General features: G+C 42.7%; 2 protein-coding genes across 5 annotated transcripts in view; one reads left to right on the top strand and one right to left on the bottom strand.

The window, feature by feature from the left end:
• nup210 (nucleoporin 210) overlaps positions 1 to 143,517 on the bottom strand; it is a 146,761-nt gene extending 3,244 nt beyond the window's left edge. Inside the window, exons 1-39 of the mRNA XM_055648193.1 lie at positions 142,835 to 143,517; positions 134,447 to 134,583; positions 132,619 to 132,750; positions 108,857 to 108,953; positions 103,424 to 103,574; positions 99,414 to 99,546; positions 95,014 to 95,172; positions 92,093 to 92,161; positions 84,456 to 84,562; positions 82,165 to 82,305; positions 76,416 to 76,553; positions 73,012 to 73,167; positions 69,603 to 69,801; positions 64,381 to 64,526; positions 60,716 to 60,937; positions 60,205 to 60,378; positions 59,282 to 59,474; positions 59,088 to 59,194; positions 58,552 to 58,656; positions 58,349 to 58,450; positions 55,513 to 55,641; positions 54,241 to 54,368; positions 53,886 to 54,021; positions 53,641 to 53,703; positions 53,304 to 53,483; positions 44,621 to 44,701; positions 44,275 to 44,406; positions 43,362 to 43,520; positions 40,981 to 41,072; positions 26,766 to 26,940; positions 26,054 to 26,229; positions 23,336 to 23,556; positions 23,109 to 23,245; positions 20,025 to 20,151; positions 9,303 to 9,446; positions 7,976 to 8,226; positions 4,048 to 4,264; positions 2,148 to 2,264; positions 1,993 to 2,070 (exon numbers count right to left, since the gene is read on the bottom strand). Coding sequence (XP_055504168.1) covers positions 1,993 to 2,070; positions 2,148 to 2,264; positions 4,048 to 4,264; positions 7,976 to 8,226; positions 9,303 to 9,446; positions 20,025 to 20,151; positions 23,109 to 23,245; positions 23,336 to 23,556; positions 26,054 to 26,229; positions 26,766 to 26,940; positions 40,981 to 41,072; positions 43,362 to 43,520; positions 44,275 to 44,406; positions 44,621 to 44,701; positions 53,304 to 53,483; positions 53,641 to 53,703; positions 53,886 to 54,021; positions 54,241 to 54,368; positions 55,513 to 55,641; positions 58,349 to 58,450; positions 58,552 to 58,656; positions 59,088 to 59,194; positions 59,282 to 59,474; positions 60,205 to 60,378; positions 60,716 to 60,937; positions 64,381 to 64,526; positions 69,603 to 69,801; positions 73,012 to 73,167; positions 76,416 to 76,553; positions 82,165 to 82,305; positions 84,456 to 84,562; positions 92,093 to 92,161; positions 95,014 to 95,172; positions 99,414 to 99,546; positions 103,424 to 103,574; positions 108,857 to 108,953; positions 132,619 to 132,750; positions 134,447 to 134,583; positions 142,835 to 142,992 — 5,569 coding nt within the window. The 5' untranslated portion in view covers positions 142,993 to 143,517. The remainder of the gene's footprint in view (positions 1 to 1,992; positions 2,071 to 2,147; positions 2,265 to 4,047; positions 4,265 to 7,975; positions 8,227 to 9,302; positions 9,447 to 20,024; positions 20,152 to 23,108; positions 23,246 to 23,335; positions 23,557 to 26,053; positions 26,230 to 26,765; positions 26,941 to 40,980; positions 41,073 to 43,361; positions 43,521 to 44,274; positions 44,407 to 44,620; positions 44,702 to 53,303; positions 53,484 to 53,640; positions 53,704 to 53,885; positions 54,022 to 54,240; positions 54,369 to 55,512; positions 55,642 to 58,348; positions 58,451 to 58,551; positions 58,657 to 59,087; positions 59,195 to 59,281; positions 59,475 to 60,204; positions 60,379 to 60,715; positions 60,938 to 64,380; positions 64,527 to 69,602; positions 69,802 to 73,011; positions 73,168 to 76,415; positions 76,554 to 82,164; positions 82,306 to 84,455; positions 84,563 to 92,092; positions 92,162 to 95,013; positions 95,173 to 99,413; positions 99,547 to 103,423; positions 103,575 to 108,856; positions 108,954 to 132,618; positions 132,751 to 134,446; positions 134,584 to 142,834) is intronic.
• Positions 143,518 to 163,443: 19,926 nt separating this feature from the next.
• On the top strand, positions 163,444 to 283,560 carry hdac11 (histone deacetylase 11). Of its 4 annotated transcripts, none has more exons than XM_055648189.1 (11): positions 163,447 to 163,720; positions 175,950 to 176,018; positions 178,071 to 178,219; positions 180,077 to 180,177; positions 190,494 to 190,610; positions 217,584 to 217,626; positions 218,995 to 219,071; positions 246,483 to 246,545; positions 264,947 to 265,043; positions 279,294 to 279,472; positions 280,332 to 283,560. In XM_055648189.1, exons 2-11 carry the CDS (start codon positions 175,984 to 175,986, stop codon positions 280,494 to 280,496), a joined length of 1,026 nt encoding a protein of 341 aa, XP_055504164.1. In that variant the 5' UTR covers positions 163,447 to 163,720; positions 175,950 to 175,983; the 3' UTR covers positions 280,497 to 283,560. The 4 variants fall into 4 exon arrangements, with proteins under 4 accessions (XP_055504166.1, XP_055504164.1, XP_055504167.1 ...); XM_055648192.1 differs by having other exon boundaries at positions 163,638 to 163,828; XM_055648190.1 differs by lacking the exon at positions 163,447 to 163,720 and adding an exon at positions 171,909 to 171,931.
• The last annotated feature ends 4,798 nt before the right edge of the window (positions 283,561 to 288,358 follow it).

Raw genomic sequence — 288,358 nt, 5'->3', positions numbered from 1 at the left:
CCATGAGTTGTTTTGCACTCCGAACGGCGCGTTCGGCGAGTCCGTTGGACTGCGGGAACTCGGGACTGCTGGTAACGCGTTGAAAGTCCCATCGTTTAGCAAAGTTTTTAAAAGCTTGGCTGGTGAACTGTCTACCGTTGTCAGGCTGAATACGAGCAGGAGAGCCATGCACGGAGAGGTGCCGTTGCAGCTTCTCAATCACTGCCTCCAACGAAATGGTTTGCAGAAGGCCGTCAGCATCCACAAAGACTCCTCACACCCTTGTAATAGCCCGCACCTCCTGACTCAGGAACAGCTTTAGCCCCAGAACTATCGCTGCTCTGAACCGGCCCTGCTGAGTTCCCCCCCCCCTCTCCCTCTCCACCCCCATGAACTGTATTCATGCACATTGACCCGGCACAGACATATTTGCGCTTTAGACTGTTTTACTGTTCTTTTTTTAAAAATAAACCATGTTTCTCGGGGTATCTAAATTTTATTAGTTGTTTAAGTTATGACTATCAGATGGAAGCTGCATACCAAATCTCGTTGCACCTATGTGCAATGACAATAAAATATATTATTATTATTATTATTTTTTGAACCAGCCCGAGTAAGAGTCAACAAGAACCAGATAGTGTTTCCCATGTCACTCGAAGATATCGGTGGCTAATGAGGACCATGGGAGAAGAGGGACTGGTTGTGGCAGTAAAGGCTGCTTCTGCTGATATGTATATGTTCTTAACATTCCGCTTATATTGCTTAGCCACTGGTGTTTTTTTATTTCTACAAGAAGAGATGTAGATTGGCTATTGTATGCTAGCCAATTATAGTGTTTGTTAGTAGTAGCTCCACCTAGTACGTGCTTTATAATATCAAGAGCTGGCCTACGCCAGCCAGTAGATGTAGCAGCTCGGAGCTGTAACGTACTGCAGATCCTATGCTGCAAGTGAATGAATAAATATGTGTTGTGTCTTAATGTGTGTTCGGGTCACATCATTACACTTCCCCTTACATTTGACCTCCCAAAGTGCAACACAATATTCTTGCCTGGATTAAACTCCATCTTCCAAGTCTTCCAAGTCTCCACTTGCCTGATCTACAACCTGCCATCTCCTTTGACAACCTTCCAAACTTGTGAACCAACTTATCTATGTTTTCATCCAAGTAATTTACACATATATATCAGAAACCCCAGAGGTCCCAGCATAGAACTCTGCACAACGCCACTGGTCACATACCTCTAGTCAGCATAATCACTACCCCCTTCCGTCAGTTGGAAAACCAGTTTTAAATCTAAAGTACCAATTCATTGTGGATCCCATGCATCTAAATGTTCTGGATCAGCAGACCATGAAGGACCTTGTCAAATGCTTTGCTAAAATCTAATAGGCAACATCCATTACCCTTCCCTCACCAATCATCCTTGTCACCGTCTCAAAAAACTTCATCTACTTTGTAAGACATGATCTGCCAAGGATAAGGCCATGCCTTCTATTCCTAATTATCCCATTCTCTTACAAATACGAGTAAATGGGATCCCAAAATATTCTCAGTACCAGCTTCCTTACCACTGATGTGAGGCTCATCGGCCTATAAGGTTGCGGAGACTGTCAATGGATATATTTAAGACGGAAATGGATAAATTATTGATTAGTATGGGTGTCAAAGGTTATGGGGAGAAGGCCCATATGGGGTTTGGGAGAATGGGGTTTGGAGGGAGAGATAGATCAGACATGATTGAATGGTGAAATAGACTTGATGAGCCAAATATTCTAATTCTGCTATTACTTATGATCTTATGATCAAAACAAAAAAGATAACATTCACACAACTAAAGTCAAGCACTTTCATTGAATAGTTCAAATGCAAAGAAATACTAAACATTCATTCATTTAAATTAACAAGTGTCCGAAGCAAACTTTTGACATTAAACTGATTTTTTTTTTTTTAAATTTAAATGGAGAATATTGCCAGTGTACAAGAAACAGTGAGTGTGTTGATGTTATTTACCTGCTAGCTGTGGGGATGAGATTCGTGCAAATGCTGGATGATGAAATTGATCCCGTGGTGAAAAGAATGCATGATAGGCTGTTGAGGAAGAGAGATATTTAATAACAGGAAAATCATAACAAGTTAAAATTGTACTTCAACTCAGTGATGCATACCGATAACCATGACTGCAGTCCCAGTGAGGAGAGCGAAGAATGTGAAGAACATGACTTGGTAGGAATTAATGAACTGCTGGAAAACTCCACCTTCCAAACGAGTCGCTGACATGTCAGCTAAGAGAAAATGAACAGATAAAACATTAAAAAAAAAACTTCCACCTTAAAATTGTTGCATGTTATAATGTACACAAGTTTTAACAAGGTGATATTTCCATAGAAATGTTTAAATTCTTTTGCCTCGGAATGTGACGTGCATAAAGTCCAAATTGCAAGGTATCCTTCTTGGATTGAAGAGAGGGTCACTGTTTACTGATTAGGCTCAACATTTACTGATTAAAAATGATGAGTATATCTTCAGTGAAAAGTTAAAATATATACTGCAGCTATGAATCCAAAATATTCCTAAGATCAAGAAAGCCTGGGTCACGATCAAGTATCTTATAAAATTCCAAATCATGGAGCTGCATCAATTATTAAATATTCAGTTCTTTACTGTCAATTTACATGTTCGTGGTCCACAGTTCAACATCCAGGATATTATTCCTCTTGTATTAAAATCCTGAACAGTTCCGTTATTTTTTCAACCTTGGAGGGAGTAGTTAAGGTTTTCGTACAGGGGTTGCATCTTCATAAGTTCATAAGTGATGGGAGCAGAATTAGACCCCTTCGGCCCATCAAGTCTATTCCGCCATTCAATCATAGCTGGTCTATCTTCCCCTCTTAACTCCATCCTCCTACTTTTTCTCCTTAACCCTTACTGATCAAGAATCTATCTATCTCTGCCTTAAAAATATCCATGGTCTCCACAGCCTCTGTGACAATGAATGCCACAGATTGACAACCTCTGACTAAAGAAATTCCACCTCACCTCCTTCCTTGAGGAACATCCATTTATTCTGTGGCCTAAACTCTCCCACTAGTGGAAACATCCTCTCCACATCCACTCTATCCAAGCCTTTCACTATTTGGTAACTTTTAATGCGGTCCCCCCTCAACCTTCTAAACTTCAGTGAGTAAAGGCCCATTGCCATCAAATGCTGATCACATGTTACCCACTCATTCCTGGGATCATTCTTGTAAATCTCCTCTCCAATGCCAACACATCTTTACTCAGATATGTGGCCCAAAATTGCTTACATTACCTCAAATGCGGTCTGACCAGCGCCTTATAAACCTCAGCATTACATCCCTGTTTTTGTGCTCTCGCCCTCTCGAAATAAATGCTAGCATTGCGTTTGCCTTGCTTACTACCAATTCGACTCCCAAATTAACTTTTTGGAATCTTTCCCCAGCACTCCCAAGTCTCTTTGCACCTCTGATTTCAGAAGTTTCTCCCCATTTAGAAAATAATCTACATCTTTATTCCTACTACCAAAATACATAACTCCACATTTTGCTACGCTGTATTCCATCTGCCACTTCTCTGCCCACTCTCTCAACTTATCCAAGTCCTTCTGCAGAGTCCCTGCTTTCTCTACACTACCTGCCCACCCACCTATCTGTGTATCATCTGCAATCTTCCTGATTGTCCAGTGCCAGTCAAGATATCCCACCCATATTGGGTAAACTGAGAATTTTGTGCCGTTTTTTTGGTCAATAAAGAAAATATCAGTGTGGAATAAATAGTACTGTGTTAGTATTTATGAACAAAGCAATTAGTAAGATGGGTCTCTCCACTGTGGAGCGGCCTCTACTTGCTTCCCTTCATATCCTCCAAAGTACATTTCTTCAGGAGAGATAGGAATTCAATGTACAGGACACCTTCAACAATATTCGATTTGGACTTCATTCTGAATCGATATCTAGATTACCTACCTATAATTATTTCTATGGTATGATCCTATTATAGAAGTGCTTATCAAATGATTACACAAATTATTCAGATGTATAAACTTACATTGTGCTTCAATATCTTTATCAGAAATGTACAAAACTTTGACTGGAAGAGTCATTGACTGGTCTGTCATCGAGTTGGAAATATCAAGAGTGGTTGATATTGGACCATGGCTTATGAATCGAATGTCAGACAAGGAGACTGCTAACTTCACATAGCAATGTGATCCAAAGATTTTTTCCTTTTCTTTAACAACTATCAGTGATGATCCTGGTGTAACCTAAAAGAGAGTAAAGAACACTCATTATACACAAGCAAATACATGGATCGTCTGCTCCCTCATGCAATGTTATGGCTGATCTGACCAACCTCAACTTCGCATTCCTACCTCTATCCAGTAATCTCTTTCGCGTTTGATTATCCAGAATTTACTTGACTTACCGTAAACATATCCTGATATTGCATCCACAATCGAAGGAAGAGACTTCCAAAGACTCTCATAGAAAGGATTTTACATCAGTCTTTAAGAGTTGACACCTTAATTTTGTAATGCTACTTTCGTTTCTAGATTCTCACAAAAAAAGAAAACATTCCCTGCACATCCGAAGATAGACACAAAATGCTGGAGTAACTCAGCGGGACAGGCAGCATCACTGCATAGAAGGAATGGGTGACGTTTCTGGGTGAGACTCTTCTTCAGACTCCCTATACACCCACCACATCAAGACCTCTCAGGATTCTACATATTTCAAACAAGTTGCCTCCCAACTTTCTAATCCTAACACCTAGCTTCTTGAACTATTGCTCGTAAGACAAGCTGACTATCACAGGTATTTGTCAAGTTAACCATTTTATGAACTGGCGGCCTTAAATGTCTCCCTTAACCTGAATTGGCCAGTACATTATGGCTAGCTCAGCTTTTATGCTCTTCTTTAAAAGATGAGTCTTTGACCCGTTTCCCTCTTCAAACTGAATTTAAAATTCAGTGATATTATGATCATTCTTTGAAAGGATTAATGAATGAAGTTGTCCTTATTAAGTGCAAAACTCCAAACTACACCCTGCTCTCTGGGTGACTAGAATATGCTGTTCTAAAAATCTAACTGAAAACTGTATGATCCAACCTAACTTTTCCCAACATATTTTCCCAGTCTACATGTAATTTGAAATTTCCTAATGATCAATGCCAAACCTTTCAGACCAGCTCCAATTATTTGCTAGTTAATACACAAAAGGACCTAAAGTGCTGGAGTAGCTCAGCAGGTCAGGCAGCATCTCTGGAGAACATGGATCGGTGACGTTTTGGGTCGAGACATCAGATCTGTAGAAACAAGTAACTGTAGATGTTGCAGAGTCTGAAGAAGGGTCTCGGCCCAAAGCTAAACGTTACTTTTCCATGTTCTCCAAAGATGCTGCCTCACCTGCTGAGTTACTCCAGCACTTTGTGTCCTATCCCATTATTTTTTCATTTATACTCTGAACATATGTACTCTGGATTGTTGTTACAATTATGCATACAAAGAAGCCTAACACGTAAAACAGACAAGAACTTTGCCCCTATCCTTCTCTGATAATGATTTGTTTAAGGTCAAGTGGAAGCTAACCATTTTATGTATATAAAAACAGAAAACGATGGAAATACTCAGGTTAGGCTACATATGTGGGATGAGAAACTGAACTAATGTTTTAAGATCAAGGATCTCGGAAGGAGACCAAAGAAGCTTGCCAAGCCACGTGGAGGAAGGGAATGTCGGTAGTAAGGGAATGTCGGTAGTAAGGAAGGCAAACAGAATATTGGCATTTATTTAGAGAGGAGTAGAATACAAAAGCAGGGATGTAATGTTGACGCTTTATAAGGCACTGGTCAGACTGCATTTGGAGTATTGTAAGCAGTTTTGGGCCCCATATCTGAGGAAGCATGTGCTGGCATTGGATAGGGTCCAGAGGAGGTTTATGTGAATGATCCCAGGAATGATTGGGTTAACATACGATGAGTGTTTGATGGCATTGGGCCTGTACTCACTGGAGTTTAGAAGGCTGAGAGGGGAACCTCATTGAAATTTACCAAATAGTGAAAGGCCTGCATAAAGTGAATGTGGAGAGGGTGTTTCCACTAGTGGGAGAGTCTAAGACCAGAGGTCATAGCCTAGGAAGAAAGGGATGTACCTTTAGAAAGGAGCTGAGAAGGAATTTATTTAGTCAGAGGGTGGGGGAATCTGTGGAATTAATTTCCACAGACGGTGGTGAAGGCCAAGTCAATACATATTTTTAAGGTGGAAATTGACAGATTCTTGATTAGTAGGAGTGTCAGGGGTTATGAGGCAATGGCAGGAAAATGGGGTTGAGAAGGAAAGATAGATCAACCATGATTGAATGGCAGAGTGGACTTGATGGGCCGAATGGCCTTACTTGGCTCCTAGAACTTATGTCACTGATTGGGTAAAACTGGAGTAAGTATGGTGATAAACAGCAAACAAGCTTATCTGTGAATGAATGAATGCGAGCAGTTAAAGTGAGAACATCAACAAAATGTATGAGCTGTGAATGGCAGAGCAGAACAATGTGGCAGGATGGATGGGCTAAACATGTTCTCTGTTCCCAGGGGTTAAAAGGGGGAGAAAGAAAAATAACAAACAAGCTGAGCCATTATTACAGATGGGTGACTGAGACAGAGGGAAATCAAGTTACTTAAAGTTGTGGAATTCAATCTTATGTCAGAATGTTGCCTTTGGACAGAACACAGTTGCTTTGCACATCACCCCCACTTTGATCAATTGGTCTGTGCCTCTTCTACTGTTACAATGAAGCCCAACCGCAGTTTAAGGAACAGATTCCATCAGGGTATGTTGCAACCTTCCCAGCTTTACATCCGTGACACAGTCTCAGTCCAATCTGGTGGCATGCCCTCCTGCTCTGCATCTGGCTATTTCTACAACCTTTTGTCTGCTCTTTTACCCGTGTTCTCACTCTCCAGTTCACTCACTGACCAGATAACCTTGTGTACTTTTATCCCCACAGTCATCCCAGCTTTACCTTAAAGAAATCCCTCCGCTCCCACCCTTCCTGGGTTTAAAAAGCTCCATTCATCTCCTTCTCAGTTCTGACCGTCTTCCAGCTTAAATGTTAGCTCTATTTCTCTTCCCACAGTTGCTGCCCGACCAGCTGAGTGTTTCTAGCATATATGTTTTTATTTTAAGTTTGCAGTATCTGCAGATTTTTGAAAATGTTGTTTTGAGATGAATAGTGGGATTTAACTTTGTTTCCATGAAAGCACTTAGTTGTGGAGTTATACAGAATTAAAATAGTCCCTTTGGTTCAAATGCAAATCAAGATGCCTTGTTGAGCTGGTCCATTTGCCTGCATTCTGTCCAAATTCCTTGAAACATTTCCTATCCACAGACCTGTCCAAATGTCTTTTAAACAATGTAACTATACCACCTCCATCCTACTATCAGTATACAATATGCATCTACCTGGGAGCACAAGTTGTAGTCCACAAGGTAATTAGAAGGGAGTTTCAAAGCTCCAGTGAATTATTGTATTTTCACTCCATAACTAAATTACTGGCTTCCTCCATACAGGAAAGGAAGTTATCAAACAATACAAATTCTAGACCCAAGGAACTGCAGATGCTGGTTTACCAAACATGACACAAAGTGTTGGAATAACTCAGCAGCCATGCTTCCGACCAGGATCCATCTTCAGGCTGAAGGACATGAACCAAATGCAGGCAAACGGATCGAGCTTAGATGGGCATCGTGGTTGACATTGACGAGTTGGGGCAAAGGGCCTGTTTTGGTGCTGGATGTCTATGACTGAAGAAATGTCCTGACCCAAAATATTACCTATCCATGTTCTCTAGCGATGCTGCCTGACCTGTTGAGTTTATTTTGTGTCTCAAAGTATATCAAACTATTCTATGTATTCGCACAACTTTGGCAGTTAATTTTTAAAAATGGATTAAAAATGTATGCACCAATAAGCCCATTACCTCCAAGTTTGCCAGAATTTCAGAAGTTCCAAACACTATCACATCAGTAGTTGTATGTAGGTTACTTAAAAGTATTTCTGACTGGTCAGTGTAAAAATCAGGTAAAAATGGGATATCAGCGCCGATTTGTTCTCCAATAGATTGGACATTAAGAATCGAAGCTTTAATATTGACTGAGGTTTTGGCTTTGCTCAGCACTTTCAGTTGGTCATTCGTCAATTTCTGCATTGTAACAGCGCAGGTGTAATGTCCTAATATGGAAGAAAGGAAAATATGATTAGCGCATTACCCAAATTAACTTTTTCAACAATGATCAGCAAAATCAATAGCAAATCAAAATACATCGGAAAACCTAAAAATGTTAATTCTTATGTTAAAAGTATTTTCTTTTGAATGATTTAATCTTAATTTTCTACAGTAAACTATGATATTTAAACTACTTTGGCGAATATGGCATGGCGGCGCAGCGGTAGAGTTGCTGCCTTACAGCGCCAGAGACCCAGGTTCAATTCCCACCACGGGTGCTGTCTGCGCGGATTTTGTACGTCCCCCCGTGATCGTGTGGGTTTTCTCCGAGGTCTTCAGTTTCCTCCCACACTCCAAAGCCTACAGGTTTGTAGGTTTCTTGGCTTGATGTAACGATCCTATACGATAAACTTTATTCAAACTTTATGCCAACAGTCACAACACGCAAGGGACACAAATAAAAGGACAAGTGACTGTTGCCTGGCTGCCGTGTGGGCAGCGCCTTAATCGGAATGAACGAACAACCAAAGGAACGCAGACCATCCCCTGGGTAGATTATGCTAAGACTACGGTCCCCTCCCCCACAACGGGTCCCCCTTTGTTCTCCCACCATCCCTCATGACGGATCCGCCAGTTCTTCACGTCAGTCCCCCCCACACCGGGTCCCCATTGTCTTCCCCTCCCCCCCTCACGCCCCACTGCCACTGAGATTCCCGCCACCGAGGCTCCTTCGGGCCAGACAGGCCTCGTCGCCCGGCATCTCCGCAGGTCCCTGGGATGCCTGTGGGGCGAGTCAGGCCTGCCGGGGCAAATTCTGGTCATCAGTCCTGTCATCGCGCCGCGGTTGTTCGGCGGGCGGATCGGGCACGTGCGGATCCCCGGGACACTCCAGCCACACGCGCGTGGATCCCCGGGACTCTGTAAATTGTCCCTAGTGTGGGTAGGATAGTGTTAATGTGTGGGGATCGGCAGTCGGCATGGACTCGGCATGGACAGTCGAGGTGGGCCGAAGGGCTTGTTTCCATGCTGTTTCTCTAAATTCAACTTTTTTTTACAATCATAGTTAAGTGCTAATTTTTACCTGTATGTGCATCAAATCCTGTCTGGACATTAAACACATCTTCAGCTGGTATTTCTACTGCATTAAGAAATTGCAGATTGCAAGTCAAAATGGATTCTGGATGTATTTGATCAATTGCTTCCACATGTGCTGCTGTACAGTCTCCTGAAAGCAAAAAAAAAAAACATCATGTTTTAACTATTTGTAAATATACGTGGCGATTTGGGTTCAACGTGTGTAAATATACCCTGCGACATTTGGTAACTTATTATTTTTGCAACGGGTTTTATCATGCTTGTCATGTATTCTTCAAAACTGACCTCCTACAAGATTTGTTCAATAAAATCCAATGGACTTTTAGGACGTATTCCATCTGAACAGCAAACAAAGACAGCAGCACTTTTTGCAATCAATTGTGTGCTTTAAATGGTCAAGGCTGCAATGCTGGGGGGGGGGGGGGGGGGGGGGGGGGGTGTGTGTGTGTGTGTGTGTGTGTGTGTGTGTGTGTGTGTGTGTGTGTGTGTGTGTGTGTGTGTGTGTGTGTGTGTGTGTGTGTGTGTGTGTGTGTGTGTGTGTGTGTGTGTGGGGGCAAAGACGGGTCTACATTGAAGAACAAAAACGCTTATTGCTTTGTTGATGCAAAATATGCAGTTTCATCGTCAATCTTACACGGCACAAATTTTCTCTCGTGGTAATCTTAAAATGGAAACACAACTTCATGGAAAATACTAAAAGGGTAAAAACATCACAGCATAAGTGACGGATTTATTTTTTTCTTCTCCCATTTACTTTATTAAAGGTCGTCAAAAATGCTGGAGAAACTCAGCGGATGAGGCATCATCTATGGAGCAAAGGAAGCGTCACCTATTTCCTTCACTCCATAGATGCTGCCTCACCAGCTGAGTTTCGCCAGCATTTTTGTCGACCTTTGATTTTCCAGCATCTGCAGTTCCTTCTTAAATACTTCATTAAAGGTATGTGCCGAGGGAGACAAATTATGAAATGCTTAAACCTGATGGCAAGTATAGAGTTTGATGACTTTTGTTCCCATGACATTCTTCAAAACTGGTCATGAAAGAAATGCTTTCATATAGATATTCTTCTGGCAAGTTCAGCTGTTTACAGCAGTGAACTGTTTTGGGCAATTTTAGCTTCAAGCAAGAAATTCTATATTACTTCCTTCAGCATGATTTCCACAAACGCTACGATAACAAAAAGTGAACGACTACAAGATAAAGTAAGTGAATGGACTAGTGCAAATGATTTATTTTGGCAGATCTACTAATTTTATAGTGTATAAAAGGGTTACCCTTCTCCAAGAAATATTGTATTAAGTGTTGTATTTTCCGTTTATGGGGAGACAAAGAATTGCTTGGGGAACCAACCTGGCCAGGTTTGGGTATGTATTTCATTTTCTGACTAATTAATACACAAATGGGGATTAAGAAGGATGAAAACATAACGTTAAATCTCCAGTGTATAACTCAAAATCATTACAATTTTACATCTTGCGAGGAAGTCCACTCCAGCCACTGACAAACAAGCTTTGGCAGCATTATGGTCTGCAGGGCAGCTTGAAATCAAGCAGTTCATCTTTACATTTCTGAATCTCTTTCTTCATTAGCACATTTCTTGCTGTTTTAAGGAATAGCTGTTGCTGTTGTTCACCATGAATAGGAGTATCTAAACTGGGATTATGTCAATTATTAGAAAAGCTATTCTGAACAGAGAGGGTTGTGTAGGAAGCTGTTGGTGAGAGGAGGAGTTACCTGGGCGGTGAGTTTAAAAATCGAGCGCGGGGCTTGCTTTCACAGAGGCTCGGGGGGCCGTTGGTGAGAGGAGGAGTTACCCAAGTCTGCAGCGTTCCATCTCACTTCCAGACAAGGAGTCTGGTGGAAGCCTCTGATTGGTGGAAGAGGACCAGCGGAAGCAGCTGATTGGGTGCAACCCCAGGTTTACATTTCTGCTTTCTGGTTAAGGGTTCTGTGAGTTATGGGATCTGTTATGGGATCTGTTATGGGATCTGTGAGTTATGGGATCTGTGAGTTATGGGATCTGTGAGTTATGGGATCTGTGAGTTATGGGATCTGTGAGTTATGGGATCTGTGAGTTAAGGGATCTGTGAGTTAAGGGATCTGTGAGTTAAGGGATCTGTGAGTTAAGGGATCTGGGAGTTAAGGGTTCTGTGAGTTAAGGGATCTGTGAGTTAAGGGATCTGTGAGTTAAGGGTTCTGTGAGTTAAGGGTTCTGTGAGTTAAGGGATCTGTGAGTTAAGGGTTCTGTGAGTTAAGGGATCTGTGAGTTAAGGGTTCTGTGAGTTAAGGGATCTGTGAGTTAAGGGTTCTGTGAGTTAAGGGTACAGTATTTATTAGTAAAGGTACAGTTTAAAGGATAAAGATTTGTATAGTGTGAGGGAGTTGAGTTAATTTGGGAGTAAGCTATGTCAGTGGAGATTGGCCCCGTGGTTTGCTCAGCCTGCAACATGTAGGAGATCAGGGATATGGTCGGTGTCCCTGGTGACTACGTTTGCACGAAGTGTGTCCAGCTGCAGCTCCTGGCAGACCGCATTGAACGATTGGAACTGCGGTTGGATTCATACTGGAGCTTCCACAATGCTGAGAAAGTCGTGAATAGCACGTACAGTGAGTTGGTCACACCGCAGGTAAAAGGTAAGAGGACAGAAAGGGAACGGGTGGCCAATAGCCAGCAAAGCAGTAGGCAGGTAGTGCAGGAGTCCCCTGCGGTCATCTCCCTCCTAAACAGGTATACCATTTTGGATACTGTTGGGGGAGATGGCTCATCAGGGGAATGCAGCAGCAGCTAAGTTCATGGCACCATGGATGGCTCTGCGGCACAGGAGGGGAGGAAAAAGAGTGGAAGGGCAATAGTAATAGGGGATTCAATTGTAAGGGGAATAGATAGGCGTTTCTGCGGCCTCAAACGAGGCTCCAGGATGGTATGTTGCCTCCCTGGTGCAAGGGTCAGGGATGTCACTGAACGGCTGCAGAACATTCTGGAGGGGGAGGGTGAACAGCCAGTTGTCGTGGTGCATATTGGCACCAACGATATAGGTAAAAAAAAGGGATGAGGTCCTACAAGGTGAATTTAGGGAGCTAGGAGATAAACTTAAAAGTAGGACCTCAAAGGTAATAATCTCTGGATTACTACCAGTGCCACGGGCTAGTCAGAGTAAAAATAGGAGGATATTGCAGAGGAATACGTGGCTTGAAAAATGGTGCAAAGGGGGAGGGATTCAAATTTTTAGGGCATTGGAACCAGTTCTGGGGGAGGTGGGACCAGTACAAACAGGACGGTCTGCACCTGGGCTGGAATGGAACCAATGTCCTTGGGGGAGTGTTTGCTAGTGCTGTCGGGGAGGATTTAAACTAATGTGGCAGGGGGATGGGTGCAAGAGCAGAGAGGCAGAGGGGTGTAAAATGAGGGTAGAAGCAATAGGTAGCAATTCAGTATCCCGTACCTGCCTTCTCTCCATACCCCTTGATCCCCTTAGCCACAAGGGCCACATCTAACCCCCTCTTAAATATAGCTATCGCTCTTAAATAGCTATATTTATAGCTATAGACTGAAGAAATACTTACCAAGAGTATGCTAGACTAGTTATTTAATTTAAGAGCAACTAAAACAATATATTTTTAAAGATTCATTTAATTTATTTGGAAAACCCGCCTACATGTAATAATGCAAACTACTCATTTCCCCACAAATCAGTCAGCCACCTTATTTTGATTTAAGACTGAATAAGTCCCAACTATCCTTTTATTTTCTTCACACTTCTTGATTTCTTTTTGATTTAATAGGAACCAGAGGAACAACCTTTTCGCACAAGAGAACTATACAAGAAGAGGAGCATCAGCAGAGCCACCTCCATCATCCAGGACCCCTACCACCCATCACATCACATCTTTTCCATTCTGCCATCTGGGAAGAGGTACAGGAGCATCAGCTGCAAAACCAGCAGGATGCTCCTCAGCTTCTTCCCACAGGCAATAAGACTGATTAACGGACTTTGTCCCCTCCCAAAATATCGCTCATCCACACATCCAACAGCGCCCATACTTCGACAGTTAGGCACCTGTCAAAGTAAAGCCACTGTGAAGCCACTGTCGATCAGAATGACTGTTTTTATTATATTGTTAATTTTTTAGGTCTACTTTCTTTTTAAAATGGTAATTTTAATTTGTTTTTAAAGCTCTATGTATTATCCTTTTTTGTTCTTATTTTTACACTGAATGGAAACCGATTGAGCAACGTTTTTTCGTTTCCTCTGTGTATGCGAGTACTCAGTGAAATGATATTAAAGAAATACTGAATACTGAAAAGAGGATGGTGGGTATTAGGAATGAGCTACAAGAGAAGGTAGTTGAGGCAAGCACTATAACAACATTTAAAAGGCATTAAGGTGAATGGATATGAAAGGTTTAGAGGGATATGGGCCCAATGCGGGCAGGTGGGACTTGTCTAGATGGGGCATCTTAGTCAACGTGGGCCAGTTGGGTCTAAGGGCCTGTTTCTGTGCCGTGTAACTCTATGACTAGGTTTTTCAATTTAGAATTTTTCTCAGATAATTTGAAGGGAAAGGCCATCATACCCTCCGGTAAACACCTAGCCAATAGAATTGAATTTTGCCTACATTTTCTTACCATTATACTGGAATGTTTTCCCGCTCACAACCTGGGTAAATACAAAGCTTTAAATCACAATTTTAAAATCTTTTAAAATGTGGAATGGTCAGACTGAAGTCAACCTTGTACTGATACTTCCTCATTAATATTCAGGACTTCAACTCCAGCACTGTTAAATCTCCATACCATAAATGGAAGTTTAGTAATAGAAGCCAGCATCAATGGAAGTGATTTCAGAAAATAGAAATGGATATTAGTTGCGTGATTTTTTTAATGCCAGGACAATGAATTTTGGCTGCAATTGCATGGTGTTTTTTAGAACAAATTTAAGCAGATTTTTCACATTCGGGATTTAAAAATTCAAGTCCTCCTTGACATGTCCTCAGAACCCTAAACACACCAATTCCTTTCCCTTCCAAACATTTTTAGCAAATCAGTTCCATAAGAATTTGCTGGAACATTTATTTAACTTTAGGAAATGGTGTACCCATTGAGAAAGCTTCAAAAAGCTGTACAATATCTTGTTAATGTTGAGTTGAGTATATTGAATTATTTCAAAGCTTTAAGAATGGAAAAACCATCAAACTAAACAATATTAGTTTAACATTTGTCATATTAAATCTGCTTTAAAATGTTTGGAAGCTCAGAGGTAGAAATCAGAGCATATCATTAGCATGTTGAGCATAATGTGGAGTATCCTCACCTTTCCCATTTGGAGTTTTGCATACAGTTCTAGTCGCCCAAATCAAGGAAAGATGTGGATGCTGTGGTGAGGAGGTTCACACGAATGCTGCCTGGTTTAGTGGGCTTCAGCTGCAGCAAAGGTTGGATAGACTTGGATTGTTTTGTCTTTAATGTCAGAGGTAGAGGCAAGACTTGATAGAAGTATATTAATTTTTGGATAGGTGTAGATAGGATAGTCAGAACCTTCCCCCCAAGGTGGAAATATCCAACACTAGAGGGCGTAGCAAAGGTGAGAGGGGCAAAGTTTAATGGAGATGTGCGGGGCAAGTTTTTTTTTATGCAGAGAGTGGTGGGGACCTGGAATGCATTGCCTGGGGTGGCGGCTAATATGATTTAAGAGGCTTTTAAATAGGCACATGGAAGTGCAAGGAATAGATGGATATTCATCATGTACAGGCGGATAAAATGAGTTTAACCTGGCATCATGTTTGGCAGAAACATCGTGGACCGATGGTCCTGTTCCTGTGCTGCATTATTCTATGTTCCATCATATTTCATCATCCGTCGAGGCCAGCACTCAGCTTAGATCAAGGCCATGGTTCAATCGATGCTTAATAGTTTTGAGTGATTCAGCTGTTACTTTTAAAAGCAGAACATTGGAATCACAATGCCAGTTTTTCTTTGAAACAGAAAAGTCGATGAAACATTTAGATGACATGATATGGGTGTTTTGGAACCAATGATATGGTTTAGATCATAAAAGCATTGGCAAAGATTTAATTTCAGCTCGATCTCCTTTTAACTTTGAAGAACAGTAAGCAATCTGAAACTTTAACTGTTTCTTTGTCCACAGGTGCTGTTTGACCTGTAGAGTATTTGCAGCATTTTGGTTTAGACTGGTTTCCAGCAGCTACACTGGAGTTTGTTTATACATCACTTGTTTAATGTTCTCGGAACATCCGTGACACATCCGGTTGTTAAACACTAACTCCCCTCCCATTCCCACACTGACCGTTCTGTCCTGGGCCTCCTCCACTGTCAGAGTGAAGCCCAATGCAAATTGGAGGAACAGCACCTCATATTTTGTTTGGGCAGCGGTATGAATATTGATTTCTCTAACTTCAAGTAACCCTTGCTTTCCCTCTCTCCCCGCTCCTCACCCGTTCCAGTTCCCCGACCCGTTTCACTGTCCTCCTGATTAATTTTACAAATTGTGTACCTCCTGTCATCTTTCCCTCACCTAACACTGATCCATTCTACATTTCCTAATCATCTGTTTTCACACCTTACTCTTCCAAATCGCTTTGTCTCCCTTTCCCCTGGCTCTTAGTCTGAAGAAGGATCTCGACCCAAAACATGACCCATTCCTTCTCTCCCGAGATGCTACCTGTCCCGCTGAGTTACTCAAGCATTTTGTGTCTATCTTGGCACATCATAGGCAGTGACAGTGGCAGACTGGATCTAAAAATATTGGTTGCCAGGAGAGAAAGGGGGCCCACTTCATCTATGGGCCCACTTGATATAGGGGGCTAACTTCATCAGGGGCCCACTTGCCATCTGGCAAGCTGACACCCTGGCCACTGGGCAGTGATGTACGTCGGGAAGTGGTAAACGTTGTAATGTAAAACATGCGGCTGCCTAATTATGCACACCAAGCTTCATTGTGATGGGATAACAATGACCAGTTTTAGTGGCGATTTAGATTGGAAGTTATAAATTAAACAGGAGATTAAACTCGTGCTTCAAAATATTAGCAGAGGATCTCCAATATTTGAAAGTAAATAGGGCTTGGAATGTCACCAAGTTAAGAGTTTAAATTTCATGCAAAAGATACCAACTGATACTGCAACAATTTTTCAACTTTCAGCTCACTCAATTGTCTGACATGGTGCTGGAATTCACATTCTCCTGACACAGGAAAGATAGCATGAACACCAACCAATGGCTGACACGTTGTTGTTCAGTACTGCAACTAAAGAGCAAGATTTACTTTAGTTTTAGTTTTTAGTTTTAGAGATACAGCATAGAAACAGGCCCTTCGGCCTACCAAGTCCTCACCGACCAGCAATCCATGCACTATCCTACACACACGAAGGACAATTTACATTTTATACCAAGCCAATTAACCTACAAACCTGAATGTCTTCGGAGTGTAGGAGGAAAACAAAAATCTCGGAGAAAACCCATGCAGGTCACGGGGAGAACGTGCAAACTCCGTACAGACATGGCTGAATATTTCTTAAAATACAGAGTCAGGATTGAACCCGGGTCTCTGGAACTGTGAGGCAGTAGCTCTACCACTACGCCACAATGCCGCTTGTATAACCTGTATATCTGTATAAATCTGTATAACTTCTAACCTTTCTACAGCCCTTGCATGCCTGAACATTTTTTTAAATACAGAGTTCAAAAGAAAATATGACATTCGTGGTTTAATTTTTACGATAATAGTGGTACTGAAGAATCTGTCCAGATAGTCACATAATTAGAGTCATAGAATTATCTATCCAGCATGGAATATATAAGATGTACCAAGATATCTATCCGGGGTAGTCCCTTTTGCTTGCATTTGTGCCATATTAGACAATGGACAATAGGTGCAGGAGTAGGCCATTCGGCCCTTCGAGCTAGCACCACCATTCAATGTGATCTTCGTTTTCCCGTATCCTTGGCGTGACCATGTCACTGTAGGTCCTGTCCAGGAAACTCCCGTTTTCCCGGATGGCCTTGAGGTCATCCAGCTGCTTCTCCAGTGCCCCCACCACAGTCCTTCAGGAGCTTAACCTGGACGCACTTGCCACAGTTGTAGCAGCCAGAGGCTCCATCGCTGTCCCTGTCCTCCCACACCCTGCAATCTTCACGCTGCCTCATCTTACCCGTCAGGTGTTCACCACGTCCCGTCCTCACCAGCTTTTTGTGTAGTCTCCTCCCCTCAGCCTCCTCGCCAAAGACTCACACTTTACTCACAAGGCCGCTCCCTCACTGCCGCTCCCCTGGAGCAGCCTTGCTTATATTGGCTGATAAATTGCCTAATTTGCCAATTTACAAATCAGATTCCTCAGTTTTCTCCTCTGACTCACCCTCTAAGCCAATAAGCTCTTCCACCTGCTTCTCTTTGATTGCTGCTTCTCCGAGCTCCACGTAAGCACTGGGCAAGCTATCCCTCAAAAATCTGTTCCACCTATGTACCTGTCCAAATGCTTTCTTAAACTTTGCAACTGTACCCATCTCAATAGCTCCTTGGCATGGAAAAAGTTGCTCCTCAGCTCCTTTTAAAATTCTTCACCTCTCACCTTAGACCCGTGCCCTCTAATTGTAAACTTCCCTACCCTTGGAAAAAGGCTGTGACTATCGCCTTTATCCATGGCTCATGACTTTATATGGCTTGACAACTTTCCCCCTCAATCCCCGATTCTCGAAGTTAAAAGTCCTAGCCTATCCAGCCTCTCCTTATAATTCAACCCCTCGGACCCGTTAATATCTTCATGAATTTCTCTGTACTCTCTCCAGATTAATAATATTCTTCCGATAACTGGGAACCAGAATTATGTACAAGTGTGGTCTCGCCAACTGCTTGTACAACTGCAACATTTAGTAAACCCGAGTTATTCCAGACCTCAATAACAGATTTCGGTTATAGCGAACGGATATACCGACCTTCACCGCGAGGCCTTGCTGCTGATGCCACCCCCGACCTGCACCATGCACACCTGGCTGCTTCCAAGCCAGACCTACTGCCATCACGAACGGCCCACACAGCTTCCTCGCCCCACCAGGCTGCGCCTGCCGCTGCCACCACCAACCTTTACCTGAACCCCGGCTGCCCACGTGCCACAACCAATGACTCCCCCACCACTCACCTCTCCCCCAGCTGCCAGCAGGTCGGGGCCGCCATCTCACCTGGATTCCAGGCACAGTTCCAGATCAAAAGCCTGGAGAAGGGTCTCAATCTAAAACATCACTGATCCATGTTCTCCAGAGATGCTGCCTAACCTGCTGAGTTACTCCAGCACCGTACTCGGTTACAGCAGCCAATCAACAATAATCGACACTAGAGCCCTCCAAAAGATATGTTATATTAAGGGTTTACTGTAATTTCAGAACTGTTGCAGTCTGCCTGATGAAGGTAAATGTGCTAAATGCCTTCATCACCACCCTATCTACCTGGGTGGCTACTGTTATATACCTGCACTCTTTGGTCTCGGAGTCCTACAACACTCTCCATGGCCCCACCATTCACCGTGCAAGTCCTGCCTTGGTTTAACTCACCAAAATAAAACACCTTTCACTTGCCCAAGATAAGTTCCACCCACTATTCCTTGGCCCACTTCTCCAGTTGATGAAGATCCTGTTGTAATCTTAGATAACCTCCATTACTGTTTAACACCACCAATTTTGGTGTCATCTGCAAATTTACCAATGTTAACAATGCTGTCATTATTATTAATTTATTGGACGACAAACACCAGTGAACCCAGTACTAATCCCCGATTGCAGGTCTCCAATCTGAATAACAACACTCCACTATCACTCCCTGCAGAGACCAAGTGCTGGAGTAATTCAGTGGGTCAAGCAGCATCTCTGGAGAAAAAGGATGTTTCAGGTCGGAGGTCTTCTTCAGACTGCTGAAACCCTCCGATTCCTTTCACTAATCCAATTTCAAATCTAATTGGCAAGCTCATGCTGGATCCCATGTGATCCAAACTTCCAGTCGAGCCTTCAAAGCAGGACCTTGTTGAAGCCCTTGCTAAAGTCCAAATGGACAACATCTATAGTCCAACACTTTTCAATCCTCTTTGTCAGTTCTTCAAAAGATTCAATTAGATTTCCCTTGCACAAAATCATGTCGACTATCCCTAAAACAGGAATGTTGCTTCTGAATTATTGCCTGTTACTTTCCTTCCCAATATTCTACTAATTCTTGTCTACATAACATTAATTTTGCTTACTTATAGCATCAAGACCAGCATCTCACCATCAGAAACATATTAATTGATTTTTGCCATATTTTAGCAAAAGATGCTGTTGTCTTCGTCCCAGTATATTGGAAGATGAGGTCTAATTGCAAGAAAAATCAACAATTTCAACTTTGATAGGTTTCATGCAGTAGAACTCCTTGGAGATGATTACTCAGAAATGATCAGTTCTCAGTGACTAATTTAAAGTCGACCATGCTGACATTTGTAAATGATGTCAGATGACAATATGGATCACCACGGTCATCTCCAAAGGCATTAAATAGGAACATCAATTTTTTTGGTCAGTCTTGTTTTGTCAATATAATGGAGATTCTGTTCAATATTAAGATTACTGCAAACTGCACAAAGCAGATTGGATTACAATCTCAACTACTGTGCAAGCCCACTCCATTCCTTCTACCCACCTCCCAAAATTCAAGTCTCCCCAAGAAAAATACCTTTCATGTTGCTACTGTTCTCTCCTACGATAATGGGAAACTTGAATGGCACAGACTCAGCCTGGGTCGTCAGACGCACACCACTCTGCAGTTGAACAAGAGTCTTGCCTGCATTCCTAATCACCAGCTGCAAAACAATAGTGTTTGCTAAATTAACATACTTAATCCATTAGAAATCACAAATAATGGCAGCGCAACAGATTTGTGAATAGTTACATTCATCTGCAATGATTAAATAACTAAAATGTGTTGGCAGTGCCTCCAGTAATGAGATTCAAAGGGTTGGAGCAAAAAGGATGCAAAAATCAATAAAACTTGCAGATGCTGGAAATCTAAAATAAAAAATGCTAGAAATGTTCAGTAGATCAGGCCACAGAAACATCTCCCGCACCCCTCCCTGAGTTCGATCCTGACTATAGGTGCTGTCTGTACAGAGTTTGTATGTTCTCTCTGTGACCATGTGGGTTTACTCCAGGTGTGCTGTCTCCTCCCTTTCTCCAAAGACGTGCAGGTTTGTAGGTTAATTGGCCTCTGTAAATTGTCCCTAATGTGTTGGATAGAACTAGTCTGCGGGTGATTGTTGGTCAGCGCGGATTCAGTGGGCTGAAGGACGCATTACCACGTTGTATCTTTAAACTAGTCTGACCTAGGTAGACAAAAGTGCTGGAGAAACTCAGCGGGTGAGGCATAATCTATGGAGCGAAGGAAATAGGCAACGTTTCGGGTCAAAACCCTTCTTCGGCCTGATCTGAGTGTGGGGAGGCGGGCGGGAAGAAGAAAGGAAAAGGTGGAGCCAGTGGGCTGAGGGAGAGCTGAGGAGGAGAAAGTAAGGACCACCTGAAATTAGAGAAGTCAATGTTCATACCACTAGGGTGCAGACTGCCCAAACGAAATATGAGGTTCTGCTCCTCCAATTTATGGTGGTCCTCACTCTGGCCATGGAGGAGGCCGAGGACAGAAAGGTTGGATTCGGAATGGGAGGAGGAGTTAAAGTGCTGAGCCACCAGGAGATTAGGTTGGTTATTGCGAACCGAGCGGAGGTGTTTGGCGAAGCGATCGCCAAGCCTATGCTTGGTCTCACCGATGTAGAGCAACTACATCTAGAGCAGTGGATGAAATAGATGAGGTTGGAAGAGGTGAAGGTGAACCTCTGCCACACCTGGAAAGACTGCTTGGGTCCTTGAATGGAGTCATGGGGGGAGGTAAAGCAACAAGCGTAGTATTTTTTGCGGTTGCAAGGGAAAGTACCCGGAGAGAGGGTGGTTCAGGTGGGGGGGATGGGGAGTGAGAGTAGTCACGGGGTATAGAAGAGACCGTGGTGAGAGCCTCATCTATGGTAGAAGAGGGGAACCCCCGTTCCCTGAAGAATGAGGACATCTCCGACGCCCTGGTGTGGAACATCTCATCCTGGGTGCAGATGGGGCGTAGACGGAGGAATTGGGAGTAGGGAATGGAGTCCTTACATGAAGCAGGGTGGGAAGATGTGTAGTCCAGGTCCACTCTGACCTGCTTAGTGTCTTAAGCACATGTTATTATTGAAGCAAAAAGGGTTTTTTTTCCCCACTCCCAAAAGTTATTTTCGACAAAAACTTAAAACACACAATCAAACTAACTAGGAATTGGTTGTGTAAGTTGAAGGAATTGGGTATGAAGATTGGAGGACTTGAATACCTCACAGTCTCCCCATATACTTCGGAGCCCACTTCTTACTAGATTGGAAGTCTAATTAAGTGGCAGTGAAAGCTTGCTGTATGTTAACTATAAATAAACATCTCATGTTGAGTTGCCAATTTGTGACCAAATGGCTGTTTTTAATGGCTTGATTTAGCTGTGGGAGTAAGTCAGAGAAACAAAGCAATGCATCGATTTGGTGAAACACCAGAGTGGAGAAATTCAACATTCATTAATTGTTTGTAGTTTACTTTTTAATGAATTAAGTAATGACTTTGGGATGGAGATGATAAAAGTTATGCTCTACATAGTGAAAGGACCAGTTAAAAAATAATCTGCTAATAGCTTAATTGCTTTGTATGAAATTTAAATACATTTACATTTATGCAAGGCAAACAGTTGGCAGGTGCATTGTTCACAAAGCAATTATTTACATAAATGAAGGATGTAAAATCCCAACAAATTGTAAATATTGTTTTGTATTAGAGCGACTGCACTTCTGATAGAGGAATGAGATAGAACTATACAGTGGTGAAATAGATTACTTAATGTCAGTTCAGTTAAAAAAAAGTATCAGGAACTATTCAATGCAAATTAAAACACATTTGATGAAACAATCCAGTTCAAATAGATTTAAAGCTCCTGTATTGACTTTGTTAGTAGGAAAAATCCAGACTCAAATGAACTTACTTATACTGTAGTACCAAATGTGCACTGAGGGATTGCCAATATAACTTGTAAACTGCCAACAATCTATCCAAATTGATAGGAAAGGTTTGGAGGGATGTGGGCCAAACACAGTCGATGGGATTAGTGTACATAGGCATTTTGGTCAAAATGGACAGGTTTGGCTGATGGATCCGTTTCCATGTTATACAATATGAATTTAAACCCCCTGCAGCATTTACCTGGCACAAGGTTAATCATCATAAATCCTAAATATGGGGGGGGGGCAGGGTTAGTGAACATGGTGCAGTGAAGAGAAGGAAAACATACAATGGAATAATTCTTCATGGACTCTGAATGAAATAGACATCAACGCTTAAATAGCTTATCACTTTTGATTTTATATTATTCATAGTTGGTATAAATAGTTAACCTCATTACAGTTGCTGTGACTGTATCTAGCTATACCATCCAAGACTTTGGAATCTGTATCACAATCTCAAAAATGCATGCATTCTTCTACCCTCCAAGACTATGTAAAGATTCCCACCTTCTTCAGATGGGTAATTTTCTCTTGGTATAGACATTAGTAATTTAGTGAAATATTAAAATATAATCCCAGTTATTTTACAGGAAACAGTTAATTGCTTTAAGTAATGCTATTATTCCACCAAAAATATTTGACAAAATCCAGGCATAAAAACTATGCAGGCTCAACAGGTGCCCCTTGTTATTAGCAAAGCTTACCTCTCTGTAAGTTTTGATATGTCCTGGTATATCATAATATACCGTGACAAGCCCCGAATCTCTCGCAACTGCTGTGCCAGTTTTAGGGCTAATCTGAAGAATGTTACTGGAAGATGAACTCCAAACTCCAAGTTGCCCTGCAAGAACACAGATTAAATGCCAGATTGCATCATACACTTGTAAATTGTATGACAATTTGAATATCCAATAATATATTAGATATTTACCTTCTCCATTAACGAGATTACTGCTGAAACATATAACATCACCAACAACTAGTTCTCCCTGCAATTCCGGATGGATGAAGTGTTCAACAGGCAAGGGAACATAATCAGCAATGCCAATGTGTTCTGCATCCCACACGCTCAGCAAAGTCAGTCCAACATTTACAGTCCTTATTATAAAGGTATTATTTGTTGTTCCTTTGCCAATTTGCAGCAGATCATCCCTGCAGAAATCAAATGAACATTATCTAATTAATAATGACACCATTAAAGAAATAATGAACTACAATATTAGCATTCTGATTTTCATACCATGCCTGCTTGCTTTAGTACAAAAAGTTTGAACCTCTGTGGAAAAATTAATACATCACTTTCATGTTCATATTTGTGAAATATATATTTTTTAAACCACCAGAATGTGAAATTTATTGAATACTCATCTATTTTTTTGAATATATTGTCCAATTATTTATTTTATCTCTCATTGCAGACATTCCAAACAAATAACAAAGATCTAGTAAAATGTTTAAGAAGGAACTGCAGATGCTGAAAAAATCAAAGGTAGACAAAAATGCCAGAGAAACTCCATTAGTAAAATGTGCATGGTTGATAACATTCAACTAGTGTACAGGTGTTCGCTGGTCAGCGCAGGCATGGAGGTTGAGGGGCATCTCTGAACTACACCAAAAGCAATTTAGTCATTTTTTATTCATTTAAAAACATTATTAGCAGAGAAGACTTAAGAAAGAATTAATTGCTTGCACCATCATTGTTGCTCTACAGAAAGTATTTGAGCCTCCCTACATTAGGAACAGAAGCAAGGGAGAGATCAGACTTCTTTTACCTTCCATCACAGTGAGGAGGTGCCTGGGGGAGAGTCACTGTGATGGATGTTTATGTTAAATTTATATCATTGTCTGTTTTGTTTGCTTTTTATTGTTATGACTGTATGGTAACGACGGTTCATTCAAATTTTCTGAATGACAAATAAATTCAATTCAATTCTTTTTTAATTATTAGTGAAGTCTACTTTATGTAATTATCTACTCAAAAAGAATTACATGTACAAGCTGGCAATTGAACTATTTTTCTCTCCAATTTACTGCTTTGTCTTTGCCAGGTCTCATGGAACCAGAGATATTCCCTCGTATCATCCCTCACCAAGTTTCATTGTTTTCAAAGTTAACAATAGGCAACTACTTGAATTGAGGTTGTTTGTGAAAAGGCTAACAAACTTAGAGATCAAAATAATTGAAAATTCTACCTTTCAAAAATAAACAGAGCTGCAATTTATTTTCAGGCCATATTAAAATCTAGGGATCTTCATTGCTAGATTTAGTTAAAATATCTATCCATGGCCCTTTCTGTTTCCCATCTGTAGCTGCACAACATTGTCCAGAAGTAGAACATCAATTGTCACATGAGATTCAACCATCTTTCTCTCTCTCAACTACTACTCTGCCTCCAAATTACAATCTTTATGCACTGAATGAGCAGAAAATGTCCCCAACTTAATATTGGGAAGGTCAAGGGCTTCATACCCAGTCCCAATCTCCCTCTCTGGGCGTTGTAATTTAATCAGGCCACTGTGGTGCTGTGTAACTCCAAGTCAAGCTTCAGATCCCACATCCATGCCATTTATAAGATTGCTGCTTTCCACCTTCAGTACTACAATCCAACTCAGTTGCTAAAAGTTTCATTTACTTTGGGACTCACCTATTTTAAAATACTCATGGTTAGCTTAGTTCACCTTAGTTCACTCTAAACTTGAGGTCAAACCAAATGTTTTCAATAGTGTCCAACAGCCCATTCATCTGTCAACCATGCTTGTAAAACTAAAATGGGTCCTGTTCATCCTTGCATTCAAATCCTTACCTACATGCCTTTTCTCTTTGTATGCCTAATGACAGGCAACCAAATAAGATACTGAAATATCAGTGTTAGAACGAGTGTACAATTGAACAAGGAGTTGGTGTTGCACCATTAATGGCAGTCACGGTTGAGGCAGCGGTAGAGTTGCTGCTTTACAGAAAACGCAGCGCTGGAGACCCGGGTTCGATCCCGATGACGGGTGCTGTCTGTACGAAGTTTGTACATTCTCCCCGTGACCTGCGTGGGTTTTCTCTGAGATCTTTGGTTTCCTCCCACATTCCAAATTGGCTTGGTAAATGTAAAAATTGTCCTGAGTGAGTGTTAATGTGCGGGGATCACTGGTCGGCGCAGACCCAGTGGGCCGAAGGGCCTGTTTCCATGCTGTATCTCTAAACTATTAAACCAAAACCTTCATCAACAGTTCAAAGTTTAAGGAATTCCAGTCTCCTCCTTCCCAAACGTATTATCTACTTACATTGGAGACCTTTCTTCACCACTTCATGCTGTTAGACGACAGAAACGTAAAAAATATTTTTGAGCCTTTGTGCATCTTACACTTACCGATTAGACTTTTTGCAAACTATTTGTTGACAGCCGATTCATTATTAGCAGCCTGCACCTTTGCTCATTTGTGCACCACAATATCTTGCTATAGGTTTGAGCTGTGATTTGTTGTTTTACCAAGTGCATCATACATCACTTGATCTCCAATTCTGTCATTCATTGCAAATCCAATAAAGTGGTTAGCAGCAACTTGTCATGTGGCAATATATTACAATTAAGCCACAGGAGGAAGAGAACTTGAATATCCATTGCAAATAATGAAAAATACTGACTGAGCTGCTTTACCTGTTCATAGCAAAATTTATCATGGTATTTTGTGCGTCAAAGAGATCTCCAGAGCTGTCATGGAAATGGACAGTTAATGTTAAAGTTATTCCCACTGGAATAACCAGTGCAGATTCCTTGTTGATTGTGTGTATTACAGGACTTGTGCTGATCCTCAAGTACGAGACAGGTGCAACCTAAACATTTGAAAGAATGATGTAAAAAATGAGGAAGAAGAATGAACCGGGTTTAACATAAAACATCACAGCACCGTGTAATTACGGAAATATTCATTTGACTCCATGGGTTAAGTGTCAGATATTTGAATCTCAATTCAAATATGAAAGAGAAACTTGCATCAGAAGTTGACAATAGAATAATCTAGCAAATTGTATTTTTAAATTTGTTGATAGTATCTCCCCCATAGCATTACTCAAACAATTGGAAACATTATGAAGTGGAGGCCCTGTGACTATTCGGCCCATGCTATTGGTGTGCAGGATGCTTCAGGGCAACAGCAGCTCTCTCTGCACCATTGTACACACAGCTGTGAAACGCTGGTGCATAAGATTGGATTTGCAGGAAACAGTCATGGAGTACAAGGACAGCAAGATTTAGTGTTCCTCCCTACCAAAATACATCAAATCAAACAGCAGCCTTATGGTAAATGCAAGGAGTTTAAAACTGTAATAAAAATATCAAAAGAGTACAAAAAAGTATGATTCATTCTGACCTTAACAGCAACAGTGACAGTCTGATTGATGCCAAACTGTTCTTCAGAGTTCACTTCAATTGTAGAAGATCCAGTTATGGAACCAGAAGTCAGAAGTCCATTTTCATCAACTTGTACCACAGGAAATTTATCAGAATAGTCTTGTACTTGGTAACTAAGAGAAGCTGCTCCATCCCTGCCAATCAAGCAAGCATGAAATGTTATCAATTAAAAATACCTAAGTTCAGCAAATATAAATAATTTCAAAGAAGTTTTCAGCCTGTTACCCAATGGTGGCATTTAACTAGAACACAGTTCAAAGTGATGGAACGATCAAAAGTAATAAAAAGGCAGCAGGGTGTGCTACATGTACATTGATTTTAAGCAGACTACAGAATTCAAATGCTTGTTAAAATATCGTCAAGTTGCAGGCAAGCAGTGGGTCTGCGGTTCCAAGGAAACTTCACCACAACTCTGTCTCCTCACAGCAAGGGGGTCTCTCATATAGTACAATAATACAGGGCTTGACGTATGATGAAATCAATCAACAACTTCATACTATTAAAGGTGATTCACTTTTTCAGTCTTTGGCCAGCCATACTTTCCCATTTGCCTCTTCAAAACCCTTACTTGATTAGTACATATTGAGATAGGTGCCTGAATCTGTTCTGTGAAGAAGATTCATCCATTAGCAAAGTGCACCCATGGAAATAATAGGCAGGAAATGTAATGTTATCAAAGAGGAGCGAAATCTGAACGGCATATAATTATTGGATGATTAAATCATGCAGCGAACCCCATAAATAACTAATTCCAGTCGTCCACATCAGAAGGCCACATTTGGAATATTTCCTAAAGTCTGGTCATCCCATTACAGGAAGGATGTAGAGGCTTGGAGTTGGTGAGGAGAGATTTACCAGAATGCTGCCTAGATTAGAGGTTATTAACTACAAGCAGAGTTTGGCCAAATTTGGATTGCTTTCCCTGGAGCGTCGGAGGAGGAACTGATAGATGTATATAAAGTTATGAGAGGCATAGATAAGGTAGACAGTCAGAATCTTTTTCCTGGAGCTGAAATGTCAAAGACTAAAGGGCATATCTTTAAGATGAAAGGGGGAAGTTTAAAGGAGACGTGTGGGGCAATATTTAAAAAAAAGAGGTGGTGGGTGCGCGCAATGCACTGCCATGGGTGCTGGGGGATATAGTTACCATAGCGGCGTTTGAGGGGGGTTTAGATGGGCACGTGGATGTGCAAGGAATGGAGGGTTTTGAAGATGCACAGTATTTGAGTCTCAATGGAGCTGAAGTTTTGATTCTTAATTTTAATATTATATAACTGTCGTAGCATATTCAACAATTTTGTTGGCAAATTAATTTCCTTCATTATTGCTGTTTAGAAGCTCATTTTGCAGCTCAGGCTTACACTTTGCCTCAGTGTCAGTTATTTGCAGGAATACCCCGCAGTTCTATTCTTCTATCATTTACGCATACGTTGCTAATGTTTGTCTTTTTCAAAACATTTTGCGTTCTTTTTAAACGTTATATCCGATTATGGCCAACCAACTGAGTATAAATTACTAAATTATGTAATGGCTAGAAGGTGCTAAAGGGCCTGTCCCACTAGGGTGTTATTTGCGCATCATGCAGATGGCGCGCAAAGATTTTGTACATCACAAAATCCTGGGGCGCTGCGCATCACTGCCTGCGTCACCAAGCACCATGCGCGCATCACGACGCACGCATCGTGACGCGTAAATGGTGTCGCGTAAATTACACGCAAATGACGCCCAAGTGGGACAGGCCCTAACTTCTCTCCTTGTTCTTCTAGAAATACAGTAAATGTTTCCATCTCTACAAATCAATTCTCTGAAAACAGAAAATAATATGTTTTTTATCCACTATTTATCATATTCATAGTATTCATATTGGTTATAAAATGGTTAATTTTCCCCAATCACAAATGAATGCAAAGAAATAAAAATGTTAACTGAGAATGGATTAACAAGAGGAAATATCTATTCATTACCTTCATGCTATTTGAACCAACAGAAATTTATAGCCAACTAACTTTCTACTATATTCTCCTGAGAAAGTTTAAGTGCCAACTTATATTGTGCTTTGCCATTACTTGGTGTTCGTTACAATTCCCTTTGGAAAAATTAAAACAAATTATGTGTGTTAACTGAATTAATTTCAGTTGAGTAGAAATACTTCCAAAGATTTTTGCATCACATGTTTTTATATTGCTATGAATTCCTGCAGACCCATTTGGGATGGTTAGGGTGGTTATAACTGAAATTAATGTTCCAATGATCTTCAAGTGAGACCCGAGTCTGAAGAAGGGTCTCGACCCGAAACTTCACCTATTCCTTTTCTCTAGAGATGCTGTCTGACCCACAGAGTTACTCCAACATTTTGTATCTATCCACAATTTCTAGTTTGCATACTATATAAATTACAATTTTTTTAAAACTCTGATGGCACTGCAGGCTAGGCTATTTAAGGGGAAAAAATAAATATAATGATTGATAACACAGATCAAAACAGCGAGAACCAAGTAATTTTGTGCTCTTTGGAAATGAGTTTTCCCACCACTGGGTTGCCTGCTTCGAAGAAGTAATTTACAGATTTACTTACTGTATCAAGTCTGTTGGTAAAGTCACTTAAAAGCTAGACAATGAATTCACTACAAACACCTAATCAAATAAAGCAGATTCAAATGGTGACCTTCAAAAACCCACTTAAAACAAAGTGAAATTAAATCCAAAAATAGCTGCTGAAGGCCATTACCAAAAACAGTAACACTTCTAAGGGAAACCAAGTGTACACATTCAAAGCTTTGTGGCTAACACACCATTACATATATTTGTCAATTCCTTGAAAACATCCTAACAGATTTAAAATAAATCATCCAAACTAGAGTAAACTGTAAAATGGTTATGTGTAGGAAAGAACTGCAGATGCTGGTTTAAACCAAAGACAGACACAAAAAACTAGAGTAACACAGCGGGACAGGCAGCATCTCTGGAGAGACGGAATGGGTGACTTTTCGGGTCGAGACCCTTCTTTAGACTGAATTTAATTGTCACTCATCATACCATGCAGATTCTTGAATACTTTACAAATCAGATTAGCAGTCCATAGCTCGAATACTTGGGTGGTCATAGTGAAAATGCTGAATTCTAAAATGAAGGATTGAGTAACTGAATACATCAGCATGGGATTTATGTTGAATAACCCACTCGAGTTGTTTGAGGATTATAAAAGAGTCGCTAAAGCTTGGTTGCAAATAGCATGTAAGAAGTAAAGATGAGCACTTGAATCACAGAGACATAGAAAGTTATAGACAAATTGCTGGGAGATGGGATTAATACAGAACGGAGTCGACTGTACAGCAAGGATGCGTTGGGCCAAACAGCCCATTCCCATGCTGTATGATCCTATGACTAACAAATATTTAAAGGGAAAACCAGTGGATGTGATATATTTAGATTTCTGCTTGGCTTTCAATAAGGTCCCTGCTACAAAGTTGGTTAACGTTAGCACAAATCCCACCATAGATTGGCTCATTTCTCCTCACCCCCCAGCACTCCCTCATCTTCAATTTAGAGGGAGGGGGATAGAGAGGAAAGGGGCGCAGAGAGGGAAGCACGCAGAGTGGGGGGGGGGGGGGGGGTAAAGATACACACACACACACACACACACAGTGGTAGAGGGGCTACCTTATAGCGCCAGAGAACCAGGATTGATCCTGACTATGGGTACTGTTTGTACATAATTTGGACGTTCTTGCTGTGACCGCGTGGATTTTCACCGGGTGTTACGGTTTCCTCCCACATTCCAAAGACATGTAGGTTTGTAGGTTAATTGGCCAATGTTAATTGCCCCTAGTGTGTAGGATGCAAAACTGGGACAACACAAAATGAGTGTACAGATGATCATTGGTTGGCAGGGACTCAGTGGACTATTCCACGCTGTATCACTAAACTAAGTATCCTGGTTGGTAAGTTGGGCCTATGGGCCTATTTCCATGCTGTGTGACTCTGACCACACTTATCTGCATTGAACTCCATTAACCATTCTTCAGTCCACTTGCCCAGTTGATTGGGATCTTGCTATAAGTTTGGATAACCCTCGTCACTATGTATACCACCTACTTTAGTTCTATCTGCGAACCTATTAATCATGCTATGAACATTCTCATCCAAATCACTAATATAAACCACAAACAACAATGGGCCCAGCACCGATCCATGAGGCACACCATTAGGCCCAGGCCTCTCATCCAAAAAAACAAACTTCCACCAGCACCCCCTGCCTTATAGATAAAGTAAATAAAGGCACAAAATGAGCCAAACTCCAATCATCCAGCACCTCACCCATATCTAACAATGATTCATATATCCCCATCAGGGCCCCTGCAATTTCTTCTATATCTTCACACAGATATATTTGATCAGCCCCAGAAGATATATCTACTTTCATAGAACATAGAAGAGTACAGTGTGTACAGAAGATTGTTCCCGATGTTGGGGACGTCCAGAACTAGGGGTCACAGTTTAAGGACATGGGGAAAGTCTTTTAGGACCGAGATGAGAAAAACATTTTCACACAGAGTGGTGAATCTGTGGAATTCTCTGCCACAGAAAGTAGTTGAGGTCAGTTCATTGGCTATATTTAAGAGGGAGTTAGATGTCGCCCTTGTGGCTAAAGGGATCAGGTGGTATGGAGAAAAGGCAGGTACATGATACTGAGTTGGATGATCAGCCATGCTCATATTGAATGGCGGTGCAGGCTCGAAGGGCCAAATGGCCTACTCCTGCACCAATTTTCTATGTTTCTATGTACAGCACAGGAATGGGTTATTTGGCCCACAAGCTTTGTGCAGACACAATGCCAAGTTAAACGGATCTCATCTGCCTGTATAATAATCCATATCCCTCCATCGTCTATTCCCTGCATTTCCATGTGCCTATCTAAAAGCATACAGGTGCACAACCTTTTATCCGACAGCCTTGGGACCAGACACTTTTCGTAATTCAGAATTTGTCGGTCTTCGGAATGGAATTTTTTTAGCGTAGATTTTAATGGCTGGCTCAGTGGTAGAGTGCTCGGCTCATATCCGCAAGGTCGCGAGTTTGCGCCTTGATCCCGGCAGTTACTCGGTCGCGAGTTTGAGTCTTCAATGTAGGTTTTTTTTTGCAGAATAAACGTTTGTATGAAATGCAGTGTGTTGAATGAATTCCTCAATTTGTAAATGTGCCCGCAGCGTTGAATTACCTCCCGCACTCATGTCACCCTAGCGGGGCTACATGCCCTTAGGCGATCTAAGGTCGCGAGTTTGCGCCTTGATCCCGGCAGTTACTCGGTCGCGAGTTTGAGTCTTCAATGTAGTTTTTTCTTGCAGAATAAATGTTTGTATGAAATGCAGTGTAGGAGAGGTGTACTGACTGTGTGGGCAGAACTTTGGAAGTGATTGCCCACCAGTCTAAAAAGCCGCTGTGTCTCCCTGACCCTGGGATAGCAGGGGGCGATCAAACAGCACAATACCCCCCTCCCCCTCCAACTTCAGAGGAATAAGCTCCCCGATGGGCCGCTACGGCGACAAGTGGCAGTTTACCCACAGCCCGAGCTGCGCCTCCTCATCCGCCACCCCAAGACTTACCTTGCACACCATCAGGTTCTGCCCCTACATGTTCCTCTGGAGTTGGAGCGGGGCTGGGCTGGAGTTGCTGCTGGCTGTGGGTCTCTGGGATCTCCGTCCTTGCAGTGGGCCTGGGGGTTCCTGTTGGTCCTGACGTCTCCGGCCACCCCCATGGACAGGAGCTGAGACTGGGAACTGTACCGCCCTTGCCCCCTCCCTCTGCAACTGCAAACAACCCCACTCTCCTGCAAGGGCGGTACAGTTCCCGGAGGATGGCAGGTGACCGGAGACGTCAGGACCAACAGGAACCCGCTCCCCGATGGGCCCCTACGACGCCCCGAGCTGTACCCCGTCATCCGCAACCCAGGTTCCCCTGTAGTTGGAGCGGGGCTGGGCTGGGCTGCTGTTGGCTGTGGGTCTCTCGGTTCTCCGTGCTTGCGGTGGGCCTGGTGCTTGACGTCCAATTGGTCCTGACGTCTCCGGTGACTCGCACCGATCTGCTGCCATCGCCGACGTGAAGACAGTACAAAGCCCCCGCGCCGGTGCAATGAGCGGGGAGCTGGAGAGGGGAGGGGAGGGAAGGGGTCACACACATGGCCGGGAAGCAGAGGGGTGTAGTTGGGGGTGGTGACAGATGGGGCCAACAATGAGTGGAGAAAGACAGAAACACCGACGTGCAAAGGAGACCTAAGTGCATGATCTCTCTCCCGTGGCAGGTGACAAAGGGAGCGACAATCTGCTGCTGCCTCCCTGAGTTAAAGAGTTCCCACGGTAGACTCACGATACATAGGCGGCCTAGCTCGGGGATTCTTGAATCCCCCGAATAAATAATAAAGACGAGATAAACGTTAAGTAAAACTTTAAACATAAACTGGTGAGCTTTGGTGTGCAGACGACATCCTGGAAAAAATGTCCGGTTTCTTCCAGGTAGGCGATATACCCTCCCGGGCAATATACCCTCCACTTCTCTTTTATGAAGGGGATTTAGTTCCCCTTTTTTCGAGGACCGACCGGAGGTTCCGCTGTCACCTCTGCGGGCCGCCCTCGGTGAACGTCCTGTCTCCCTGTCCCTGGGATAGCAGGGGGCCATCAAACAGCACAATACCCCACTCCCCCTCCAACTCCAGAGGAATCCGCTCCCCGATGGGCCGCTACGGCGACAAGTGGCAGTTCGCCCACAGCCCGAGCTGCGCGACCCCAAAAACACGACGGCCCTTGCACACCATCAGCTTCTGTCCATACGGGGAGCGTGTTCCTCTGGAGTTGGAGCGGGGCTGGAGTTACTGATCTGGGATCTCCGTGCTTGCAGTGGGCCTGGGGGTCGGTGTCCCGATGAGGGGGTGCAGCTCGGGGAGCGGCTTCTGGTGGTCCTGACGTCTCCGGCCAGTTTGCAGTTTTCCTCTGCAGTTGGAACGGGGCTGGGCTGCTGCTGGCTGTGGGTCTCTGGGATCTCGGACAGGCAGCAGCATATTGTCAATTATTAACCCTCCCGCGCAATATACCCTCACCTTTTCTTTTATGAATGGGGATTTAGTTCCCCTTTCTTCGAGGACCGGGACCGACCGGAGGTTCAGCTGTCACCTCTGCGGGCCGCCCTCGGTGAACATTTTCAAGGACCTTTCTTCAAGGACCGAAATTTTTTTCGCTATTCGGAGGTTTTCGTTATTTGGATCGTCGGATAAAAGGTTGTGCACCTGTATTAAACACCACTATCGTATATCTCACCACCCCAGGCAGTGGGTTCCAGGACCAGGTCATTTACCTCCTTTCATATGCCTTAGGACATCCATTACCTCCTTACCGAAATACAGTGGCCTCAAGACATCTCCATTAACTATCCATTTCCTGACCAGGGCCTCAATTTCTCTCATCATCCTGCAATGCCCTTCACTTTAACAGGAACATGCGTGCTCTGAACTCTCACCATTCTTTTAAAAGCATCCCACTTTCTGACATCCCTTCGACGGCAAACAACCTACTCAAATCACATTTAGCAAGTTCCAATCTAATACCAAAGTTGGTCTCACCCCAATTCATAACTTTAATCAGTGAAGAAGAGTCGAGACCCAAAATGTCACCCATTCCTTCTCTCCAGAGATGCTGCCTGTCCCGCTGAGTTATTCCAGCATTTTGTATCTATCTTCGATTTAAACCAGCATTTGCAGTTCTTTCCAACTCATAACTTTTATTTGTGGACCAGCTCTGTTCTTATCCATAACCATTTTAAAGCTAATATAACTGCGGTCGCTGGTCCCAAAATGCACAACCACCGATACTTCCAGTTACTTGCCCTTCCCAAATTCCAAAGAGGTGGTCAAGCTTTGCCCCCTCTCTTGTAGGGCCCTCTACATATTGGTTAAGGAAACTTTTCTGAACACATTTAACAAATTTCACCCATCTAAGCCTTTGAAACTATGGCAGTTCTAGTCTACATTGGGAAAGTTAAGATCCTCTACTATGACAACCCTCTCTTCAGTCTCCAAGAAGATGCTCCCAGTTCCCTGACACGGTTTTTAAGGAGCTGCAGCATCTCCTACAAGTGTGGTCCTCTGGGACATTGGAAGTCGATTTCCCACATCCCAGAGGAGAAGCATAGATATGTTGCCAAGTACATTTAAGGCAAACATTGATTTCTGATTATAAAGAGAATCAAGGGTTATGGGGATACTACAGGAAAACAGTGCTGAAGTAGAAAATCAGATGTGAACTTGAATGGCAGAGCAGGCTAGTCATTTTATTTAAGGTTCTTACGAATTCCAATAGTGATAATCCATTTTTTCCCATATGCTGCGTACTGATAATAAAAATAGACCGTGTAGGTTTTGAAGTGGATATAAGAAAGCTACAATGGTTTAGTGAATGGGTACAGATGTGGCAAAGCAAGGAGAATGCGGGTGGGAAAAAAAAGATCAATATATTATTTAAACGCTGGGACATTACAGAGCCCTGAGAGCATAGTGTCCACATGCTTTATTAGTAAAATGCTGTTATGCACATTAGGTAAATGAGAAAAGTCAACAGAATGTTACAATTTAGTGCTCGGGGAACTGAATGTGAAAAGTTTCAACTATAAGCAGCATTGGTTTTAACACATTTAAAGGACTGCAAACTGTATTGGCCTGTAGGCTGTATTGGCCTCCTTATTTAAGGAAGAATGTTAATATGTTAAAGCAGTAAAAAGCTACATCAAGATCCACACAGGGTTTTGCCTTCTGAGGAACAGTTGCACAAACTAGTATGTATCTGTTGGAGTTTAGAAGCGCCAGACAGGACTTGATTAAAACAAAATGCTAAAGAGTTTTGCCAAGGATGTGGAGAAGACATTTCTTCATATGAGGGCATTAAAACTAGAGATCATTGTTTAAAAGGTCAACTATTTACGACCTCTTTCAAGTCTTTGAAACTATCCTCCTCAAAATGTAAAAACAGTGTCTTTGAATATTTTTAAAGTAGATAGATATTTGATACGCAAAGTGTAAATAGTTACCATGGGTTGGCAGGAATGTAGAGTTCAGCAACAAACTTATTATTAAATAGTGGCACTTGCAAAAGGCCAATTCCAGCTCCTAAATCATATCTTTATCTATGTGATAAGAAGTCTCTGCTGTTTTGCTGGAAGATCAATCACCATTAATAATTGTTATCTATAATTAATATCCGCTCCCTGTTCAAATGTTACATCAGGATCATCGCAACTCCACTCGTATAATTCAATCTCACAATGAAAAATTACAGGTCTACCAACAATTTTACTCTTGGTTCCAGAAGTCGGCAACTGGCAGCAAATTTAACCGGTTGATCGGTCGCCGAAGTCGGCTATGGGGACAGATCTGCCGGCTCCGGCAGGCCCACAGTTCCCGAGTCCTGGCTGCTGGAGCCAAATTTGACCTGCCATGGTATTATTATCTGCCTGTCTGATCAAAATTAACACAGGATATATATATATATATATATATATATGACACACACACAGTGCCCATAATGTTTGGGAGGGGGGGGGGAAGAGACATAATTTATACAATTTGAGAAAAAAATGACATGTGGTATAAGTGCATATTGTAGATTTTATATAAAGGCCACTTTATACACACCATGTAGAAATTACAGCAGTGCCCTCCATAATGTTTTCAGGGGGGGGAAAATGAATTTAATGACATAGTATTTCGTTGCATATCCTTTGCATGCAATTACTGCTTAAAATGGCGGTGGCGCAGGCACATCGCGACGCCCTGTGTCTCCCAATAATGGGAAAAATAGCGACAATTCCCCTACCTATTTCAAGGCTGCTCACACGGAGCAGTCTTGTATCCATTTCGTACAGCCGACAGGAACTTCTGGACTTCGGTTCCTGCGGCTGCAACAACTTTCTGGGCGATCTCCGTCTTGCTCCTGAGCTCGTAAGAGCAACGGAGCACAGGAGCCGCGGGGCTGGAGACCGCCAGCGGAGCCGCGGGGCTGGAGAACACCAGCAGAGCAGCGGGGCTGGAGACCGCCACCGGAGCCACGGAGGCACGGAGCAACGGAGCGGCAGAACAGCCAGCACGGCCAACTGGAAGCACCAACACACGGCGTCGCGTACGAAAGCACCGCCGGGGACGCAGAGGTGGGTTAAAGGCCAGGTTGGAGTTAGCCCCACAGGCTAGCGATTCCTAGCCTTTTCCTCACCAACGTGCGCTCACTGGCAAACAAAATGGACGAACTCCTGCTAAGGATCACCTCCCACAACTGGACCAAAGACGGCAACATCCTGATCTTCATGGAAACTTGGCTCAACATCAACGTTCCTGATAGCGCCATCCGGCGTCATTTACTCCGAGCGGACAGGGCAACAGACCAGAGGTGGCGGTCTGTGCATTTATGTAAATAAAGCATGGTGCACGGACTCCACCATCATCGAGAGTCACTGCTCAGCTAACCTTGAGTTCCTCTTGGTTAGATACAGACCGTTCTATCTGCCCAGAGAGTTCACCTCCACTGTTGTGACTGCAGCCTATATCCCTCCTGATGCTAATGCCAAGCTTGCAATGAAAGAGCTGCATACTGCCATTAGCAAACAACAGACGCACAACCCCGAGGCAGCCTTCATTGTTGTGGGTGGCTTCAATCACTCCAACCTGAAGACTGTACTCCCCAAATTCCACCAACATGTATCCTTCCCCACTAGAGTAGACAAGACACTGGACAAAGTCTACACTAAGGTACACAAAAATGCTGGAGAAATTCAGCTGGTGCAGCAGTACCATAGATGCTGCTGCACCCACTGAGTTTCTCCAACATTTTTGTGTACCTTCGATTTTCCAGCATCTGCAGTTCCTTCTTGAACACAAAGTCTACACTAACATGGTTGAAGCATACAAAGCCATGCCCCTCCCCCACCTTGGTCAGTCTGATCACGTCTCATTGTTCCTGCTCCCTAAGTACTCCCCACTCATCAGACGGGTTAAACCCACTGTGAGGACAATTAAAGTCTGGTCAGAGGAAGCAGACTCCACACTTCAGCAGTGTTTTGGAAACACTAACTGGAAGGCGTTTGCAGCCCAGTCCACCCTTGACTCCCACACGGACATTGATTCATACACATCCTCTGTTCTGGACTTTATAAACTCCACCATCAATAGTGTCACCTCCCTCAAACAGGTGACCATATTCCCGAATCAGAAGCCATGGATGAACAGAGAGGTCAGGCTACTGCTGAAAGCACGGGACACCGCTTTCAGGTCAGGCGATGCTCGAGCCTACAGTTCATCCAGGGCTAACCTGAAGTGGGGCATCAAGAAGGTCAAGCACTGCCATAAGCTCAGGATTGAGGAGCACTTCAACAACAACTCCAACCCCCGACGCATGTGGCAAGGCATCCAGGCCATCACGGACTATAGACCCACCAACACCACCCCCACATCCAGCGACGCCTCATTCCTTGAGGAGCTTAACCACTTCTATGGACGCTTCGACAGGGACAATCTAGAGACAGCCATCAAGGGTGTGCTCCCTGCTGATCACCAACCCCTCACATTCACCCCCTACGACGTGTACGTGGCACTGAGTAGGACTAATGCACGTAAGGCTGCTGGCCCTGACAGCATCCCCGGGCGCGTGCTCAGTGCCTGTGCTGCGCAGCTGACAGACGTCTGGACTGACATCTTCAACCTGTCACTTGCCCAAGCAGTTGTCCCCACGTGCCTTAAAACCACCTCCATCGTGCCGGTGCCAAAACACTCCACTGCGGCAAGCCTCAACGACTTCCGCCCAGTTGCACTTACCCCCATCATCACCAAGTGCTTCGAGAGGCTGCTCCTGGCACAACTCAAAGGCTGCCTACCCCCCACAATGGATCCCTATCAGTTTGCCTACCGCAAGAATAGGAGTACGGAGGATGCCATCTCAATGGCACTTCACTCTGCACTCTCCCACCTCGACAACAGAGACACTTACGTAAGAATGCTGTTCATCGATTACAGCTCAGCATTCAACACCATTATACCCTCTAAACTGATCACCAAACTCAGTAACCGGGGCATCGACCCCTCCCTCTGCAACTGGATACTGTACTTTCTAACCAACAGACCCCAGTCTGTTAGGTTAGACAAGCACACCTCTTCAACCCTCACCCTGAACACTGGCGTTCCACAGGGCTGTGTGCTGAGCCCCCTCCTCTACTCCCTCTTCACCTACGACTGCACACCTGTGCATGGTACTAACACCATCATCAAGTATGCAGATGATACAACGGTGATTGGCCTCATCAGCAACAACGATGAGTCGGCCTATAGGGAGGAGGTCCAGCTCCTAGCAGCATGGTGCGCTGACAACAACCTGGCCCTTAACTCCAAGAAGACCAAGGAGCTAATTGTAGACTCCAGGAAGTCTACAAAGCGGCACGCACACCCCCATCCACATTAACGGGACGGAGGTGGAACGTGTTTCCAGCTTCAGGTTCCTGGGGGTCAACATCTCCAATGACATCTCTTGGACCCACAATACCTCAACTCTGGTCAAGAAGGCTCATCAGCGTCTCTTCTTCCTGAGGAGACTGAAGAAGGTCCATCTGTCTCCTCAGATCCTGGTGAACTTCTACCGCTGCACCATCGAGAGCATCCTTACCAACTGTATCACAGTATGGTATGGCAACTGCTCTGTCTCCGACTGGAAAGCACTGCAGAGAGTGGTGAAAATTGCCCAACGCATCACCGGTTCCTCGCTCCCCTCCATTGAGTCTGTCCAAAGCAAGCGTTGTCTGCGGAGGGCGCTCAGCATCGCCAAGGACTGCTCTCACCCCAACCATGGATTGTTTACCCTCCTACCATCCGGGAGGCGCTACAGGTCTCTCCGTTGCCGGACCAGCAGGTCCAGGAACAGCTTCTTCCCTGCGGCTGTCACACTACTCAACAATGTACCTCGGTGATTGCCAATCAACCCCCCCCCCCCCCCCCCCCCCCCCCCCCACCCCCCCCCCCCCCCCCCGGACACTCCTCCCACAGGAAAAAAACACTATGTCTGTATACATGTAAATAGATTTATTTATTGAAATCATATTCTATGTCGCTCTTCCAGGGAGATGCTAACTGCATTTCGTTGTCTCTGTACTGTACACTGACAATGACAATTAAAGTTGAATCTGAATCTGAAGTCTGCGATTCATGGACATCACCAGTTGCTGGGTGTCTTCTCTGGTGATGCTCTGCCAGGCCTGTATTGCTGCCATCTTTAGCTTATGCTTGTTATGGGGGCTAGTCCCCTTCAGTTTTCTCTTCCGCATATAAAAGACATGCTCAATTGGGTTCAGATCGGGTGATTAACATGGCCACACAAGAATTGACCATTTTTGGCTTTAAAAATCTCCTTTGTTGCTTTAGCAGTATATTTGGGTTCATTGTCTTGCTGTTGAATTTATGCCGGCCAATGAGTTTTGAAGCACTTGTTTGAACTTGAGCAGATAGGATTTGGGGATTTATTGCTTTGTCTTTGGTGGGTCTTTGTCCCAAACATTATGGAGGGCACTGTATGTGTGTGTATATACATGTGCATGTGTGTGTGTGTATATATATCTATATCAATATCTATATCTATATATATTTTCCCCCCTCGTTTATTATATTGTTTACAGTGTACTATGTTTCCATATTCTGTGGTGCTGCAGCAAGTAGGAATTTCATTGTTCTATCTGAGACATATTGCAATAAAACACTCTTGACTATTGAAGTGCAACTGCATCAATTTAAGTAAATTATACTGGATCTTATCCAGTCATCTTTATTTTTACCTTTTTAAGAAAAACAAAGAACAGCCCCAAAATTTGAATCATGTGTCACGATATTTTCTGCCATTTAGCTCCGTCTTCAGGAGGTTAAATAAAAATATGCAAACCACATCTGGATCCGACATTAACACAAGTAGATAAAAAGGTAGTTTACATTAACTACAGCATGACAAAAAATCAGGTTGCTTACAGTCACAAAAAGTAGCAGAGCACCTAAATTCAATGTTTTTGAACAAAAAAGAGAAAATTGGTTGGTGCTCTAATTTTAGTTTAACAATATTATTTAAATCTTGCAAGGTCCAAATTCTAATTCTTTGTTAGATTTTAAAACTTACCGATTTGTTCGAAGTTTCAAATAAGAGTTTGGCGACATTAATATCTGCTGTGGTTCAACTTTAGGGTTGAGCAACCGCAGCTTCTCAAACACCTAAAGAAAGAAACAATTTAACATTCTGGTAACATGCAAAAATACAGGCAATTAAAAGTACTTCAATCAATCAATCAGATTTATTCATCACATACACAATAAAGTGCAGTGAAATGAATTTGCCAGCAGCGGTACAATAAAAAAGAACACACAATACACAATAAAAATGTAACACAAACATCCACCACAGCATTCTTCACTGTGGTGGAATGCACAAAGTAGTCAGTCCTCCTCCATTTTCCCCCGTGGTGGGGGCCATAACCTCCACAGTCGCCTCTGCGGGCGGCCAGATGACAGGCCCTCTCGTCTGGAAGGTAAGTCCCGAATCGGTGCTTCCCTACCGGAGACCACGGCTTCAGGATGACGTAGGCCACAGGCTGGCGGTCGGAGCTCTTCTTCTCCGGGGGTCCTCAACGAGGGATCCTAGGCTCCGGACGCCGAGCCCGCGGTTAGAAGCTCCGCAGACCACAGCTTCAGATGTTGTAGGCCGCGGGCCAGTGATCGGAAAAAGTCCACATTGCGCCCGCTGCTGAAGCTCCGGGTCTGACTCCGGGAAAGGCCGCACCAATCCTTTGTGTTAGGCCGCGAGGGAGGCAACATGGAAAAAGTCGCCTCTCGGTGGAGGAGGCAACCAAAAGCGGTTTCCCCCTTACCCCCCCCCCCCCCAAACAAAACACACCGAGAGACATTAAAACACACATTTGTACATACTAAAAAAAACAAAAAAAAGTAGAAATGACTAACACGCTGTTGGCAGGGCAGCCGTCTCACAGAGCCCCCACCGACCAAACAGCGCCGACCCCGACCATACTTTGAGAAAGGAACTGTGGAAGCGAATTCTTTAGTGCCTCCCTGGCATTAATGATTTATATGCATGTAGCGTAATTTACCCATTTTAAACGCATTTAAAAATAACTATTTCCTTAAAGTGAAGTTCAGCCTCTAATCTCCACCTTTGCTATCTGTGAATTATTTAGTATGTGTAGGAAGGAACTGCATATGACCACAAAAAGTTGGAGTAACTCAATGGGTCACACAGCATCTCTGGAGAAAAGGACAAGGTGACGTTTCGAGTCGAGACCCTTCTTCAGATGTGGATGTTTCCTCAATAAGATCGATGACATCTTGCCTCCCGTTTGCTTGAAACCAGCATCAAAACATAAAGTAATTTTGTGTCAGACATTACTAGATTTTTGCAGGCTTAGGGTCGTGGTGAGGACAAGATTGCTTTCATAATTACAGAACAAATCAAGAGTTTAAACCAACAAATCAAACTGTAATGGCAGTAGGATTTGGGCAAGGATACAAATACAACAGGCAATAAACCTTTTCTCTTTTTCCTCTTGAATTCTAATAATCAATGGCAGGAGTATAGCACAGACTGTTCCCATCAAGTTTCGATAATAAAAAGTGTTTGGCTCCTTTTACTATCTGGTTATGACTAAAGAGTGTGGCTCCAATGTCACATTCAGCAAAATCAATAACCCCACTCTCACCATCGACGGCACCACTGTCTCCCTATCTCCCCAGGCCCGCAACCTTGGCGTTATCTTTGATTCCACCCTCTCCCTTGAGCCTCACGTCCGCCATGTCATTAAAACCTCCTTCTTTCATCTCCGCAACATCGCCAAACTCAGACCCTCTCTCACACCTCCCGCTGCTGAAAGACTCATCCATGCCTTCGTCTCCCTCCCGACTGGACTATTGCAACTCACTTCTCCTTGGCATCAACTCACGGTCCCTCAGATCCACATCAGCTGGTCTCCTTTCCATCCACAAGTCCAACCTCCGCAGTTTTGGGGACAGAGCCTTCTCCAGGGCAGCTCCCAGGCTCTGGAACTCCCTCCCGCAACTGATCCGCAATTCCGTGTCCCTCACCATCTTCCAGTCCCGCCTCAAGACCCATCTCTTCACCTCTTCCTATCCTTAGCCCCACGTCCCCCTCCCTTTTCATCTGTGCATTAAAACGCCTCATATTGTGTTTTGAATTGAATTCTGTATTTACTTTGTGTACTAGTCATGTCTCTACTATTTATTTTATTCCCCTCACAAAAATTTAGTAGGTAGAGGAAAAACACGTAAGGTGTCCTTGAGACTCTTGAAAGGCACCCATAAATAAAATTTATTATTATTATTATTAAAGAGTAATGATTTGCAGTTTTCGGATCAATTTCTCCCATATATAGAATCATGTAATGCTTGCAATTTGTCACCATCAGCTCTAAAGTTGTGCCCTGACTGTATGACACTGCAATAACAGCAATGTAGAAAAGGGGGTGGTAGGAATACCTGAATTTGCACTTCATCTGACAATTCCATTGCACTGTTCTCAAATTGTCCAGCTGCAGGATCTGTGGTTTTTACAACAACTTTCAGTCCAGTTCTGCCTTTGACACGACTGTACACATTCAATGCAAAGTTGTAACGTGCTGGAAGTTGAAAAGATGCCTAAAACGGAAAATGTATCAATTAAAGTTTTATATAAATTCAACACAAGACAAGTTTGACAAAAAAAAGTTTCCATTTTGGAGTCCATTTCCTTAAGTTCATATGTACAGTCAATATTCTCTGAAACTGGCACTGCAGGTAGATAGGGTGGTGAAGAAGGCATTTGGCACACTGGCCTTTATCTGTCAAGGAAATCGGCGTTGAAGTCGTAACGTGAGGTTAAAATTGTTCAAGGTGTTGGTGAGGCAACACTTAAGATTACTGTGTTCAGTTTTGGTTACTCACCATCGGAAAAGGTTTACGAGAATGTTGCCAGGGGTTGAGGGTCTGGGGTATAATGAAAGGTCGGGCAAGCTAGGACATTAATCCTTGGAGCACAGGAGACTACACGTTGACCTGATAGAGGTATATAGATTGTGTGAATGCACAGTATTTTTACCCCAGAGAGCAGGGGATTCAAGACGGGAGTGCCTAGATTTAAGGTGACAGTAGAAGGATTTCATTGGAACCCGACAGGCAACGGTTTCCACATAATCTTGGTGGGTATACCGAACGAGCTGCCAGTGTAAGTTGTTGATGCTGGTTCAGTAACCTTTATTGGCCATTTGGACAGGTATCTGGATAGGAGGTTTCGAAAGATATGACCAAGCACAGCTGGGCATCTTGGTTGCCATGGGCCAAAGAACTATTTCCTTGCTGCACAACTCCAATATTCAGCGTTTTATGTAAATAGCAAATCAGAATTTCGAATTACCTCAGAATGTCTTGTTTCAAGGTCAATGATGTCCCTTTTCGTTACAGACCAATGAAATGTCAGTCCAGGTATTGCACTGCCGAATGCAAATGGCGTTTGATTGCTAGTAATTCCCATTACATAGATTGGCATCTGCAAATTAAAACTAATAATCAAAACGACCCATATTTTCAACGTATATTACCAAATTTAAAACAGTTAGAAAACAGTGGGTATAGTTTAATTTTCTTGAATTAATGTTTGCAACTGCTTGGTTAATATTTCGTATCTTCAGAGACAAAAGATTAATCAGAAATGTTCAAAAATTCAGAGATTTTGTCTTAAAATGCAGGGGAAAAAAGCTTACCCAAGTGCCAGTTTTCATTCTTGTAATGGGTGCATGGATTCTCACAGCTTTAAGCTGAATGACTTCCACATCTACTTCATCCTTTAATTAAATAAAAGCAGCTTACATACAGCATCATAGAGCTGACCAGGCAAAACAGAGACCATATTCCATCTGTTCTTATTTTATACCGCAATATTATTTTCTACAAGTATCTAAGCACTTGGAAAGATGTACATTAAAAATGCATTCAGAAGTATTCAACCACATGAATAACTTCAGTTTAAAATCAACAAGATTTATATAATACTCATAATATAACAGGGCATTATCACACATATATTGTCAAAACTCTAGAGATAATATAATGTAATATAAACCTCAGCCATATTTCTCATGCTCCAGTTATAAAATTGCCGCAGCATCGCAATCATACAAAGGCACCATAAGGAGTAAAACAAAATTGCAAAGCTAAAACTAAATGGCATAGAAAAAGGATTCAATTAGCATCTCTGATTATCATGAATCGGTTGTCAGATTTAGTCAAATTTGAATTTAAACAAAAGGTTTGTCCATGGCCATTCTTATTCTTCTTGTGTTAGGAAATGCATTGCAGGAGTGAGGCAGATACGACAGTGGCATCTAAAGAGACTTTTGGATATGCAGGGTATGGTGCTACATGGATCACATTTGGGCAGAAGAAATTAGTTTAACTTGGCATTATGCTTGACAATGACAACGTGGGGCAAATGACCGGTTCACGTGCTGTACTGTCCGTGTTCTAAGACTGAGCATCAACATCTGTATACAGACGTGGCAAAATGAGAAAGTATTATCACAATGACCCTCAAAATGTCCTGGACATACAAATCCATCAAAAATGTTCCAATGCCAAAAAATTCAGGCGCAAATGATATCATGCAGGTTCTAATATATGCCTAGCTTCTATAACATTTTTAAAGATACCCCAGACAAAATGACACTTCTTAAGCACAGTCATTGTTAACTAGCCAAAACCAACAAGCAGTTTACGAATCTAACGTCTGAGCCAAAATGCTGGTCAAACGCTCCAGCTCGTTTTCTAAATTACTCTCAAGGGATCATTTATCTTAGAGAGTAGTGAGGACTTGTAACTACTTCAGTTGCATTAGAGCCTACTTAATACAGACACATACACAAGACATTTTGAATTGTTTTGTCTTTCCATTACTCTGGTACATCAGCAGCAAGGCAAGAATTGCTTCAGCTTGAAAGCAGAACCTCAAAATAAGAACTTTTTAAAAAGACAACATCTCTGTCAGGACAGGATCCGACTGCATTGTCATCTTAAGTTACGGTAAGTCCTCAAGTTCTGCAGCAGGGTTTGAACATTCAACTTTATGAATCAGTGTCATGATTGTCAACATCTGAGGAGGGCTAACTTTCGATGACAGATGCCGTGTAAGGTGGGAGGTCAACACTGACTAAAACACCAATGTCAACCTGCGTGATCGAATAGATTCAGATCACGAGGTTGGGCTGATGCAAAAAAAAAAAAAGGCAGAACTGACGAGTAAAATTTGATTACTTTTAATGTCAGAAGATAAACCTTGGATGAACTCCAAGAATAGTTGTAATAGAAGCAAATCAGGATTTGTGTCAATTAGGATGAATGCCGACTGCCACTTAATTGTAATGTTTTGCTGAGAAAAGTGGGGAAAGTCGGCAAAGACATTGTTACAACATATGAAATGTGAAAGTTGAAAGTATAAATTGGTCAGCTGATGTACAGCACACCAGAAAATTAGCTTCTGCCGTTCTTTAAGAAAAGTAATGCATTTACCAGCATGGGAAAATTGTTCACAGAAGTCAAAAAAGGAGGTAAAGGGTGAAAATCACGTTGTAAATTCCTTGGTCAGACCTTCACCAATAATGGGACAAGGGGACAATTTAAAAAAGATTGAGAGTGAGAGAGTGAGAGTGAGGAGCCCGTTCTATTGTCAGGGGGCATTACTGCTGCTTGTCCTCCATAAACTGACAGGAGGAAGGGACAATTACAAGGGTGAGTTGCCGTATTGTTCCAGATGATAAACTCAAATGAAACAATAAAAGTGGAAAGGATGTTTCCACTCATGCAGGGGCTACCAACTGTTTTTGTCCCATTTACCCCCTGGCAACTTTTCGAAAGTAAATTCCCCCCCAGTGTTTTGTGGGGACAATGGGGAATTTTTAATTTACAGTTTTTAACAAATCCAGAATCAACAAATTTACCCCCTGGGTAGGCAAAATTTACCACCTTGCACTAGTGGGAGAGTCTAGGACTTGAGGTTATACCCTCAGAATTAAAGGATGTTCCTTTGGGAAAGAAATGAGGAGGAATACCTTTAGTCAGAGGGTGGTGAATCTGGGGAATTCTTTGCCACAGATGGCTGTGGAGGCCAAGTCCATGGATATTTTTAAGGCAGAAATAGATATAATCTTGATTTGTATGGGTGTCAGGGGTTATGGGGAGAAGGCAGAAGAATAATGTTAGGAGGGAGAGATAGATCAGCCATGGTTGAATGGTGGAGTAGACTTGATGGGCCAAATAGCCTAATTCTGCTCCTATCACTTACGGCTCTGAAAATACCTCAAGTGTTATAAGTACAGCAACAAAAGGGATGCGGAAATGCCACTGCATTATACACATTGTCAAGAAGTAAAAATAAAATGGATTTCTCAAGTGGGAGCAGGAAAACAAGCAAGCACCGAATGCAGAATGTGAAACCGTGTAAACTCAGAGCAGTGGATTAAGTAGAACAAAACTGAACGTAAATAATACAATTATAGCCCTCTATATGCTCCTGTCAATATTCCTGCAAAGAGGAGCAAGGATGACTAAACTATAGAAAAGGCAATTTCTATTGTTTGGATCAAGGTAAAATAGGCAGTGTTGATCTTAGCGATATTTCATGTCAACTCCTGAAACATGACGCACACATGAACACTGAATGGATGCAGCAGTCTCTGGCAAGTCAAATTATTGCTCAAATAATTTCCCAAAATAATTATATACGTCAATAGATGTCTAAATCCGCTTCTTGTGACTCACATATTTCAGGTCATATAAAAACTAAAGCTTTGCAAAGCAAGCTTCAAATGAAATACACTATTCACGGGTATTACAAGCAATTAGGAAGAAGAAAAGGATTCTTGTCTTTATTGCAAGGTAGTTGAGGTGAACACATGTACAGAATACAAGTATAAAATATGGTCTACTTGTTTAGAAGGTATGTAGTAAAGTTTCCTTAAAGGAATTCCTGAAACGAATGCTAATTTTTAAAGAGAAATTCAAAGGAACATACATCTATTCCAAGAAATTAGAGAGGTTCTCATGGAAATATTTAAAACTCTGAGAACATTTAATGTTGATATGGAGGGTTTTTTTCTGGTTGACAAGTCCAGAACTAGCTGCACATTATCAGAAGAGGTAGCCACTTGAACTTCAATGGCAAGAATCTTTTTTTATTCAGATACTTGCATATCTTTGCTATTCTGTGCCTCACAATGTCGCAGGTGCTCATTCAATGAATATATTCAAGACTGAAAAGGTTAATATTCTGGTAACAAGGCAAAATAGGAGATATGGGCATAGTACATGCAAATTAATGTCTTATTTAGCACCTTTCTAGTTGATACGTCTCCCCATTGGATTGCAACCTTGTTGTGGTCAAGGAGCTTGTGTGTCTCAATGACCCCTAGAGCTATGCCAGCGGGAGATTCGTCTCCTGTTAGGGTCTCCCATGCTGGACAGGTCGAAGGGTAGAGGCGAGACGAAGAGCGATCCACTGGTCCTCCAGGTTGGAGGTTGAGCACAGGGCTAACAACCCTCTCTCGTAAAACACATATGTTACGGAAACAGCACTGAAGGAATCAACACTACTGAGTGGAGGACCTTTGTCGCTGCCCTACATGGCAGGAGGTATAAGAGGCAGTAAGTAAGTAAGTAGTTGACACGTGTTGAGGAGATGAATGATTTATTCTCAAAGTTGTCTGCCAACTTCTGCACACTAACTTGACAGAAGAAAAAATTGCAGCTTTCCATAAAGCAGTTCTTTATTTCTCCAATTACTATACCTACATCCTACATTAAACAGGATCTGTTTAATCTTGTCTTTTATTCCATCAAAGACTTTCTCCTCATATTTATCGCTGATCCAGCTCTCCATTTTGGTGAAAGGTCAACAACATAAAATTGCACCGGTTTTCTGTGAAGGTGCAGCCTGACAGTGCATCTCAGTAGTGCTTTTATTTTGGAAATTGTTGTACCAATTGAAACTGGCTAGTTCGGCAGCCTTGGGATCAGACTTGCCGTAGGCCACAGGAAATCCAGACCACCAAAAAATTCATCTGATCATCTTCCTCTGAACAGAACTCTTTTTTTCCCAAATGTAGACACTAATCTGATCAGCTTCAGAGAAGTGCCTGAAATTTCTGTAAATTGTAATCACTAATGGCCTAGATCACAAAGTGAACATAAAGTGCTTTTGACTTGATTTGCCGAAGAACCTGTATCACCCAAACCAAGTCCATGACGACCAACAATCACCCATACACCAGTTCTATTGGACACACGAGGGATAATTTACAGAAGCCAATTAACCTACACACTTGCACAGCTTTGGGATGTGGGTGGAAACTACTTTTCTTGTTAATTCTTCAACTCAGACAGTTATTTTTCCCTCTTAAATCTGCTTTAAATCAGCCTAGTGGTCCCTCAGCACATCCTCAGATGGAATTTGATTGATTTGGAGTTAAAGGCACTTCTTACTGAAAGTATCAGGCTATGGTTTAAACAAGATAATTTAGAGGAATTAAGATTAAATTGGAAAGGGGAGGTTCTAGTGTACTGAATGGTTGTCAAGGGTCTCGTAACCCAGAAACAAGGTGCTCCAATATTATAATTTTGGATCTGAACCTCAATATAGATTTACAGGGATATTAAACTGGGGAGAAAAATAGCAATCTAAAAAGGCTGCTCGTGAAATATATACTATGTATGTGCACAGAAATGAACTACATGCAATTTAAGTACTATACATAAGGGAAAAATAGATGACATATACTCAATAAATGAAGTAGTGCCAAGAATGTAATTGGAAATGACCCAGGAATCCTAATAGACAAAAACTTGGCATATCCAACCAATGTAGAATAGCCTTCAGCAAAGCTATATGGCAAAAGAATAGAATACAAATCAAAAGCGGTGGATAAAGAATTGGTCATCTGGTCACTGCTTCTGGTTGCTGAGAAACAACGTGACAGTTGACACTGGTCTCATTGCAGTCACTGTGCAGAAGGAAGTAATTTATGAGGAAAAAGCTTTCATTTTAAAGCCCATGTAACCATTAATAATTCACAAACAGGAGGTTGAATAAAGTAGATCTGAAATATTATTTAATGTCAGAGCGTGATCAAAGGGCACAGTTTGAATAAATGAGGTAAACTTCCAATTTATAGACAATTTTATCCATGTGCAGAATGGAAGTACAAACAGAGATGAAAATCTTTGAAGAGTTGGAGGTGTGGAAATGCAGTGTTTTGATTGATGAATTAATTAATTTTGGCATGGCTACCACCTCTCAATCTTAGATAGACACAAACATGCTGGAGTAACTCAATGGGACAGGCAGTATCTCTGTAAAGGTGGAATGGGTGATGTTTTGGGTCGAGACCCTTCTTCAGAATGAGCGTCAGGGGAAACAGAGATAAGGAAGTGCAAGAGATCAAAAGAGATGCAGATCAAGGAAAATGTAGAATAGACCATTGTTAGCTGGGAGAAGGTGACATAGAAACATAGAAAATAGGTGCAGGAGTAGGCCATTCGGCCCTTCGAGCCTGCACCGCCATTCAATATGATCATGGCCGATCATCCAACTCAGTATCCTGTACCTGCCTTCTCTCCATACCCCCTTTACCACAAGGGCCACATATAACTCCCTCTTAAATATAGCCAATGAACTGGCCTCAATTACCTTCTGTGGCAGAGAATTCCAGAGATTCACCACTCTCTGTGTGAAAACAGAGCAAACAGAGATGCAATGTAATCCGAGGGACGGCCAGCTTTATTTGGAATGCTTTAGCTTATATGCGACCTGAAGTATGCGAGTCACAATTAGCAGATGCATCAATCTATTGACGTGTATAATTATTTTGGGAAATTATTTGAGCAATAAGGTGTTAAGCAACTTGGAGATCAGGTAGATTTAGGCGAACTGAGCGGAGGTGTTCAGCAAAACGATTATGAAGCCTGCGCTTGGTCTTGCCGATATATAGGAGAGCCATCGGGAGATCAGGTAGGTTAACACTTTAACTCGCCCTCCCAGTCCCACACTGACCTTTCTGTCATGAGTCTCCTCCATTGTCAGAGTGAGGCCCAGCTCAAATTGGAGGAACAGCACCTCATAGTTCGCTTGGGCTGCTAACACCCCAGTGGTATGAACATTGACTTCTCTACTACCTTATCTCTGTAACTCTCTCTCCCCTGACGCTCAGTCTGAAGAAGGATCTTGACTCGAAACGTCATCCATTCCTTCTCTCCAGAGATCTTGTGTGTAAACCAGCATCTGCAGTTTCTTCCTACACACCTCTCAATCTTGTTGGGAATTATGATATAATCATAAACTTTAAGGCATTTACCAATTTGAAATATTTTTACCTCATGATTGTTGTCATGTGACCAGGTGAGATTATTTATAATCTTAAACATTCTAAAAATTAAAATAAACCCTTGTTTTAACAGACCTTATAACAGATTTTGGTTACAGTGGCTGGATCTCGGACCTGCATCGCCTGTCCGGCCTCTAATGGCAGAAGCTTCCGAGGCCACCACCAACTGGAAAGGTGCAACAGTGAGCCTGTGATTGGGCAGCTGCAACCGCAACGCTTCAATGCGGACACAGACCCCCGCCACCCTTTGCACAATCACCAACATGCCAAGAAACGCATGAAGAGTCGGAACAGCTTCGTGGACCAGAGCCAACCAGGTACCAAAACCAAACAACAGATGGCACCAGGACACTACCTGCCTTATACTACGACCTGGAAAGCCCTAAACTGCCTCCACACTGGAGTGGGACGTTGCAGACTCAACCTGAAGATGTGGAGCCTCTCGGACTCTGACGTGGAACTGTGGAGAGATACAGACAATGGCCCACCTACTGACTTGCAGTGGAGAGTCATGCACTGCGGACAGTCTCCGCAGAGGCACAGATGTGGCACTGGCTGCGGCAAAGCAATGGCAGAACGTCATCTGACACATGATCGAGCGAGAGTGAGCCTGTCTTCACCCACCGCACAATCCAGTTGATGCAGCTGTTGTGGCTCATGTTGTAACCCCTGGGGCCAGTGCTTTCTTCAGGCAGCCACCACCAACAGGACACACTCAGTCACCGTGGGGCTCCCTCCCCTCTCCCCAACCAGTTGCCACTTCTTTCTTCACTTTGTCCGCCTCCTCCTTCTGCCGCTCTGTCCACTCGGCCTCTGCCGTCTGCCCCCTCCACTCCACTGCCACCTCCTCCGTCCCAGAGACACCAACACACTCGACCTTGAAAGCCACAGCAGGTAAGAGGGGAAGGGTGCCCCATGGTGACCAAGCCGCGACCTGTCGTTAGCAGCGGCCTGAATAAAGCACTGTCCCCAGGTGCAACAACAGACATGTTAACCGGTGACAAAGGGCTCGCTGGTACAGACCACCGGCATCAGCGCCGTGTTTTAAAGTGAAATGACACAAAGCACTGGAGTAACTCAGCAAACTGAGCCTGTCTGTAGAACGGTCCCAACATCACCTATCCATCTTCTTGTGTCCTTTTGTGAATTAACCATCATCTGCAGTTCTTCGTTTCAACTATACACAATGATAATACCTACTCGGTTAAAATGGACAATCAGCAATAACAGACACCATTGCCCCCAGGAAGCAAGCGGGCAAGATCATCTCTGACCCCTCTCACCCTGGCCACAAACTCTTTGAATCACTTCCCTCTGGAAGGCGACTCCGGGTTGTCAAAGCTGCCACTGCCAGACATAAAAACAGTTTTTATCCACGAGTAGTTGCTCTACTCAACAGCCAAAAATCTGTAGCCTCCCTTTGATCTGGTATTTTGTTGGTTCACATGCTTGATCAATGGTGTTTTATCATTAATGTTTTATTATTATTAATGTTTAGTGTTTTCCGAGTCATTCGTAACTGTCACTGTATGTCATGTTGTTACTTGTGGGCGGAGCACCAAGGCAAATTCCTTGTATGTGAATACTTGGCCAATAAACCTACTTACTTACTTATATAGTCTATTATGACGAGAGTTGTTACTATATATCATTTCATAAGAAAAACTTTCAAGTTAATTAAATGTACTTAAAAGCCTGACTTAGTGAACAAATGTTGCTATGGTTTTGCTGTGTCATCTCAAGAAATAAAAACTACCCATACAGGTGTAAAATCAACATTAATTTTCAAGAGATTTGGTAATAAACTTCCTTTTCTAATCCAGGATTAACCCAAGGATATAATTCAAATTATCTGCTTTCACCATAGAATATCAGCAATGCCAGTGGCTGAAGGTTTTCATAGGGTTTCTTCAGAATGGGTTCTCTTCAAAAAACCTCTGACGAATTGACACTCTAATGCATGAACCAATGTAAAACACAATTGTGGCACATCGGATCCTGATTTCACAATTCTTACCTGAGAAATCACCACTACTTTGCCACTTTCAGCATCAATTACTTGGACTACACCTTTCACCTTCCCACTTCCAACTGCAAGCCCCTTCACAAGGCCAATGTTATTCACTGTGGCAAGATTCTGGTCACTTAAGGAGAACAGAATATTGGACTGAGGCTGCGGTCCTCCTTCAGAAGTAATCTGCAAGATAGTAAATTATTAACATTCTTCAGAATATCCAGACAGAAATATTTTGTAACTTTCATTATGTTGTGCCTTATATCCAAAGTTAAAACGTTTCAGCATGTTTCAGTTCTAAACACTTGTGAGAAATAATCACATCCTGATTACAACCAACCTGCATCATTGCGCCCACAATGAGTGTTACTTTTCTTGGAATTAATCGAAAAGGATGGAAAACCTGCAGAACAGAAACAAATTAATTCCAGATACGGATAAGATTGAAATTATATCAAATATTCATTCCTTATCTTTAACATTCAGAATATTAGAATTCTGTATGAGTGTTCTTTGGTTTATAATATCATGATAATAACATTTCTCGATCAATTATGGAAATAGTTGAACCATGCTCAAACTTACTTCAATTTGTTGAGGTGCAGAACTTAGTTTTTTGCCAGTTTTGGTTACTACAGTTGCTGTCAAACTTGTCAGTCCAATAGCGATTCCTTTCACAGTAAAGCTAACAGTGTAATCGTCAAGGATTTCATCAAGTGGCCTAAGACAGAAAATGTGTTGAATGTGAGTGGGTGGACGGGTGGGTGGTGAGGGCAGGTGGAGAAGGAAGGGGTCGAAAAAACCATCAGTTCAAGCATTCATGATTAAACTGAAGGAAGATGGACAACGCACCAAATAGTTACCCCTGCAGAACCCAGTCTACGGAGATGAAAAGGGACGGAACTAATCATTCTTTCCAGGTCAAAAAAAAGTTACTTACTCCAAAGAAAGTATTTGAGAAGCTGCTTTCAATTTTAACTTCATGAATGTTAAGTATTTGGACAAGAAGGGTTTTCTTGAATAATCCAAAACTCGCACATAGGCTTTGACGGTGTTATAAATCTCCACCTGCAGAAGACAAAGTTATCTTAATATCAAATGTTTTCATGTGTGTCATTTAAATAGTTTGAAAAGCAAAGTGGATTTCCAAAGCGGTATGCGCAAGCCCATTAATCTTTATTTAACCATAACACAACAGGTCAGAATATCTTTGTTTGTTACCCTTATATGTCCAAAATAATGATCCCCCAAAAGGTGATAATACCATCTATATTTCCATGTCATCACAGCCAAGCATGCAGTTATCTTTCCAAGACGCAATAAACAATATTTTGTTTTACACGTGGCCTATTGCACCACCCCCTACTTTCAATACAGTTGCTCTTTGATTTCCTGCTCCAATGCCCTTTCCTTTTAGTAAAGCAAAAGGGCACAAATGACTTGAGTAGCAGCATCTATGCAGCACATGGACAGGTGATGCTTCAGGTCGAGACCCTTCTTCAGTCTGATTGTAGCAGTTTGCCGGGGGGGTGGGGTGGGGAGAGGAAGCTGGAAAACGGGAGAGATTCTCCAGAGATGTAATCCAATTCATAGTTACTCCAGCAATTGATGTATTTGTGTATTAATCAGCATCTGCAGTTCCTTGTTTCTATAGTTCTATATCATGTAATTGCAGTTATAGTTGAATTTATATTGATTTTTCTTAGATTGTCACAATTTTGCGGAATCCAGTTTCCGTTTGGAGAAGCAATCAATGTCAAATATTCACTGTGCAGTCAAATTTTATGCATTCGGGAAATTTCCCCCAATTCTTCCCTCACACGATGAATTAGTGTTTAACTAACAAATCTTCCATATCATTTCCACAGGAAAAAGATATTCTTCAATTCATCCTATCATAAGCCATGCTACTTTTAAAAATCCTTCATTAAACCATCTACTAGCTTTTCTGTTCCAAAAGAACGGGTCCTAAATCTTTCTCTGAAGTTGTCCATCATCATCACTGTTTAAGCTGCAGTGCAGAGTCTACATCTGTAATTTATTTTTTCCATCATTGAATAGCCATTATGTCCACCATATTTTTAATCATTTTATTGAAACATGTTTGTTTGCTTTAACGATCCAAGAATCCATTTACAAAAAATATGCTACTTATTATGTACGACTTCATCTATCTTGACTTGCAATTAATACACAAACCAAAACGACTAACCTTGTCCACAACCCGTACATACAGCTCCAAAATATCTGATATGTGTACTTCAGCTTTAGCAGGCTCCAGAAAAGCCAAGCATAAGTCGTGGACCAAGACGCTCAAAGTTCCTGGATGAATTGGCCACACCTGTACAAAATACAAATAGTAGTAATTAACTGGTAGTTGGCCGTTTTTTTCTGTTAAAGACAATCTGGTTTAGGTTATTTTGGTTAGTCACGTGTACCGAGAAAGTGAAAACCTTTGTTTGCATTCCATCCAGACAGCTCACACCATACACGAGTATAGACACAAATCTAGGTGGCACAAAAGTGAAAAATACAATGCAGTCTAGCGTTACACCTACAGAAAAAGTGCAGGTCAAAAAGGGCTACAGCTGCATGGGGTAGAATGGAAGATGGAACATTTATATTAGTGTGAGAGTCTGGTAACAATGGGAAAGGTGTTAGAGTCCGACGGTTTGTGCTTTCAAACTTTTGCATCTATGGTCCTACGGGAGAGGGAAGTTGGTCTTTGATTATGGTCATGGTGGGAGTTGGTCTTTGATTATGTCAGATTCTTTACCAATGTAGCGAGAACAGTCGATGGAGTCAATCGATGGAGGGGCTGGGTGAGTGATGGACTGGGTAGCATTCGCAATTGCAATTTATTGTGGCCTTGATGCCAAGCAGTGATGCATCCAGACAGGAGGATTTCTATGGTGCATCCGCCAACGTTGATTCGTCATTGGGGTCATGCCAAATGTTCTCATTCTTCTAAGAAAGCAGGGCATTCGTGTGCTTTCTTGACATTCCTCAGCACACCTGCCCAACTGATCAAGATCCTGCTGTAATCTTTGACAACCATCTTCACTATCTACAACACCACCCACTTTAGTGTCATCTGCTAACTTGCTAACCATGTTCTCATTCAAATCATTGATACAGATGACCCAGGGTTAGGGTCACAGCAATTGGCCCAGCACAGGACCCTAAGGCATACCACTAGTCCCAGGCCTCCAGTCTGCAAAGCAACCTTCCACCATCACCTTCTACTTCCTTCCAGGAAGCCAATTTTCTATCCATTCAGCTATCTCTCCTTGGATTCCATGCGATCTAACCTTCCAGAGCAGTCTACCCATGCGGAACCTTGTCGAATGCTTGGCTGAAATCCATATATACAACATCTACAGCTCTGACCTCATCAATCTTTTCGGTCACATCTTCAAAAAACTCATTCAGGTACATGAGACATGACCTCCCATGTACTATCCTTAATCAGCCCTTGTCCATCAAAATGCTTGATGATCGTATCCTTTAGAATACTCTCTAGTAACTTTCTGCCCACAGATTTTAGGCTCACTAGGCTGATCTGACATCTGCGCTAGTGGACCTGAATCTGACATCTGCACCAGAGGCTGGCGGGACAGATAATGTCGTTTCACTGACCCACTGTTCAAACTGAGTATTGAACTCAGCAGGGTGGAATACATTATTGCCCTTGATTCTGCCCAACTTCACCTTGTAACCCATTATGGCATGCAAGAACTTGTATTCTTTCTTAGCATCCTTAATAGCTTTGCAAAGGTCATACCTAAGCTTTCTGTGTAGGTCTAGGTCACTTGAACATCACTAGTTAAGAGCGTTTAATTGTCATATGTAAAGACAACAAATGAAATTAGTACCTGCTACAGCTTAACAGGCCCATACACTCATCCCATAAATATGTCAATGTCAATAATACAATAAATGAGTGATTAGTAACTCTCGATAACCAATATAGCGCAAAACTGAACATCATAATGCAACCAAGAATAAAGTCCATAGGAGATCATGGTTGCCAAAGATAAGATCTTCAAGCATTTAGATGGGCAAGGGCTGATCAGCGATAGTCAGCATGGTTTTGCACGAGGGACGTTGTGTCTCTGAGCTTTTTGAAGATGTGACCAAAAAAGTCGACGAGGGCAGAGCTGTAGATGTTGTAAACATGGATTTCAGTAAAGCAATCGACAAGGTTCCGTATGGTAGGCTGCTCTGGAAGGTTAGATTGCATGGGATCCAAGTAGTGGTTGTGCAATATTCAAGAACCTGATGGATGCTGGAAAGACGCCGTTCTTGAACCTGGTGGTCTCTCTGAGAGGATCCCGCGGTTTCCATTTGGGGATACTTTGATTGACTTCTTCATCAGGCAGTTCTTGACACACTTATTGACCAAGTCAGTGATGGCACTGGTGTATTCATCTGGGTTAGCAAAAATGCTGGAGAAACTCAGCGGGTGACGCAGCATCTATGGAGCGAAGCAATAGGTGACGTTTGGGTCAAGACTGACGTCTACCCCACTTTATCTGGGTTGGCTGTCGGTTCCTTAAATGTGGACCAGTCCACCAACTCAAAGGAGGCATGTAAGAGAACTATTTATTCAGACTTGCACAGTACAACATAGTGTGTTGGATCCTCATGCTTTACTTTATGTTTATAAGCAGGGAGAAGGGGCACAGTGATCTGATTTTCTAAAGTGCGGGCAGAGGATAGAGCAGCAGGGATGGGAAAGCATGTTTGTAGGTAGTATTTTAGTAGTACGCTCCCCAGGTTAGCCTTGCTGAAGCCTCTGGCTAACAATGGGATACTTTCCTGGGATACTTTCTTTTGAAGTTGCTGGTAACAGCGTATGTCATCCAGTGCAATATTATGTTATTAATTTACCAAAAGCTACAGAAGATATTATAAATCCAACCACATTTTAATTTATCCACTGTTTAAAAACTATTGGATGGCTTAATTCTACTGCAAGAGATTAAAAAACACCAAGAACTACAGCCACTCCCCCTGCGCCCAGATCATAGAGGAGAATGACTTACCTGAGCAATGCTCTGGGCCTCCTGATAGGCTACCCTTGCTAGGTCCATTGAACTTGTATTGATAAAAAAATATCCTGATCCTTCCTTGAGTGAAAGCTCTGCCTTTTAGAAACAAAGGGGCAAAAAATTCTCAACTTCAATATACATTTTGCAAACAAAAGTTTTTTTGTACATGCATTCCAAAATGTTTGGTGAACTTTTACCTTAACATTTGGATGGTTGTAAATGGTAACATTATCCGGAATGACTTTAACATCTTCCACAAGCAACAATTCAATTGTAGCCGATACAGGCAGTAAGGGATCATACTGTGACAAAGCAGAACCAAAAATCAGAATGTCCATTATTCATCTTTAAGTACATTGTAACCCAGTATTATTAAAACTACTCTTTTCCCATGGATTAATCAGCCCTTGTGATTAATCCATGGCTGATACTTCAATTTACGTGGTACTTAGTAAGTAATCTAACTTCATAGATAGATATAAAATGCTGGAGTAACTCAGCGAAACAGGCAGCATATCTGGATCGAAGGAATGGGTGACATTTCGGGTCGACACCCTTCCTGAAGACTCTTCCTCAACCCGAAACATCACCCAGACCTCTCCAGAGATGCTGCCTGTTGCGCTGTGTTATTCCAGCTTTCCGTGTCTATCTTCTGTGTAAACCAGCATCTGCAGTTCCTTCCTACACTCTTAATTCATACTTCGATTTACTGTCATTTTACTCTATGACATACCTTGGATTTAACTTTCGCTGCAACGAGATGTTCCTGTTGGTAGCCCGCTGCAGTTGCTGTGATCGAGGTAGTTCCTGATTCACGATGAACCAGTACAGTTTGTAAACCTTGAAAGAATGAAGTCCACATCGTGAGGTGACACAAACTCTTCAACTTTTACAATGAAAACAAAATTAATTGGACGTTAACTATACCATGTTGCTTCCTTTGCCCATTTCCATGATCTTTTACATTTATTTGCATAGGCATGTTCTGTTCAATGCTGGCTAAGGAAAGCTTTGATGATTCCCAAAAAATATTAAGGGAAGAAAAGTTGTCAAATTTACGCCCTTGCTGGTCATATGCTTCCAAATCAAGAACTGGATTCCGATAGTTTGACACAGGAACCTAGAAGAGATACAAAACTATCAGCATAAAGTAATAATTTTAATTAGGCTTTTCCTCAAAACAAAATAATAAAAAATGGTTCTAGTGACCAAAAGAAAACAACATTCTCTAAATACTTAAAGCAAATGCATATATTCTTATACAGTATGGGCTTGGTAATCGGATTGGCGTGAAAAATCAAGCTTGCTTAGGAATTTCAATGTTACAATGTTCAATGTTACAGGGCGGCACAGTGGCGCAGCGGTAGAGTTGCTGCCTTACAGCGCTTGCAGCGCAGGAGACCCAGGTTCGATCCTGACTACAGGTGCTGTCTGTGCGGAGTTTGTGTGTTCTCCCCGTGACTTTTCATCGAGATCTTCGGTTTCCTCCCACACTCCAAAAGGCGTACAGGTTTGTAGGTTGATTGGCTTGGTGTATGTGTAAATTGTCCCTAGTATGTGTAGGATAGTGTTAACATGCGGGGTCACTGGTCAATGCGGACTTGGTGGGCCGAAAGGCCTGTTTCCGCGCTGTATCTCTAAAAATACAAAATTCTACTCTTTTCCTCCTTATTCCTGTTTGGCTATTAAATTAAAAAATAAGAAGTTGTATATGAAATGTAATATGTCAACAAGTATTAGGTACTGAGATATCACAGTATTGTACTTACTTCTAACAAAAATAAATTAAAAAAAGGGGGGGGAATAAATAAATAAAAATACAAATTATTTAGAACACAAATTTGACATACAACTTGCTTATTTTGCTGAAGCAAAGGGCATGATACGTCCAACTGAGAACTCAGGTACACAGGAGTCAATGAAAGCCTTGAAGGAGGACAGCAGATAAATTTAACGACAGCTGGCTCCACTGCAGGGAAGGAGTTTTTTAAGCTAGCCTTGTTCCCAACTGTCAAAGCCAAAACCTGAAACGGAAAGAAACATCCATTCAATAAGAAGGATACAATAGTTTAAAGTGAACAAAGAACGACTCTCTCATATTGTAACATTTCTAAAATAATAGGGCCTGGGTGAGTAGTAACTGGCTGTAAACACCGCCAAAACAAAAAAGGTCAGTTGCATCAAGTACCAGAGAAGTTTACAAATGATTCACATATCTATGTAGATGTACACACCAAGAACTGTATTCATCTTGAAAGGAGGTCACTGAACAGACACCTTATGCATACAGTTGGAGCATTTATGTCGGCAAATTGCTGTTAAGCCATACCCATACCTTAACTTTAAGCCACTATTTCTCACCTGCTCCCCCAGTGCCATGCAGGTAGCTCTAACCAAATGCTTTGGCTGGTTTCTAAATGCAGGTGAACTTATAAGATGAAGACTGATACTCTCTTCATTTTCAGCTGTAAGATCTGTGAAGAACTTTGAAGGCTCCAGGACCCAGGGCCTGGGTCCTCCCTCAAATAGCATATCCTTTGAGGATCCCAAAGTTACCAAAGCCACAGATACTGGATCAACAGCCTAAAATTAACAACAAAAAAATCAGGAAGATTATCATGTTTGCATCACTATTACTGAAAAATTATTGTGCAAATTCATTTGTCAACACTACCATAATAAATTTCAATGGTGGAACTTCAATTCATTATATTGCATTCTTGGCTTCAAAATAAGTGCTTACAACCAACAATGATTAAGGAGGAACACAGCGGAGTGCTTACTTTGATTTAGGTTGTTTTTGTAACAAGAAGAATTACAAGTATCAGAGCAATTAGGGCCAAGTGCCAGCATATCAAGTGATGACCCTATCCATGAACAAAAAAACCCCACGCTGCAGAGTGTACTAGACCTACCCAGGTAGATCACTGGCCAGCTTGGCCTGGACAAGGCCAAAGTGTCGAAGGAATTATTGGAGTATCACTAACCATCCACTAGCCAACACCACATTATGGGAAATGTATACCAATAAATTAATCAACTAACCAGGAAGTCTTTGGAAAATGGGTGTAAACAAGCACCAAAGGGAAGCTGAAAGTCACAGCGAGAACATGCAAACTCTACATGAAAAGCACCGGTCAGGATCAAATTCAAATCCCCAGAGATAGTCTAAACTTGACAGGCACCCCAGGAGTCATGAAAGAGGCTACGCTGGAAACAGAATCATAAACTGGGAGTGGAAATCCAGTTTACACACTGAAGGGAGGATGTGAAGGAAATTAACATCCAATGCCGGTACAATCTATTATATTTCTCTTGGGCAGCTTACAACACAGTGTATGATAGTGGATTTCTCTAACTTCAAGTAACCCCTGTATTCCCACTCTCTCCATCCCTTCCCCACCCAAGTCAGACCAGCTACAAAGTTGTCTTGTTGAGTCTCATTGTCTGCAACTCGTTCTCACCTAACAAACAGCTAACAATGACCTGTTTCCTTTATCATCTTTACTTTTTTGCACATCTTTCATTCATTTGTTCTATATCTCTCTATATATCACCCTTTATATCTCTCATTTCCCTTTCCCCTGGCTCTCCAGTCTGAAAAAGGGTCTTGACCCAAAACATCACCTATTCCTTTCCTCCAGAGATACTGTCTGACCCGCTGAGTTACTCCAGCTTTTTGTGTCTTATGTATATATCTGATCAATGTTCTTCAGAGAACCTCTGATTGATACAGCCCAAGTCCATGAAAATAAGTCTATGAACACTGTGTATTGCAGGCCATGTGTTCATTGCCATGGAGATAATTAATAATCAGAAAAGTAGTGGACACAGACATAGAGATATATAGACCACCAGCTGTCTACAAACATTAAATTATACCATCAGGTAATTTATCTTTTAAGTTAACTAATTACTGAGAAATGATTAACCAGCCACAACTTTTCTCTGTTTTACTTCTTGTCCTTTCATCTCCAAATGTTTTTTTATTATAACCCTTTACGTGGGGAAGCAATGCAGTTAATGAACAATTGTAACTTTAAAGAACTGTGTAGTATCTCTTGGTATATTGTAACAGATACTTTAGTTTATGTAGCAATCTGTAACAAAATGATATTTTATTATTTTATCAGAGTGATAGTAATTGCAACACCACCAAAAGCAAACCACAAATCTCCAGATTGGGCAAATCTAGATACCCATATAGTGAAGCTGACAGCTGGATCTCAGGTGTTGAATGCCATCATATTTCAAGATGCTCTTGCATTAGCATAAAGTCAATTATAACTGGACTGTGGAGGTCCACTTAAAGGAACAATATTAAAAAAGGTTTAAGAAGGAACTGCAGATGCTGGAAAATCGAAGGTAGACAAAAGTGCTGGAGAAACTCAGCGGGTACGGCAGCATCTATGGAGCAAAGCAAATAGGCAGCGTTTCAGGCCAAAACCCTTCTTCAGACTTTTGTCTAGCTATAATAAAAAAGGTATACGGCACAGTGGCGCAGCAGCAGAACTGCTGCCTTACGGCGCCAGGGACCTGGGATCAATCCTGACTACGGGTGCTGTCTGTACAGAGTTTGTGCATTCTCCCCATGTCCATGTGGGGTTTTCACGTGTGCTCCACTTTCCTCCCACACTACGAAGGTTTGTAGGTTAATTTGGCTTTGGTAAATAAAATGTAAATTGTCCCTCGTGTATAAGATAGTGCTAGTGTACAGAGATCGCCATTCGGTGCAGACACGGTGGGCCGAAGGTCCAGTTTCTGCACTAAACTAAACAATAGCATGAACACATTCCTCCTTTTGTTTATGACCTTGTTGTTGAAGACACCCCAAAGCAATTCACAGAGGGGACTTTGAGAGTAATTAATAAGATTTAAGAAGTGACTAAAATAATTCCTCCGCACAGGTGGATGAGCTGGAGCTGCCCAGGGCCACTGACATCTGTCACATTTATGAAAAATGCAAACTTCCTCACGACCAACTCCATTCCCCTCCACGGTAGACAAAAATGCTAGCGAAACTCAGTGGGTGAGGCAGCATCTATGGAGCGAAGGAAATAGGCGACGTCTCGGGTCGAGACCCTTCTTCAGACTTTCACCTCCATGATCAGTCTCTAACTCACAAACACACGTAAAAACAATACTCTGTTTGCTGGCAGGCTACATTTCCAGTCCTCCAACCCAGTTTATCTCAAACACCATCCACGTCTAACACCATGTCTCCGGCTGCTTCCTTCCCTCCATTCCTCTGCTATCAATCTGCTCGTGCTGCCTTCCTCAGAATTTTTAATATAACTTTAATTTTTTTCCTGATCTCTCTTTGATTTGACAGTCTTTGTTACATCTCAGAATGAATGTGGGAAAATATTTTGGATGATAAATAAACAGAGTAACATTTCATAACCTGGAGATGTACATTAATAATTCAGAGACTGTGGGGGTAAATTACGGTGACTCATGGGCAACAAAAGAAAGATCAAGAAAAGGTGGTCAACCCAATTCACAAGGACATTGTGTGTCAGAATGAAATGCAGATGCTGGTTTAAACAAACATGGCCTGGAAATGGAGGAGGGTGGAGATTAGATGGGCTGCACTTACTCTCACTGGATGCAGGAGGCAGTGGGGTGACCTAATAGAGATTTTAAATTATGATGGGCTGAAGATCAATTGACAGTCTTTTTCCAAGGGCTGGAGAGTCTAGAACTAGAAGGCACAGACTTAAAACTAAGATGGGAGAAATGTTAAAGATCTGAGGTATATGGGGTTTTTTTTACACAGAAGCACTGTGATGAATATCTGAAAATGAACCAATGGAGAAGGTGGTGGAGGCAGATATAATTACAGTGGTTAAGAGACATTTGGACAGGTACTCAAACAGGAAAGGTGGACAGGGTACTGGTTTAAAGCAGGATACTGGGATTAGCATTGATTGGCATAATGGTTGCCATGGATGAGGTGGTCAGAAAGGACTCATTTCTGTGCTGTATAACTCCAAGATTCTAATTTTCTCATTGCAAATACTTACTTTAAGTGGCACATAGGCAGCAATTGTGATACTGGCAGTAAGGTACACATGGCCATGGCTATAACTAACTACAAGATTGGTATAGCCTGGAGCCTCAGCTTGAACTCTTATTCCACTGCAGTGCATGGTCCCTGGCTCCAGTCTCCCTGTTAAAACATTAAGAAATATAGATTTTTTGAGGTTCAAAGGTCAGTTTCTTGTCACATGTTCCAATTAAGGTACAGTGAAATTTGAATTACCATACAGCCATACACAACTACATAAAAGTTAACATAAACATCCACCACAGTAGATTCCCCACATGTGACAGAAGGCAATAACATTTAATCTTCTTCCTCTTTTTTCAAATCATTCTGCAGACTACAATATAATGCCCCTCCCCATTGTTTCTCCAGTCAATTCGTTCTGAGATACTGAACGATTAGAATGTATATTCCCGATTGGAAGGAAACATTTTCTCCAATAATGCAGACGACATGGAGAATGATTCTCCAATTCATCCAGTGTATCCCCTCCTCCAATTAAATATGGATAATTCTAGCACAAACTGAACAACATTTTCTATCGTTTTCAAAATATTTTGATGCAACATTTCCACTAATGCTCATTTTTTTACAATGCAAAATTTAAAATGCACATGCATTAATAGGACGGCATGGTGGAGCAGCGGTGGAGCTACTGTGCTGCCTGTACGGAGTTTGTACGTTCTCCCCGTGACCGCGTGCGCTTTCTTCGAGATCTTCTGTTTCCTCCCACGCTCCAAAGAGATACAGGTTTGTGTGCTAATTGGCTTGGTATAAATGTAAATTGCCCCAAGTATGTGTAGGATAGTGTTACTAAGTGGGGATCGCTGGTCGGCGTGGACTTGGTGGACTGAAGGGCCTGTTTCCGTGCTGTATCTCTAAACTAAACTAAATGTATCAGTTGCCTACTACAATGGGTTGACCTATCAGGATTAAACAGGTATTCAGGTGTAAAATTATTCTATTGAGCAACTATTGGGACGTTGAGTATTGAAGATGGGAGGTCATGTTGCAGTTGTATAAGACTGCAGTGAGGCCTCATTTAAAATTGTGTTCAGTTTTGGGCAGATGATGAAGAAAAATTTTGCCAAGCTTGAAAGGTACAGAAAAGATTTACGAGGATGTTGCCAGAGCTAGAGGGCCTGAGCTACAGGAAGAGGTTGAGTAGGTTGGGACTCTATTCCTTGGAACGCAAGAGGATGAGGGGGGATATCTGATAGAGATGTATTAAATCATGAGAGGAATAGATCGGGTAGAGGCTCTTTCCCAGAGTTGGGGAATCGAGAACTGAAGGACATACGTTTAAGATGAGGGGGGGAAAGATGTAATAGGAACCTGAGGGGTAACCTCTTCACGCAAAGTGGGGTAGGTGTATGGAATGAGCTGCCATAGGAGGTATTTGAGGCACGGACCATCCCAACATTTAAGAGACATTTAGGCAGGTACATGGATAGCACAGGTTTGGAGGGTTATGGGCCAAATGCAGACAGGTGGGACTAGTGTAGATGGGCCATGTTGGCAAATTGGGCCTATGATATTTTACGCTGGGTACTTCGATACATGGAGCTCATTTTGAAAAAAATTGTAAAGCATTAAATCATGCATCATATGGTCTGGAGGGCGAAGTGTTGGACAAAGAGAATGGCTACCATACCTAATGCTGATCTAATTCAAAACTGGACATCATACCCTGGGATACATATTCCTCAGCGCATCCCCTCAGCCCACTCCCCAACGCCGAGGGCACAGCGTCTTGTTCTACTTTTTACAGTGGCTGTATTCCAAGGTCACTTCCTGGATTAACACTACCACAACAATCCTCCCTCCAAACTCCTCTCCTTTCACCCGCCACTTGTTAAACGTTTACTCTCTTAAAAATGGGTTTAAGTATCTAAAACGTCATCTTGCTGACAGTTGTTCGACGTGATCAGTTGCATCAAGAAAAGCAACGCATTACATTTAGCTCATATAAAGTAATGTTGCAGTTTCTGCTTCACCCAACTAGAGTGGATGATTATAACAACCCTGGAACTACTCCAAAGGCAATCCATAACATTGTTTCTCAGCTTAATGAACATCAGCTACTCAAAGCTACACACATGGGTCCATTTAATTTGGTGTAGCTGAGACTTAGAGGTGACCCGATATAAAAATCTCAAAAATAATTGAAGTGTTGGATACTGGAATGACCTCAGTTTCCTGTTTAATAATTTGCCAAGATCTCAGCAGTACAAGACTTCAGCCCATTGAAGGATATGGGCAGCATCGGTACTACTTTGCTCTTTTCCCAGTGTAGTGGGTGGTGTCATGCATGCTCATTTTTACCATCTCAGAGGGAATTGTGCTGGTTATTGAATTCGGAATAAAATGCATTAGATAGGAAGGCATTTTACAGATAATGCTTTCCAATGTATGATTCAGATTCAGTACTCATTTTGATTGCCTGAAGGATCCAAAGAGGAAGTTCCAAGAGTGTCATGGTGGCGCAGCGGTAGATTTGCTGCCTTGCAGCGCCGGAGACCTGGGTTCGACCCCGACCACGGGTGCTATCTGTACGTTCTCGCCATGACCGCGTGGGCTTTCTTTGATACACTCTCCAAAGACGTACAAGTTTGTAGGTAAATTGGTTTGGTATAAGTGTATATTGTTCACAGTGTGTGTAGGATAGTGTTAATGTTTGGGGATTGCTGGTCAGAACGGGCTCGGTGGGCCGAATGGCCAGTTTCCACGTTGTATCTCTAAACTAAACTCAATCTAATTCTAACCAATCAACTCCCTCTCCTGGCCATACTATTGTTTTTAAAAATATATTATTCTTTAGTCTTTTCAAGGAGATTGCAATGTACCCCCTGCATTACAACACTTCTGAGCAATGGAAGTTTACCCCCACGGAATTAACAAATCATACCAAAAAATATGGGATGCAGATTAAAATTCATTCTTCAGGGGGTTTTATGAGAGAAAAAAACCCAATTGCGAAAGGAATAACTTTTTTATTTCAGTTTTGGTCAAGAGGTTCATGTTACAGAAAACTGTGAAGGTAGCGTGGGGATGTACTACACTTAACTACAAGGGTGGACAAGGAGACTTATTCATGAACTGACGGAGCAGGTAGTCTTTTCCTGCTCATCTGTTTCACATGTTCACAAGTCGATCCATGACCTGAATCGTTGATATTAATGCAATGTTTGAACTCTACATGTTTTGTGGATAAGTCTCCAGGTCCTGACAGGATATTCCCTAGGACATTGAGGGAAGTTAGTGTAGAAATAGCCGGGGCTATGACAGAAATATTTCAAATGTCATTAGAAACGGGAATAGTCCCCGAGGATTGGCGTACTGCGCATGTTGTTCCATTGTTTAAAAAGGGTTCTAAGAGTAAACCTAGCAATTATAGACCTGTTAGTTTGACTTCAGTGGTGGGCAAATTAATGGAAAAGATACTTAGAGACAATATATATAAGCATCTAGATAAACAGGGTCTGATTAGGAACAGTCAACATGGATTTGTGCCTGGAAGGTCATGTTTGACTAATCTTCTTGAATTTTTTGAAGAGGTTACTAGGGAAATTGACGAGGGTAAAGCAGTGGATGTTGTCTATATGGACTTTAGTAAGGCCTTTGACAAGGTTCCTCATGGAAGGTTGGTTAAGAAGGTTCAACTGTTGGGTATAAATGCAGGTATAGCAAGATGGATTCAACAGTGGCTGAATGGGAGACGCCAGAGGGTAATGGTGGATGGCTGTTTATCGGGTTGGAGGCAGGTGACTAGTGGGGTGCCTCAGGGATCTGTGTTGGGTCCTTTGTTGTTTGTCATGTACATCAATGATCTGGATGAAGGTGTGGTAAATTGGATTAGTAAGTATGCAGATGATACCAAGATAGGGGGTGTTGTGGATAATGAAGAGGATTTCCAAAGTCTACAGAGTGATTTAGGCCATTTGGAAAAATGGGCTGAAAGATGGCAGATGGAGTTTAATGCTGATAAATGTGAGGTGCTACACCTTGGCAGGACAAATCAAAATAGGACGTACATGGTAAATGGCAGGGAATTGAAGAATACAGTTGAACAGAGGGATCTGGGTATAACCGTGCATAGTTCCTTGAAGGTGGAATCTCATATAGATAGGGTGGTAAAGAAAGCTTTTGGTATGCTAGCCTTTATAAATCAGAGCATTGAGTATAGAAGCTGGGATGTAATGTTAAAATTGTACAAGGCATTGGTGAGACCAAATCTGGAGTATGGTGTACAATTTTGGTCGCCAAATTATAGGAAGGATGTCAACAAAATAGAGAGAGTACAGAGGAGATTTACTAGAATTTTGCCTGGGTTTCAACAACTAAGTTACAGAGATAGGTTGAATAAGTTAGGTCTTTATTCTCTGGAGCGCAGAAGGTTAAGGGGGGACCTGATAGAGGTCTTTAAAATGATGAGAGGGATAGACAGAGTTGATGTGGACAAGCTTTTCCCTTTGAGAATAGGGAAGATTCAAACAAGGGGACACGACTTCAGAATTAAGGGACAGAAGTTTAGGGGTAATATGAGGGGGAACTTCTTTACGCAGAGAGTGGTGGCGGTGTGGAATGAGCTCCCAGTGGAAGTGGTGGAGGCAGGTTCATTGGTATCATTTAAAAATAAATTGGATAGGCATATGGATGAGAAGGGAATGGAGGGTTATGGTACGAGTGCAGGCATGTGGGACTAAGGGGAAAAAAATTTGTTCGGCATGGACTTGTAGGGCCGAGATGGCCTGTTTCCGTACTGTAATTGTTATATGGTTATATGGTTTCCTGCTTTTACAAGCACACCATTACCTTCTCATGGTTTAACACTGGGGAGCAGGCAGGGGAAGGGACCATGATACAGAATGAACATGCCATTTCTTACATTTAAACAACTGCAGATTGAAACCGGACATGAACTATTTACTTCCCACTTGGTTTTATTATGAACTTTGAAAGACGGGCACGTTATGAATAAATGAAGACAATGCAAAACATGCTACACTGAGTTTTGTGGACATAGGTGAAAAACACCAATTACATTTTCTATTGAGAAATGTTGTAAATGGCTTGTTTCAATCCATTCTCCATTGAAAATGCACACAGCTGCAAAAAAAACCATTGCAAAATATTGCTACTGGTTTTGTCTTTTACCATTTTTCATTAAAAATAAGGATAAATGCTCTTTTTCCTTACCCTCTATACTTTTGAAAACACCACGGTTTTCAATCTCTGTCACAAGGTCAAAATGGGAGCAGTCAGTTAGCATGACTTTTTCCTGCGTTTCCACATCCATAAGACCGTAGATTTTGAGCGGCAAATCCAATAACTGCCCAACCTTGGCTTCCACATGGCACGGTGCAAACTCCATCTGGATCGGCTCGATTACATAAACCTCAAAATAAAAACAGTTAGAATTTTATGAATAATCAAGGCATTACAGCTAAAAGGTGTTGACATGATTATTGGCATAAGCAAATGCAGTGGAGGACTGCTTACTTTTAAATGAATGGTTAGTTAACTGGCACAAAACTCTGCTCATCTATAAATAATACCCCAACATCCACAACCAAGGGGAAACAATTTTAAAAGTTGCATCCAATTTAAAACACTAATGTAGCACTCCTTCAATAATAAATTGAAATTTCACCGAGGCTCTGTGCTTAAATTTACAGTGGAACTTGGACCCACTTTCTTCCCATGCAAGCTACACTGATCACTGAAACTTAACCCTCATGTCACAGTATCTCTCTCTCTCTCTCTCTCTCTCTCTCTCATTCTTTTTTTCTTCAGAGAACATTTCATCATTTGCATATATTTGTTGACATACAAGAATCATGATAAATAATTAAGAAGTAAATATTGTAAAAGAAAGTTATGGGTTTGACGTGATAAAAAAAGAGTAGGGATTAATGTACACAAAAATGCTGGAGAAACTCAGCGGGTGCAGCAGCATCTATGGAGCGAAGGAAATAGGTAACGTTTCGGGCCGAAACCCTTCTTCAGACTGATAGGGGGTGGCAGGGAGAAGGAAGGAAAAAAAAAGGGAGGAGGAGCTCGAGGGCTAAGGAAGGGGAGGAGACAGCAAGGGCCAACAAAATTGTTCATGCCCTCCGGATGCAGGCTCCCCAAGCGGAATATGAGGTGCTGTTCCTCCAATTTCCGATGTTGCTCACTCTGGCAATGGAGGAGACCCAGGACAGATAGGTCGGATTGGGAATGGGAGGGGGAGTTGAAGTGCTGAGCCACTGAGTCAGGTAGGTTCTTGCGGACCGAGCGGAGGTGTTCGGCGATGTAGCCCTTTCAGAATGGCAGGCAGTGATTAGTGGGGTACCACAAGGCTCGGTGCTGGGACCGCAGTTATTTACAATATACATCAATGATTTGGATGAAGGGATTCAAAGTAACATTAGCAAATTTGGAGATGACACAAAGCTGGGTGGCAGTGTGAACTGTGAGGAGGATGCTATGAGAATGCAGAGTGACTTGGACAGGTTGGGGGAGTGGGCAGATGCAGTTTAATGTGGATAAATGTGAGGTTATCCACTTTGGTATAAAAAACAGGAAGGCGGATTACTATCTAAATGGCCTCAAGTTGGGACAAGGGGAAGTAAAACAGGATCTAGGGGTCCTTGTTCATCAGTCTATGAAAGTAAGCATGCAGGTACAGCAGGCAGTAAAGAAAGCAAATGGCATGTTGGCCTTGAAACAAGAGGAGTAGAGTATAGGAGCAAAGAGGTCCTTTTGCAGTTGTACAGAGCCCTCGTGAGACCACACCTGGAGTATTGTGTTCAGTTTTGTTCCCCTAATTTGAGGAACAACATTCTTGTTATTGAGGGAGTGCAGCGTAGGTTTACTAGGTTAATTCCCGGGATGGCGGGACTGTCATATGCTGAGAGAATGGAACGGCTGGGCTTGTACACTCTGGAGTTTAGAAGGATGAGAGGGAATCTTATTGAAACATATAAGATTGTTAAGGGTTTGGACATGCTAGAGGCAGGAAACATGTTCCCGATGTTGGGGGAGTCCAGGACCAGGGGCCACAGTTTTAAGAATAAGGGGTAAGCCATTTAGAACGGAGATGAGGAAACACTTTTTCTCACAGAGAGTGGTGAGTCTGTGGAATTCTCTGCCTCAGAGGGCGGTGGAGGCGGGTTCTCTGGATACTTTCAAGAGAGAGCTTGATAGGGCTCTTAAAGATAGCAGAGTCAGGGGATATGGGGAGAAGGCAGGAATGGGGTACTGATTGGGGATGATCAGCCATGATCACATTGAATGGCGGTGCTGGCTCAAAGGGCCGAATGGCCTACTCCTGCACCTATTGTCCATTGTCTAAAATTCAAACTTTCCCAGGCTGACATCAGTCCTTCACAAGTTGCTCGTACATTATATGAAACTCAAATTGTTTTCTACTCAAGTCGAAAAGCAAATTTTGAAAATGAAATAAACATTTTTTCTTTACAAACCTGATCAATATGACAAACAATTCAATCAAATGCTTCACTGAAATGTTTCCTGGATGCCAGTGGAAAATGCATTGTAAATTGCATTCACAACAGTGAATTTTACACACGCTGCATCAGCCCCAGGATGGTCTTTAATGCCCTGAAAGGATTTTGTACTATAATAATATTTGGTATTAATACTTTAAGCTGTAGCTTTTGTTGTTCTTCTAAAGTGTCTTTCAAAGACCACCAGGCATCTTCTTGGGCCATGAACTGCCCAATTTTACTTTGCACAAGCTGCCCTGTAGTAGCACAATATTCACCATCTTCGAAAATTGGTATGTTCTCAAGAAATAATACTTCTGTCCGTAGTAAATGTAAAGGCATTCATTCCACTTACAGGCTCAAAGATATTCTAAAAAGAGAGCCAAAAACAGTAGCACACCCATGACTGGGTCTTGTACGAATACAGCAAAATCAATCAAATTGAAGAAACCTTATGCCCCTGTCCCACTTAGGAAACCTGAACGCAAACCTCTGGAGACTTTGCGCCCCACCCAAGGTTTCCGTGCGGTTCCCAGAGGTTGCAGGTGGTTGCCGGTGGTTGAATTTGTTGCCAAAAATGTATAAAAAGCAAAATAAAACAGCACGCAGGAAAACAAGGATGGGAATACAGATTAAAAAAAGATATTCAATATTTTAATTATTGAATATTAAAATATAAAATGAAGTAACTCCATGGTTCTAAAGGATTTGGTGTCAGAGAGGTCATTTGGCTGCAATAAATGCTTATGCATCAATAAAAATGCACATGTTAGCATGCACACCTTTCAAATTTTTTCTGCTAAATTGAGTTAGTTGGAATAATTCAAATTAACGGGCAAACAAATCAAATTGGTCAGCCATCTCTTTCTTTTCATATTTAACGGTGCTTAAACGGATATTTAACCCCCAGGAACTCCTGAACGCATCACACTTAATGATGGTGCTTTCGGTATCAGTTTTTTTCTTAACCGCACAATCCAAGCTATTGTTTACTTTTATCATCCCTTAAAATCTCAACACTTCATTTCAGGCTAAGCATATTCCATGCATATCTCTTATAGGTAACCTCCAGGAAATAGTAATGAAAATGCAAAGGTAAAAATGAAGAAAAGTACCATCATTCGTCCAAAGTGTAATGGATTCTGAACATCATGGGCTTTTATTACACTTAGCCCTATTACATTCCCCGTTGCCATCATTCCTTTTACAGTCACTGTTGCCACAGCTTGATTGGATGATGACCAAGTAAAATTTCCGCTGCCACCTTCTGCCTACACAGAAATAAAGAATTAAAAAAAGAAATAAAAATACAATTTGTCAGCCATTAAAATATATCATATATCACATTAAGCAGAAACCTATTTCAATGTGAATATTAATAAGTATTTAAAACACTCAGGCAGCATCTGTAGCAATATTACAAAAGGTCTTTGACCTGAAACGTTAACGATTTCTTTTCACAACACACACAGCCAAACCTGTATTTATTTTATATTAGATTCCCAGCATTTTATTCATCAATGATATAAGAGCTGACATTTTAACTCCTCTCTCCACAGATGCTACCCAATCTGAAAATCTCCAGCCTTTTATGTTCCCATAAAATTTCAGCATTTGCATTTTTTGGAACTTTAAAAAAAACAAAATATGCATTTGACATCACACTCTGAATAGCCAATGCCAATCAAGTTAAAATATATTTATTAGGTGAAAACCAATGGGAGCATTTTGAATCCTTATTCTTTAAAAGGACATTCTCAACATTCATAGATACATGGAAACATATAAAAACAAGCTGATAGAAACATAGAAAATAGGTGCAGGAGCAGGCCATTCGGCCCTTCGAGCCTGCACCTCCATTCAATATGATCATGGCTGATCATCCAACTCAGTATCCTGTTCCTGCCTTCTCTCCATACCCCCTGATCCCTTTAGCCACAAGGGCCACATCTAACTCCCTCTTAAATATAGCCAATGAACTGGCCTCAACTACCTTCTGCGGCAGAGAATTCCAGAGATTCACCACTCTCTGTGTGAAAAAAGTTTTCCTCATCTCGGTCCTAAAAGATTTCCCCCTTATCCTTAAACTGTGACCCCTTGTTCTGGACTTCCCCAACATCGGGAACAATCTTCCTGCATCTAGCCTGTCAAACCCCTTAAGAATTTTGTAAGTTTCTATACGATCCCCCCTCAATCTTCTAAATTCTAGCGAGTACAAGCCGAGTCTACACTGATCATCTACAATCAGTACCCCATTCCTGCTCTTTCCGCATATCCCTTGATTTATTTAGCCCTAAGATCTAAATCTAACTCTCTCTTGAAAACATCCAATGAATTGGCCTCCACTACCTTCTGTGGCTGTGAATTCCACAGATTCACAACTGTGGTGAAGATGTTTCTCCTCATCTCAGTCCTAAATGGCCTACCCCTTATTCTTAAACTGTGAGCCCTAGTTCTGGCCTCCCCCAACATCAGAAACATTTTTCCTGCATCTAGCCTGTCCAATCCTTTAAGAATTGTATATGTTTCTATTAGATCTCCTCTCATCCTTCTAAATTCCAGTGAATACAACCCCAGTCGACCCATTCTTTCAGCATATGTCAATCCCGCCATCCCGGGAATTAACCTGGTGAACCTACGCTGCACTCTCCTGAATAACAAAAAAAATGTCCTTCCTCAAATTAGGAGACCAAAATTGCACACAATACTCCAGGTGTGGTCTCACCAGGGCTTGTAAACTGCAGGACCTCCTTGCTCCTAAACTCAAAACCTCTCTCGATGGCCAACGTCTTGGCTTTCTTCACTGCCTGCTGTACCTGCATGCTTACTTTCAGTGACTCATGTACAAGGACACCCAGGTCTCGTTGCACCTCCCCTTCTCCTAATCTGACACCATTCAGATAATAATCTGCCTTCCTGGTCTTGCCACCAAAGTGGATAACCTCACATTTATCCACATTATACTGTATCTGCCATGCATCTGCCCACTCACCCAACCTATCCAAGTCACCCTGCAGCCTCAAAACATCCTCATTGCAGCTCACACTGCCACCCAGCTTTGTGTCATCTGCAAACTTGGAGATGTCACATTTAATTCCCTCGTCTAAATCGTTAATATATATTGTAAATAACGGGCACCAGCACCGAGCATTGCTGCACTCCACTAGTCACTGCCTGCCATTCTGAAAACGACCCGTTAATCCCTACTCTTTGCTTCCTGTCTGCCAACCACTTCTCTATCCATGTCAATACCCTACCCCGAATACCACGTGCTCTAATTTTGCCCACAAATCTCTTGTGTGGGACCTTGGCTCCACTGGCTCTCCCTTATATCTTTTCTGCTTGTTACATCCTCAAAACATTCCAGCAGATTAACCAAGCATGATTCCCCTTCATAAATCCATGCTGACTTTGACTGATCCTGTCACTGCTTTCCAAATGCACTGCTATAACATCTTTATCAATCAACTCGAGCATCTTCCCCACTACCAATGAAAGGCTAACTGGTCTATAATTCCCCTTTTTCTCTCTCCCTCCTTTCTTTTGATATTGGCTATCCTCCAGTCCACAGGAACTGATCCAGAATTGAGAGAACATTGGAAAATGATCACCAATGCATCCACAATTTCTAGGGAAACTTCCTTGAGTACTCTAGGATGCAGGCCATCAGGTCCCGGGGATTTATCTGCCTTCAGTCCCAACAGTTTACCTAACACCATTTCCAGACTAATGTGTCTTCCCTTCAGTTCCTCTCTCCCACTAGATCCTCAGTCACCTAGTATTTCTGGGAGGTTGTTTGTGTCTTCCTTAATGAAGTCAGAACCAAAATACTCATTTAACTGTTCTGCCATTTCTTTGTTTCCCATTATAAACTCATCTGTCCGACTGTAAGGTACCTACATTTGTCTTCACTAATCCTTTCCTTTTTATATATCTAAAGAAGCTTTTAGAGCCAGGTTTTATATTACCCGCAAGCTTTCTTTCATGCCCTTTTTTCACCCCCTCGTAATTAACCCCCTTGTCCTCTGTTGAGTTCTAAATTTCTCCCAGTCTTCCGGTTTTCTGCTCCCTCTGGCCAATTTATATGTCTCGTTCTTGGATATAACACTGTCCTTGATTTCCCTCATTAGCCAAAGTTGAGCCGCCTTCCCCATTTTATTTTTTCGCCAGAATATTTGGAGTTAATCCATGCGGTCTTTAAATCTTTGCTACTGCATCTACACCGTCAACCCTTAAAAGTTTAATTTGCCAGTTTATCCTAGCCAATTCAAATATCATACCTTCAAAGTCTCCTTTCTTTCAGCTCAGGATTTAACATTAATACTAATTTCTGAACCATTAAACTGAGCTCCTATTTAAATACAAAGACAGTGATTAACAGAAGAGAGGAAAAGCTACAAAAACAAATAAAGTTACACAAAGAATCAAGGGAATTATTTCTGTCAATTCAGATTCAATTGGTGATTTCTACTTCGAGAATGTAATTAATAATAGATATATAATAATATAAATTGTGCACCTTTATTGCATACTGGTAAGCTCCAGCCACTTGCTGCCAAGGAAACGTCAACATATTTGGTGTAAGGGTAATTGGATTATAAATTTCGACTTCTTGTTGATTCCGTACTGGGACAAGCAGGGAATGCACAACTCCTTTCTGAAAGTTAATATAGTAACAAAGTAGAAATGGTATTAGTAAAACAATGAAAATACTGAACAGTCACAATGAATGCAATCTGCATGAAAGAGAACAAGGATCAGTAAATGGTTATTTATTTTAAATCAGTTTAATGGCATCCAGAAGCTTCATAGTTCAATATTAAATTTCCAATTTAGTCACATTCACTTAAACAGCGTTTGTGGCCAGGCTCTCACTATTTAAATTAATAAAAGCCTGCTTCTTCAAAAACTGCAGTAACAATTTTTCATTTGCAGGCGATCATTTAAAAATATTTGGAATAACATAAGGGAAGATTTAACAGAACTTGTACACATTTCACATTCACTAAACACAAAGAAAAAACCCTTCACCCATCCAGAAAGTCTTGGGGCCACTACCCATGGTCACCATCAACCTTATATCAGCGAGTGAATACGTGGAATCTGGCAGGCCTGGGTGAAGTACCTGGCCATATCCTTAGAACCTGCATGAACCAGCTGGCAGAAGCGTTCATAGGCATCTTTTACTTTGCCCTACACCAATCTGGGGTCCCATAGGCTTCAAATGGACCACTATCATCTTGGTGCCAAAGAAATAGATAATGCATCTTAACAATACCATTTGGTGGCGCTGACATCCACTATAATGAAGTATTTCAAGAGGCTGGATATGGCGTATATCAACTTCAGATTCCAAGCCAACCTTAATGTAGATTAGAGTCACTCATGTTACGAGTCATACTTTGAAGCTGCACCCACTAGTTTAACAGAAAGCTTCTCTTCCCTTTCCCCCTCAGTCTTGAGTTATGTGTTAAGATGAAGTTACCCATGCTGTAACGCTAATAACGTTTTTGGATCTTAATCACTGTGTGACTCAAGTTATTCCAACAGCAGAAGCTCGACACTTAATCCACTCCAAAGCATCTGCTGACACAACAGGTCCATGGTGGACAGCATCACTCCAGCCCGAACTCAACCCTGGAATATCTGGATAAGGACAAGTACATTGTACTTCTATTTATTAACTGCATCCCAGTGTCCTAAGGGAGGTGGCTCTAGAAATAGTGGACGCACTGGTGATCATTTTCCAATGTTCAATAGATTCAGGATCAGTTCCTGTGGATTGGAGGATAGCTAATGTTATCCCACTTTTCAAGAAAGGAGCGAGAGAGAAAACAGGGAATTACAGACCAGTTAGCCTGACTTTGGTGGTGGGAAAGATGCTGGAGCCAATCATTAAAGAGGTAATGATGGGGCATTTGGACAGCAGTAAAAGGATTAATCCAAGTCAGCATGGAATTATGAAAGGAAAATCATGCTCGACTAATCTTCTGGAATTTTTTGAGGATGTGACAAGCAAAATGGATGAAGGGGTGCCAGTGGATGTAGTGTATCTAGACTTTCAGAAAGCCTTTGATAAGGTCCCGCATGGGAGGCTGGGTGACTAAAATTAGAGCACATGGTATTGTGGGTAGGGTGTTGATGTGGATAGAAAATTGGTTGGTAGACAGGAAGCAAAGTGTAGGAGTGAATGGGTCCTTTTCAGAATGGCAGGCAGTGGCGAGTGGAGTGCCGCAAGGCTCGGTGTTGGGGCCGCAACTGTTTACCATGTATATTAATGATTTGGAAGAGGGAATTAGGAGCACACTAGCAAGTTTGCAGATGACACAAAGCTGGGTGGCAGTGTGAACTGTGAAGAGGATGTTAGGACATTGCAGGGTGACCTGGCCAAGTTGAGTGTGTGGGCAGATACATGGCAGATGCAGTATAATATAGATAAATGTGAGGTCATTCACTTTGGTGGCAAAAACAAGGGGGCAGATTATTATCTCAATGGGGTTAGGTTAGATAAGGGGAGGTACAGCCAGACCTGGGTGTCCTTGTACACCGGTCACTGAATGTTGGCGTGCAGGTACAGCAGGCAGTGAAGAAAGCTAATGGAATGTTGGCCTTCATAACAAGAGGATTCCAGTATAGGAGTAGAAAGGTTCTTCTGCAATTGTATAGGGCTCTAGTAAGACCACACCTGTAGTATTGTGTACAGTTTTGGTCTCCTAATTTGAGGAAGGACATCCTTGTGATTGAGGCAGTGCAGCGTAGGTTCACGAGATTGATCCCTGGGATGGTGGGACTGTCATATGAGGAAAGATTGAAAAGATTAGGCTTGTATTTACTGGAGTTTAGAAGGGTGAGGGGATATCTTATAGAAAATAAATCATTATAAAAGGACTGGACAAGCTAGATGCAGGAAAAATGTTCCCAATGTTGGGCGAGACCAGAACCAGGGGCCACAGTTTTAGAATAAAGGGGATACCATTTAAGACTGAGGTGAGAAAAAACTTTTTCACCCAGAGAGTTGTGAATTTGTGGAATTCCCTGCCACAGGGGGTCTGGAGGCCAAATCACTGGATGGATTTAAGAGAGAGTTAGATAGAGCTCTAGGGGCTGGTGGAATCAAGGGATATCGGGAGCAGGCAGGCACGGGTTATTGATTGGGGACGATCAGCCATGATCACAATGAATGGCGGTGCCGGCTCGAAGGGCCGAATGGCCTCCTCCTGCACCTAATTTCTATGTTTCTAAAGCTCTGCTTTCAACACAATAATTCCAACCAGTTGCATCCCCAAACTCCCAGACTTGGGACTCAACTTCCCCTTCTGCAATTGAATTCCTGAAGGCCAGCAGCATAATCAAGGATGTCGCAACCTGCCTACTCCCTCTTCTCCCCTCACCCATCAGGCAAACGGTATAGGTACGAAAACTCACACCCCCAGATTTAGAGACCATTCCTTCCCAGATATTATCAGGCAACTGAGTCGTCCAACCACAACAAGAGCAGTGCTGAACTACTATCTAGATCTAATGTCCCTTGAACTATACTTGACTGGACTTTGCAGGCTTTACCTTGCACTAAACCTTATTCCATTATCATGTATCTATACACTGTAAATGGATTGATTGTAATCATGTACTATCTTTCTGATAACTGGTTAGCACGCAACAAAAAGCTTTTCACTGGACCTCGGTACATGTGAAAATTAACTAAACCGACAACCTTTCCTTGATGTCAGAAAAATGAAGTTGGGTGGAAGGGCCTGATTCCATGCTGTATGACTCTATAACGCTTTGTTCTGCACGACTCCTTTTCTCTTATGCACTACCTGACATTTGAAAGAATTTCTGGATAGCAAGCAAATCAAAAATGTTCACAGTAGTTTGCTACACATAACAATAAACCAATTACCAATGTACAAAAAAGGTCACAATGTTAAAAATCATTTTCTGCATGAGGTTTATTATTTTTTAAGGCTATTGATTTGCACCAAGTCCCAGAAACAGCTAAGAAAGGATATGATAGAAAAAGCCATTGGATTTGGCCTGTCACCTGGATTTCCTGCAGTCCATGCTCTTCCCTCAGGGCATCTACCTATCACTTAGCAGGTTTTATTCCCACTTCTCTAACCAATCTTTCTCCCCCCTATTATCATTTGGAGAAGAATCCGGTCCTGAAAAGTCCACATCCTTTCCGTACACAGATACTGACTGACCCACTGAGTTCCTCCAGCACTTTGCTCAGTAGTTTAGTGCAGAGATACTAAACAGAAACAGCATGAGTCCACTGAGTCCACACCGATCACCAATCCCTGCACACTAATGCTATCATACACGCACTAGGGACAATTTACAATTTTACCAAACCAATTAGCCTGCAAACCTGTACGTCTTCGGAGTGTGATGGGGGGGGGGGGGGGGGGGGGGGGGACTGGAGTAGTTGGAAAACCCACGCAGGTCACGGGGAGAACATACCTGTAGTCAGGATCGAACCCGTGTCTCTGGCGCTATTAGATAGCAACTCTCCCACTGTGCCACCGTGGCTGGTGCACATTGGTACAATTTTTAAAAAGTGCTTAACTTTTGAATTTACGAAATGCCAAAAAAACTTCCTGTGTAAGCGGCAATCTGTATGGCAATGAATGTGGATTCTGACCCCATCTAAATCTGGGGGACAACACTGGGGAATTCGGAGCTGGACTGGATAACAAATGTGTTACCGCTTACACTGGATTTGTTCTGAGTTTGCAAGTCTGGCACTTAATTAACTAGGACCGGCAAATTGCCAAGTGTTCTGAAGGCACAGCATTGAATCAACCCAGTCCCCTTTCTCTCCACCTCTCAACCAAAGTATGGGTTCAGGAACAAAGATTGTCCAGAACATATTGAACCCAACACCACTAATTGTATGTTTTTTTTACTCCCACTAAAACAGGCAGAAGGTTTTAATCCAAATAACACCATCTGCTGCAATTAAATGCTTTTCTGATATGTTCATATCCAGAAGCAGAGATTCAACCCACAATTATTTGATCCGTGATGAAACAGTGGCATGGGATAAATTGTAAAAACCCATCAATAAAATGTTTTAAACAATATTAGTTTAAATTGGAGTAACTCAGCATTTTATGTCTATCTTTGGTTTAAACCAGCATCTGCAGTTCCTTCCTACACACTACATTTTACACCACATAATAGTCCAAATTTCAGCAGAGCATCTGAAATTATCACAATTATCTGACTGTGTCCTGCAAGTTAAATCAGGACTTCACAGTTTATCATTGTTTATTAAATATTTACAAATATTTACACTGATGCAAACATTGTCAAGCGTTGTGTCCATTTGCACACACCTCCTTTGGGGGATTGATCAAAATTGAAATTCAAACTGGATTAGCAATTATTGCAATTATTCAGCAATTATTGTACTAAACACTGCTCAAACAACTGGATCTTCTCGTTTTCACACTGAAGTCTGGCTCAGCCAGTGGCAACTAGGAATAGACTGGGTAACAACCAAGAATACTTTGGTGATACTGGAGAGACAGTTGACGGCATGGAAAGATGGCACCCGGGACAGGCTGGGTTAGTACCCCAGTCTGTGTCTTTCGTGAGAAAGTCACTCAATAAAGCTACGGAAAGGCCTAATGAACCACCGTGGCCTAAACATCCATCGGGCGGGAATGAAATGCTCGGAGAGGGAGAAAGAGGTGCAGCGCACGGGCCTTGAACCTGGAGAGACGCAGGAGGAGCCCGGCCAGGACTCACCCCACAGAGCCCAGTCCCTCCACACACTAGAATCTCCCAACCCCTGCAGTTATTAAGATGGCTGATCCGTGGGCGGTTGCTGCTGGGACGCAAGTCGGGGCCTGATCAACCCCGGCTGGGTCGCTTGGGCGAGGGTGTCTGATATTGTGAGACCCGAAACACCCGATGACTCCAGATCACATCACTGAGGATGCGTCCCAGTGCATCTAGAAGATGTATATTTTTCACACTCTGTAGGAAGGACTGCAAAATAATTCTCATCATTTTTGAAACCAGCTATTTGTGAATGCATGAAATGTGCAAGGAACGTTAGTTGAAGTAAACACTGGAAAACAATGAAAATCGCATAATTTATAAAGAAAATCACCCTGTGATCCGCATCGGTCTGAAAATTAAGAACATTAATGCTTCATCTATGGAAAAGGGCTACGCTTTGTCTGTTAAATTGAAATATTTTATTAATATTTATGGCATTACATGCCGCAGGACACATAATAATACAACCTCACCTGTGATACCACATTGATTAAAGATGCATCAATTATAGTCTGTCCCTTCTTCAATGCCCTCACATGGTGATATGATCCATTCAGAGAGGTCTCCAGAATTTCAAAATACTCCGTTGGAATTTCAGTGTTAATTCTGATATCCTACAATGTTCACAAAACAAATGGTTTGACACAAAACATGAACCACAGACATTAAAAAAATGCATACTTCAACTTGTGCAATCAGGCCTTTGAACAATGATACCAGATGGAAGCCTGCAGCCAGATAGCATTTTGCCAGTATTAAGTGCGATTTGAAATACCTTTTTCTCCGTGAACTCTCCTCCTGTTACTCGATTTAAACACTCAAAAAATTAAAGGCAGCTGATATTTTGGAGTCATTGTACTACTAGCATTCAAAATCTAATTTCTAGTCCAACGCCAAAAATAAGAACGCTAAAATATGGTGAAAGTCTCAAGTGCAAACGCTGCAAGGAATATAAAATTAATAATTATAGGCATGGCCATCGCATAAAAATAAACATAATCTTGACAAGGCCTGGCCTTCAGATTGGTAATTCACAAGCCTGAAGTTGGGAATATTTTTTTAGAGGGGGGGAGGGGAATGGATTATTGAAGTTAGCACATTTCTCTTTGAGAATTGCCACTTTCATAGTTTCCAACAAGGCAATAACAATTCCAAATTGACAATGTGACTTTCAGACCTTAACTTAATTCCATTTTTATCTTACCCTTGTTGGCTTCAAAAAATAAGCAATCATTGGTGTACAATGCTTTATCTAGTGTATAGATGGTTTTACATCGACTCAAACATTTCCGAAACAATAAGATTGTGAATTTACACAGTTACTGTGTAAAACAGCCTTAACTCGTGCTGAGGGAGAATTATCCCATTAATGGAAAATCACAAGTTGCCGGATGATCTGTAATTTTTAATTAGCTGTGTGAAAATGACATCTTGTCCTTCACTTCCCTATCTATGCATTTTGTGAAATTGCTGCATTTAAGCATTAATTGCTCTCTTAATGTGCCATGAAAGTTCAACCTTGTAACTCATAGCGCAAGTACATTTGTTAAAGACAATTCATTTTCTGTGCGCAAGTTTGATGGGTAATCAGTGTGGAGACTGTCCTTTCTGGCACAGAATCATTTGAGAATTTAAATGCCAAAGGAAATTTAATATTCTTCCTTCTCTCTACCTTATTTGACAATGTATTTATTCACTTATGGCCTTTAGCTCTTCTCCTGTATATGTTTTAACCTTCAAATCTCATTGATTAGAAGGCACACAATCGGCCCATTCATTCATCAAGCTCCTGCTGTCCTTTCCTCTGTCTATAGTGTTATTTACTTAAACTGCCTGGGCAAACCAAAGCTGAGCTGATGTCTGCAAGAAAAAGTTGAACAAATCAGGAAGTTTGACTCATCCAGCAAATTCCAGCTTAGAGACATTCATACCCAGTCAGGTTATGGGAAAGAGGTACAATTAAGTTGCCACAATAGAAAACCTGGTTATCTAGCGCAGTAACAGAGGCACTGCTGCAGGAGCAGCCAGACTGGAGGGAGGCAGAATGACAATGGATGGAAGGAGGATAACCTTTGATTAACTAGCACCCATCAAGTCCTGCAAGGCGAGCTTTTACTGCATCTCTTGCATCTGACAAGTTTTCTTAGTCGTTGCTCAGATTGATACAAATTGATAATTAAATTGGAGGGACCTCACTGAAATTTACCGAATAGTGGAAGGCCTGGATAGAGAGGATGTGGAGAGGATGTTTCTACTAATGGGAGAGTCTAGAACCAGTCATAGCTTCAGAATTAAAGGATATTCTTTTAGGAAGTAGATGAAGAGGAATTTCTTTAGTCATAGGGTGGTGAATCTGTGGAATTCATTGCCACAGAAGGCTGTGCAGTCGTCAATGGATATTTTATAAGGCAGAGATAGATAGATAGATAGATTCTTGATTAGTACGGGTGTCGGGGTTATGGGGAGAGGGCAGGAGAATAGGGTTGAGAGGGTGAGATAGATCAGCCATGATTGAATGGCGGAGTAGTTTTGATGGGCCGAATGGCCTAACTCTGCTCCCATCACTTATGAACATAAATGGAGCAACTGGGAACGAGCCAGTTTGCACTGCCAACTGACAACACCATGCATATATTCTAAACATAATCAATAGGTAGCAAATGATTAAAATAAATTAAGTCTATGTACACAGTACAATCATTTTAAACATAAATCGCTGAATACAACTGAACAAACGTTATATTTTTTAAGGTAGAATACTCACATCCGAGAGATAAAGTTTATTACTTTCTTTATCATACACTTCAATTGTTAGACCATAATCTTTACCCGTTTCCAAAATCCATCTGTCCCCAGGATGAACTGTAAAACCTATAATAAACGTACTTGAATTAACAATTGGCTTTGCACAGCTAAATCTCCATGTCAAGATGTTTATACCAGTAGGGGTGATTTGTAAGGCAGTCTCTCATTAAAATGTTGCATTGTTATAGTGGACACGTGAGCAAAATATACCATCGAGATCTTGCAATAAGCTAAGTCCTTGATTTAGATTTGAACCACAATTTCTCTGACTGACCCAGAGGAGATCAAGATGAATGAAACACCCACATTAAAAGGCAGTTATGGCTGTAAATAATCAATTACATTGCTACAATTAGGAAGGCAATGCTAAAGTTAGATACTGGAGAGCTGTTACTTGGAATGCTTCCAAGCTGTTGCCCACACTGGGATGAGTTGCGAATGTCCGATATTACAAGAGGTCTTTTGAAAATATGCATTATTTTTATGATAATTAATTTACCAAGTTACAGTATGACATTTTTTTCATTCTGTATTTTATCTACCATACAAGTGGTAATATTTGATGCTGTCATTAAGGTGACAGAAACAATCTGCAAATGACTATTGCTCAATTACAAATCTGAGAATACTCAATGACAGGATTTTTTTACATTTATAACTGATATTGTATTATTAATGGCATCAGAATATCTGTTTTACATTATTGTAAAATTGACACTTGTCCAGTAAAATGTTCTCAGCAACTACTGAAATATATCTATTGTTTCAGCCGAGTGTTGTGCATGATACTCAAGGAAGGGGAAAAAGCAATAAATCCCCAAAAGATAGACCGATTGACCTCAACAGCAATCAACTCTTCACTAATGTACCAAAACCTCAGCAATTATCTGTCAGAGGTTGCCACAAAATCACAGAATAAGTCAATTTATCAAAGACATCATTATCTTTAGATGTAGCAAAATGCAGACATATATTTGGTTCAGTTCCAATGCAGCCTTAAGACTCAGAACAGAGACGTGTTTCTCTATGCAGCAAGAAAGAAACTATCTGAGCATTTCCAGTTGTTTAATTAGATACACCACCCTCCATAATGTTTGGGACAAAGACCCATCATTTATTTATTTGCCTCTGTATTCCACAATTTGAGATTTGTAGTAGAAAAAAATCACATGTGGTTAAAGTGCTCATTGTCAGATTTTATTAAAGGGTTGTAGCGAGTCCAAACTTTGTGATCAAACGGTTATTTTATTCGGTGAGATAATTTTGACATACATGTACCTTTGGGACTCTCTAACATATTGCTTGCTGCTGCTGCTGAGCGATAGTGTTGAATTCAAGTCACTTTTATTTCTATAGCACATTTAAAAACTAACTCTCGTTGACCAAAGTGCTTTACATTGGTGGAGGTACTAACGTTATACAAGTAGTTCATAGATTAAGTACATACATAAATACATACATATAGCCCTCACTCAGAAGACGTCAAGAAAGGCTTGAGTAAAGATGAGTTTTAAGTCTCGTCTTAAAAGAGTCGATGGAGGGGGCAGTTCTGATGGGAAGACGGATGCTGTTCCACAGTCTAGGAGCTGCAACCGCAAAGGCGCGGTCGCCCGAGCTTATGCCTAGACCGCAGGATGTTCAGTAACCCCAAGTCGGCCGATCTGAGGGACCTGGAGGTGGTGTGGTGGGTAAGCAGACTTTTGATGTAGGTGGGCGTGAGCCCGTTAAGGGCTTTGTAAACATAAAGAGGGATCTTGAAATTTATTCAGAACTGCACAGGGAGCCAGTGGAGAGAGGCCAAAATCGAGGTGATGTGGTCCCTTTTTCGGGTGCCCGTCAGGAGTCTCGTTGAGGCGTTTTGGACCAGTGGGCTAGAACGCGCTCACCTTCTACCGGAAGGTGCGCAAGCATGGTCGAGGGTGGCTCCTGCTGTGGGTCGGGGGCACCCCAGCCGTGGGTCAGTCAGGACAGTGGGGCCCGCAGATGCAGTCCACACTCCGGCTGTAGGCCATCCCGGCACTATGCCGAGGGGTGCAAGGAGACCAATGCAATAGCCGCAGGATGGACGAGACACAGTCGCATCTCATCGACCAGCAGGGGATCGTGTCCCCAGAAATATGGCAGTATTTCTGGGAGACGTCGGCAACAATGTAAACCAAGGAAAACACAACAAAGAAATAAGAATACACAAAGGATACAAAGGACATTTATTATCACATACACCAAGTCGTGTAGTGAAAGTTGCCTTGCCAATGCAGCACACGAGATAAGACACAACATTAAAGAATTTAACAATAACAATAAACATAAAAACATTCCCCCCACAATGGTTCCCACCGTGGAGGGAGGCAGCAAAGTCCAACTAATAGATAAACCCGGCGAGGTCATTACAGTGAAAAAGTGCAAAGAAAAAAAACAGACTACAGCGAGCAAACAAGTCCAAAGTGGTAGGAAACTAAAAGTTCAAATTGTCCAGTGTCTGATGAGAAGCTGTTCTGGAAGCTGGAAAACTGGAGGTTGCAGTGACACCATTTGACCTGACGTGGCACTGTTGACGGCAGTGACGCTGCTGAGACACCATCCGACCTGAGGTGGCGCTGTTGTCGGCAGGCAGACTGCAGAGACGGCATCCGGCGGAAGGTGACGCTGTTAACGCAGTCAGAGCAGGTCGAGTGTCGCTTCCGGCCGGTTGCGGCGGCCATTTTGGCAGTCGACTGCGGCGGCCATGTGGTAGAAGACCGCGGCGGCCATTTTGGCAGCCGACCGAGGCAACCTTTACTGGCGGCCAACCGATGCGATCCCCGGATACATGCGGTACGGCCAGCATCAACAGGCCTCGCCCCACTGCTGCAGGTAGGAACTTAACCCACCGTCGCCAGTGTCGTCGGAGACTAGGGATCATCGAAATCCACACCGGCGAGGAGCAGAAGAACGTCCTCAGGCAGCTGCCCCAGGTAGGCAGCTCGAACGGGAGGCTAGGCCTTGAGCAGCAGTGGGTTGGGTGACGGGCGGGCCCGTTCTCTCCCTGCTCCCGGTGCTGGCGGGCGGTGATGCTATGAGTGGGGGGCTGATATACTCGCAGCTCCTGCTGTAGCTGGTGGGGGAGCAGCAGCAGCCGCGGCCTCTCAGCCCCAGTGGACGGCTCTGGGAGGGTCTTGCGGGAGAGATTGGCGGCTGCAAGCAAGGCCCATCGACCCGGGCGGCCGGTGAACGCCGAGACCTGTCACAGGAGAGGCTAGTCTCCTTCAGTTTTCTCTTCAATATATAAAAGGCATGCTCAATTGGGTTCAGATCGGATGATTGACTTGGCCACTCAAGAATTTACCATTTTTTAGCTTTAAAAAACTCCTTTGTTGCTTTAGCAGTATGTTTGGGATCATTGTCTTGCTGTGGAATGAACCACCGGACAATGAGTTTTGCGGCATTTGTTTCCAACTTGGGCAGATAGGATGTGTCTCTACACTTCAGAATTAATTATACTACTACCATCAGCACTTGTTTCATCAATGAAGATAAGTGAGCCAGTACCTTCAGCAGCCATACATGCCCAGGCCATAACACCCCCACCACCATGTTTCACAATTCGCTCTTGCCATCACTCTGATATAAGCTAATCTTCGTCTCATCTGTCCACAAGACATTTTTCCAGAATTGTGGTTGCTCTTTTAAGTACTTCTTGGCAAACTAACCTGGCCATCCTATTTTTGTGGCTAACCATTGGTTTGCATCTTGCAGTGTAGTCTCAGTATTTCTGTTCATAAAGTCTTCTGCGGACAGTGGTCATTGACAAATCTACACCCGACTCCTGAAGAGTGTTTCTGATCTTCTGGACAGGTGTTTGGGGATTTTTCTTTATTATAGAGAGAATTCTTCTGTCATCAGCTGTGGAGGTCTTCCTTGGCCCTTTGCGATTAGTAAGCTCATCGGTGCTCTCTTTCTTCTTAATGATGTTCCAAACAGTTGATTTTGGTAAGCCTAAGTTTTGGCTGATGTCTCTAACAGTTGTATTCTTCTTTCTCAGTCATAATGGCTTCTTTGATTTTCATTGGTGCAACTTTGGTCCTCATGTTGGTAAGCATCTATAAAAGTTTCCAAAGGTGATGGAAAGACTGGAGGAAAGACAAGGTGCTGAGAGCTCTCTTATACCTGCATTAAGGAGGCTATTCAACACACCTGAGCAATTACAAACACCTGTGACGCCATGTGTCCCAAACATTATGGTGCCCTGAAATGGGGGACTATGTATAAACACTGCTGTAATTTCTACATAGTGAAACCAAAATGTATAAAAATACTCTTTAATAAAATCTGACAATGTGCACTTTAGCCACATGTGATTTTTTTCTATTACAAATCTCAAATTGTGGAGTACAGAGGCAAATAAATAAATGATGGGTCTTTTGCCCAAACATTATGGAGGGCACTGTAAATGACATAATAAATTACAAAACGGTTTGTACTCCAGCTGCACTGCTCATGATGTAGACTACATTACAAATCCTCGTGCAGATCAAGAAAGATCAAAGTAATTTCCTTGGCCAAAAAAGGATTTTGGCAAATCTCGAAAGAAAACTCCGTATTATGAACTATTAGTATGTTTCTTTATTGCTCAATTCTTCTAACTAAAAATGAATTTACAGTGAAACAAGATAATCCATGGCCAGATTGTTTAGAAATGTCAGGGCTTGATATGTCATTTACAGTTTGATTTTCCATGCTCTTTAAATTTACTAGGTTAATAAAGAATATATTACCGTGTTACAATTAAAAACAATTAAAAGTGTGAAAGTGTGTTGTGGTATTAACAGGAACAAAAGTTAACAGTAAAAAAATCTATTACCAAAATCATAAAAGGTGCCAGATTATAAATTTTACCACAGCATTGGAAGGCCTGGAGAGGGTGGATGTGGAGAAGATGTTTCCACTAGCAGGAGAGTCTAGGCCCAGAGGTCATAGCCTCAGAATTAAAGGACATTCCTTTATGAAGGAGATGAGGAAAAATTTCTTTAGTCAGAGGGTTGTGAATCTGTGGAACTCATAGCCACTGAAGGTTGTGGAGGCCAATGGATATTTTCAAGGCGGAGATTGACTCTTGATAGATTCTTGATTAGTATGGGTGTCAGGGGTTGTGGGGAGAAGGCAGGAGAATGGGGCTAAGAGGGAAAGATAGACTAGTCATGATTAAATGGCGAAGTAGACTTGATGGGCTGTATGGCCCAATTCATTCCTATCACTTATGGACTTGGCAAACATTGCTTGCGTGCAAGCCACGTTTTGCAGACTTTCTGCCGCTCTGAAGTGCAGGTAAAACATGTTTAACGCATGACAGTGCAAATGAAATAAAACTGACATTTATCTTCATTACAAGTCTCAATCTCACTTCTCTATGGGGAATGCCAGAAAAATAATCTGTATTTTTTGATTAGGAAATATAAAATTAAGACATTAAACATTAATCACGAGTTGTCTCTCCCCCGCCGCCGCCCCCCCCCCCCCCCCCCCCCCCCCCAAATCTCCAGTTCCTCATAGAAGCTCTACCAATTAACATTTGGGAAGGTGATCTTCATAAAATATGACATCGGAAAAAAAAATTAGGGCAATGTAAAACTTAAATTACTAATAATCAACATTATGCAACACCAGACCCACCATTGGCCAAGGCATGCAAGGATAGCACATTTCTTTTTATGACTTGAGCCAATTTTATTATAAGTTCAGTTCAGTTTAGATTATTGTCATGTGTACAGTGTATAGATAAATGATAAGTGAATAAGGTTTTGTGCAAGATAAAGCCAGTTAAAATAAGATATGTTGTGGTAGGAATACAGATTTAAGAGTGTGGAGCAAATGTAATATGTGATTATAGATCTGCTTTTGTGGCTAGCATGTAAATAGTCGCCTGGGCTGGGTGCCATCTAATCGAGTGGATTTCCGGTTAACTGTAACAGAGTCTGACTACATAAATTCAAGAATATTTGAGGAACAGAATTAGTTGACGCACGGAAAGGCAGAGACAACCTATAATTAAGTTACATTTGAGGAGGTGGCAAACTGCAATCAGATAAATTTAGTTAATGTAGTCTAAATGGCGTTCAGTAAGATCTTTTACACTTACACCTTTAATATAGGAGACTGATATTAAAGTTTACAGCCTGTGGGAAACAAGACAATTTGGAAAATTGGTTCTAGGGGAAATGAGGAAATTTGAGAAATAATCTTTTCACTGAGCAATGATTGAAATCTGGAATCCCTCTGAGGGATGTTGAAGACAAGTATTCTAATAAGATTTAGATATTTGGAGGAGTAGGTGAAACCACATAGTTAAGAAGGCTATGGGCTGAGTGCTGGAAATTGGGACTAGCATAGATTGGAAATTGATAGGCCCCACAGGTACGTGGGCTATTAGGATGGGTTTGCGGCTGTATAATTCCAATGACTTGGATTTAAATTCCACAGGTGTCACAGTACATTTCAAATCACTGATAAAACACTTGTTCAGCTACAGCTTGGTGGCGCAACGGTAGAGTTGCTGCCACAGAGCATCAGAGACTTGGGTTCGAACCTGACTACAGGTGCTGTCTGTACGGACTTTGTCTGTTCTCCCTGTGACCTGTGTGGGTTTTCCCTGGGTGCTCCGGTTTTGTCCCACATTCCAAAGATGTACAGGTGTGTAGGTTAATTGGTATTGCAGGAAAAATGTTCCTGAGGTTATGGGAAGTTCAGAAACAGGGGTCACAGTTTAAGAATAAGGGGTAGACCATTTAGGACTGAGATTAGGAAAACCTTCTTCACCCAGAGAGTTGTGAATCTGTGGAGTTCTCTGCTACAGAAGGCAGTGAAGGCCAAATAACTGGATGTTTTCAAGAGACAGTTAGACATAGCCCTTAGGGCTATTGGATATGGGGGGAAAAAGCAGGAACGGGATACTAATTTTGGATGATCCACCATGACCATATTGAATGACAAAGCTGGCTTGAAGGGCCGAATGGCCTACTCCTGCACCTTTTTTCTATGTTTTTATGTAAGTGGGATTTACTTTCTTCACTTCTCAGTACTGTCAGTCAGGAATGAAGCAGAACGTTTTGGAGTGCACAGAAAGGAGACAACAGGAACGGGGTCTTTGGTTATGTAGGCAGACTTTAGAAGCTTGGATTGGTTTCTTGAAACACAAGTGAAACACAATATTCATAGCGACTCGATAGAGGCTATTCTGGTCAGTGGAGGTGAAATGCTAAGCAACAGAGAACGAAGCCGACTTGGAAAAGTGAATCAAAAGGGATTTCTTTGGACAAATATAAAAAGTTATGTCCAAAGTCCTGATTGCACTGGCAAGGGTAGTGGGGAAGGCAGCATTCAAAAGAGTTGATTAAGTACCTGGGAAAGAAAGAATTTGCAAGGCAATGGGTAGAGGGGAGGCGAGAATGAATTGCTTTTATGTAGAGATGATATGGGCTCAATGGACCTAGCGGCCACCTCCTGTGTTGCAATCATTCCCTGATTCTTTAACCTATGGTGCAAAATTCTGATAATTTAACTATCATGCTACCACTTACCTTTCGAATGACTTTCCGCCAATAAAACTTTTGAAATACTAACCTAGGTAACGTGGCTCCACAACGTATATGGTGCAGTTTGGTAACCGGGATACACCTTGCATATGAATATCGAAGCATTTGTTAAGGACATTTTTGAAGAAAAATTGCTACTGATCTATTTATTCAAATAAATAACGACAAACATGGATTTCAAATTATTCTTGGAAGCCAATGATAACAACATGTAGATTTACGAGAACTTAGCTAAACTGACATCAAAAGGACTATTTCATTATTTAGTCAAAGTTTCAATTCTCAATCTCTCGCACTGAAACCCAAAATACCCTCATCAAAGAATGAAATGGATTAAAGCAAATTCAATTAGCGTTACAATTAATGGGTCAAAATGTTCCCCCATCCCACCGGATAATTCCATTTCTGCCTGTCCAATATCCAAAATGTGCAAAAGCATTTCTCAACTAGCAAAATGATGAAATAACCTCAGTTATTTCCGATCTGCACATAGCTGGTAGTGCAAATGTCTATACCTTCAGCCACCTTATGATCCTTTCCCAAATCTTGATCATTAACATAACTGATGGTGCTTTATCGACCAAGACCTTATTGCTTTAAAGGGAATCATAGGTGGGTTGGGCCAACTTATGTGCATCATCCAGAAATTTTAATTTCAAGAATAAATGTTATCAAAATCTAATAATATTCAAGTGGTGGTACAGGATTGCACTTACTCCTACTTTCTGATGGACCCAAAGTCAATGTAAAAATATGCTAGTACAGCAAAATGGTAATAAAGTGACCAATGCTAAATCTGTAACATGAGCATATAGGTAAATAGGTAAATAGCATATAGGTACCTTATAGGTAAATGTAAGTTAGTTTCATCCCCATGATACAAGCTGAAGGAGGAGGAGATGTTGCCATCTTCGAGATCAATCCATTAAATGTTTCCCTGATTAAACCAATGGCTAAAACTAGCTAAAGCTAAATTAAATTCCATTGTTTGTTCACCCATTGGGTATAAACTAAAATTTCAACCCAAAGAAAGGACATTCCTAGGTCAGTCCCATCAATAAAATGATGGTCCTTGGTAAGATGCGTTTCAGAAGTTACAATCAGACAATTTTAATCAGTGTCGAGAGAAGAGATGTAATTCTAGAAGCAAAAGAAATTTGTTGGAGAGCATATTTTTCAAGCACAAGGTGTAGCAATGTTACAAAATTTTGAGATTTTAAAAATCAAGTCTGCAATTTATCCCATCAGATAAAGCATAAAAAGAAGTTTAATTTGACACCTAATTCATTTTCATATCTCAAGTATTTAAAATGTTATGGCCATTTTCGTACTCCGAAATTAGCATCTTGTTCCCTATTGATTTTCTATGGACATAACAAAAAAGCTGTGATCGTGGACAGTCAAAAGCCATAACTTTCTTAAAAATTAAGAGAACTGAATGAAATTTTCAATTATCATAGATTGAAGCATTCTGAAACAAATATAAAATAATCTTACTTGGATGACCTGAAATTAAAGCATATAATTAGTTAGTTCCCCAATTGCAGCTAATTCCAAACTTCAATGACTAGACCTAAACATCTATCCATTTCTTAATAAATGATTGACATTTTTAAATAGCGGGTGTCCAAATAATATTCACAAATAATTCACAATAAAACATGATTTTTAAATCTCATTTACATTAATTTATAGGCCAAATGGAAGGAATTTAGTGTTCAATTGCTGTAAATTAATGTCCATTTAAATCAGCTTTCCAGTGGGATCCTGTGAACGCGCTGGTTTAGAACGTTCACATTGCAGTAGATTTGTGCCCTCAAATGCCCAGAAAAATACTGCGGGATTTAAGGGGCCCCAAATTAGCTACTCGCAACATTAAACTTTGTATAAAGGAATCTTAAGAAGCCCTTTTTAACGTAAAAATAAACAGCCTACCTTCCGTTTTCCCCTGTATGAGATGTGGCCCGTTGTCGGCGGTCGCGGGTTTAGAGGTTAATTTTTAACCTACTATAATAATTAAATAAAGCCCTTAAAACTAATAATAGCTCAAGCGACGGAATCTTCCAGCGATTTTTCGTTAATAATTAACTAGGCTGAAAAACCTCGATTTGAACAGCCTAGGGAAAATCGCGTTTTAAACCCGCCCCCCTCTAAATGGCGCCAAAATCGCGCACACGGGCCCGGACAGATTTTCAGCGGCCTTCAGGTACGTTTTGCAACATATCTACAAGGTGAGAGTGACCCAACAGATGCTTCAATTATTAACAATTCCCATGTATTTTAGCAGATGGCCACAACTGGACATCGGATAAACATCAGAATTAACAACGAATACTGAAATGATACAACATTTAGAAAACAAAATCAGTGAACAAAATTAATTCATAAAATCAAACTAAGGTTATGACTGCCACAATGAGCTTTGTTGTGCAAGGTGAAAAATACAACATTTTGAACAAATGTAGGTGGCTGGATATTGTTGATGTGTTCAGTTGAAAACTATAAGGCCATCTCTGCAAACTGCTGTATGGCAAACTGAAGACTTGGTCGATTAGTGTAATTTCTAAATAAAGTTATGTTTTTATTATTGAGGACCCTGCATTTATATTAAATTCATAATATTGTATGACAGTTGCACAATCTATGTGGATTCTGACCCTTTACCCACCAAGGATGGAAAAATAGTGCATCTAGCAAATAATGTGCACAGCTTTTATGCAGAATAAGCACTAAGAAAAGCCCATTAGCAGCAAACATGCCAAAACAGGGAGAAATAAAACAATGCAGGTGCAGCAAAATAAACAGCTGGCACCAAAAAACACAACCATTTTAAGATATTAGGTTAGTGCAATAGGCAGGCATGGCACAAATAGCATTGTTCCATTCAAAACCTCCATCATTCAGGTTTTGCAGAGTGTAAGCTTGCTTTTCCAACTGAGTAAAGGATACTCTTGTGCATTAGCACCATGTTCATTTGCCCTTGCTGCAGTGCGGTTACTGTCGATGTGGCTTGCTCTAGTTTGCCCACTGGTCGATTTGCAACTCCCCCTGGACTTGTTACACTATTTTGCAGCTCCAATTCATACTGGTCAGAAGGCATCATTAGTTCTGAGGGGAAATAAGTAAAGGAAGTTTAGTAATCTGAAACAAAGATATGTATCAGGACAATTTAAAGAAGTACATAGCCATATTAGAATGCAAAGCTAATGTTCAAAACATGCGACAATCACGTTTGCGGAATAGCCTGGCATCAGTTGCAGTGAAGTGCAGTCCTGCAATTCACTTCAAGTATTTTAAAATGCCAGTTTGCTACATAATTGGATAAATCCTTGCATTAGGAAAGCATGAAAAATTCTGCACAGATAGGAAGATTTGATTCCAGACCTAAAATTCTCAGAAAATATTAACAGATGTCGATGTCATTACTGTGATGCGAGTCAGATGATAAAATGCCCCATGACATTCTGCAACAATCCCGACTGGGTGATCAAACCTGCTGACAATGGAGGTGCCGTGGTAGTCTGATGCGCTGACCTCTACTGAGGCAAGGCGCCAACCATCTGAGGCCAGGAGCCAACCCTCAAGACACCTCCTCCTACCTATCCTTGGACCATGACCCCACAAATGAGCACCAGGCCATTATCTCAAGCATCATCACAGGCTTCATCGCTTCTGGCTCCCTGCTCTCCCTAGCCTCATTCCCCAGCCCCGCACAGCCCGATTTTATCTTCTCCCCAAAATTCACAACCTTAACTGCCCTGGCAGACCCATTGTTTCTGCTTGTTCATGTCCCACCAAACTTATTTCCACATACCTCGATTCGATCCTATCCTCCCAGGTCAAATCCCTCCCCACCTTCGTGCAAGACACCTCACACGCTCTTCGTCTCCTTCCAGGCTTCCGTTTTCCAGGCCCCCACACCCTAATCTTCAATGTGGATGTCACTATGCACCTCCATCCCAAACCAGGAGGGTCTTAAAACACTCAGTTTCTTCCACAACCGCAGAACCAACCAATCTCCGTCTACTGATATTTTCCTCCTACTAGTGGAGCTGGTCCTTACCCTCAATAAATTTTCCTTTGACTCCTTCCATTTCCTCCAAATCCAAGGCGTATCTATGGGCACGCGCATGGGCCCCAGCACCCATGCAGAACTGACCATCCATTTCACCACTAATTTCCATCCAGCACTCAAATTCACCTGGACCATTTCCGACATCTATATAACTAAAAGTCTCATCTTGACCACTTCCTGGTCTGTGCTGTATATTGATTTTAGAAAAAGTACTACCATATGATTTTAGGCCATCTTACTCACAGCCCTCCTCAGCTGAGGCAGCCCCGAGGATTTTTCTGATCGATGAAAAATAAAAAAGTTGTGAGTGTTTAAAAAATCTTGAGATCCGCTGATTGGTCCTCTCGCCTGTCAATCACCACAATGAAGGTGATTGTGGGTGATTGACAGGGGGGGGCAGGACTATAAAACCCCGGATGCCTGGATGTGCGTCAGTCACTCTGGAAGATCGCGAGGAAGAGTCCGCAACTGTGATTCTAAGCTGTGAATCAACTGAACTGTGAGTCTGCAATGTACTTGCAATAAATGATTTGTTAGCCCTTAATGACAATGCAATGAGTTGTTTGGCAATTTGGTGGCCTGCACTCTGCTGGAAATGCTATGAAATCGAGTTTGGTAGCCTCCACTGCCCGAAATGCTATGAAATTGAGTTTGGTGGCCTGCGCACTGCTTGAAATGGAATTTCAAGGAATAGCCGTGAGTGAACTGACAGCACACCAGCCCTGAGTGACTGATGCTGCCAACCCACCAGGCATGAGTGACTGAGCTGCCAGTCTACCGGGCCTGAGTGACTGAGCTGCCAGTCTACCGGGCCTGAGTGACTGAGCTGCCAGCCCAAGAATCCATTCGGCACACAATGTCCATACAAGCCCTCTGGAAACCAGCCGCCTTAGCCCACAACACCGATACTAGCGCTCCAGAAAGCCCCTCCCCACTGGCCACCAATATTGGAATTGGTGGAGAGGTGGAATATTGTGTTGGGGGACCAGCCCTCCCATGTGAACATGGGACCCACAGGTCCCACTTAGTCTAGTCTCCCTACTATTTCTAGATCTCACCTCCATTGCAGGCAACAGACTACTGACCGACATCTACTACAAACCCACCGACTCCCATAGCTGTTTGGATTACACATCTTCCCACCCTGCTTCCTATAAGGACTCTATCCCCTACTCCCAATTCCATCTATGCCGCATCTGCACCCAGGATGAGGCGTTTCAAACCAGGGCATTGGAGATGTCCTCATTCGTTAGGGAACGGGGGTTCCCCTCTTCTACTATAGATGAGGCTCTCACATGGGTCTCTTCTATACCCCGTAACTCCGCTCTCACTCCCCGTCCCCACCACACGTAACAAGGACAGAGTCCCCCTTGTCCTCACCTTCCACCCCACCAGCCGTCACGTACAACATATAATCCTCCGACATTTTCGCCACCTCCAACGGGATCCCACCACGGGCCATGTCTTCCCATCTCCTCCCCTTTCTGCTTTCCGCAGATAGTTCCCTCCGTCACTCTCTGGTCAATTTGTTCCTTCTCACACAAACCACCCCCTCTACAGGTACTTTCCCCTGCAATTGAAGAAAATGCTACACTTGTCGCTTTACCTCCACCCTCAACTCGATCCAAGGACCCAAGCAGTCTTTCCAGGTGAGGCAGAGGTTCACCTGCACCTCCTCCAACCTCATCTACTGCATCCGTTGTTCTAGGTGTAAACTTCTCCAGTGTTCAACACCTCCGAGCTGCGGGTCTGCGGAGCAGAGCGGAGCGGGCGGCGCCGACTTCAACATCGGGAGCCTGGGAGCTCCAAACCGGCGCGGCCTTGTCGGCTTCGGAAGCCGCGGTCTCCAGCTAGATAGCGGCCGTTCCAGGTGGCCCAGCCGCTGAGAGGACTCTCCCGATGCCGGGGCAAGACCACCCGGTGAGAACGGCCAGGAACATCGGGCCTCCGTAGAGGCAATTGCGGTGGCCTCAATAGGCCTGACTTTGGGGTGAACTTGGGATGGGGACTGGACATTGTGCCTTCCCCCACAGTGGTATCCATTGTGGGGGGATGATTTTTTGTCTGTAAGGTAATCCTGTTAGTCTTTGTCCAAGATGGCTGCCGTGAAGGGAGAGTGGACGCTGGCGCGCTTTAGCTGCCGCTGCTCTCTCTTCACATTGTGTTTTTGATTTTTGTTTTTGGACTGAATTCTGTTTTTAATTTGTGTTTCTGTGATGTCTTTATTATTTATTTTATTCTGATTATATGTTTATATTTCCTGTTAACCCATGTAAGGTGTCCTTGAGATGTCTGAAAGACACTCAATAAATAAAATTTATTATTATTATTATTCTCTACATTGGCGAGACCAAGCACAGGCTCGGCGATCGCTTTGCCCAACACCTCCGCTCATTTCACACTAACCAACCTGATCTCCCGGTAGCTCAGTGCTTCAACTCCCCCTCCCATTCTGCATCTGAACTTTCTGTCCTGAGCCTCCTCCATTGCCAGAGTGAGGCCCAGCACAAATTGGAGGAACAGCACCTAATTTTTCGCTTAGGTAGTTTACACCCCAGCGGTATGAAAGTTTACAGATAGTCCTTGCTTTCTCCCTCCTTCCCCTCCCCCTTCTCAGCTCTCCCACAAGCCTACTATATCCGCTTCTTCCTTTCTTCCCCCCCCCCCCCCCCCCCTCCCGACATCAGTCTGAAGAAGGGTCTCGACCCGAAACATCGCCTATTCCTTCTCTCCATAGATTGCTAATGGTAAATGTAGAAAACGGAACTATTCAGAAGTAGCATAGGGGGCCAGTTAAAATTACTGGAAGATAAATTTATGTCAGAAGATCCATCTACGGACAAGTTGTAATGACTACGTGGAGAAAATGTCTGGGAAGTGATAAAAGCAACGCCCTTGTATGGTCCAATTAAGTTTTTACCTTGGGTTAGGCGAATTTATGGTCACCCATTCCTTCACTCCAGAGATGCTGCCTGTCCTGCTGAGTTACCCCAGCATTGTGTATTTATTTGTGATCTGTATTAATGATCATGCAGCTAGAATGATGCAGGCAGCACTTGAAAAAGTTAAGTTATTATTAACATTTAGTAATATTAGGTAATACTAGTGAATTATATTAACTATCTTCACGATTCAATTTTCTGGCCATGTGATGCATACCGGCACCTTTTTCTCTGCAAAGAAAGCACTGGGTACAGGACATACTGCTTTGCTGATATTTTCCCCCCATCACATTTTGTCAGGCTGCAACAACAAAAAAGCAAAAAGGACAAACCTGTGATCTTCCCTTGCCTCATTTTCTGCACACGGTAACGTATAGAGCTGCCCACCATCAAGTAGATATCATGAGTTGGATTTAGCATAATGTTCTCCAGGATTAGGAGTCGAACCTCTGCAGCAGGCACATTCTTACAGATAAAAGAATGAAATGCAGTCATTAAAATTTGATAATAACAAAACAATTGTTCAGATATCAGCTGCAATTTGATTGTGGAATTACTTAAATCCACAATGAAAATTGCATTAAAAAACAAATACAGGTTCACCACTGATTTCCAGAGGTTGCAATATTATTTGCTTTGCCTGACTAACAGAGGTCACATAATAATGATACAACAGTACTCCTGTGGCCCAATAATTATACCCCTCCTATGTCTCTAAAGCACCATGGACTGCTAGAAACTTAAATAAAAAGAGTATTAAATGTAAATAAATTTCTTGCACTTATTGCACGGGCAGCGTGTCGCTAGTTACCGAGTTGCCCTGGGAAATCCCGATGAGGGTCAGATTGGTGACTACCCGTGGGACTGAGGTGCCACTTTCACCACTGAACTACCGGGCCGATTCTCACTGACCCAAACTTTGCCGAACCTGCCAAAAATGTGGTGTGCAGACGCTTTGGCTGCCCAACGCTGGCCTCCAAGTGGAATCCAACGGTACCAGAACGATCCACCTAGTCCGCAGGAAGGGGGTAGATTCCGGCCCGCAGATGTCGGCTATGGGAACGGGTCTGTGGCCCCAGCTGGTCTGGAGTTCCACAACCCCGGCCTCCAGGGGCAAGTTAAACCCGCTGTTTGGTTATGGAGGTCCCAATGAGGTCAGGATCGGCCGTTTCACCTGGCCGAGGTGCCATATTTTCGGGGGAACCTCTCGGGGAATTTTGCGCTCTCTTAATTTCATCCTGATTAAATGAGCAGTGTGACCACCAGTTGCTGGAAAATCTGTGGCTGACTTGTACTGCTGCAACAGCAATTTAATTTAAGGTTTAAAGATGTTAAAGACTTTTCTCCTTCTGGAAATGTTTTGTATTGTCGAGCCTGGGGGTGCAGTTACGTTGTAAATTTGAAGATATTCAGCATTTGCCAAATCATCCATCGGATTTTTGAGGTGAATGGTGGAGAGCACACTGACTGGTTGCATCACAGCTTGGTTCAGTAACTTGAACGTCCAAGAACAAAGTAGGATGCAGAGTGTGATGGACATTACCCGGGCCACCATGGGCATTGACATTCCCACTATTGAATAAACTACAGGAAGAACTGCCATGAGGTACGAGCTAATGTCATAAGATAATAACACACACCACCAGATTCAGGGACAGTTTCTTCCCAGTTGTTAGCAGGCAACTGAATCATCCTACCACAACCAGAGACCAGTCCTGAACTACTATCTACCTCTGTGATGACACTCGGAATACCCTTGATCGGACTTTGCTGGCTTTACTTTGCACTAAACGTTATTCCCTTATCGTGTATCTATACATTGTAAATGGATCAATTGTAATCATGCATTGTCTTTCTGCTGACTGGTCAGCATGCAACAAAAAGCTTTTTACTGCACCTCGGTACACGTGATAATAAACAAAACTGAACGACCCACGACACACGGAGCCACGCTCTGGTCTCTCCATTACCATCTGGAAGATGGCACAGGAGCCAAAAACTATCACCTCAAGTTCAAGAACAGCTTCTTTCCAGCAACCATCAGGTTCTTGAGCCACACTGCACAACCCAAACCACAATCCTACCTCAGCACCAAACTAGTATGGACTTTGTATAGGTTGCTATACGAGTTTTGGCTTGCGCTATTGTAGTCTGGTTACCTAGCATAATGGATAATTTATTGTATTATTGTTCATTGTATATATTTTTTTGTTGTGCCTGTTACATTGTGCATGTAAAGCTACAAATAAGAATATTATTATTTTGATCCTAGTACATATTACAATTAAACACTTGACTCCTGACTTCAGGAATTTCTGAATATTATTTCACAAGTGACTGAAGGCTATGTCTCCTTGCTTCAGGTTTTGTTGATAGTTACTTTCCTCTATGGTGGCTGCCACAAGTGGTCCCAGTTCACCAGAATCTCCAGCTCATGCCTCAATGTTCTTCAGCTGATAACATGATTCTTGGCTAGATGGATGTATGGACTTGCACAGTGCTGAAGAATCTATGACAAGCGTTGGTTGTTGGTTAGCTGCATTGAATTAAATTGTTGCTGGATCTCCTGCATTTTCAGAGCACAGTTTAGACTTTGAGTCGTCTTTTGATGAAACCCAGATTTCTGATGCCTGTAGATATAACCCTCAACTCTCCCCACTGACTTATGATAATGCTTTTCAATTGAAGAACTTGAATCCCTTGGTCATTTGCAACAAGCCAGTTTTGTGTGTTCCTGTAGAGAAGCCAGTCTTTTCACAAGCACTAATTATGGTGAACTTCAAGGGAGAGCAGGACACATTATGGACACACTGCAGGTCTTGCAGTTGGGAGTTGTCCCACTTTGACAATTCACACTTTTTTGAGGGTCTTCAAGAGTTCACCACAAATTGAGTGTTTGTCGACACTGGGCCTGTATTCGCTGGAGTTTAGAAGAATGAGGGGCGGGGGGTCCTCGTTGAAATGTACAGAATGGTGAAAGGCTTGGAGAGAGTGGACGTGGAGAGGATGTTTCCACGAGTGGGACAGTCCAGGACTAGAGGTCATCGCCTCAGAATTAAAGGACGTTCTTTTAGGAAGGAGATGAGGAGGAATTTCTTTAGTCAGAGGTGTGGTGAATCTGTGGAACTCTTTGCCACAGAAGGCTGTGGAGGCAAGTCAGTAGACATATTTAAGGCAATGATAAATAGATTATTGATTAGTACAGGTGCCAGAGGTTATGGAGAGAAGGCAGGAGAACGGGGTTAGGAGGGAGAGATGGATCTGCCATGATTGAATGGAGGAGTAGTCTATTGGCTGAATGGCCTAATTCTACTCCTATCACTCATGATCTTATGAAATTTTCCGAGAGTTTCCATGACCATTGTTATTCTGGGATGAGGTTGGTCATGATTGAGTAGCGTTTTGCCATGAGATCTTGCACTGTCTATCTGATAAACCAGGGTTCATTATGACATGATCATAATCTAAGCATAGTCAGGAAGACAACTCCACGGGATTGGCTTCCCCTACTTCCCTGCCTTTCAGGGATGCGATCATTAACTTGTGTAGAAATAAGTGAGCAGCTTCATCTGATCTTTAAGTTATAGACTATCTAAAGGTGAAGTACAATTTATTTGTGGCCTTGTCTGGGTTGTAAGGTTACAGTGTTTGCTTTGTGAAGACAAGTTTGATGATAGGATATGTGCAGTAGTCACAGTGCTTATTTAATCCACAAAAAATACAGGTTATAGAGATAGCTTTCTTCTCTGGTTTGTCCTTCCAGGCGCAATAACCATCTTGTTCCTTGAGGTGGCCTTCGTCTGCTCTAACACTGCAGCATGTAACAATGTTGAAACTTCCAAAGTTATTGTGATGTGATGTTCATGTCTGGTGCTGTTATCCAGGAAGGCTCTCTCATTCCAAGACAAGAATTTCATTGAGTAAAAGATGCATGTGCACAGTTTCCTTGAGGGATAACTGTTGTACACAAGATTTATGTACTCGAATTGAGAGTGAGGTTACCTCATTACTAAGGACATGAGTCAACCAGAGTTCCAGGTTTGGAACCATGTTCCAAAGACACAGATCTAGACACACTCTAATCGCACATAAACATGTGAATGTGCATCCATTTTACAAAGTGTGTGGATGAGCTGGATTTGGCTTGGTTTTATGGCTGCAAGAGCCTTATAGTTGCTCCGAATATTTTATCCTTAGGTTTTGAATAAGAGATTATTCTAAAAAATTAAAACATGCAAGGAAAAATACATTTAGACACCATTTGCAACATTAGACAAAAACTGCCATGCCCATTAGCAAGAGTATTTTAAAGAGACTCAGAAATGTTCAAATAATAAATTACTCTGTAAATTGCTTCCTGTATTTTCCCTTTCAATTTTGAATTTCCCGTCTTCATTCCTGAGACCAAGATTGTATCGCCCTGTTTGCCATGTTTCTCCATCTCTGATATGTAAGTAGGTGGAATGTAGGTAGATTCAGAAAACTTAAGTAATCTGCAAAAAAAAAAGAAAAAAAAATCAGATAACTACTCATATCTTGATAATTTGTTAGGCACCTTAGTGCCATTACAGAGAAGACAATGAACAGAAATATCCATTCCAATGTTCCAATTAATGGAATTGTTGCATACAAACTGCTACACCACCCAAAACGAAAAAGCATCTAATCTTATTCAAGAATTAAAACGTTTCACAAACTACTTGAGTAGCAAATTTGCATGTTATCTGAAGCACAAAATTAAAGTACAAATATTTATTAAAATGATTTAAATGATTAAAACTCACTTCCAAGAAATGATGATGAGCATAACATAGAATATAGAATACAAGCAAGCCCTTTGGTCCACAAAGTCTGTGCCGAACATGATGCCAAGTTAAACTAATCTCGTCTGTCCACACATGATCCATATCCTTCCATTCCCTGCCTATCGATGTGCCAATCCAAAACCCTCTTAAATGCCACTATCATATCGATCTCCACCACCACCCCTGGCAGCACGTTCCAGGCATCCATCATGTTCCGTGTAAAATATAAACTTGTTCCGCACATCTCCATTTAAACTTTGCCCCTCTCACCTTTAAGCTATGCCCTCTAGTCTTTGACATTTCCATCTTGGGAGAAAGGTTCTGACTATATAACCTATCAGAACACTATTCACATTTTGTATACTTCCATCATGTCTCCCCTCTGCCTCTGATGCTCCAGTCCAATCAATCCAAGATTGTCCATCCTCCCCACATACAGTAGCTCATACACTCTAATCCAGGCAGCATTCTATAAACATCTTGTGCACTCTGTGTCAGGTTATGCCCAACAAACACCCGCTCCGAAGCCGCCACGTCTTTTCAAAACTAGGGCGATCAGAACTGCATGCAACACTCCAAGCGTGGCCTAATCAACACTTCATAAAGCTGCAACATGACTTCCTGACCCTTGTAGTCAATGGTCTAACTGCAGAAGACAAGTGTCCCATATATGCCTTTTGTTACTACTCTGTCTACTTGTGTTGCTATATTCTGGGAGCTGTGGGCTTGGGCCACAAGATCTTTTTGTTCATCAATGCCATTAACTGTTTATTTTCTCCTTACATTTGACCGTCCAAACACTTCACACTTGCTTGGATTAAACAACATCTGCTATTTTTCTGACAATTTCTGTAGTTGATCTATATCCAGCTGTATACCTTGACAGCCTTCTTCACCATCTACAACTCCACCAATTTTGGTGTCAGACATAGAACAGTACAGCACAAGAACCGGCCCTTTGGTCCACATTGTATGTGCCGAACATGATACTAAAACCAACTCACAGTCCGTGAACCCAGCAACTGTGATTTCATCTGCAAACTTATGAATCAACCTAATGCATTTACATCCAAGTCGTATATATATATATATATATATATATAAATAATATATATATATATAAAAAAATAATCACAAACAATAGAGGTCTCAGTACTGGTCGCTGCAGAACTTCACCGGTCACAGACTTCTAGCCACATGACCACTCTCCCACCAAAAGCTTGTGCCTTCCATGAGTAAGCCTGACCTGCCAACCTACCTCCCTCCCTCTCCCCTTGACTCCATCCAAGGACCCTAGCAGTCATTCCAGGTGCAGCAGAGGTTCACCTGCACCTCCTCAAACCTCATCAATTGCATCCGCTGCTCTAGGTGTCAGCTGCTCTACATCGGTGAGACCAAGCGTCGGCTTGGCGATGGCTTCGCCCAACACCTCTGCTCGGTTCGCAATAACAAACCCGATCTCCCGGTGGCTCAGCACTTCAACTCCCCCTCCCATTCCGAATCAGACCTTTCTGTCCTGGGCCTCCTCCATGCCCAGAGTGAGTCTCACCGCAAATTGGAGGTGCAGCACCTCATATTTAGTTTGGGCAGTTTGCACCTCAGCAATATGAACATTGACCTCTAATTTCAGATAGTCCCAGCTCTCCCACAGCCCACTGTCTCCGCCTCTTACTTTCTTCTTCCAGCACCCCCACCCCCACATCAGTCTGAAAAAAGGGGCTTGACCCGAAACGTCGCCTATTTCCTTCGCTCCATAGATGCTGCCTCACCCGCTGAGTTTCTCAGAATTTTTGTCTACCTTCGATTTTCCAGCATCTGCATTTTATTCTTAACCAAACAACCAAGTCATTGTATATGTCATACATCTTGATCTACTGGTTTAGCCCATCATGAGGGGATTTTATCAAATGCCTTACTAAAATCCATGTAGACAACATCCACTGCATTTCCCTCATTGATCAGCTTTGTCATCTCCTCAAATAAAACTTAATCCAGTTTGTCCGACATAACCTGCCATGGGCAAAGCCATGCTGACTATCCTTAATTAGCCCATTATCTTCCAAATGAGAAAAAATCATATCGCAACTTTTGTAAACCCTCAGTCGGTCAGGCAGTTTCTGTGGAAACAGAAACAGCTAATATTTCAGATACATTTCTTTTTTGAGAACCGGGATGAATTAAAACTTTGTTTCATTTCCAAGTTGCATTTTTAAGTTGCATTTTCATTTCAAAGTTCTAAGCCAGAGGGCAGTGGAACTAATGAAAAGGGAATAGTATGTGTAAGGGAGATCAGAAATTTTACATGGTACAATATCTGTATAGCTAAAAAACACCCTGCAGGTAATGGCATCTCTGGAGGATTGAAAATGGGAATGAAATCTGTGATACAGGAAAGGGCAAATAAAACTGAATGCTAGAAACTGTTGCCATGGTTAAAAATGGTTTGGCCAACATGAAACAATGGAGATAAATCGGTTTCTTCTGGTGCACGAGATGTAATGAGTGGAGTGCCACAGGGGGCTCACCTTCCACCATATACTGGATGAAACCATAGAAGGTATGGCTTAAGATAGAGAGATAAGCAGTTGTTGCAAAAAGAGAATGTGGCTAAAAATTGATATAATAAAGCCAATTGGCAAATGTATCATTGCATGGGAAAATCTTAATTGTTCAAAGAACTTCAGGAACAGCTTATCACCTTGGCAACACTGGCCAAGCCCTATTAGATAGCCCCTCTGTCCTATCGATTCCTCAAAACTAAATATGTTTTTTTCCCCCTTTTTCCTGATTCTGATAACGAATATTGGACATACAACATCAAGTCATTTTTCTTTCTACAGTTGGTGCCTGACCCACCATGTGTATCCAGCATATTTGCTTCTGTTTCAACTATTTTCCATGATAGAAGTCAAGGCTGGCTTTCCCCCCCCCCGTGAAAAAGTGATCTTATCCTCCTGCTCTCCCCACACAGATGGGAGAGCCTGTCTGTCCTTTTATTAATCACATGAACTATTTGTGAATATTGCAGGAGCTGGGAAAGCAGGGGCACTTCCCTGCCTCCGGCCATGTTAGATCAAACTTGCAAAGCACTCATGAATGATTATAAATGATATCATGCTTGCAAAATGCATCAAGGAAAAATGGTTTAGAGACTTGTGCTGACTGGTTCAATTGCATTGGATTTTTTTTTTAAATAGCAGCCTATTTTAGCTGCATAATCTCAATGAAGATCTGCAGTCTTAGTCATTTCGCTCTTCCTTGAGCTCACTGAATGCATTTACAGGAGGGAAGGCATGTTAAACCAAATGGAAAACGTCTGGTGCAACGACTGATAGTGGAGAACTCAGAGCTACATCACACAATTCAGAATCTATACATCAAGACCCTCAGATAGAATTCTATTGGTAGACCTATCTGGATAGAATTACATTGTATAAGATATCAATTGATTTATGACTGAAGCAGCTGACAGATGAAAAAATGACTAAAAAGGCACAGGTGGAATGATTTCCAAGATTCAAACATTGGTTCGGTTGTTCCTCATTTCCCCCCCACAAATATTAGAAAGAAGACCATAAGAAAATAGGAACAGGAGAAAACCCACTTGTCCCCTCAGATCTGCCTGGCCATTCAATATGATCATGGTTGTTCTGCACTAGGGCGCGTCTTATTTGCACCAATTTGCCATAATTTTGTTTTCAACTTTCTCTTTCAATACGCCCAATGATCTCGCCTCATCGTTCTTGGACATTGATTAAAACACTGAACAGCTTCGACACAATCTACTTAATATTTTTGAACAATTTCCCTGGTCTTTGCATTTCTCCACATCAGCCTCCACATCCAACATCATTCTCTGACATTCCCTCCACCTTCAATTTGATCCCACCACCAATCCTAACTAACAGTTCCACCGCCCTTTCTGCTTTCAACAGAGGCCATTTCCTCCATAACCCTTTGGTTCACTCATCCATTCCCAGACCCACCCTCCGCAGGTACTTTGCCCTTCAACCTGTTGGGAGAAGCAACACCTGTCCCAACAACTCCCCTCTCACTTCCATCCAGGGATCCCAGCAGCCCTACCACGTGAGACAGAGGCTCGCCTGAAACTTCCAAATCTCAACTACTGCATTCAGTGCACCCAATGTGACCTCCTTTATATCAACAAGACAAAGTGTGCAATCGGTGACTGGTTTTGCCGAATACTTGTGCTGTCTTCCAAGACCAGCTGGAACTTCTGGCTGTCAATATTTTTAACTCCCTTTTCCATTCCCACACTGACCTTTCTGTCCATGACCTCCTCCATTGTAAGAGTGAAGCCACATGCAAACTGGAAGATCAGCAGCTTATATTCTGATTGGGCAACTTACAACCCAACAAGATGCATATTGAATTCTCTAGTTCCAAGTAATGCATCCCCCCCCCACCCAATCTCAATATGCACCCATTTCTCCCATCATCTCCCAACACAAGTCACTCTACTCTTTTCCCCTCCTTCATATTCATCTCCCATCCCCCAGTTCCATTCCTCCCTTTTATACCCATGTGTTCCCCTGTCCCCTTACTGTCGACCCATATCTCTCCCTCCACGTTTACAATTCACTCATCCCATTCGCTCCTTATCCAACATGCTTTTCTCTCTTTTCCCTCTAGCCTTTGTCACTTACTCCACCCATCTACTAATCAAACACTCCTCACTTGCATTCACCTATCACTTGTCCTGACCTCACCTCTTTTCCAGCTTCCCCACCCCCCCCTTGTTGTTATCAGGCTGCAGAAGGGTCTCAACCTGAAACAATATCTGTCCACTCTCTCTACAGATGCTGACTGTCCCACTGAGTTGCACCAATGGCTTTGAAGGGAAGCATTTGATTTATTTCATGGAAGAAAGCTTAAAATGCAATGATCAACTTTTTTTGGAATGGTAGTCAAAGTAGAAAAAATTGACATGAAGTAACCACACTACCTACCTTAAGGCGTTATGGGAATCCGAATATCCAGAAAATTCAGCATCCTTCACTATATTCCATTCAAATACAATTCCTGCCAACGTGCTGAACGTGTTTCCTGTGAACGTGAGAAGACAATCGTCTCAGTATCTGCACCAGAGGTTAGCTTGTAATTGCAGCTTCAAGTGCAATAGTCAGAACCTGATAGTAACCAATGTCCATTTCATACACTCTCAAAGCTACCCAAGAACTGCCAAAACTGTAGGATAGCAGATCCCATCAAAATACCACAGCAATTTCAACCTATCTCATGATCCCCAAAGTTGGATGAAGATCTTAATATGGATTTTGGACAAATTGAATTTTCACCATGACATTTGTGTCTTTTGGCAAGACGGGTTGTTTCTGGTTAGTCAGCATGATTTTGTGCATGAAAGATATTTTCAAATGAATTTGTGGTTTTGAAGAAGTAACTGAAGAATTGGCGAGTGCAGTGCCATAAGCGGAATCGAAAGACAAGGAACTGCAGATGATTTTAAAAAATGACAATGTGCGAGAGTACTTCAGCAGATCGGGCAATATTTCTGGAGAATATAAAAAGGCAATGTTTCAGGCTAGGACCCTATTTCAGATTGATTGGAGTTTTAGTGGAGGGGGGGGGGGGGGGGGGGGGGGGGGGGGGGGAGAGAAATCCTGAAAAACAGGATAGGACAAAGCCTGGTAAGTGATAGGTTGCTCCTGAGATGAAGCTTTGATCTTGAAAGCTACAGATGATGATGATGATGGTTGGACAAAGGCAAACATAGAAACATAGAAAATAGGTGCAGGAGTAGGCCATTCGGCCCTTCGAGCCTGCACCGCCATTCAATATGATCATCCAACTCAGTATCCTGTACCTGCCTTCTCTCCCTTTAGCCACAAGGGTCACATCTAACTCCCTCTTAAATATAGCCAATGAACTAGCCTCAACTACCTGCTGTGGCAGAGAATTCCAGAGATTCACCACTCTCTGTGTGAAAAATGTTTTCCTCATCTCGGTCCTAAAAGATTTCCCCCTTATCCTTAATCTGTGAGGCAATTGGACACAAAGCGAGAGAGGGCAGTAGAGGTATGAATTGTGAAATCATGTGGAATGGGACAGGGGAATAAAATACAGACAAATACAGATGGGTCAATGGGAAGAGAAGAGGAAAGAAGGGGGGGGGGGGGGGGGGGAGAAGAGGGGAAGCGGGGTTGTTTGTAGTTACTCAAGAGGTGATGTTCCTCCAGCTTGCGTGTGGCCTCTGGGAATGGAGGCGGGTCAGGACGGAAAAGTCATTTTGGGAATGGAAAGCGGATTTAAAATGATTAGCAACTGGGAGACCCTGCAGGTTTCATTTTTAGTTTAGTTTAGAAATACAGCACGGGAAACAGGCCCTTTGGTCCACTGGGTCTGCACCGACCAGCAATCCCCGAACATTAACACTACCTTATACACACCAGGGGCAATTTACACCTACATCAAGCCAATTAACCTACAAACCTGTGGAGTGTGGGAGGAAACCGAAGATCTCCGGTCAAACCCACGCAGTCATGGGGAGAACATATAAACTTGGCAGATGAAGCTCATGCTCTCAGTGAAAGACTTGCCTCGTCTATGCTTGGTCTCACCAATGTAAAGGAGACCACATTGGGAACACCGAATGCAGTGGATGAGTTTAGAGCACGTTCACGTGAACCTCTATATCACTTAGACGGTCTGCTGCGATCCCCGAATAGATGCAAGGGAGGGGGTATAAGGACAAGTGTAATATCTCCTGGGGAGAGGTGGTTTGAGAAGGGATCGGCGAACGAAAGGGACCAAGATGGAAAGATGTGTACTCATGTGTGGTACTCAAAGATGTGGTGGTATCACCTTGTAGGTGGCGGTATTGTCAGAGAATGATGTGCTGGAGGTTGGTGGGGTAACACACAAGCACAAGGGGAATTCTATCCTTGTTTCTTCTGGGGGGAGAGGGGGAGTGAGAACAGAACTACCCAACACATAACGTAGATGCAGGCAAGGGGTCCATCTATGACAGCTCAGGGGAGGGAGGAGGAGCCCATGTTTACTAAAGAATGGAAAGCTTCACCTCAGGAGCAGATGCAGCGCAGAAATTGAGAGTAGGGGATGGTGAGTGTGCAAGAGGCAGGGTGGGAGGTGCAGTCCAGACAACTATGGGAGTTGGTAGGTTTGTAGTAGATGTCAGTCAATAGTCTGTCCCTTGAGATGGAGATAAGGAGATGAAGAAAGGGGAGAGATGTGTTAAAGATTGTCTGAATGAATTTGAGGATATGGTGGAAGTTAGTGGTAAAGTTAATGAAATCCATATGGACTTCAGAAGGGCCTTTCATAAAGTACTGCAGCACTGTTGGCTGTGCTGGCAGATTCCGGAGAGAGTACTAGTTATGAGGATACAGAATTGGCTTCATGGTAGGAAGCATTGGGTGACGGTGGAAGGTTTATTTTCATGGACTGATGACCGGCGACTACTGGTTTGAATCACTGATTGGTGGTCAATGGTGTGCCTCAGGGACCTATGTCCACGATTTGGACGAGAGACTACAAGGCATGATCAGTAACTTTGTTGATGACACTAAAATAGCTTGTATCAAAGATAGTGAAGATGGTCATCAAGAATCTCAGTAGGATCTTGATCAGCTGGGCAAGTGGGCTGAGGAATGGCTAATGGAGTTTAATTCACATAAGTGTGAGGTGTTGCATTTTGGGAAGTCAAACCAGGGCAGGACCTTCACAGTGAATGGTAGTGCCCTCTCTGATAGATCTAGGAGTACAAGTGCACTGTTCCCTGAAAGTGGGTAGACAAGTAGATAAGATGATAAAGCTGGCTTTGGCACACTGGCCTTTATCGGTTGAGGAATTGAGTATTGTAATATTAAGTTCCAGTTGTACAACACATTGGCGAGGTGGCACATGCGAGTATTATGTTCAGTTTTAGTCACCCTGTGGTAGGAAAGATGCCATTAAGATGAAGATTTGTCGATGTTGAGGGCCTAAGCTAAAGGGAGTGGCTGGGCAGCCTACTGATTTATTCCTTGGTGTGAAGGAAACTGTGGGGCAATCTTATCGAGGTGTATACAATCATAATGGGAATAAATATGACAAATCCATAGAGTGTTTTTCTCCAGAACTAGAGTGCATGGGTCTAAGGTGAGAGGGAAAAGGTTTAAAAGAACCCAGTGAAGTAGTTGAGGAAGGCACAAAAACAATATTTAAAAACAAATTTGACAGGTATGTGGACAGGAAAGGTTTAGCGGGTTACGGGCCAAACGGGCAGAGTTAGCATGAACAAGGTGGGCAAAGGACAGATTTCCGTGCTGTATGACACTATGAATCTTAAACATTCAATGAGCTGAAATATTTTTCTAACAGTAAATCATTCATGACTGCAGCACAACTAATGAGGACATTGAAACCTACATTTCTTATACTCTTACAATAAGATTGTAATTTTATTGCACATATACAAAGTTGCACTGAATTGTTGCCAACATTGCAAAACAAAACAAAGGTTGCAGAAAGGTAACATTTTTACAAATAACAAGGTACTGACTGAAAGGACCAGATATAATTCTATATCTTGGTTACAATTTCCTTGAAGACAATGCCAATTTCTCCCCCACCCCCCCGCCCACAGTCACAATTAAACACATTTCAGACTCAATTAACTGGAACATTAATTTATTGCCTTTCTGTATAATTACAATGGGAGAGAATCAAATTGCCCACATCCAATGGCCATTTCCATTGGCTTCGAGATATCAATGGAAGTTGCATTATTTGATAAAGTGTTTTACTAATGCCAGAGATCCTTGTCAGTTTTGAAAGCAAATCACCTGTATCTCCTCCAACCTCATCTACTGCTCTAGATGTCAGCTGATTTACATTTCGAGGAGATTAAGCGGAGGTTGGGCGATCGTTTCGCCGAACACCTCCGCTCCGTCCGCAATAACCTACCTGAACTCCCGGTGGCTCAGCACTTCAACTCCCCCTTCCATTCCCAATCCGACCTCTCTGTCCTGGGTCTCCTCCATTGCCAGAGTGAGCAACACCGGAAATTGGAGGAACAGCACCTCATATTCCGCCTAGGTTGCTTGTGTCCGGATGGCATGAACGTTGAATTCTCCCAGTTTTGCTAGCTCTTGCTGTCTCCTCCCCTTCCTTAACCCTCGAGCTGTCTCCACCCATCCCCCCTGCCCTTGGGCTCCTCCTCCTCCCTTTTTCCTTCCTTCTCCCCCCCACCCCCCCATCAGCCTGAAGAAGGGTTTCAGCCCGAAACGTCGCCTATTTCCTTCGCTCCATAGATGCTGCTGCACCCGCTGAGTTTCTCCAGCATTTTTGTGTACCTTCGATCTTCCAGCATCTGCAGTCCCTTCTTGAACACATTAATTGGCCTTCCATTGTGAACCGACACCCTATGTCTGGCATCTGAATACTGAGGGTGTTGTTACACATAAACAGTTTTTTGAAGACTGATTGTCTTTTGAATTAATTGGTGGCTATCCTTATTCCCCAACAGCGGAAGATATTGGCATTTCTGTAAATTACCTTCCCATCTAGAAAAATTCTTTAAAAATGTAAGGGAAAATTTGCATAGGACGACTGCCAACAATGTGGTTCCTAATTGGGCGAGTATGTTTAATTTTACCACCCTCAGAGGACTAGATTCCATATTGTTGTCAGGCAACCATACGTTTTGGAACAAAATAATAAAAAAGTGGAGGAAAACATAAATGTGGTAAACTTGCCAAGCAAGATCGGTGAAGGGTTAAGACGCAGTGGCATAAGACGTTATATACTGTTGCGATGGGATGCAAGACAATAAGTATAAATACGGTGAAATGGCAAGGCATCAGGTAGTGTTGCGATGTGATAGGCAAGATGACAGATAAGTGAGTTAAGACACAAGAGCAACTTGTGATGGGAGAAACCTGGAGGTGGTTTAAAATAATACAAACTATAGTGGATCAGAATAAAAACACAATTTAAAAAAAAATGATGGATAAAGGATAAGATCTGGAAGCACCCCTCACAGAGAGAAACAAATAGTTGCAGGGGCAAGTAAAAAAGGTAAATGGGAAATAGGAGTAATTATACTTGACGCCAGGCAATAATAATAATAATAATAAACCTTTATTGTCATTGTACTCAGAAATACAACAACATTTGGAGAGCTACTCCTGATCAGTGCAACCAAAAAAGTTAAAACAAGATTTAAAAAAACACATCCAATACATCCAATATGTTATTTAACTGCTTAAAATAGTAGATAAATTATATTTGTCACACCTAGGTAGAACATTGCACTGGGAGAATATTACACTTTAAAATGTAATAAATACTTTAAAATAATTTAAAAAAGAGATATTAGCTGAGTGGTCTGTTTTATAGTGGAATGGATGACATCATCTCTCATGACATGTGGATATTTGAGGAATTTAGAGTTCTGATGGCCCAGGGTAAGAAACTGTTCTTGAGTCTGTTTGTCCGGCTTTTGACGCACCTGTACCAGGCGGTTGAACAGAACCTGTCCAGGATGGGAGGGGTGTTTGATTATTTTCCTGGCACTACAGAGGCACCGAGAGCTGGAGATGTCTTCCAGGGAAGGCAGATAATTTTCTGGGCAGTTTTGATCACTCTCTGCAATGCTCTCCTGTCTGCTGCTGAGCAACCGGCAAACCACGCCGTGATACAATATGCCAGCACACTCTGGATGGTGGAGTGGTAGAAGGCCACCAGCAGCTTCTACTCTAGACTGTTTTTCCATAGCACTCTCAGGAAGTGCAATCGCTGCAGGGTCTTTTTTTTACCACCGCTGAAGTGTTGGCAGACCAGGAGAGGTCCTCAGCGATGTGCGTTCCCAGGAATTTGAAGGTGGAAACCTCTCAACACAGTCCGTGATGATTTAGAGCGGGGCAGGGTCCGCTCTGTGCTTTCTGTAGTCGATGACCATTTCCTTTGTTTTGCTGATGTTGAGTGCCAGGTTGTTCGCAGAACACCACTCTGATAGCTTCAGGACCTCGTCTCTGTACGCTGCCTCGTCTCCTCCTGCTACGAGTCCGACAATCGTGGTGTCATCCGCGAATTTAATAATGGAGTTTGTGGATTGGATGGGAGTGCAGTCATAGGTGTACAGAGCATAGAGGAGTGGACTCAGCACACAGCCCTGTGGAGAACCAGTGCTGAGTGTGAGGGTGGAGGAGCAGTGGGGGCCCATATTGACGGTTTGTGGGCAGTTAGTGAGAAAGTCCTTTATCCAGGCACAGGTGAGAGGGGGGAAGTCTATGTCCGACAGCTTGTTGACTAATGTCAGGGATGATCATATTAAAAGCTGAGCTATAGTCAATAAAAATAATCCTTACATGGCTCCCCAGGTGTTCCAGATGGCTCAGGGCAGTGTGGAGGAGGAGGGCAGTGGCGATGGCGTCCTCTGTCCATCTGTTTGCTCTATAAGCAAACTGACGAGGGTCAAGGTTTGGAGGGAGTCTGCCTTTGATGTGCTATGAAATTAGTCTTTCAAAGCATTTCATGACTACTGATGTTAAGGCAAGGAACCAAAGGAAAAAAATAGCAGCAGTAGAACGCACACAGGACAAGGAAAATAAGAAACTATACGGGAGAAAGATGGTGACTCTGTTGCCTACCGACCCGCCAGTGGACAGAGACAACGTTGACTGGGGAAGTTTAGACAATGAAGCAAATAGATATCAGTTTATAGACACAAAATGCTGGAGTAACTCAGCGGGTCAAGCAGCATCTCTAGAGAGAAGGAATAGGTGACGTTTTGGGTCGAGACCCTTCATCAGGTTGAGACAGGTATGAGGACTATGGACTAACCATACCCTATACGGATGTAAAGAAATTCACAGCAGTCCTAGCAGCTCTGATTCAGACAGTAATCAGGATGACAGGTTGATTGAACTACACAGACTACGAAGAACCTTTAACAGCCTCAGAGAAACAGATTATATTAAATTAAGTGCTTGTCTTTAAGATGAACAAATAGAAGCAGGTATTTTGGGATAAGTTAGAAGAGGTAAAGGAGACTTAGGTGTTAGCAGTAACGTGGAGAAATAATGGAAATTTGTAGGAAGAGAAACCAGAAGATGTGTGTGTTTTTAATTTCCAAAAATAAACTTTATTCCGAATAAAAATTATATATCAAACAAGAACTGTGCAAAAATTCTTCAGACGTTCAAGGTGGCTATACATACGATAGAATACATTCATTAATGTTGTATTTGCTATAATTTGACCAGGCATTCTTGCCACTTGCCTGCCCCCGCCCCCCCGCCCCATGCCCACGATGAAATCATTTCCCTCGTTTGAGTTGCGTCTTCACCACACACTGCCCCCCAATGTGCAGAGCCTCTTTGCAGTGTATGGATTTGAAGAGTTTGGAGAATGATACAAACGTCCTTATCACAGTTTATCCTGAACAGCTCCGTAACAGAGGACTCTCTAATCTACGGACTGTTTACAGGGACGCATTCAGAGAGTGTGCTGCTAAAAGGTCATCAACTGGGTGAAAGATGCTTTTTGGTCTACCCAAAACTTGTTGATCTCCCAACAGAGCGAGATGTCAGTCAGGGATTGTTGCCAACTGGCCCATTCCAGACTGCAGGAGTACATGCTGAGGGATGCACTGAAGCTCGGTGCAGCCAACTCCAAAGCTATGTGGGGGAGGACCAGGGTCTTGGTTCCTACTGCTGCTGAAACCAGAGAATGGATGTTTTAATTGGGGAAAACCAAGTCACTAGGTCACTCCAATAGCAACCAAGGAAGAGACCAGGATGCCTCACAATCTTTAAATGCAAATGGGAATTGTAAGCTGGTAAGCTGGTTGAGCTGCTGTGGGGATGTTTCAATGTGTTTACATGAATGATGTCTTCCAGCATTCTGCTCCATCAAAGCATTAAGGGTTTAAATTATTTTCTTGATGTGTATGATTGTGCTTTTGGCACTGGAAGAGATTGTGTAAATTGATGTGAGGGTGGGAGGGCTCCAACCCATTCAGCTTTTGTTCATTGGACTGCATTAGAAGCTTTCAAGGGCAGAATTAATTGTTTATTCGTTGTTTTTTTTAACAAAGGTTTTAACGAAGGAAAGGTGCAAGCGTGCAGTTTTGGTTTGTCCCATTTGTTTTACAAGTTTGTTTTGTTTTCTTCCTATTTCTTTCCTTTTGAGCTAATTTCCAGGTTAATGCGTAAGAAATCCGAGTGTCTCTATTCCGGATACGGTAGAGTTTCTGCCTCACAGCGCCAGAGACCTGGGTTCAATCCTGATTGCGGGTGCTGTCTGTACGGAGTTTGTATGTTCCCCCCGTAACCTGCAGGGGTTTTCTCCGGATGCTCTGGTTACCTCCAACACTCCAAAGACGTACAGGTTTGTCGGCTAATTGGTTTGGTAAAATTGTAAATTGGCCCTAGTGTTTGTAAGATATTATTAGTATGTAGGGATCGCTGGTTGGCACAGACTCAGTGGACCAAAGGGCTCGTTTCTGTGCTGTACCACTAAACTAAACTAAAAAGTTAAACGTTGATCAATGCTGAATTGTTTCAAAGATGTAAAATCCACATGCAACCAATGTGTTGTGGGAATATAAAAATACTGTGAGTGCGTCACCTTTGGAAACACTGAGAGAGTTTTTCAGAGTGCATTTTTAAGGCCTTGAAAAAAATCGATTTGTTCAAGAAACTCAACTCTGCTCTACGAGACGTTCATTGCTTCTGTTCCTATCCGAGCCGTGATTAAGAGGTAAACTGGGTCGTATGTAAAGGTACAGGTTCAATACGAAATTCACTCCAACATTGAAGTTTTTGCTTATTTTGTTTTAAATCTCTTTGCTACTTTCATCTTCTCTGACTTGGTTCAGAGTGGCACTTTGCTTCCTCTTCCTCCCAACCAATTCGTGGCTACTTCTTGATCTTCTATATCCCTCCCAGTTATGGAAGCAACTAGGATTTGCCATCTAGAATTCCCACCTCTAGATACTCACCTCAGGGACCCAATTCTGTTCCATTACTACATATTACTGAAATAAATAACGCATTGTGACCATTAAGAATGCTCAATATTAATGAAAACCTTTTTTTTTTTAACCGTCAAAAATAATTTTTCTTGGGTCTAAATTATTAATGTCAGTGACTTCCAAACATCTGGAGTGCCCTTGTGGCCCCAGTACGAATCATCCATTGCTGATCTCCTCAGAGATGTGATAACAAACTAGTGCGGCATGAAAGATACCATCATTGACCTCAATGACTACAGAACCGGTAACAGAGGGACATGATTTAGAAACCCCAAGCAGCAACATCTAAAATGGCCATCTGAGCCTGGTGTTGTAAGAAATATAGAACGCTACTGTTTAAAAAGGCATAAAGTCTGCACCATTGTCATTATCTGAAATTAACTTTTTTTTCTTAAAAAGCATTAAATTCAAAGCAGATCAACCATATTATAAAGAACAGATGAAACTCTGCATCACATCACCAAAACAATTACATTTCGCTCACAGGGAGCTACAATCATTGGGCTCCTTGGTGTCGGCATTAATACCAGTCAAGTGGAAGTTTAATGACATTTGGTTAATTTGAACAAGATTTTGCAAGAGAGGGATCATTCACTTACAACAAAAATGTTTCATATTTTTCTAGCAACTGAAATAAAATACCTTAGCTGGAACCTCAATGAATAAGAGATGGTGCAGGCAATTTTGCCCCAGCTACACATCAACAAAATGGCATTTCAGTGAATTTGGAGTACAACCTCAAAATCAATTGGTCAGTGCTGTCTTGATTGACCTATTCCCATTTAAATACATCTTGCACATTTTAACACTGAATCCCCTTGAAATCTATTGAGAGTCAGATTTAATCATCTGAGAGATTGTTGGCAATACAATCTACAAAACCTCAACTATACTATTACACTACAGAATATCACCCCAGGCACTCCCTCTTCTTCGCTCTTCCATCAGGCAAGTTTACAGATGTGTGAAAGTGCACAACTCCAGTCGTCAACATGGTGTTGTAGGGTGGGGGATCGTGTCTCATGAATTTGATTAAGTTTTTTTTAAGTAACCAAGATGGTTTATGAGGGCAGATGGACTTCAATAAGTCCTTTGATAAGATAGGTGCCTGGATACAGAATTGGTTTCAGGGAAGGAAGCAGAGGGCGATGGAAAGTTGCTTTTGTACTGTGACTAGTGTTGTACCTCAGGGATCGGTGCTGCGCCCATTGCTGTTTGTGGTTTATATTAACAAATGAAATGAGAATGTGCAAGGCAAGATTAGCTAGTTTGCAGAAGGTGGTGTTATTGTAGATAGTGAAGAGATGTATCTAAAATTAATGCAGGATCTTGATCAACTGGGCAAGTAGACTGAAAAATAGCTGAGGTTCAATGCAGATTTACAAAGAAAATAGGTGCAGGAGTAGGCCATTCAATATGATCATCCAAAATCAGTACCCCGTTCATGCCTTTCCTCCCATATCACTGGATTCCATTAGCCCCAAGAGCTAAATGTAACTCTCGAAAACATCCAGTGATTTGGCCTCCACCACCTACGTTGTCAGAGAATTCCACAGATTCACAACTCTCTGGGTGAAAATAATGAGAAGAGATGTGATTTGTAGCAGTCTAACTTCAATAGAAGAATTATCAAAAGATTTAGAGTCAGATTATTCCTTGTGCTGAATATCCATCCTCTGGTTCATTCACTCTTCCACCATTGTATTGATCTGGTGATAAATTAATGAAGATTATGGGATGTATGGGTCTTGGCCCAGTACATCTTGCAGTGACAGTCGAGACGGTCAGAGCAGCACATTTAAAATGCCTGGCAGAATACAGAAAATTGTAAACTACATCTCGAGGTGCACATGGGAGGGTATTATAACCACTAAAAAAAGTGAGGTGTGGCATTTGGGAAGTCAAACCAGGGCAAAACCTTAACAGTGTAAGGCCGCAGGGAGTGTTGTAGTGCACAGGGATCCAGGTGTACAGGTCCACTATTCACTGTTAGATAGATGTGGCATGGATATGTCGGGCTGAAGGGCCAGTTACTGTACTATGTAACTCAATGATAAGTCCCAAGTGCAGCTGAGGCATGTGCCCAGCTCACAAGATTACCCAACAACTTAATCTTCACACACACACACTAAACTTAGTAAAGCAAAGGTGTTTGATATTCAATAACCAGGCACCATTTGATGATGAGTTGATTGAGCGAACAAAATAAGATAGGTTCACAGGTGGTGGCAGCAACAACCACACCAGTGAACAGGTGAGGAATGCAATTTTTTTTTTTGAAGTTTCAAAAAAAATCACAAGGTGAAGTCTATTATAAATTCTTCTCTTCCCCTCCCCCGCAGGTTTATCCATCTCCGAAGGTAGGTGGTATGGTGATATTGCACATTTATTTTTTCTGCCACTCACTCAGGAATTAGATTGTTTGTTCAAGCTCCACTCTCAACAAAGATGAAAGCCAACACTTCAGTTTGAAGGAAGTGCATCATCATCTTTCAGCTCACATATTAAACTGGCATATTAAACCCACTTTCAGATGGGCATGAAATGCCCTCAATTAACACCAAAAAGGAACTCCACCGATGGTCTGCCTATATTTAATCCTCAATCAGCATCACTAAGTGTAAATAAATTGATTACCACATAGCTGTTTGGCCAGGCCATACTGTATACAGACTTACATCTACATTTTCAGATTTAAACTACTTTTAAAGAATATCCATACCAGCAATTTATGCAAATCAGTTTAGGACACCATAGGGTCCAAAAGGCACTGGAAAAATACAAGTTATGTCCTGCTCATGTTTTCACTTTAGATTCAGATTCAACTTTAATTGTCATTGTCAGTGTACAGTACAGAGACAACGAGATGCAGTTAGCATCTCCCTGGAAGAGCGACATAGAATACGATTTCAATAAATAAATCTATTTACATGCATACAGTCATAGTGTTTTCCTGGTGGGAGGAGTGTCCGGGGGCGGGGGGTGACTGGCAGTCACCGAGGTACATTGTTGAATAGTGTGACAGCCGCAGGGAAGAAGCTGTTCCTGGACCTGCTGGACCGGCAACGGAGAGACCTGTAGCGCCTCCCGGATGGTAGGAGGGTGAACAGTCCATGGTTGGGGTGAGAGCAGTCCTTGGCGATCCTGAGCGCCCTTCGCAGACAACGCTTGCTTTGGACAGACTCAATGGAGGGGAGCGAGGAACCGGTGATGCGTTGGGCAATTTTCACCACCCTCTGCAGTGCTTTCCGATCGGAGACAGAGCAGTTGCCATACCATACTGTGATACAGTTGGTAAGGATGCTCTCGATGGTGCAGCGGTAGAAGTTCACCAGAATCTGAGGAGACAGATGCTGTCAGCTCTGTACCCAAACAATTATGTACATAGGACAAATGGTCTGAAGAAGGGTCTCAACCCGTAATTGCACCTATTCCTTCTCTCCAGATATGCGGTCAGACCCACTGAGTTACTCCAGCTTTTTGTGTCTATCTTCAGGACGAATGGAAGCCTGTGTGTTAATTACTATTCCAGTTAGAAAATCAAAATTCAACTAAGATAGGCACAAAGAGCAGGGATAACTTATATCAGGCAGTATCTCTGAAGAAAAGGAATAGGTGACAATTTGGGTTGAGACCCTTCTTCAGATTGAGAGTGAGTGGAAAAGGAAACGAGTGATATAGAAGGTAAATAGAAAAGATCAATGAAAGTTATGCAAAAAGCAACAATGATCCAGGAAAGGTGGAGCCCACAATGGTCCACTGTTAGCTGTGGGATGGGTGATAATGAGTTGTACAGACAGTGAAAATCAACAGGACGACAGTGAAACTAGTACAACAAGGGTGGGGGGCTGGGGGGGGTATTCATACCTCTGGGTTGTAAGCACCCAAGTGAAATACGAGATGCTGTTCCTCCAATTTGAGTTGGACCTCACTTCGACAATGGTAGAGGCCCAGGACAGAAATCAGTATGGGGATGGGAAGGGGAATTAAAGTGTTTAGCAACCGGGAGATTGCAAAGGCCAAAGTGGACTGAGTGAAAGTGTTCAGCGAAACAATCACCCAGTATGCGCTTGTTCTTGTCGTTATATAGGAGTCCACACCTGGAACAGCAGATACAGTAGATGAGGTTGGAGGCATTGTTGTCCCTCCACTATGCTCACCGGAGTAGCCTGATCAGTAGCGTATGTATGCACCTCTATGTGTAGCAAACTCACTTTAAATGTTGTGTAAGAAGGAACTGCAGATGCTGGTTTACACCAATGTTAGACACAAAAAGCTGGAGTAACTCAACGGGACAGGCAGCATCTCTAGAGAGAAGGAATGGGTGACGTTATGGGTCGAGACCCTTCTTCAGACTGGTTAAGGGTAAGGGAAAAGAGAGGTATAGACAATGATGTAGAGAGATAAAGAACAATGATTGAAAGATATGCAAAAAAGTAACGATGATGAAGCTGTTTGAAGGTTGAAAATGAGAAGCTAATGCGACTTGGGTGGGGGAATGGATAGAGAGAGAGAAGGAATGCCGGGGCTACCTGAAGTGAGAGAAATCAATATTCATAACACAGGGCTGGATCTAGGAGTACAAGTGCATGGTTCCATGAAGGTTGAGTCGCAGTAGATAAGGTGGTCAAAAAGGCTTTTGGTACTTTGGCCTTCATCAGTCAGATTGTATAAGACGTTGGTGAGACCACATTTAGAATATTGTGTTCAGTTCTGGGCACCAAGTTACAGGAAAGATATAGTCAAACTTGAAAGGGTTCAGGAAAGATTTACGAGGATGTTGCCAGGACTAGAGGGTGTGAGCTATATGGAGAGGTTGAGTAGGCTGGGTCTCGAATCCATTTTATAGAGGTATACAAAATCATGAGAGGAGTAGATCGGGTAAATGCACAGAGTTTTACCCAGAGTAGGGGAATGGAGGACCATAGATTCAAGATGAAGAGGAAAAGATTTATAGGAATCCGAGGGGTAACGTTTTCCATACAGAGGATGGTGGATGTATGGAACAAGCCGGTGTGGGCGAGTTGGGCCGAGGGGCATGTTTCCACACTGTATTACTCTCTGACTATGTCTCTAAGCTGCTCAAGCAATATATGAGCTGTTCCTCTAATTTGCGTGCAGCCTCACTCGGACAATGGAGGAGACAGAGGACAGAAAGGTCAGTGTAGGAATGGGAAGCAGAATTAAAAGGTCCAGCAACCGAGAGATCGGGGTGGTTCATGCGGGCTGAGCAAAGATATTCCACGAAATTATCGCTTAGTCTGCGTTTGGTCTTGCTGATGTATAAGAGTCCATATCTTGAACAATGGATACAGTAGATGAGGTTGGAGGAGGTGCAAGTGAACCTCTGCCTAACCTGAAAGGACTGTCGAGGTCCCTGGACAAAGTCGAGGGAGGAGGTATAGTGACAGGTGTTGCATCTTCTGCAGTTGCAGAGGAAGGTACCTGGGGAGGGGGTGGTTTGGGTGGGAAGGGATGAGTTAACCTGGGAGTTGCGGAGGGAACGGTCTCTGCGGAAAGAGGTGGAGATGGGAAAATGTGGCTAGTGGTGGGATCCCGCTGGAGGTGGCAGAAATTTCAGAGGATTATGTGCTGCATGCGACGGCTGATGGGGTGGAATGTCAGGACTAGGGGACTCTGTCTCTGTTGCAACTAGGGGGAGGGGAGGGGGAGCAGGGGGTGAGCTGTGGGGTAACGAGGAGGCAACTTTGTAGGTTTGACACTTGGCACCAAAGAGTTACGGTGAAAGAACATTCACCATCGACAGGCAAGAGATTCCAAATGGATTGAAGTGTAGGTTCATAAATAAGGCTTAATCTACAATTCAGCTTTGCATCAAGGCTAATAGTTTGCTGAGGTAATCATGCGACGATGACAGAAAAATTGAGAAAAATGATAGGCTCAGCTTAATCAAAGACAAGTGAAAACCTAATTGGCTACATCATAACTCATGATATGATCAAGATGAAAATATCTCAGGATAATCACCAGCAGCAAATTATAGCCACATGTTTCACAGCAAACATAAATAACACAATGGAATACAAATTGAATCTTACGCCGATTTTCTGCATCTATCTTGGAGCCATAAATCACCATTGTCATTGTACCATTATTTTTGTTTATGTAGCTTTGAAAAAAACCGGTAAGCACAGATAAAAACACTGGATGACCACAGGAATCATGGTAGTAACGGAATAGGTTTCAGCATGGGTAATACAAAACATTACCGAGATAACAGAAAAAATATGGAATGATATAACTGATGGATCAATGTCCTAACTCCATTATTTCTTGTTCTGCACGTGAACAAAATAGAGATTAAAATCCTTTTCTTTTTTTTCCCAACTTTACCATCAAGAAAATCCATAACTGACACGAGGCATTGTTAGAGACAATGTTAGAGTGCAATATCTTGAATAAAAGTCTAATTGGCTAGTTTTTCATTTATTTTAAATCAGCTTTGCCAGCATCTAGTATCTTCCATCAAACCAGAATTTTGGGAGCAACAGTTCATGTAAAATTCCCACTTGTGGGAGACATTGAAATATATTTTGTAATATCAAAAGATGTTCATTTATTTGATAAATCAAGGGATTCTTTATTTCACAAATCTGTCCAATATAGGAAGAACTTTAAAAACTGAATGATTTCTTAATTTTTTTGCAACAGAAAGAGGAAATAAAAATCGTGTGCACAGCGCCTTCATCAGTACAAATGAACAAACATACAAAATTAACCCCTGGGCAGAGGATTCTAAACTAGAGTGCGCGCGCCCCCTCCCCCCCCTCCTCCACACCTGGTCCCCCATTGCTCTCCCACCGTCCCTCACAGTGGTCTCCCCAAGCCGGGTTCTCCATTAACTTCCACTCCTGCTCCACCACCACCGAGGCTTCCGTTGCCGCCCAGGCCACCACCGAGGCATCCGCCGCCGCCACGTGGTCTCCCGCTGCCTCCGCCGAGGCTCCCATCGCCGAGCCTCCTGTGGCCCAGACAGGCCTCGCCACCCGGTTTTTCCGCAGTCCCCTAGGAGTCCCCTGTGGCGCGTTCTGGTCTTTGGTCGATTACATCAAAAATAAGGATACAACATGGGCTCTGGTTCACTAATTTCAACAAACAACTCCCTTTCAAAAGCTCCTGCAAAGTTATAAACCCAATCAACTCAAAGTTAACAAAGTGAACTTTATCCTTTTATTTCTCAACCATTTGAGAAAAATCTCTAACTGCAAAGCTTCCCCTCACATTTATTTTCCAATCTTACCATGTTCTACTTTTCCTATATTGCTCTTTTAAAAATTAATAAATTCTCCTACCTTCAGCTGGGTAACTCATCAATCTACTCAACAGTACATTTATTTGTCTACATCTGATTATTAGCAACTAATGCCCCTGTCCCACTTAGGAAACCTGAACGGAAATCTCTGGAAACTTTGCACCCCACCCAAGGTTTCCGTGCAGTTCCCAGAGGTTGCAGGTAGTTGCTGGAGGTTGCAGGTAGTTGCCGAAGGTTGCAGGTAGTTGCCGAAGGTTGCAGGTAGTTGCCGGAGGTTGCAGGTAGTGGAAGCAGGTAGGGAGACTGACAAAAACCTCCGGGAACGGCACGGAAACCTTGGGTGGGGCGCAAAGTCTCCAGAGGTTTCCGTTCAGGTTTCCTAAGTGGGACAGGGGCATTAATCTCATCTAATCTCCCACCACTCCTTAACACAACCTGTGGTGAACTTTACTCCACACCTAGTAGAATGGAAATGGACCGAGTTATAATTCACCCTTTTCCTTTCATCTTTGCACTGCCAACTTTACTTTTCAAAAATATGCCACTATTTCCTGTTTTACTTTGCAAAGTTCAAATTTTTCTTTCAACCAACAAGGCTCACTTTTTAAAGAAGAATTGACTATGCCAGATATTGTGTTAAAGTTGACCCAAATCTGCAACAGCTAAACTGTACACCGGTCAAGGTGGTAATGCCACAGCCAAAGTCTGACCCTTAGACATGTGGAGGTAGATTCCAATGGATTAAAGGAGTCAGATAACGTGCTCACAAGAATTTTTCTGAAGACTTAAAATAAAAAATATATATACAATTATAAATTAAATTGCATTTTTATTTTTTATTAATTTTAAGCTGTCCCAGTGATTTTAAATGTTCAGAAATGTTACAAGTCTGTTCCAACTACAAAGTATATCAAGAACAAAAACTTTAAAATCCTTGTGGTCTATATCTTGAAACAGCATAATCAAAAACATTAAGAATGTGGATTGAATGGGGAGCAAGAATTTCTCTGCAGAATAGGCTTGGGACATGTAAAACATTTATGCTGCAGGCACTGCCACAAGCAGCCCAGAGCAATTATGGCTCAAGAAGGAAATAATCAGTTTCCATAATATGGATACAACAATACTAACTGGAAAAGCGTGCTAAATACAGAATAGAAGAAATAAAAACACAGCAAGGCTTCATTGATAAGTATCACTTACTAAAAATATATTTTGTGTAGTAGGGTAGATGTGAAGAACATTGCATACTGCAGAAGACAATCCTTCCTTGTGGACGACACAAGGAACTGCAGATGCTCCTGTTCAAAAAAGACAGTGCTGGAGTAACTCAGCAGGTCAGGAAGCATGTCTGGAGAACATAGGTAAATGAAAATTCAGGTTGGGATTACTCATCAGTCTGATTGTGGTGGGGAGAGAAAGAAAGCTGAAAGTTCATAAGTCATGAGAAGAAGAATTATCCAACCCATCTCCGGAGTCTCTCCAACGCCAGCTCATCTCATCAAATGTGGGAATGGTGGGAGGGAAGAAATGGGTGTGAATCTAGGTGGGGCATTTGTAGGTTAGTTTTCTACAATTGGACAATTCAAAATTCATATAGTTAGATTATAAGCTACTCAAGCTGAATGAGGTGCTGTTCATGCACTTTGCATTGCCTCACTCTCGCAATGATGATGGCCCAGGACAGAAAGGTATATATGGCAATGGGAAGGGGAGCTAAAATGGTTTACAATCAGGAGATACAGCAAACCTCTGTGAACTGAGCACGTGTTTGTTGTCCAGTCTCCACTTGGTCTTGCTGATGCAAAGGAGGCTACATTTGAAGCAACAATTAAAGTAGATAAGGTTATGGGAAGTGCATGTGAACCTCTGTCTCAGCTGGAGGAACTACTTGGTACCCGGACTGATGTGAGGGAGAAGGGACTTGTGGTGGGGGGGAAAGTAGCTCAGGAGGGTGTGGTTTTGGTAGGAAGGGATGAGTGCACCAAGGAGTTGCACAGGGATTGGTCTCTACTGAAGGAGTAAAGGAATGAGAATAGGATGATGTGACCGGTGGTGGGATCACGTTGCAGGGAGTGGAAATGGCAGAGAATGATGCATTGGATGCAGAGTCTGGTGGGGTGAAAGGCAAGGACCAGGAGAACACTATCCTTGCTCCATCTGGGGTGATGTGAAGCAAGAACAAAACAATGGGACACAGTACAAATGCGGGTTAAGGATCCATCTACAACAGAATGGGGGGAAACCATTTTTACTGAAGGGAAGATATTTTGGATGTCCTGGCCTCACCAATCTTTGGATAAATACTGTCCATTTATCCCATTAATGCCCCTGATTCTTTTAAATATAAAGCTCTATAAAGGTTATCCCTCAGCTTTTAGTGTTCCAAAGAGAACAATTCCATTCTATCCAGTCTCTTCTTGCAACTAAAAATCTTTATCTTTCAGCTTACATCCTTGTGAACCTCTTCTGCACCCATTCTAATGCTGGCACATCTTTACTATAATAATGTGAGCAGATCTGCGTCCCATATTCCAAGGGTGGCTAGACCACGTCTTATGCAACTGTAACATGGTATCCCAACTCTTGCACTCGCCATGTTGGTCCATGAAAACAAACAAGCCTTATTCACAATTCTTTCCACCCTTGTTACATTTCCAGAGACTTATCAACTTGCACAGGTCCCCCCCCCGCGCATTAAGTTCCAAGTTCCCTACCACTTGTCAAATATATATCTAGCCACTATTTGATGACCCAAAAATAATAATCTCTCACAGAACCATCACCTGCCACTTTTCAGCTGATCTATGTCCCACAGTATCCTTGGTCACCATCCTCGCCATATCCAATTCCAGTTGTCTCTGTGGCATCAGCACTTACTTATCAGATTACAGACATTTTTATCCAAGTCATTCATGTATATGATAACAAAACAGTCCTAGCAACAATCTCTATGGTTCACAGCCAGTTAGATCTCGAGTCATAAATACCTTCCACTGCTACCTTCTGCCTCATATTATCAAGCCAATTTTTGATCCAATTTGCCAAAACATCTTGGATCTGATGAGCCCTAATTTTCTGGAATAGCCTACTGTGATGGGGACCTTGTCAAAAATGTGCATGTATACCACGCATACAACCTTGCCTTCATTACTTTGAGTGGCCACCTCTAAAACCACAATTGGATTAGTGGGGCAGGATTTCCAGTGCACAAAATTATGCTGATTCTCTCGATCAGTCCCTGTCTTTCCAAGTGATCGTAAATCCGATAGTCAAGATTTTCTTTCCAACGGTTTCTCTATTATTGATGCAAGGCTCGTCCACTTAATTTCCTGGCTAATCCTCTCTCGAGCATCTCACACGCTGTTAAAGATCTCCATCAATCTCCCCCTTTGCTTCCCGTAACGCACAAGGATAGATTTCACCAGGCCCGAGAGATTTGACCTTAATGTGCATTGATATTTCTAGCACTTTCTCTTACCTGATACACACATCAAGTGATACAGTGTGGAAACTGGCCCTTCGGCCCAACTTGCCCGAGCTACACTAGTCCCACCTGCCTGTGTTGGGTCCATATTCTTCCAAACCTGTCCTATCCATGTACCTGTCTAACTCTTTCTTAAATGTTGGGATAGTCCCTGCCTCAAATACCTCCTCTGGCAGCTTGGTTCATACACCCACCGCCCTTTGTGTGAAAAAGTTACCCCACAGATTCCTATTGAATCTTTTCCCCTTCACCTTGAAGCTGTGTCCTCTGGTTCTCGATTCCCCTACTCTGGGCAAGAAACTCAGTGCATCTACCCGATCTATTCCATGTTCCAGACCAACAGCACACATCTCCCTTAACTCCATCCTCCCCCTGGTGGATAATGATGCAAAGTATTCATTCAGGATCCTCGGGATCCACACTACAACTTTGCTTTTGGTTTGTGAGGGAAACTACCCTTTCCCAAGCTATTCTCTTCTAATGATTTATAAACGGCTCAGGAATTCTCCAATTTGGTTGACCAGCCCCATTTCACGGCCTCCTCGCTGTTTAAGATCTCCTCTATCTTCTAAAAACAAGAAAGCCATCTGATATATATTTTTTTTTAAACAGAAAGTGACGGTATTACAGACATTCCTGTAATATGACTAGATAGACATGGTTAGAACTCAACAATAATAGGGAGCAGCTAATAATGGGATACTAATAAAAATTGATAGCTAAGCACTTAGAAAATAAGGAGGGATTGGGAGAGTCAATAAAGATCTACAAAAATGGAAACGGTTAAAGACTGAAAAATGCTGCTCAGCGGGATCTGGATATTCGATACACAAACCACTGAAAGTTAGCATGGACGTACAGCAAACAGGAAGACAATCAATATGCCGATATATATTGCAAGATAGTTTAACTACAAGTGTAAAGGCATCTTACTTCCATTAGATCCAGTCCTGGTATGATGACTTCTTCAGAAATATTGTGTATATACCTGGCCTCCCATCTCAGTGAGAATGTTACTTGCAACAGAAGAAGTGTAGCAAATATCCAAGGAGAGATTAAGTGGACAGGGACTGTACTCTCGAGTTGAAAAAAAGAAATTGAAATGCATGACGTTTTAATGGGAATTGTCAGGGTTGGTGCAGAGTCGCTGTTTGCCCTACATGGGATGTCTGGAATCAAAGATGAGACAATCAAAATAAGGAATAAACCAGTCAGGACTAACAAGAAGAATTTAATGAACCAGAGAGCAGTAAAATTTTGGAACTCCTCCAACCTCATTGACTATATCTGCTGTTCTGAATGTGGATTTGTATATATCAGCGAGACCAAGCACAGACTGGCTGATCATTTTGTTCAACATCTCTGCTCAGTCCGCCTTTGGCAAACGCGATCTCCCGGCTGCCAAACACCAACTCACATTCCCATACTGACATTTCTGTCCTGGGCCGCCTCCACTATCATCGTGAAACCAAACCACAAATTTGAGGAACAGCGCCTCTTATTACGTTTGGGCAGCTTACAATCCAGCAGTTTGAATATTTATTTCTCCAACTTCAAGCAAGGGCTTTCCCTCTCTCTCCGCCCCTCCCCCACCCTAGTCGTTTCACTGTCGTCCTGCTTAGTTTCATGTTATCATCTTCTCCACAGCCAACAATGGACCATAGTGGGCTCCACCTTTCCTTGATCTTTGTTGCTGGCTTTGATTTGTCACTATGCACACCTTTCATTCATTTGTTCCATGTACTTCTTCGTCTCTAGTTTCCCTCGTCACCCATTCCTTCTATGCAGAAATGCTGCCTGTCCCGCTGAGTTAATCCAGCATTTTGTGTCTAACTTCGGCTTAGCCACTAAGCCCAATCAACAAATATTTGAATATTCAGGCAATCTTGCCATAACCAGGCATGATGGTGTAGCAGCAGAGCCAAGGACCCAATTTGATCCCGACTACGGCGCCTATCTGTATGGAGTTTGTACGTTCTCGACGAGACCTGCATGGGTTTTCTCCAAGATCTTCAGTTTCCTCCCACATTTCAAAGACGTACAGATTTGTAGGTTAATTGACTTGGTGTAAATGTAAAATGGTCTCCAGTGTGTGTAGGGTAGTGTTAATGTGCGGGGATCACTGATCGATGTGGACCCGGAGGACTGAGGGGCCCGTTTCCGTGCTGTATCTCCGAACTAAAGTGGGAGATTTAAAATAATCAGCAATGGCATAGCTGGTACATTTAACTGAATAAGATCTACTATTGCTACTATTATTTTTGTTCTTAATTGGAGGGTGTGGTTAAGAAAATCAAAAGACAGTAGTCAGGTGAAGGAGGGGTAAAATTGTTTAGTTTGTCACAATTATCCAAGGATTAATTGGTGATTTTAACATATACCATTGTAATATTGTGACTGGAATGGAAACATGATTACAGGCATTCAACAAAGTATTCAATAAAAGCACAAATCAGAAAGCTTGCAACATGTTCGAGGAAAGAAGGTTAGAGGTGGGCTGTGGTTTGTATGGACTCGAGGATCGACAGTTCTTTCGAAAAGGATGATGATATTGTATTTGAAACAGAAAGCAGGAAATAAAGGGCCTGTCCCACTTGGCCGTCAGTCACGCGCGTCATGCGTCCGCACAGCCGTCTGGAGCGTGTGTCGTCATTTGAAGATAGACACAAAATGCAGGAGTAACTCAGCGGGACCGGCAGCATCTCTAGAGAGAAGGAATGGATGATGTTTTCGGGTCGAGACTCTTCTTTGGTCTGAAAGAAAGGTCTCGACCCGAAACATCACCCTTTGCTTCTCTCCAGAGATGCTGCCGGTCCTGCTGAGTTACTCCTGCATTTTGTGTCTATCTCCATTCGTCTTGGCCTCGCTCTGGGAGTGGGGGCGGATCCGGCTCCACAACGGCCGTGAGCCCCAGGCCGAGCTCGGCGATTGCTTGCCTGCTTCTGCTGCTGTTGGAGGTGAGACGTAGGGCGTCCCACTTGGCTGTCATTTATGCGACAGGCCAGTGGCGCGCGAAGCTTTCGTGCAGAATGAAATCCTGGAGCGCTGCGAGATACAGCGCGCAACTCTACACTCCTCCACGCCACTCCATGCGCCCGTCCCACGCTAGCCACACGCTACCAGGTCGCGTAAATGAGGGCCAAGTGGGACAGGCCCTTAAGGAACTAATTTGAGCAGTCAGCAGTTTAGTGGGGAAACAGGGTCAACGCAGCAGGTGACCTCATGAACATGAAAAGCTCAAGAGGGCAAAAGGAAAGATACAAGACAAGACCAAAAAAAAAACAAGATCAGGGTTAGTGATGCAAAGACATAGCTTGAAGGGCAAGATAATTGATGAAAACACAGGGCCTCTGATGGTACAGTAACAGTGCCAAACAAGTCCTCAAGATCTATGCTCTCAGAGACAAGTGAACAAGGAAATAACATTTAGTTTACAATTGGTTGCAAATTTATGAAAAGCATTTTGACAAATAAAACTCACATGACAATCCAAGAGAGCTTCTTCCCCTCTGCTATCAGACTTGTGAATGGTCCTTCCATAAGGCAGGGGGCAGGCCTGATTTTCCAAACACTTCACTGTGGACATTGGACTTTTTCCAGTGGAACCGTTATACTATAATGTTGACAACTGTAATTCTGCATTTCAGTATAGAAACAAAGAACTGCAGATGCCATTTAATACACTTTGGTATCTTTCTTAGCTCTACCTCTTGTCCTTGTGTTTGGCTTGATTGTATTCATATATAGTATTATCACGCCAACAAAAGCTTTTCACTTTACCTCGGTACACGTGACAAAAGGAAATCTAAACCATTTGTCACAGCAAATGAGCAAAACATTGAGTGATTGTGATTTCCCATCAGTATTTGAAAATGGAGTGGATGGTCCATCAAACGGTTCCATGAGAACACAAGACAGAATTTTACTAATCACCCTGTAATTATTTACATACCTTCTGAATCCAAAGCCCTGATTCTCAATTTCAGTGGAGAATCTTCCAAGTAAAGTTCACGAGTTGTCGACACAATTTCAATTTCACTGATGACATCAACTATCACGTCACATCGCAAAACTCGGCCAATTGCTATTAAAAGAAAAACATGCACAAAAGGAATTAAAAAACAATATTTTGTTCAAATTCTCCAAAACTTATCTTCTCATGATAAATTGAAACTTGTTTTAACAAATCTATTTTAAACCTGTCACTACACCTAATTTTCACCATCTCCTCTTCTTCTTGCATACGGTGTGCACAGTCTAAAGATGTAGGACAACTTGTTCTATTTGATCTTATTTTATTGTGCCCACCAGGTTGATTGCATTCGTCGAAACAGGGCGAACCACGTGAAGGTTGCAATCTCCCACCCCGCCATCTCCCCCAACTCCCATTTACTTAAATGTTAAGTTTTATAACGAGTGTCATGACTCTCGTTTGTCATTCTTGAATACTTCGTGCTTGTGTATTCCACAATTTTCTAACTAGTGATGACAGCGTTGAGAATTTAAATTTAACAAAAGCATGCACATAGCTAGAAGACAAATAAAAATGGAGGTTACATCACATGGGCCTGAAACCACAACAGGAACTTACTTCACCTATAGGAAGATAATATGCAGTGTGCTGAATGAAGATCAAAATACAGAAGTCATCATGGGTACAATTAACACCACAAATGTCTTAAGAACAAAAGTAAAGGAACATTCTCAAAAAACAGCATTCAAGAGACAACTGGATGCTAAAGGAGTCACAGATTCACACAATAGGCCCTTCGACCCAACCAGAGCAGTTCACATCTGGCCCACACCCATCCAAATCTTTCCTGCCTCAATGTTTTTCAATGCTATAATTGTACACATCTCTACCACGTTTGCTTTTGATTATTCACTACTCTGTATATGAAAAATCTGGCCCTCAGGTCCCTTTCAAATATTTCCTCTCTCACCTTAAATCTATGGATGCGGCAGCATCTATGGAGCGACTGGAGAAGGGTTTCGGCCCGAAATATTCGCTCCATAGATGTTGCCGCACCCGCTGAGTTTCTCCAGCAATTTTGTCTACCAGAAGAAAGGACAGACAGACTGCTGGCGAGGCAGTCACTGCAGGTAGCGCCACTCGGAGCAGCCTCACAAACATCGTGTATACCCTTATAGGACGTCCCAACCCTTGTACTGAATGTTTTGGCCAATGAATGCAAGTATGCTACATGCCTGCATCAACGCCCCATCTACCCATGTTACCACTTTCAGGTAATTATATACTTGGACCCCTAGGTCTTTCTGTTCTATAACACACCCCAGGGCCTTGCCATTCACTGATATATCCTGGCCTGGTTTTAACTTCCAAATATACATCAACTTCACACTTGGCTGAGTAAGCTTCCATCGGTCATTCCTTTACCCATTTTTCTAATTGATGTAGATCCTGCAGTGACCATAGACAACCTTTTTTCACTGTTCACTGCACTACCATCCACAAACTTACTAATTGTGCCACCTACATTCTAATACAAACCGTTAACATGTGACAATGAATTGACCTTGAAACCTTGAAACAAACATTTAATAAACATGCTACCTCAGAAATATTATTTTCCTTTTTATTTAAATACACAGAATAAATAAGCAGCTGGTAAGAAAGCCACTAGCTATGTTTGGCCTAGAACTTCAAAATGGATTAAAGGATAATTTCAGTATAATTGAAATGTTAATAACAAATTAAGGTGATAAAATAAATTGTACAAATATTAACTTCCATAACTAATTGATTTAGAGAAGAATACCTATTTCTTCAGCAAAAATAATGCTGGTGAGGCGGACTGCTTGAGATGCACGTGCCAAAACAACTGCTGTCTGTGAACAGTGTTGGTCACTTGGGTTCACAGGTTCAATGATGGCAACTTCTGGTCTCGTTGACCACCTAGAATAACAAATTGTAATTAAAACGATGTCGTCAAAAATGACTAAACAATCAAGAATAATTTCATGATATCAGTACATAATAGCAGTGCTAATAAAGAATACAATTGATAGGTAATATTTAATTTCACTAAAAACGGAACCTACAAAAATAAAGAAATTCAGTCTGATTTAAAAGTTATCCAGTTTGAATCATTGTGAATAGTTTGGTTTAGAGATACAACGCAGAAACAGGCCTGTCGGCCCACCGGGTCCGCGCCAACCAGCGATCCCTGCACATTAACACAATCCTACACACACACTAGGGACAACTTTTACATTTACCAAGCCAATTAACCTACAAACCTGTACATCTTTGGAGTAGGAGAAAACCGAAGATCTCAGAGAAAACCCACGTGGTCACGGGGAGAACGTACACTCAGAACAGACAGCACCCGTAGTCGGGATCGAACCTGTGCCTCTGACGCTGTAAGGCAGCAACTCTACCACTGCACCACCATTACCACCCTATACATACTTCTACACATATCTTTGTCATAATGTGAAAGCTAAATCCATTGATACATTTTCCACGTATGGCCGAACCAAACTTCACTGGAACTTCAGGAGGGCCCCGACCCCATATTGTGGGATGCCAGAACTAACTGTTGAGCCTTCCCGAGGTGTCATGAGCCAAACTCAACAAAACACCAGTGAATGATGATGTACTTGTAATGAACCGGATTTGATAAGGGAACTCAAGGTAAAGGAACCATAAGGAGGAAGTGACCATAAGGGAGCCATGAGGGAGGAGCTGGCCAAAGTTGACTGGAAAGGGACCCTAGCAGGGATGACAGTGAAACAGCAATGGCAGGTATTTCTGGGAATAATCCAGAAGATGCAGGATCATTTCATTCCAAAGAGGAAGAAAGATTCTGAGGGGAGTAAGAGGCGACCGTGGCTGACAAGGGAAGTCAAGGACAGTATAAAAATAAGAGAGAAGACGTATAACATAGCAAAGATGAGCAGGAAGCCAGAGGATCGGGAAACTTTTAAAAGTCACCAGAAGGTAACTAAAAAGGCAATACAGGGAGAAAAGATGAAGTACGAAGGTAAGCTAGCACAGAATATAAAGGAGGATAGTAAAAGCTTATTTACGAATATGAAGACAAATGTGGATTCCTTGAAGACAGAAACAGGTGAATTTATTATGGAGAACAAGGAAATGGCAAACAAGTTGAATAGGTACTTTGGTTCTTTCTTCACTAAGGAAGACAACAATCTCCCAGATGTACTGGGGGACAGAGCACCTAGGGTGATGGAGGAACTGAAGGAAATCCACATTGGTCAGGAAATGGTGTTGGGTAGACTGATGGGACTGAAGGCTGATAAATCCCCAGGGCCTGATGGTCTGCATCCCAGGTTACTCAAGTTACATTGTTACAAAACCTACCATCAGCGGTGCTACAAATCTCCCACTGCCTTTCCGTGCGATTTTGGAGGCTTTGCGGGAGGGCATGTTATTTTGCTTTTTGCTGTGGCTTCATTGTTCGGATCTCGAGATTATCACATTTTTGATATGGGTGTCTATTACTATTTCCTTCACAACGGTCAATTTTGTAATTAGCTACAGTTAGGTAACTAATTATATGCTTTAATTTCAGGTCATCCAAGTAAGATGTTTCATATTTGTTTCAGAATGCTTCAATCTACAACAAAATTTCATTCAGTTCTCTTAATTTTTAAGAAAGTTATGGGCTTTTGACTGTCCTCGATCACAGCTTTTGCATTAAGTCAATGGAAAAGCAATAGAGAACAAGATGCTAATTTCCGAGTATGAAAAGGACCATAACATTTTTAATACTGAAGATATGAAAGTGTATTAGGTATCATGTTAAAGATCTTTTGATGCTTTATCCGATGGGATAAATTAAAGGACTGATTTTTAAACTCTCAAAATTTTGTAACGTTCCTACTAGGTGGTGGCTCTAGAAATCGTGGACGCATTGATGATCACTTTCCAATGCTCTATAAATTCTGGATCAGTTCCTGTGGGTTGGAGGGTAGCTAATGCTATCCCACTTTTCAAGAAAGGAGGGAGAGAGAAAGCAGGGAATTATAGACTAATTAGCCTGACATCAGTAGTGGGGAATATGCTGGAGTCGATTATCAAAGATGTAATAGCAGCGCATTTGGATAACAGTAACAGGCTCCGTCCAAGTCAGCATGGATTTACGAAGGGGTAATCATGTTCGACAAATCTTCTGGAATTTTTTGAGGATGTAACAAATAAAATGGACAAGGGAGAACCAGTGGATGTAGTGTACCTGGACTTTCAGAAAGCCTTTGATAAGGTCCTACACAGGAGATTAGTGGGCAAAATTAGAATACATGGTATTGTGGGTAGAGTGCTGACATGGACAGAAAATTGGTTGTCAGACAGGAAACAAAGAGTAGGGATTAACGGGTCCCTTTCAGAATGGCAGGCAGTGACTAGTGGGGTACCGCAAGGCTCGGTGCTGGGACGGCAGTTATTTACAATATACATTAATAATTTAGAAGAATTAATTAAAAGTAACATGAACAAATTTGTTGATATCACAAAGCTGGGTGGCAGTGTGAACTGTGAGGAGGATGCAGAGGGAGTTCAGAACCAGGGGCCACAGTTTAAGAATGAGGGATAGGCCATTTAGAACTGAGATGAGGAAAAACGTTTCCACATAGTTGTGAATTTGTAGAATTCTCTGCCTCAGAAGGCAGTGGAGTCCAATTCACTGGATGCACTAAGAGAGAGTTAAATCAAGCTCTTAGGGCTAGCGGAATCAAGGGGTATGAGGAGAAGGCAGGAACAGGGTACTGATTGTGGATGATCAGCCGTGATCACATTGAATGGCGGTGCTGGCTCGAAAGGCCGAATGGCCTTCTCCCGCACCTATCGTCTATGTATCTACGATCAGTTTTTTCATGTTAACATGTAGGTAGCTGATTATTGCATATGGAGTTATTGCCCTTAGCACAAGTTGGCACATTCAGTTTAGATAGTACTTTGGCTCTGGGCTTGGTTTTCTTACTTGAGCGTTTATCCTGAAAAAGGAACAAGAGCCGTTGATTCTTAAAATAGAAATGTATTATGAATTGCATTGCAATTGGTATTGTGGGGGGAGGGGGAGAGAGGGGAGAAGGAAGGGGAAGAGAAAGTTTGCCATGAAAGGTTCAAAGACCAAGCCCCAACTCCACTTTCACACAGTGGGCGACAACTTTCTGACATTTAAAAACTTATTAAATTTGAAACAAATGTTTTTCACCAGCACATCTTAAAAAAGCAAGTGGGCGACACGGTGGCGCAGCAGTAATGTTACTGCCTTACAATGGCAGAGAACCGTGTTTGATCCTGACTATGGGTGCTATCTGTATGGAGTTTGTACGCTCTCCCCGTGACCTGCGTGGGTTCTCCCAGGTGCTCCGATATCCTCCCACACTCCAAAGATGTACATGTTTGTAGGTTAACTGGCTTCAGTAAGAATTGTTCCTAATAGTGTGTGTACGGGGTGATCGCTGGTCGGCACAGACTCATTGGGCTGAAAGGCCTGTTTCCGCGCTGCATCTCTACACTAAACACCTCATGAATTTATTAGCAGTTCCGAGCTACCATGATCCGCAGTGCATACATAAATATCTGGAGTAATTGCTGCACAAACAGCTAAACCAAAACATTCTGGTTGGAATCACCAAAGCCACCCAGAAAGATCTGGTACATCATCACTAACTCTAGAGGGAAAGGTACCAGCAGTAACCTAGAAATACCTAAACCAAAACTCAGGAAGTGGTATGTGACGTCAATGTACTTCTGGTAAGCACACAAGGCAAATCAAATTCAACTGGGAGGAAAGAAGAGTGCTAGAATTATTCAGTGTTTTTGGAGAACATGGATAGATAATGTTTCAGGTCAGACCCTTCTCCTGAATGATTGTTGTGGGGAGGGGATAAGACAAATTCAAGCTGGGCGGTGGAACAAAGTCTGGCAATCGAGAGGTGAATACAGGCAAGAGAGGTTTTCTATTGACAGATGGACAGTTGGACAAAGGTCGGAGATTAAAAGACAAAAAGTATGAGATAAGGAGTAAAGGATTGTAGGAATGTGAAGCCAGAAGGAGGAATATAAGTGGGGGTGGGCACATCCAGGTGAGGCAAAGGGAACAGTGGGAAAAGCAGGAGGAGGTGTTGTTTGCACATTAGGTATATAAAACCACCCCCTCCCCAGATACTTTCCTCTGCAACAGAGAGGATGTAATATTGGTCCTTATACCTCCTCCCTCACACCCATCCAGGGATCCCAGCAGTCCTCCCAGATGAGACGGGGGTTCACAGAGACCGCCTCTACCATCATCCACTTCATTTGGTGCTCCCACTGTGGCCTTCGTTACATTGGCAAGACCAAGTGTCGACAAGGCGAGTGTTTGGTAGAACACTTGTGCTCGGGCTGGACAGACCTGCTGAATCTCCCAGTTCCTACTCAATCCCATACTTGCGTTTCTGCCCTGGCCCTCCTGGCTTTTCCAGAGTGAGGCCACACAACACAAACTGGAGGAACTGCACCCCATATTCAGCTCAAGTCACTTACAACCAGACGGTATGAACACTGCATTCTCCAATTTTAAGTCGAATAACTAACCTCACAAACACCCCCCCAGAGATAGACAGAACCTTGATTAGTACGGGTGTCAGGGGTTATGGGGAGAAGGCAGGAGAATGGGGTAAGGAGGGAGAGATAGATCAGCCATGATTAAATGGCAGCATAGACTTGATGGGCCAAATGGCCTAATACTTCTCCTATTAATTATGACCTTATGAAACAATAGGGTTGTAATATTAGGCGATTTTAACTTTCCAAATACCAACTGCGATTACCATAATGCCAAGGGGCTAGATGGGAGAGAACTTAAGGGTGTTTGAGAAAGTTTTCTGTAGATAGCTCTACCGGAGAAGGGGCTACCCTTGACTTTGTCTTAGAAAATGAGACTGGGTAAGTGGCTGACATATCAGTGTGGGAGCACTCTGGGATCAGTGATCATAATTCTATTGGTTTGAGGACAGTTCAAGAAGATAGGACTGGTCCTCAAGTCCTAAATTGGAGGAAATTGTTAATTTCAATGGCATCAAAAGTTAACTGCAAGAGGGTGTTTGCAAGCAGGGAGACGTCTGGCAAGTGGAAGGCTTTCCAAAGTGAGACACAAAGAGTTCAGCACCTGCATTTCTTGTAAACTGCAAGGCTGGCAAAATTAGAGAATCTTGGTTAATAAGGGAAATTGATGGTCTGGTCAGGAAAAGGAGGCATATATCTATCACGTCAAGCAATCAAGCAAGTCTCTGTGGATTATAAAAAAATGTCAGAGTCCAATTTAGAAGGAAATCAGAATGGCAAAAAGAGGGCATAAGATATCTCTGGCAGAAGTTAAAGGGGAAATTGAAAAGATTCTACAAATATATTAAGAATATAGGAATAGCTAGGGGAGAGTAGGTCCCTTTGGGATTAGTTTGCCAATCTGTGCGTGCAGCAGTGGGAAATGAGCAAGGTCTTAAATTAATACTTTTCATTTGTGTAAGCTGTGAAGTAGGCCATGGAAGTTCGAGAGTTCAGGAAGACAAGAGTGGAAGACAAGAGTGATATCTTGGAGTATATAAAGATTTCATAGCAACATTTTAAAGGTGGTGTTGGAGGTTAAAGAATGCATAAGCTGGGCAAATCCCTGAGGCCCAACTGGGTGCATCGTAGGATGTTACAGTAAGCAAGGGAGGAGACCCTGACAGTGATTATTGTATCCTGTTAGCCACTGATAAAGGGGCAGAAGACTGGAGGATAACCAATGTATTTAAGGGCAACAAGGATAAGCCAAGGGCCAGTAGGCTGATGAGCCTTACGTCAATGGTGGGAAAATTATTTGAAGGGATTCTGAGAGAAAGGATTTGTTTGCATTTCAAAAGGCAAGGACTGATTATGGATAGTCAGCAGAACTTTATGCATCAGAATATTACATCTCAGAAATTAGATCGATTTTTTTTTTAAGAAGGGTTTTTTGGAAAATTGGGGTTTTTTTTAATTCCTTCTCACAATTTTCTGTAATGCAAAACTGTCATCTGAAAATGTATCAGGAAACAAGACCTAAGAAAATATTTTTTTCACATAAATGGAGTGAATTCTTGTGTGGGAAGGAACTGCAGGTGCCGGTTTACATCAAAGAGACACAAAATGCTGGAGTAATTCAGCTGGACAGGCAGCATCTCTGGAGAGAAAAAATGGGCAAAACTTTTCGTGTCAAGACCCTTCTTAGTCTGAAGAAGGGTCTCGACCTGAAAAGTCACCCATTCCTACTATCCAGAGATCCTGCCTGCCCTGTCGACTTCATTTTTATTCCGTGTGCCAGATAGTTTGGTCATGATTTGTGAATTCCCCACAGGCAAATTTCTGTTGTCCCAACAGTCATAAAGTGGATATAGACACAAAATGCTGGAGTAACTCAGCGGGGCAGGCAGCATCTCTTTTGTCCTTGGGCTCCTCCACTGTTACAGAGATCACTTCTTTAACATTATGGCAGGCACTGATAGGATAGCGATCTGTTTCCTATAGGGTGATTTCACAAAAGGTCACTGGAGCATAGATCCGCACCCACGTGACCGAAAATCTCAAGTGGAGGACATGCTATACATCCGGTACATGTTAGTGAATGGGAAAACACGCACTTTCCCACCCATTAAAAACATCGAAAACGGCCAGTTTTTGAGCTGCAATTTACTGTGCCAGTCGGGGTGACCGTGAGGCACAGCTACCTAGATTTTCAGTCCAAAAAAAAAAATAGAAACTAAGGTAAATTAAAGAGGGAGCTGAAGGCGCCAATCCAGCGGAAGTGAACAGCGGACATTTGCCGTGGAGATTTAAAGGTCCAAAATATCGGGAATTGTCGCGTTTGCTCGCTGCATTTCACCAATAAAGATAAAAAAGTCAATAATGCCTTACTTTTGATGAAATGCAGCAAGCAAACACGATAATTCCCGATATTTTGGATCTTTAAATCTCCACGGCAAATGTCCGATAAGCATTTCCGCTGGATTTGCACCTTCAGCTCCCTCTTGAATTTACCTTAGTTTCTATCTTTTTTTTGCACTGTAAATTTAGGTAGCTGTGCCTCACGGTCACCCCGACTGGCACAGTAAATTGCAGCTCAAAAACTGGCCGTTTTCGATGTTTTTAACGGGTGTGAAAGTGCTTGTTTTCCCATTCACTAACATGTACCGGATGTATAGCATGTCCTCCACTTGAGATTTTCGGTCACGTGGGTGCGGATCTACGCTCCAGTGACCTTTTGTGAAATCACCCTATATTGGGGGTTGTCTGAAAATTTACCATTGAAGGTTAAGGTGAGGGAGATGGTTTAAAGGGGATCTTAAGAATATATCTTTCCACAGGAAGTAGTTGGTATCTGAAATAAGTTGCCATTGTGCCAATCATAACAGGAACAATTTAAGAGTTATCAGGACAGATAATTGAACGAGAAGGGCACAGTGGCATATGGAATTTATACAAGAAAGTGGGATTAGTTTCATTAGGCATGCTGGTCAGCAGAGACTCCATGGGCTGAATGGCCAGCTTATAAACTGTAGAACTGTCTGAAGAAGGGTTTTGGCCCGAAACGTTGCCTATTTCCTTGGCTCCATAGATGCTGCCTCACCCGCTGAGTTTCTCCAGCATTTTTGTCTACCTTCGATTTTCCAGCATCTGCAGTTCCTTCTTAAACAAACTGTAGAACTCTTATGACCTCCTGAATGTAGTGGGTCTCAGGATGTGAGATAAGACACTCAAGCCCAAGACGAGAACACATATTTACAGAAAGTAAGGTGACCCTTCAGAATTTTCTACCACACAGGGCAAGGAAAGGCAAAGATGAGTAAAATAATGTCACGAAAAAGGAGTTTGAAAGTTATAGGAAGAGAGGGGAAAGATGATATTGAGAGTATCAATGTCGTGCTAAGTGACATAATTCTGTTCCTATTACAGAGCAAAGGCATGGCAGGCAAAGTGGGGGCGAAGGGCCTGTTCCTATGTTATACAATGTAACCTTCAGATCAAAACTTCACGTGTTCTCAATGGCATGCAACTGAAATGAAACAAGTTCAATTTGCAACTCTTTAATTTACTTGTTGCTAGATGTGAAAAAATAAATAGTAACGTTTCAAATATGCATAACGGTTCACAGACAGTTCGCATTATTTATTCTTACCATTTATAACATCCTTCCGTGGCCTCCAGTGTAAAGTTGACCGTTGTGCTTCTGGCAAAAGGGAGCAATACTTTGGGAATGTTCAGCTTCGAGGCTTCAGAGCAAAAATAGATGCAGCTCGCCACTACCAATATCCAGTTATGAAAGCAGAGACCCATGATCTCGTCCACAGTTCAATTGCCACAAGTGATGATAGCTGATACTTAAATTGGAAAAGGGTGATTGGAGTTCAAGTCCAACCCACGAGGTTCACAAACCGAGTTTAAAATATGAATTTCAAAGTTGGGGCTCAGCCAGAGAAGGTTCATTAGGCTCACGAAGAATAAATAATGAGGCCGTCAGCCAAGTTGCAGTGTGAAATATATACAAATCCAGTCAGTTCAGTGAACAAGTGGAGAACGCCGGTAGCAGCAACAGCCCATTGATGTGCTCAGCTCCTCCTCAAAGGCCCTGCTTTCTGTTTGCACGCTCGGCCTCTCCTTACACCACGCTGGGAATAGCGGAGAGAGGAGGAGGAAGGAAGGAAGGGGAGGGGGCTTCCTCACACGCTTCTTATTTTTTTCAAAAACATGTCTGCGAAGCGCGATCCTTCTTGCAACCAATACTGCCGTTCCCCACACGAGAAAAGCCCGCCTTTTACAAGCATTGAATGAGCGTCTCACGTCAACCTCCCCCAAAGCCACCCCCGCAACGCATGCGCCTGTAGAGAAAGCAAAGAGAGACGAGCCTCCTCCGGCCGGGCCGGCTACTGCTCTCTATCTCTCTATCTCCCACCCTCTCACCCTCTCACCTCACCCTCTCTCCCTCACCCTCTCTCCCTCTCCCCGCCGCGACAAGAAATCACAACTAGATGTGATAATAAAGAGGAAATTATTCTCGTCTGCTTCTCCTCCGTTTCCTCAAGAGTTTCACCTGAATAACCTCCAAACTATCTGCAATGCAATCACCCTGTTACGAGACACGCAGACAGGTCGACAAACTCGCGGTCTAACATCCTTCCGCTTCTTGCCTGTGGCTGGGGACTTTGTACTCAACCCCCCCTAGACGCACCGTCTAAACAAAGGGGCGAAGATGGGCGCACAAATGCAGGAGCAACTCAGTGGGACAGGCAGCATCTCTGGAGAGAAGGAACGGGTGACGTTTCGGGTCGAGTGTCAGGGCAGAGGGGGACACAGAGGGCTACGGTGTGATAGATCAAAGTAGACGCTGCTCAAGGGAATGTAGAATGGTGCATTGTTAGCTGAAGGGAAGGCGACAAGGAGGCAAACAATCAGAATGAATCAGAAGGACAGTGAAACTAGTCAGAGAACTGGGGTGGGGGGAGGGACGGAGAGAGAGGAACAGCAAAGGTTTTCAAGCAAAGTCAAGAGTGTTCGGCAACCCGAGCGTCCAGGACGGAAAAGGCTGCAAAAAGTTGTAAACGCTGCCCAGTACAACATCGGCTCTGACCTCCCTACCATTGAGGGGATCTATCGCAGTCGCTGCCTCAAAAAGGCTGCCAACATCATCAAGGACCCACACCATCCTGGCCACACACTCATCTCTCTGCTGCCATCAGGGAGAAGGTACAGGAGCCTGAAATCTGCAACATCCAGGTTCAGGAACAGCTACTTCCCCACAGCCATCAGGCTATTAAACTCGCCATCAAACAAACTCTGAACTATAACAGCCTATTGCACGTTATCTGTTTATTTATATGTGTACATATATTTTCTATGGTGTACAGACACACTGATCTGTTCTGTATTTATGCTTACAATATTCTGTTGTGCTGCTGCAAGCAAGAATTTCATTGTCCTATCTGAGACACATGACAATAAACTCTCTTGACTTGACTAATTGCATCAGTGTGCTGGGACCAGGAAAGATCTTGGGAAATATGCACGCCCAGGAATTTGAAGTTCTTGACCCATTCCACAATTGGCCCGTTGATATAAATGTGACTGTGGGTCCCTATCCTACCCCTTCCAAAGTCCACAATCAGTTCATTGGTTTTGATGGTGTTGAGAGCCAGGTTGTTGTGCTGGCATCATTTGGTCAATCGGTCAATCTCACTTCTATACTCTGACTCGTCACCATCAGTGATTCGTCCCACAACTGTGGTGTCGTTGGCGAACTTGATGATGAAGTTCACATTATGTCCGGCTACGCAGTCATGAGTATAGAGTGAGTAAAGCAGAGGGCTGAGCAATCACCTTTGAGGTGCTCTCGTGCTGATTGTTATCGAGGATGATACATTTCCACCAATACGGACAGACTGTGGTCTGTGGATGAGGAAGTCGAGGATCCATTCGCAGAGGGATGAACAGAGACCCAGATCTGAGAGCTTGGTAAGCAGCTTGGAGGCGATGATTGTATTAAATGCTGAGCTGTAATCAATGAATAACAGCCTGACATATGAGTTTTTGTTATCCAAGTGGTCCAGAGCGGAGTGGAGAGCCAGTGAGATCGCATCCACCATTGATCTGTTATAGGGGTAAGCGAACTGCAGTGGGTCGAGGTAGGAGTTGATGTGCGCCATAATCAACCTCGCAAATCACTTCATCCCCACAGACGTTAGTGCCACTGATCGATAGTCATTGAGGCACATCACTTTACTCTTCTTGGGCACCAGTATTATTGATGCCCTTTTAAAGCAGGTGGAAACCTCAGACCTCAGAAGCGAGAGGTTGAAAACGTCCGTAAAAACTCCAGCCAGTTGGTCCGCACAGGTTCTTAGAACACGACCGTGTATACCATCAAGTCCAGGCGCTTTCCGAGGGTTCACCCCACTGAAGGATCTTCTGACGTCGTCCTCTGTGACTGAGACTGAAATAACATCACAGCGAAAGGGGGCTTGGGAAGGCACGTCAGTGTTCTCCCTATCAAAGCGTGCCTTATAGGAGGTGATGGCATTCAAGCCCTGCCACAGTTGCCGAACATCCGTCTCATCCTCCAGCTTGGAGCTGGTCCCTTTTGGCCTTTTTGATGGCCTTACCAAGGTCGTATCTGGACTACTTGTAGACGGACCTCTGTATCTCCAGAACTGAATGCCCAGGATCTGGACTTCAAATGTGCGGATTTCATGGTTCATCTAAGGCTTCTGGTTAGGAAACACTCGGAAGGTTTTTGTTGGGATGCAGTCCTCCACACATTTCGTAATGAAGTCTGTGACAACTGTGGCCTATTCATTCAGGTCCGTTGCCGAGTCCCCGAACATTGCCCAGTCTATAGACTCCAAACAGTCCTGGAGTTGTTCCTCGGCAGGCCAAACAGCATCTCTGGGGAAAATGAATAGGTGATGTTTTAGGTTCAGACGTTTCTTCAGATATTGATTTATGTGTTGTCTGGATGGAAATGAAATTTAAGGCTGAAAAATGCGAGGAACACATTTTGGAAGGCCTATTAAGAACAATGTATATGGTCATGGATTCATCAAGGGAACAGCACTTGTAGATAAAGTGGTTAAGAAGATGTATGGGATATTTACCTTCATTAGCTGCAGCATCAGTTGGAAAGGAGCTCAAGGTACTATATAAATCATTAATTAGGCCACGGCGGAAATAATGTGTTAAATTGGGGAGGTAGATTGCAACCTTCACGTGGTCAGCCCTATTTCGACAAATGCAATCAACCTGGTGTTCACAATCAAATAAAATCAAATAGAACAATTGTCCTACATCTTTAGGCTGTGCACGTCATACGCAAGAAGAGAAGATGTGTTAAATTCTGGTCATCACTCTATTTTACACAGGGCAGGGCTTAGAATAGATTCACCAGAATGCTGCCAGCGATGGGGTGATTCAGGTATAAGAGACCAGATAAGCTGGATTTTATCTTCCTTTTGATGCCTATTGATTTTACATTTAACCAAGGCGCCTTAATGTTATACTCGGTGAAGAAGGTCAAGGGTGGCCTCACTGAAGTACACACTATAAAGAGTAGTATAACAGAATAGATAGTCAGAATTCTCTAGCATTTAGTAGGTGTTTATAATCACAAAGCATCACCTTAAGATAGGGTGATTTACACAAAACTGGAGGGAGATTTTTTTTTTCATTAATACAGTGATTAAATCTGGAACTACCCGATCCACATTTTTAGATGAGCACCTGGTATGAACCTGTTACTATGGGAAGCAAATAGCAATGGATCATGGTTAGCTAGAAAGCTGGAGTTAAAGTGCAATATCAGATGTGGCTTGAAGCATTTCATGATGGTGGATGTCACAGCCACTGGATGGCAGTCAATAAGGCAAGACACCTTACTTTTCTTGGACACAGGGATAATAGTGGTCTTTTTAAACAGATGGGGACCTCAGAATGGAGTAGTCAGAGGTTAAAAATATCTGTGAATACCTCTGCCAGCTGATCCGCCCAGGTCCCAAGAATATGGTCTTTCAACTCATCCGTCAAGTTCTCGTTGAGGTCATGGATGAAGATAATGAGCAGAGCGGTATCACAACAACCGCTCTCTAAAGCAGAGCCGACTAATCTATCAGATGGCCCCAAAAAGGAAAGGACTCAAATGCAGATTCACTGAGAAATACTGAAGAAAACCCAAAATCCAGATGTGGATGGAACCGACACATATAGACCTGGAACCGACATAATGCAGAACTGATTAGTCGGCACCCAATTGGTGATGATCTCAGGTAGTTATACCAAGTGATAGATTAGGGGAGCAGATTAAATGCAGGTGTAACTCCTAATAGCTCAGGGGAGGAGAGTGTGTAGAAAGTGTCTGGAGGTGTGGTAAGTGTGACAGTGGGATAGAATGCATTGAGTTCATCGGGGAGAGACCCATTGTCACCAGTGATACTCTATGCCTTCGCTTTGTAGTCTTTTATAGCGTGAAAGCCTTGCCATGATCTATGGAATTTCCTCTTGGGATTCTTAATGCCTCAGCGAAGGTCAAAGATATAATTCTTGTTATAATTATATAAAGTTATAATTCTCAGGAGTGTTTGATTTGAATGTTGCCGGCTTAGAATCCACCTGGGAGTGGACCCCGAGATTCATCCGTCATTTCTGGTTGGGAAACACACGTATCATCTTCTTTGGTATGCAGTCCTCCACACACTTGCTGATAAAGTCTGTGATAGCAGTGGCATATTCATCTAGCTTAGCCCGAGAGCAATTTAGTTGTGAATTGCCTCTAGCTGAGTGGAACATTTCTCCCTTTACTTTTTAGGTAATCTCTCTCCATATTTAAAAGACCCTGATAGAATACACCATATACTTGCAATTTAATACAAAATTGTAGACTTGAGGGCAGTACAATTGACTCAGTGATTTTTTTTTTTGCTTTATTAATATGGCCTCCTAGTATTACATTTACCTGTTTTATTTGAATAATTTAAAACAAATAATTTTATTTGAAAATTAAATTAGTCAAACGAGTTTTATTCAGGCTTTTTTCATAAACATAGTGGCTCTGATGCCCACCAGCCTTAGAAGACTAGGCCTATCATTGAAAATCCATGAAAGTAAAGTAAAGTAAAGTAACCTTTATTGTCATTCTGACCTTTCGGTCTGAACGAAATGTTGTTGCCTTGCAGTCATACATATAATAAAAATGACAAAAACACACAGTAAACACAAATTTAACATCCACCACAGTGAGTTCAACAGGCACCTCCTCACTGTGATGGAAGGCAAAAATCTTAAAGCCCTTGTCTCTTCCTTCCTTGTTCACCCTCTGCTCCGAGGCGATCCACGCTTCGGATGTCGTGACACCGCCGGGTGATGGTAAGTAAGTAAGTCCCACGGCTGAATCCAAGCACCGCGAACGGGCCGGTTCAAACTCCGTGGCCCGGGGTGGTCGAAGCTGCCGCCTTCTGGTCCAGCGGAAGAAGCTGTTGTTGCGGGAGCTCCGGAAAAACAGGTCACCAACCTGTGACCTGTGAGCTCCCGACGATGTCGTTCACCGGGCCCGTGGCTGATCCTCCGAGGTCGGGTCGCCGCTGCCTCTGGAACGCCACAGCTCCGATGTTTGGGTCGAGACCCTTTTTCGGACAGAGAAATATGGGTAATGAAATTGGGAGGCCCTATAACAAATCTAATTACCATCTAACTGGGTCGACATAACCATCAGCAACATGTTGGCAGGTGTTAACTACGGTGTTTTCAAACGCCACTAATCGATAACCTGCTCACCAATTCTTGTGAGTGTCAACTCAATCACTTTTCTCCACACCTTATCTCAGTCATGGCTAAGTTAATCATGAAGAAAGTGTTAAAATTCCAGAGGAAAGGTGTAAGTGATTGCTCTTGACATCAAGATAGCATTTGACGGAGTGTGAAATGAAGAAGCTCTGGTCAAACTAAAATCAATGGACATTAAAAATAAAGGGCGGCACAGAGACGCTGGTTCGATCCCAACTATGGGTGCTGTCTGTATGGAGTTTGTACGTTCTCCCTGTGACCGCGGGTTTTCTCTGAGATCTTTGGTTTTCTCCCACCTTCCAAAGACGTACAGGTTTGTAGGGTTAATTTGCTTGGCATAAATGTAAATTGTCCATGTGTGTGTAGGATAGTGTTAGTGTGCGGGGATCGCTGGTTGATGTGGACTCAGTGGGCCGAAGGGCCTGTTTCCACGCTGTTCTCTAAAACTAAACTAAACAGGCTGGTTGTGACTGATCACTCTCAAATCGGGACATCACTAAGGGGATACTCCTGATCCTATTCTGGGCCCAGCAACCAACATCTGTTTCATCAATGACCATCCTTCCAACTCCATCCAAGGACCCAATCAGTCTTTCCAGGTGAGGCAAAGGTGGATGCAGTAGATGGAACCTCATCTACTGCATCCGCTATTCCAGGTGCCAACTTCTCTACATCGGCGAGACGAAGAGCAGGCTCAGTGATCGCTTTGCCCAACACCTCCACTCCGTTCGTATTAACCAACCTGATCTCCCGGTTGCTCAACACTTCAACTCCCCCTCCCATTCCCAATCTGAACTTGCTGTCGTGGGCCTCCTCCATTGCCAGAGTGAGGCCTAACGCAAATTGGAGGAACAGCACCTCATATTTCACGTGGGTAGTGTACACCCAGGCGGTATGAACATTGACTTTGAATTGAATTTTAGATAGCCCTTGCTTTCTCTCCTTCCCCTCCCCATTCCCAGCTCTCCCACAAAGCCTACTATCTCCGCCTCTTCCTTTCTTTTTCCTGCCCCCCCCCCCCCGACATTAGTCTGACGAAGGGTCTCAACCCGAAACAATGCCCATTCCTTCCCTTCGTAGATGTTGCCTCACCCGCTGAGTTTCTCCAGCATTTTGTGTCTACCTTCCATCCTTCCCTTCAAGATCATAAGGGGGTGGGATATTTGCTGATGAATATGCAATATTCATTTTGATTATATACATCACAGTAAATGCTGTCCACTCCTGCAGGCAACAAAACCAACACAACATTTAGTCATTGTCAGATAAATAACCAGGTAACACTCTGCCACATAAGCATCAGATAATGCTTGAAGAAGATGAAACTAAAAGCAAAACGAGGAACTGGGCTACTGAGCTATTCATCATATAAGGTAATCATGGCTAATCATTTACCTAAGAAACTCTTCCCCATACTAACTGTATATTCCTTGCTTCCCTTAATACCTAAGATAAATGGATCCCTGTGCTCAATATGTTCAATGACAGAACGTCTGCAGCAATTTTAAATAGACAATTCCAATTCCACGGGGATTAAAGTTGATAAATCTCAACCTGGCTTAGATGCGTACAGGCAGCTTAATGCAGTTGCAGAATTGCAGCAGTCTTCTTCTTTCATGTCCTTATGCTATATAGTGGCTCGCCACTGCTGCACACATCGTTGCGCTATTGGAGTTTTAAGTGCAAGGTCTGCAGTAGAACATGGATTATCCAGTAATGGGCATTGTAGTAGGTGTTGCATTGTCTGGGTCTGTGTGCTACAGTCACAGGTTGTTGTACCCGCGATGTAGCCCCATTTGTGCATTGTCACTCTTGACTGCCTGACCCCGGTTCGCAGACAGTTGAGACATCTCCAGTTCAACCAGTGTTCATTAGCACCTGGTGGTAAGCACTCTGCTGCCGGTATGCCCATCTTGGTGGAAATAGGGACAGTGACTAGTCTGTCCATCCACATCTGGAGACGAGCTTCAGTTGGTGTTGTTTCCAATGGGGTGACGCTGGCTAGGAAGCTCTAAGGGGAAATAGCAGTCATTCCTTTAGTCTCAGAAGAGATGATTCTATATGTTGGTGTCAAATGCAGGAGGAGGGATCACTGTGTCCAATGGCCTTCATGGAAGTCTGGAGCATTTCTCCTGACTGACACTGGTAGACCAGCTGGAGTAGATCCACAGACACTCACATCGCTACAAACCAGAAAGATTCATGACAACAAGCAGAATGTTGAAGGCATAAGAGAAACAAAGACATTCGCAATCGACTTGCACAAGCTAGTTGCTTAATCTCTTTCTCAAAAGTTTCTGGATGGGTTCCAGACAATGTAATGCCAACACTTTTTTATTTACTTATGCAATGTGGCCAAAGCCAGCATATATTTGTCCATCCATATGCTTGTTGAGTGACCACAACCTTGCATTGTTGTAGTCTATTTTATTAATGGGGAATTCCAGTAATCTCGAAGGAAGGTTATTTCCATATTGGGGTTGTGTGTGACATTTTGTCATTGTTGCATAATTTGTTTCAATTGCAAAATCCAATATCTTTTGTGCAAAGAAAATACGGATAAGCAGTTGATGCATAACTGTTTCAGGCATTCATCGTCCGAGTTAACTCTACCAGTGAAAACTTTCTCTGCATCTCAACTGAGCAACTTGATTTTTCAAAGATCCATGTCATAATGGAAATAAAATTCTGGTATCTTTTTCTTCATGATGAGTTTACTCCTCAAAAACCTTTATTCTGCGATCTCACCAGCGGGGGTGCAGGCGGGCCTGAACGGCGGGGCTGAGCGGGGGAGGGGGGCGGGCCTGATCCGCGGAGGTCGGTGACGCCGGTTCACCGCGTTCATACTTCGTCGACTACGAGGGGGCTATCTACCGTCGCTCCCGCCAGCACCTGCTGCTCGTGAACGAGCCCACTCCGCCTCCCGCGGATCCTTCTCACCCCCCCATTCCATCTCGCACTCCCGTTGCCCCGCCAGCCCCGACGACACCTCGCATGCCGCGCACCCTACCCTCACAACTGTCGATCCCCCGGTCGCCGAAGCCCCGTTCCCCTGCCTCGCCTGTCAAGCCTGCCTCGCCCGTCAAACCTGCCTCACCTTCCAAACCGGTTTCCCCGCCCGGAGCCCCGCGATCTCCCCTCCGTCCACCGCCCGCCTCTCCTGCCGATGCCCCGGCTGCTGTCCCTTCTGTTCCCGACGAAGAGGAGGAGGGCGGTTTACGCACCTGCTCTGGCCGGCTGGTCAAGCCGCCTGTCCGCTACGGGGAGTTCGCATAGTTTTATACTGTTGCCGGTGCGGTTTGTGTTCGCAGCGTATGAGCCGTGGTCACTCTGCATATTACCTGCCATGCTTTTATTTCGAAGAGGAAGGATGTAGATCAGTGCATGTTCCCTTAACCATAGTGACCTCCCCACTACTAACCACTCCCCATTGTCTCCAGTATAATTGTAGTGTCCCCACCTCTAGCTCGCTCTCTAGCTCCAGTGATGACCACGGACAGCTACAGCTTAGTGTAAAGTCTCAGTTTAATAAACAGTTACAGTAAAAAGACTTGTGTGTGCAGTAAGTCATTTTACGGGGGGGGGGGTGCGGGCGGGCCTGAACGGCGGTGGGGGGTGGCGGCGCGATTTTTTTATTACTCTAGGGGGAGAAAAGGGGGGTGCGTTCGCACCCTCTGCACCCCCCTTCGGACGGCCATGATACTAATCAAGAATCTGTCAATCTTTGCCAAAATATCCATAGACTTGGCCTCCACAGCCTTTGTGCAATGAATTCCACAGATTTACCACCCTCTGACTAAAGAAATTTCTCCTCATTTATATTCTAAAAATACATCCTTTTATTATGAGGCTATGGCCACTGGCCCCAGACTTTCCCACTAATGGAAACATCCTCACCACATCCACTCTACCCAGGCCTTTCACTATTTGGTAAGTTTCAATTAGGTCCCTCCTTATCCTTCGAAACTCCAGCGAGTACTGGCCCAATGCCATCAAACACTCATCATATGTTAACCCAACTTTTCCTGGAATCATTCTCATAAACCTCCTCTGGACCTTCTCCAATGCCAGCATATCCTTCCTCAGATATGGGGCCAAAAACTGTTCACAATACTCCAAATGCTCCAAATGTGATCTGACCAGTGCCTTATAAAGTCTTAGCATTACATCCCTGTTTTTGTATTCTAGCCCTATTGAAATAAACCCTAGCACTGCCATTGCCTTCCTTATAACCAATTCCACTTGCAAAATAACTTTTTGGGAATCCTGCACCATCCCTAGTCCCTTTGTACCTCTCATTTCTAAATTATCATCCCATTTAGAAAATAATCTATATCTTTATCCCCACTACCAAAATGCATGACTCCATACTTTCCTACGCTGTATTCCACCTGCCATTTCTTTGCCCACTCTCTCAACCTATCTATGTCCTTCTGCAGTCCGAACTTTCTCTGCACTATTTGCCTTTCCAGCTTTTTTCGTATCATCTGCAAGTTTGGCCACAAAGCCTTCATTCCCCATCGTCCAAATCATTGATATACAACGTGAAGAGTTGCTGCCACAACACCAACCCCTGCAGAGCACTACCAGTCAATGGCAGCCGAAAAAAGGCCTCTTTGTTGCCACTCATTGCGTTTTGCCATCCAGCTAACCTGCTATCCATGCTTTTTTTTTTTCAATGGTTCTATATTGTCACATATGTACTGCACAGTGAAATTCTTTTTGCATAGTTTACAAGTGAACAAGTTGCCATATTTTGGCACCACTTTCACAAAGAAAATGTCCAAAGTCCAGTCGACATGCTGGATGTACTGGAACACACCTAATCCAGGTAAACTCAGGCAGCTGCAGGGCCTATCTTCCCTCTGATACCGTGGGCTCTCATCTTCTTTAGCAGCCTCATGTACGGTAGTGGTTGTACCCAACGTACCCAATGATATTGGTGTATGTGAAATGAGCTGCCAGAGAAAGTAGTTGAGATAAGTATGATGACAACATTTAAAAGATGTGGAGGAACATGTACATGGATCGGAAAGATTCCTTGGGATATGGGCAAAATGCAGGCAAATGGGACTAACAAGTGTGATGCATCTTGGTCAGCATGACCAATTTGGGCTGAAGAATTATTATTCTTTTGCTCTATAACATGTTTTAAAGTTCTGCTTTCTAATTATTGTTTAGAAATGCTCTATTAATGCTATTATTTTCAACTTGTTCAAATCTTCTCTGCCGTCAGACGCTTATTCACTTGTAGAACCTTCTGTGTGCTTGTGTCAGTAATGTACAAACCCTTCCAACATCGCTGCTGTGTACTTGTATCTGAAGATTATTCATCACACCTCCAGCACTGATCATTGTGTGTACATGTCTGAACTGTACACACAGCCCCCTGCGTACACGTGTCTGTAGTGTGTACACCCTCCCAACACCATGCACTTTCTACTTGCGTCTGGAGAGTACACACTCCCAACATGGTCCCTGTGTATTTGCCTCTAGAGAGTACTCACCCTCCCAATGCCACCCCTGTGTATTCGTGTATGGAGTGTACACATTCTCCCAACACAGACATCTATGTAGTCATTTGTGGAGTATGCACACCCTCTCACCTCCTGTGTCTTCTTAGCTGGAATGGATACAGCATCCCAACACCAGGAGCGGCACGGTGGCGCAGCGGCAGAGTTGCTGCTTTACAGCGCTTGCAGCACCGGAGATTCGGATTCAATCCCGACTACGGGCAATGTCTGTACGGAGTGTATGTACGTTCTCCCCGTGACTACGCGGGTTTTCTCTGAGATCTTCGGTTTCCTCCAACACTCCAAAGACGTACAGGTACGTAGGTCAATTGGCTTGGTATAAGTGCCAATTGTTCTTAGTTTGTGGAGGATCGTGTTAATGTGTGGGGATCGCTATTGTGTGGGCCTGTATCTGCATCTCTAAGCTGTATCTCTAAGCCTAAAAAACACCACTTCATTGGTGAGAATACACTTGGAGCACCATGTACTGTTCTGGATGCCCAGCTATAGGAAGGAAGTAATAAAGTTGAAAAGAGTGCAGAAGAGATTTACCAGGGTGTCACCTGGGATTGAGGGTTTGAGTTATGCAGAGAGGTTGAATAGGTTGTGACTTTTCTTGGAAGCACGGGAGGCTGAGGGATGACCATATTAAGGTGTACAAGATCACGAGGGGCATGTATAAAGTGAATGCTCAGTCTTTTTCCCAGGTTGACTATTATAAAACTGGCCAGCATAAGCTTACAGTGAGAGGGGAGTGATTTACAAGGGACCTCAGGGCAGCTTTTTCACTTAGAAGTTAGTCCGTATCTCAAATAAGCTGGCAGAGGAAGAGTAAAGAGTGTTTAATTGTCATATGTACTGACAATGGAACACTTACATTCTTACTTGCAGCAGCATAACCTGCCTTTAAGCTATAGTGTAGAAAGGAACTAAACCAAAGACTGATACAGAAAGCTGGAGTAACTCAGCGGGTCAAAAAGCATCACTGGAGAAAAGAAATAGGTGATGTTTTGGGTCGAGACCCTTCTTCAGACCTATTCCTTCTCACTAGAGATGCCGTCTGACCCGCTGAGTTACTCCAGCTTTTTGTGTCTATCTTTAAGCTATAGAATGAGATACAATTACAAATTTGAAAGACATTTGGACAGAATGTCAATGTCAATGAGAATGCCACCGTGCTTGGCACGGCTGAAGCGTTTGTTACCATTCTTTACAGATCTATGACTATGACATCAAAAACCATAGCCGTGAGCACTGGCTCACCCCAAGGCTGTGTCCTAAGCCCCCTGCTGTTTAGTCTGCTGACACACGACTGTACTGCTAGACTGAACAACAACTTCATCAACAAGTTCGCTGATGACACAACAGTGGTGGGTCTCATCAGTGACAATGATGAATCGGCGTACAGGATGGAGGTGGAGCTGCTCACAGGTTGGTGCAAATCCCACAACCTCATTCTTAACGTGGGAAAAACTAAGGAGATGGTGGTTGACTTCAGGAGGGCGGGGAAACAACACCATACACCTCTGCACATCGACGGAGCTGATGTGGAAAGGGTCAGCAGCGTGAAGTTCCTAGGACTACATCTGTCTGATGACCTGACGTCCACGGCCAACACCACAGCACTGGTCAAGAGAGCCCAGCAGCGACTACACCCTCTCCGAAGACTACGTAAAGCAGGTCTCCCCACTACACACCTACGGACTTTTTATAGGGGGACTGTCGAGAGCACATTGACCTATGGCATCACTTCCTGGTTCGGGAGCTGCAAGGCGTACGAACGGCACCAACTAGACAGGATTGTGAAGACCGCCAGCAGGATTATTGGTGCTCCACTCCCTTTCCTGCTGGACATATACAGGAAGAGATGTATCAGCAGAGCCATCTCCATCATCAAAGACCCCTACCACCCATCGCATGACATTTTCTCCATCCTGCCATCTGGGAAGAGGTACAGAAGCATTAGCTGCAAAACCAGCAGGATGCTCCTCAGCTTCTTCCCACAGGCTATAAGACTGCTAAACGGACTTTGCCCCCTGCCAAAGTATCGCGCACCAACCACCAACCTGGACACACTGCAGCAGAGCCACTGTTGTGCCGCTGCCGATCGGAACGCCTGTTGAATGTTTAGTAGAGTGTTAAATTTGTTCATGATACATGTATTTTATTTCCATTTATTTCTAATGCACACTGAATGGACACTGGTTGAGCAACGTTTTTTTGTTTCCTCTGGGTATGTGAATACTCAGGAAATGACAATAAAGATATACAATACAATACTTTAAATGACAGCATGTTCCTCTCATTTGCATTTGTTTCATTCGAAAGGAACTTGTCATTTGCCTGAATCACGGTTCGCATTCTAACTGGTATTTCAGTGATTTTGATTGCTGAATGAATGGATTCAACAAACTTTAGTAAATAATGAAAACACCATTTTCCGCCGTTATTTCCACTCAGGGGTCAAACATTTTAAATTAGAGATGCAGGAACAATGATATTGCTTGACTAGTTAGATATTCTCTCACAGGAAGTGGTAAATTATAAAAATAAATTATTGATTCACTTCCGAAATTTTGCAGGTTCTATTTCGTAGGCATGCAATATCAAAATAATATCAGGCTGCTGCTATTCATCCATTTTAATACCTTCTGTGCATCGCTTGTATATTAGTGATGTATTTTATTAATGTAACAGAATGAAAGGAACTGTGTATTTCTACCACCTTCAATAATGCATGAAAATAATTAGTAACAAATAATTAGACACAAATACAGATTAGACCTGCGGACAATTTAACTATGAGCAAACAAGAAAGAGTATGACAGTTGTAATTCAAGGCAACTAAATTGTGAAAGTGGGTAATTAAAATGGGCTTTTTAACATGTGAAGAGCAACTAGGCATGAATTCCTACCCCATATGTAGATGGATAGTGTGAAGTGCAGATGTTAATTTCACTTTCTGTATTGAACTACATACATTATCGGCCAAACAATTGCAGTGTGTCTTAGTTTATACAATCATAAAATTAACAAGAATGTATTGGTAACCAGTTACCACTGCCCCCTATCAACCCCCTTGGCATTGCTATTTATTCAGAGTCCAGTGGAAATTATGCATTGGTGCAGTGTTTTAGATTCTTGAAAAGCTAAGTTATAGTAGGAGTTAAATGAAAGGTTCTTTCTGAGTTCATTTGATGCGGTCATGGAACTGGTTTGAATTATGTTGTGTGAATGCTGACTTCAGTGAGACTGACCGACCGTCCTGAGTGAAACATATATCATGCCAATCACTATAACAAGTGATTATAACTTGTGATAGGGTCTCGACCCGAAATGTCACCAATTCCTTTGTACCATAGATGCTGCCTCACGCGCTGAGTTTCTCCAGCATTTTTATCTACCTTCTACCATAACTTGCGAGGTAGACAAAAATGCTGGGGAAACTCAGCGGGTGCAGCAGCATCTATGGCGCGAAGGAAATAGGCAACATTTCGGGCAGGAAATAGGCAACGTTTCAGGCCAAAACCCTTCTTCAACCCTTCTTTGGCCCGAAACGTTGCCTATTTCCTTTGCTCCATCGATGCTGCTGCACCCGCTGATTTCTACCAGCATTTTTGTCTACCTTCGATTTCCCACCAGCTGCAGTTCCTTCTTAAACACTATAACTTGTGATGTTGGTCACAATTAAATGAGGAAATTAGCGATGCATGTAAATAGGATATTGTGGTAATAATGTGGGACTTTAAAAATATATACAGACTGGGCCAGTCAAAGTAATACTATAAATGCAGAGAACTTATTCTTAGAATGTGCATATGATTTTGTTTTCATCCAGAACGTGGTTGGAATCGAGACCACACGGTCTGGTTGATGGAGCAGGCTCTCCAGAGTATAGGAAAACAAAGGATAAATGCAGACTGTAAAGTACATAAAAAGAAAAAGACTAGCAAGAGCAAATGTGGGTTCCTTACAGACAGAGATTGATGAATTTTGAATGGCAAACCAAATAATATGCCTGTCTTCGTAGAAAGAGACACACAGAAGAACTCAGAAAAACAAGAGAACACAAAGTCCAGAACATGAGAAATTTAAAGAATTTAGTATTAGTAAAGAAATACTTCTGGAGAACTTAATGAGCTTGAAAAGTGATAAATCCCAGTAACCTGATGATCTACAACTCATCTTTGAAAGAGGTGGTCGTAGATATAGTCAGCACTCTGGTTATCATTTTCCAATTTTCTGTTGATTTTGGAATAGTTTGTGCACAGTGGAGCATGTTTATGTCTTACTATTTAAGAAAGGAGGGAGAAAGAAAATGGTGAATTACCAATTAGTTAACCTAACATAAGTAGTGAAGAAAATGTTGGAATCTATATGGAAGGATCCTATAAGGCGGTTTAAGAAAATTTAATGTGATTGAGCAGTCAACATGGATTTATAAAAGGGAAATCATATTGACTAATCTATTGGTGTTCTTTTAGAATGTATCTCAAGAGATGTCAAGTGGTTATAGGGAGAAGACAGAAGAATGGGGTTAGGAGGGAGAGATATCAGCCGTGATTGAATAGCGGAGTAGATTTGATGGGCCGAATGGCCTAATTCTACTCCTATCACATGATTTTATGTGCTTATTTGTCATACGCACCAGATACAAACGGAGCAATGAAATACTTACTGCTGCAGCTCTATAGGTTCATTAGATGCAACATCTAGCATTGATGAGGAACCAGCAGATAAGGTATATTGAGAAACTGCTAGAATCTCAGCAGTGAAGGTTAACTTGTCATACCTGCATGCTATCTTTCAGTAATTTGAGTACAAGGATACCAAGATTATTTTCAGCATCAACATTTTCTTATCTCTTACCATGGAAAAAAAAATATTCTCAGCAATTGTTTTCATTTAAGTGAGAATGTCATTGTTCCAATCCATATGACAATTGAACTTTGAGTCTTTCTGACACTGTATTTAATTTACCATATTGTTACCCACTAATTTAGCTCACCCAAACCCCCTTGAAGCTTATTTCTCATCACTGCTCGCACTCTCACTTAGTTTGTGTTGTCAGCAAACCTGGAAACGTTAGATTTGGTCCCATCAGCCCAATTGTTGATCAGTTGTGAATCACTTGGACCAAAACACTGACTCGGCTATATCTCACTAGACATTTTAATGTATTTCTACTCCTTGTTTTCTAAATGTTAATCAGCACTCAATCCCTTGAATATACCACGTACGTTATCCTTAATTACATTGGCATTTTTAGCTAATCTCCCGCATATGTTTTTTATTAAAAACTCTCTATTGTATGAAGAGAGAATGAGTTGCCTCTAATCTCTAAGGTTAAGAATGGGAAGTGTACCATACACAATTCTTACAGATGCATCCCCTCTCTCTCCGTCCCTCCCCCACCCAAATCTTCAAATTTGCCTTGTTGAGTCTCATTGTAACTTGTTTTCACCTCGCCCACAGGATGTTTCCTTGATCAATATTACTTTCTGGCATATCTTTCATTGATTTGTTCTATATCACTATCTATATCTCTCGTTTCCCTTTCCCCTGATTTTCAGCCAGAAGAAGGGTCTCAACCCAAAACATCACCTATTCCTTTTCTCCAGAGATGCTGCCTGTCCCACTGTGGTACTCCAGCTTTCTGTATCTATATTCACAATTATTACAGGGCTCTTCAGGGCATATGGGATAGATAGATACATATCACCAGGGGGCGCCGATGATGGCAGCCCCGCCAACAGTCTGTCTTTTTGTGTTTTTTTTTTGTTTTTTTTAGTGTACTTTAAAAGTTTGTTTTAATGTTCACTGGTTTGTTTTATGTAGTGGGTGGGGAGGAGGTCGGGGGAAACTTTAAAAAAACCTCTTATCTTGCCGGAGATGCGATTGTTTTCCAGAACGTATCTCCGGTCGCTCTGCAGCCTAACATCGTGGAGCTGGAGGCCTTGCTTGGGACTGACTTTGAGCCCCCCCACGAGGACATGGACTTACCATCTAAGCTGATCCCTTGCTCCAACCACGGCCTGCTCGCAGTCTCGGGTAGAGACCGTAGATGTGGGGAGATCCAAACGACGCAGAATGTTTGACCAGCCCCGACCCGGAGTCGGATCGCTCGGCGTGGGGGAGCTGAGCTTCCCCCCCTCGATGCAGGAGCTTGATCGCCCTGAAGCAGCGTGCCCGAACGCCGCCGGCTACAGGAGCCAAGATCGTCCTGTCAACTGAAGGCTCGAGGCTCCCGACTGTGGGAGGACAAAGAAAGAAAGAGATTGAACTTTTTTTTCGCTTTCCATCACAGTGAGGAATGTGGAGGAGTCACTGTGGTGGATGTTCATGTTAAAATGTATTTAGTGTGTCTAGTTGCCTTTTATTGGCATGACTGTACGGTGAATGAAATTCCTCGATGTTACAAAGCATACTTGGCTAATAGTTCAAGTTCAAGTGAGTTTATTGTCATGTGTCCCTGATAGGACAATGAAATTCTTGCTTTGCTTCAGCACACAGAACATAGTAGGCATTTACTACAAAACAGATCAGTGTGTCCATATACCATAATATAAATATATACACACATGAATAAATAAACTGATCAAGTGCAAATAACAGATAATGGGTTATTAATAATCAGAGTTTTGTCCGAGCCAGGTTTAATAGCCTGATGGCTGTGGGGAAGTAGCTATTCCTGAACCTGGTTATTGCAGTCCTCAGGCTCTTGTACCTTCTACCTGAAGGTAGCAGAGAGATGTGTGTGTGGCCAGGATGGTGTGGGTTCTTGATGATACTGCCAGCCTTTTTGAGGCAGCGACTGCGATAAATCCCCTCGATGGAAGTAAGGTCAGAGCCGATGATGGACTGGGCAGTGTTTACTACTTTTTGAAGTCTTTTCCTCTCCAGGGCGCTTAAGTTGCCGAACCAAGCCACGATGCAACCGGTCAGCATGCTCTCTACTGTGCACCTTGGTTCTTGGTCCTCCAAAATATTCCAAATGGAATTTAAACTGGAGGTGGTGAAGGGAGGGCTTAAGCCAGAAAGGGTTATTGGGAAGAAAGAGCTACTTTAAATTTAGTTGCATCTGGTTGAGTAACTATAGTTGGGTGGAGATTATTCCATGCTTTAATTGTGCGGGGGAAGAACGAATTGCTGTACACATCTGTCTTTGTAGCTGGGATCACAAATTGGATCGAATGCCCTCGTCTGCTCCTAATTGGTTTGGGTTTGGTGTAGGTCTTGTAGTCTATGTCGAGCTGAACATTTAACATTTTGTAAAAACAGGTCAAACGGTGAGCTTCACGTCTGTCTTGGAGAGGGTTCCACCCCAGAGAATTCAGAAGTTTAGTGACACTCGCTTCTCTCTCATAGGTGTTAGTAACAAATCGAGCTGCCTGTCTTTGGACACGTTCGATGGAAGAAATGTTTTTATTTGTGTATGGGTCCCTTGCTGCAACTGCATTGTCCAAATGAGGTCTAACGAGGGTGAAGTATAGCTTCTCCTTGACAGAAGTTGAACAATGATGAAAGTTGCGCCTCAGAAAGTTTAGGACACCTGTTGCTTTCACCGTTGCATGATGAGTCTGACCATTCCAACGCAGATCATTCTGCAATTTGATGCCAAGATACTTGCTTTGTTTGGATTCTTCAAGGGTGGCATCAAGTATATTGTAAGATGTTTCGCCTGGATTCCTCTTTCTGGTGACATGCATAGTTTCACATTTGGAAGGGTTGAACTGCATGTTCCATTGTTGTGACCACTCAACCTGTAGAAGTTAGAGTAATAAAAGTATGATTATGGTGATGATTAGATGAAGGAAGGGTGATTTCTCAGCTAAGAAGTCCAAAACCATTGGTCACTGTTTTAACAGGCCCTTCATTTAAGACTGAGATGGGAGAACATTTCTTCAAAGGGTGGAGAATCTTTGGAAATGTTTTTCTGGGAAGGTTGAAGAGCCCTAGTTAGTGATTGCATTAAAACAGAAATACAGTAGATATATTTCTGGCTAGTGGTAGAATCCAGAGATATGAAAATAGGTGATAATGGTGTGTGAACTGAAGGTCGGCCTTGTTGACTGGCAGAACAGGCTGGAGGAGACAAGGGACCAAATTCGATTTTCATGTTGGTTTTGGTTGTCAATATTTGAGAGTAACGAAATTCTTGCCGGCTAAACCAGTTTTGTAAATCGACGGGTGAACCTGTAATTTCTGTACCTGTAATAAATAGTCTTGGAACATGTACGTATTTGTGAGTATGTGTATATACACACATCCACTGGACTGTTTTTTCCACTCGTTTATGACATTGTTTACAGTGTACCATGTTTACATATTCTGTTGACATATTCTTTCTGTGTTTGTGCTTTTTTTTAATTCAATTTCAATTTTATTTTTAATATGTTTTATTATTTATTTATTATTTATTTATTTTTTGTGTGATTTTTTTTAATGATACTGCCTGTAAGGGAAATTCATTTCGTTGTCTCAAATTGAGACAATGACAATAAATTTGAATACAATACAATACAATACAATGTTGTGCTACTCCAGGTTGGAATCTCATTGTTCTATCTGGGACCGATGACAATAAGACACTCTTGACTCCAGCTCAAAAATCCGCTGGCACTTTGTAAATGTGTTAATTTTCTTTATTTGCAGGAGGCACATGAATTCGGGGGAAGCTGCCCTTGCTAACTTTTCGACGGCACTGACTATCTTTAAGAGGGTTGTTCCCACCCGTGCATGTTTGCGTTCAGGCAGGTTGTGCGTTCGCCTGCGCTGAGGTGGGCTGGTGGTGGGACAGAGCAAACTCCCCTGCGGGACTGCGTGGGACAGGGTGAAGCAACGCAAAGTCCGCTGCCGCCTGCGCTGAGTGAGTGTGTGAGTGGACTGAGGGAGGGGTTACCCGGGGCTGGGACAGAAGCAGAGCAAAGTGCAATGTAGGCTGTGCCGGGTGTGTGTGTGTGATTGAAGGACAGGGGGACACAAGCAGCGCAAACTCCGCTGGTGGTGTGGCCGCGCTGACGTGCGGCTCTGCGCACAATCGGCGTGAGGTTGTGCGTGATGCGAGAGTGTTGTGGCACAGCGCAGTCCGTCTACAACCCTCCCCCCGGCACAACTGCACACAGCATGACCTCGCAAAGGTGAACGTGGACGACTCGCTCGGATCCCTCCTCGCTTGCAGACACAGCCGCACCGGGGGACGCCGAGCTGCATTGGCCGCCAGGCAGGTGTGTGTGTGTGTGCAACCCGGCAGCAGGGACTTTGCCATCGTCAGGGCCTGGGAGCGGAGTTTATCGCTGTGGTTGTTGTCGGGTGTCAGCGCGCTGTCTTGACAGGTACTTGCTAATCCCACACCCCAGACAGCATCCCCGGCTTTGCACTAAGTGTTGTCCCGATGGCGGAAAGCGCTTGTTATTTAAATCCTGATCGGGGGCGTTCAGCTGGTTCACATGTGCGGCAGTCGGTGGCAATTCATTTTGGGATTTGTAGTTTTTGGGAACGCCACCTGTGGCATTGAGAAGGGCCTCGCTCCCCGAGAAGCACTTGCATTCTGTGATTATAATCTCGCTTAATATGTTGGCCATAGTTTTCAGGAAGTGGAATTCCCGAAAACAAAGATTTGTTTTACCCTAAACATGCATTCAGTCATAGAGTGATACAGTGGAGAAACAGCCCTTCTGCCCAACTTGCCCACGCCGGCCAACATGTCCCAGCTACACTAGTCCCACCTGCCAGCGTTTGGTCCATACCCCTCCAAACCTGTCCTATCCATGTACCTGTCTAACTGTTTCCTAAATATTGTGACAGAACCTGCCTCTATTACTTCCTCTGGCAGCTTGCTCCATACCCCCCCCACCACCCTCAGATTCCTATTAAATGTTTAGGGGGTTTATGTATCAATATACAATATTAAACGGGTGCATGTATTGGGTCAGCAGTGTGTGTGGGCTACACTTACATTAGATGATGGAAATAACTTTTAAACAAAAGAGAAAGGGACAATTGAAAATGGAGATGGGCTTAGTTAGGTCAGAAATAAAATAGCTTCATACCGACGGAGAAGAGTAACATCATTTCTGCCGAAAAGCCGAACAACAGGTTTAAGAAGAATAAGCAGCCAATGCAATGGCAGGGCTAAATTCGGAACATACAAGAATGAACATCTGAGGCTAATAATACCTAGGGATGATAAAAGGAAATTGATATATTAAACTTTCAAAAGAAAATATTGCAGCTATAGGTAAAAGCAGGGGAATAGCTAATCACATAATTCCTTCAAAATATCTGGCACAGGTACAAACGAATGAATAGCTACCTTGTAAAGTTTGTTTTTAATTTGTATTCCACACCTCCCAGTGTAATACATAGAACACAGAACAGTGCAGCACAGGAACAGGCCCTTCGGCCCACAATGTCAATGCCAAACAGGACTGACTCTTACCTGCCTGATAAGAGATGAGGAACGGAGAAGAGGAAACACTTTTTCACACTTTGAGTTGTGAATCTGTGGAATTCTCTGCCTCACCAAGGCAGTGGAGGCCAATTCTCTGGATGCTTTCAAGAGAGGGTTAGATAGAACTCTTAAAGATAGAGGAGTCAAGGGATATGGGGAGAAGGCAGGAACGGGGTACTGATTGTGCATGATCAGCCATGATCACAGTGAATGGCAGTGCTGGCTCGCAGGGGTGAATAGCCTACTCCTGCATCTATTGTCAAATCCATATCCGTCTATTCTCTGCATAACTAGGGAGGCACGGTGGCACAGCGGTAGAGTTGCTGCCTTTCAGCTCCTTAGACCCTGGTTTGATCCTGACCATGGGTGCTGTCTGTACGGAGTCTGTATGTTCTCCGTGTGACGTGTGGGTTTTCTCTGGGTGCTCCGGTTTCCTCCAACACTCCAAAGATGTACAGGTTTGTAGGGTAATAGGATTTGGTAAAATTGTAAATTGTCCTGAGTGTGTAGGATTGTGTTAGTGTACAAGATGATCGTTGGTTGGCATGGATTCGGTGGGCCGAAGGGCCTGTTTCCGGACTGTATCGCTCAAGTCTAAAGTTTAATCTGTTCTAGGTATGGAGACTTGATAAACCTGTTGAGCTTGAAAATGTAATAGGTGATATATAATTTCCCCATGCACTAGGAGAAGCAAAACAGCTCGATTATACAGAAAATACATTACTGGACTGTTTTCCAGAAGAATGCTTTGGATTTGACAATCAAAAAGGTTGTAGCAGAGTTAAACAATTGTTTGCAAAAATTTGAATGCAAAGATTATGACACTAGTCACGTTTAAGAAAGAACTGCAGATGCTGAAAAAATTGAAGGTAGAGAAAAATGCTGGAGGAACTCGGTGTGGGTGAGGCAGCATCTACGGAGAGAAGAAATAGGTGACGTTTCGGGTCGAGACACTTCTTCAGAACAAAGATCCTATAACAAGCAAGATAGACCACTCCTTCTAAATGCAATGGGCTGACGTGTAGTATGCAACGGAGCGGAACGTGGGCCTTTTTTTTCCATCCATTTCAGTAACCCGAACCGACCTGCAGTGTAATCAGCGTTGCGGGGGAACAATTTGTGTTAATAAATTGTAATTCTGAAAATGAGGAGAAGATTTTTCCCAAACAACTTTTATTTTTACGAGGATGTTTCCGTAACCGGCTTCCGTCTCCGCACTAGTATCCTATGGGATCATCGGTGCGGAAACGGAAACTGGTTACGGAAATGGGGCCTAAAATTACCCATGAATCTGCCCATGACCGTACTACGTTTTTTTTCGTTGTGATCTATCTTGCTTGCTATAGGATCTTTGCTTCAGACTGATGGCGGGGGAGGGGGGAAAGAAAGGAAGAGGCGGAGACAGTAGGTTTGTGAGAAAGCGGGGAAGGAGGGAGAAAGCAAGGGATATCTGAAATTAGAGAAGTCAATCCAATCATAGACTTCCGTAAGAACAGTGCAACCCCCAAACCCCTATTCATCAATGGGGACTGTGTGGAAAGGGTCTCAGACTTCAGATTCCTGGGCACACAAATTACGGAGGATCTCTCCTGGACTACAAATACCACCACAGCAGTCAAGAAGGCCCAGCAGCGACTACTTTCTGAGGATCCTCAGGAAAAACAACCTGGAGGAGAAGCTGCTGGTGTCCTTCTACCGCTGCTCCATCGAGAGTGTGCTGGCGTACTGTATAACCACATGATATGCCAGCTGCTCTGCAGCGGACAGGAGAGCCCTTCAAAGGGTCTTCAACACCGCACAAAAAATCACTGGCTGCCCACTGCCTTCTCTGAAGGACATCTTCAGCTCTCGCTGCCTTGGCAGGGCAGCCAACATCCTGAAGGACCCTTCCCACCCTGGACACAACCTGTTCCACCTGCTGCCCTCTGGCAGATGGTACAGGTCTTTCAAAACTCGCACAAACAGACTCGGAGACAGCTTATACCCCATAGCCATACGTGAACTTAACAATGCAAAATAAGAAATAACACTCACATTCAACTGAATGGTTCTACCTCAGCTGCTATTGTTATTTATCTGTAATTTTTTTTTTAATTATTATTTTTTTTGTATGTATATATTTTTACCTTTTCTTATATATTTAAAATTGCTCTTGTGAATTGCACCGTGGGATTGACATTTAAATTTCGTTGTACCATGTGCAATGACAATAAAGAGATTCATTCATTCATTCATTCCAATCATACCGCTGGGGTGTAAACTACGCAAGCGAAATACGAGGTGCTGCTCCATTAATTTGTGCTAGGCCTCACTCTGGCCATGGAGGAGGCCCAGGACAGAGAGGTTGGATTTGGAATGGAAGGGGGAGTTGAAGTGCTGAGCCACCGGGAGATCAGGTTGGTTACTGCGAACTGAGTGCAGGTGTTGGGAGAAGCTATCACCGAGCCTGCACTTCTCTGCGCTAGTTATAATCTTTTTGGTGCTAAACATTAGAGGCACAATTTGTCACAAATAAAAATATGCTTAAATAAGACAAATTTAAAGGGTCGAGACATACATTGACCATCATTAACTGGTTAAATTATTAGTATTGTGAGTATTATTCTTTAAGTTAAACTTATTTATTAAAAGTGCAAAACAAATCGGGTAGAGATAGTCAAATAAATTGCTCAAAAGCATTAAAGCAAATGTGGGATTAAAATAAGAAAGCTTTTTAAATAATTTAATCCATTTAACAAAGCATGATGCAAAAAGAATATTGGAGGCAGCTAATTAATTAGACAATAGTAAAATCATAGTGTTTAAAGGGTTATACACCAACCACTGATTTTGTACCTTTAATATTGTAAGTACATTGAAGCCATGGATTTCAATTAATGCAACTGCAAAACTGAAGGCCAAGATTTCAACAAATTTGACATTTCTGAACGTAAAGCTGTGAACGACACAGTTTCTGTTCAAAACCGGTCAGGAACTTGACACCATTGCCCAGAAATGGTATATTGTTGTTTTTTATTTAACTCCAGTCTGGTCAACTCATTTGTTATTTCACAGACCCAACGCAAGCCTCAGCAAGGTGTTTAAATTGTTGACATTTCAGAGGTCTGGATAATCTAGAAGCTTTTAAGCTTTCCAATTTTTAAAAAAAGCACAAAGTACTGAAGTAACTCAACAGGTCAGGCAGCATCTGTGGAAACCACGGATAGTGGACGTTTTGGGCCGTGACCCTTCTTCAGACTGATTGTAGTGGAGAGGAGGGGAAGGGAGGAGGAAGAGAGCAGGAAGAGAGGAGGGGAAGAGAGGAGGAAGAGGAGGGGAGGGGCAGGGAAGCAATATGTGGGTACTGTCTGAAAAAGGGTCTCAACCCAAAACTTTGCCTATTTCCTTTGCTCCATAGATGCTGCCTCACCCGCTGAGTTTCTCCAGCATTTTTGGCTACCTTTGATTTTCCAGTTCCTTCTTTAACACAAAAAGCTGGAGTAACTCAGCAGGACAGGCAGCATCTCTGGGGAGAAGAAATGGGTGATGTTTCGGGTCGAGGTCTCTACCCGAAATGCCACCTATTCCTTTTCTCCAGAGATGCTGTCTGTCCCGCTGAGTTACTCCAGTTTTTTGTGTCTATCTTCACTTTATGAAACCAGTTGGGTCCTGCCAGGCTGCTCCTGTGGCAAGCAGTGCGAGAGACAGTGTGAGGGGGAGCAACCTACTTGGTCTCAACATCATACACTATGATGACCTTTTAAGACCATTACATGGTTCTTGTGGATGTAGCAGACTGGGCCTACATTCTAGTTTGAAGAATCTAATTGAAATGTACATTTTTAGGGGGTTTGGTAGGGGAATTGCAGAGTTGATGCTTCCCTAACTTGCGTGTGTAGAACTAGGTGAAGGGGTCGGAATAAGAGGTCAGTAATTCTCGCAGAGAATTCCCCCATTTTTTGAAATTCTCTAAGAGGAGGCTCAGTAGCTAAGTATCTTCAATATATTTTTAGATGGTAAAAATGAATGCAGGAAAGTAGCACTGATCTAAATGATGATTTGTGATCTTGTGATTGAATGACAGAACAGGCAAGAGAGGTTAAATGGTTTACTGCTGCTATTTCTGATGTGCAGTTCAAATGCAGATCTTGGGTGACTAGTCTGTGTGATGGATTAGGCTACATCCACAACTCTATGCAATTTCTTGTTGTCTTGGGCAGAGCTGTTGCCAAACTAAGCTGCGATGCTTCCTCACTGGATGTTTTCTCCAGTGCATCTGCACAAATTGGGAAGAGGCTAAAAACGCATCCTTGTGGGGTCGATAATCGTGGTAGAGAGTGTTTTGCTCTCTTTCCACACTGCTTGTGGTCTACATGTCGGGAAGTTGTGGATTTATTTGCAGAGGTGGGAGCTGACTCCTAGCTGCAGGAATTTAGAGATGAGTTTGTGTGTGCTTGGGATTATGGTGTTGAAGACAGAACTATAGTCACTAAATAAATGAGGGGAAGATAGACATAAAAAGCTGGAGTAACTCAGCGGGACAGGCAGCATCTCTGGAGAGAAGGATTGGATGTGGTTTCGGGTCGAGTCCCTTCTTCAGACTCAAGTTGCTGTCTGACCCGCTGAGTTACACCACCTTGTTGTGTCTATCTTTGGTTTAAACCAGCATCTGCAGTTCCTTCTTCCAAATACATTGAATTGAATACATTTTTATGAGCCAAGTATGTATACATACAAGGAATTTACCTTGGTGCTTTGCTCGTAAGTATCAACACGATATACAGTAGACAATTAAGAATAAAACATTATAATTTAAACATGTGAAGAATGAAATAAAATACCAGAGCAAAAGGAGGCTACAGACTTTTGGTTGTTGTGTAGAGCTACTGCTCGTGAGAAAAAGCTGTTTTTATGTCTGGTTGTGGCGACTTTTGACAATCCGGAGTCGCCTCCCAGAGGGACGCGATTCAGAGTTTGTGGCCAGGGTGAGAGGGGTCAGAGATGATCTTACCCGCTCGCTTCCTGGCCCTTGCAGTGTACAGTTCGTCAATGGAGGGAAGGTTGCAGCCAACAACCTTCCCAGCTGATCGAACGATGCACTGCAGCCTCTGGATGTCGTGCTTGGTGGCTGAGCCAAACCAGACCATGATGGAGAAGGTGAGGACAGACTCCACGATGGCCGTGTAGAATTGGACCATCATTGCCTGTGGCAGATTGTGTTTTCTCAGCTGCCGCAGGAAGTACATCCTCTGTTGGGTCTTTTTGACTGGAGTCGATGGTGGCCCCCCATTTAAGGTCCTTGGAGACGATGGTTCCAAGGAACTTAAATGACTCCACAGATGTGACTGTGGTGTTGTTTATGGTGAGGGGAGGGGGAGTTCTCCTAAAGTCTAAAATCAATTCCACTGTCTTAAGAGCGTTGAGCTCCAGGTTGTTGCAATGGCACCAGGATGCCAGCTGTGTCACTTCCTGTCTGTGGGCAGCTTCTGCCCCATCCTGGATCAATCCAATCAGGGTTGTGTCGTCCGCAAACTTGAGAAGCTTGACAGAGGAGTCTGTGGAGGTGGTTTAGAGAGAGTCGAGGAGAGGGGAGAGTACGCAGCCTTGCGGTGTTCCTATGCTGAGGGTCAGCGGGTCCGAGATGTGCTTTCACAGCCGCACATGCTGCTTCCTGTCTATCAGGAAGTTGGTGATCCACTGAGAGATGGGTTCAGGCACAGTCAACTTGGAGAGTTTAGAGTGTAGTCGCTCTGGGGACCTGACCCGAAATATTACCCATCTGTGTTCTCCATAGATACTGCCCGTCCCGCTGGGTTACTCCAGCACTTTGTGTCTTATAAACTGCAAAATATCAAGGCTGATGGAGAGGCAGATGTTGATGGGCACCATGACCAGCATCTTAAAGTTCTATATGATAGTGGATGTCAGGGGTAGATGTCACTGGCCAGTGGTCATCAAGGCAAATGCCTTAATGTACTAAAAATACATTGGCTTTAATGTTCACCTAGCAAGAGTGCTTTTAACATTGTGCTGCTGTACCAACTCCATTTCTAGTCAAACTGCTCCAGTACAGCCACAATGCTGCCATTCATCTGACAATGATCAACATTTTTCATGTGTGTTGTTTCCAAAAATGCTGGACAAATCCTGTTTGTTCAGTTACTGTGCCATCGGCCTACTAACAATTATTAGTTAAGTATTTAACTTGTTCAGTGCCGCCTTGAGTATACTTGGGTCATGGCCAAGAGTGAAAACAAAAACTTGGCAGTGAACAAATTGTACTAATGAACCCATGAGTGCAAGAGACATTGCATGTAATGCATAGGTTGAATTTAGTAGATTTTCTCTACCTTGGTTTCCTGAAATTGTTTGCAGCCATTGAAGCACTTTTTTTTTATAGATATATGCATTTCTCAATGACTAATTCTGTTTCTTAAAAAGTCTGATGTGTCACAGTCTGCCCTCTCCTCATTCTCATCCACTTCACCTCCCAGTACTTTAACCACCGGTCCCTCCTTCTCCTCACCTGCATGCCTGCCACTCCCCTCTCATCAGCCCAACTCTCCTCACCTGTTGCACTCAGTTGCCTCTAATCACCTATTAACCCAGTATATAGACTCTCCTCACCGTGCACACAATGCCAGATTGTTCTCAGCGTTCATGCAAGACTCTCCAGCGATTTCCCGACTGACTACACGGATTTGAACCTGCCTGCCCCTGACCATTCCGTCCTGTCGTCTTCCCGGATATCACCTCAGCCTTCTGTCCCCGACCACGGCCTTCGTCCCGTACCTCCTGGTTTCTGTCTGCCTCTCTCCTGGGCTGTTTGGTGTATCCCTGCAACGGCTCCTCAACTTCCTGCCTGGCTTCGACTCTCCTTTCGTCTGTCCCTCGCTGGTTTGTTTGCATCGTGTGTTGGATCTCCTGGTTACCGGACCTTCCTCTACCCCGACTACGTCTCCTGCCTGCCCCTCTTCGGAACCGTCGCTCAATCCTGAGCCTCTGTGTGAGTACGGTGCACCCATTCCTGTGTTACTACTCTGTGTTTCAGTATCGTAATAAAGTTCATGACCAATTATACCTGCCTGATTCTGTGCTGCTATTGGGTCCAAGCTATACCCGTTACATGATGCCTTCTGACATTGAAACAGGCTGTTTATTACCTTGTATAGTACTCTCATCGGTGCCACAGCTAAGGCTGCCTGTTTTCATTTTTATTAAATCTGCCCCTCTCTGTAAACCTCTTGCATGTCTTCCCAAAAACTTGCCTGCCCATTCTTTCCACAGATGATGCCTGACATAGATTCAAGCATCTGCAGTTCCTTGTGACTCAGTTTTCTTGCGTGTCTTTGTTACCCCGACACGTTGATTTGACTCGAAAGCAGATAAACCAGCCTCCAATCTTGTATATTCCATATTCATGAGATCATGTAGAACTCTGCTGCCTGAGTTCTGATTCACAACAAATTCCATTGATTCACTGGAGATGGTGAAATACTGCTATATGGAATAATATGGGCATTTTCTTAAATGAAGCACAATGCAGAAGAAGCAAGTAATTAAATGTTAACTTGAATGTTGGTCTCTATTTAACTGTGGCGTGTAAAATTATGAGAGGGCTAGACATGTTAAACAGTAACAATATATTCCTCTAAGTAAATCGCTAACCAGGGGGGACATAGATTTTAAGGCCATTGGTAGAAGGTTTGAGGAATTTTTAAGAAAATTAAATTGTTAATTTTGGAATTGTCTACCATGAACATCTGTGGGAAGTTGGGTTATTTGCGTCTATTCAAAGCAGAGATCAAATAGTTTTCTGGGCATTAAAATAATCAAATATAGGATAGTGATAGGAACAGTATAGATCACCCGTGATCTTGATGAATGGCAGAACATGTGAGATTAAAATAAAGAAGTCTTTCTGCACTTGCACGGGGCTTTGATGAGTTATGCAACCATTTTGTTCTCCTTAACTGAAGAAGGACCTTCTTGCGTTGGAGGTCATTGAAAGACAATAGACAATAGGTGCAGGAGTAGGCCATTCGGCCCTTCGAGCCAGCACCACCATTCAATGTGATCATGGCTGATCATCCACAATCAGTACCCAGTTCCTGCCTTCTCCTCATATCCCCTGACTCCGCTATTTTTAGGAGCCCTATCCAGCTCTCTCTTGAAAGCATCCAGAGAACTGGCCTCCACCGCCCTCTGACGCAGAGAATTCCACAGACTCACCTCTATCTGTGAGAAAAAGTGTTTCCTCGTCTCCGTTCTAAATGGCTTACTCCTTATTCTTCTTTAACTGTGAGTTTAACTGTGTTGAATTCCTCAACTGGACGGATGTCCTTAAGGGCCTGTCCCACTTTCACGACCTAATTCACGACCTTTTTTACTCGTGGACATTTTACATGCTAGAAAAAACGCCCCGACCTACTTGATGCCACGAGTACCTAAGACCAGCATCACGGCCTGCTACGACCTACCTACGACCACGTGACGACCATGCTGCGAGTACGAGTCTAGGGCAAACTCGGCAGAGGTCGTGAATTAGGTTGTGAAAGTGGGACAGGCCCTTTATCAGGAAAGGTAAGAGTACGTCTGGCCCATACCCACTGGAAGAATGAGAGGTGATCTTAAATAAGACTCTGAAGTGACATGACAAGATAGTGCTGAGAGGATATTTTTAGAGAGAGAGAGAGAACGAGAGAGAGAATGAGAACGAACATCGCACAAACGGGGTCTTAAGCCCACATTGCCCGTGCTGAAAATGATGCTAAGATCAACTCTTATCTGCCTGCACATAATTAATCTCCCTCCATTCCCTGCATATCCATGTGCCGATCCAAGTGTCTCTTAAATGTCACGATTGTAAATGCCTGCATCGCCTCCTGCTGGCAGCGCATCCAAAGCACCCACCATCCTCTGTAATAATTTCCCTTGCACATGGCCTTTAAACGTTGCCTCTCTTTACTTTAAAGCTATGCCCTCTAGTACTTTACATTTCCATCCGGGGGAAAAGGTTCTGACTGTCTACCCTCTCGCAATGCTGCTTCTTTGCCACCGCCACCGTCAAGTTGGTTAACATTCATTATGCATGTGACTGCAATTCTACTTACTATAATAATACATATAAAAGCCTCACTGAGTTGGATTTTACAATCCAGACTCAAGAGGGCATATTTCCAGAATAAATGGTCATTGATTTATGGTGTCAAAAGCAATTTCTTCTCACAGATGGTTGTGAGTGTTTGGAATCCTCTGTCTTGGAGAACTGTGGAGAACTAATTGGTGAATATGAGTCCATAAGTTATAGGCGCAGAATTGGGCCATTCGGCCTATCAGACGTACTCCGCCATTCAATCATGGCTGATCTATCTCTTTCCCATAACCCCTAATACTTTAAGCACTTTAACTTCCCGTCCCACTCCCACACTGACCTTTCTGTCCAGGGCCTCCACCATTGTCAGAGTGAGGCCAAAGGCAAATTGGAGCACCTCATATTTTGCTTGGGCAGCTTACGACGTAGCAGTATTAATATTGATTTTTCTAACTTCAAGTAACCCTTGCTTTCCCTCTCTCTCCGTCCCTCCCCCCCCAACCTATAGTTGTCGTACTAGTTTCACTGTCTGTATAACTCGTTATCACCTACCACACAGCCAACACTGGAACATGATGGGCTCCACCTGTCCTTGATCATTTTTTATTTTTGCCATATCTTTCATTCATTTGTCCTATGTACCTTCTATATCTCTCGATTCCCCCTCCCCTGACTCTCAGTCTGAAGAAGAGTCTCGACCTGAAACATCACTAATTCCTTTTCTCCAGAGATGTTGCCTGACCCCCTGAGTTCCTCCAGCTTTTTGTGTCTATCTTTGGTTTAAACCAGCATCTGCAGTTCCTTTCTGCATGAAAATCTATCAATCTCTGCCTTAGAAATACCCACAGATTCATCAAGCTGTGACTGAAGAAATTCCTCCTCATCTTTCCAAAGGTATGTCTGTTTATTCTGAGAGTATGGTCTCTGATCCTAGACTCTCCAACTCGTGGAAATATTCTTTCCACATCCACTCTATCCAGGCCTCTCACTATTCGGTAAGTTTCAATGAGGTCCCCGCTCATTTTTCAAAACTCCAGCGAGTACAGGCCCAGTGCCGTCAAAAGCTGATAATACATTAACCCAGTCATTCCTGGGACCATTCTCGTAATCCTCCTCTGGACCCCCTTCAACACCAGCACATCCTTCCTCGAATATGGAGCCCAATACTCCAAATGCAATCTGATCAGTGCACTACAAAGCCTCCACATTACATCCCTGTTTTTATATTCTCGTCCTCTAGAAATGAATGATATTCAAGTCAAGTCGTTAACTTTATTCGTCACATACACATACGAGATGTGTAGTGAAATGAAAAGTGGCAATGCTCGCAGACTTTGTGCAAAAAGACAAATAAACAAGCAACCAAACAAACTACAAACAGAATGTAATAGAATCACAAATTCTTTTTCATATTAAATATTGTGAGCGGAAGGAAAAAGGGAAAAATCAAGATCAAGATGGATTTTTGATCAATAAGGGAGTTGAGGGTTATCGGATTGGGGCCCAAAAGTGGAGTGTAGACTGTAGACCAGATTATCTGGTCCTACATTTTCAAGGGACCATATGGTCAACTTCTGCTTGTATTTCTCAAGTTATATTAAACCATGTGTTTCAGTATTCCTATAGTTTCCAAGTCTCTCCGGGTCCTAAACCCTCATTAGCTCCTATCCTCTCAAATCAATGTGCCGATGAGATATCAGTATGTCCAGGCATCCCTAATATTAAACATATTATTGGTGTCTTAACTTTAAGTTGCTGAAATTCTAGATTCTGGAAATTCCCCACTACTGCTTTCCACTACTTTTTAAAATATGCTTTTAAAACTTTCTTATCGTCTAAACATTTGGTTACAGCATTAACATTTCCTTGAACAGGTTGGTGTAAAATTTTCGTAACTTCATGAAAAGATTGATTATTGTGTCTTCTCCAGGACTAATCACAAGAACAAGTATGTAAGAAAGAAGATGTCAGCAGTACAAAACAGAAAGGAAGACAAACAGTAAGTTTTATATAATACTAGACAAGTGCAGACCCGTTGGGGCTGTCCCCCCCAACGTGCGGTTGTGGGGGGGGGAGGCGGAATGCAAGCATCACACACACTAACTATCTCTTCCCCCCCCCCCCCCCCTCACCCTTGATATATATATATTAATAATAATTTGCTCCTTTTACCCCATAACCACCGTATCTACTGACGCATAGCCCCCAACTTGCAGTCACATCTGGGGGGGGGGGGGGATGTGAGTGAGGGCAGAGAGAGAAGGGGCAGAGAGAGAGAGAGAGAAACACAGAGAGAGGGGCAAGAGGGAGAGAGGGAGGGGAGGGAGGAGAAGAGGAAGGGTGAGGGGGGGAGGGTGAGGGGGAGGGAGGAGAGAGAGGAGGGGGAGAGAGGGGATGCTGAGAGAGGGGATGCTGAGAGGGGGGGAGGGGGGAGGGGAGGGTGGAGGGAAGAGGGTAGGGGGTGTGGAGGGGAGGGGGTTTAGGGGACAGAGGGGGGGGGGAGGGGGTGGGGGAGGGGGGGGGAGAGAGAGAGGGGAGAGAGAGGGGTGTGCTGAGAGGGGGGAGGGAGGGGACGGGGGGGAGAGGTGGGGAGCAGGGATGGGGAGGAAGGGTGGAGGGAAGGGGGTAGGGGTGTGTGGAGGGGAGGGACGGTGGAGGAGGGGGAGGAGAGGGAAAAAAGAGGGGGAGGGGGGAGAGGAGAGGGGGGGGAAAGGGGGGGAGGAGGGAGATGGGAGAGGAGAGGGGGGGGGAGGAGAGAGGGGGAGGGAGAGAGAGAGAGGGGAGGAGAGGAGAGGGGGGAGAGAGAGAGAGGGGGGGCTGAGAGAGAGTGGGCTGAGAGGGGGGGGAGGTGGAGGGGAGGGGGGAGAGGTGGGGAGGGGGAGGGAAGGGGGTATGGGGGTGTGTGTGGGGGGAGGGGGGTTTAGGGGTGGGACGGTGGGGGAGGGGATAGAGGGGAGGGAGGGAGAGAGGGGGGAAGAGGAGAGGGGGGGGGGGGTTGTTTTGTGAGGGGGTGTGTGAGAGGGGTGTGCTGAGAGGGGGGTGAGGTGAGGGGAGGGGGGTAGGGAGAGGGAGGAGGGAGGGGGGGGGGAGAGGAGAGAAGGGGAGAGAGAGAGTGCCTTTTTGTTTCAAACCCAAACAACCATTTGCAGGCAGTGCTTTTTTACTTTAACCATATTTTCATTTTCAAACCACATTAAGGGTACTTACTCATAGTTGTGTAGACATTTGTTCAGTTTTATTCACAGCTCAGAGAAACGTGACCCTCTGCCTTCCTCCAGCTTGCAGACTAATTGAGGCACACCACTTCCTGGTTTTATAGTCCCTCCCCCCTGCCGCCAGCAGGGGCAGCAGAGAGAATGGGGAATTTTGTAAAATCATTAATATCTCTGTCATATTTAATCGACGGGAAAAATCCTCGGCACACATATGGCGGAGGGGGGCTCTGAGCGAGGTGGCCAAAAATGACGGCCGTAGGTGGCGGCGTTCTCTCGGAAATCGCAGCACAGATCGCCAAAACCGGTCAAGAACAGAGTTTTAGTAATATAGATTTCAATGTTGAGGTATATTGGACATTTTTTGCAAGTTGATATGAATAAGGTTCATTTTGTTATTCATTCATGTAGCAAAAGCAATGAGAAATTAATAGCAACAATATTTACTGTGAGCTTTGAGTGCGATGCAGAGCTTTAAGGACCTGTCCCACTTGGACGTCATTTGTCCGTCATGCAGGTGGTGCGTCGTGACGCGTAAATTATGTGGCGTAAATGATGCCCAAGTGGGACAGGCCCTTTACTGTCTGAGGTGCCCGACCATCTAACACTGAGATTTGCTGGTGTTGTACCCAGAGTAGCAGTGTGGTATGCATAATTTCAGATTTTGGTTTGTGGATTACGTAATATTGGTGAGGAGAGGATTGCTTAAATTCCTGTTCCTTTGTTTCAGTAATCCTTAATGCCTGTGGGTTGTGGTTAAACATAGAGCCGACTTTGTTAATTTTTTTATAACATGTATTAATCTTTCTGGCCCGTAATATTTTACTGCTCATTTAAAGGCCGCATAGAACCAACCTCTACTTTGATATTCCATCGACACCATGGCCTATCGTTTATTCTCCTGATTATAATATCACATTCTTGGGATTGGAAAAACTTCATCCTTTCGATTCGGGAAAATGGGGGAAAATTGTCAACTTTCTAAAAGGTATGTCATTTGTTTGGAAGAATTCATTATTTTTCAAATACTTTGGCGATCAAATAATTTTTTTGCATGAATATTTTAGAGCTATGGATGTGGGCAGAGAAATGGCAGATTGTGGTTTAATCTGAGAAAGTGTGAGGTTTAGTTTAGTCTAGAGACACAGCGAGGAAACGGGTCCTTCGGCCCACTGAGTCCGCACCGACCAGCGATCCCCGCACATTATCACTATCTACACACACTGGGGACAATTTACACTTATATCAAGCCAATTAACTTACATACCTGTACGTCTTTGGGGTGTAGGAGGAAACCAAAGATTTTGGAGAAAATCCACACAGGTCATGGGGAGAACGTACAAACTCCGTACAGACAGCACCTGTAGTCGAGATCAAACCCTGGTCTCTGGGTGTAAGCCAGCAACTCTACCGCTACGCCACCTTGCCGCCCTTGAATTACACTCTGGCAGTGTAAGAGTATAAGAAACAAATATACATTTAATGGCAAGACCCATAACAGAGTTGATGCACAGAGGGATCTTGACGTCCAAATCCATAGCTGCCTGAAAGTGACAACATAAATAGACAGAGTGGTAAAGAAGATGAATGGTTTGATTGCCTTCATCGGTCAAGGAATTAAGTGCAAGAGGCAGGAATTATGTTGCAGCTTTACAGCACTTTGGTTTGGCTGCATTTGTGGTATTGCGTGCAGTTCTGGTTGCCCCATTACAGGAAAGATGTGATGGCTTTGGAGAGGGTGCAGATGAAGTTTACCAGAATACTGCCTGGACTAGAGGGTATTAGCTATAAAAAAAAAGGTATGACAAACCTGGATTTTTTTGGAGCATCAGAAGTTGTGGGGAGACCTGATGCTCCAAAAAAAATGTATGTAAAATTATGAGAGGCATCCATAGGTCAGTACCAGTTTTCCTGCTTAGAAATTTCAAAGGCCAGAGGACATGTGTTTTCTAGTTCAGTTTAGTATATTGTCATGTGTACCGAGGTACAGTGAAAAGCATTTGTTGCGTGCTAACCAGTCAACGGAAAGGCAATACACGATTACAATCGAGCCATTTACAGTGCAGAGATACATGATAACGGAATAACGTTTAGTGCAAGGTAAAGCCAGTAAAGCACGGTCAAAGATAGTCCCAAGGTCACCAATGAGGTAGATAGTAGTTCAGTACTGCTCCCTATCACAACTAGAGAGCATCTTTACAGTCATAGGAAGAATGTTTTTTATTCTGAGAGTGGTGGGTGCCTGAAATGCGCTGCTGGGCATGGCGGTGGAAGCAGATACAATCGTGGAGTTTAAGAGACTTTTAGGCACGACAACATGCAAAGATTGGAAGTTATGGATCATAAGCAGGCAGAAGAGATTAATTTAACTTGGCATCGCTTGGAGCTGACGTTGTGGGCCGAAGAGCCTGTTGTACTTTTCAGTTGGTTCATAAGTAACATTTTCTTTATCAATGAAATGTTTTTATAAGTGATGGGAACAGAATTAGGCCTTTTGGCTTATCAAGTCCGCCATTCAATCATGGCTGATATATCTTTCCTTCCTAACCCCATTCTCCTGCCTTCCACCTCAAAACCACTCACAACCGCCCTAATCACGAATCTATCTATCTCTACCTTAAAAATATCCATTGACTTGGCCTCCACAGCCTTCTGTGGCATTGATTTGTATGTTGAGAGTACAAGGTAATTTGTGTGTTGAGAGTATCGAAGAATGAATGATTGCAAGTATAAGAATTGTATTGCTCTGGAGAAAAACATTTAATGTCCTGCATGGAAAGAGAGTGATTATTTGGTGTGAGTTTTGGTTAAAAATCGTTTACCTTTTTTATTTCTCTACTTTCAGAAGAGTTGATGATAAATGATGAAACCATCGTCAGAGCCCGTGAAGCACAGGAGGAGGATCTATTAGTTGTACATTCAAAGCGGTACCTCAATAAACTTAAGGTGACTTGATTTCAGTGCTTTCTTCATTTTTCTTAACTGCATCAAGGAAAACTATCCATGTAAATTGAACTAAAATTATTGATAAGTCATGCTTAACGTCTGCTGAAATATTAAAATGCACTGTCAGCAAAGAATGATCCGAGTCTGGTGCAGGATGGAGCATGAGATGGGCTTGTGTACAGTGGGAATGTCACTCAGCCTCCCTGGTGCCTAATTTAGGTTACCTGGGGACCAAAATGGGAAAATTGCTGTGTCATTGGCCATAATCTTACCAAGCGTAGACTGGATAATTGTACTGTAAATGCCACGTCTTTGCTCTAAACTCTTAAACTCAGCAGCTGCAAGCTCATCTAGGGATTTAATATAATTAGCAGACAAACAGACAAGAAAAGATTGATTAGGGAAAACCAGCATGATTTTGTTTAAGGTCACCTGCGTTTAGCTAACTTGATAGACATCTTTGATGACGTCACAAAGTAGATTGATGTGGTTCCTGTGGTGTTATGCTTATGGACTTTCAAACATTATTTGACATTGTACTGCTTAATCGGTTTGTATTCAAGATTGATAATAATGGAGTAGAAACAATGTCAACATAGACAGAAATTTACCAAAGGAACAGGAAATAGTGTACACTTTTTGTTTGGACTGGAGAGGTGTTTTCAAGGGCTGGGAATTGGGACCACTGCCATTGATTCTGTAAAACCCCGCTTAGCTCTACCCCACATAACTCTGCTTCACTATCAGACTCTTTCATTTTTGATCCTTTATTTTTTTTTCCCCCCAAAAAATTCCATAAAAGTGGTGACAGTTTACAAATTCGAACAACCCGCCAAGAGTGCGTGTCATTGTTTACATTCGCGTAGCCGAACAGAACATATTACGTGTGCACTCGCATCAGGTCAGCGGTTCCTCTCAGTCCTCAGTTCAAGCTCGGACATGATTATGTTGTGCAAACATCCCGGTTGTCTTTCAGAATTTATTATATTATCTGTACAATTTTCACCGTGATCTATACTGCAACTATAACATCAAGAGCTGAAAACGCATCTAAGAAAATGGAAGATTTGGGTGGATGACCAAACACAACGCAACATGCCATTAAGCCAACTGATTATCATGGACAAAGGAAGGAGCATCTTCAGACACCTACAAGAAGAAGATAGAGATACTCGGAAACCCAATGAGTAATAAGAGGATTATAAAATATACATCTGCTTGTGATTTGGAAATCAAACGGGCAGGCCTGGTGACACTAGATACTTTCACACGGTGGTTTGTGTCACACTTTTGCCAAGCAGCGAAGTGATATTGTGAGGAAAATATCCTCACACTTCGAGCATTGTTGCTGATCGATTATGCCCCATATACGGCAAGAATCTCGATGGTCTACGGAGCAGCATTCCTGCCGATGTGGTTAATCTTCCACTGAACAGAACTTCTTTACTGCAGCCAATGGATCGGGATCATTTCTAATTTCAGAGCCGACTGCCTTTTGCTGCATCTGCTGACCACCTGTTGAGGAGACAGATGGCCAAGATAAATCAGGGAATTTTAGAAAAGCTACTCCATCATGAAGGTCATCAATAAAATTAAAGCAGCCTTGGATGAAACAAGCCAAGCGGCAAAGTAAAATAGTGTTCAGGACAAGATCCAGACTTCCCTACGAGAATGGGTTCATAAGAGAAGACTCAAGAAAGGCAGGAAACCCTAGACGTATTCTTCAAGAAGCAGCCAAAACACGGGGAGAAATCATAGTCTGGACCCTCATGTGAGATGTTGCCTCTGCTGCTCGCCTTCCAACTGCTGCTGCCATTGTTGCATTTATATTTGAGATTCTTCAAGTTGATGCTATTCATTATACAGTTTAATCTGCACTGTACATAGATTATTAAAGATATATTATTATACTGTATTAAACTTTATATATAATCATACTCTACATCTACAAGATAATATATAGTACTTTCTATATTTCAAGTTAAATTTACCAGAATGGCATCTACATTTATGCTGTTATAATGACCCTGTAGTGTTCTTGCTTTGTTTAGCTCTCCATTTTCTAGGAATGTATCGAGAGTGCTAATCGAGGTATTACTGTATATCAATGAATTCGAGGTAGGTGTATAAATCTGCAGATGACACAAAACTTTAAACACAGTGAAGAGGATTAAAATAGATAGGCTGGTGGAATGTGCAGAAAGGAGGCAGCTAAAATTCATGGCAGAAAACGTGATGGTGTGCCATAGGGATTGTTCTGTGCCTACTGTTGTTCATTACAGTATTTACATTAACAATTGGGGTGTGAATGTAGCTGGAATGATTAGTGCGTTGGTGGGTAAAATTAAAATTGGTGGTATAATGGATAGTGAAAAAGGTTATCTATAATTACAAAGGCTGTATCCTTCAATTTAATTCTGTCAATTCCAGAGAAGAGGGGTTTTAATGGAGAAGCTGGGTGTTCTCCTTGGAACAGAAACGACTAAGGGGAGATCTAGAGAGGTTTATGAGAGATCTTGATCAGCAGACGGAGAGAACTAATTCCTGCTGGGAGATGAGTCAAGAACCAGGAGGCGTTGAAAGATGATGAATGTCAAAAGTAACACAAGAAATTTTGATTGACGAGTAATTGGTTGGGGTGTGAAATATGTTGCAAGGGGGAGTAGTGAAGGCAGATTTAATCATTCAATCAATCATCAATTCAGATGCTGGTTTACACCGAAGGCAGACACAAAATGCTGGAGTAACTCAGCGGGAATGGTAGAATTCCTTCTCTCCAGAGATGCTGCCTGTCCCACTGAGTTACTCCAGCATTTTGTGTCTATTTTAGGAGCTGGATAAATGGAAAGGAATAACAATTGGAGGGCTAAGGAGGTAGTTGGATGAGCTGTATCGCACTTGCATTGTGCTGAGCTGGTTACAATCTGATTGCCTTCCTTTTCATGCTGTAACCATTCTCCATCCCACTGCTACACTTCACTGTTTACAATTCAGTCCCTTTTGATGTAAGGATTTCATTTTTATTGTCAAAGTGGACGCTAAAGTTCTTCATAAGAGCAGGAGTTCTCACAAAGTTCTGCTGAACATTATTCCCACTATTATTGTTGCCAAATGAAGATTTACTGGGGATTCGTTTCACTGTTTCTTTTAGCAAGGGTTCTGAGTCCCTTAATAATAATAATAAATTTTATTTATGGGCGCCTTTCAAGAGTCTCAAGGACACCTTACAAAAATTTAGCAAGTAGTGAAAAAACATGTAAGCGGAATGAAATAAATAGTAGAGACATGACTAGTACACAAATTAAAGACAGAATTCAATTCAAAACACAATATGAGGCAATTCAAGCACAGATGAAAAGGGAGGGGGACGTGGGGCTAAGGATAGGCAGAGGTGAAGAGATGGGTCGAGGCAGGACTGGAAGATGGTGAGGGACACGGAATTGCGGATCAGTTGGGGGGGAGGGAGTTCCAGAGCCTGGGAGCTGCCCTGGAGAAGGCTCTGTCCCCAAAACTGCAGAGGTTGGACTTGTGGATGGAGAGGAGACCGGCTGATGTGGATCTGAGGGACTGTGAGGGTTGGTAGGGGGAGAGGAGGTCAGTGAGATATGGGGGGGGGCAGATGGTGGAGGGCTTTGTAGGTGAGGATCAGGATTTTGTAGGTGATCTGGTGGGAGATGGGAAGCCAGTGAAGTTGTTTGAGGACTGGAGTGATGTGATGCCAGGATTTGGTGTGGGTGATGAGTCTGGCGGCTGCGTTCTGGACCAGTTGGAGTCGGTTGATGTAGGTGGAGCTGATGCCAAGGAGAAGTGAGTTGCAGTAGTCCAGTCGGGAGGAGATGAAGGCATGGATGAGTCTTTCAGCAGCGGGAGGTGTGAGAGAGGGCCTGATTTTGGCGATGTTGCGGAGGTGAAAGAAGGAGGTTTTAATGACATGGCGGATGTGAGGCTCGAGAGAGAGAGGGTGGAATCAAAGATCACGCCAAGGTTGCGGGCCTGGGGAGATGGGGAGACAGTGGTGCCGTCGATGGTGAGAGTGGGGTTATTGATTTTGCTGAGTGTGGATTTGGAGCCTATGAGGAGGAATTCTGTTTATCGCTGTTGAGTTTGAGGAAGTTATGTTGCATCCAGGTTTTTATAGCTGACAAACAGCTGTTGATATGGGAGAGGGGGGGGTCGTGGGGGGATTTGGTGCCAAGGTAGATCCTTAACATGTATAACATGTAGATCCTTAACATGTATAACATGTATAACAGAAACCCTTAGATAGTAACCTGGTGTAAGCACTGCCTCTGCATTTAACTTCCCGAGAGAAGCAAAGGCCACTGGCCGCTCTCTGTTATGTCTAAGATTAGGAAATTTAATAAAGACCTGCCAACTATATTTGGGATTTATTGACCTACATGGCACATTAAAATCGAAGATAGACACAAAATGCTGCAGTAACTCATCGGGACAGGCAGCATCTCTGGAGAGAAGGAATGGGCGATGTTTCGGGCCGAGACCCTTCTTCAGACACATTCCTGGCACATTAAAATGTTACGCAATGAATTCAAACACCACGCTGCCAAATCTTTGCTTTAATTATGTAATTAGGATAAAATTACTTTTGATTGCAAATTGTTTTCTTAGCAGTTATGTTTGATATAAACAATGATTATGCAAAGATATGGCAGTGTGATGGTAAACAGTTTAGCCCTAGAGAAATACAAATCATAGATCAAATGTTTGAGGCATCTAGGTTCTGCTGTAGCTGAAATAATTGCTCCAGGTATTAATGATTCTGCTTTTTCATGGTGTGCAATGAAATTTATTTGTACATCATCAAATGTGAGATGGGATATGGAGCACATTAGGCAGAGTTTTAAACACAGTTTTAAATAAATCTTAACAATTTTTTTAATATTTTAGAATGTTTAATGGTGGTATTAGGCAGTTAAATATGGGGATTGGAAAATTGTTGAAAACACAAAGTTATGCAATTTTCATTTGAAATTCCATAAAATTTTGTACCACTTTAATAGTTTTTGTTTTATGTACATTGCAGTTCAGCCTAGTTGAAATTCCATACCAGTATCTTTGGAAGTTTTGTTTTCTTGATTATTAGAGAGTTTTGTTGTGCTGGAAATGTTATCTTAAAACATCAGGAGATGCTGAATTATATTTAGCATTTACTTTGAGTCCAGGCTTGCTTACTGTGTGTGTGGGGGGAGGGGGTGACAATGATTGACAGGAATTAGTGTGGAAGCATTCAGCAACGTGATACATAGTCATAGAGTGATACCGTGTGGAAACAGGCCCTTCGGCCCAACTCGCCCACACCGGCCAACAATGTCCCAGCTACACTTGTCCCACTTGCCTGTGCTTGGTCCATATCCCTCCAAACCTGCCCTATCCATGTACCTGTCTAACTGTTTCTGAAACGATGGGATAGTCCCAGCCTCAACTACCTCTGGCAGCTTGATCGATACAGAATGGATATCTAATTTAAAGCACATCTCTAATCTGTGCACTACTCCTTTCAGTGGAGTTGGGGTGTCTGCTAGCTCTGCAATTTCATCCCTGGACCAATTTGAATAACAGAGCCCTCAACAGAATGCATTTGGCAGAGAATGTATACAAAGTAAAATGTTGTTTCCACATGTCAGGGGTTTTCCATGTCAGGGGTTATATGGAGAAGGCAGGGACTATTATTGTTTTTTTGTGTGTGTACATATGTGTATTTGTGAGTGTATGTGTGTGTGTATGTATACACACACTGAACTTTTATTTCCTCTCGTTTATTATACTGTTTACAGTGTACTATGTTTACATATCCTGTTGTGTTGCTGCAAGTAACAATTTAATTGTTCTATCTGGGACATATGACAATAAAAAACTCTTGACTCTTGGGAATGGGTGGAGAGATAGAATAGCCATGATTGAATTGTGGAGTAGATATGATGGGCCAAAGGACCTAATTTTACTCCTTTCATTTATGAGCATATTTTAACAAATAAATCTTTCCTAGCTGGAGTGAAACATAAACAAGGTACAGGATGGGATGCCTTTTTTTTTTTTTTAATAACAAGCTGTCAGACCTTTTTCATCATTTTTCATGCTTTGAGATCACAGACACATGCCTATCATTTGTAAATTCAGTAAATACCAATTCTTGTATCTCTGACATTCCAAACAATGATGGCAGTTCCCTTTTATTAGTAAAGAAGGATTTTTGCTTTGGCTATGGAAGACTATTTTTTATAAAGTGCTGTCTATTAGTGGATATATAGTAGTTATCATATTGTTTCATGTAACTTTGAAGTTGTATTTTAATAACATCCGATGTAAATAATTATGATGAGGAATAACATGGCTTATTCAGTGAAATGTATTATTTTTAACAAATGCTTCCAAAGCCATTTCTTTCTGAATGCTGTCTATGGAAGTACGTATATACCACTCATTTGTATGTTGAATAATTTGCTGCTATCCTTGCTCTCTTTGCATGGTGGACATATTTTTCAACATGATGTTTATTTGTATTGAATCTATTGTCCTGGAACGTAAAAATGGATTTTCCCACTGTTATGTCAGTTTAAATTCTGTGAATGTATTCTCTTTTCTTGCTGCACACAGAACCATTTCTTGGAAGGCTCACCAGAGGTATCCCAGTCAATCTTGTGCTTCTGCTGCTTCCATGCTTGTAAAAGTGACTCAAACTTGAAAGCTAGTCCAAGATTGTGATCTTGTGCATAACATTTCTTTTGCCTGCGGTGATTAGTAGTGATTAAGATTAAACTTTTTTGCATTAACATTTTTTCGTGGTTCAAAATTAAAGAAAAATGCAGCCTTAATACAGATGAAGTTCACTGTTCTGTCAAGTAGAATGGGCCCAGTTCTCTACCCTTGCACAGGAAGTACAAAATTGCCGTTTTACCCTCATTAGGTACATGTGATTGATCTTAATGTCTGAGTTTTCTGATCAAATTCAAACTGTACCCAAGTTAATCTTAAATGGACATTTGGAAACTCTGTAGAAAGGAATTAATCATTGTTGAAGTGCAATTATTTTGCATTTTATCAGCAAGTAAACGTTAACATTGCAGGCTTTTCATTGATTTCTTTGGTCCCAATAGTCATGGCAAATGCATGGCTATTTTGCATTTTTTTTAGATTAGTTTATGCACATAGGAAAAGCAGACCCTTTATAAAGGGTGCAATGGGCATGAGAGTTTATTTCCTAATTTTTAAAAGAAAATGTACGATAACAGCAACCACATTGCCAGTTGTTTTGCCATTGCAATGTGCATCGTTTTTCTTTCTGAAGAAATCGTATCCACGTGTGAAGGGGCAGGGAAATTTGGCCCTCTGTGTTGTATTCCAAGGTGTTCTTGTTAATTTTTTTTGGCATGCTGACTGTGCTTACTGCTTGTGTATGTTTTATGTTCATAAACATTAAAGGCAGAATTTTCATCTGTATGTGAATAGGAAAATTATAACATTCCACAGTCTAAATCTCATATAATGTGAAAATAATCAGTAGCATAGCAGATATTTTGATTTATAATTTATGCTGGATTCATTGCAGTAGGGTATAATATCCACAGAAAAAGAAAAACATATGGACCTTAAAGTGGAAAGGGAAACTTGTTCTTGACATAGTTTTTGAATAATATAATTTAACAAAGTCATCCATTCCATTGCTTTAAAAGAAAATATATCTGCTGTTGGTAGGGTTTCTTTCTCCTCTCTCATTTAAAACAAAGATCTATCTATCCTGAAGATAGACCCAAATGTTGGAGTAACTTAGTGGGTCAGGCAGCATCTCTGGAGAAAAGGAATAGGTGATGTTTCGGGTCGAGACCCTTCTCCAGAGATGCTGCCCAAAATAAAAGATTGTTTTCTTCACTGGCCAACATCTCTATAAAACTGAGGTACAAGTTATTGGATAGCAGGACAGTTTTATAGAGATGTTGGCCAGTGAAGAAAACAATCTTTTATTTTGGGTTCAAATGCATTCCAGAGCATGAAAATTGTGTACATGTAAATATTGGACTGGATTTTTCCAGTCTGACATATTTTGGGTAGAAGTTAATAGGTTAGTCTGGTGTGCATCATCTTCCTTTAGTTGCTTCATGCCAAGTCCTTTAAAAGCTTTGGAAATCAAGTTCTTGAAGCAGTGAAACCAATGCAATGCAAATATCTTCATTGCAATAGCTAGTTTTAGGGCAGCGCGGTGGCACAGCGGTAGAGTTGCTGCCTTACAGCGCTAGAGACTCGGGTTCGATCCTGACTACGGTGCTTGTTTGTACAGAGTTTGTGCGTTCTCCCCGTGACTTGCATGAGTTTTCTCTGAGATCTTCGGTTTCATAGAAAGTAGGTGCAGAGGAGGCCATTCGGCCCTTTGAGCCAGCACCGCCATTCATTGTGATCATGGCTAATCGTTCCCTATCAATAACCTGTGCCTGCCTTCTCCCCATATCCCTTAACTCCACTAGCCCTTAGAGCTCTATCTAACTCTCTCTTAAATCCATCAGTGACTTGGCCTCCACTGCCCTCTGTGGCAGGGAATTCCATAAATTCACAACTCTCTGGGTGAAAAAGTTTTTTCTCACCTCAGTCTTAAATGACCTTTATTCCTATAATGACCTTTATAGGAAAATCCCCTTTATTCTATTTCCACCCACACTCCAAAGGCATACAGGTTTGTAGGTTAATTGGCTTGGTATAAATGTAACATTGTCCCTTGTGTGTGTATGTGTGTAGGATAGTGTTAATGTGTGGGGATAGCTGGTCGGTGCGTATTTGGTGGGCCACAGGGCCTGTTCCGCGCTGTATCTATAAACTAAACTAAAGCATAAACTAAAGCTATCAATCTCCAGTTTGGATATGCTTCACTTTGGATATGTTGATATGTTAAATGATTTATCTGGGTGTTCAGCCAAAATTAATTGGTACAGCATAAGAGATTTTAAAAGTGCTGGTGATGGATTAACTGCCAGCAGCTGATCTGAAATAGTACCCGGTAGACAGCTTTTTAGAAATCTATTGCAAACTCATTTTGAATCTTATGATTTCTGCGAGTGTACATAGCAATTGGTAGGTGTTAAAATTACCACTATTAGTCATTTGAAAAAGCTTTAGTCGGACCAGTACCTTAATTGGCAGTGTGTGTTGCCATTTGCACATGCAATTTCATTATTTTGTATTAAATATGAATGTTGTTGAATTAATTAACCGCTTAACAAATAAGTGTCCTTTACGACTTGAAGTTCTCATTAATTTTTTAATTTCCCCGGTATAACGCATGCTTCGTAATGCTGTGTTTCGTCAAGGTGATGTGATAGTATTAACTGCCAGCTCACCAACACCATTCTTATACAGTCCAAATGGCAGAGGTGGACACTAATAATGGTTTTAACAGGAACGCAGGGGCATTGGTGTTTAGCGTCAGATAGGACTATTGTAGGGCACCACAGTGAGTCCCAGAAAAGCTTTGCTGTGCAAATGGCAGCTTGTTGCCCACACCACTATTTCCTAATTATTTTGCCATACCAATGGGAGCTACCATTAAACTACGATTATAGTGGTGCAAGTTTGCCTGCTTTATTCAAAGGTTTGCTGTGTTTCGTCAAGGTGATGTGATAGTATTAACTGCCAACAATGGACCAAGTGAGATTTAAAGTCGCCAATGTATGTGGCTAAGTAAACTTGTTTATTTTTATTATGCAAAATAAAAACTAGTTTTGCCTTCTGGAAGTGAAGACGACAAAGAATAAGTATTTTTTGTAGCAGTTTTCAAACCAAATGGTGGTGAGAACATGCCATCATGGAGTCAATCGGAAATGTTAACGTTACTATTGCAATGTATTGGAAAAATGACCTCGGCTTTATGCTTCATTTTGTTTCTTTAAATTATACAGGTGTGTGGAATAGTAGAAAATACAGTGGCTTTAATAGTTAAAAACCATGATACAAATCTACAGTCGATATATTTAATTAAGTATCTTGGGTTTAGTGTGCATTTTATGTAAATGGAAACTCAAACTTGTTTTTATTCACCAGTATCAACTATTAATTTTGATTAATTAATTAATTAGTTTGTTGTGAAATGCTTCGTAATGCTGTCATTGAAACATAATTTGTGTAACAATTGTGTAATATTAAGCAAATGGAATTTAAGAATGGCAAAACAGATTTCTGGCAGTGATTCTAAAAACATTAGAATTGCTTTTCATCCATTTTGACCGTGGATCCAATGTTCCTTTTTTATGATAGAATATTTACCTGATTGTAATAATAGCATCTAATATTCCATATATCCTTTTTTTCTGCAGTGGTCATTCATAGTTGCCACTATTACTGAGATAATGCCTGTGGCTTTCCTGCCTAATTTTATCATCCAACGAAAAGTACTAAGACCATTCAGGACACAGACGGGTGGAACAATAATGGTAAGAAAATTATTTTACTTCAGGGCAGAGTTGCTACTGGCTTGTTCATGTTTGTAAACTTGCTTGTGGACTTTATCATTCTCCACCAAAACTTGGAGCTGTGCTAAATTCCCCTACTGCGAGGGGATAAAAGGTTATTTTTACCTTCCCTTTTCAACATTGATGGCACATCCATTACAATGCAAATGACGGATCTTAACTCTCTCTCTTGGAAAAAGAGAAACATCAATATAACTAAGGTCTGTTCATGGAAATTCATTTGTACATGTCTTCACCCAAACGCCCAAATTACTCATGCATTTTGTGTCTATCTTCAATTTTCTTGGCCCCGCTCTGGGAGTAGAAGTGGGGGCGGATCCGGCCGTGAGCCCCAGGCCGAGCCCGGCGATCGTTTGCCAGCTTCTGCTGCTGTTGGCGGTGAGACGTTGCGTCGCGCCAGTGTCTTGGGCCTGTCCCACTTTGGCTATCAGTTCTGCGACAGGCCGTTAGCGCACAAAGATTTCGTTCGCTACAAAAATTTCGGAGCGCCGCGTGATCTCGTGCACAACTACATACCCCTCCGTGCTTCTCAGTGGGACCGGCCCCGCGTGGCCACACGATGCCCATGCACCTTAACGTGACGACGAGGTCGCGTAATTTGCGTGCCATGGACATGTAAGTGGGACAGGCCCTTTAACTCATCAGCAGTAATCACAGTGAACACGTGACCAGCAGAAAACCATCACAACAGAATTTCATAGAAAGAGAACAAAATGCCGCAATTCTAATACTCAAATTCTCCCGACACCAGTATACGATGCCGAGAGCTCAGTTTTCCAGTGAGAATTCTATGTGCAATAGCAAAATCATGTTGTGTATAAATATTTGTGCTTATTTTTACAATGGCACCAAGTGGCACAGATAAGGTATAGAAGTGTGAAAATGCACACCTCCACATTCAGGTACAGTTTCTTCCCAGCTGTTATTAGGCAACTGAACCATCCTGCCACAACTAGAGAGCAGCTCTGAACTACTATCTACCTCATTGGAGATCCTCTGACTAACTTTGATTGGACTTTACTGGCATTATCTTACACTAAACATTATTCACATTGTTCCCTTTATCATGTGTTTATACACTGTGAATGAATGGCTCACTTATAATCGTGTATTGTCCTGCCGATGACTGGTTTGCACGCAGCAAAGATTTTTCACCGAACCCCGGTACACGGGACAAGATGATGACAATGAATACGTTTATTGGCCAAGTATGTACACATACAAGGAATTTGCCTTGGTGCTCCGCTCGTAAGTAACAACACGACATACAGTAAACAATTAAGTATAAAACAAACATTAAGAATAAAACATAGTTTAAACATGTGAATTAATTGAAATAGCGGAGCAAAAGGAGGCAAAAGGTTGGTTATTTATCACCAGGGCGCCAGGGCGATGGCTGCCTTGTCGGCAGTCTGTTCGTTTTTTCATTCTTTTTGTTATTATTTAGTGTGTTAAAAGTGTGTGTAATGTTCTTCGGCTTGTTTCATGAGGGGGGAGGGGATTGGGGGAAACTTTTTCGGGTTCTTACCTTGCCGGAGATGTGATTAATTTTCGAATCACATTCTCCGGGCGCTTTGCGGGCTTCCATCGCTGGAGCTGGAGGCCGCCTCGGACTGACTTTGAGCCCGATCGCTGGGCGTGGACTTAACATTGGAGCTGACCCCTTGCCTGGGATTGCTCCCACCGCAACCATCGCGGACTTACCATCAAAAGCTCGCTGTCGGGAGAGGCTAGTCGGGAAGCTCCAACGTCGCGCAAGGTTCGACCAGCGCCGACACGAGGTTCGATTGCCCGGCGCGGGGGTGCTGACATCCCCCCGATGCAGGAGCTGATCGCCTCGACGCGGAAGGCCTGAATGTCGCCGGCTACAGGAGTCAAGATCGTCCCGTCAATGGGAGGTCAAGGCCCATGACCGAGGAAGAACTAAGGGAAGGACTTGAACTTTATTTCCTCTTCCATCACAGCGAGGAATGTGTAGGAGTTACTGTGGTGGATGTTCATGTTAAAATGTGTTTTTGACTGATCCATTGCTTTTAATTGTATGACTGACCCGGCCAATGAAATTCCTCGTATGTTGCAAAACATACTTGGTGAATAAAGTGTGATTCTGATTCTGATTCTGATTGTGAGTGGAGCTACTGCTGGTGGAAAAAAGCTGTTTTTATGTCTATGTCTGTGGCAGCTTTGACAGTCCGCAGTCACCTTTCAGAGGGAAGTGCTTCAAGGAGTTTGTGGCCAAGGTGAGAGGGGTCGGAGGTGATCTTACCCACTCGCTTCCTGGCCCTTGCAGTGTACAGTTCGTCGATGGGGGGAAGGTCGTAGCAAACAACCTTCTCAGCTGATCAAACGATTCGCTGCAGCCTTCGGATGTCGTGCTTGGTGGCTGAGCATGATGGAGAAGGTGAGGACAGACTCTACAATGGCAGTATAGAATTGGACCATCGATGCCTTTGGCAGATTGTGTTTCCTCAGCTGCCGCAGGAAGTACATCCTCTGTTGGGCCTTTTTGACTGTGGAGTCGATGGTAGCCCGCCCATTTAAGGTCCTTGGAGATGATGGTTCCAATGAAGTTAAAAGACTCCGCAGATGTGACTGTGGTGTTGTTGATGGTGAGTGGGGTGAGGGGAGGGGGAGTTCTCCTAAAGTCTACAATCAATTGCACTGTCTTAAGAGCATTGAGCTCCAGGTTGTTGCGATGGCACCAGGACACCAGCTGTGTCACTTCCTGTCTGTAGGCAGATTCCTCCCCATCCTGGATCAGTCCAATCACAGTTGTGTCATCCGTAAACTTGAGAAGCTTAACAGAGGGATCTGTGGAGGTGCAGTCGTTGGTGTAGAGACAGGAGAGGGGAGTGGTACGCAGCCTTGCAGTGCTCCTATGCTGAGGGTCAGCGGGTCTGAGGTGCTTTCCCAGCCTCACATGCTGCTTCCTGTCTGTCCGGAAGTTGGTGATCCACCGACAGAGGGGTTCAGGCACAGTCAACTTGGAGAGTTTGGAGTGTAGTAGCTCTGGCACAATGGTGTTGAATGCAGAGCTAAAATCAACAAACAATATCCTTGCATAGCTCCCCAGGTGGTCTAGGTGCTGGAGGATGAAGTGCAGGCTGAGGTTAACTGCGTCATCCACAGACCTATTGGCCCGGTATGCAAACTGCAGACAGCAGGGGGTTTGTGATATTTTTCAGCTTGGCCAGCACAAGTCTTTCAAGTCTTCAAGACTACCGAGGTCAGTGTGACAGGCCTGTAGTCATTAAGACCAGTAATCCTTGTATTTTTGGGTGCAGGGACAATGGTGGAGACTTTGAAGCAGGCAGGGACAGTAGAGGTTTGCAGGGACTGGTTGAAAATGTCTGTGGCAGACCGGGAAACGTTGTCCGGTCCTGGAGATTGAGAGCATTTCTGTCTTTTCTGAACAGCCTCCCACCTCCTCTATTTCTATTGTTAGTGATGGAGAAGTGGCCAGACTGATGTTGTACAGCAAGGAGGGGGTGGGTAGTGGACGAGGGCCCAGTCTTTGCAGACTGGAGTGTTCAAGAAGGAACTGCAGATGCTGGCAGATCGAAGGTACACAAAAATGCTGGAGAAACTCAGCGGGTGCAGCAGTATCTATGGAGCGAAGGAAATAGGCGACCAGTTTCGGGCCTGAAGAAGGGTTTCGGCCCGAAACGTCGCCTATTTCCTTCACTCCATAGATGCTGCTGCACCTGCTGAGTTTCTCCAGCATTTTTGTGTACCTTTGCAGACTGGAGTCAGGCTGTGAGTGGGTGATAAGTGGTGATTGGGGAGGAGAGGGGGGGAAGGGCCCAGTCTTTGCAGACTGGAGTCATGCTGTAAGTAGGTGTGAAGTGGTGATTGGGGAGGGGAGGGGGGGTAGGGGGGTTATGTTTCTGTTTATCGAACCTGCAGTAGAACTCGTGCAGGTTGCTGGTCGGCTGACGATTGTCCAAGGAAGCGGGTTTTTCCTCGTGTAGCTGGTGATTTCTTGCAAACACTTCCAAACTGAAGAAGAGTCATTAGCTGAGAACTGGCGCCTCAACTGCTGAGTCTGAGGAAGGGACTCGACCCGAAACGTTGCCTGCTTCCTTTGCACCATAGATGCTGCCTCACCCGGCGAGTTTCTCCAGCTTTTTCGTCTACCCCAACTTCTCAGAGTACCTTTCCTTGGCAGCTCTGATTCCTCTTCTCAGCTTGTACTTGGCCTGCCTGTAGAGGTCTGCATCCCCACTCCTGTAGGCCTCATCTTTAGACTGGCGGAGCTGTCTGAGTTCTGCTGTAAACCAGGGCTTGTCATTGTTGAACCAGATCCGGGTCCTAGTGGGAATGCAACTGTCCTCACAAAAGCTGACATGTGATGTCACAGTGTCTGTATATTCATGTATTTGTGTATTGTCTTGCCGATGACTGGTTGGCACGTAGCAAAGATTTTTCACCGAACCTCAGTACACGGGACAATAAATTAAATGAACTAATTAACTTGTAAATAATTTTCTTTTACATGGCTGTCACCTTTATTATTTAATTCTACCTACTTATACGTATGACACAACAGAAATCTGGATATGCTGATGTTAATTTGAATTTGGCACATAATTTGGGTTTAATCAACAGAACTGTAACACTAAAGTCAAATCTAGATGGAAACTGTAGGTTTGCAGTTCTGATAAACATTTGCTTGTGATAAGTTGCAGTGGTTTCATTTCATTGAGTCTACTGGCAGCAGCGTTAGGAAGCTCACAATATGGAGGCAGATGCTGCATTATTTGACAAATCTCACGTCGCAGGTAAAGAGGGACCTAACATTTGACTTCCTGATCAGCTATAAATGGACAAAGGGACTGGAAGTCAGACAGATTATGAAGTTTAGCACTTCGCAAATTTGGAGAATTGCTTGATAACATATTGCCCTTGGCTGTTTCCTGTGAATAGAAGATGTATTCATAGTGTATTCTTATCCACTGTATATATTTTTGTTGTTGTATTTTTTTTAGTTTGGTTTGCAATTTGTGCCAGTCTGACAAGCACAAGTACCCATGAGGGGATGTGTGTGTTTGCACTGTACGATACTCGTTGGTATTAACTCCCCTTGCATGCCATTGTGTTAACCAGATATTGAGCATGTGGTGGAGTAGTAACAAGATGAGCTAGTGTTGACTGTGCATTCAGCCATTCATCTATTCTCATGAGTTTCTCCCTTCTATAAGTTCACCCCTCAGCCTCGTGTGGTCCATGGAATAAAGTTCTAGCCAACTCCTCCCATAATCTCAGGCCCTGTGGATCTCGTAACATTATTGTAAATCTTCTCTGCACCCTCTCCTGTTTATGGCATTTTTCCTTTGCTCCGAGCGGTCGTACCACCAATGTCTTGTGCTATTGTATCAAAATGTCCACTGTCTGAAACCAGTTGCTGGGAAATTGTCTCCCAACCTTGGCATCATTTTAATGGGAATTAGAAGCCGACATATTAGGAGGAAAACTTGGACACCATTTGCTCCCAGCCCAGTTGGCTTTGTGAAGTCCTCTTGACAAACGTGGAGACTGGTATAAAATTGAACTATTCCACAGACTACTTGCCCAGCAACAACCGAATATGGTCAAAGCCCAGAGATTACAACTCGGAGACAATGCTTCATCACAATCACTACCATCACAATCCTTAAACAATTCTAAAACAAAAACAGAAAATTCTGTAAATAACTCAGCAAGACTAGTTGCAACTGTGGGTAGAGTTAATGTTACATATCGGAGACCCTTTGATCAAACTGAAAAAGGACACATGCGTCAAGAGGTGTGTAGAAAGGATCTGCAGATTCTGGTTTATACTGACGATCGAAACAATGTGCTGGAATAACTCAGCGGGTCAGGCAGCATCTCTGGAGGAAAAGAATGAGTGGTGTTTTGCGTCTGGCCACTTCTTCAGACTGAGTGTGGAGTGGAAGGAACTACAGATAAGTAAAGACCAGAAGAAAGTAGGGCCTGCAACAGATGACCAAGCAAGGTTGGAGCCTATAATGGCCTTTGTTGGCTAGGGAAGAGGTGATAACAAAAGGATACAAAGATGTGAACAGTGGAACTAGTAGAACGACTAGGGTGAGAGGGGTGGGGGGTGGTGGGATGCAGGGTACTTGAAGTTAGAGAAATCAACGTTCATGCCGCTGGGTTGTAAGTTGCCCAAGCAGAATATGATGTGGTGGCCCAAGCGAGCTGCAAGGTGCCGAGGATGTGGGAAGGTGATGTCACTGATGCGGTGAATCCAGGATAAGCTTCAAGCAGGGTTACTTGATCAATGAGTGAATGGGAGCAGTTAATGGAATGAGAACATAGGCAAAAGAATGTGGGAGTTGCAAATTGTACAGACGGAATACACATCCAAGATGTCCTCATTCTTTAGGGAATGGGGGTTCCCCTCTACTATCGTAGATGAGGCCCTCACACGTCTCTCTTCAGTACCCCAAAGATCCACCCTTGCTCCCCCTCCCCCTAGTCGCAACAGAGCCAAGAGTCCCCACCCCCCCTTAGTCCTTACCTTCCACCCCATCAGCCGTCGCGTACAACACATAATCCTTTGACATTTCCGCCACCTCCAATGGGATCCCCCCACTAGCCACATCTTCCCATCTCCATCCCTTTCCGTTTTCCGCAGAGACCGTTCCCTCCGCAACTCCCTGGTTAACTCATCCCTTCACACTCAAACCACCCTTCCCCAGGTACCTTGCCTGCAACCACAGGAGATGCAACACCTGTCCCTATACTCTGTCCCTTGCCTCTGTCCAGGATTCCGACAGTCCTTTCACAGGTTAGGCGGAGGTTCACTGGCACCTCCTACAACCTCATCTACTGTATCCATTGTTCCAGCTGTGGACTCTTATACATCGGCGAGACCGAACGCAGAATTGGCGATCGATTTGCTGAACCCCTTCATTCAGTACGCCTGCACCTACGTGATCTCCCGGTTGCCAAACACTCTAACTCCCTTTTGCATTCTCACACTGACCTTTCTGTCCTGGGCCTCCTCCATTGTCAGAATGAGGCCAAATGCAAATTGCAGGAACAACACCTCGTATTTCGCTTGGGCAGCTTACAGCTCAGCGGTATGAATGTTGACTTCTCTAAATTTGTAACCCTTGCATCCCTTCTCTCTCTCAGTCCCACCCCCACCTTAGTAGTTTCACTGTCGTCCTGGTGAGTTTCATTGTCTGTATAAATCGTTAACACTTAGCCCACAGCCAACAATGGACAGTTTTCTGGATCATCGTTACTTTTGGCATATCTTTCCTTTATTTCTTCCATATACTTAAAATATCACCGTCTGTATCTCTCGTTTCCATTTCCCCTGACTATCAGTCTGAAGAAGGGTCTCGACCTGACACGTCACCTATTCCTTTTTCTCCAGAGACGCTGCCTGACCCACTGAGTTACTCCAGTTTTTGTGTCTATCTTCAGAAGGAAGACATGTCCAGAATGTTTTTCATTTCCCAGAGAAAAAAAAAACAATGGGAAAATAATGGCTAATATCATAGATGGAAACAGATACAGGTTGAGAAGTCAGTTGCCAATGTGGTAGAATTCGGTACTGAGTCAGAAGACTGCAATGTACCCAGATGAAGAGGTGTTGCTATTCCTCAAGCTTGAAGAAAGGTCTCGACCCGAAACGTCACCCATTTCTCCTCTCGTGAGATGCTGCCTGTCCTGCTTTTACTCTGGCATTTTGTGTCTATCCTCAAATTTATGTTGGGCCTCATTTGACAGCACAGGAGGCCACAGACTTAATAGGTGAGAATTTGGGGATACGGTGCTAAAATGGCAGGCAAAGGGATGGTCAGGGCTGGCCCTGCGGACTGAACGTAGATGCTCTGGAAAGCGATCTGCCATCTGCGTTTGGTTTCTTCAGAGTAGCGGAGACCACAATGTCAATGCCAAATGTGGTACACTAGGTTTAAAGAACTGAAAGTGAATCACTGCCTCACTTGGAAAGACTGTTTGACTCCCAGGATAGGGAAGGGGAGACGAGAGAAGAGATGAAATGAAAGATTAAAGGACAAGTGTTGTATCACCTGCAGTAGCATGGGGAAGTGGTGTAAGAAAGGGGGTAGTTTGTGCAAATGAGTCCAATGAACAGGTCTAATCGCATCAGCAGGACAGATCGAGCAGAGGTGGCAAATTAGTGGAGCACAAGTGTAAGGGAGTAATTCTTGGACTTCTCCACAACATTGATGCTAAAACGCATGAGGTGTCAGAAACAGGTCAAACATGGACAAGTGCGCTTTCTTAATTATGACCGACCTTGAACACTATTTGGAAACAGCAGAAGTGATAAGGGTACATAATTTATTTTATGTGGAGGCACTACAGTAGGTATGTTACAAAACCTACCTGAATTGTCATTGGGAATCTGCCCTCAGCCAGGTCTGCGTTTTGGCGCTGTTTGGAGGGGGCGGGTTTAAAACGCGATTTTTACTAGGCTGTACTAATCGCAGATGTTCAGCCTAGTAAATCATTAACGAAAAATCGCTGCAAGACCCGGTCGCAAAAGGTATTATTAGTTTTATAGGCCTCGATAATATAGTTATGATAATTTTAAATTACTGTCTGATTCCGCAACCTCTCGCAGCCCCAGGGTTTTATAGAGCAAACAATTAAAGGTATGTACCTTATTTTTACATTAAATGGGGCATATATATAACCCTGAATATCAAGTTATCTATAGCGAGTAGTTCATTTTGGGCTTTTTATATCCCGCAGTATTTTTCTCGGCATTTGAGGGCACTAATCCAGCGCGATATCAACATTCTAAACCAGCGCATTCCACATGAACCCACTAGAAAGCCGATTTAAATGGGCATTTATTTACAGCAATTGAACACTAAATTCCTTCCATTTGGCCTATAAATTAATGTAAATTAGATATAAAAATCATGTTATATTGTGAATTATTTGTGAATAATCTTTGGACACTTAGGCTATTTAAAAATGTTAATCTTTCCTTAAGAAATGGCCTTTTGACAATCCAAGATCACAGCTTTTTTGTAATGTCCATTGAAAATCAATAGGGAACAAGATGCTAATTTCCGAGTATGAAAATGGCCATAACTTTTTTAATACTTGAGATATGAAAGTGAATTTGGTGTCAAATTAAACTTATTGTTATGCTTTATCTGATGGGATAAATTGCAGACTTGATTTTTAAAATCTCAAAATTTTGTAACATTGCTAACTACAGTCCTCCCTTTATGGTTGATGATGGTAGTGAACTAGCCGCATTTCCAGCCAAAATCAATCCTCCAGTACTGGTACAACACCAACGCCAGTAACCATCTGACTACGTGGAACATTGACCATATGTCCTGTTCACAAAAAAACAGATGAATTCAATCCGATTACAGTTTTACACGTGCTTGATTTTATGTGCTTATTCATTTAATTCCAAAGCCCAGTTTACGCGCTCGTATTTTAAGAATAACGCGCTCAATTTTACACCTGGCAGCGTAGTTACTTACATGTTTAATTTATGAGTTTATGTTTTGATTTATGGATAGACTTGGATTGTTTTTCCGGAACCTAAGGTAGGGAGGACGGTCAGAACCTTTTTCCCAGGATGGAGAAATCAAATACTAGAAGGCATAGGTTTAAGGGGAAAGAGCTAAGTGTGGGACATTAGTTTTTACACAGAGAGTGGTGAGTGCGTGGAACATGCTGCTGAAGGTGGCATTTAAGAGACTTGGATAGGCGTATGGATATGTAGGGAATAGAGGGATATAGATCATATGCAGGCATATAAGAGTTGATCTTGACATCATGTTCGGCACAGATATTGTGGGTCATAGGCCTTGTTCTTTGGAAGTACTGTTCTATGTTACATGTTGATCCAGGACAAAACAGCTCACTTAATGGCATCGCATTAACTGCCCTAAGTATTCATTTTCTTCACCACCAGCGCACAGTAACTTTTGTGTGTACCATCTGCAAAATGCTCTGCAGTTAGTCGCCAAGCTACTCCAAAAACAATCCCAAACACACAATCTTTACCATCAAGAAAGAAAGGGCAGCAGGTACATGGGATCGTTGGCACTTGCAGGCTCCCCTATAAGTCTCCCACTGGCTTGATGTCAAAATATATTGCTGGTTGTCATTGAAGATAGACACAAAATGCTGGAGTAACTGAGTGGGACAGGCAGCATCTCTGGATATTGTATTGTATTCAAATTTATTGTCATTGTCTCAATTAGAGACAACGAAATGAATTTCCCTTTACAGTCAGTATCATAAATAAATAACAAATAATAAAAAAGATTAAAAATGAAATAGAATTAAAAAAAAAAAAGCACAAACACAAAGTCCACGACACAACATAACACAATGGCACCAAGGTGAGGAAGGCACCATAGTCCAGCCAGCCTCCCCTCCGATCTTCCCAGATGTTCACCCGTGGTCGGGGCCTTCCGAGCACCCGGGCTGATGGAACGCCGACGCCGAACCCCAACGGTGAAAATCCTCCTCAGCGGCCTGGACCTCCCGATCAGCCGCCTCCCACCGGAGTCCGCAGCTCCAGAGTCCGCAGGCCGAGCCGGGCATAGTCGCAGGATCCCACGATGTTTGTCAGCGCCGCCCGCGTTGGGAGCTCCGCGAACCACAGCTCCAGGATGTCGGTGCCGCAGGTCCAGCACTCCGGGCTCCAGACGGCGACCCCCGGTAAGGCATCACCAGCCCCGCGATGTATCAGCGCTGTCCCGCCGCTGCTGGAACTCTGGTTGGTCCAGGCAGGAAAGGCCGCGCCAATCCAGTAGGTAGGCCGCTGGGGGGGGGGGGGGGCGAGGACGCGACTCGAATAATAGTCGCGTCCTCTCCAGGAAGTGACTGAAGGACGGTATCCCCCTTACCGTACCCTCTTCCCCCACATTAAAACATTAAAAAAAACATAAAAAACACACTTCAATATAACAAAAAAAACAAAAAAACAAAAAGCTACCGGGCTGAAGGTGGAGGCAGCTGGCACCAGCGCCACCGGAAGTACAACACGTTTCGGGTCGAGGCCCTTCTTCAGACTGATGAAGGGTCTCAACCTAAAACGTCACCCATTCCTTCTATCCTGAAAAAGGGTCTCGACCTGAAACGTCACCCATTCCTTCTCTCCAGAGATGCTGTCTTACTCCAGCATTTTGTGTCTATCTTGAATGTAAACCAGCATCTGCAGTTCCTTACTACACGCTGGCCTGTCATCTAAATCCTGGAAGCTCTTGCTGAACTGTAAGGTCGTCTTCTGCTTGCGTATGGCGTGCACCTCCTAAAGTTGTAGGACAACTTGTTCTATTTGATCTTATTTGATTGTGCACGCCTGGTTGATAGCATTCGTCGAAACAGGGTGGACCAACGTGAATGGTGTAATCTCCCTCCCAAAACTATAAGGTAGTACTACCTCACTAACAGGACTGTAGTGGTTTAAAAAAAAGGCCGCCTACTCTTGCCTTTTGTAGGAGTATTAGGTGTGGGCAATAAATATTGATCTTGTCAGCAGGGCTCGGATCAAAATGAATTAAAATAATTTTTTGTTTATTGTTTAATTATTTTAAAGTGCATTAGTGTTTCGATTAATCAATTTTAAAAAGAATATATTTTGACTTCTATGGTTTTTAAATGTCTCTAAATGTCAGAGCTATTTAGTAATTGTTAAGATCTTTGGCAGTTTTGACAGGAGGCAGTGTTTGGTACCCAGCTGTGTATTTGTGAGAAGCCTGTCACTTTCATCTCAGGAAGAGGACTGGCTCGCTGCTGTATGATGGGCGATGAGATATGGACCTCTTTCCACAAAATTGTCAGATATTCTGAAACATAAACATCTAATCGTTTGCCTGTCATGTCTCATTGCCAGATTCATATTTTAAAACTGCTGGCCAGAATTAGGTTGAAAAAAAGATTCATTTTGAAATGTAACTTCAGCATACAGCAGCAGTCTTTTTAACCCCAGTGCTCTGACCCGATGGCGTCATGCAATAGATAAAACATTTTTCAGACAGGATTAAACAACGGATCCATCAAGTTTAACAGCCCAGCTTCCCTTTAGACTACCAATGCGATGCAATTTAAATGCAAGAATCAGAATGCTTCCATCTTAAAAACAAAGAGAAGGTTTTTTGTTTGGCTCCTGTAGATTCCACTTGTGATATGTAGAGACTGACTTTAAGTTGTTAGACTCTGCATGCAAACCAGAATAATAATTGATACTGTTTTATACTTCCCTTTCTCCATCCCAGCTCTTCCTCTCCATTCAGATGAATGGGCCCCACTGTTTACCTGGCAGATTTGGAGTTGGAGATATTATTTCCCATGCACAAAGCCATTTGTGGAGCATTTAGCTATTTCATGCTTGATGGACATTGATAACATCCGAACTTAAGTGGGAAACTAACAGGAGATTTCTGTACAGATTTGCCGAGGTGTCCTTCTTTGGACATCTACGAGGTTCAATGTTGCTTGCTCTGTGTGGAATACTGGGCATTTCCCAGCAAAGTGTGGAATGGTAGACATTTCCAATTCAATGATTGTTAATCCTATTAGAGTCATAAGGTCATACAGTGATATAGCGTGGAAACAGGCCCTTTGGCCCATCCTGCCTACACCAGCCAACATGTGCCAGGTAGACAAAGGTGCTGGAAAAACTCAGCGGGTGCGGCAGCAACCATGGAGCGAAGGAAATAGGCACCGTTTCGGGCCAAAACCCTTCTTCAGAGCTGCAGGTCCCTGCTGCACTAGTCCCACCTGCTCGCATTGGGCCCATATCCTAGCAATGTTACAAAATTTTGAGATTTAAAAAATCAAGTCTGTAATTTATCCCATCAGATAAAGCATAAAAAGAAGTTTAATTTGACACCTAATTCACTTTCATATCTCAAGTATTTAAAAACGTTATGGCCATTTTCATACTCGAAAATTAGCATCTTGTTCCCTATTGATTTTCTATGGACATAACAAAAAAGCTGTGATCGTGTGCTGTCAAAAGGCCATAACCTTCTTAAAAATTAAGAGAACTGAATGAAATTTTCAGTTATCGTAGATTGAACCATTCTGAAACAAATATAAAATAATCTTACTTGGATGACCTGAAATTAAAACATATAATTAGTTAGTTACCCAAGTGTAGCTAATTTCAAACTTCAATTACTAGATCTAAACATCTATCCATTTCTTAATAAATGATTAACATTTTTAAATAGCCCAATTGTCCAAATAATATTCATAAATAATTCACAATAAAACATGATTTTGAAATCTCATTTACATTAATTTATAGGCCAAATGGAAGGAATTTAGTGTTCAATTGCTGTAAATTAAAGTCCATTTTAAATCAGCATCCTAGTGGGTTTCTGTGAACGCGCTGGTTTAGAACGTTCACATTGCGCTAGATTTGTGCCCTCAAATGCCCAGAAAAATACTGCGGGATATAAAGAGTCCAAAATTAGCTACTCACAACATTAAACTTTGTATAAAGGGTTCTTAAGAAGCCCTTTTTAATGTAAAAATAAGCTACATACCTTCTGTATACAGCTCCATGTGGCCCTGTGGTTGCGTGAGGTCACGGGTTTAGAGTGATTTTTAAACTATTATAACTATTATACAAGGCCATAAAAACTGATAATACCTTTTGCGACGGGGTCTTTCAGCGATTTTTCGTTAATGATTTACTAGGCTGAACATCTTCGATTGCAACAGCCCAGTGAAAATCGCGTTTTAAACCCGCCCCCCTCTAAACGGCGCCAAAATCGCGCACACCCGCAGCGCCAGATTTTCAGCGACGCTTCAGGTAGGCTTTGCAACATACCTACATATCCCTTTTAACCTGTTCTATCCATGTACCTGTCTAACTGTTTCTTAAACTTTGAGTTAGTCCCAGCCTCAACTATCTCCTCTTGCAGCTTGTTCCATACACCCACCACCCTGAAGAAAGGTCTTGACCCAAAACATCACCCATTCCTTTTCTCCAGAGATGCTGCCTGTCCCACACTTACTCCAGCACATTCGGAGATGTTCTTTAATTCTAATATGGCTGACTGTTAATGATAAGTAGAACATTTTAGCACAAGAACAGGCCCTTCGGCACACAATATCTGTGGTGAACATCTACAATGATTTCAGAAAGTATTCAGACCCCTTCACTTTTTCCACATTTTGTTACGTTACAGCCTTATTCTAAAATGGATTAAATTCTTTTTTTTTTATCATCAATCTACACACAATACCCCATAATTTAAAAAAAGTGAAAACGGGTGTTTAGAAATTTTTGCAAAGTAATTAAAAAGAAATAACTAAAATATCACGTTTACATAAGTATTCAGACCATTTACTCAGTACTTTGTTGAGGCACCTTTAGCAGTGATTGCATCCTCAAGTCTTCTTGGGTATGATGCTACAAGCTTGGCACACCTGTATTTGGGTAATTTCTGCCCATTCTTCTCTGCAGATTCTCTCAAGCTCTGTCAGGTTGGATGGGGTGCTTCGATGCACAGCTATTTTCAGGGCCCTCCAGAGATGTTCGGTCGGGTTCAAGTCCAGGCTCTGGCTGGGCCACTCGGGGACATTCACAGACTTGTCATGAAGCCATACCTGCGTTGTCTTGGCTGTGTGCTTAAGGTCGTTGTCCTGTTGGAAGGTGAAGCTCTGCCCCAGTCTGAGGTCCTGAACGTTCTGAAGCTTTTCATCAAGGATCTCTCTGTACTTTGCTCCATTCATCTTTCCCTCCATCCTGACTCGTCTCCCTGTTCCTACCGCTGAAAAACATCCGCACAGCATGATGCTGCCACCACCTCCACAGGCAATTGAAATATTGGTTGATGAGTAATTCTCCAGATATTTACATAGTGGGCTGGCAGCTCAGTCACGCAGTTCACTCACGGCTATTGCTTGAAATTCCATTTCAAGCAAAGTGCAGGCCACCAAATTCAATTTCATAGCATTTCAAGCAGAGTGCAGGCCACCAAATAGCCAAACAACTCATTGCATTGTCATTAAGGGCTAACAAATCATTTATTGCAAGTACATTGCAGACTCACAGTTTAGTTGATTCACAGCTTAGAATCACAGTTGTGGACTCTTCCTCGCGATCTTCCAGAGTGACTGACTCGTGTCCAGGTATCCGGGGTTTTATAGTCTTGCACCCCCGGAAGGACTATAATCGTGGTGATTGACATGCGAGATGACCGATCAGCTGATCGCAAGGTTTTTTAAACTCATAACTTTTTTATTTTTCACTGATCGGGAAATTCCTTGGGGCTGCCTCAGCGGAGGAGGACTGTGAGGAAGATGGCCAAAAATCATAGCGGTATACAGTAGCGTGTTTTTCTAAAATCAATAAACAGCGCAAACAAGAAGTCGTCAAGATGAGAATTTTAGTTATATAGATGTTGTATTATTTGATCAATGACCTTGCCTTCCATAAAAAAAGTGTCATTGATTTTCCAGAGATTTGATTAGTGAGATCCTTTTGTCTCCTTTTCACCTCCAGCCATTGTCACTCACTCCACTTATTTTCCAATCACCAACCCCACTCCCCCTTTCCCCACCAGTATCCACCTATCACTTGTCAGGGTTTTCCCCTCACACGCCTCTCTTTTCCAGCTTACTTCCCCCCCCCCCCCCACTTGTCAGTCTGAAGAAGGGGCTTGACCTAAGACGTCATCTGTCCATTTTTCTATGCAGATTCTGCCTGAACTGCTGGCTTTCTCCAACAGCTTGTTATTTGCTCTGGAGAGATTGTGATTGATTTTACTGATGTTGAGTAGAACTGTGCTCAACTCTCCTTTACGATAGAGAAATTGCATTGAAATAATCAGGAGATTTGGTTTTGTTCAGGAGTTCATTTGGCTGGAGTATTGCAGCGGTTAGTTTTAAAGGATAGGACTTAATTTTTATATTGTCTTTCTTATCCTCGTGACCCCTCCGAGTACTTTGGCAGTATTCAATTATCATTACTGTTACATTACTGGAACTAGGGCCATCAATTTTTTCAATAGCTCTTTCCACAAATCGTCAGCAAAAATAATCAGAAAATATGATCTTTGCAGCTGAAGTAACACTTTCATGGCCTGTGTTAATGTGCATCAGTTCAACTGGATCTCATGTGCCCAGAAGCTGGGATATTATGCTATCTCAACCAATCACCATACCAAAATCTGATAGAAACATAGAAAATAGGTGCAGGACTAGGCCATTCGGTCCTTGCACCGTCATTCAATATGATCATGGCTGATCATCCAAAATCAGTACCCCGTTCCTGCTTTCTCCCCATACCCCTTGATTCAGTTAGCCCCAAGAGCTAAAAGAGTTGGGCAATAAATCCTGAAGCATAAATCATTCTTTTGGATATCCTTAGTCAAATCCTTAACGATAATTCCCTTATACTATTTTCTAAATAATGTTTTAGGATCTTTTTTTCACTTGGGAATGCAGATGGAGACTGTAGCTTAAACAATGTTTCCTTCAGCAACCTAGGGTGCATCTTTGTGGACCTGGAAAGAAGTAGCCTAGAACAGTGCAGCATAGGAATGGCCCTTCGGCCAACAATGTTTGTGCCAAACATGATGCTAAACTAAACATCTCATCTGCCTGTCCATAATCCTCAAAATGGAAGACAAAATGGGAGCAACTGGTATAGATTGTTCTGCCATCAGATATAATGAATCAGGAAAAATGTGTTGTGCATGGAATGGAGTTCTGTAAGAACTATAGAGAGAGGTCGGCACCTTCTATTCTCATTCCAGTCAGGAGTTTGTTCTTTCCACTTTAGAGACGCAGCGCGGTAGCAGGCCCTTCGGCCCCTCGTGTCTGTGCTATTCAGCGATCACCTCGTACCTCGTACACTAAGCTAAACACATTATGGACAATTTTACAACTTACCGAAGCCAATTCACATACAAACCTTTACGTCTTTGGAGTGTGGGAGGAAACCGGCGCAACCGGAAAACAACTCGTGGGGTCACAGGCTCCGTACAAGCTCCATACAGACAGCACCTGTAGTCAGGATCGAACCTATGTCTCTGGCACTGTAAGGCGGCAAATCTACCATTGCACCCCTGTGCTGCCTCAATTTCTATTTATGTTCGGGTAACTGAAGTCCCTTTTATTTCTGCTTTATATGACGTATTAGTTTTATATGAAGTATTAGTTCTGCCTTTTATTTTTGGAAATTTTGCTTCAGGCATTTAGGATCAGTTTGAGATCTCACTTTACAATGCAGCAAACTTTTTACCTTCAACTAATTTGATTCCGTTTTTGAACTATCTCTAAATGTATTTCATTAGATCTGTGAAATAACTTTGATCACACACGATGTTCTCAACGTATTTTTAACTCTACTAGATTTCCTAAATACCTTGTCGACAAGAATAATGAGTTCCAAAATTGATGTTTAAGCCACTTCTCTGTAAGAATTACTTTTGCCCAGAAATCTTAGAAGTGATCTTTAAAGGCACATGGGCAGTGCAATTTTTGATCTCTGTCCATTGCTGTATTTGTGCAATCAGCAGGCTTCTTCTCCCACACAAAATTAATTCATTTTTGATGGTGTTTAATGGGATTAATTATGAGAACGCAAGCAACATACCAAAATGAACTGAACTGAACTGAGGAGGTACTTTAACTTAATTCAATACAAAGAGCTGAAGAATGAGATAGAGAAAAATGCTGGAGAAACTCAACAGTTGAGGCAGCATCTATGGAGCGAAGGAAATAGTCAACATTTGGGTCGAAACACTTCTGTGGGATCATTCATGTTTACAAGAAATTAATTAAAAAACATTTAATTGATGAGAACCTCATTTAAAAGTTTGCAGATGACATAAAGCTGGGTGGCAGTGTGAGCTGGGAGCAGGATGCTATGAGGCTGCAGGGTGACCTGGATAGGTTGGGTGAGTAGGCAGATGCATGGCAGATATAATGTGGATAAATGTGAGGTTATCCATTTTGGTTGCAAGAACAAGAAGGCAGATTATTATCTGAATGGTGTCAGATTAGGAAAAGGGGAGGCGCAACGAGACATGGGTGTGCTTGTACATCAGTCACTGAAAGTAAGCATGCGGGTACAGCAGGCAGTGAAGAAAGCAAATGGCATGTTGGCCTTTACAGGGAGAGGATTTGAGTATATGAGCTAGGAGGTTGAACTGCAATTCTACAGGGCCCTAGTGAGACCGCACCTGGAGTATTGTGTGCAGTTTTGGTCTCCTAATTTGAGGAATGACATTCTTGCTATTGAGGGAGTGCAGCGTTGGTTCATGAGGTTAATTCCCGGGATGGCGGGACTGACATATGATGAAAGAATGGATCAACTGGGCTTATATTCACTGGAATTTAGGAGGATGAGAGGGAATCTTATAGAAACATATAATATTCTTGAACGATTGGACAGGCTAGATGCAGGAAAAATGTTCCTGATGTTGGGGGATTCCAGAACCAGAGTCACAGTCTAAGAATAAGGGATAGGCCATTTAGGACTGAGAGGAGGAAAAATCTTTTCACCCAGAGAGTTGTGAACCTGTGGAATTCTCTGCCACAGAAGGCAGAGGGGGCCAATTCACTGGATGTTTTCAAGAGAGAGTTAGATTTAGCTCTTGGGGCTAACAGAATCAAGGGATATGGGGAGAAAGCAGGAATGAGGTACTGATTGGATGATCAGCCATAATCATATTGAATGGCGTTGCTGGATTGAAGTGCAGTATGACCTAGTCCTGCATCTATTTTCTATGTTTCTATGTTAAAGCTGAATTGCTAATTTGGAGAAACAAAGCCGAACATTAGGGGTTCGTTTGGTCAGAATTTAGGAGCTGACTAGCACTTGTTTGAACCTGGAGGTCTGTGTCTAATAAAGGGGAAAGTACTTACAATTCATAAGAAATTTAGTAGGAAACACTAAAAGATTAAATTTATTGAGAGAAGCTAAAGGGCAGGCGGGAATCAAATGGACAGTTCGAAAATGAAAAGCAGTTTTGTGAAAAAAACTAAATGTAAAAATAAATTCTGAATTTGACATAATTTCCTATCAGTTCATGGATTGAAACTGAATTACATTTTAATCAGTTTGGGAAAGAATGGCCTTTTCTTTCCTGGAGGATAATTGGGAAACCATGTATTTTTTTGTACAAACAGTGCTTCCCCACTCACTTTAGTGATGTCCGTGCTTTATTTTATGATTCTAAAAACTGAATTCATCTTCTCGTATTGCCATTAGAAAAAATAATTGCTGCTTGGTCTGAAGTCCTTTGTCATCTAGTGACACTTCATCAACTCTGCAGTTTTTCTTTCACCTTATTAATATATGGAACTTGACAGAAGCATCTCATATTTCATATTTTGCTCGGGCAGCTTACAACCCAGCGGTAACTTCAAGTAATACATGCATCCCCTATCTCTCCATCCCTCCCCCACCCAAGTTGTATCAGTTTCAAAGTCGTTTTGTTGAGTCTCATTGTCTGCAACTCGTACTCACCTACACACAGCTAACAATGACCTGTTTCCTTTATCACCGTTACATTTTTGCATGTCTTATTGTTCATTTGTTCCACATCTCTACATCACTGACTATATATCTCTCGTTTCCCTTTCCCCTGACTCTCAGTCAGAAGAAGGATCTCGACCCGAAATGTCACCTATTCCTTTTCTCCAGAGATGCTGCCTGTCCCACCTTTTTGTGTCTATCATCAGTTTAAACCAGCATCTGCAGTTCCTTCCTACACATGATATTTCATTGTTTGAGGTTCTGGAAGCTTTCAACATTTCTCAATATGATGTCTCACTAAGTATTGTGTGTTTTGCATATAATATTGAAATTATTTTTATGCTTGTTAATTGTAAAAATCTAGAAGTACACTTTTCAATTCTAGCTTTTTTGTTGTCCAATGTAAATTGATTTTCAGTCTACAGTTTGTAATTGTTGCAGCATTTCTATTTTTTTGCTTAACACGTTTTTAAAAAAGATTAAGAATAACATTTTCCCAAGAGAGAAGTGAGAAAAGGACGTCAAGTAACTATGCAGGAGAAATCACTGTTGGTGTTTAGTTACAGATTTACCTGTCCAGATTTCCTAGGACAGTGCAAATGGCAACGCACAGCATTTTGCTCCCTGGCCTTCCTGTTGGATATTATTAGTAACATTTCTTGGAAAAGCAATTTGACTCCATCACATTGAGCATACTAATGAATCCGCAAACTCTGAAGCAGCATTTTTGATAATCCGTGGAAGAAGGAAAAGCAGATGATGGTTTACACCAAAGAAAGACACAAAATGCCAGAGTAATTCAGCAGCTCAGGCAGCATCACTGCAGAAAAGGAATACTAGGTGACGTTTCAGGTCGAGACCCTTCTTCAAACCACGACAAAGGGTCTGATGAAGGGCCTTGATCCAAAACATCACCTATTCCTTTTCTCCAGAGATGCTGTCTGACCCGCTGAGTTACTCCAGCACTTTGTGTCTATTATCAACGGAAAGCAGACTATTATCTAAATGGTGGCCGATTGGGAAAGGGGGAGATGCAGCGAGACCTGGGTGTCATGGTACACCAGTCATTGAAGGTAGGCATGCAGGTGCAGCAGGCAGTAAAGAAAGCGAATGGTATGTTTTGTATATTTATTGCTTTCATTGCAAAAGGATTTGAGTATAGGAGCAGAGAGGTTCTACTGCAGTTGTACAGGGTCTTGGTGAGACCACACCTGGAGTATTGCGTACAGTTTTGGTCTCCAAATCTGAGGAAGGACATTATTGCCATAGAGGGAGTGCAGAGACGGTTCACCAGACTGATTCCTGGGATGTCAGGACTGTCTTATGAAGAAAGACTGGATAGACTTGGTTTATACTCTCTAGAATTTAGAAGATTGAGAGGGGATCTTATAGAAACTTACAAAATTCTGAAGGGGTTGGACAGGCTAGATGCAGGAAGATTGTTCCCGATGTTAGGGAAGTCCAGGACAAGGGGTCACAACTTAAGGATAAAGGGGGATCCTTTAAAACCGAGATGAGAAGAACTTTTTTCACACAGAGAGTGGTGAATCTCTGGAACTCTCTGCCACAGAGGGTAGTTGAGGCCAGTTCATTGGCTATATTTAAGAGGGAGTTAGATGTGGCCCTTGTGGCTAAGGGGATCAGGGGGTATGGAGAGAAGGCAGGTACGGGATACTGAGTTGGATGATCAGCCATGATCATATTGAATGGCGGTGCAGGCTCGAAGGGCCGAATGGCCTACTCCTGCACCTAATTTCTATGTTTCATTGTTTCTATCAACAATTCACCAGGAAAGCCATCACGTATGCCTTTGTATAAATTCTGAATAGATCTCATTCTTTGAGAGCAAGTTCTGACTGTGACTGTTATAAAAGTGTCAGACTCCATTATCAGCTATACAATATAATAAATCATATCAAATGGTTTACTTTGATTGACCATTTATATTTTTAAAAAGTTACTGAGTTACTCCAGCTTTTTGTGTCTATATTCGGTTTACCTTCCTACACATCTCGTCTGCAGGCTATTGCTGTGGAATTCTCCAACGGGACGTCACCTATGGGTTCTGGGGTCAATCACCCCATCGTCCCCTGATCACGGTTTAAGGATAAGGGGAAAGTCTTTTAGGACCGAGATGAGAAAATCATTTTTTACACAGAGAGTGGTGAATCTGTGGAATTCTCTCCCACAGAATGTAGTTGAGGCCAATTCATTGTCTATATTTAAGAGGTAGTTAGATGTGGCCCTTGTGGCTAAAGAGATCAGGGGGTATGGAGAGAAGGCAGGTACAGGATACTGGATGATCAGCCATGATCATATTGAATGGCGGTGCAGGCTCGAAGGGCCGAATGGCCTACTCCTGCACATGTTTCTATGATTCTATTGCTCACATGGTTTTGAGGTCGCTGCAGGGTGTCATTTTTTAGTTCACAGCATTAGAATTTTTCCCACATTGCCTCACTTACAGTAGTCTCATCCAAATTACTTGGTGAGTGTCCAGGGTCTCTGTACTATTCTACACCATCTGCTGACATTGAATAGTGGCATCTGCCATAAACCTCAACACTGACTATCAGTCTTTTTCTCCCACGCTCAAAATCATGAGGATATTACCATCTGTACTCATGATGCTTTGTGGGTTTTATCTTTTGCTTTGGCTTCACCACCTCCTTCTCATTTTTTTTCATCCCTAACAGTGCAGAACAGTAGGAAAGCCATTACAAACATTGTTTTCCTGGGGCTCTGAAAGTATTGCTTTTTGACAGTAGGTGCAGCAGCATCTATGGAGCGAAGGAAATAGGCAACGTTTCGGCCCGAAACGTTGCCTATTTCCTTCGCTCCATAGATGCTGCTGCACCCGCTGAGTTTCTCCAGCTTTTTTGTGTACCTTCGATTCTCCAGCATCTGCAGTTCCTTCTTAAACATTGCTTTTTGACACTTTGGTCATTGGATGACAAAACTGCAAATGTCAGTCCAACAACATTGAAATTCCCAAATTTCAGATAACCTAATTCCTTTCCACTCTCCCTGGCAAACAAATCATCCTACCACAACCGGAGAGCAGTCCTGAACTACTTGTAGTAGCTATTTAGCTTAACTCAGTATGTTATAACTATAACCAGTTACCTTTAAATTGTATCTGCCTGTAATTATGTGGGTGGGATTTACACGTAGTCTGAGGCGTGTTTGCGGCAGGGATTCTCGCGCAGACTCCCAAGTAGTTTGGGGTTTACTTTGAAGAAGCATGGGGGAGAGGTCACAGCTTTCGTCCATGCATGAATTTGACCACACGAGTAAGATCAAAATGTACTTATACATGAATAAGTTTTGGATGAATATCTTACTGTTTTTACTACTACAATAAAGAAACTATGAATTAAGAGACTGTGTTTGGAGCATTTATCTTTCAACGGCATTGAATGTCTCGTGGAGAGCTCGTGAGTGTGTTTCGATTATCTCCTGAACCCCTGTCTTCAATCATGTTGACTAAAGGAAAGATTCCTTGAACGATATGAAAATCTGTCACTATACTACTATCTACCTCATTGGTGACCCTTGATCGGACTTTGCTGGCTTTACCTTGCACTAAACGTAATTCCCTTATCATGTATCTCTGCACTGTAAATGGGTCAATAGTAATCATGTATTATCTTTCCGCTGATTGGATAGCACGCAACAAAAGCTTTTCACTGCACTTGATTATAAATTAAACTAAGGTGAGCTATGGTGAACTGTTCCTCCCTCACGCCAGCTTCTTACAAAACTAACCCCCAGCCACCTATCGCGTTTGTTTTCCCCTCCCCCAGCTACTCCATCCTCCCATCACCTAAACTCTCCACCCACACGATCCCCTACACCTTCACTACTCACCCCCCCCCCCACCCTCTGTTATTCCTATCTGACCCCTCCTCTCTTTATTCACTTCCACTCCTCGCCTTCCTTCCCATTGGATTCCAGAATCTGCAGCCATTGTCCTCCAATGATCACCTTCCAGCCTCTAACATTATCCCCAGCCTTCTGTCCCTCAGTCTGAGTTCAGATTATTGTCATGTGCACCGAGGGACAATGAAAAGGTTTTGTTTCGTGCTAACAAGTCAATGGACAGACAATGCACGATTACAATCGAGACATCCACAGTGTGCAGACACATGAAAAACAGAATTATGTAAATATAATTTACTGTAACATTAAGCCAGTAAAGTTCAATCAAAGATAGTCTGAGGGTCTCCAATGAGATAGATAGTAGTTCCGGACTGCTCTCTAGGTGTTAGTAGGATGATTCAGTTGCCTGATAACAGCTGTCCCTGAATCTATCTGACTGTTACCTGCCATACAACCTCACATCTACTGTATCCACCTAGTGCTAGTTCTTGCCCCACCCCTCTCTCCACTTCCTTACACTGGCTACATGCCCACTACTCTATGAGTGTAGATGAATGGGCTCATTCCACAACATGGACCTACATAGATGGTACCTGACCTGCTGAATTCCGCCTGCAGCTCTGCCTTTTTTTGCCACACATTGCAATGTCTGCAGTCTCCTGTGGTTCCATAAACAAAGTTCAGTTATGTTAAAATTGGTTCTGTGTAATATTTAGCTTTACCATTTCAAAATCTGGAAGGATAATATTAACATTTATGAAAATGTTATGGTCACTTCAAGTATACTTTCTTTGAACTCAATAATTAGATCAATTTTGGACCAGATCGGTAAGGTTTTTAAACTCAACTATTGTTTTGTATGTGATTGTATGAGATTTAAGTTTTCAGTGGCTCACACGTTTCAAAACGACTGCCACGTGTTCATATCATGTGATAGGAGCAGAATTAGGTAATTTGGCTCATCAAGTGTACTCCGCCATTCAATCATGGCTGATCTATCTCTCCCACCTAACCCCATTCTCCTGCCTTCTCCCCATAACCTCTGACACCCGTATGTAATTATATGAAATGTAAGTTTTCATATAATGGTGCTGTTACGTGTGATTTGGAAGTACAGGTCCACCACCGATTTTCTGGCAACTGATGGTCCAGTCCCCATCTTTAATAGGGACATAACTCCACCTCCCCGGATGTTCCCCACGAAATGTGCGCCTAGACTGGGTGAGCCGGCCGATCTCAACCTCATTGAAACTTCCGCATGGATTGACAAGTCGAATTTGCCCCCTGGAACTCCAGCCTGGTCGGGGCCAGCAGTTCCGTTCCCATAGCCAACTTTGCGGGCCAGTATCTTTGCTTCCCCCCCCCATTGGTCTGGCAAAGTAGATTATCCAGAAAGGCTCTGGAACCAAGGGTGCCAGAAAATCGATGGTGGACTTCCTGAAGCCGCTGTCTGCGGAGCTTCGAGCTGCGGGCGTGGCGTGGACTTATGTGGCGTGGAACCTGGGATCTCTCGCCGGGGATCGCCGGAGAAGAGCTCCGATCGCTGGCCTGCGGCTTATAACATCCTGAAGCCGCGGTCTCCGGTAGGAAATTGCCGAGTCGGGACCTCCAAGCCGCGGAGTGTGTTTGACCGTCCCGACATCGGAGTTTGGATCATCCCGACGAGAGGGCCTGTATATCGGGCCATCTGTAGCGGCGACTACGGAGGGGTTATGGACCCGACCACGGGTGAACAAAGGACTGGCTGAACCTCGTTGCCTTCCACCACAGTGAAGAATACTGTGGTGGATGTTTGTGTTAAATTTCATTGTGTATTGTGTGTTCTTTTTAAGTGTATCGCTGCTGGCAAATTCATTTCACTGCACCTTCGGGTGTATGTGACGAATAAAATTGTCTTTGACTTTGACCTGTATGTCTTTTTGGTTCATTTTGAAGACCCTGACCTAAAGCTATTGAATTTGATTAGTTGCGGAACAGAGTGCCTGCAATTAGTGTTGTTCCATTATAACACTTGAATAATGGTTAGTCAAGAGTGATAGAAACAGATTTGAATCTTGGATGAACAGCTATTGTTTTCCAGCCAAGGAGCATAATAAGTTTTATCGGGGATTTCAACTGTGAGGTAAGATGAGAAAAGTTAGCGCTTTTCTTTCTGGAACAGTGAGAGTTAAGAGATAGACTTTAGAGATACAGCGTGGAGACTGGCCCTTCGGCCCAAAGAGTCCGTGCCGTCCAGTGATCACACGTACACTAGTTTTATCCTACACTATAGGGAAAAATTTACTGAAGCCAATTAACATACAGACCTTTGGAATGAGGGAGGAAACTGGAGCATCAGGAGAAAACCCACAGGGTCACAGGGAGAACATACAAACTCTGTACAGACGGCACCCGTAGTCCGCATCGAACCCTGGTCTCTGTCGCTGTAAGGCGCCAACTCTACCGCTACGCTACTATACCATCCCTAATAATGTAATCGTTTTCAAAATGATAAGATACTTTAATAGACTTATCAGAGCAAACTAATTCCTCTGGCACATACGCTAGTGTCAAAAGATCTAGAAGTGAGATGGAGTAGATCATAGCGATCTGGAACACGGCATGGGATAAGGTGGTGGAAGCCTTTTTCCTAAATGTTATTAGAAAGGTTTAATTTAGAAATACAACATGGAGCCGTCCACTGCTCACCCGTTGTATATTATCCCACTTTCTCATCGCTCCCTACACAGAGGGGAAATTTTACAGAGGCCAATTAACCCACAAACCTGCATGTGGGAGGAAACTGGAGCACCCAGAGGAAACCCACGGTTATGGTAGGATGTGCAAACTCTGCACAGACAGCACCAGTGGTCAGGACTGAACCTGGGTCTCTGGCACTGTGAGGCGGCAGCTCTTCCAGCAACGCCACTGTGACGCCCAAAGCTTCTTAAAGAACTTGCAGGATGATGGATAAACCAGGAAGATGGAGTTAATCTCAAGAAGCAGTACAGGGTTGAATGACTTCCTTCTGTGCTGCAAGTTTCCAGAATACTAAAATATGCTTTCATAGTCTGAGGAAATGAACGTGACTGATTAATGTTTGATGTGCGTTTTTTGACATTTGTAACATTTTCTTTTAACAAATAAATAGCAGATGATGGTTTATTTGTAAATTTCACATACTAATAGAAACATAGAAAATAGGTGCAGGAGGAGGCCATTCGGCCCTTCGAGCCGGCACCGCCATTCAATATGATCATGGCTGATCATCCAACTCAGTATCCTGTACCTGCCTTCTCTCCATACCCCCTGATCCCTTTAGCCACAAGGGCCACACCTAACTCCCTCTTAAATATAGCCAATGAACTGGCCTCAACTACCTTCTGTGGCAGAGAGTTCCAGAGATTCACCACTCTCTGTGTGAAAAATGTTTTCCTCATCTCGGTCCTAAAAGATTTCCCCTTTATCCTTAAACTAATGACCGCATCCTATAAATAAAACTTGGTTATACATTACTTTTACACATTTTGAATCATTTAATGCATGTAAGTTCGGTTGCAATATTAAATCATTTCCTTTATTTGTCTCTTAACATTTAGGCTGGGAAGCTTGCTATTGAACGAGGATGGGCAATCAATCTTGGTAGGTTGCAGAAAATTATTACAAATATCTGGGGGCATCTAGTCTTTATCTTTGTGTGCATTTTAATTTATTGCAGAACCACTTCCTGCACTACTAAAGTGAACAATGGGTTTGCTTTAATGATTTATTAATCAGCTGGTTGAATATAAAAGCACTAAATATGCTTAAAGTTACTCACAAAGGCAGTGTTTCAAATATTATGTTACACTGTCTAACGTGTAACTTTATATCATTTTGCAAGTAGATTTCATCAGATTGCTCCACTGTCCTTCTGTTGCAGTTTGCTGAGTCATGAGCTCAGACATTTCTGTCACCTGCGCAACCCAGATTATTAATCTTGCAGCACAATACAACCAAAAGACTACATTACTGAAGATAGACACAAAATGCTGGAGTAACTCAGCGGGACAGGCAGCACCTCTGGAGAGAAGGAATGGGTGACGTTTCTGGTCGAGACCTTTCTTTAGACCTGAAACCAAAACTGAACACTAAAAGTTTAGTATAGTTTAGAGGTGCAATGCAGAAACAGGCCCTTTGGACTACCGAGTCTGCACTGACCAGCGATCCCCGCATATTAACACGCCTAGGAACAATTTACACTTAAAATCATAGAAAACAGGTGCAGGTGTAGGCCACCTCTATTCAATATGATCATGGCTGTTCATCCAAAATCAGTACCCTGTTCATGCTTTCTCCACATATCCCTTGATTCAGTTAGCCCTAAGAGCTCTCTTGAATAAACCCAGTGAATTGGCCTCCACTGCCTTCTGTGGCAGAGAATTCCATAGATTCTCAACTCTCTGGCTGAAAAAGTTTTTCATCATCTCAGTCCAAAATGGGCCACCCTCTTATTCTTACACTGTGACCCCTGGTTCTGGACTCCAACATGGGGGACATTTTTCCTGCATCTAGCCTGTCCAATCCATTAAGAATGTTTCTATAAGATCCATTGTCCCAATTATCAGTCTGAAGAAGGGTCTCGACCAGAAGCATCACCCGGTCCTTCTCTCCAGAGATGCTGCCTGTCTATCTTCGATTGTAAGCAGTATCTGCAGTTCCTTCCTGTGCAGACTAAATGACTGCTTTGGAGACTATTACAGCCTTATATTAACAGCTGATAAAATGTTTTTAATACAAACGTGAATACTTACAGAATCCAGATTTGTATAAAATGCTCCATTAATCGGTTCAATTTGTTTTGGATATTGAAGTTGCTAGTACTCATTCCAAGATTGTATTTTTTTAAACAGTTACCCTGTTGATTTAATTACTTGGTGTCACTACACATTTGTGTGTGGGACACTTGTTAGATTTTAAGGGAACACAATTGCATGGATTGTATAATGATCAATATTTTCCTTCTGTTAGGTGGAGGCTTCCATCATTGCTCAAGTGACCAAGGAGGGGGGTTTTGTGCTTATGCTGACATAACATTGGCAATTAAGGTGAGGACAGACAGTAAATAAATGCAACTTACTCATTACTCAAGATTTGAAAACTAGGTTCTAAAATAGCAGCGAGAGGCAGCACATGATACAGAACCCTCCATAATGTTTGGGACAAAGACCCATCATTTATTTATTTGCCTCTGTACTCCACAATTTGAGATTAAAAAATCACATGTGGTTAATGTGCACATTATCAGATTTTAATAATAAATCAAAGGCCATTTTTATACATTTTGGTTTCACCATGTAGAAATTACAGCTGTGTTTATATATAGTCCCCCCATTTCAGGGCATGTTGTTTGGGGCACATGGCTTCACAGGTGATTGTAATTGCTCAGGAGTGTTTACTTGCCTCCATGCAGGTGTAAGAGAGATTTCAGCACCTAGTCTTTCCTCCAGTCTTTCCATCACCTTTGGAAACTTTTATTGCTATTTGTCAACATGAGGACCAAAGTTGTGCCAATGAAAGTCAAAGAAGCCATAATGAGACTGAGAAACAAGAATAAAACTGTTAGAGACATCAGCCAAACCTTAGGCTTACCAAAATCAACTGTTTGGAACATCATTAAGAAGAAAGAGAGCACTGGTGAGCTTACTAATCGCAAAGGCCATCTAAATGGTGGCCGATTGGGAAAGGGGGAGATGCAGCGAGACGTGGGTGTCATGGTACACCAGTCATTGAAGGTAGGCATGCAGGTGCAGCAGGCAGTAAAGAAAGCGAATGGTATGTTAGCTTTCATTGCAAAAGGATTTGAGTATAGGAGCAGGGAGGTTCTACTGCAGTTGTACAGGGTCTTGGTGAGACCACACCTGGAGTATTGCGTACAGTTTTGGTCTCCAAATCTGAGGAAGGACATTATTGCCATAGAGGGAGTGCAGAGACGGTTCACCAGACTGATTCCTGGGATGTCAGGACTGTCTTATGAAGAAAGACTGGATAGACTTGGTTTATACTCTCTAGAATTTAGGAGATTGAGAGGGGATCTTATAGAAACTTACAAATTTCTTAAGGGGTTGGACAGGCTAGATGCAGGAAGATTGTTCCCGATGTTAGGGAAGTCCAGAACAAGGGGTCATAGTTTAAGGATAAGGGGGAAATCTTTTAGGACCGAGATGAGGAAAACCTTTTTCACGCAGAGAGTGGTGAATCTCTGGAACTCTCTGCCACAGGGGGTAGTTGAGGCCAGTTCATTGGCTATATTTAAGAGGGAGTTAGATGTGGCCCTTGTAGCTAAGGGGATCAGGGGGTATGGAGAGAAGGCAGGTACGGGATACTGAGTTGGATGATCAGCCATGATCATATTGAATGGCGGTGCAGGCTCGAAGGGCCGAATGGCCTACTCCTGCACCTAATTTCTATGTTTCTATGTTTAAAGGGACTGGCAGGCCAAGAAAGACCGCCACAGCTGATAACAGAAGAATTCTCTCTATAATAAAGAAAAATTCCCAAACACCTGTCCGACAGATCAGAAACACTCTTCAGAAGTCAGGTGTGGATTTGTCAATGACCACTGTCCGCAGAAGCCTTCATGAACAGAAATACAGAGGCTACACTGCAAGATGCAAACCACTGGTTAGCTGCAAAAATAGGTTGGCCAGGTTACAGTTTGCCAAGAAGTACTTAAAAGAGCAACCACAGTTCTGGAAAAAAAAGTTTTGTGGACAGATGAGATGAAGATGAACATATCAGAGTGATGGCAAGAGCAAAGTATGGAGGAGAGAAGGAACTGCCCAAGATCCAAAGCATACCACCTCATCTGTGAAACACGGTGATGGGGGTGTTATGGCCTGGGCATGTATGGCTGCTGAAGGTACTGGCTCACTTATCTTCATTGGTGATACAATTGCTGATGGTAGTAGCATAATGAATTCTGAAGTGTATAGACACATCCTATCTGCTCAATTTCAAACAAATGCCTCAAAACTCATTGGCGGGGGCTCATTCTACAGCAAGATAATGATCCCAAACACACTGCTAAAGCAACAAAGGAGTTTTTCAAAGCTAAAGAATGGTCAATTCTTCAGTGGCCTTTTATATGCTGAAGAGAAAACTGAAGGGGACTAGCCCCCAAAACAAGCATAAGCTAAAGATGGCTGCAATACAGGCCTGGCAGAGCATCACCAGAGAAGATACCCAGCAACTGGTGATGTCCATGGATCACACACACAGCAGTCATTGCATGCAAAGGATATGCAACAAAATACTAAACATGACTACTTTCATTTACTAGACATTGCTGTGTCCCAAACATTATGGTTCCCTGAAATGGGGGGACTATGTATAAACACCGCTGTAATTTCTACATGCATAAAAATGGCCTTTGATATATTATTAAAATCTGATAATGTGCACTTTAACCACATATGATTTTTTTCTATTACAGATCTCAAATTGTGAAGTACAGAGGTAAATAAATAAATGATGGGTCTTTGTCCCAAACATTATGGAGGGCACTGTATTTGAATTGTATTCAATGTAAAATGCATTCAGTGATTAATGTAATACAGGAGTTATAGGTATAGATATATTTTTTATGCAAAATCCTCAGTGATGATAATTCCAATTGCTTTTAAAATGGTGAATTTGGAAGCTTATGTTGATGTCCATAGTTCCTTCCCATAAACTACTTGGAGCAGCAAAGCAAATTTGGGGGAAGGAAATTTCAATCAAAGTGATCCATGTATTATCAGTTTATTTTTTGCCACAGGGCAAACTTGAAAGAGTAAATTGTATTGAGCTTTCTGCATTAAAATGCAAATATAGAATTTTAGGCAGGACATTAGGCCAGGCAATGTTATCGTGCACGCATAATCCATTTGAATTGAATTCCCTTCTATGCAAGATCACCTAGTAGTTTGATGCCTTCATTAAAATTATGCAGGGAAGAATGAAATTTTCTTTTTGTGTAACAACATCATTCAAAATAATCTCAAGATCGTTTAAATGTGCTGTCAACTCTCCAAGGTCTATATTTTTTCATTCTGTCTGTTTTAATGGAACTTGGATATCATTGGATGTTTGCCATTTTACACATTTCACAGTTATGTTGTCCAGAAAACTTTAGTTTAGTTTAAAGATACGGCATGGAAACAGGCCCTTCTGCCCATTGAGTCCACACTGACTGACCAGCGACCCCCACGCATTAACATTATCCTACACACACTAGGGAAAATGTATACTTATACCAAACCAATTTACCTACAAATCTGTACGTCTTTGGAGCGTGTGAGGAAACTCATGATCTTGTAAAAAACCCACGCAGTCACGGGGAGAATGTACAAACTCTGTACAGACAGCAACCATAGTTGGGATCAACCCGAGTCTCCAGCACTGCAAGCGTTGAATGGCAGTAACTCTACCGCTGCCGCCCCAAATGTTGAACAACCTGGAATTGTTATTGACGTTTAAGGATTGCACAAACTTTCTGCAGTTCATACTGAACACAGTTTGCTGGACAAATGAAGTTCCATCTTTGGTGGCGAGGCCTCGTACTGAGGCTGAACCTTTCTGGTGTAAACTTATCATATGGCGCTGGGTTGGGGGAATGGGACAAACAATTCCAAGAAATGCTGAAAAGTTCTTGACAGCTGGATGACCACATCAAACCAGATCTCCCGGTTGCCAAACACTTTAATTCCCTTTCCAATTCCCACACTGACCTTTGTCCAGGGTCTCCTCCATTGTCATTGAGGCCAAACGCAAACTGGAAGAACAGCATCTCATAGTTCGCTTGGGCAGCTTGCAGTCCAGTGGTATGAATATTGATTTCTCTCTCTTCAAGTAATCCTCGCATCCCCCCCTCTCTCCATCCCACCCCTACCCAAGTCATACTAGCTTGTCAAAGTCATTTTGTTGAGTCTCATTGTCTGTAACTTGTTTTCACCTGGATCACAACTAATGATGGCCTTTTACCTTTATCATCATTACTTTTTTGTATGTCTTTCATTCATTTGTTCTATATCTCTCTATATCATCGTCTATATCTCTTGTTCCTTTCCCCTGAGGGATCCGTCTGAAGGGTTTCGATCCCAAACGTCACCTATTCTTTTGCTCCAGAAATGCTGTCTGACCCGCGGAGTTACTCCAGCACTTGTGTCTATCTTCAAAACTTCAATATACTATTCATGTTTCCGATTTACTGTAATTCAGAAATAAAGTGTATGATGTTCTCATGATCTACCTGTTCAACTGGTAATTTTTAGATTACTGTCCTGCCTTGATCGTATAGGTTATTTAAGTATTCAGATTTTGAAGTTTGTAAATAACCTTTTGCTTCCTCACCATTTAGTGAAATTATTTATTTAGGCTTCGGTTTTTAGGTGTACTTGCTGCAGTAATTACACGCAGTTGGTTTTGGTATAAGTTTGGCATTGTTGGTATATTCTTGATATCGTCCACTAGTTCTTGAGGCCTGAGATCGACATAAAAAGTTGGAGTAACTCAGCGGGAGAGGCAACATCTCAGGATAGAAGGAATGGGTGATGTTTCAGGTCAAGACCCTTCTTCAGACTGTGGGCTGAAGTCAATCTGAGGAAGGGTCTACACCCAAAACGTCACCCATTCCTTCTCCCCAGAGATGCTGCCTGTCCCACTGAGTTACTCCAGCATTTTGTGTTTATCTTCGGTGTAAACCAGCATCTGCAGTCCCTTCCTACACATGTTCGTGAGGTCTTTGTACTTTAAAGTGTCTATCAACCTTGAATATAGATTATTATTCTGCTGCCACAGTTCCCAGGAATAGAGAAATGCAAAGATTTATCATCCCTTGAGAGGAGAAATTTCACCCTGTTATTTTCTGAAAAGGGTGACTTCTTGTCTGAAAATATGCTCCATTTCTAGATGTTTGTACTGGGAAAAATATTCTCTTAGTGTTCACCCATTGTAGACACATAATATGTTGAGGGAATATGGAATTGAGATAAAGATTAGCTACGATCGTATCGTATTGAAAAGCAGAGCAGGTTCTACTACTTTTATAAGCACTCCTACTTTTCTGAGTTTCTACTATCAACCCCAGAAGAATTTTACTTTTCAATAATATTATGTTACTACTAACACCCTCAGTTATGATTGCTCACTGAACAAGGGTGTCCCATTCCCCTCACCGCACATTAAGTACTAAACAGTGAGTAACTGCCTACCACAACCAGTGACCCTGTTACACCAAACTGCCCAGTGCCATTAACTTACACGTACGCACAGACTCACAAACACACTGTAACTCTTCCATTCCAGCTCTTCGCTCTGTTCTATGAAATGTTTGATCCTATGGTGGTGGCGCAAACAGATCTAATTACAGGGTGTAACACCATGCTTAGTCTATTGGAGCCCCTGGCTGTATAATGGGTCATGAACCTATCCCCGATAACCCCCACATGTTGTGACTGTGAATGAGACACAACATGATTCGAGATGTAGATCTAATCAGTCTTTCTCCAGCATCACAAGAGGCCTTCTGGAAGAATCTCTCTTGGAAGAATCTCACTGAGGTTGTATGGTCCCTAAACACAGGAGTAAAAGCAAGTGATTAAATGGAAACATTTTGGAAGTGGGCAATTGCTGTGTAGAATTGCTGTGTAGAATTTTACAATGACTGACAAGACAGCTTTTAATACAAACATCTGCAGGTGGTCTGGAAGTTTCTGCATATACTGTAAAACCCCAGGCACTCAAAATATACCTTTATCACTGTATTGAGGAACTGTTCCTGGATGTACAAATACCCCAAATACTGAGTGACAGAACAAATATGTCATTAAGCATTTTAAGGGATGTGTTGTTTGGCGACTGGGTGGTCACTGAATATCCTTCATTTCATTCTGGACACTACAACAAGGTTCATTAACATAAACCAGCTTTCTCCTCTCTACTATCAGTCCGGAGAAAAGTCTTGACCTGAAATTTCACCTGTCCATTCTCTCCACAGATGTTGCCTGACTTGCTGAGTTCCTCCAGCACATTGTGTTTTTTGCTTAGGTTTTCAACATTTACATAGAAAACAGAAAACATAGAAATTAGGTGCAGGAGTAGGCCATTCGGCCCTTCGAGCCTGCACCGCCATTCAATATGATCATGGCTGATCATCCAACTCAGTATCCTGTACCTGCCTTCTCTCCATACCCCCTGATCCCCTTAGCCACAAGGGCCACATCTAACTCCCTCTTAAATATAGCCAATGAACTGGCCTCAACTACCCTCTGTGGCAGAGAGTTCCAGAGATTCACCACTCTCTGTGTGAAAAAAGTTCTTCTCATCTCGGTTTTAAAGGATTTCCCCCTTATCCTTAAGCTGTGACCCCTCGTCCTGGACTTCCCTAACATCGGGAACAATCTTCCTGCATCTAGACTGGCCAACCCCTTAAGAATTTTGTAAGTTTCTATAAGATCCCCTCTCAATCTTCTAAATTCTAGAGAGTATAAACCAAGTCTATCCAGTCTTTCTTCATAAGACAGTCCTGACATCCCAGGAATCAGTCTGGTGAACCGTCTCTGCACTCCCTCTATGGCAATAATGTCCTTCCTCAGATTTGGAGACCAAAACTGTACGCAATACTCCAGGTGTGGTCTCACCAAGACCCTGTACAACTGCAGTAGAACCTCTCTGCTCCTATACTCAAATCCTTTTGCAATGAAAGCTAACATACCATTCGCTTTCTTTACTGCCTGCTGTACAGTTCCTTATGTCTCCATTCATTCATGATTTTTCTCTACATTGTTTACAATGGGGCAAAATCAGGATGTCCCACACCGAATGGCCAAGTTTCACTGACCGAGTTTTCCATGGGTGTTACATTGTTCAATAAAGTATCTTTTTACAAATGCCAATAAACGAAATTGCCTTGTCAGTTTTCAAAGTGAACCACTATGAACTGGTAGCCTTCAATTTTGCAGACAATATTTATTGCTTGCAGGTTATCTGGCTGCATGTTTTGCTGAAGACCGGATCGCCTTTGTATTAAGGCTGCTTTCCACGTACAGTGCCCTCCATAATCTTTAGGACAAAGACCTATCATTTATTTGCCTCTGTACTCCACAATTTGAGATTTGTAATAGAAAAAAATCACATGTGGTTAAAGTGCACATTGTCAGATTTTAATAAAGGTCATTTTTATACATTTTAGTTTCGCCTTGTAGAAATTACAGCTGTGTTTATACATAGTCCCCCCATTTCAGGGCACCATAATGTTTGGGACACATGGCTTCACTGGTGTTTGTAATTGCTCAGGTGTGTTTAATTGCCTCCTTAATGCAGGTATAAGTGAGAGCTCAGCACCCTAGTCTTTCCTCCAGTCTTTCCATGACCTTTGGAAACTTTTATTGCTGTTTGTCAACACGAGGACCAAAGTTGTGCCAATGAAAGTCAAAGAAGCCATAATGAGACTGAGAACCAAGAATAAAATTGTTGGAGACATCAGCCAAACCTTAGGCTTACCAAAATCAACTGTTTGGAACATCATTAAGAAGAAAGAGAGCACTGGTGAGCTTACTAATCGCAAAGGGACCGGCAGGCCAAGGAAGACCTCCACAGCTGATAGAAACATAGAAACATAGAAATTAGGTGCAGGAGTAGGCCATTCGGCCCTTCGAGCCTGCACCGCCATTCAATATGATCATGGCTGATCATCTAACTCAGTATCCTGTACCTGCCTTCTCTCCATACCCCCTGATCCCCTTAGCCACAAGGGCCACATCTAACTCCCTCTTAAATATAGCCAATGAAGTGGCCTCAACTACCCTCTGTGGCAGAGAGTTCCAGAGATTCACCACTCTCTGCGTGAAAAAAGTTCTTCTCATCTCGGTTTTAAAGGATTTCCCCTTTATCCTTAAGCTGTGACCCCTTGTCCTGGACTTCCCTAACATCGGGAACAATCTTCCTGCATCTAGCCTTTCCAACCCCTTAAGAATTTTGTAAGTTTCTATAAGATCCCCTCTCAATCTTCTAAATTCTAGAGAGTATAAACCAAGTCTATCCAGTCTTTCTTCATAAGACAGTCCTGACATCCCAGGAATCAGTCTGGTGAACCGTCTCTGCACTCCCTCTATGGCAATAATGTCCTTCCTCAGATTTGGAGACCAAAACTGTACGCAATACTCCAGGTGTGGTCTCACCAAGACCCTGTACAACTGCAGTAGAACCTCTCTGCTCCTATACTCAAATCCTTTTGCAATGAAAGCTAACATACCATTCGGTTTCTTTACTGCCTGCTGCACCTGCAGCACCTGATGACAGAAGAATTCTCTCTATAATAAAGCAAAATCCCCAAACACGTGTCTGACAGATCAAAAACACTCTTCAGGTGTGTCATTGACCACTGTCTGCAGAAGCCTTCATGAACAGAAACACAGAGGCTACACTGCAAGATGCAAACCACTGGTTAGCCGCAAAAATAAGATGGCCAGGTTACAGTTTGCCAAGAAGTACTTAAAAGAGCAACCACCGTTCTGGAAAAAAGTCTTGTGAACAGATGTGATGAATATTAACTTATATCAGAGTGATGGCAAGAGCAATGTATGGAGGAGAGAAGGAACTGCCCAAGACCCAAAGCATACCACCTCATCTGTGAAACATGGTGCTGGGGGTGTTATGGCTTGGGCATGTATGGCTGTTGAAGGTACTGGCAACTTATCTTCATTGATGATACAACTGCTGATGGTAGTAGCGTAATGAATTCTGAAGTGTATCTGCTCAAGTTCAAACAAATGCCTCAAAACTCATTGGCCTGCATGCTGCAGCATATTTCATTTCATACTGCAGCAAGACAACGATCCCAAACATACTGCTATAGCAACAAAGGAGTTTTTCAAACTTTAAAAAATGGTCAATTCTTGAGTGGCCAAGTCAATCACCCGATCTGAACCCAATTGAGCTTGGCTTTTATATGCTGAAGCGAAAACTGAAGGGGAATAGCCCCCAAAACAAGCATAAGCTAAAGATGGCAGCAATACAGGCCTGGCAGAGCATCACCAGAGAAGACACCCAGCAACTGGTGATGTCCATGAATCGCAGACTTCAAGCAGTCATTGCATGCAAAGGATATGCAACAAAATACTAAACGTGACTACTTTCATTTTCACGACATTGCTGTGTCCCAAACATTCTGGTGCCCTGAAATGGGGGGGACTGTGTATATAAACACTGCTGTAATTTCTACATGGTGAAACCAAAATGTGTAAAAATGGCCTTTATTAAAATCTGGCAATGTGCACTTTAACCACATGTGCTTTTTTTATTTCACAAATCTCAAATTGTGAAGTACAGAGACAAATAAATAAATGATGGGTCTTTGTCCCAAACATAGAGGGCACTGTAATCCTGGATTAAACTTTACACCCCAATTCGCCATCGTCTAGTACACACATGCTAACCTTTATGCCTCGTGTTCTAGGAGCCCAGATCTCTTTGTACTGCTACATTTTGTCTCACTCTAGTTAAGGAATAATTTACATTTTCAGTTGTTTTTCCATTGTGGATAACCTCTCATATATTGCACATTATATTCTATCTGCCCATAAATTGCCCCTTCATTCAGCCTATCCATATTACTTACTGAGTTTCCTTCTCACAACTTGATAATCCACCGTTTGCACCAACAGCAAAGTTTGGCTGCAATACAGTGGGTGCCTTCAATACAAGTCATTAATATAAATTAAAAATAGTTGAGGTATTGCCCTTGAATGAGTGGCATTGCCAATCTGCAAATGACGCACTTATCCCGACACACTGTGTCGTGGTGGTCAGCCACATCCCTATCCATGCCAAAATGTCACCTTTTTCCACCCACCCCACAAATCCCTTGTTATCCAGTGTGGTGCCGGGGATGAAGCCGGGTTGACAATGACTACACCGACACTCACAGTAGAGTAAACTTGTGTAATGTGGTTTATTTATAATGACACGAAAGTCCAAGTCCACACCCAGGCCCTGTCCCTCGTTGTCAGTGTGCATGTGAGGAGACGCTGGCAATGTCGGGCTTGCCCCAGCAGCTCAGTCTGGACTTGAAAGAGGAGGCATGGTGCTCTCAGGCTTGTCCCTGCCGTTCGCCTTTGCCATGAGAGGAGGTGCTGGTGGTCTCATGCTTGTCCTTGAAGCTTAGTATTTGCCCCAGTGGGTGAGCATAGTCCCTCTGTCTTTGGGCAGATAAGAGGCTCTGGTGGTCTCGGGTTGCCCCAGCCGCTCAGTCTTGGCTTCAGCTGAGGCACTGGCTATCTAGGGCTTGTCCCAGCAGCTCAGTCTTGACCACAGAACAGTGGTGCTGGTGGTCTTGGGCTTGTCCCAGCGGCTCAGGCTTCCTCCATACCTGCAACAGGGGAGCACAGGGAGCTCTGGCTGGAGCACATGGGTTTGTTGATGAGTAAGTTGAAACGGCTCAGGTGGGCCAACGCAATATGAGCTGATTGGATACAGTTGTTACCAATGGTGCTGAGGTTTGGCCTCTCGTGGCCTGTCTGCTGGTGATGGGGATAAGAGTGGCATCTGAGGGAGGAAGCGCTGTTACACCAGTTGTTATTGACATGGAGAACGGCAGATTTGTCAAACACTATTTCATAACACCATAGAGAATCTGATTGTGTTCTGCTATTCTAAAGCTGCTGCTGGGTATGATTCTAACTTCAAGTGCTGTCTGTGTGAAGTTTGCACATTCCCTCTGTGACCGTATCAGTTTCCTCCGGGTGATCTGGTTTCCTCCGACATCCCAAAGATGTGCGGGTTTGTAGATAAATTGACTTTCGAAAATTGCCCCTAACGTGGATTGCCCCAAAATGGATGAGAAAGAGGATAGCAATGAACTCGTGTAAATGGGTGATGGATTGTCAGCATTGTCTTGGTGAGACTCCATCCTGAGTCTCGAAACTAAACTAAATGTTTTGCCATTGCTTTTTTCCACCAAGAGATGCTAGCCAGATGGCCTCGAGGTTTTTGCTTTCCATCTCCCCTGTGTTGAACAGAGCCTTTTGAATTTGCAGGTTTCCAATCCTCAAAGAATCAAGGAACCAGATTTGAGGGGATTTTGGTACATTATATCGATTCATCAAGCAACTAGGCAGAAATTTCCTTTTCAAAACTCCGGGATCCAGGCCATCACATCCATTAGTTTATCTAGTATTTTTATTTCTAGTGCTGGAGCTTATTTTATGTTCCTCAATACATGCACCCCTTGGTTATCTGTTATTATGGGGATGATTGCAGTATCTTCCACCTTGAAAACTGAAAAATAATGACCTCACATCTCTCATTTTTATGTTTCCCATTATTAATTATTGAGTCTCATCCTCGGAGGGAACAAAGTTTTAGCTGCTCATCCTTTTTGTATTTCTATTTATTATATTCATGAGTTTCCTCTCGTACACTTTTCTTTTCCTCTTTAGAATTTATGTAATCACCTTTGTATGATTTTTTTATAGTTCTCAATCCACTGGGCTACTGATCAATTTGAAAACTTTATATGCCGGTTCTTCCAATGTGATATCATCTTTGCCTTCCTAAGTAGCCTCTGATATTGTGTCCTTGTAGCTTATTTCGCACTGAAATAGACCTTAGCTGTGATTTATGTAATTTCTCTTCAAATGTCTGCCACTGCTGTTCAACTGTTTTATCCTCTAATCGGCTTTTGGCTGCACTGCCATCGCTCTATTGTAATTGCCTTTATTTAGCTTCAGGACACTAATTTCGGACCCACACTTAACTGGAATATGAAAATTCCACCTTGTCCTGATTGCTCTTTCCTGGAAGATATTTGTCTATGACACCATTAATCAATCCTGACTCATAATACAATACCAGATCTAGAATCTATCAGATTAGATTTTCAATGTATTACTCAACAAAACTACTTCTAACACACACTACAAACTCATCATCAAGGCTACCATTGCCAATTTATTTTGCCTTGGATATTATGGTTCCTTTCTTCATTATTTCTCCATTGATAACGTGTAGCTAGGGGCCTTTCTGCTTCTCCCAGCAGTGACATATTGCCTGAAGCCTTCCTGATTTTCACCAAAACACATCTCTGATCCATCATCATTCTTCACCACGAGAAATCACATTCTTTTTAATAGAGCAACCCCATAAGCTTTTCCTTTCTGTCTATCTTTTCATAAGATCTAAGACGGGAGCAACATTAGGCAATTCGGCCCCTACTCCGCCATTCAGACATTTTTCCCTCTCAACTCCTCTATTTTTCCCTCTCAAAACCTCTCATTTTCCTGCCTTCGCCCCGTAACCTTTGGCGCCCTTACTATTAATTTCCGCTTTAAAATACCCATTGTTTTGGCTTCCACAATCGTTCGTGGCAATGACTTCCACAGATTCACCAGCCTTTGGCTAAAGAAATTCCTCCACATCTCCATTCGTAACGGTACGATCTAGACTCTCCCATTATTGGAAATATCCTTTCCAGGTCCACTCTATCTACGCTTTTCTTTATCTGGTACATTTCATTGAGATTGGAGTTACCAACAGATTTGTTTGGCAAGGTTTCCCTTTTAACTAAACCATGCTGACTTTGGATTATTTGATCATGTGCTTCCATGTACCTCGAAACTTCATCCTTAATTAAATTTGATCAACCTCTGATGTCAGACTAACTGACCTATAATTTCCTTTATTTTACCCCTCTCCCTTCGTAAACAGTGGAGTGACATTTGTGATGTTCTAGTCTTCTAGGACCCTTCCTGACTAGTGATTGTTGAAAGATCACTATTAACATCACCACAATCTCAGCCACTACCTCTTATAGAACTCTGGGGTGTAGTTCATCTGGTCCAGGAGACATATCCACCTTCAGACCTTTCAGCTTCCCAAGAACTTTCTCCTCAGTAATAGTGATAGCATTCACTTCTGCCCCCTGACTCTCTTGAATTTCTGGCAAATTGCTGGTGTCTTCCACTGTGAAGACTGACGCAAAAAACGTATTCAGTTCATCCGCCATTTCTTTCTTCACCATTACTACTTCTCCAGTATCATTTTCCACAGTCCAATGTCGACTCTTGCCTCTCTTTTACTCATTGTAAATCTGAAAATAATTTTGGTATCATCATTTATATTATTGACCAGCTGACTTTCATATTCCATCTTCTCTCCCTATATTCCTTTTTTCGTTGCCTTCTTTTGGATTTAAAAAATGTCCCAATTTTCCATTTGCCCACTAATCTTTGTCATGTTATATTCCTTCTCTTTTGCTTTGATGCTGTCTTTGACTTCCCTTGACAGCCACAGTGGTCTCATGCCCGCCCCCCCCCAGTATGTTCCTTCCTCATTGGGATGACAAAATCCTGCGTCTTCTGAATTATTCCCAGAAACTCTTATCATTGCTGCTCCACTGTCATTCCTGCTAGAGTCTCCTTCCAATCAACTTTAACCAGCTCCTCCCTCATGCCTTTGTAGTTAGTTTAACTCAACAAAAACACCAATACATACTATCACAATGTTTAAAAGACGTTTGGACAGGTACATGGATGGGATGGGTTAGTAAGACCAAACGCAGCCAGGTGTGACTAGTGTAGATGGGGCATTTTGATCACGGTGGGCATGTTGGGTCGAAGAGTTGCCTTGCCTGTATGACTCTACAACTCTATCTGAATTCAGCTTATGCTGCTCCAACTGCAGGTTGAGTTCAATTACATTATGATCACTGCCACTAGCTGTTCCTTCGCCTTGAGCTCCTTAATCAAGGCTCGTTCATTGCACAACACCAAATCCAGATTTGCCTTTCCCCTACTGGGCTTGGTCATCTCATAAGCTTTCCACAAAAATCCCTCTCTTGGGATCCAGTACCAACCTATTTTCCCAGTCTACTGGCCTATTGACACCCCACTGGCCTCTGTAACATTGCCTTTCTTACATGCCTTTTCTATTTCCTTTTAAGTAATTTATGCCATATATCATGACTACTTTTCAGGCAACCAGGCAGGCAACACAGCCTTCAGGACTTAATTTTTCCGACAAATAACTGTGCCTATTTCCCTGACTATATTATCTTGTTACAAATGTTGTGTACATTCCCAGAAAGAGCCTTTAATTTTCTCTTCACATTTGACATGACTATGGCTGTACATATTGATGCACATCTGGTGGTTTGCTCTGGCCTTATCATTACCCCGCTGGCCCGCTCACTGCACTACGCCATTGCTCTTCCCTTTCTCTTTACTTGTCTAAATAACCCTTGGCAAGACCCTTAACAGCATTGATGTGCAGAGGGATCTTTGGAGTCCAAATTCATAGCTCACTGAAGGTGGCAGCACAAGTAGATATGGTGTTAAAGACCGCGTATGGTATGCTTGCCTTCATTGCTAGGGGGATTGAACATAATGTCAGCAAGTAATAGAGAGGAGGTTTACCAGAATGTTGCTTGGAGCGGGTTTCAGATACAGGGAGAGGTTGCATTGAGGTGAATTACTTTCTCTGGATCATCAGCGGTTAATGGGAGACTTGATAGAAGTATATAAAATTAGGAGAGGCAGAGATTGGACAGACCGTCAGAATCTATTTCCCAGGGTGGAAAAGTCCAGCTCTAGAGGGTATAGCAATGTGAGAGGGGGAAAGTTGAATGGAGACATGCGGGGCAAGTTATTTACACAGAGAGTGGTGGGGATCTGGAACAGATTGCTAGACGTGGTGGTGGAGGCAGATGCACTAGTGGCGTTTAAGAGGCTTTTATGTAGGCACATAGAAGTGCGGGGACTAGAGGGATGTGGATCATGTACAGGCAGATGAGATCAGTTTTACTGGCGTCATTTTCAGCACAAACATTGGGGGCCGAAGGGGCTGTTCCTGTGCTGTACTGTTCTATGTTCTGTGTTATCTTAGCTCTGTGCTTCTATTTTCAGCCTAGCTTTTCTCCTTTCTGATTCAGCCTTTGGTGTCCCATTCTCTTGCCAAGTTATTTTGAATCCTCTCCCTCATACAACCGCCCCACATCATCCTCCCCTTTCCTTCCCCTGCCTCTCCCCCCTCACTCACCTCACTCACCATGAGGATATTGGTGCAGTGCCTGTTGAGATGCAACCTGTCTGACTTGTAAGGAGGTCCAACCACATCCATTCTCAGAAATAGCCTCATTTCCTGAGTACTATAAAACCCTCTCTTACACTCTCCATCCATGCATTCATAAAGCCACTGGACTATGCAGCACAGAAATGGGCCCTGCAGCCAAACGTGTCCATGCTAAACAAGATGCCCATCTGTGCTAGTCCCATTTGCACACATGTGGCCAATATCCTTCTTACTCTTACTCCAGGTGTCTTTTAAATGGTATTGTTATATCTGCTTCAACCTGTATTCGATATTCAGGAAGGATAGACAGACATAAGGTGGATGAATTGAATGTGGAATTAGTAGTTAAGGAATATGATATTGTTGGAATTAAGGAAACATGGCCCCAGGATGACCAATGACCATAAACATGCAAGGGTAGTCGATATTCAGGAAGGATCGACAGACACGACGAGGAGGTGGGGTGGCATTGCTGGTTAAAGAGGAGATTAATGCAATAGCAAGGAGAGACATTAGCTTGGATGCTGTAGAATCAGTGTGGGTAGAACTGCAAAATAGCCAAGGGCAGAAAACGCTTGTTGGAGTTGTATACAGACCACTAAACAGCAGTAGGGAGGTTGGAGATAACATCAAGCAGGAAATTAGTGATGCGTGTAGTAAAGGTACAGTAGTTATTATGGGTGACTTTAATCTACATATAGATTGTGCCAACCAAATTGGTAGCAGCGCTGAGGAGGAGGATTTCCTGGAATGTATACGGGATGTTTTTTTAAACCAATACTGTATGTATAGGAACCTACTAGAGGGCAGGCAATCCTAGACTGGGTATTGTGTAAAGAGGAAGGATTAGTTCACGATATTGTTGTGCAAAGCCCCTTGGGCAACAGTGACCATAATATGGTGGAATTCTTTAAAATGGTGTTGTTATATCTGCTTCAACCTCTTTCTTGGCCAGCTCATTCCATACGTGCACCAACCTCTATGTGAAGAAGTTGTCTGTCCAGTCTCATTGATGTCTTTCCCCTCTAACCTCAAACCGATACCCTCTGGTTTTTGATTCTTGTTCCTTGGGACTGTGTGCATTTACTTTATCTACGCCCCTCAAGATTTTAATCACCTTTATAAGGTCACCGCTCAGTCTAATACAAGCAACAAATAACGTCCTCGCCTGCTCAGTCTTTCCTTTCTAACTCATGCCCTTCAGTATTGGCAACATTGTAAATTTTAACAGCACTCTTTCCAACTTAATGGTATCTTTTTTAGAGCATGGTAATCAAAATTGTATGTAGTATTCCAAGTGTGGTCTCACTGTCCTATCTTCCCATTCCTGCCCTAGGCTACTTGTGACGACTTTAACTAAGCTTTCAAACCACAGACTGAATATAAAATTGGGCTGCAAATATAAAATGACTCTCCACACTCACATCAAACTCGTAGGAGAATTTCCCTTTTCAAACTTGATGCCTGTTTTGAGTTGAGCACACATAGTGAATTGAAGGTACACAAAATTGCTGGAGAAACTCAGCGGGTGCAGCAGCATCTATGGAGCGAAGAAAATAGGCGATGTTTCGGGCCGAAACCCTTCTTCAGACTGATGGGGGGTGGGAGGGGAGAAAGAAGGAAAAAGGGGAGGAGGAAGAGCCCGAGGGCGGGGGGATGGGAGGAGACAGCTCGAGAGTTAAGGAAGGGGAGGAGACAGCAAGGGCTAGCAAAATTGGGAGAATTTAACATTCATGCCATCAGGATGCAAGCTGCCCAGGCGGAATATGAGGTGCTGTTCCTCCAATTTCCGGTGTTGCTCACTCTGGCAATGGAGGAGACCCAGGACAGAGAGGTCGGATTGGGAATGGGAGGGGGAGTTGAAGTGCTGAGCCACCGGGAGTTCAGGTAGGTTATTGCGGACTGAGCGGAGGTGTTCGGCGAAACGATCGCCCAACCTACGCTTAGTCTCCCCGATGTAAATCAGCTGACATCTAGAGCAGCGGATGCAGTAGATGAGGTTGGAGGAGATACAGGTGAACCTTTGTCGCACCTGGAACGACTGCTTGGGACCTTGAATGGAGTCGAGGGGGGAGGTGAAGGGACAGGTGTTGCATTTCTTGCGGTTGCAATGGAAAGTGCCCGGGGAGGGGGTGGTACGGGAGGGAAGGGAAGAATTGACAAGGGCGTTGCGGAGGGAGCGGTCTTTGCGGAAGGCAGACATGGGGGGAGATGGGAAGATGTTGTGAGTGGTGGGGTCACGTTGGAGGTGGCGGAAATGGCGGAAGATTATGTGTTGTATTTACCGGCTGGTGGGGTGAAAGGTGAGGACCAGGGGGACTCTGCCCTTGTTACGAGTGCGGGAATGGGGAGAGAGAGCAGTGTTGCGGGGTATGGATGAGACCCTGGTGCGAGCCTCATCTGTGGTGGCGGAGGGGAATCCCCGTTCCCTGAAGAACGAGGACATTTCTTGTTTCTCTATGTCATTTGAAGTTTCTACGTGACCTGAGCTTTAGAATTCCAAAACCTATGAGTAGAACCTCTCTGCAATATGTCGACAATTCACGTTCGGATGTCACAGTAATAATCATTCCAGGAAATGGAAGTTTAACAATTGAAGGCCTGGAATTATCATACATTATTTAGGCAGGGATGAGAATTTCCCTGTGCATATGGATTGTGCTGAGTGGCCTTTATGGTTTAATGCTGATAAGGACGTCAAAAGCTGAATGCTGACACTTATCTTGTGCTGTACTGCTACTGCTGTGCAGATTTGTCATTGAACAGTGGCCATGAGCATTACGTCTGAATCAGCACAGCTGATGCCGTGGACAATAAAATGCCCATGGGGCAACATGGATAGAGTAAGGTCCTATTGCCCTTGAGCATTTTATTGGATGAGTTTACAATATCATTTTTCCATGAAATTATTTTATGACCAAATATTTTGATTTATTTTTTAATTGGATACAGATATATGCACAAGTTTGTTTCTCAGTAAAATCTGCTTAAATTTATTCAAATCCAAGCATACATTTTCAAAGTATGTGCCAGTTATAAACGAGTTAATAGTTTTCCATTTTGCACTGACTGTTTAAATTGCTCTTTTGGTGCATTGATTAAAAATCTCCTAGTTCCTGAAAATTTGAGTCATACAGTTTGTAACAGAGAATGGTGCAGCATAATAAACAGGCCATTCACCCCACAGTGCCCATGCCGAACATGATGCTAAGACCATCTCTTATCTCCCTGTGCATAATCCATATCCCTCCATTTCCTTATTCCTATCCAAATCCCTCTTAAATACACCATCGTTTCTGCCTCAATCACCATACCTGGCAGCGCATTCCAGGTACTCACCACCCTCTGTGTAAAAAAGGGTTGCCCTGCACACGGGTGGGTTTACGCTAAACAGTGGGTGGCGGGGGGGGTTTGGAGTCAACCACATGGAAGTGTATGTGTGCAGTTAATGGGAAAGAGAGTGTAGGAAAGGTCACGTTTAAACTAACAGGGCAGGGGGATGGGACCCACTGCAAGGAGACAGAGGGGCATAAAAGGAGGACAGAAGCAAAAGGTAGAAGGGAGAGAAGAAAAACGAACCTGAAAGCTTTGTGCCTTAATGCGAGGAGCATTCGTAATACGGTGGATGAATTGAATGTGGAATTAGTAGTTAAGGAATATGATATAGTTGGAATTAAGGAGACATGGCCCCAGGATGACCAAGGCTGGGAGCTAAACATGCAAGGGTAGTCGATATTCAGGAAGGATCGACAGACACAACGAGGAGGTGGGGTGGCATTGCTGGTTAAAGAGGAGATTAATGCAATAGCAAGGAGAGACATTAGCTTGGATGCTGTAGAATCAGTGTGGGTAGAACTGCGAAATAGCCAAGGGCAGAAAACGCTTGTTGGAGTTGTATATAGACCACTAAACAGCAGTAGGGAGGTTGGAGATAACATCAAGCAGGAAATTAGAGATGCGTGTAGTAAAGGTACAGTAGTTATTATGGGTGACTTTAATCTACATATAGATTGTGCCAACCAAATTGGTAGCAGCGCTGAGGAGGAGGATTTCCTGGAATGTATACGGGATATTTTTTTAAACAAATACTGCATGTAGAGGAACCTACTAGAGGGCAGGCAATCCTAGACTGGGTATTGTGTAAAGAGGAAGGATGTTAGCGATCTTGTGCAAAGCCCCTTGGGCAACAGTGACCATAATATGGTGGAATTCTGCATTAGGATGGAGAATGACACGGTTAATTTGGTGACTAGGGTCCTGAACTTAAAGAAAGGAGACTTTGAAGATATGAGATGGGAATTGGCTTGGATAGACGAGCAAATTATACTTAAAGGGTTGGCGATGGAGATGCAATGGCGAAGATTTATAGACCACATGGATGAACTCCAAAAATTGTTCATCCCTTTATGGCGAAAAAATAAAACGGGGAAGGCGGCTCAACCATGGCTAATGAGGGAAATTAAGGATAGTGTTTAATCCAAGGAAAAGGAATTGGCTAGAGGAAGCAGGAAACTGGAGGACTGGGAGAAATTTAGAATTCAACAGAGGAGGACAAAGGAGTTAATTAAAAGGTGGTAAAAAGGGCATGAAAGAAAGTTTGTGGGGAATATAAAAACTGACTCTAAAAGCTTCTTTAGATATGTAAAAAGGAAAAGATAAGTGAAGACAAATGTAGGTCCCTTACAATCAGAGACAGGTGAATTTATAATGGGAATCAAAGAAATGGCAGAACAGTTAAATAAGTACTTTGGTTCTGTCTTCGCTAGGGAAGACACAAACAATCTCCTAGATATCCACGGGGACCAAGGATCTAATGGGAGGGAGAAATTGAAGGGAACACATTAGTCAGGAAATGGTGTTAGGTAAACTGTTGGGACTGAAGGCTGATAAATCCCCAGGGCCTGATGGTCTGCATCCCAGAGTACTCAAGGAGTTGGCCCTAGAAATCGTGGGTGATCATTTTCCAATGTTCTCTCGACTCTGGATCAGTTCCTGTGGACTGGAGGGTAGCCAATGTAACCCTACTTTTTAAGAAAGGAGGGCGAGAGAAAATGGGGAATTATAGACCAGTTGGCCTTGCATTGGTAGTGGGGAAGATGCTTGAGTCGATTGATAATTATGTTATAGCAGCGCATTTGGAAAGCAGTGACAGGATCGATCAAAGTCAGCATGGATTTAGGAAGGGGAAATCATGCTTGACTAATCTTCTGGAATTTTTTGAGGATGTAACAAGTAGAATGGATAAGGGAGAGACAGTGGATGTGTTTTTTTCTGGACTTTCAAAAAGCCTTTGACAAGGTCCCACACAAGAGATTAGTGTGCAAAATTAGAGCATGTGGTATTGGTGGTAAGGTATTGACATGGATAGGGAATTGGTTGGCAGACAGGAAGCAAAGAGTAGGAATTAACGGGTCCTTTTCAGAATGGCAGGCAGTGATTAGTGGGGTACTGCAAGGCTCGATGCTGGGACTCCAATTATTTACAATATATATTAACGATTTAAATGATGGAATTAAATGTGACAAAGCTATGCAACAGTGTGAGCTGCGATGAGGATGCTATGAGGCTGCAGGGTGACTTGGATAGGTTGGGTGAGTGGGCAGATGCAGCAGATGCAGTATAATGTGGATAAATGCGAGGTTATCCACTTTGCTGGCAAGAACAGGAAGGCAGATTATTATCTGAATCGTGTCAGATTCGGAAAAGGGGTACAATGAGACCTGGGTGTGCTTGTACACCAGTCACTGAAAGTAAGCATGCAGTAAAGAAAGCTAATGGGATGCTGGCCTTCATTGCAAGAGGATTTGAGTTTAGGAGCAAGGAGGTCCTACTGCAATTGTACAGGGCCCTGGTGAGACTGTACCTGGAGTATTGTGTGCAATTTTGGTCTCCTAATTTGAGGAAGGACATATTGCTATTGAGGGAGTGCCGCGTAGGTTCACCAGGTTAATTCCCAGGGTGGCAGGACTGACATGATGAGAGAATGGGTCGACTGGGCTTGTATTCACTGGAATATAGAAGGATGAGAGGGATTCTTATAGAAACATATAAAATTCTTAAAGGATTGGACAGGCTAGATGCAGGAAAAATGTTTCTGATGTTGGGAGAGTCTAGAACCGGGGGTCACAGTTTAGAATAAGGGGTAGGCCTTTTAGGACTGAGATGCGGAAAAACTTCTTCACCTAGGAATTTGCTGGATGTTTTCAAGAGAGAGAGTTAGATTTAGCTCTTCGGGCTGAAGGAATCAAGGGATATGGGGGCAAAAGCAGAACGGGTTACTGATTTTAGATGATCAGCCATGATCATATTGACTGGCGGTGCTGGCTTGAAAGGCCGAATGGCCTACTCCAGCACCTATTTTTCTATGCACTTCCTTTAAACATTGCCTCTCTCACCTTAAAGTTCTGCCCTCTAGTATTTGATTTTTCTCTCCAGAGAAATGGGTTCTGCCTGTCTACCCTATCAAGGCCTCTCATAATGTTATGGATTTCTGTCAGGTTTCCCAAAACCTCTAACGTTCCAGTTAAAATAATCCAAGTCTGTCCAATATCTCGCTGTAGCTAATACCCCCTAATCCAGACAACATTCTGGTAAATAATCCTCTGCATTCTTTCCAAAGCCTCCACATCTTTCCGGTAAAGGGGTGACCAGATCTGTACGCAGTATTCCAAATGTGGTCTAGCCCAAGTCCCATAAACCTGCATCATGACTTCTTGGGTGAGTGAGCAGATGCATGGCAGATGCTGTTTAATGCGGATAAATGTGAGGTTATCCACTTTGGTAGCAAAAACAGGGAGGCAGATTATTACCTAAATGGTGTCAAGTTGGGAAAAGGGGAAGTACAACGGGATCTGGGATGAGAGGGGATCTTATTGAAACATATAAGATTATTAAGGGGTTGGACACGCTAGAGGCAGGAAACATGTTCCCGATGTTTGGGTAGTCCAGAACCAGGGGCCTCAGTTTAAGAATAAGGGGTAAGCCATTTAGAATGGAGGTGAGGAAACACTTTTTCACACAGAGGGTTGTGAGTGTGGAATTCTCTGCCTCAGAGGGTGGTGGAGGCCGGATCTCTGGATACTTTCAAGAGAGAGCTTGATAGGGCTCTTAAAGATAGCGGAGTAAGGGAATATGGTGAGAAGGCAGGAGCGGGTACTGATTGTGGATGATCAGCCATGATCACATTGAATGGCGGTGCTGGCTTGAAGGGCCGAATGGCCTCCTGCCCCTATTGTCTATTGACTCTTATACTTAATTCCCCGACCTATGAAGTTAAGCATACCATATGCCTCTTTACCACTCTATCTTTTTCAGTTCCCATTTTCAGGGACTTGAGACCCTCTAGATCCTTCTGTACATCAATGCTTTTGAGGGTCCTGCATTAATTGTATATTTTCCTCTTATATTTGACGTCCCAAAGTGCAACACCTCACACTTGCTTGAACTAAACTGCATCTGCCATTTCTTTACCCAATTCTGTCGCTGATCTATATCCCACTGTATATCATGACAGCCTTCCTCACAGTCCAGGTCCTCAGCAATTTTGGTATCATCTGTAAACATACTAACTAACCCAGCTACTTTTCAGTCCAAATCATTTATACACATAACAAACAGCAGAGGTTCCAGCACAGATCCCTGGGAAACCCCTGATACACAAAAATGCTGGAGAAACTCAGCGGGTGCAGCAGCATCTATGGAGCGAAGGAAATAGGTAACGTTTCGGGCCGAAACCCTTCTTCAGACTGGGTTCAGACTTCAGAAAAAGGGAGGAGGAGGAGCCCGAGGACGGGGGGATGGGAGGAGACAGCTCGAGGGTTAAGGAAGGGGAGGAGACAGAAAGGGCTAGCAAAATTGGGAGAATTCAATGTTCATGCCCGCCGGGCGCAGGCTACCCAGGCGGAATATGAGGTGTTGTTCCTCCATTTTCCGGTGTTGCTCGCTCTGGCAATGGAGGAGACCCAGGACAGAGAGGTCGGATAGGGAATGGGAGGGGGAGTTGAAGTGCTGAGCCACCGGGAGTTCAGGTAGGTTCTTGCGGACTGCGCGGAGGTGTTCGGCGAAACGATTGCCCAACCGATCGTAAAACCGGGCTGTGCGGGGCTGGGGAACGATGAGGTTGGAAGCTTGGTCGGGCAGGGTGTGGCAATTGATGAAGTCGGTGATGGTGCTAGATATGGTGGCCTGGTGCTCGTCAGTGGGGTCATGGTCCAGGGGTAAGTAGGAGGAGGTGGCCGAAAGTTGGCGCGTGACCTCAGCTTTGTAGAGATCGACGCGCCAGACTACCACGGCACCTCCCTTGTCGGCTGGTTTGATAACCCAATCTGGGATTTTGTGCAGTGATTCAATGGCAGTGCGTTCAGGGGGGGAGAGATTGGAGTGAGACAGGGGAGTGGAGAAGTTGAGGCGGTTGACGTCGCGGCGGCAGTTCTGGATAAAGAGTTCCGAAGCCGGGACATCACGAGGGGGGTTCCTCGAGGAGGGGGTTCGTTGGAGACGGGAAAAGGGGTCATCATTGGGGGGCGAGGACTCCTTCCCATGGAAGTGCGCTGTGAGGCGCGGAGACCTGTGAAACCCCACTAGTCTTGGCCTCCAGCCTGAATATTGTCCTTCCACCATCACCATCTGTCTTCTATCAGTAAATCCGTTCCAAATCCATACAACCAAGTCACTATAAATCATGTTTGTTTTAATCTTCTGGTCAGTCTACCATGGGGGACGATGAAATGCCTTATTATAATCCATGTGGACAACATCCACCGCCCCATCATCATTGATCACCTTTGTAACCTGATCCAAAAACTTGATCAAGTTAGCAAGACATGACCTGGCGTGTATAAACCCATGCTGACTATCCCAAATTAACCTATTCTCCTTCAAATGGGAATAAATCCTATCCCAAAGAATCCACTCCAATAGCTTCCCCACCACTGATGTGAAGCTCACTGGCCTATAATTTCAGAGATTCTCTCTACTTCTTAAATTAAAGGAGCAGCATTAGCTACTCTCCAGTCCTCTGAGACTGCCTATGGCCTGCAAAGACACAAAGATCTTTGTCAAAGTTCCTGTAGTCTTCTCTCTTGCCTCTATCAATAACTTGGGATAACTCCCATCAGGTCCTGGAAATGTATCGAGGGCCCATCACCTCCTTAATCTCAACCAACTTTACTGTCCTCTTACTTTACTTTACTGACACATTACTGTCCTCTACACTTATCTCACTGTCCACCATGTCCTTCTCCTTGGTGAATACAGATACAACATCCTGGTTTAGTTACTCTCCTACATTCCAGACTCCAAGCACAAATTCCCTGTTTGATATTAGAGTGATCCTACCTTCTCCCCAAGAGTTACCCTCTTGTTTTTAACACTGGTATGAAGAGCTTATGGATTTTCTTGAATATGACTCACCAAAGCCATATTGTGACCTCTTATAGACCTTCTACTTTGGCCGCTTGAGTTCTTTCCTTTTTTTATACTCCTCAAAGGTTCTGTTTTCAACTTCTCAAACTTTGCATGCACTTCCATTCTCTTTTTGTTTAAATTTACAACCTCTTTGGTCATCTAAGGTTCCTTTACTTTTCCACCCTTATCCATCCTCCTCATTTAAACATGCCAGTTTTGTACGTCAATCAGCTGGTCTTTAAACCTCCTGACCTCTTGCCTAATCAAATTATAATTTGCCTTACTCCAGTTTATTACTTACCCACAAGGTCCACCCTTCTCCCTGTTCAACAATCTGAAAACATATGGAGTTGTGATTCCTAGCCCCAAAGTGGTCTTCCACTGGAACACCAGTCACCAGTCAAGTGTTCTACTAGAGGGGTGAACACGCTGGATCATGTTTACACCAATATCAAGCACGCGTATAGAGCCATCCCCCTCCCCCAACTCGGCCAGTCAGATCATCTCTCCCTCCTGCTCTCTCCAGCCTACACCCCCCTCAGATGCAGTGCCAGGCCCACCATAAAATCTGTTACAACCTGGCCTGAAAATGCACTCTCCAATCTACAGGACTGCTTTACCCAGACAAACTGGGACATATTCGAACACCAGGGCCTGGAAACTCTCACAGAATCGGTGCTGGACTATATCAAGTTCTGCATCGGAAATGTGACTGTAGACAAAAACATACGGGTTTTCCCAAACCAGAAACCCTGGATGTCCAGCCAGGTCCGCACACTCCTCAGAGCCCGCGATGCTGCCTTCAGGTCAGGTGACAGAGCTCTGTACAGGGCTGCTCGAGCCGACCTGAAAAGTGGTATTAAAAAAGCCAAGGCGGACCACAAGAGGAGCATAGAGTCCCACTTGTCCAGCAATAATACACGGGAGGTATGGCGGGGCATACAAGACATTACCAACTACAGAGGCTGTGCCACAAAGTCAGAAGACCTGAGTGCGCCGCTGGCAGAAGAGCTAAATTGCTTCTTCTCCCGCTTTGAAACATCACAACAGCAGCACTCACCTGCTACAGCCCTGTTCCCACCCTCACCTGGCTCCTGTACTACCCCACTCACTGTCGGGGAACACGATGTCAGACGGGTGCTCCTGGCAGTGAACCCCAAGAAGGCTACCGGCCCAGATGGAGTCCCTGGTAAGGTGCTCAAAGCGTGCGCCCACCAGCTCACTGCCATCTTCACCAGAATTTTCAATCTCTCCCTGGCCCAGGCAGTTATTCCGTCCTGCCTAAAATCAGCCACAATCGTCCCTGTGCCGAAGAAGTCTCCCATCACCAGCCTTAATGACTACCGTCCTGTTGCCCTCACTCCGGTAATCACGAAGTGCTTCGAGAGATTGGTCCTCCAGCACATCAAGGACTATCTACCACCAGACTTCGACCCCCACCAATTCGCTTATCGCCAAAACAGATCCACAGAAGACGCCATCACCGTAGCTCTCCACTCGGTGCTGAGCCATCTGGAGCAGGGGCAGAGCTACGTCCGGATGCTCTTTGTGGATTTTAGTTCAGCCTTTAATACAATCATCCCGGACATCCTCATTGGTAAACTGGTCACTCTCGGCCTCCCCACTGTCACATGTGCCTGGATTAAGGATTTCCTCACAAACCGGCCCCAGACTGTGAGACTCGGCCCCCACCTCTCCTCCACTCGCAGGTTGAGTACCGGTTCCCTACAGGGCTGTGTGCTAAGCCCCCTCTTATACTGTCTCTACACCTACGACTGTAGTCCGGCCCACAACAACAACCGCATCGTCAAATTTGCTGACGACACCACTGTGGTCGGACTTATTTCAAAGGGAGACGAGGCAGCCTACAGAGAGGAAGTCCTGAAGTTGACAACCTGGTGCTCAGAAAACAATCTGGCTCTGAACACCAGGAAAACAAAAGAGCTCATTGTCGACTTCAGGAGGCACAGCACCGACTTAGTCCCCCTACACATTAACGGCGAGTGTGTGGAGAGGGTCAACACCTTCCGGTTTCTCGGCATCCATATCGCTGCTGACATCTCCTGGACGGACAACACGACGGCGGTCATCAAGAAGGCTCAGCAGCGGCTGCACTTCCTGAGGGTCCTCAGGAAGCACAACCTGGACTCTAACCTGCTGCTGACCTTCTACCGCTCGTCCATCGAGAGCCTGCTGACATACTGCATTACAGCATGGTATGGCAGCTGCACCATGGCAGACAGGGAGAGGCTTCAGAGGGTAACCAGGACAGCGCAGAGGATCATTGGTTGCCCTCTCCCCTCCCTGATGGACATCTACACCTCCCGCTGCCTTAGCAGGGCAAAGAAGATCACCAAAGACAGCTCCCATCCTGCGTTTGGACTGTTCGACCTGCTGCCCTCTGGAAGGCGCTATAGGTGCATCAAATCCAGGACAAACAGACTCAGGAATAGCTGCTTCCCGAGAATTATATCTACCATAAATTCAAATCCACACATGCACTGACTACACCGCCCAACACGGACTTCCATCTGTATATATGTATATATGTATGTAGCGCCGCAGAATTTGTGCACCTATTCCCCCCCCCCCCATCTCCCTTCTGTTTTGTTTTTCTGTTTCTTGTTTTTTGTGTAAAATTGTATGTATGCACTGAGTACGAGCAGCTTTCAGTTTCACTGTACATGTATAGTGACAATAAATGGCATATCATATATATATCAAACCTGGCCAGGCTCATTTCCCAGTCCCCCAGGTTGGACTTGTCCACATACTGTTTCAAGAAATTCTCTTGATAGACCTCACAAATTCTGCCCTGTCCAGGCCTATTGCACCGAGCAAGTCCCCATCAATATTGGGGAAGTTAAAGTCACCCATGAAGACAACTTTGTCGCTTTGGCATCTTTTGGAAATCCAGCTACATATCTGTTCTAATTCTGCTCATATCACTTATGAACTGATGTACTTTTGCATTCCTAAATTGTAATTATGACTATTTCTTATTGCAGTTTTTGTTTGAGAGAGTGGAAGGCGTCTCGAAGGCAATGATCATTGATTTAGATGCACACCAGGTAATTCACCACATTCTTTTTATACACAGCAATTCTCTTTTCCTCACCTCTTATTTTATGAACTGATACAGATTACTGACTTGCTGAGATATATGCTTTCTAAATATGTTGGAATGGACTGATGACAAGCCACTGATTTGTTTAGTCATAAATGGTGTAGGGAAATTACATAATTTTGAGTACAGTATAAAAACAGCTATTTATTCGGCATTTATTGTTGCTGGTGGGTGGTCTGAGAATCATGGTGGATGTTGGAAGGTTGGGAAGATTGAGGAGTAAATATATCCTGATAATCTGAAGTTGGAAAGGATGTGGAAATGACCCGTCAGCAGGAAAGGCACAGAGTGCTGGAATAACACAGCGGGTCAGGCAGCATCTCTGGAGAACATGGATAGTTGACGTTTCACACAGTGCTGTAGTAACCCAGCGGGTCAGGCAGCATCTCTGGAGAACATGGAAAGGTGACGATTCGAGTCGGAACCCTTCTTCAAGCTGATTGTACTGGGTGGAGGAAGTTGGAAGATAGGTACGGGAGAGACAAGCCTGGCAAGTGATGGGTGGAGACAAGAGAGAGGGTTTTGTTGATTGGCAGATGGTTAGACAAGCCAAAACGTGTGTTAGAGGGGAGTGAAATGTGGAGCTAGAGGATGGAATATAGATGAAATGGTGGGGGTGGGGAAGGGGAAAGGGAGAAACGGGTGCACATCAGGTTGGCCACAGAGAAGAGAGGGGGAAAAAAAGGGGGAGGGGATGGTGTGGTTTGTCTCCTTAAAATTGGAGAATTCAAGTTCAAGTGGAATACGAGATGCTCTTCCTCTAGTTTTTGTGGCAATGGCAATGGAGGAAGCCCAGGACAAAAACGTCAATATGGGAATGGGAGTTAAAATGGTTAGCAACTGGGAGATCCCTCAGGCCATGGGCAGCCGAGCGCAAGTGTTCGATGAAACGGTTGCCTCGCCTATGCGTGGTCTTGCCAATGTAAAAGAGGCCACATCGGGATCACCAAATGCAGTGGATGAGGGTAGAGGAGATGTGCGTAAATGTCCATATCAGTTGGAAGGGATGCGGGGCTTTCTGGATGGTTCTGAGAGAGGAGGTAAAGGGACAGGTGTTACGTCTTCTGCGTCTGCACAAGGCGGGCTTACAACAATCATGTCAGTACTGGTGGTAAGGCCACTCATTATCTGGTGCCGAAAGACAAAATACACAAAGCCAATGCCACATGGGCACCCAAACCTTCCCATCAGGCTGTTGCAAATTGAGTAGCCTTATTAAACTGAAAAAATAACATTAAATTAAACTGCCTAAATGCTGTCTGACATTTTGGAAGAAGGGTGTTGACCAGATACATCACCCATTCCTTCTCTCCAGAGATGCTGCCTGACCCGCTGAGTTACTCCAGCATTTAAGTGTTTATGTTCGGTGTAAGCCAGCAACTGAAGTTCCATCATACACAGTTTTTGAAATGATGTGATTGCATATTTATAATATTGTCTGAACATTATATCAATGTGGCAGCAATTCCTTTGAATGGGTGATCATCACATTTTTCAGTGAGGAGATGGGGTGCTGGAGTAAAGGGGGTGTCCCACTTGAGCGACCTAATCCACGAGTTCTGGCGAGTTTGCCCTCGACTCATACTCGCAGCATAATAATAATAATAATCTTATTTATATAGCACATTTTTAGTCAACTTGCATTGACCCCAAAGTGCTTCACATAATTACATTACATTTACACACAGGCAAAGGTGGGTGAAGTGTCTTGCCCCAAGGACACAACGACAGTATGCACTCCAAGCGGGATTCGAACCACCTACCTTCCGGTCGTCAGCCGAACACTTAGCCCATTGTGCCATCTGTCGTCGAAGACTAGCATGGTCGACATGAGGTTGTAGGAGGTCTTTATAACCCTCCTTCATGCTCGAGAGTAGTCCCCGTGTACCCGAGGCCCCAGCATGTTGAAAAATGCCCGTGAGTAAAAAAAGATCGCCATGGAAAAAAATAGATACTTTTTTTACTCGTAAGTTTAGTCGTAGTAGGTGGTAGTAGGGCATGTTAGTCGTTGGTAATCGAGGGTCGTCAAAGGTAGTCGTAGATAGTCTTCATCATAGTCGAAGGGAGGTCGAAGGAGATCGAAGTCTTCACTTTCCACTATTTTCCCGAAGTTAGTCATAGCTAGTCGTAGCTCGTCGAAGCTAGTCTTCAACATAGTCGAAGGAGGTCTTCAACATGACATTTTATTTAACTCTCCTAAACTCTTCTAAACTCGCCAATTAGGTCTCCCAAGTGGGACAGCCCCTTAACTCAGCCCACTGAATCAATCTGAAGAAGAGTCCCAACGTCATCTATTTATGTTCTCCAGAGATGCTGCCCGTTACTCCAGCACCATGCGGTCTTTTGAATATTAACCATCGTCTGCAGTTCTTTGTTTCAATTAAATACAATGATAATACATTACTCGGTTAACGTGGACAATAGCATTAATTAACCCCACACCCCACCGCTATGGTCTGTTGTAATGAGGATTCACTGTACTGTCATAATCAATGTTATTCTGCAATTCATAATAGGAACATGAGATTGTTAAATAAGTGAAGTAGAGGAAAGGTCCTCATGCAGTTGCATAATGTTGTGTATTAGAGTTATAGAGCGTGGAAACAATTCCTACGACCCAACATGTCCATGCCGACCTATGTGTCCCATCTACACTAGTCCCACCTGTCGGCGTTTGGTGAATGGAGTGAAAGGTAAGGGCCAGGGGAACCCTATACCTGGTCTGTCTGGGGAACGAGGGATGGGAACTACAGGAAACAGAGGAGATGTGGTTGAGGGCACCGTATACAGCTGAAGAACGAGGACCTCAGATGACAGAGAAACTATTTATTTTAATTTAACGAGTGGTAATGTTGCTGCCTTACCGCGCCAGAGACCCAGGTTCGATCTTGATTATGAGTGCTGTCTGTACAGAGTTTGTATGTTCTCCCTGTGACTGTGTGGGTTTCCTCCGGGTGCTCTGGTTTCTTCCCACACTCCAAAGACAGGATTACAGGTTAATTCGCTTCTGTAAGTTGTAAATTGTCCCTCGTGTGTAGGATAGTGCTAGCGTACAGGGTAATCGCTGGTCGGCGCAGACTCAGTGGGACAAATGGGCCTGTTTCCATGCTGTATCGCTGAACTCTAAGTGTTGTAAAATAGTGATGATATTTCTGTACATATTGGATCTTTGAAAAGGAACTGGGTTACTGAAAAATAGTATTAACATTTGTTGGGAAACAGTGATAAAATTGATAGCACACGGCAGAATGGTGTTGCACTAGGTTTCTGGTTTCTGTTCCATATAATTTGTTATCTTAAAAGACTAATCAATGAAAGGAAAAATTGACTTAAATAATTTTTACCTTGAGCTAAGCGGTCATTCAATTCAATTTGAGTAATATTATACATTTACGTTTGTTTCCTAACAGAGTATTCACTGTCTTTAAATATTTATAGTATTTTTTTGATTGGGTTTTGTTGTGGTAATAGCTTTTAGCATTATGATGCATGAAATACTGCAACAATCAGTTACAAACTATTATGGTAGGTCTAGATAAGTATTGTTGATGTACATTACCATTTTTACAAGAACAGTTGTATACGGTGTATGGCAAAACACCAACTATTAATCATAAAATGAAATATGATAAAAGCCATGGAAAGTTATAAATTATAATCTGCTTTATCGTTATTCAGTGCAGTAAATGTAGCTGGTGTTGAGGGGGAATGTAGGCATGATTTATTGGTTTTATTTATGCTGAATTTTATTTCCTCTTTGGCTTTTTTTAAGCCCAGCTTCGATAAGTGTCTTACTCGGTTTGCCACAGAGCTAATGCGGTATTTTGCAGTGTGGTTTGTATTTTTTGACCATCTTGAGGCTGACAAAAGATGTGAAGATCTTGACATTTCAGACAATCCTCACTGGGATTTTTCTGTATGACCCAGACAGCTGTTTCTGCTTCTTGCATTGTATTACATTTTTAAGGCCTATATTTGAAGCTTGGTGCCTAGGCAACTGCATCCTTGTCCTCTGGTGCTGTGAACACATGGCAGAGATGGTGCTATAATGCAATGAAGCAACTGTGACATTCAAGGATTACACTCAAGGCCTGAAAAAAATCTGACTGATATCCTTGTAATAGACTTCAGTGGCTAATTAAATTGTTCTCACTATTAATCCATTCTGATTCCTGTGGGCTTCAGCTATACGTAGGGTTGTATCAAATTATTGCATGTGTTACGATGTACCTTTGTTTACAACTGACAAAGTTTTCATTCCAAATAACGCTATCAAATACTCCAATGCTAATCTTTTGTATTAGCAGTCTCTGGAGCAAGGAGGCAAGGAATGAATGCTGTGTGGTAGAAGAGCGATTATATTATCGGATAAGTAATTTGGGGGCCTCAGCTTTCTCTTGAAGAAATATTAATTCAGATCATACCACGTTATTCTGTGAATTTAAACTTTGTTTGAATTGGGAAATTGGTGACTGTAAATGTCACTGTGGAGTTGTCATGTTGCGTAAGCAGCAGAAACACCTTCTCCATTCACATAATTGACAGACAGCTGCAAGGGTCCATGGTAGTATTAGGTAATTCATATTGTTTGCACTGATTGTGTTCAATTAAATGTTTTCGAGCCATTACATTTTGATTTTTGAAATTTGGTACCTTATTTTCTTAATTTATATTTAATAATTTTGCAAAGCTTGGACCCATGGAGTCTTCATTTAACACAAGATCAAATTGGGAGAGTAGTGATTTATGAGCTGGCGAAGAGCTGAAGAGAATAAAACAACATAATACCACAATCACATTCCGATATATTGAGAGTTGTCTGTTAAGCCAGAGGCCGCAGCTTAGTCAACTATCAACATATAATTTCAGCCATATTGTGAACAAAACCTCTTGTGCAATCTGCTCACCGCCCCGACACTGTACTAATTCTATGGATGCACAGGGTTTCTTTGTTGAAAATCAGGCCTGTATGTTGTACGTAACTTCAAGAGGTATATAGGGTCATGAGGGGTTTGGATAGGGTAAATGCACAGAGTCTTTTACGCAGAGTAGGGGAATCAAGAACCAGACAATATAGTTTCAAGGTGCAGTGGAAATGATTTAATAGGAACATGAGGGCCAACTTTCTTTTGCACACAATGGGTGGTAGGTGTATGGAGGGAGCTTCCAGAGGCGGTAGCTGAGGCAGGTACTATCACAATGTTTAAAAGACATTTGCATAGGTACATGGATAGGATAGGTTTAGAGTGATTTGGGCCAACTGCAGGAAGGTGTACAAAAGGCAGGCCAAGTTTAATTCACAGAATGCCAGTAAATGTGGGTGGGAATTAATAGAGCAATCGGGAATTCCCTATCAGTCTTTACCAAGGGCAGTATCTTCACAGTGAATGGTAGGGCCCTGGGGAGTGTTGTCGAGCAGAGGGATATTGGAGTATGTGTACATAGTTCCCCGAAAGTGATATCACAGGTAGAGAAGATGGTAAAGAAGGCTTTTAGTACATTGGCCTTCATCAGTCAGTGTCTTGAGTATTCTAGTTAGGACATTATGTTCCAGTTGTACAAGATGTTGGTAACGAGAGATTCAACAAGGGCATTTATTAGAGGTTGGATTTTGGCCAGTCTGCCATCGGAAGATTGTCATTAGGCTGGAAAGTGTACGGATGCTGCCAGTACTCGAGGGCCTGAGCTACATGGACTGGTTGGGCAGGCTAAATACTTATTCTTTAGAGTGCATGTGGCTGAGGGGTGATCTTATAAAGGTGTCTAAAATCATGAGGGGAATCAATATGGTGAATGTACAGTTTTGTTCCCAAAGTAGGGGAAATCAAGAGCCAGAAGACATCGATTTAAGGTGAGGGGGGCAAGATTTAATACAAACCTATGGGGCAATGATTTCACTTAGATGTTGATGGATATGTGGAACATGCTGCCAGAGGTGATAGTTGGGGCAGGTACCATAACAGCAGTTAAAAGTCACCTGGACAGGTACATGGATAGGGAACATTTAGATGGATATGGGCCAAACAAGGGCAAATGGGACTGGCAAATGAGATTGGCCGTCTTGGTTGGCATCAATAACATGGGCCGAAGGGCCTGTTTCTGTGTTGTATGAATTTATGACTCTATTAATATCCTGGGATGATAGAAAGCTTATAGTGCAGAAACTGATATGAAGCCCCTCTCTATTTTGTTACTTAGGTAGACCTGGTTCTGGATTCTGCAGTGACTGATGAGGCCAAGGTAGGACCCATAGACTATATCACACACGTGGCAGGAGATATCCTGGAGGATGTGTGGATGGGTTGTTTGAGTGGTCCATTCCATTTGCTGTTTGCGCTGGGCTTCCAATGCATAGCCTCGAGGTTCTCAGTGCCATCACAAATCATTCTTCTCTAGGAATTCATCGGAGTCAGCAAGGATGGTTCATTTACAAGGAAGTTGTGAGGACCATCTTGACTCTTACCCTCTCCCTACCTGCTAATGTCTTCTGTGGCAGAGCCTGACGCAGGTTTGTTTCGTTAGACTGGTGTTCGACTCATAGCAGTCTGGTGGGACTGAGTGTAATTAGAATCTCTACACTGGGGGGGATTGACATCAGATGGCCCAACTCCTGTTGGTTTACTTGTTCTTCTAGAAGATTTGGAGAATTTTATGGAGGCCGCATTAGTTTGACCTTGACAATCCTAGAAGCCCAAAAGACAGGAATGTAGGAGGGCAAGGACTATGGAATCTCTGCTGCTTGCTGGTGCATGGTTCTTGTGTTGGGTTGGATTTAAATCTTCAACACTCTTTCTTCATTCATCAGCTAATTATGCACCAACATCCATTAATGTAGAGTTAGTTTTCCTCTTTCAAGGTATAAAAAGTGCCTGGATTCACCCAGTGGAGTGAAGGGATCTATTACTCACCTACACCCTTCATTTAGCCTCCAATTCCCTGCTGCTGGAGGGCTTGTCATCTCGCTGACCCACTGCAGCTGTTAACCTACTGGCAGTCCTGTGCTGCCAAGAATAATCTTTTCACACCATTCCCTGCCTCAACACACCCATTAAATGATGCACCTCTAATAAATATCCTTGTTGAAGCCAGTTATGTCCATCTTCAAAGACACAATGACTTTGAATGGCCAAGTAGTTCTTTTAAGAACTGCAGGGAAAGAATATCTGACCATTAAACCAGTTGAGCTAGCAATTGTGTGGCAGCATAATGGGACATTAAAGGGTGGAAGCTTGAGAGAGGCTCGAGTGGTCAGATTTTATCAAGTATAGGCCCAGGTGATGAGCAAGATGCAGTCGGGATGATTCACCTCTGAGGGAATCATTATCTAAGGTGCTGGGGAGGTTGATGTGAGCACACAAAGTTTCTTCAAACAGCAGCTAGTTGTAGGGTGGTGGATCCAGGCTCCACAGTGGTGGGCTGAGTAAAGATAAGCCCTTTTTAACACCTTACACATGACTCAATTTTTCATTTATGGCCTGCTTCAGTTCTATAGCCATACCGGTTTCTGGCCAAGTATATGCGTTAAAATTGGTATTGCCTGCTAGTTGACATCAGCGCACACCACTGGCATGAATGCATCAAAGTACAGCATCATGGAGAGCGCTAAAAATCAATATCATCAAAAAAATGCATTTTCAATTATTACCCCAGTCTATCATTTCCAAGTCTGCTTTGTAGAAAGTGAATTTCTCCAGATCAAGGATTCAATTGCAACTCTACATTCTGGAATCTAGTTCCTCCAGCAGTTTGATTTTTTCTCTGATGTTTTCAACACACTAGTGCATAGTGGTGGGGTCAAAAAACGTGGAAACGGGTCCTTCGGCCCAATTTGCCAACATGACCCAGTCACACCAGTCCCACCTGTCAGTGTTTGGCCCATAACCCTCCAAACCTGTCCTATCCATGTACCTGTCTAAATGTTTCTTGAACATTGCAATATCGTTGAGTCGTTGCCTCAACTACTTCCTCTCGCAGCTTCATACACCCACCACTGTTTGTGTGAAAATGTTATCCCCTCAGATTCCTATTAAATCTTTCCTTTTGCCTTAAACCTATGTCCTCTCAACCTCGATTCACCTACATTGGGCAAGAGACTATGTGCATCTATCCGATCTATTCCTTTCATGATTTTATACACCTCTATAAGATCACCCCTCATCTTCCTGCGCCCCAAGGAATAGAGTCCCAGACTACTCAAACTCACCCTACAGCTCAGACCCTCTAGTTCTGGCAACATCCTCGTAAATCTTCTCTGTCCCCTTTCCTCCTGCAAAAGCAATTGAAGCTGGAATTGCATTGAACTTTGTTCATATTTAAAAGTCTGTGACATTTTCTGTGTATTCAGGTGAACTGCATCACTAAAGCTGGTGTCATTGAGCAATGGTTCAGGCAGTATTTTTGGTCTTGGCAGATGTGGAGGTATAATGAGAAATAGTGAAAAAAGGTGGATCGAGAGGTAGAATCGTACAACATGGAAACAGGCCATTCAACCTACCAATCCATGCTAGCCATTGATCACCCATTCACACTAGTTGATGTCTGTTATCCCTTTTTCTCATTCATTCCCCTAGGAACAATCTACGGAGGTCAACTAACCTACTAACACACACGTCTTTGAGATAAATAGATGAGACATGCTCATAGGGAGAATGCATCAACTCCACACAGACAACACTCAATCTCACAAATGAACCTGGGTCTCTGGCGGTGTGAGGCTGCGACTCTACTGGCCAACCTGGCGTCATCTTAAATGTCTCTCCTCACACCTGAAGCCTATGTCCTCTAGCTTTAGAATCCTCTATCCTGGGAAAATGACTGTGAGCAATGACTTTAGCCCTGCTCCTCTTTATTCTCAAGCCTTTCTTGACGTCCTCTGAGTGAAGACTATATGTATGTATTTATGTATGTACTTAATCTATGAACCAATGTTGTATAACGTTAGTACCTCCACCAATGTAAAGCGCTTTGGCCAACGAGAGTTGTTTTTTAAATGTGCTATAGAAATAAAAGTGACTTGACTTGACATAGAAACATAGAAAATAGGTGCAGGAGTAGGCCATTCGGCCCTTTGAGCCTGCACCGCCATTCAATATGATCACGGCTGATCATCCAACTCAGTATCCTGTACCTGCCTTCTCTCCATACCCCCTGATCCCTTTAGCTACAAGGGCCACATCTAACCCTCTTAAATATAGCCAATGAACTGGCCTCAACTACATTCTGTGGCAGAGAATTCCAGAGATTCACCACTATCTGTGTAAAAAATGTTTTTCTCATCTTAGTCCTAAAAGATTTCCCCTTTATCCTTAAACTGTGACCCCTTGTTCTGGACTTCCCCAACATCGGGACCAATCTTCCTGCATCTAGTCTATCCAATCCCTTAAGAATTTTGTAAGTTTCTATAAGATTCCCCCCTCAATCTTCTAAATGTTAGTGAGTACAAGCCGAGTTTATCCAGTCTTTCTTCATATGAAAGTCCTGACATCCCAGGAATCAGTCTGGTGAACCTTCGCTGTACTCCCTCTATGGCAAGAATGTCCTTCCTCAGATTAAAACTGTACGCAATACTCCAGGCGTGGTCTCACCAAGACCCTGTACAACTGCAGTAGAATCTCCCTGCTCATGACTTGACTTGACTCATGATCTTGTACACCTCAATAAAGTTACACCCCCCCCCCCCCCCCCCCAGCTTCCCACACTCCATGAAGGAGTCCCAGCCTATCCAACCTCTCCCTATAACACAAGCCAGGATAAAATATTCTAAAGCTCAAGAACATAAGCTTCAGGTGTGAGGAGAGATATTTAAGATGCCCGCAGGTTGTCTTGGAGTGTTAGTAGGTTAGTTGACCTCTGTGGATTGCTCCTAGGGGAATGAATGAGAAAAAAAGGGATAACAGACATCAACTAGTGTGAATGGGTGATCAATGGCTGGCATTATATATATCAAGGTGCTATATAAGGATCAGTTCATACTTTGTGGTAATTGGTACATGATATATAAAACGATGTTCAAGGAGATATTAGATTGGCCACATAGTATTATAGTCTTACAATCTAAAATCTACATAGCTAGGCAACATAGGTCACAAAGTCAGTACGCAGAAATTTGTACAAAAACTGTAATGGCTCAGTTCAAATTCACGTTGAGTTTGTTATGTTATAGCTCCACCATGTGGTCACATTTAGCACACGTGTTGAATAATCCACCAGAAGTCCTGCCTCCTTGGTCAGGGGGATAGATGATTGGAAGAAATAAAAGCAGGAATAGGTCGTTTAGCTCCGTACGCCTGTTCTCCCATTCAATAAGATCACGACTGGTCTTTTACCTTTGTTTTACTTTCCTGTATCTACATTACCTAGTTTCCTTAATATCTGAAAATTATATCAGAAGTCTTGCAGAATCTGTTTATACTTCGATAATCACTGCTCACTGCTCGAAAGTGTAAACGTCCAGCTTACTTAATTTCTCTTAATACAAATAACACCCCCTCTTCCTTCCCCCCACCAACTATTCAGCTAATCAATAGTGAATATTTGTTGTATTCCTTCTATTGTAAGCATATCCTTCCTTTGGTAGACATTAGACCTGTACATAGGTTTTCTAATGCCGTCTCGCAAATAGCAGGAGGGAGGGGAGTTTCCTTTTATACTACAAGACCTCTTCAGTAAAGACTGACTTTGAGCAGGTTGGCTTCAGTGAGTAGTACAGCCATTATCTCACAGCTCCAAGAGCCTGGTGCAATCATCAACTCGGGTATGGACTTGGAGAAGGTTGCATTTTCTCACTGTGCTCCTCAGCAGGGTTTCTCTCCACGTCCCAAAGATGTGCTGCCAGGTCAACTGCAACTGATCTGCAGAATGGTAAATACCAAATCAATCAATGGGAAGTTGAGAGCAATGAGATAATGGTACATGCAGTGAACGACAAATGTGGTGGATGGGGTTGTTCTGATGGAGGCTTGCATGGATCCAATGGGCCAAATGGTCTCCTTTGTCGTAATAGGTGCCTGCATGTTAACTTGCAGTAGTTCATGAGCAAGGGCACCCAGGTACCTTGGAAGGCCAACACCTTTCAATCGCTCATCATTAAAAAACAATCCACCTTTTTATTTTTGGCATGGTGAATGATTTCATGTTTCTCCACATTATGCAAATGTGGTTCTATTACTCTTTGACACTTCATCCAAATTATTAATATAATTTTGAACAGCTGAAACCCTACAAGTGATCTCTGAGGCACCAATAAACAATCCTCAATTTATGCCAGGACATTTCTTCCTGATCCTATTATTTAGTAGCTTCTTCTGCAGCACCTTATCGAAGACCTCTTGAAAGTCAGGTTCCTGTTACAGTGTCATTGAGTCATATAGGATGGAACAAGCCCTTCATCTTAACTTGCCCATGCTGACCAAGATGCCTCATCTAAGCTAGTCCTATTTGGTCTGTGTTTCTCTAAATATTCCATGTTGTTTCCATAAATTTCCAATGTTGTTTCTCTCCATAAATAGGTTCCTATTAGATCTTTACCTCCTCACCTTGAGCTTGTATCTTCTAGTTTTTGTTTCCCCAACCCTGGGAAAAAGACGTTGTGCATTTGCAATGTGCTCTGCTTGAGATAATATTTGCTACCTTCTGATCAGTTGGAGCCTTTCTAGATACAATGAAATGTTGGAAGATGATAACTTTTGCATCCACAACTTCCATATTCACCTCTTTCAAACCCTTTGGATACAGTTCATCAGGTCCGGTAGATTTACTGTATCAGTTCCGTTAATTTTGTCCGTGCATTTTTTTCTTTAGTGAGTTCAATGTTTCAGGCCAATAACTCTTCATCCAAATGTTCAGAGTGCTTCTACCATTCTCTGTTTATGTTTTTGATTATCACTAATCACTAATTTGCTTTATTGTTGCAAATTTCTTTCTTCGACATCATTCTTACCCTGTTGCTCTGCAGTTTCTGGGACATTTTTTGTCTTCCATAAGAACAGGCATAAGATAATTGTTTAATTTCTTGCCATTTCCTTGTTGTCCAATATCATTTGTTTTGTCTCACTCAATAAGTGACCCATTTAAGCATTTGCTATTTTTCCCCTTTTTGATGTATCCATAGAAGCTTTTACAATCTGTTCTAATGTTTCTGATTTGATTATTCTTGTTTACTACTGTCCGTTATCAATTTTGTTGCTCTCCTTTGATGAATTCTGGATATTCTCCAATCCTCAGGCTTACTTTTCTTTCCAGCACCATTATAAGATTTTTCTTTTAATCAAATACCATAATTCACTTCTCCTGTTAAGTTTGGTTAGACCACTTTTCCTGCTGGGCCTTTGTACCTTTAAGGTAGAAATAGATATATTTGTTGTAGACTATTTCGTCCTCATCCTATGTAAACTATGTAATAATTATTTTAATTTTAGCTTGCGACCATCTCTGATATAGTCTCTTTAGTTCCCACCACTTTTAAAGTCTGTTAAATTATGAATCTTCTTGAACCATTTCATCTAATTTGGTTTAGTTTAGTTTAGTTCAGAGATACAGGGTGGAAACAGGCCCTTCAACCCTCGAGCCCGTACCGACCAGCATTCACCGCACAATAACACTATACTTAAACACCAAGCCAATTAACCTACAAATCTGTATGTCTGTGGAGTGTGAGAGGAAATCAAAGATCACGGGGAGAACACACAAACTCCGTACAGACCACACCCGTAGTCAGGATCAAACCCGTGTCTCCGGCGCTGTCAGCGCTGTAAGGCGGCAACTCTACCGCTGCACCACCATGCCGCCCTACTTTACTGTTAGCAATATAATATAATAAGGTATAATGTGAATGAATATACATATCTACTTAACAAAAACAAACAATTTTCTATATAAGGTAAAGGGAACCCATGTGTTTTGTATTCGTGTTTTGTTTGGTTCTAGCTGCAGAGATGTTATGAAAACACCAAATTAATGCAAATTGTAAGCAATGGTTTGAAATCTGGTTTTAGGTTGGTAGTATTTGTTGATGTGCTTTTAAAATAAAATAATTTTCTCATGAGGGTAGAACTGGGCTGTTTACTTGAAATGCTTTCTGGTTACTAAATGAGCAAAACTGCAGGAATAAATTCTGCAGAACCAGTGGGAAAGATAAGATCACAGAGGGATTGCAAGGAAATCAAATCCTATCCAGTTTGTTTTAAATTAATACACAGGGGCTTAGCTGACTTCAGCTTCAATAGCGAAGATTATAAAATGCAGGAAATGCTGGAGGTGCCCTTTTTGGCCTGGCATTTTTCAGATGCTGCTCCAGTGGGATGTGATTAATGACTAGTCTAAAAGGCCTTTGCACAGCACTTTATGTTGTGGTAAACACAAACAGGGTTAGAATTTATGAAGGAGGCTTCTTATAGCATAAATTACATCTTTCTTATGGAATAGTGTTCAGACTGTAGCACACATCACTTTGTTATGTCAACTCAGCAGACAGATGAGACAGCAATTAAGAGTCAGTGGCAACTAACTAGGCCTGGACTCTATGTCCATCTCATCACAGAATTGTAGATTCTTATATCAGTCTCCTGCCAATCTCCAATGTTCCAGAGAAAATAGTCCAGGTTTGTTTAACCTCTCCTCGTGGGTAATACATTCTAATCCAAGCAGCATTCTGGTAAACCTCTTCTGCATCCACTCTAAAGCCTTCACATCCTTCCTGTCATGGGGCGATCGGAATTGCACACGATGTTTCAAGTGAGGCCTAACAGAAGTCCGATAAACATGATTTCATGACTCTTATTTATACACAACGTCCTGACCAGTTAAAGCAAGCACACTCTATGCCTTCATTATCACTCTATCTACCTGTGTTGTTACTTTCAGGGAGTTATGGACCCGGACCTCAAAATCCCTCTGTACATTAATAATATTAAGGGTAGACACAAAATGCTGGAGTAACTCAGTGGGCGAGGCAGCATCTGAGGAGAGAAGGAATGGGGGACGTTTCGGATCAAGACCCTTCTTCAGACTGATGTCAGGTTCTTGGTTCTTGGTTCTTGGTTTCTTGGTCTTCCAAAATATTCTAAATGGAATTTAAACTGGAGGGAACAAAGATACAATGCAGGCAGAGACAGTAAGACTGGTGGGAGAACTGGGAAGGGGAAGGGGATGGAGAGAGAAAGCAAGGGCTATCTGAAGTTAGAGAAGTCAATGTACATACCGCTGGGGTCTAAACTACCCAAGCATCAGATTGATGTTATATTTTAAAAGATTCACATTTTTTAATTTACAAAACCCCAATTTGAGAAAGAAATCTTCCCTCTCCGCTGGCACTTACAGCTATGATGTCACAATGGGATTGTAGCCCTGCTCGCTACAATGTTGCAATCCCAGGACACTGAGTCCTGGCAGCCAAGCAAGTGCAATTGCATTTTTTTTAAAGTTTAAAATAAGGGTGGGTGAATAAGGAGAAATGAGTAGCCCCTGCGCAGTTGGGTGCTATGGGTGAGTGGTGGAATATTGCGTTGGGGGGAACGGGTCGCATTGGGAGTACGGGCATCCCGTGGGGGCTATGGGTGAATATTGCGTTGGGAGAATGGATTATGTTGGGGATTGCGTTGGGGAACTGGTTGTGTTGGGGGATTAGGCCTCCCGTGGGGTCTATGGGTGAGTGGTCAAATATTGCGTTAGGGGAACAGGCTGCGTTGGGGGAACCGGCCTCCCGTGTGACAGTCGCCACAAAATTCGGTGTAATCTGCAAATGTATTCATCAACCAACAATATTTACATCCTACATCGGTGAGACCAAGCGTAGGCTTGGCGATCGCTTTACCGAACACCTCCGCACGGTTTGCAATAACCAACCTGATCTCCCGGTGGCTCAGCACTTCAACTCCCCCTCCAATTCCGAATCCGACCTTTCTGTCCTCGGCCTCCTTCATGGCCAGAGTGAGGACCACCGTAAATTGGAGGAACAACACCTCATATTTCGCTTGGGTAGTTAACACCCCAGCGGTATGAACATTGACCTCTAATTTCAGGTAGTCCTTACTTTCTCCTCCTCTTCTCAGCTCTCCCTCAGCCCATTGGCTCCACTTCTTCCTTTCATCTTCCCGCCCCCCCCCCCCCCCCCCCCCCCCCCCTCACCCTCACATCATTCTTAAAAAGGTTTCGGCCCAAAATGTTGCCTATTTCCTTCGCTCCATAGATACTGCCTCACCCGCTGAGTTTCTCCAGCACTTTTGTCTACCTTATATTTATGTCCAAGTCAGTTATATCACAAAAATGAGATGTCCTAGCACAGATCTGTGTGGAATATCACTGGTTACAGGATAACACCCTTCCACCACGACCCTCTGTCTTCTATGATTATGCCAGTTCTGAATCCAAACGACTAAGTCATCATGGATTCCATGCATCTTAATCTTCTGGATCAGCCTACCATGTGGGACTTTATCAAATGTCTTGTGGAACAGTGGCTATGGGTGCTATGTGTACGGACTTTGTACTTTCTCCCCGTGACCTGCGTGGGCTTTCTCTGGGTGCTCCCATTTCCTTCCACACTCTAAAGACGTACAGGTTTGTAAATTAATTGGTTTCATTAAAATTGTTAATTGTCCCCGGTGTGTAAGAAAGTGCTAGTGTTCAGGGTGATCGCGGACTCGGTGGACCCAAGGGAATGTTTCCATCCTGTACCTCTAAAATCTTACTAAAATCCATATAGATAATAACATCCACTGCTTCTCCTTCTCCTTCTCCATCTCCATCGCCATCCCCATCTCCATCTCCTTCTCCATCTCCATCTCCTCTCTCTCCATTCCTCCTTCTCCTTCTCCTTCTCCTTCTCCTTCTCCTTCTCCTTCTCCTTCTCCTTCTCCTTCTCCACGTGAAGGTTGCAATCTCCCACCGCACATCCACTGCTCTACCCTGATCAATCACCTTTGTCAGCTCCTCAAAATATTCAATCAAGTTCTAAAGATATGAGCTCCCACAGCCAAACCCATGTTGACTGTCCCTAATTGACTCATCTCTTCTCAATGCAAGTAGATTCTATCCCGAAGAATCCTCTTCAGTAGCTTCCCAAACTCTGATGTGTGCTTCACTGGCCTTTTATTTCCAGGATTGCCTTTGCTTCCTCTCTTAAACAAAGGAATTATATTTACTACTCTCCAGTCCTCTGCGACCTTATCTGGGGCTTGGAGAGATATAAATGTTGTCGTCAAGGCCCTTGTAAACACCGCATCATTTGGACAAAAATTGCATGATTCGTAAGTTTGCAGATGACACTAAAATAGATAGTGAAGATGCTTATCAAAAATTACAACAGGGCAAGTGGACCAAGAATGGCTCATCGATTATAATTGAGAAAAGTGTGAGGTGTTGCATTGTGGAAAGTCAAACCAGGGCAAGACCTTCACAGTGAATGATAGGACTCACAGGTGCATGGTAGAGCAGAGCCATCTAGGAGTACAAGTAAATAATTCCCTGTAAGAGGCATCGTAGGTCAAGACGGTAGTGACGAAGGCTTTTGCCATTGCTGACCTCAATCATTCAAGGAATTGAGTCGAGAGCTAGTGAAACTATGTTACAGTTCTACAAGACGTTGGTGAGGCCATACTTGGAGATTGTGTTCAGTTTTGGTCACTCTGCTATAGAAAAGATGCCATTAAGTTGCAACGCTTGCAGAGAAGATTTACAAAGATGTTGGCAGGACCTGAGAGCCTGAGCAAAACAGAGAGACGTTAGACAGGTTAGGACTTTTACCCTGGAGCGCGGGTGACTGAGGAAGGAGCTTATAGAGGCGTATGAAGTCATAGGGCATGGACACAGGCCTTTCGGCCCAACTAGTCCACTACAGTAGTCCCACCTGCCTGTATTTGGCCCATATCTTTCTAATTTTTTCTTATCCATGTATCAGTACAAATGTCTTTTAGGTGTTGTTATAGTACCTGCCTCAACTGGCAGCTCGTTCCATATTGTGGTCTCACCTGCTGTCGTTTCTGCACCTGTTTCTGTGAGTTGTTGTGTGATTTTTTTTAACCTTTAATAGTGGTTTGTAAAATCAAGTTGATAGGTTGTTCAGGGTGGAATTCTCTGCCTCAACATCACTGAGCAAGGATCAAAGGTAGAATCTTGTTGGTGGAATCTGGGTGGGCAGTAAAGATGATTTAGCATAGACTTTGTTTCTATGTTATGGAATCTTTGCTAAATGCAGGTGATCAACGGTCAGCATGGACTCAGTGGGCCGAAGGGCCTGTTTCCATGCCGTATCTCTAATGAAACAAAACAAAACTCTTCAATAGCTAAACCTTGGCCTCTGTTGCTTCAATTTTTCCCATCCCACTCTGCCTCATGTTTGCAGGAGCATTTTCCCTTCCTTTGCTTACCTGAACATCAGGGTGTCTGGCTTCTGTCCACCCCCCATCTGTTGTTTTCTAAAGGGCCAGGAGCTAAGGTTCCTCCTGTGTCACAGCTAAGTTTAGTTTATAGTTTAGAGATACAGAGCGGAAATAGGCCCTTCGGCCCATTAAGTCCGCACTGTCCAGCAATCCCCACACATTAACACCACCCTACACACATTAGGGACATTTGTTTTTACATTGACACCAAGCCAATTAACCTGTAAACCTACAAACCTGTACGTCTTTGGACGTCTGAGGTTGGGAATTTGGCACTTGCCCATTTAGGCTTTTCAAGTGTCTGACTATTAGTGTTGTAGAACCATTGTAATTGTCCCTTGATGTTCAATGTCCTGCTTACACATACCATTATATATTGTCTACTCACCTATAGAGAAACATGATACAGACACATAATAACAACATTCATAGAGACAACATTTGGATATCCAAGCAGAGTTGCAAAAGATAAAACCTACATAATCCTAAAGGAGTAACGGGCCTTTTCTTCGGAGACTGCCAGCATCATTGGCTGATGTATCAGGTCGCCGCAAAGTGCGCGGAGTGAGGCGGCGTGATGATGTATGAGGCGGTGGTGACGCGGCGTGATGACGTATAACGTATGCGGTGCTGGCTCGAAGGGCCGAATAGCCTCCTCCTGCACCTGTTTTTTAATGACGCGCGGTGTTTTTTCAAGCGTCGCAACATTTTTTTGCTCGCCGCTGGATTTTGAAATGTTCAAATATTTTGGCGACATTGATATGACGCCGGCAAAATCGCCAAGTGGGACAGGCCCATTAAGTGAATTACCTTGATTATCTTTAAATATATTAAACTCGAGGGCATTGTCTGTCTTATGCACTTAACCATGATGCAGGTATATAAACAGATAGTCAGCATTGTTTTTTGGTGTCCAATGAAGAACAGTTCTAAGTTTAAAAATAACCTTTAGATTTTTATTCACTCTTAGGGAAATGGACATGAGAGAGATTTTATGGATGACAACAGAGTCTATATTTTGGATGCTTTTAATAGATACATCTACCCAGGGGATGGATATGCCAAGCGTAAGTGATGATTTCTAAATTTCATGTGTAATTAGTATTGCATCCAGATTTATATGCAATAAACTTTTACTAGTGTGGCAAGATCAAAAAAAAATTGATGACTCCTTTGAAATAGAACCAAGATTTGTGACATTTGAATAGCTGTTTCCCTGTAGAATGTGCATGAACAATTGATGACAGAAATCATTTTAATTTTGCATCTTTGACAAAACATTTTGGTCCTGGGGGAAACTATGTTCAGATGAAAAATGTTGTCAGAATACAGGAAAAGAACTCGTATCAAATTCCCCACCTGTGTTACGGTGAAACTATGATGTACCCTTGCATCTGTTTATCTCTGTTCTTAATGTCAGATCTCATTTTCAGAAAGAGATAAGATTAGACAGATGTTAGAGTATAAAGAATTCTGTTGCCCGTAATGGTAAATCCAAGTTTTCTTTTCCTTGGTTACAAAAATCCCAGGATGATAACACTGATGATAGTCAGTATGAATAATAAACAACCACAAATAATGTGAGCAGGAATTTAGTTTAGAGATACAGGCCCTTCGTCCCACCGAATCTGACCAGTGATCACCCATCCAACAGTTCTTTCCTATAAAGTTCTTTCCTGGGGACAATTTACAAAAGCCAATTAGCCTACAAACCTGCACATCTTTGCAAATGTGGGAGGAAACCGGAGTTCCCAGAGAAAACCCGCGTGGTCACAGGTAGAAGGTACAAACTCCATACAGACAGCACCCGCAGTCAGGATCAAACCCAGGTCTCTGGCGCTGTGAGGCAGAAGCATCTGCCGCCATCGTGCAGCTGTAATAATTGAAGAACCAAGGGTCATCAGATCGGATAATTGTCATCAAAAAGGGAATCACTTCTACCCAGAAGAAATAATTAATATGATGGAGTCCGGAGGTGGATTTACACGGTATAATAACTGTAATGTTACAATTATTGTAAAGAATAATCCTTCTTTTGCTCGATCTTAAGGAATTTATTATGTGGTATGTGGTAATTGAATTTGACTGTATAACCTTTGTCATTGACCAGTGATTTATATTTCATGTCCGAGTTTGTACAACCATTGGGCACCTTTAATGTTGCAACATGCTTTGTTTTATTTATGAGTTTTAGGAAAAGAGTAGGCTTGTTTTTGATGGGTTTTGGGAAGAGTAGTCTTGTTTTGTCCATTTGCTCTTGAGGTATGGTTTTCTGCACCTGGCCGTCTTAGGCAGTCCCTCATACAAGTATTAATCTGCCTCAAATCTGCATATCATCTGAGATCAGGATTAGATGTTTCCGTACCAATATAATGGGTATTTCAATCCATTCCCCATGTTGAAAACAAGCCTGTGAGCTCCATTGCTAGATTTATATTTTTGTATGTCTGATTAACATCACATTTAGTTCCCAATTGAACCTTAAGATTATGAATGGATCAATGGATATTTATTGTCACATATGCAATTAAACATTACATAGTGAAATCCATTTTGCATATTTAGTGCCTTTTCATCAAGTTCAAAGTAATTGTTAATAATGCAGCATAATTATACCTAATTGTATGTAAATCAGTAGTCAATTAATCAATACATTCTTGAATACATTTTATTGAATATATTCTATTAGCCAAGTATGTATACATACAAGGAATTTACCTTGGTGCTTTGCTCGCAAGTAACAACACGATATACAGGAGACAATTAAGAATAAAACACTATAATTTAAACATGTGAAGAATGAAATATAATACGAGAGCAAAAGGAGGCTACAGACTTTTGGCTGTTGCGTAGAGCTAATGCTCATGGAAAAAAAAAGCTGTTTTTATGTCGGGCTGTGGCGGCTTCGACAGTCCGGACTCGTCTTCCGGAGGGTAGTGCTTCAGAGTTTGTGGCCAGGGTGAGAGGGGTCACCTGCTCGCTTCCTGGCCCTTGCAGTGTACAGTTCGTCAATGGAGGGAAGGTCGCAGCCAACAACCTTCTCTGCTGATCGAACGATTCGCTGCAGCCTCCGGATGATGTGCTTGGTGGCTGAGCCAAACCAGACCATGATGGAGAAGGTGAGGACAGACTCCACGATGGCAGTATAGAATTGGACCATCATTGCTTGTAGCAGATTATGTTTCCTCAGCTGCCACAGGAAGTACATCCTCTGTTGGGTCTTTTTGACTGTGGAGTCGATGGTGGCCCCACATTTAAGGTCCTTGGAGATGATGGTTCCAAGGAACTTAAATGACTCCACAGATGTGACTGGGGTGTTGTTGATGGTGGGGGGAGGGGAGGGGGAGCTCTCTTAAAGTCTTACAATCAATTCCACTGTCTTGAGAGCATTGAGCTCCAGGTTGTTGCGATGGCACCAGGCCGCCAGCTGTGTCACTTCCTGTCTGTAGGCAGATTCCTCCCCAACCTGGATCAGTCCAATCAGGGTTGTGTCATCCACAAACTTGAGAAACTTGCAGAGGAGTCTGTGGAGGTGCAGTCGTTGGTGTAGAGAGAGTAACGGAGAGGGGAAAATGCACAGCCTTGCAGTGCTCCTATGCTGACGTTTGCGGGTCCGAGATGTGCGTTCCCAGCCTCACATGCTGCTTCTTGTCTGTCAGGAAGTTGGTGATCCACTGACAGAGGGGTTCAGGCACAGTCAACTCAGAAAGTTTGGATTCTGCCACAATGGTGTTGAATGCAGCGGTAAAATCAAACAAAATCCTCGCCTAGGTCCCCTGGCGGTCTAGGTGCTATAGGATGAAGTGCAGGCCCAGATTGACTGCTTCATCCACAGATCTATTGGCCTGGTATGCAAACTGCAGGGGGTCCAACAGGGGGTTTGTGATATTTTTCAGATGAGCCAGCACGTCTTTCAAGGGTCTTCATGATTACAGAGGTCAGTGCAACAGGCCTGTAGTCATTTAGACCAGTAATCCTTGGCTTTTTGGGTACATGAACAATAGTGGGGACTTTGAAGCAGGCAGGGGCAGACAGATTTGCAGGGACTAGTTGAAATTGTCTGTGTAGACTGGTGCCAGCTGTTCGGCACGGAGCTTGTGGGTAAAGGGGGAAACAATGTCCAGTCCTGGAGATTTCCGGTTTTGCAGGCTAGAGTCAGGCTGTGTGAAGTGGTAATTGGGGAGGGGGAGGGAGGGGGTCCCAGGGGTTATTTTTCTGTCTATTGAACCTGCCTAGAACTTGTTTCCTCTTGTAGCTGGTGATTCTTTGCAAACCCTTCCACACTGCACATGAGTCATTAGCTCAGAACCTTGCTCCTCAACTTCTCAGAGTACAGGGCCTGTCCCACTTACGTGTCCTTGGCAAGCAAATTACGCGACCTCGTGGCCATGTTGAGGCGCACGGGCATCGTATGGCCACGCGGGGCCGGTCCCACTGAAAAGTGCGGAGGGGTATGTAGTTGTGCGCGACATCACGTGGGGCTCCGAAATTTTTGTAGCGAATGAAATCTTTGCGCGCCAACGGCCTGTCGCAGAACTGACGGCCAAGTTGGGACAGGCCCAAGACCCTGGCGTGACGCAATGTCTCACCTCCAACAGCAACATAAGCGGGCAAACGATCACCGAACTCGGCCTGGGGCTCACGGCCGTTGCAGTCCGGATCCGCCCCCACTTCAACTCCCAGAGCCGGGCCAAGAAAATTGAAGATAGGCACAAAATGCAGGAGTAACTCAGCGGGACCGGCAGCATCTCTGGAGAGAAGGAATGGGTGACGTTTCGGGTCAAGACCCTTATTTCAGACTGAAGAACAGCCTTGACACGAAACATCACCCATTCCTTCTCTCCAGAGATGCTGCCGGGCTCGCTGAGTTACTCCTGCATTTTGTGTCCATCTTAGAATAACGTCACATGCTCCAGACGGCTGTGCGTACGCATGAAATCACGCGCGACCTTCGCGGGACCGTCACGACTCAACGCGACCACAAGGTCACGTAATTAGCGTGCCAAGGACACGTAAGTGGGACGGGCTTATCTTTACTTGGCAGCTCTGATTCCTCTTCTCAGCTTGTACTTGACCTGCCTGTAAAGATCTGCATCCCTGCTCCTGTAGACCTCCCTCTTTAGACTGGCGGAGCTGTCTGAGTTCTGCTGTAAACCAGGGCTTGTCATGGTTGAACCTGATCCGGGTCCTAGTGGGAATGCAACTGTCCTCACAAAAGCTGACATATGATGTCACAGTGTCTGTATACTCATTGAGGCTTGTGGTTGCTCCCCTGAACACATTCCCTGACTGTAGGTTTTCAATGCCCTTGCTTGTCCACTTTTTCATTGTTCTGACCACAGGCTTAGCAGATTTTAGTTTCTGCCTGTAGGTCAGAATAAGTTGACGCAGACATTGAACTCTCAATAGAGTGCAATACACAAGGTGCTGGAGTAACTCAGCGGGACTGAGTTACTGGATAGGTGACATGTTTTGTTCTTGGACTCTTCATCAGAGGGGTCTCACCTATCCAATCTTGCCATAGATGCTGTCTGACCTGCTGAGTACTTGGTGCTTTGCTCCAGTATCCATATTCCAGCACCTGCACCTTATTGTGTGTCAATTCAGTGCATTGAGAAGGTTTTGTGACTTCACAGTTAGCTGGTACAGAATGCCCTTTCTAATTATTCCACAATCAAGGTCAATTTTGAATACCCTGCCGTTTGTAAAATCAAGAAGCGTTGCCTTTGAGATTATTGTGGCCTCGTTCTTCCCATCTCCTCTATCGCCGGGGAAAGGTCATTACCAAATGAACACAATCCATATCCATTTTCATTGGATAGACACAAAATGCTGCAGTAACTCAGCGGGACAGGCAGCATCTCTGGAGGAAAGGAATAGGTGATGAGACCCTTCTTCAGACTGAGAGTTGGGGGAAAGGGAAATGAGAGATATAGACGGTAATGTACAGAACAAATATTCATTGGAACTGAAAAATCCCACTGGGTATTCATAGATTCCCTTTGGGGGAAAGAGAATTTTAGGAAAATAGATGCATATCTATGATCTTGTGTGTACAGATTATTGGTTAACCACAGAGCACATTACTTCACTGAAAAGGAGTTTCACATGATTTCTCTGAACCTCAAAGATTCAGCAGCCCACATCTAACAGTGAACAGCAGGAAGAAGAGAGCAACAAAACAAGCTGAAGGCCCATTATTAGACACGAGTTATATCCACAAATGTCATTAATCCCCAACATGGGATTTTGCTTGATTTCTTATTAAAGTCATCTTTGCATCGTACTCACTGGGATGTTCTCACTGATGTTCTTAAATTATCAAATAAGTTAATTAGTCATAGGAATAGAATTAGGCCATTCACCCCATCAAGTCTACTCCACAATTCATTCATGGCTGATTTTTCTTGCCCTCTCAACCCCATTCTCCTTCCCTCTCCCCATAACCCCTGCCACTCTTAAGGGCCTGTCCCACTTTCACGACTTAAATCACAACCTCTGCCGAGTTTGCCCTCGACTCATACTCAGAGCATGATCTTCACGAGGTCGTAAGAGGTCGTAGGTAGGTCGTAGGTAGATCTGCACTTTAAAAAATACCCAAAGACTTGGCCTCCACAGTCATGTGTGGCAATGAATTCCACTGATTCACCACACTAACTAATGAGATTCCTCCTCATCCTCTTTCTAAAGGTACGTCCTTTTATTCTGAGAATCTCCCACTAGTGGAAACATTGTCTCCACATGCACAAGCCTTACTGTTTCAGGTCAAAGACCTTTCATCAGAACTGGGAAATATCGATAACAAGTTAGTTTTAAGCAGAGACAATGGAGGGGGGAAGCTGAAGCTAGGAATGAATGAAATATCATCAAAAGATACTTGCATGAAGCATAAACACTGCCATAGATCAACTGGGTCAAATGTTGTGTGTAGGAAGGAACTGCTGGTTTACACTGAAGATAGCCTTAAAATGCTGGAGTAACTCAATGGGAGAGGCAGCATCTCTGGAAAGATGAAATGAGTGACATTTCCGGTCATGTCACCCATTCCTTCTCTTCAGAGATGCTGCCTGTCACGTTGAATTACACCAGCATTTTGTGTCCATCTTCGGGTCAAATGTTTTGTTTCTTTGTTGCAGGTTGATGCAACTACGTTTATTTGGGTAACCCTGCTCATTTTGGAATATATTCTACACCCATTTTGTGGTCATTGTTGTCAGCTACGACTGTGACTAATTTGGCTTTTTATCACCAATTTATAAGTTGACTGTTAACAGTGTCTTCAAAATATTTGATGTTTTTATTTATCCAGATTGTTTGCAAATTGTAGCCATTTCCATTTGAATTGTGACTTTAATTTTCGTCTCCACTAACTGAAAATTTCTCATTGTGCCAGTTTAGACATTTTCCATGAAACATTTCACTGCCTGTATCAAGTAATGAGATAAATGTCCTTTCACGCAGATCTCATTTAGATCTTCTGCTTTCTGTGGTGGTCCTTTAATGTGTGCTGTATGCATTGCAAGGATAAGAGGCACCTTGTTGCTATTTTATCCGCAATCGGTTATCCCTATGATTAGTAATGGATATATTGCAGAGACCATGGGTTCCCTGCAGAGTCTTCAACTTGATATTATTCTGCAATATGTGCAGAAACGCTGTTTGCTCCATGAGGCTGTTTTGATGCTTTACGGCAAAGTTTATAGATGTCTTATTTTTTCTAATTTTACTTTCATTATTATAGGAAGAAATTTTACATTACCTTCTTTATCACACTGGATCTGGGAAGCTGCATGTGTCAAAACTGTCAAATTATATACAAGGGTTATTTTGTTTTTAATTTCTATCATGATGTTGATTAATGGCAAAACAGCCTAGAGAGCCAGATGGCCAAATCCTGCTCCTCCTACTTCTTATGTTCTAATGATCTTCTGTTCAAGTTACATTTATCATTAAAATGAATAATAACAAAGGATAAAATACCCGTATAACTGCATTAGATCCTATATTTTCAGCTGCTATCTTTCAAATTGAGTTAAGTGAACAATTTAAATTGGATTAAGAACCAAGAGATTTTTGATAACAGTTAAAATGCTTGTTTTGCATGTTTCTGAATTTTGACCTATTATTTTAAATATAATTTATTACTGAATTTCAAATAAAATTAATTCAGATGGCACACAAAAACATAACATGGAAATGGAATTGGGCCCATTTGTTCGTCAATAAATGAGCACCACCACTTCACTGGAAATGAAAATCAGATGATTTTCCAATTGGCAACTGATCTGCAATGTCACGTTTGCAGCCAGATGGCAAACTGAAAATCTACTCCGAAAGTTTTGATTTCTGCTAAACTCCCAACCCCAATTAGATTTAGATTTCTGCTGCCTTCAAACCAACCCTTTAATCCTTTAAACCAGAGACGAATACTCAAAGTGACATCTGTGTTCAAATGGAGTGAGACAAGTTTGAAACTCATTTAAACACAGAGACCTCTGTTCACTCTCAGAGTAAGGAACAATAAACCTAAAGTAATGACTCCTGCAGCAGACAATGGGAGTTAACATGCATGTACTGTTAAGAATACAACTACAGCTGCAAACCTCAGCAATAATCAAGTTTGGTTTAAGAGGGTTAATAAAGGTCAAGCTGAAATGTCATAATGCATTGTAATGCAACATTTTAAGTACTGATATCTGCTCAGCAATTTTTTCAAAATCATTAACACTTTCCTTTCCAACAGGGTTTAAAACTGTGGTAAACTCTGTGTGGAGAAGGAAAAGTCTCATATTGAGATAGCACCTTTGTTTTATCCTTCAAATCCTCAAACACTTTAAACCAACAATGCACTGTTTAATATAGGCAAACATGGCAGCCAAAATTGATCACACCTGGTCCACAAACAGCTATTGGAATGACGAAATCCAGTCTCTCAAAGCTGGCCTGGTATTTACAAAGAATATGCAGCACAGAACCATCCTACCACAACCAGAGAGCAACACTGAACAACTATCGACCTCATCGGTGACCCTCGGACTATCCTTGATCGGACTTTCCTGGCTTTCCCTTCCACTAAATGTTATTCCCTTTTCATGTTTCTATACACTGTAAATGGCTCGATTGTAACCATGTGTAATCTTTCCGCTGACTGGATAGCACACAACAAAAGCTTTTCACTGTACCTTGGCACACGTGACAATAAACTAAACTAATCTATTTGAACCAACCTGCTCATGGCACACAAGCATGTTGCTACCAAAGTTCAACACAGGTTTAGCAAGTTTCTCTCGTTTCACATACTATCACCCAATAAATAAACCCAAATCATTGTTTTAGAGTCACAGAGATGGAGTGATACAGTGGAAACAGGCCCTTCGGCCCAACTTGCCCACATCGCCCAACATGTCTCAGCTACACCAGTCCCACCTGCCTATGCTTGATCCATATCCCTCCAAACCTGTCCTATCTATGTATCTGTCTAACTGTTTCTTAAATGTTGGGATAGTCCCAGCCTCATCTGGCAGCTTGTTCCTTACACCCACCACCCTTTGTGTGTAAAAGTTACCCCTCAGATTCCTATTAAATCTTTCCCCCTTCAACTTGAACCTATGTTGTTTGGTCCAAGATTCCCCTACTCTGGGCAAGAAACTCTGTGCATCTACCCGATCTATTCCTCTCAAGGTTTTGTACACCTCTATAAGATCACCCCTCATCCTCCTACGCTACAAGGAATGGAGACCCATCCTACTCAACATCTCCCTATAGCTCACACCCTCCAGTCCTAGCAACATCCTCATAAATCTTCTCTGAACCCTTTCAAGCTTGACAATACCTTTCAAGCTTGACAATATCTTACCTATAATATGGTGCCCATAACTGAACACAATATTCTAAATGCGGTCTCACCAACATCCTATACAACTGCAACATGACCTTCTAAACTCCAGAGTGTACAAGTCCAGCCTCTCCATCCTCTCAGCATATGACAGTCCCGCCATCCCGGGAATTAACCTTGTAAACCTACGCTGCAATACCTGAATAGCAAGAATGTCCTTCCTCAAATTAGGGAACCAAAACTGCACACAATACTCCAGGTGTGGTCTCACTTGGGCCATGTACAACTGCAGAAGGACCTCTTTGCTCCTATACTCAACTCCTCTTGTTATAAAGGCCAACATGCCATTCACTTTCTTCACTGCCTGCTCTACCTGCATGCTTACTTTCATAGACTGATGAACAAGGACCCCCAGATCCCGTTGTAGTTCCCCTTTTCCCAACATGACGCCATTTAGATAGTAATCTGCCTTCCTGTTTTTGCTACCAAAGTGGATAACCTCACATTTATCTGCATTAAACTTCATCTGCCATGCATCTGCCCACTCCCCCAACCTGTCCAAGTCACCCTGTATTCTCATAGCATCCTCCTCACAGTTCACACTGCCACCCAGCTTTGTGTCATCTGCAAATTTGCTAATGTTACTTTGTGGATAATCAGCCATGATCACATTAAATGGTGGTGCTGGCTCGAAGGGCCGAATGGCCTTTTCCTGCACCTATAATCTATTGTCTATTGACCAGAGATACTGCCTGTCCCACTGAGTTACTCTGGCATTTTGTGTCTATCTTCAGTGTAAACTAGCATCTGCAGTTCCTTCCTACATATATATCCATTGGCACAGCCCTTCAGTGAGGCATGTTAGACTGTGAGCAGCAAGTAGGCTGAGTGTAGGACTGCAATACAGCTCACAAATCACCTCATGACTTTGTACAGTCAGAAAATTGTTTCCAACTCTATATGATCAAAAGTCGGGTTTAACAATTACATATGTTGAATTAATTTACAAACACAAAACTGCTGTTAACATTTTTTTTCAAACATGAATGTAATTGAAAGAAAATCTTTCCCAAACTTCCAATCTAAATGAAGGTCGTAATGCTGACCAATGCAAATCTGAGGAGTATCACTGACCAAGGGAGTTTAGCAATTTGTTGAAGTCCCTTATTATATATGGTGAGTCTCAGGAGAGAGGGAGTATGAACATCTGGCCTTCAATACATTCCTGACATCCGCACAGGCACAGATATGTAGAGGACCACCTCCTCGCACATTGCAACTAGTTTGCAGCTCTTTATTCCGCACTGTCAATTCATTTCAGCCTGTTATTTAAATGGATGTACACCTGAAAAACGCTATGTTATACTATTCTGGTCGATATATAATATAATATAAAGGCGCAAATGGCTTTATTTTCAGGGGTAGCACTAGCAATAATGCGTAAGAATAAGCAAGTCTTGCTGCACTGACAGTGGATATTTTTAAGGCAGAGATAGATAGATTCTTGATTAGTTTGGGTGTCGAGGGTTATGGGGAGAAAGCAGGAGGGAGAGATAGATCAGCCATGATTGACTGGTGGAGTAGACTTGATGGTCTAATTCTGCTTCTATCACCTATGACATATTATGTGAGATTGCATCTGGAATCCTGTGTGGAATTTTGAGTTCCTTATTGAAGGAAGGACATACTTGCACAAAGGTTCACAATATTGATTGGCCCAGGGTGGGCTTTTTGTCCAGTATGGAAAGTATGTGCAGAATGAGTCGAGGGAGTTTAGAAAGATGAAGATGTTAATTTATTGCTGTGTGCTAAATTCAAAGGGAGCTTGACAGAATAAGTGTTCCTGAGTGGGGAAGCTGAGAACTAAGAAAAATAATCTCAGCATACCATGGCAGCCATATGGTAGAGACAAGGCAACATCACTATATATGCCAGCGAATCTTTGAAACAAAGAATTATTCAGCACAAAGCTAGAACCTTTAGCCCACCGGGTCCATGCCATTCATTTTCATTGATCCCATTTTTATTTTCCACAAATTTCCATCTACTCCTCTTAGATTCTGCCAGTCTCCGACACATCGTGGAAAACTTGCAGTGGGCAATTAATCTACCAACTGACCTGAGATGAGGGAGGAAACAAAGCTCCTTGCTGTAACATATAAACACATGGAGTTTGCATGAGAAAGTGCAAACTCCACACAGATAACACTGGAGGGCAGGATTGAGCCTGGGTCATTGCAGTTGAGAGGCAGACAAAAGTGCTGGAGAAACTCAGCGGGTGAGGCAGCATCTATGGAGCAAAGGAGATGCTGCCTCACCCATTGAGTTTCTCCAGCATTTGTGTCTACCTTCGATTTTCCAACATTTGCAGTTCCTTCTTAAGCAGTTGTGAGGCATGTCAGTCGACCATGTGGCATTGTGCCAGCCTTTGGAATTCTTCTGATAGTTAGGTTTTTGCTGGTTTATTAATTGGGCTAAAAGGCTAGCAAAGTTCATGAAGATCAGATAGCATTTTGGAATTCAAGCCATAGTTTTGATAACACTAATTGATCCTAATTTGAGGAAGGACATACTTGTGATTGAGGCAGTGCAGCGTAGGTTCACCAGATTGATCCCTGGGATGTTGGGCCTGTCATATGAGGAAAGATTGAAAAGACTTGGTTTGTATTCACTGGAAGGATGAGGGGGATCTTATAGAAACATATAAAATAATAAAAGGACTGGTCAAGCTAGATGCAAGAAAAATGTTCCCAATGTTGGGCGAATCCAGAACCTGGGGCCACAGTCTTAGAATAAAGGGGAGGCCATTTAAGACTGAGGTGCGAAAAAATGTTTTCACCCAGAGAGTTGTGAATTTGTTGAATTCCTTGACACAGGGTTCAGTGGAGGCAAAAAACACTGGATGGATTTAAGAGAGAGTTAGATAGAGCTCTAGGGGCTAGTGGAATCAAGGGATATGGGGAGAAGGCAGGCACGGGTTATTGATTGGGGATTGATCAGCCATGATCACAATAAATGGCGATGTTGGCTTGATGGGCCGAATAGCCTCCTCCTGCACCTATTTTCTATGTTTCTATTGACACATAATTGTATTGAATGGTGGAACAGGCTCATGGGACATCTGTGCCTCTGCGGAGACTGTCCGCAGTGCATGCCTCTCCACTGCAAGTCAGTAGGTGGGTCATTGTCTGTATCTCTCCACAGTTCCACTTGTCAGAGTTCGAGAGGCCCCACTTCTTCAGGTTGAGTCTGCAACGTCCCACTCCAGTGCGGAGGCGGTTCAGGGCTTTCCAGGTCGTATAAGGCAGGTAGTGTCCTGGTGCCATCTGGTGTTTGGTTTTGGTACCTGGCACAGTTGGCTCGTTCCATGAAGCTGTTCCGACTCTTCAGGAGTTTCTTGGCATGTTGGTGATTGTGCAAGGGGTGGCGGGGGTCTGTGTCCACATTGACGCGTTCTACTGCAGCTGCCCAATCACATCTTCAAGATGGTTCACTATTGGTATAGATAATGGTTTATCATTGACACGTGTACCGAGATACAGAGATAAGCTTTATTTGCATGTTCTCTAGCCAAATCATACCGTACATCAGCACAATCAAGTCACATCATAGTGAGTCTCCTGTCCAGAGTAGATCAATCGAAGACCAGAGGACATAGGCTATAGGTGAAGGGGAATAGACTTAATAGGAATCTGAAAGGTGATTTTTTCACACAAGGGGTGGTGGGTATTTGGAACAAGCTGCCAGAGGAGGTAGTTGAGACTGGAACTATCCCAATGCTTATGTACAAGTACAGCCGGCAGGGCAAAGACATAAATACCAGAGTGCAGAATATAATGTTATAGCATTACACTAACAGAGAAAAAGTCCAAGGTACGCAATGAGGTAGGTTGGAAGATTGGGATTACACCTTAGCTTATGGGAAGATCATTCAGCGGTCTGATAACAGCAGGGAAGAAATTCTTCCTGAATCTGTTACTCCTTCTTTTACGATATTCATGTTCTTGTGTGAGTGGTTGCTATGCAACAGTGTGCTCTTGCGTGACACTGGTACTTGGGCTCAGATCTAGACAAGGATGATGAGATGTTAACTGTAACAGACTTGTCTGCAGTGACTTTAGGCATTGTCAGTCAAGTTCCGATTTGACTTAAGTCCATGACACAACATTGTTCATGAATCAGAACCGATATTTTAGAATATTGTCACTTTCATTCAGAGAGGATGATTGAAATAAGACAAATTACATTATTTTAGCACAAGATATCTATGGCTTCAGGCAAAAAAACATCTTTCTGGCAGAGCAAAAAAAGAGTTAATTCTACCTTATATTTGAACTCTCCCATAGTCATTGATGCTTCATTCAATAACATAGATTAAAAATATATTAAAAAATGGCACCTTGTAATTGTGTCTGTAATAAAGTCTGACAATGTGCACTTTAACACCATGTGATTTTTTTCTATTACAAATCTCAAATTGTGGAGTACAGAGGCAAATAAATAAATGGTGGGTCTTTGTCCCAAACATTATGGAGGGCACTGTATTTGTACTGTGAATGGCTCGGTTGTAATCATGTATTGTCTTTCTGCAAAAGCTTTTCACTTGGTACATGCGACAATACACTAAACTGAAACTGAGATTATTATATCAGATATACAGGAAAGTAGAGGAAAAACCGCAATAAGCCAGCCATTTGCAGTACAATTCTAACTTCTTCGATCCTCTTGGATCAACAATTCCAGAACTTGCTTCAACCCGATCATGAAGAAGCAACTTTCACAGCTGTTTATAGATAGACGGGGCTGCGGATGCTGGTTTACAAAAATAGACACAGAGTGCTGGAGTAACTCAGCGGGTCAGGCAGCATCCCTGAAGATCATGGATAGGTGATGTTTCGGGTCGGGGCCCATCATCGGACTGGTCTGCAGAAGGGTTCCAACCTGAACATCCTCTCCATGTTCTCCAGGGATGATGTCTGGCCCGCTGAGTTATTCCAGTACTTTGTATCTTTTTTTATTGCTGTTTGCAAGTCAAACTAAGGCTTGTAGCGCTTATGTTCATTCTGTTGCCCGTGAATTTCCTGTTGAAATGTTTTGAATAAGTAACTCAGAACTTGCAATATCAGTGTTCTTTATATTAGTGATCAAATACTTACTGTTAATAAATAATTGAGCAGTAATTAGTTTATGATAAATTATAATAGTTGTTGATGCATATCGCTACTACATGCACATTTAATATTTTTGAAATCCATGCATGATTTTTGTATGCCTTTTTATCTAAAATCATTTGTCATATTTGTGATATTTGGTATATTTTTGAATAATCTATCAGAAACTATCCTTGTTAATAATGTATTAAATAACTTTGGGTGAAATTTGATTTGTATTGTTTGCCACGGTGTTAAAAAATATATTTTGTGTAGAGTTAACTGTGTGAAATGATTGATTACTGAAACGTTTATTCATGAATTGTTACCAGGAGCCATCAAGTGGAAAATTGAACTAGAATGGGACACAGAGGATTCAGAGTATCTGGCGAAAGTGGAAGCACATGTGGCAAAAGCATTGCATGAAGTCACTCCAGACATCATTGTATACAATGCAGGCACAGACATCTTAGATGGTGATCAATTGGGAGGTTTGGCTGTCTCTCCTCAGGTTTGTGAGATACATTCAGGCTAACTCAGAATTTTTGTACTTTGCACTATGAAATGACTTTAAAAATCTGTTAGCCCAACATTCGACGTATGCAACATGTTGACTTACATGCAAACCCAATTGAACACAGGCGAATGGAAATTCACCTGGAGTTTGACTCAGAAATCTAAGGAAATGTTTTGTTATGCTGAGCAAATATTTTATTTCAATGGACATCTGTTCCAGGTGTTTCATTAGCTTGAACAAGTGATGTATCTATTTTCTGTTTTCATCATACTTCACACTACAGTGATATTTTTTCATATCCTGGATTAAACAAACTGAATGAAGTGAAATGGTTCCTCGTTTCTAGATAGCGTTTCTATAGGAGTTTGCCACAATTCTAACGATTGGCACACACATGTTCCAGATGGAAAGTGACTGTATTTTAACAGGAATGTTTCATTTACCACTAATTCTTGTGCATACGTTCTAAAAATCCCTTAACTATTAAGTAATTATGTTTGTCTATAATTTATAAATAAAGGAGTGTACACAATTCTGTTCAAATTACCGAGAAAATAATGACTGCTTCAGTGCTAGGAAGTCAGTTTGTATTTGCTAAAGAGTGTATTATCATGTAATTTAATCTTGCCCTTTTCAGCATTGCAAACAACAACATTATGATTTAAAAAAAATCTGATTCATAATTATGCTATGTTAGACATGTAGCGTTGTATTGAATGGAACTGGAATTGCTTTTTGCATTAACTTTTTGCATTAACATTTGGGAAGAAAACTATTTTGATGTATAATTAGTGATGATATGAAATGAAACTAGTTTGTGCCCTGCTAAAGTAATTTTTTTTCTTTTTCCCAGGGAATTATTAAAAGAGATGAATCAATTTTTAAGGCAGCCCGCATTCATAAGATACCCATCCTGATGGTGACATCTGGAGGTTACCAAAGGTCTACAGCTCGGATCATAGCTGATTCTATTCTGAACTTGCACCATTTGCATCTCATTGACCAGAGACTGATTTAGAAGAATTGGATGAGTGTTACCTTGGCATTTTTGTAATATGGAAGCCTTTATCAGCTACAATACCGCCACTGTTAATGCAAAAAAATAACTTTAGTTTTAAAAAGAAAACGCATTTTAAATAATAAAGTCGCAAAGTTCTATAGTCTGTCTTGAAAAGAGTTACAAATATTGATGAGATAAAAGTACAACTAGGTTTACAGTATTATTACATTCTTAAAGGGACATTCCTCCCTGGTGCAATAAGGACGTGCAATTTTTGTTTAAAAAAAAGTACAGAAATGTACTTGGCTCTGTGAAGGATTTAGATAAATAACTTTTTTCACACAAAAAATATTTAGCTCAGCTTCTTGAGTGTTTCTATCTCACGCTGATATAAACCATATTTTTATCATGGTTTAAAACACTGTTCTGTGTCAATGGGATATGTATATATAGATCCAAACCTTACTTCATGGTAGTCAAAGTGGAGGATAGAGTGGAGCAAGGAGGGGACCAGACCAAGATATTTTTTCTTACAGATGTAATAGAATGTATGGATATGAATATTTAACTACAAAAATATCCTTGCAAATTGTATCAAATTACTATTCAAGACTGAAAGTCTATTTTATTGCCCAGCAAACTATTTGTAAAGGAATGTGCCTTTAAATATAAGATAACTAGCTTCCTATTCTCAATATCAGGCTGAAAAAGTTCCTGTGTTTTGACATAGGGGATTGTTATTCTAATGTGTGATTTTCTGATGTGCTCGACAGAAAATAATTTTGTGCTGTAAATTATAATTAAATAACTGAGTTCAGTAATCACACGTAGGAGGTGTTGCACTTTGGAAAGACGAATGTAATGGGAAAGTATATAATTAATGGCAAATCCTTAATAACATTGATGTTCCAAGGGTTTGTGGGGCCCGACTGTACAGTTCCCTGAACGTAGTAACACACAGATAGATTGGGAAGAAGGTGTATGGTATGTTTGCCTTCAGTGGTTGGTGCATTAACTATAGGAAGTCGTGTTGCAGCTTTATAGGACTTTGGTTAGGCCGCATGTGGTGTATTGTGTGCAGTTCTGGTTATCCCATTACAGGAAGGACATTAAATCTTTGGAGAGGGAGCAGAAAGGGTTTACCAGAGTACTGCCTGAGTTAGATTAGGGTATTAGCTATAAGGAGAGGTTGGACAGACATCAATTGCTTTCTCTGGAGCTCGAGAGGCTGAGAAGTGGATTAAATAATGAGAAACATAGATAGGGTAGACAGTCAGAACCTTTTTTCCAGGATGGAAATGTCAAAGCCTAGAGGAAATAGCATTAAGTTGAGAGGATAAAATTTAAAGGTGATGAGCGGGGCATGTTTTGTTTTACACAGAGAGTGGTGGGTGCCTGGAACATGCTCCAGGGGTGGTGGTGTGAAGGTAAATGTGATGGTAACATTTAAGAGCGTTTTTGATAGGCACATGCATATGCAGCGAAGGACTACTGCCGGAGATTAGTTTAACGGCGTTCTGTTCAGTGCGGACATAGTGAGCTAAGAGCCTGTTCCTGTGCTGTACTGTTCTATATTCTAACGTTAGAATTATTGTGGTCTGTCATATTTAAGCAATTTTAATCTCTGTGAGCATGACTGTGATTTAGTTGTCCAGTCATATCTGGAACTAAAGATATATCAAATTCTGCTGTTGCAATAAATGCATTTTATCATTAATTGATTTCAAACCCGAGGAATATATGCAGCTGGTTTCACTGAAATCTAATTTTGCTGAGGTGATAAGTAGCTGTAGGCAAAACAATGGAAAGTAATTTGTGGCAGTTTTTTAATGTAGCCAATTTGCTGCTGGACATTGCTGTCCAACAGAGAAAAATCTTAACTTTCACGTTTTTAGAAAATTGCTTTGAAAGGTGTTCTCATCAGAGTGCACGTTGAAATCTGAACACATTCCCAACTACCAGAACAAAGTTTTGTGGAGATGCTTTTGAGATGATCCACATGATATTGTCATGAAAGGAAAGTCTAGCAAGACAGAATATGATGGTTCCCAAAACTGGCACAGGGTCTATGATGTGGAAGTAATACGTCATTTAACAATGGCAGAAACATTACTCTATGAAGCTTAAATTGCATTTCTTGTTTATCGACACAAAAATGTTATAAGCTGAAAAAAAATGGGCTCTTTGAAGCTGTGTTCAAGACTGCAGTGTTAAATCACTGTTAAACTCACGGAAAGCTTTTAGACCACTGTCAGGGAGTTCACAAATGTATTGGTCATCAATATTAAGGTGGTTAAGAAAGCGTATGGTAAGCTTGCCTTTGTTGCTAGGGCCATTGAATATAGGAGTCAGGAAGTCAAGGTGCAGCTCTATAGGACTTTGGTTTGGCTGCATTTGGAGTGTTGCGTGCAGTTCTGGTCGTCTAATTACAGGGCAGAAGTGGAGGCTTTGGGCAGATGTGGAGGCTTTGGACAGATGTAGAGGCTTCCGAGAGGGTGCAGAGGAGATTTACCAGTGCTGCCTGAATTAGAGGATTTTAGCTGCAGGGAGAGGTTGGTTGGATTGTTTTCTCTGAAATCTCAGAGGTTGAGGGGTGGCAATAGAAGCTTATCCAATTATAGGAGGGGAGACTGTCAGAACCTTTTTCCCCCAAAGTGGACATGTCCAACACAGGAGGGCAGAGCTGTAAGGTGTGAGGGGTGGAGGAGTTAATGGAGATGGGCGGGGCAGATTTTGTTCTACTTGGAGAGTGGTGAGGGCCTGGGACAGATTGCCAGGGGTGGTGGTGCAGACAGATGTGATTGTGGTGTTTAAGAGGCTTTTAGATCGGCACGTGGAAGTGCAGGGAATAAGGGACATGGATCATGTACAGGCAGATGTGATCAGTTTAACTTGGCATCATGTTCGACACAAACATTGTTGGCCAAAGGGCCCGTTTCTGTGCTGTGTTGTTCTATGTAACGCATAGAATGTACTTGCGATTTGAAGAATGATGTACTCTAAGTGAAACCTGGAGCCTTTTAAGAGTCGATTAGAATGTATGAGGTAAAGGGACACATAATTAAAATGATTAATTTGCACATCACTCCTCTTACCTACCACAGCTCTGGTTTCAATTTTGTGTAAGTCACTTGTTTTAAGAATCTTCATTATTTTGAAGGGAATTATAGATTGCAGACTGGACATGTTTGTTTGAGCAGAAAACAAACTGCTGGAAGAGCTCAACAAGTCAGACAATATGTAGGTAAATGGACAAAGTTTGTTCAGTCAGAATAAGAGGCCCAATCCAAAAAAGTCACCTGTCCATTTCCCTCCCCAGATGCTGCCTGACCCGCTGAGTTCCTCCAGCAGTTTATTGCTCAGGATTCCAGCATCTGCAGTGTTTTGTGTCTCTGGAAATGTTCACCTTCTCACTTACAAACACGATTCTAGAATTATTCTTGTGTTGGATTAATAAATGTGTTAAGGTACAGAATAATATATTTACTTGAAAAGCCTTTCCATCCCATATGAAATGTAGTTATCAAGTTATCCTGGTTCAGATTATGAGTCCTGCTAAATTAGATGTTAATCTAACCATGTAAACAGTGACTCAAACCTCAAGACTTGAGCACAACCATCTAGGCTGACACATTTGGAACAAATGTATTTGTAATAAGATGTTAAACCATAGTACCATCTGCTCCCTCAGATGGATGAACTGTTTGCAGGCAAGACGTGGATGTTAACCATGGAGCCTGACTAATATCTATTCCTCATTTAACATCACATTAAAATGTTAATTTTCACCTATTTGTTTGTGGGAGCCTGTTTTATGCAAATTGGTTGTCGGATTACTACAATAAAACCTTAATTGCATTTCAAAGTCCTCCTTTACGGTAAAATGAGATATCCTGAGGTGCAGAATGGCATTTTGTAACTAGAAAATGTGTATGAAGGAACTGCAGATGCTGGTTTACACCGAAGATAGACACAAAATGCTGCAGTAACTCAGCGGGACAGGCAGCATTTCTGGAGAGAAGGAATTTTGGGTTGAGACCCTTCTTCAGACTGAGAGTCAGGGAAAGGATCTCTTCTACATTCTCCCTGAACTTCGTCCCCTTTGATCTCTCGTTTTCACACTTTACCCTTCCATGTCCTTCGTTTCCCTTTCCCCGACTCCCAGCCTGAAGAAGGGTCTTGACCCGAAACATCACCCATTCCTTCTATCCCGAGATGCTGCCTTGTAAGGAGGAAAAAAAACTTGTGGTTATAAAAGATAGACACAAAATGCTGGAGTAACTCAGCGTCCCGCTGAGTCCCGCTGAGTTACTCCAGCATTTTGTGTCTATCCTTTATAACTACACGCTTTTTTCCCTCCTTACAACAATTGATAGACGATGATGTGCGGAGTGTGTAGTCTCATCTAACTTGAACAGCAAACATTGTATTAAAATTTGGATCTTGGCTGAATATAACTTGAACATTGTTTGGTTCATACTCACCAATACAAAGCTTTTTATTGAAGAGAAATTTGGCTAATCTGAAAGCTTTGTTTATTGCAAAACTTAAGTGCTCCCAAATGTTGTTACTTATTGGAATGAAGGGAATTATATTATTGTAATCACCCTGATAAATGCAAAATGCATTATGATTGAGGTCACTCTGCCCATCCATTTTAATCCAAAGCAAATATTGATTTGTTATGTGATCTGGTCGGAAGTTTACATTTCGTCAGGTACAAAGAATCAAATACATTTATAAAGAGCTATTCATAAACCTTACAGGATACCCAAAGACACTGAGCTAATGAATTACTTTTGACTGCGGTCAGTTATAAGATTGGAAACACAGCAGCCAATTTGCCCATGACAACCGCACAAAAATGCTAATGTACTGGAACATAAATGTTCTGGTAAACTATTCTGAAATATATGGTGTTGATCATTCATTGTTCAGCCAATTCTGCAATTGTTTATTTTAATGTTTGCATCATCCCATGATATAGATCCAAGCCCAATTTCACATGCGTAAATAATCCAGATTTTAATTCTAACTTTAACGCTAAATTTAATGTTTCACAGTTGGGGATGCTGTCCTTTACACAATACATTAAACCAATTCCCATATTGTGTAGACAAAAGTGCTGGAGAAACTCAGCGGGTGCAGCAGCATCAATGGAGCGAAGGAAATAGGCAATGTTTTGGGCCAAAACCCTTCTTCAGACCAAAGAAGAGTTTTGGCCCATATTCAGACCCATATTGTGTTCTGAATGTTTGCGTATATGGATAAGATTCCCTGTCGCTATTTGGGGAAGTGTTGGCAGTTTCATGAAATACTGATCAATATTGTTCTCTCAACCAAAACTAACAAGCTCAGAATAATTGTTTGTTGATCTTTCTGCTATTTGCTGTGGTACAAGTAAATATATAATAGTCTAGAATGCTGTACCATCAATATTGATTAAAAAAAAAAGCTTAATCTGGCAGATCTCCATTCTGTTGGAAAACCAGTAGCATTGTATGTTACCCTAGTATAAAGAAAATTATTTAGATAATTATTCTAAATTAAATTAGTTAAAAACAAGCTATCAACTAAATATTAAATCATGAATAAACAATTGATGGTAGTTGTCTAAATTTACTTACAAAGTTACGAGCTGTTTCATGACAGGTTAGCACGAAAACATTGAACGCTTATGCGTTCCCACCTCAAATCAATGCCAATCCACAAACACAAAATTGATGTCTTCTCACAAATAGAAATCATATAAATATGTGGAATTGTGGGATAATAATTGACAATCCTCATTAATTATAGCTCAACTTGGCGGCACGGTGGCGCAGCAGTAGAGTTGCTGCCTTACAGCGCCAGAGACCCAGGTTCGATCCTGACTACAGGCGCTGTCTTTATGGAGTTTGTACGTTCTCCCTGTGACCACATGGATTTTCTCCGGGTGCTCCGGTTTCCTCCCGCACTGCAAAAACGTCTGGGTTTGTAGGTTAATTGGGTTTACTAAAGGTTGCAAATTGTCCCTAGTCTGCAGGTTAGTGCTAGTGTATGGGGGTCACTGGTCCGCACAGGCTCGGTGGGCCATAGGGCCTGTTTCTGTGCTGTATCTCTAAACTAAACTGAGACTGTGTCTTTCATACAACATTTTATTTTCTTCTGTGAACATGGGTAGTATTGAGGAATTCATCTTGAATAACCGATGATGAATGGATGTCGTTTCTAGTCAATAAATAACAGTGTAGGTTTCAGTGAGGAAGACAGACAATGGGACAATATTGATCATTCCGTTTAATGGGCAGATCAATGGCAAATGGAATGTAATCATGAAGAGCATGCGGTGAGACACTTTGGGAGGACGAATAAGCCTGTGTATATACACGATGAATTGTGAGATGTATGAAGTAATAGGGAAGCTTGTACAAGAGCCATTGTTCTTCAGGGTGACTGGTAGAAAAAGTTGTGAAGAAAACACTTGAGATTCATTAGCTGGGACATCGAATATAAGAGGTTCCCATACAACTTTACACAACATTGGTGGGGCTACAGTTGGAATAGTGTGAACTGTTCTCGTTGCCACACTATAGGAAGGGAATGATTGCATAGGAGAGGGTGCAGAGAACATTAACTAGGATATTACTGGGATGGAGCATTACACTTATAACAAGAGACTAGATAGTCTGCGTTTATTTTCCCTGGAGTGGAGTAGACTGAAGCAGGACCCAATAGAGATATGCAGTCATGAGGGGCAACATTTCCCTGTTGCAAAATGTCCAAAATTAGAGGCCATAGGTTAAGTTAAGGGGTAAGAAGTTGAGAGACTTCTGTGAGGAAGCAACCTTTCCATCCAGATGGCAGATAGAATCTGCAATACGTTGGGTGGATGATGGATGTACGAACTGGCACAGCATTCAACCACCTGCATTCTCAAAGCATAGTGTTGGTCAATGCAACTAGTATAAATAGATACTTGATAGTTGCCATGGACATGGTGGACTGAAGGGCCTATTTCTGTGTAGGAATGAACTGCACATGCTAGTTTACACCAAAAGTAAACAAAAAGCTGGAGTAACTCAGCGGGTCAGACAGCATCTCTGGAGAAAAGGAATAGGTGATGTTTCGGATCTAGACCCTTCTTCAGACTGAGAGTCAGGGGAAAGGGAAACAAGAGATTTACTTGGTAATATAGAGAGATACAGAACAAATGAATTAAAGGTATGCAAAAAACCAACAATGATAAAGGAAACGGGCCATTGTTAGCTGTGGACTAGGTGAAATCGAGTTACAGACAATGAAACTCACCAGGACCATATTGAAATTAGTACAACGACTAGGGGAGGGGTGGAGAGAGGGGAAAGCAGGGATTACTTGAAGCTAAAGAAATCAATACTCATACTGCTGGGTTGTAAGCTGCCCAAGCAAAATATGAGGTGCTGTACCTCCAATTTGCGGTTGGGCTCATTCTGATAGTGGAGAATGCCCAGGACAGAAAAGTAATTGTGGGAGTGGGAGGGGAAGCCTAACCAGAGCTAGCACATCCTTCCTCGGATATGGTGCCCAAAATTGCTCGCAATATTCCTGATGCAGCCTGACCAGCGTCTTATAGACCCTCAATTCTAACAATGATTAATTTTCATTGACAGACTTGATTGCCCGTATTTCAGTATTTTAGGCCACACTAAGGTAGAAATGTATTTTCTTGATCACTTGTAGTGGCTTTGCCAAACTGATAAGTTTACCTCATTGATTTATAAATAGTACAAAAAAACTATCACTGACTCACTTTTCCAAGGTGTTTGGAATTTTACCTTTGATAATAAACTTTTCAAATGAAGAAGGAACTTCGTCAATGATTTTCCTGCCTTAATCATTCATTTTGTTCATTATAAGTA

Source organism: Leucoraja erinacea, chromosome 16 (assembly GCF_028641065.1).
Source record: "Leucoraja erinacea ecotype New England chromosome 16, Leri_hhj_1, whole genome shotgun sequence".
Lineage (NCBI taxonomy): Eukaryota > Metazoa > Chordata > Chondrichthyes > Rajiformes > Rajidae > Leucoraja > Leucoraja erinaceus.
The sequence above is the reverse complement of the archived record's forward strand: the minus strand, read 5'-3'. Positions and strand labels throughout refer to the sequence as shown.

Coding starts and splice junctions, on each gene's coding strand:
- hdac11 (XM_055648189.1), top strand. CDS start 175,984: ATGTCAGCAGTACAAAACAGAAAGGAAGACAAACA. Junction 246,546..264,946: donor TTGATTTAGATGCACACCAG/GTAATTCACCAC, acceptor ATTCACTCTTAG/GGAAATGGACATGAGAGAGA. Junction 279,473..280,331: donor GTTTGGCTGTCTCTCCTCAG/GTTTGTGAGATA, acceptor TCTTTTTCCCAG/GGAATTATTAAAAGAGATGA.